The 288,358-nt window shown below is 37.7% G+C and overlaps 2 protein-coding genes across 2 annotated transcripts; one reads left to right on the top strand and one right to left on the bottom strand.

Annotated features, from left to right (window-relative positions):
• Positions 1-1,837: 1,837 nt before the first annotated feature.
• DIPK2A (divergent protein kinase domain 2A) lies at positions 1,838-23,299 on the bottom strand. Its single transcript, XM_052804196.1, has 3 exons — positions 22,528-23,299; positions 7,394-7,697; positions 1,838-4,747 (listed from the first exon to the last, which is right to left on the bottom strand). Exons 1-3 carry the CDS (start codon positions 23,179-23,181, stop codon positions 4,416-4,418), a joined length of 1,290 nt encoding a protein of 429 aa, XP_052660156.1. The 5' UTR covers positions 23,182-23,299; the 3' UTR covers positions 1,838-4,415.
• A 32,816-nt stretch (positions 23,300-56,115) lies between these two features.
• SLC9A9 (solute carrier family 9 member A9) lies at positions 56,116-275,667 on the top strand. Its single transcript, XM_052804257.1, has 16 exons — positions 56,116-56,663; positions 66,072-66,274; positions 70,367-70,444; positions 71,060-71,136; positions 107,879-107,994; positions 117,144-117,249; positions 144,362-144,500; positions 145,353-145,458; positions 155,405-155,493; positions 174,781-174,894; positions 176,746-176,857; positions 182,429-182,582; positions 211,820-211,868; positions 217,409-217,488; positions 270,636-270,741; positions 271,269-275,667. Exons 1-16 carry the CDS (start codon positions 56,489-56,491, stop codon positions 271,497-271,499), a joined length of 1,935 nt encoding a protein of 644 aa, XP_052660217.1. The 5' UTR covers positions 56,116-56,488; the 3' UTR covers positions 271,500-275,667.
• The last annotated feature ends 12,691 nt before the right edge of the window (positions 275,668-288,358 follow it).

The raw sequence follows: 288,358 nt of genomic DNA, 5'->3' as shown, positions 1-288,358 counted from the left end.
CTGCCAAAACAACAGACTCCTCATTGTCCTAACATCACATGCACACTCTACAAAGACATCTAACAGCCACAGGGCCTTTCTGCATCTAGCAAAAGCTCATTAGTTTAGTGTACAGTACAAGTCAGACTACCAAAGACTTTTGCCTGGAAGAATAGTGAAAAGTGTTCATAAAACTCTGTATGAAATATAGAAAGAATTTGATGCTTAGAAGTACCCCAGGCAAACTGACACTTGTCAGATCTGGAGAGTCACATTTAAAAAAATGACAAATCAGCATGGGAAAAATTTCTTTAAAACACCCTAACATGAAACTAGAAGGAGATAAAGGTTGATTTAAACTAGTTGTACATCTTTCAACATGATCTGGAAGTAAGGAAACAGAAAACAAAAAACTGGCAGACATTTAAAGTAGAAATAACAGTGATGCTAATAATTCGTGAACTAGTCAGATGAAGGCTATCAAATAAATTAGCAGGTCTGTAACTTCAACAAAAAAAAAGTGGGTGAAATCAACACTAATGAAGTTTCCATTTGATGGACTGGATTTTTTAAAGCCTTGGGAAGACTGTGAGATAGAAAGAAACCATGAGGAACTTCAAAAGCAGTTTAAGCATGCTGCACACCAAATCTTCAAATTGAGAAATATACTTCCCTTACAGAACTCACTAGACATGTGCATTTTACAGAGGTTTTGCAGTCCAATCTGTCCTAATTTCCAAATCACAGGTTTCAAAGAACGTAGAAAACTAACAGAAGAGCTTAGAAGTTAGTACTGAATTCAGACATGTCATATGGAAAAACAGGTAGCTGTGAAAGCACCATTGCTGGTTTCTACAAAAACACTAGACTGACTGTAGAGAACCAAAACATTTAGTGCCTTTTAAACGTAGCCAAGGTCTCCACTCTAATAAATGTAAAGAAAATTGCATTTAACCTAGTCTTTGTGGTAAATCAGAGTAGCATACAAAGTTTAACGTATTTGAAGTGTCTCATAAGAGAATATCTTCACAATTAAAAAGTACCTGGAAAGAAAGTACCAGATACACCATGTCTTGAAGTTCAAGGCAACCAGGATCAGGCTATGCTATACTCTGGAAGCTGTTGAAAGAAAAAGATGCAGCAGTTATTCATGCTAGTTTCTTCTTAAGATCATAATGATCTTGACATCTGAGGCACACTGGAAAGTTTAGAAGTTTCAATCTGCATGTTTGCTGTTCCTGGAGACGTAAGTTGAGACAGCAGGAGTTCAACTAAAAAAAAATTTTAAAATCCAAGTGTTTTTGAGACAAGTTATTCCTATTATTTACACAGGCTCAGAAAGTCAGAAGGGAATAAATGCTGTAGTATAACTGCAGGACTTAGTTTCAAATGCAAATGCTTACTGAAAAACCCAGAGTAAAGGAGAAACATCAAAAGTCATTATGTATTTATATTACATTAACTGCTAGAATGTTTTACCGAAGACAGTGGTACTAGCAATATAAATGAGACTAATACAAGGAAAAAGTAAGTTTCTCAACAAAGAGAGAAGATATCAACTTGTTTAATTTGAAAATATTTTCTTTCAGTTAACAGAACAGAAAGATAAGGCTTGATCAAGTTATTTTTAAGAAATTGAGTCCTACATATGATAATCTCCAAAGCAGAAAAATTCCTGACAGATCATTCACACTTTGGATCAGTCTACCAGGAAGGAGGAGGGGGAAAAAAAGTTCCTATCTGTCACTTTCGACAATGGTGCATTCTGCAACACTACAAAAACAAGTTCTATGTATATTTTAATGCATCCTAGACTAAGTCAATCTTAAAAGACCAATCTGAAAATGAACATCTGAGATGAGGTTCTTAAAGTATTCTTTATTAATATCATTAGAAGTTGCAGAAACAACTTTCTTATAATATAAAGGCACAGGGAGACAGTTTTGATAAAATATTCCAATCAAACAGTAACTTACAGTACAAAAGGACAATTGTAATGCACATACAAACCCCAAACATCTCATTCAAAAATATTTCACCGTGTTCATCAATAATAATGGGCAATGACTAAAAATATAAACTGTTATTGTACAATAAATATCTGATAGGTGCAAACGGAACAAGATTTATTGCTCTCCACAATGTTTTCCCTGTAGTGTTGCTGTTTTGTTTTTTTTTTTTAAAGTTCCAAATTCCTTTCATAATTGGCTTTAGTAACTTATTTCTGAGGGAACTAAACCCCAAACCAAATCTGATAGGACATTCTGACAGTTACAGAACTGCCTCGTATAGTAACCAGAACTGGCAGTGTTTGTTTCTTTTACAACTTTAACAATCATACTCCACTCGCTCATTGGGAAATGTGGTAGATGTTTAAAAATCAACTTTAGTGATAAGTCAAGGCTTTTATGGTAGGATAGTATTACCTAGTCTGAGTATTAATCTATTTTCTTCAAATAAGGGGATTTCATGATGAAAAATAACATGAACCTTCTCTGACAGCTTGTGCCAGAGCAAACATGTAAAACCATTTTCAAATGAGGGGAGGGGAGAAATGAAAATTAAAAGCTGCATTGGGCATTCTAACTTCAGAAAATGAGACAAGGGATTAGGAGCAAATTAGGACTACATAGGCAAAGATGACTTAAAGTGAGAATTTTGAATTCTAAAATATCCTTAATATAGTCATCTAAGAAACCAAAAAGCACTCTACATCTTAATATGGCTCCACTTTTTGAGTTTTGAGAAAGAAGGGCCAGTCAGTGAGTTTGCCATTTTCCTCACCTTGCACTTGCAGCAATTTCATAAAGCAACAGCTTCCATCAGTCTTTTGATGCAGTATGAGAGGCATACTAACTTTGCTCTTGAAAGTAGTACATACTACCTTGCTCAGAATTCTTTTTAGCTTGTACAAAATATTGTTTTATACACACATTTAAGAAATATTAGTTTCCTTCATTACTGTTACAAGCAGTAATATGCATATGCATACATTTCCTAAGAGTATCTTTTTATGAATAAGACTTCAGGAAAATGAAGCATTATAGTAGTTGTAAAAAAAAAAAAAAAAAAAAAAAAAAAAGACAAGCAAGCTTTGAAGTGAGTTCTTGTAGCAGTAACTGAGGTTTTTATAAAAACTGTAATTTATGAGAACAAACTCCAGAGTTACACAAACCTCAACAAGTCAATTTTAACTGCACTGGGAATAGTCAAACCTACTTCAAGAAAAGGTGTCTAGAGTGAATACAGCTTAATCAATTTAGCTGGTAAACCAAAAGATGAATATTCAGTAAACTCCATTACACTTGAATTGGGAATGATGTGTAACAAACTGCTAATTTTGAGACATTATTATTCAAATTAGGGTTTTCTTCTAGCATAAGCACATAGTTTTAGAAGTACTTCAAAGAGTAACCAAGGACCACTGAAATTTGAATTTTGAGAATTATTAGCTTCACTACAGTATAGCATTTTTTCTGTACTATTTGTTTAGAAACTAATAAACAAAACCATTTTCTTTGGTTTATGCTTAACTACACTAGACTAGTGAATTTTTCTTTTTAGTCAAGCTTCTATCCCCCATTTAAATTAATACAGATCTTTTTATTCTAGTCTCTCTCCAATTCTCAAATTATCTCTGTTAAAAATAAGCATTTGATCATACCATGATTTCCTGCTAAACAGTCATGTGTATATACTGGCATGAAGGGTAAAAGTTTTGTACAATAATTACATTAAGTGATATTTCCAATGGCAGAACTACAAAAGACATCAAATGAACGTTAGTTCAAATGACATTTGAGTTTATGATGATCTTAAAAAAACCCCATAATGTTTAAGCATAGTAAAATACAGTGTAAAACCCCTAAAATTAGACAGTAAACATGGGAATCCTGCACTCACAGTAGGAGTGTACTGCACAGCATTAACATGAAAGCCCGTTAAATTTGAAACAATGCAGACACCTAGATTTACCTGGATGTAAATGCCACTTCAAGGTGTTTAAACAAACACAAAAATGAGACAAAGATGTCAGGAGAAAGGCCTTTAAAACAGGCCATCAGTCTAACTTGACTTTCCAAGTAAGAACATCAGCTTCACAAAACTGTGACACTAATGCTGTTTTATGTAAAGTACCCTTTGACACACAAACTGTCAATTAAGCTATCACAGTCTTTTTTGACCTGCTCCCTTTTAAATAGTTAGGGAGGAGAGTCAATAGTAGCTCAAGTTTTACTTCAGTAAGTACCTTGTCTGTTTGCAAAGGAACAATGTAACACCATAAAATTATATTTTTATGGTATTTAGAAAACTGATAATCTAGGTTTGGTTTTTTTTTTTATTTTCTCTTTTTAATACATAAGTTCAAAACTTCATTTTCTATGTGTCTTTGCAATAGTGTTTTAGCCAGTGTTGCAAAAAAATTTCACTGTGGACTACCTCACATTGTTACTCAATTGTGCAAGGTATTCACGCAGTTCTTTTGCAGCTTGGAATCTACCATATCGCTTCTTTGGGTTGGCACACTCATCCAGCAAGGCCTCAAGTCGGCCATCTTTGGCAATTTCAGCTGGGGGGTCATGAAGTAGTCCTCCAGAAGTGCCACGCCACGTGGCATGTCTTGATAAAAGGTTCTGACAAATAGCATAGTAATTGTGGTCCACAGTGACACGAGCACAAAGAATCTCTTTTGAGAAGGACAGACAAGCTTCTTTATCACAGTCATCAAATTTGCTTTCATACCATACATCCCAGTTTTCAGGTTTATCTGTGAAATATAAGGAGACAGGAAAAATAAAAATTGAGAGAGAGGAGGAAAGAGCATATACGTGTCTGACTACAAACAGAAGCTCAATACACAGCAAACTGGTAATATTTAAACTATAAACTACTTTGTTTAGATGAACTCTTAAATGTTCTAGTCTAAGATTGCATCTGACAGTTTGACATACCCTTCTGCTGAAACGGTCGTGGCAATAGAAAAATTAAGGGAAAGAAAGAAAGCGGGTAAAATAGATAGCAAAGAGAGGGAAGCAGAAAAAACAGCACACTGAATACATGAAATCTACATTCACACACATACCCAGAGGAAAAAAAAATGTAGCACAAACAAGTACAAGAGAATGATCTGCAGCTGAAATTGAGAGAAAAACAAGCAAGCAACATGATTTATTTTAGCAACATAGATTTGGTTTCTTCAGTTGCCCTGGGAACTAACACTGGCAAGTGGTCTACCAAAGAACAAAATAAACATTGCAAAGTAATTGCCATAAACTTCTGAAACATTATCTTCCAACATCTTATTTTAGACAGGGTAGTAACTAAGAAGCACGTATAAAAAAGCAGATGCATTACATATAACCTCTGAAGAAAGAAAAAATTCAACAAAACAAATGGCATTTATGTACATGTATAAACCCTTCTTTATATGTATCTTAAAAGTTATCAGAATTTGAAGGTGTAACTCATGGCCTTGTCACAAAGCTTTCTTTAACTTAAAACCTGGTTTACAGAAAATACCTTATACAATAATAATAATAATATGTAAAAGGTTACTAAGTGTGAGATCTGAGTTCTTACTACTTTTTCTTAGAAAACTTTCATCTTAAGTTTCTAAATTACTGCCAGCTTTGAGAAGAGGTTCTTATCATGGAGTCTCGTTGTTTTGCAGATCTTTTTTAGCACTGTGATATACGAAGAAGAATTTATCTGTGTTTGGTAGTCTCTGAGCTGACTGTTGGTCTACTTATTTATGGTGCACCGCAAGCCAGTCTAGAAAAATGTGTACTAATGGATGACTGCTAAAACTATAAAAATATGGTGTAAGATTTGTACAAGGAACAGCAAACTCAAAATGGAAAAAAAGCCAGCAACAAAGGAGAATGGAAAAAAAGGACTTCAGCAAACTCAAATACGATATACCACACAGAGTACAATTAGATATTACTGTACAGTGCAATTGGACAGAATGCAAGTATCTAAACTGGCATATTAATCACTCTAGACACTGTTTAATGAAACTTCCCAGAAGATTAATGAAATCAGTAATAAATGTCAAGTTTATACAAAGACTGAGAACTTTCTGGTGTCCTCATTTGTTTTCTGTGTTCTTGATTAATTGTTGGATTACAAATCATGTAGCAAAATCCTAGTTAGATCCAAATTAGTCTGAGAACTATAGACAACAGATGTAAGCATGGCACTTTCAGCATTCAGCTTCTGCAAGAAGCTACTTGCTCCTATTCTGTGTACACATCAATTTTTTCAGAGTTCATTTGGTCATCTTTGTGATTGAGCTCCAAAAGTCAGAATCTTAAAATAATATTACTTAAGAGGGTGGAAAAAGAAAAAAAAAAAAAGGGAAAAGTTTATTTGTGTGGCCCGTAAGTACTACAGTAAATGTGCTAGGTATCCAATACATTAAAAGGTTTTCTTGGTAGGCTCAGGTAATTTTAATCTAAGCTCCTTGAGAACGTATAATAAATCTAATTAAAAAAAAAAAAATCAAAACCCCACACCACCAAAAAAAAAACCCCAAAACATACTTCCTTGTAGAAAAGTGTGTGGATACAAAATATAGTCTTAAAGTTAATTCAGCAGCACAGCATACTAAGTCTAGTTGCAAAAGCTTAAAAAATCCATTCACCTAAAGCAAACTGAAATCACTTGGCCTATTGCCATGAACTTCTGCAGAATCTAGGGTTTCATGTTGAATGTCTCTAGCTCTTAGGTCTGTAAAGTTTTCCTTATAAGCTCAAAAGGAATATAAAGCCATGTAATGCCACTTTGTCAAACATCTCTCCTGCTGCCTCTGCTTTGAGCTTTTACAGTTGACAGGAAGATGAACGAATTTTCACTATTCCCATTTGGAAACAGCACTAAAATTACCCATTCCTTCTGTTCCATTATTACAGAGCACCAACCTGAACAACTAAAACAGAGGCAGGCTATGTAACTAAGGCAAAGCGGGCAGTAAGACTGCCTTGTCATTCACAGAAAATAGAATGCCAAGACTTCCGTCCTTACAGACGTCTGGAAAAGACGAAAGGAACTTTTCTCTTTTAGCTAAGGTAGACAAGGCAGTCAGCCAGCCCATCTATCTGTCCATCCATCTGTACAAACCCATCCAAACCCTCTCCTCCCACCCCCACCTCTCCATTTAAGCAGGATTGCAGAGATTAAAAGTATATGTAAATCAAGCTCAGGTAAACTCAACGCTTTGTAAAATTGACAAATTGGTCAAGTTAATTAGTAGTCTAATTGCAGAAGAAAGCTAATTAGTTTGTTAATTAGTAGTCTCATTATAAAGGCAACCAAATGGGTATTTAGCACTATACATACTTAAATATTGTACTTGCAGAGAAAGAAGCAAGAGACATGGGGTTAGGGGAGGGGAGAGAAAGAAGACACTTACTCTGTCTGATTAACCTTTTGTCTGCTACCAGAACGTTTTCTGCATCTACAATGATAACTTTCCCATCTCTTGGTCCAACTGCGAAGTTGTCAAAGCTGACATCAAGGAGGTAGAGTGCAAATTCAAAGTCATTATTTGTCAGCTGCTCAGCTATTTCCATTAATTGCCAGGCCAGATCCACTCGTTTCTCCCATGGTGCATTAAAGTAACTCCACAGCTCTTCTCCAACGTAATTGACAGCCACCATTCTTCCACATGCTCCTAAGTACTTTGCAAACGGCCAACCCTCATCAGATGGAAAACTCTGTATATAAAAAGATTTTTAAAAATTTTCATTAATACAAAACAGCTTAGATTTTAAAAGGCTGTTCATAAAATTTAGAAGAGACACCTGTAAATACCCATCAACACTACATTTCCGTATACTTCTGAGTTTTGAAGGGAAAGAAAAAACAACACAAAATGTATTTATGTGAGCAAGAGGCCCTGCTGGACTACTAAAGGGAAAGAGTTGGAGGACCTGAAATAATATACAACCCATATCTAGCTTTCCATATGCTATATATATATATGTTCACATACACATGCACAACTCCATCAACTATGTGTTTTATACACATTTCTTGTACTAAGGCAAGTATACTTCCTACCAAGATAATTTTGCATCTGATACTTCCAATTAAGACCAACTCTTTTAATAACCTAAAGGAAAAAGCTTTAAAAAGTGACACCTCCTTCTCTCTAACACGCCCCCCTTCCCATTTTTCCCAGTTGATTGGATTTCTTTGAGGATCCTTTCACTTGAAGATCTCTCACAGAAAGAACTACAGACCAGATTAAGGTATAAAAGAAAGCTTAGCTTTTCTTCTGCCTCTAGTACTCCTTAACAATCTATCTCCTGGATTAATTAATTGCTACATACATACTCTATTACACACAGCCACATAACATTTTTATCAAAAGTAAAATCTGTCTCCAATATTAGCTTTCTTGGAAGTTAACATAAGAGCCTGAATAGCAATAACATACCACAAGCAATTAAAAACAAACAAAAAAAAAACCCCAACACACCAGCATATTTTTCCTACTTCAGTTGTGCTGAATGTGTCCTAAGACTTGAATATGAAGACAAGGATTTAAAAGGTATCCTCCATACTATGCACCAGGAAGAAACCATAAAAATATTAAATTAAAAGGCCCCAAATGCACAGAAGTTCACGCTCTTTAAGAATACAATGTACACTAATTTTAACCACTACATGCACATGCTTCTTCTTCACCCACTACCTTGCTACTGTGTCACCAGAAGCAACTCGTAATCAATTCTGCCACAATGATGTAGCAAAGGTTTTACCACACTTGGGTTGAACTGCATGGTCAGTTTTAGTCTGAATGGAAGCTTTGTACCTCCTGGAATCCATGATGGCGGAAAACATTTATGGTACATTGAGAAAAGAGATACTGGAAGGAAAACACATCATGTAGATCTGAACTACAAGACCAGTCAGGGAAGAGGTGCCCAGCACTCACCCATTTGTATATGTATCCCATTTAAAAAAAAAAAATTAGAAGAGTTAGAGCACTTACATACCTAATCACCATAGCCTTAGAACCCATACCTCCCCTACAACAATCCTTAACTTTACCTATGTCTGCGTTTCCTTTGATAACAAAGTTTTGATCATTTTATCTTAAGCACTAGGCATCAGCTGACACTAAGCCAAGGTTAGAATACTGATGTTGGCCAGAAACACTAGAAGCTCTGTAATACACAAGGAACTGCAAGCCACATCTACTCCCAAGAATTAATACTTATCCTTGAAATGCAAACAGCAAAGTTAAAGCTATATTCAACTCACACACTAAGACTTCAAATTTAGTATTAAAAAAGCCCTGAAAAAACAAAATAATTTGCTTAGATCACGATAGTCAATAATATAAATCACCAATACGCACTCCAACCTTTACTCACAAAACTTGCTTGCATATTTCACTAGTCATTTTCTGTGTAAGTGTGCTCCCATGGCAGGAACCAAGTTTCATTAAAAAGACTACTAACAGACCTCTGACCCAACAGGTCATTGGATCAATGAATCCTCTAGCAATATCCAAGAGGGAAATTCTTCTAGTTGCCTTCTCTACCTTTTAAAAGATGCTGCTGGTAAACACACAGGAAGAAAAAGTGAAACAGGAACACTTGCCCAGCAGTGCAACAAGAGTTTTTCTTGGTTATATCGAATTTTCAGGATTTCACAATAGCCGCAGGCTTCAGGAGGTAAAAAACAAAATCCTGTGGAGAGATTTTTTCCACCTACTAAGTTATTTCACTACAAAACTGGAATCTTAGTTACAGAATTTTTAAGTACAAATGGTACTAATGAAAAGGTTTGCTAAATCACATCAAAGCCTCTGGGAAACACAAGTGCTTCCACAGTGCAACTTCTCCCATCAATTCATAGGAATTGTAGCTGCCTTTCTTACCCATTCTGAATTGTTATATGAAGAAGTACAAAACTATACAGAGGTGACTAGGAAAAAGAAACAGTTATTATTGAAAGTCCAGATGATATTTCCTCCACCCCCCCCAAAAAAGGTAAAGAAAAGGTTTGGGCATTCCTTTCATTTCTATGCCACTGATACTGGAGAATATCATTCTAACACTCCATATGGCTCTCACTGGAGAGTCTCCAGCCCAGCAAACCAGTTCACCTACCTACAGCACACTCATTTCCACCCTTCTTGTAAAGGCCTTTCACACAGAGAGAGGATTCAGGATCAAAGTTTCTGCTCTGGAAGCATGCTCCTTGCCAACTTCTATGCTAAGTGACTCCGAGCCCTTCCTTGTTTTGATAATGTCAAGTAAGGATTGTTTATATATCTTATTCCAAAAATATACCTATCAAATAAGAAGGAATCAAGGTACTTCTGATCACATGGCAGGGGAGAACCCGAAATACTTAATCCTCCAGCATAAGGGCAGCCTTTACTAAATTTTTATTTTGATAAAGTTAAGCACAGAAAAGCTTAAGGCAAGTATTATTACCAAAACCATAAAATACTTAACAGAAGGTAGCATCAGAGCATGCAAGATAACCATTTTAAGATTTCCATTCTGAATACAAGCCTTATGATGTTAGGACACGCTGTTTAATGTTACCTAGCTACTCTCATCAAGAAGATGAGCTTTCTAGTTTGCACAAATGAAAAATGCCCACTTTCACATGTAGTGGCTTTTGTTAAAAGGGCATGACTGAACAGTCATTAAAACACTTTTTGTTTGATAGAATTAAAGCATTTAATGAAATGTTATGAAGGCCCTAACTGAGCCCGTATCTAAAATGAAGCCTGAGTACCAGGTTAACTTGTACCTAGCTTCCAGCAGTCCTTGCTTGGAACACTTAAGAACATCACAATTTGTTCATCTACAGTTTTAAAATTATTTAATATTTTAAACATAATTTTGAGACAGTAAAAATACCAATTTGTTTATGTGGTAACACTATTTGATAATGGGATCCTACTGGAAGCTGAGCATCCATCCAGACTACTCTGGCTCAAGATGTCCTCTATGGAATTTTCAAGGACTCTTCAAAGTTTCTACATAGCAAATCTTGTCTCTATAGTACGTGTGAAGAAATTAAAATAATAATTAATACATATATTGTTGACATATTTGACATCTTTTTTTAGATGCAAAAGCCTCTAATATGGCAAGCGTAGAAGACAATTTTAGGGGAAATAACTGTGTTTACCATTGCAAAGAAGAACCTTTCTTTGTTGGTCAAAAGGACATCAGACCCATATTAATAACAGAATAGGTTCAAAGTTTTCGGGGTGCCTAAGTGTCTGGACTTCACTCTATTTTGATCACCTGATCCACCCACACAGGCAAATCTGGTCATGAAAAATCCTGAGAATGATACAGAACTAATTTGATGGTTTTGAGACCACTATGGTATTTTCAAGCTGTGATACCATATAATTGAGCAGAACTAAATCTCTCTCACTAACTAAATCTACTATGCAATAAGGATGACATTATCCAGTCTTCAGGGTTTTTTTATCTGTAGGCTTCAGGGCAGTTTATGAAGGTGGTAAGTATGGGCAAATATCCACTAGTTCAGGGCAAGTCAATTGATACATTCCACAGTTAAGAAGATGGCTGGGGTTTTTTTGCTTGTTTTGTGGTTAGCAAAGTAACCTTCCAACAAGTTAAGTGTGTGCTAATTCAGTGTTCCTTACTTATTCTACAAACAGACCAATATAATGAAAACTCATGCCTGTGGCATCAATAAACGCCACCAAAATGAGATTTCATGCACATTTATCATTACTGTATTCAATCTTGGATCAAAACAAACCAATAAGCAAACAGCTGTTGTCCATCAAATGAAATTAGTTATTTACAAAGTAACACATAATTTCACTCAAAAAGAAGCAAGCAGGAGGTGGTGCTAAGGCATAACCTCCAGAGAACTCTGGGCAAGCAAAAATTTTTCATTCCAGTGAGAGGGATCAAGGGGCATATGGAAAAATTCAAAATATTGCCTACCAGTATCTACCAGGAAAAAGCCATGCAGCTTATTATTAGGGAAGTCTGAATGTGTGTACCTATCAGTCCTGTACCCATGCAAGTCTACTTTATCCATATCTTATAAACCCAAATTTATACTGGAGAAAATTTACCTGATCACATTTTCTGGTAAACACAGGTTTAACTAATTTCACCAACTGTGCATAACATTTTCGTATTGCTGCATTTTATCAGCACTCAATGCAACATATTCAATTGCTACAGCAATAATGCCTAAATATTTTTATTTAAGTATGACTTTGGACCACCCCACACCTTTTCTTTTCCACCCCTCTTCTTTCCTATATTCCAGTCCTGCTCCACTTATGCCTTTGTCTCCCTTTCCAAATACAAATTCAACTACAAACAGTTGAACCTGGCAAAGGCCATACTACCATTGGAAGCGAAGGTGTCCGTCCCTCCCAATCCATCAAGCAAACTCATTTCACTCCCCTCCTTCATGTCATTAGGAAAGCAATGCAGCTGGTACTTGCTGGGCTGGTGTTCAGTTGGATCAGTAGCCTGATACAGCTTATCACATCACCACATCATGCTAGTACTGACAAAAGGAAGGGAGAAGGCCTGAATAGCCAGGTGCAGAAGAGAGGAAAGGACCTAAGAGGAACTTTGCTTTCCAGCAGCAGCAGGGATTTATGTAATGGATTAAACTGATTTTGGAAGTACAGCGTTAGTCACAATAGTACCCTGATCTTCAAAACACATCTATTATGCTTCCTGCACTGTGTACACTGAATTTCATTTCACACAAGAAATACTAGGAGCAGTTTGGTTTATTAAGAAGTGAACAGCCCAAACATTACTAGTAAAATATCTGCATGCCATACGGTAACACAGATATATTTATAACTCTGTGGCAATAAAAAGATCTTTTGACAACAGGAGTGCAGGGAATCCTGCCAACATCTGCACATGTACAAACAACATCTCTGTTTTGGCTCCCTTCCAACTGGCATGTAACAGCCGCATCTACACTTCATTACCCAAGTCAGTAGCCGAAGAAGGGGATAAAAATATGTACAAGTGCCTCATTCAGCAGTTTTATATTCACTAGGTGAATTTGACAAGAATATTAATTGAAGCGCAGATCTGTTGTCTTTGCAAGCTGAGATTTGTAACTTTTTGTACTATTCTATTTTGAAAGCATCTTTCTAGATGAAATTGCAGCTAACTTAACATGAGGATTTTTTTTTTTTCATGTATTAAAATTTTGAAAGCCAGTAAGACATGTACACAAATTTGTACGGTCATTAAACATGTTTTCCATGAACAAGTTGCATTTAGAAACAAAAAGCTTAGTCAATCGCTGCCAAAAATCTCAGATTTCTGTGGAGTAATGCATAACATTATTTTAGCTTCTATTTTAATTCTCAAATTATTAGTAGTATAAATATTTAATTAGATAATTTTGTACTTGAATATACTATTTGAAGACTTAAAAATGTGCATTTGACAGTTAAGATAAAAAGTAAGCTCTCGTTCAAAACCAGAAACAGCTATCTGACAAAAGAATATGCAATTCTGATGCACCCACTCACATTTTATCTGGGAATATACACACAAATGCCATGGAAACCACAGACAATTAAGCTCTTTAAAGTATTTTAAAATACAGTAATGCATATAAAAAACTACAAACAGGTAGCTTAGTAAGTTTTCCCTCATTAAAGTTAACTTTCTCTATTCACAGAGAAATATGTATAAACTTCTAAACAGAAAGATGGAAAACAGCAAATATGACAAAAACTTCTGCTACCTCCATTCCCCATGACTCATACATAAAAAAAAATTTTAGTTGCCCTAATTAGCGTGGCTACAAGATATCTCTCTAAGCAAGGCTTAAAAACCTAAACAAAACCCTCTCAAAGGGACAAAGGACATTTTGTTCCTGAAAGAATAACACTGCATTTATGTCTTTAAAAAAAAAAATACACTGTAGTCTCAGAATAAATAATGAGAATTAATAGGGTGAATTTATCATTTCACTGAAGCATAAAACACACTATCAGTGCATTTGTCTTTTTCACTTCCATCTGTCTAAACACAAGAAGATATACAAATCTGCCACTGGTTTTGAATGTTCAGAGCTGTGAATTAGATCATGCAGTGAAGACTCACCAGCTTGAAGCTGATAAGGCTTATTGTAGTCTGCAATAACACAAATCCCCTTTGAATTAAACACTTAAAACAATATTAGTTTATCATAATCAAGCATATAATTCACCCCAATAATCAAGTCCAAAAAAGCCAAAACAGTTTAAGTAACAACTGACATCTTCGAGCTACTGTTCCACTGCACTGTTAAAAAAATATGCTTTTCATTTTCAAAACTACTCTAGAAGATGCTACATGTCACTACCAATTTTTGTATAAAGCAAGTTCCATCTAAAAAACAAACTAAGACCTACATCTTAAATATGATGAAATTAAAAAAAACATATGCAAAACAGAGTGGGGACTTCTCTCCCTAGTCCTTATGACCCTGAAGACCTTCATGGCAAACTTACACCCTTTGTGATGCCTTCACTAAAATCATCCTACTAAACTGTGTTTGCCCAGGCTCAAACTGGCATGGCAAGTAGAATTTAAATAATAATACACTCTTCCTCAAAAGGAAAAAAATTAGTTCTCTCACACACAGTACTGTTGATTCTGCAGTGTAAACAGAAGTAGCACCTTGTGTTAGTCACCAAGGCAAATAAGTAAAGCTCTGGAACCGCGAAGAGCTAGAGATCAGATTTTACAATGAAACTTTTCAGATCAAAGAAGGTTAAAAAGCATGGTCTAAACACAGATGCCTTCTTTTGTCAGGAATTGATCTGCATTCTAGAAGACGTATTTAAATGTATTTGTGAATGCTAGTGAGTATAATGAAAACAATTTCATTCTCAACTATATGGCAAATCATTTGACATTCAACTAAAACTCCCACTGAAGTTAAGCATATACATATATATATATAGCCTACACACACACAGAGTGAAGACTGGATTTCACTGAATATTCCAAATATTAGTGTTCCCATTGAAACTACATTTATTTGACTTTTGTTCAGTTTTATTACATTTCAACCAGTTACTACATACAATTCATGCCAACAAGAGGTATATATCAGGCTTAATTGACACACTATAGGACAAAAATACACAGACAACTCTAAACACTCAGAAGTTGCTCAATTATTAAGTTGAACACTTGAACTGCAAAAGTTAAATTTCACAATCTTAGCAGAGGTATGTCATTTCTCCAAACAAATTAATGAATAATGATTAAACACAAGAACCATAGTAAAGAAAATTTAATGTTGTATTGGTTGTTACCTGTTCAAATTAGTTTGTAGTTCATAAAAGTTTGTTCAGATTAAATTTGCAACAGATGAAAATGATGACTATCTACTTCTTATCAGTTATGAGTCTGGAATATATCACTATAAATAAGTCCTAGCAGAGATGGCCTACTCCTGTTTCTGAAAGTTAAATTGCAAAATTAAAGAGACTAAAACAAAGACTCAATTACTTAATTCGAGTAAGTAAAACACAGCTCCCCCTCTACATCAGACATACCAGAAGAAAATGGACAACTTTGGTATTTCAAGGTTTGCAATGTGGGGTAACACTTTTTTGTGTGTGTGTTACTGAAAACTGCTAAGCGTTACAATTTTTCAGGAGGATTTCTATTTAAGTCTGTATAGTGATTTCTCAGCAGCCTCTAGGTTAGGACAGTAATTCATCATAATACATACCCCACAATAACTTCAAGAATTTCTAGACTATTCTAAAACATTCCTTATACTTTACTTGCATATCTTCACTTCAGGAAAGTTTCATCAGAAAGAAGGATGAAAATAGTTTTGATCATTTAATTAAACATAACTAAATATGGTAACATGACAAGTACGAGCCAATTTTGGCCTAGTATGTATACTCATATGTCACTGCAAAAAACAACTCTTCCAATTTTCAATACAATCAAATCAGTGGAATATTCTGGTAACATGAGGCTATTCAATTTTAATTCAACAAAACAATCATTTTTCATTTCTTTTTAAAAATGTGCACAATGGAAATTCAGGGACAGACAATAAACTCATCTCCTTTCTCCACAATACTTAGAAGTATGTAAAACAGGAATCAAGAAAGACTAAAGCTTCACTTTTTAACACCTAAAATTTAAATCCTTTGCTTTCTGAATTATCTTTTCTGCAGGTGTCAGTCGACTGATTTGTGTGAAAAAGAATTTTAAGAAAAGTTAAGACCTGAAAAGAAAAAAAAAAAAAAATTGATTTACCCATAAAGTAGCACTTATAGAGACATTCCTTAAGCCTAGTTTATGTTTAGTGCAAAAAGAAAAAATAGCTTTCAAACAAAAAAACAGTCCAACTGCATAGGAGTAATTGGGGGGAGGGGGGGCAGGAAGTCATGATTTATAATCATCTGCAGCAGACTACAGTGAACCTTTAAAATGAAATAATATATGAAATTGCAGATAATCAAAAAGCCTCAAAGCAACTGGATATAACATGACTAGTAACAACTGGTCTCAAACTAGGTTTTAACTTTTTCATAAAGATCAGAGGGAAATATTCAACATTTTAAAATACTACACACTAAATACTATTCAGTATGTCAAAACGCCAGTATCTGTGTGAGCCAGGACTTAAATAATACAAGTCCACTAGAGGACATATCAGGTAGTGCAGGTAACTGCCTTAAACCCACTACTTGGTATTTAGCATAGGAATTATGTATCAGAAACACCAAATTGAGTAATGAATAAAGTTTAAAAGGCACCCAGTATTAAAACTGGATGGCATTCTACCAATGTATTTAGAATTGAACTACAGAAAATAACCTCTGACTAGAATAGTGTGTATGATACAAATGGAAAAGAGAAATCCCAGGCAAGAAAATTTGCCCATTTACTTTTTACTGAGTTATGTATGGATCAGCAAAATAATTCTGTAAAACATTTGGCTAAATTGCTACTTTGAGTGAATTCAGTGCAAGAAATTGTTTCAAAGAGATCACAGTTAATGTTTTAATATATGTTTACCAGATGTCGATTATTGTTCTTTCCGTACCAAAACCAAACAGAAACCCCAATGATGACATGAAGAGAACTAGAAGAATTTTAGGTTATGTGGCAACAGACTGTTCATGCAGAGTAATTATACTAGGAATAGAGACACAGCTGTTGGTTTGGGGGGGGGGAGGGGGGTGTCCCCACAAGGTATAACAATGATCAGAAGTTGTGAGAAGAATAGAGCCATTAAGATTAAGTATTTAGAAGGCTAAATACAGATCTGAGGGAAGTGCAATGATTTACACAATCTATTAAAAAATGCAGAAATACTGCTATTTTCCACATAGGTATTGGAATTTTTCTCAGAGTCAGAAAAATAAAAGTCTTTGAGACTTGTAATTTACATAAAAGATACAAACATTCACCATCATTCTTTGAAGAATCTCCATTTTAAACAGGTTGTTAAAAGCTACAGCTCGAGATGAAGCTGCGTTAATGCACGCTGGATATAATTCATAGACATTTTCTATAGTTTGAAAAAAACCCCTACATTACTTGCATGCATTTTATTTAGTTTTATTTTAATAGCAAAGCTTGTATGCACACTTCAAGTTTGCTTTGAAAACAAAGCAAATGCACTGTCATTTTAATAGTGCATCTGGCAGTACTGTACGCCAATACAATAGCCAGCACAAAGGCAAGACTGAGTATTGCAAAACAAGCTCTAGATGCATTTTTGCCACAACAATTTGTAGAACTTGTGTTTCAGTTTTGCCGGGACAGATGTAAACTGTCTTTTCAGCTAACCGTATGATCTTAGGAGAAATACAACCACTTTACTGAAAAACACAATTTTCTTATCTAGAAACATTTTCTTACTTCTGCAGTAGTGAGTTACAATGTAGTTTCCCCAGAACAAGGAATTCTCTGCTTTGCCCTGTTTTTTAGGTGTTGTTGGTTTGGGGTTTTTTTTTGATGTTTAAGTACAAAACTTAAAACTTTGCCACAGGCCTTCATGTGTTGGACAATTCATGGTTGCATACCATGGCTCACAGCATGGCAGCGATGGGTGGCCCAACGACAGTAGCTCAAAAACTGTTAAGAGTCAGCCACAGTGGCTCTAAACAGGAAATCTGGAGGCTGATGGAGATCAGTGCAGGAGCTCTATGGAAAATAAGACATATGTCTAGAGAAAGCTTAACTATTCCCCCAAATCTTTCTGTTGAACTGATGTGGTTTTGAAAAAAACCTTGTTAGGAATTGGGGGCAGGGGGAGAAGAAGAATTTGCATATTTGCATAAGTGTCAAAGACTGAACAACAATCTTAGCCTCTATGGAAATTAACAGTAGGCAGCAAACATTTTTGGTTCTGTAACAGTAAGTTTATGTTTCTATTTGCCAGTGAAGATAAAAATTAATCATGCTACCTCATAAAGTTCAATAACATCCATTATCTGAGTGCATGTCATGGTTAAAAAAAATGAAGAAAGTTTCTCCACTGCAGTTATTTTTAAAAGACAAACTAGAAGGTGGGTGGTTTATAAACAGTCATAGGATGAGGCTAAATCTACTTTACTTACATCCATGCTGGTTCTATGAATTCTGCAAGAAGTGAATATTCACACTGCACTCAGTTGGTAATCCAATTAATTTTTAAAATTTTGCTGATTTCTTCACAAGGCAACTTTGGCCAACCTATCTTTGCAACTGTTTGATGCACATAGTCACCATATTCAATTACAAATCAGATGCCATACACAGATCCTATCCTCTAGGTGATTCCTATTTAAAATATTCTGTTTTCCATTCAATGAGTTGAAGGGAACAGCAGCAAGTTTTGTTGTTGCTTTTGTCTGAATAAGCTGTTAATGTTTATATAAAATATTGGTTTAGATGTAGGAAATTTTGATTACAGATCAGAACCTATTTTACTAAAAAGTATTTGCCTTTATTGCAGAAAAGGACTATTAGAAAGAAGAAGGAAAAAAACCAAACCTATCAGAAGTTAAACATTTATACTTCAAGTTAAATAATTCTTTCCTCAACCCTCGCATGTAGGTTGTTTCATTCAACTGTGAATTCAGATAAAAAGTGTGAGAGGATTTAATTACTGACTAGTTTAGTGAGATTCTACAAAAGTAAAAATAATGTTTTAATACCCAGAAAATATGTAAACTGTACCGAATAATAATGCAGCTATCCCTCCATTTGCTTCATGAAATAAAATGGCAAAAGGGGCTAAACTATTCACTGAGTACACCTATGCAATTGTTTAACAAATGCAGATAAAGAAGGTTAACAAGAAGGCTATAAAAAATACAACTATTGAGTTAGGATTACAGTAAGTAATTATACAAAACTGTGCTGTCTTCTTACTACTGTTCAGAAACTTGTAACAAAACTGTATCATGCTATGGGTTAAAGCCCCACCTGAAAACTTCCTACAGCAAAAGCTGTGAGTCACTTGTGAGGATACGCAGCTTGTGAACCACGCCACTTTAGCAATAATCCATACTCCAAATAGGCTTCACGCTTAAATCCCAGTCGCTGGTAAGAAGTCTTATAATCCACAAATTACTAGCTCTAGTAGACTATTACAGTGAATTTGCTATTGTAAATCAAAGATCAACCTTAAATGCAGTGCCTATTTACATTTGGCTGCTCGTATAACTTTATTAAACAACACAGAACTTTAATGCACTGAACACCGAGAATTTCGAAGTTATCTCTGCTTCTAAATCAAAACTGTTATTCATGACAGTGTTTTAAACAGTCACAGTAGTGTTTCATGAAAAACTCAAGGCAAAAAACTAGCAATACTTTTCCTTGTGCCTTCCCGTGACAAACAGACAGCATCAGTTAAATGTATCATTTATTTATTTATTTTAAATTAAAATCTCATTCTTCACATGACGTCATCGAGGTTTCCTTTCTTGGAAGCAGCTGATTTTTAGAACAAGCCTACAAGTCTCATTCCCATCCCAGTATCTGCCTTCATCAACACTGCAGAAACTCTACCATAGGATGTTTTACATATCTTATATATAAATACAAGCAAACTTCTCAGTAGTCAGTTATCACTTCTGGAAAGAAACTTCACTTTTCATAAAGAGTGCCTTGCATGTTGCTTTTGCAATAGCTGCATAACACAGAATTATTCATTCCTTACGTGTTTCTCAGGTAGAGGCTGAGAATGGAGCGGTATGTGACATGTTATGCAAATGGGAAGAGTTTATTCAGATTTATATATTTAAGATATTTCATTTCCAATTGAGGGAAGGTATTCAAACCTCCAGTACCCATTACCAAAGTTGTTGAATACTCTTCTGGAGAATACATTAAGAGTGTTTCAACACACAAAGCTGGCCTGAAGTTACTCAGAAATATTTTCCAGGATATGCCTATTCATTAAAATTTACAAGACTCTGCAAAACACTTCTGATCTGATACAAGGTGACAGACAACTTTACCACACTCTGGACTGGTAAAGGCTGCCTCACTTCCCACCAGTTTGACCTGCTCTGCTCTCAGCAGCACCTTCGCTAAGATAAATGGCAAGCAAAGTGCTTGTTAAGTTCACGTCCCAAGATTTTCACCTTTTCAACATATTTGCTTGACAGCCTCAGGGCTCATCCACAGCTTATCAAGAAGCTGACAGGAGTCAAGGCTCTTAAATCAACCAGCGCTGCCCACTGCCTTTGATCCACCCCACAACAGTAAATGCTGCAACTGTGCCATATGCTTTGTCTGTAAAGAATACATTGGCCCCACAAATTATGAAGTAACATACAGAGCTGTTTTCTGGCCATCTAGGTCTATGCTCAGTGTTCAAAGCCAAAACTCTTAAGCTGTATGAAATGCAGCCAAAACAAATTGATTCTCAAAGAATTTCCAAATATACTCAGCAAAGCAAAGCAGTTTTTGATTTTCTTACTTAAGTGGAATTCCCTTTTTCACTGTGCTCAGGAGCAACTTTACGGCAAAATGGAAGAGACATACTGTACCCTAAGTCCGCTGCAAAGCAAACTGGAAATTTACTTCGAAAACAAAACCCAAGAGCTGTACATGGCGAGACTGAAGGGCAGAAGGCATCCTACCCAAAAACGTATTTTTAATTAAGTAGAGTTCATAAATGCATTCCCTAGAAATTAATGGGTAGGTGAGTTTGCTGGAGGGTAAAGCCTGCAGCACTGCTTTTTGAGCATTAGACATTTCTTGGCCTCTCGCTAGAGAAACAGCAGATGTTTATAACAGTAATCATGCAGTGATGCTTTCAAACGTATTTGCAAATATTCTTTTTATCATGCATCAGATAAAGGCAAGGACAGTTCAGTAGTTAGACAAAACGATTCCAAGTCCAAACTTACACAAAGGCACACTTGGAGTTCCCTCGATAGCATTAAGAGTCAAAATACAAAGCTCCCAATCTAAACCGGTATGCAATAGAAGCAACTGAGTGGTGCCACAGAATAAAACAGCTTCCTACAAATTTTTCACCTAAAAATTTACATAACATGTTGAAGCACAAATTTCTGGTCTGCGCACACAACAAGTCCACCTAATTAAAGGAAATAAAATATGCAGCCGCTGAAAAGCGAATACAGTTCTTTTATTTGTCATTTTTTGGCTACGAAATGCCCATTTCTAATTTTTACCAGCAGAAAAAACAGAATTATATGTAGTTCACATAAGAGCAGGACATAGCACATGAGTCAGTTTTTGACAAGGAAAGCACAATAGCATTATGGTAAAGTCTCTACTCACTGTCTATTAAACTAGACCCTGAGAAACTAATCACCACTTCCTATAGCTGCCTAGGAATATTATGTACTATGGGAGACGCCATAGGATTGAAGCCTAACACTTAACCGTAAGAAAGGCATCTAGCCACCAGAAAGCATGTGCCTTACAGCATGCCACCCTGCCTTGCTTCCTGCGGAATAGATCCTTCCTCGCACCGCTTGCTACGGAACAGACAGGCGAGCTCCCTGCCTAGATGAGAAAGGCAGGAAGGACGGAGAACGAGTTAAAGCCTTGAGGCACGGTAGCACCGAGGAGGAAGACAAATCAGGAAAACGCACCAAGTCTCTGAGGAAGAAAGACAAACTGTGAGAGCGAGTGAGATAAAGAAACGCCTCCTGCCCAGCGTGGGACCCGGAGGCCCTCTCCTCAGCCCAGCCAGCTGGTATCTTTACACAAGAGTCCCTGGGAGGGCAAAGACCCAGGGGAAGACCCCAGCGTTTCGCCCCTGTTTCTGCGGCCAGCTTCCCAGGAGTCCGGCTCTCCCCCGCCCAGAGACGCAGCCGCGCGCGCCCTGCGCGGCGGAGACGCCGGCCACGGCGGGGGAGGAAGGGCCCCGGAGGGTGCTCGGCCGGGACGGGGCTTCCAGCAAGGGCCCCGCCGGCCCCTGCTCGGCCGGGGCAAGCGCGGGCGGCCGTGCAGCACCACGGAGAGCAGGCGGGGGCGGGCGCCCACCCGGGCGCTCCCGGCCGGCCGGCCGGGCGCCGTCGGGCGCGCTTACCTGCAGCACCAGCGGCTCGGGGTTGAAGGCGAGGGTGATGAGGAGTTGCATGCGCTCCGAGTCCTTCAGGTTGCGCAGCAGGAAGCTGCCCGAGTCCTTGGTCTCGGCGTAGCGGCGGACCAGGCGGTCGAGCAGGCGCTGCGAGGGGCAGTGCACCAGGTCCGACCAGCCCTCCACGGCGTCGGGGGTGAGGAGCCGCACGTCGCCGTTGAGGCTGGCGAACTCGGTGGCGTGCAGGGCCTGGAGGAGGTCGCAGCGGCCCCTGCCGGTGGCGCGGCGGCAGATCTTGGTGTCGATGTCGGCCAGCTCCTGCGCGGAGCCGAGGCGCTTGAGGACGACGCGGCGGCTGCCCTCGCGGGGCTCCCCGTAGCGCGCGAAGTAGACGTTCTTGACGTTGAAGAAGTCGAAGAGGCGCAGGCGGCCCCAGCTCTCCAGCCGCAGCTGCCCGTTGAGGAACTTGCGGCACCAGCTGGTGCCCCAGCAGGCCGGGCACTTATTGAGCTGCAGGAAGCGCCGCTCCGACAGCTCGTTGCGCTGCAGCGAGGCCAGCAGCGAGTGCGTGTTCAGCACCAGCGCCGCCGCCAGGCTGCCCAGCACCGCCAGCTTCACGTAGCGGTACAGCCGCCCCAACTTCAGCGACACCAGCCGCAGCATCGTCCCGGGCAGGACCGGACCGGGCCGGGCCCCCCCGCCCTCCGCCGCGCTCGCTCCCCGCCCCGGCCGCGCCGCAGCTCCGGCACCAATAAACTCTCCGCCGCTCGCCGCTCGCCCGATAAAAGGCAGACAAGTTACTGAGGGGACGGCGGGGAGGGGGAAGGGAGGGGAGGGGGGAGGTGGGAGGTGCCAGCAGCCCGCCGGCCTGGGCGGCCCCGCCCCGGGGGAGGGGCGCCGCCGCCGCCGGTCCCGCCGCCGCGGAGGTGGGTGCGAGCCGCCCCCCCCCCCCCGTCGTCCTCCTCCTCCGGAGGGGTCTCCTCCTCCCGCCGCTACCCCGCCCACCCCGGGAGGGGCCTCGCGCGAGGACCGGCGGCCGCGACGGTTGGCTGCACGTGACGCGGCGCGGTCGCGTGCGGCCCCCGCCTCCGGAGCCGGAGGGAGGGGCCGCCACGCGCGCGGTGTGAAAGCGGGGAGGGCGGGGCTCGGGGAGGTCCGTGCGCGCGCGCGGAGGCAGGGGCGGGGCGGGAGGCGGGCAGGGGGAGGGGGCGGGGCGGGTCGCCCTTCCCGCCTCCTCCACCCCCGGCCCCCGCCGGACTGTTGCGCCGGCCGGGGAGGGGGCGGACGGGTCAGCAGCCGCGGCCGCCATGTTGTCTGCCGCCCGCTGCGCGGGCCGGGGCGAAGGCGCTCGCTAGCTGCCAGCGGTGAAGCGGCCTGCCTAAGGCCGGCCCGGGCCAGCGGTGCTAGGCGACCGGCGGGACCCGGCCTTGCTGCTGCCAGTGCGGTCTCCGTCACCCCGCGCGGCCCTGCCCGCCCCTCACGGCCCGCCGCAGCCCGCGCCTCACAGGGCTGCGGGCGCGCGGCGCCTGCCCTCAAGGGTCGCCGCTGCGGTCCCGCCGTTATCGGCTGGCGCGGCGGTACCGGCGCCAGCACGGCTCAGACCTGCCGCTAAGCGGCCGCTCGCTGACACGCATCGCGGTGCGGCGGCTCCCGCGCACCCGGCGAGTGCCCAGGACGCCCAGGCGCGGCGGGAGCCGGCCTCCCGCTCCCGGGGAAGGCACGGCCCGTGCGGTGCCGGGACGCCTGGCTGGCTGGTGGCCGGCAGCCTGCTGGGGCTGGAGCCCTGCCCTTCGTGCCCGGTTTACGGTGCTCTTCATCGGGAGAGAAGCGCAGAACTGAGGTTCGTGCAAAGCACCTCGTACAACTCTGTAGTTTAGGAGCAAGTGATACGGTAAACCCAGCTGCACAAACCAGTTTAGTTTGCGGGGGCCACAGGACGGGGTTTCTAGTTTGAAATTCCAGTGCTGGCCAGGGGCAGTTCAGGTGTTTTATAATGTCTTGGTTTTATCGTGGGACCACTACACCTGATATGAAATTTCATACATTTCACACGCTTTGAAATGTGTGTATGCCATCCCGAATCGGTGGAAAAGCCTACATGTTGTAGCCATCTAGTTCGCTGAATGAAGAATGTAGCGTGCTGTGCAGATAGCCTTCACAATATTTCTGTGTTGATGTCAGTGGCCACAGTTTAAGAAACATTCTGTAAAACTAACACGAAACAGAAAAAGAAAGAAGAAGAAAAAAAGGTGAAAGTCTTAATTCTTTCATTACTGCTTTTCTTAAAGTGAGCCTGTACTCTGCCAAGTTAAAGACAACCTTCATATTGCCTGTTCAGTCTCAAAAGTGCAGTAGGGATATGATCATTGGGGGAACAATTGTAGCAGACTGGATAATTTCCAGTTAGTTCATTTCCATGATACATAAATTTAAGTGCCTAGTATCTACAATATTGGAAATACATTTGTCTTTTTACATTAGCATATACTTACCTCCCTATGTACCGTGTTTTGACATTTATATGTATAAAAACAGCTTAAAGAATCGATCATACTGAGATTTTGTCACTCTGTTGAATGTGTACAGTGAACTTGCAGTTCTTTTTATGTATATCGGGCATGACCATATCTCATTGAACATGCCTTGTTAAATGCTGTTTGTGGGGTCAGATCATCCAATCAGCAAGTTCTAGTCTACAAACCACTGGTTTTAATAGAAAATAAATATATTTACATAACAAACATATGTAGTCTTCCTTAGCTCAGGTCTTCATTTGTGGACACACTGCTTGATTCCACATTTCAAATAATAATAATAATAATACTAGATCCTGAAAGATGAACTGATTTTTTTGCTGGATGTAAACTCCAAACTCACTAGCCAAACATGTTTGGTCTTATTTACACGCTGGTAGTGTTTTTTCGTCTAACAGTATTTAGTCTGTAATTTATTAAGTCACTAACAAATCAAGATATAAGCAAATAAATTGAATTCATGTTTTTTTTCTATATTGCTTATTTCTCAAGCTTTCTCCTTTGCTCAGTTATAGGGAAACAGCTTAATCCTTCTGAATACAAACAGAATATTTTAATCTTTACTAGACAAAAATATCATTTTAAAGTACAAAGAATCTTTTAAATAGTTTAACTAATATGCTTTTCCAACAACAATGTAGTGTTCTTAAAGCATTTGACATTGCAAATCCATAAACAAATAAATAAATCTGCTGGTTTTAAACAGGTCAGAAAACTTGCTCTGAGTTACATAAAAATTGCTATTCTGGTTTCATTGGTATTCATAGGAGACTTTGGGGATTGTTTCTGAGGGATAAAGGAAGGTGGAGGCTGCCTTTTTATACAACGTGGCTGTAATTTGGTTTCACAGATTTACAAATTTTGCTTAAAGAAATGAAGGAGACTGAAAGGAAGATGCAACTGATTCCATTTGGAAGACTGAAAAGTGAAAAAAAAAAGTTGAGGCAAGTAAAAGCAAGGGAGGGAGAACAACTGAGTAAAAAATGGTTAATTCTGCGAGAATGACAGATGTATCTTCTGTATCTGTAACTCTTAAAAAGCATGATTTTTGAATGATCCATTTCAAGGTGCAGGGGAATGCAAACTAAATAAAATAATGCACTATAATATATGCATTTTTTTATACTTGCCTTCTTCTGACATAGCTTCAAAATAAACTACAGTAGTTTTCCTGTGAAGACTTCATTATATATGACAATGTAATTCAACAAAGATTCCAGTGACTGGAATGAAAATACAGACCATCAGTGGAATGCAAGTGCATGAGGTTCTCTGATGTGTATAGCAGGTTAGTTTAGATACAGAGGGCTTCTTTGCAGTAGCTCAGCAATAGGGTCTCAGTTTGCTGTATGTTATGAAGTGTCATTCTGACAGTTACCTATTATTGCTGGCTCCATACATAGATTTTTTACATCTCCCATAACAATGTTGTGTTGGAGTCATGCATAGACCTTTAATATAAGTGGACACAATACATTCCCGTGGTTTTCAGACATCAGGAGGCTTCATAAAAATCACAGACTGTATGGCTACAGAGAAGTCTTACACAACATTAAATTATCTAGTATATTGATTTGAAAGAAGACTTGAATAGATCCAGGCCTTTTCTCTCCATAATGAGAAAGCAAACAACCACACAGAATTTAAACAGTTTAGAATGAAAAGATAATCCCGCAACTCTACGTAAAGGTCTGATAACAGACTCTACTCTGGCTTACTAGGGCACTTCACTCTGAGCTCTTCTATTTCAAAGTACAGAATGAGCAGCTGACTAAAGTGACAGCTATCTCAGAATCCTTGCAGATACTGCAAAATAGTCTGGAGTATCCTTTTTGTTGGTTTGGTTTGGTTTGTTTCTTAAGTTGTCTAGAGACTAATTCCCACATTCAATCACAGAATCACCTTGCCACTTTCAGAATAGGGATCATAGTCACTTTAACCAGGCAAATCTGAATGATGTGCCAGGAAAAGCAATTCTAAGTTCTGCACCTTTATAATCAAGGGTTCACATATTTCTGTTCACATGCATCAGACTGCATACACATAGTTCAGAAGCCTGTGTCGTAGGAATGGCTGCAGTGGACATGCCTGAGGTTTCTGAAGATTTTGCCTTTTTATGTTGGGGGATATCCACAGATTGGGACAAATGTTCAATATCCTCAGACATCTTCAAATTTGATCTTTTGGCAGAAAAGAGAATATATTTGCAGAAATCTGGACATATGGCTGTGCTGTGTAAACCATCTATCCAGCCAACCATCTGTCCCAGTCATCTTAGAAACCAAGAGGGAAGAACAGTTTTTGCAGTTGTCTGAGGACATGTAGCATAACCTCTGTGTTCTACCTTCTGCAGATTAAAAATCTATTTTACTAAGTTGTACCACTTACTGTACAGCAAAATGAAATTAGTATTGTGGTTCTGGAAAAATAACACCTAAAAGGTGGTTTAGGTTAATCTGTCATATGAGAAGTGGGATGGAGTCTCCTTTAACCAATAAACAATTGCAGTAAATCGGTGTTTTAATTGTCTATGTACAATACTAATTCCTGCTTAAAGTGCAAGCAAAAATGAAAAAAGCAACAAGGTTCCATTTTTTATAAATAATCATAACATTTTTCATTGGATTGAATTTCATGCACATAACATACTGTACATGCTGCAGCGTAAGACAGAAATACTGGCTCTAGAATTTTTGCCTTGAGTAATTTGGTGGTTTTCCTCAATTTCTTCTTCCTTTTAATTGCTGTTTAAGTATTACATGCTTTGAACAGCTGAATAATGTTACAAGTTATTTTGCTGAATTGACATCCTAGCAAATGTGCTTTATCATCATGATACACACATTTGCTGATTATAGCACTCAACTTGAATATCAAAAGCTGCAAAAGTATTTTTAAGTTCTTTCTCTTTCCTCGCATCTTCAAGTATAGATTAAGGATGGTCATTATTTAGTCCTTTAGAGTCAACATCTATTTTTATTCCTATTTCATACAGTATGTTCTTTGTATTGGGATAACAACAAGGTGACAGTGCTTATGTTATTGTGAAGTCTAATTTGTTTCTCGTGGAAATTTTGAAATCTCTCAATGAAAACAATGACTTGTTTTCATCTTCAAACTTTACACAATAGTTTTACTGTAAACACATAATATCTTTCAGTGCAGAATTTTGCTACTTTTATGTCTAGCTTGATTATGTTCAATTAGTTCTATGTGTAAGTATTATATAGCATTTGATACGTCCGTTTATTTAAATGTATCATTGCTTAATGTGGATTTTCAGGTTTGTCTGCTGGGAGGGTTTAGGGTTTTGTTTGGTTTTTTTCTCTCTTCCTATATACCACTCAATGATCAGTCTGCAAGTTTTATTTTATAGTAATGAGAATTTTTGTGGCATGGAAATTGTGGGCCCCTGAAAGTTGTTCTTCTTTTTGTATTATTTTATGTAAGTATGAACTTGATAAGACTGCACCAAACTTAATAGAAGATCATTGATTGGACATTGGCTTGGACTTTTAGTGAGTTGTCCTGGGTCTGTTGTTACTGATTTCAAAGGATTATTTACAAGTAATTATTCAGATTGGAAGAAGGGAACTGAAAACCAACTCTCTAATTGACTTCATCATGTTCCTTCAGTGGTGACTGTCCATCTGTTAATAAAGTTATCTTATTGTAAACAGTGAAAATCTGTAATACAGAAAACCACATGAATGCTACTGGCAACTTTTGCATTCTTCTTTACTAAAGCTGCTATTATTATAAATGAATCTCTAAGTGACTATGGGAATGCATTGCTATGGTAACTATGAACCTCAACAGCAGCTGCTTGCTTTTCATTGCTGTTGCATATATACATTAAAGATGACAGTGCCTCTTCTTTCAATTTTAACGTGTTTAACCTGAAAAAAAGACATCAGCATTTCAAAAGCTACACATCTAATATGTGCTTCATAATATGAAGCCAATCTATGAGTTAGGTTTATTTAGTCTTTCAGTTTCAGTCTTAGAGTTGTTGACGATTAGCTAAAACCTTAGCTTTAATGTGATTTTGTGCCACGAGGAATTACTGCACAAAGGGTAATACAATGAAGTTCCTTCCGTACTGTTTTGTCAAATTCAAAAGATAGGAAGATTTTCCACTAATTTAGTTTCAGAAAATGTCTTTATTATCAATACTTATCAATTTTTGAAGTAATTATAGTCAATAGTTATGAAGAAGTTTTCCTCCCTTGCTAACCTTTCCAGCAGGAATATATAATTTGGCTTCTGTTCCAGTAGGCCTTTTTTTTTTTTTCTTTTTTTTTTTTTTAGTGTCCCATACTCTAAGAACTAAAATCCAGGCAGTTGTCCTCTGGTTCTACACTATTTTACATGGAATTTCAGAGATGTCTTTAGATCTAAGTTAGACCATTCTGCTATGCCATTTAGATACTTCCTGAACAGTGTGTCTCTTGGTCCAGCAGGCAGAGAAAGTACTAAGTGCGTTCCTTATGTCAGTAAGAGTAAAATAATCACATTAATCTTCTTAACAATCTTGTGAGAGAAGTATTTTGTTATCCCTGCTTTAAAGATGAGGAAAATATAACACAGAAAGATTACACATCAGATTGAAATCTCTAGTGTTACTTACAGAAGTAGGATATTACTTAGCATAGAAAAAGGTCAAAAGAATTAAAATCCCATGTTATGGTTCACTATGCTGGTCCTGTTATCTGCTATATCAAAAAATGTAAACTAGTACTGGAAAAGGTTCAGAGAAGAGCTGAGGGGTGATAAAAAATACAGCTTCCTTACTAGGAGCAATTAAGTAAACTAGGACTGTTCCATTTGAGAAAAAGGTATCATGGAGAGATATGATGAAAGTACAAGATGGTGAGTGTAATGGAAAGGCTGGATATGTCTCAGATGTTCATCATCTTTTCTACTGCAGGAACTACAAGAACCAATTAAAAAAACCCCACAAATTAAGCTAGTGGGATCCTGTTTCAGAGCAATAAAATGAGCACTGCAGTGGGTAATAGAGCTGTGGAACTCCTTGCCAAAGGGCATTGCAGATGCTGAGAGTTTATATTGGTTCTAAGGAAGACTGGGCAGGTTCACAGAAGGAGATTGAGGCTGAGTACACAGAAACCGTATCTGACTTTAGAAGTCCCTAAACTGAAAAGGATTGCTTAGGTGCAAAGGTTCTGCAAAAGTATTAGGCAAAAGTATATGTCCACCCTATTCCTACTGCTTCCTAGGCATCCACTTCATGGATAGAGTTTATGACAGGATATTGGTCTACATGGATATTTGCTTTGGCCCACTAGGCTTGTCCTTAAATGTCCATACCCTGTAAACAGCATGGCCTTTCAAAATATAAAACAACAATAAGGTATTTAGTCTTACTGTATTTCATTTTCAGACATGAAACAAATGCAAATATTTGAAAGTTTTTGGCAGATCAGCTGTTTGACAGTAGGTCCATTATTATTCTGTTTATAAAACATTGCATTTTTAAATGCTTGATCTTCAGCATAAGCTGAAGGGCTTAAACACTTTCTTTCATGTCCATGTATTGACATATTTTTTAAAACCTAATTGAAAGTTTCCTGCCACTGGGATGAATCTTCTAAAGGATGTAGAAGTTCTCTTAACTGCATTTTGCTAACTTTCAAGAGTCGGGAACATAATATGAAATCACCGAGCTTATTAATATTAAGTCATACTGGAAGAAACAAAGAAACAGTTGTTGACTCTGAAAGTACTTACCACAGTAATGAAATGTAGAACTTGACTTAGAAATTGTTGCCACAAAGGGCACTACTTCTTTAATAGTTGAGGTTTTTCCTATTCCTTTATGAATATAGCTTAAGGTGTGTTCATACCACCGCTGCAGCCCCCCGCTACCAGAACTTTGCCACATAAACCCAACACAGAAATCTTGGAGGAAACTAAGTATTTCAAATATGCTATACTTGCCAAACAATCTTAAACCCCCACCTGGCAGATTAATAACTATTCAAAAGGAAAAGAGAAATTAAATACATTTTACTGTCATACAAAGTATGTGCTAGAACAGTTTATGACGGCTGATAAGAATGGTAATAACAAGAAATACAAAACTAAATTCTAAACTATGATAACAGGAATTAAGTTTTAGTAAGAGTAAAATATGAAGAATAAAGACAGAACATACTGTACGGCAATATGTTTAAAAATCAACATTAGATGTAGAAAAGATAGAACACAGGTAGGAATTGGTAGATAAGTTCAAGCCTTAGTGTCTCAAAATCTTGAAATGTTCCAATGCCATCTAACCCATGGAGACACATTTTGCTAGCAAAAATACTTGGGTGCTTGAAGTTTTGCTGTGTTCAGAAGGGCTGAGTGTCTCTTACAAGCTTTAGTCCCTCCAGAATTGAAAACAACAGTAACCACTCCTTTGCCAGTGTCACCTGAATGCTTAATTCAATAGGATGAAGGACACACCTACCAGATGTATCACATCTATCAGTCAAAGCTACTTACCTGTCATTCTGTCTTTGTATTGTATAACACCTAACAAAGAATTTTGTATTCCACTTTGAGGGTCAAGAGCTGAAAAGCAGTATGAAGCATTCCTTGTGGTGGTGCCCTTTTTGAATACAGCCACAACAACCCAAAGACCTTCTTCCTTTGGAGTCTGCCAAATTGAAGGGTCTGGGAACTTGGCCCAGCAGGTGTTTTTGTTTTTTCTTCATTTCCTAAATGAAGATTTAACCTAAAGGAATCTCTTAAATCTCAAGTTTATCAGACTAATAAAAAAAGCAAGTCTTGAACAACGTAAAAAAAGGTACCACTTACCCTTTTGTCTTCAAATGGTTTTAATAGGGCTGCCAATATAACTGTGTCTTTAAGTAGACCTTCTGTAATACACCACAAACTGTTATAAATAATTATAATGAAGGGACCTAATGAATAATTGTAATCAAGGGACTGCACCATTTTAAGAATTTTTGCTAAGGAAGTGAAGATCTGAAATCGGCTTCTAATTAGAAAAATGTTGCAGTCAAGATTAGGCTTGCTAAGTAAAGGATTAAACACTGAAAGTGTTACCATGATCCACTGATTGCCTACACGGCCCTCCGTAACTAAGGATACTTTTTTTCCTGTGGGGACTCTTCCCACTTTGTTTTCTCCTGCTTAGGTCACAACTGAAGTCACAGACCTCTCAGTTGTTGTCAGAACTACCACAGTGTTCCAGATACACCAATATGAATTCCTCACAGGTTCAAGTGTAAATGATAAATGAACCACTCATTTTAAACACAATTACATCTGATAAGCGAGAGCATCAAGGAAGTATATGTTAAAGCACCAAACAGTAAAGGGTTTTTTAAAAGACATGGAAGGCTTATTGACTCAGTGAGAACAGGACTACTAAAGACAGTTGAGAGATTTTCTTCTGCTTTAACACTAAGCGTTATATAAAGCTTTGATTTTTACAGAATGGCGAAAATCCCCAAAAGGTGAAATGAGGCTTTTACATCTTATAATAGTGGATAAAACCAAACTAGTTTCATTACTCTTATATGAAAGAGAACACTTACAGACACAACCTGGAGAATAACAAACCACACTAGGAGATAGGGATTTTTAAAAAATTGTAAGGGCCATGCTTTCAAAGAAAAGTCTTACCACATAAGAATTTAGCCTACTTCTTCCCCCAAAAATACAATTCAAAAAAGAATGTAAGTTTTTTTCTTAACTGTTAAAAATGTAATTTAGTCCAGAATGAGCACTATGACCATGTAGAAGCTATGAAAAGTTCCAGGTTGTCCAGTGGGAGGGATTAGTTTAGTTTAGGAACAAATCTCTCCTAAAGTATTTGTCTAATGAAAGAGAAACTTATTCTTATCTCCAACAAGGAAGTAATTATCTAGAACAATTTTACATTGGCTATGCAGGCAGTTTTTTCTTTTCTTTTTTCTTAGTCAAGCAACCTCTGAGGATTCCTAAAAATTCAATAAAACAACCAAAATGTCTTGGAAGCAGAATTCTCTTTCAATGTTGCAGGCTGTTTTACAAGTTTGGAAAAAAATCTTGCTGAGAGGTGGAATACACTGTCACAGTCAGCACCTCCTAACTGTAGCCAATGACTGTTCGTTCAGAGCTGACATCAGCTCTGACCATGAAGGCATAGTTTGTTCCCATCTACCTATAAAATACCGCAGAGCCGTACCACTGCTGTCCCAAGGTCTTATAAGAGGTTGATAACAAGCCTAGAAAGGCAGAACTGGGGCCTTGTGAAATTAGCTGAAGGCAGCCCAAGCTGGACATACTTTCATCAGGGAAATGGACTAGATGATCTTCAGACATCCTTTGCAACCTAAATTAATCTGTGATTCTGTGATTTTTTCCAATTCAGAATTATAGAATAAGCTGTTGGTTGATTAAGCAATGGATTTAGCTTAATAAAGGAGTAACTGTCTGAAATTTAATTGTATGCAATATTTAAGACATCAGACTGGATGATTTAGTAGTCCTTTCTGGTCTAGGAAACTATGAAGCATATGAAAATGCAACCCATCTTTTAATGTTACAATATTAGATACACCACAAGTAGAAAAATGGATTTGATGTATATGGTCACCTGTTTAATGCTCTACCGAAGCTTTGTTGAGAAATAAACAACAAATTACTGTCTAGTTGGCATAACTTAAGAGCCACTTCTAGCTAGTTTTTGCTTCAGCCAACAGTTTCGCATATGGAAAAATATACAGTGCTTACCCTGCTTTGCAGATGAACACTGTAACAAGGCGTACATGTCTGCAGACCTCATAGTAAAGATGACTAGAATAAGGAGTATCATGGTGTCGTGGTTTAACCCCAGCCAGCAGCTAAGCACCACGCAGCCGCTCAGTCACTTCCCCCACCCAGTGGGATGGGGAACAGAATCGGAAGGAAAAAGGTAAAAATCGTGGGCTGAGATAAGAACAGTTTAATAGAACAGAAAGGAAGAAACTAATCATGATAATAACAACAATAATAAAATTACAATAATAATAAAAGGATTGGAATATACAAAACAAGTGATGCACAATGCAATTGGTCACCACTTGCTGACCAATGCCCAGTTAGTTCCCGAGGAGTGATCCCCCCACAGGCCAACTCCCCCCCAGTTTATACACTGGACATGATGTTACATGGCATGGAATATCCCTTTGGCCAGTTTGGGTCAGCTGTCCTGCCTGTGTCCCCTCCCAGCTTCTTGTGCCCCTCCAGCCTTCTTGCTGGCTGGGCATGAGAAGCTGAAAAAAGACTTGACTTAATCTAAACACTACTTGGCAACACCTGAAAACATCAGTGTGTTATCAACATTCTTCTCATACTGAATCCAAAACATAACACCATACCAGCTACTGGAAAGAAAATTAACTTTATCCCAGCCAAAACCAGGACACATGGTTAATCATGCCCCCGACTTTCAGGAAAGTTTGTTATGTCCACAAAACTGTGCTTTATATGGATCACAGCCACAGCAAATTCAGCTTAAATAATCCAGAATGATATGTTTCTTTTATTATAAGAAGCACAACTAAGTAAAAAACTATTGCTTCAGCGCTTAGTAAGGTGGCTACAGACCTAAGTAATATAAAAAGGAATGAATAGGGAGCAGACAATTAAAAGGGAAAAAAAAAAACACCAGTAAAAAAAACTGAGAAAAAACTCATTAAAAAAATCAGAAAATTCATTAAGAGAAAAATGGGTTTAACCACTTGGTAATTAAAGTCCACTGATTCATCTGTTAACGGACAGCTCGTTAAAACTATCTAGTCACAGAAAGTTAACAGGCAAAGATACCAAAAAGGGAGAAAGTATTGAATTTGTATCTTTAAAAACTAGGGAGCAAAACCACAACCATTGTTAGAGCTGGAATGCTTAGGAAAAACTTGGGAGATTAACATCCTGAAAGCACGTGTAGAATCCCAGTGCAAGATTTCAGCCAAGCTTGAAATTCAGTGATACTAGAAATGATCTCTTCCTTCTGTAAGTGGTGGTGTGGTGGCCCACAGTACATTTTTTACTTTCAACATGCATTTGTCTACAGAAGCAATACGCAGTTTTGGTTTGCATAACTAAGAATATTTTTAAATGGACCTCAAAAGTGCTACATGGGCATAGTTTATTCTTGGATAACATGGATACAGTAGCATATCCAAAATAAGCAAGAGTGTTAAGATGTACTCTTATAGAAATAGAAACAGTAGTCTAATAGTGGAAAAACTGGCATATGGATCAAATTATAGACCTATCACAGTGGGAAGAACAAGAGAAATGAGTAAGCTTAGATTCACTAATCACAACACAGATCTAAAGAAAAAAAATAGCCACAGATAGAATGAAAAAGAAAAAACTAATTTCATTTTAATTCACTTATAGTAAATGGGAACTAAAGGATTAGGAATATAACAGACAGAAAAGTTAATGACTTTTTAAATATGAGTTGGGGAACATAAATTAGACAATAGTGAAAAAAGGCAAAGCAAAATGTTACACAAAATTTTGGCATCATATCTATTAATCACCTTAGTACTATGACAGTGAGCAAAATGTAATCACCTGTGTTCAAATACAGGTTTGGCATGCAAGTGCACCATGATCAGAACTCCCATTAAAATAATTTTACTTACTACAGTTTAAATATTACAACTAGAATGTATAAACTTAACCCAAAGCTAGTTGAAATTAATATCCTTCCATCTGGCTTTGCCTGCAGGATAACAGTGTGCAGAGGTGGAGCTTGGTTTCTTTTTTTCTACTCATTAATTCACTGCATGATCTAGACTTTCATTAACTGGAAAAGGTCTAGAGACCTAAGACAAACAAATATATTTTAAAAAGCCATTATTCACTTATTGTTTAACTGCTTACTAATAAAAATGAAAGGAAAATTGCTTGACAAGGTGAAACTTTTGGACAACAATGAAGACAGCATTGCCAGTAATATATATTTTGAAGTTTCTATCCTAATAAATACCTTTTCTTGTTTGTACTGTAAAGCACTCAAAAAGATGTAAGTTTAAGGCTGGATTTTTTCTATTTACCTGCCTTCTGTTCAGCAGACAGCTATACCTCCAGTTTTATTTCATAAGTTGCATTAGCCTTGAACATTTGCCAGGCTCAAAGACAGCTTAAAAATGTTTGCAGTGTTATTCTAGTTATAAACAGTGAGATAAAAAAATAAAAAGGTGCCACATATTTCCTGGAAAGCAACGCTCTGGCTGACTTTTTAAAAATTAAAGCACTGGAAGAAATGAGGGGTTACAATTAAGGTAGTACTTTATTTCATTTTCATTTATTTCAAATTTGATTTTCACTAGTTTTGGTTGAAAAATGAGTAGTTCACAGGAACAAACATTAGTGACTGGTTTGACAGATGACCCTACATTTTTTTAACTGGGTTCCATAAAAGACCATAATATATTGCTGGTTACATAGTTAGAAAATGTTGGTTCATTAATTCTGAAGTATTTCATTGTAAATATCTTCGGTTCAAAAAACTTTTACTGAATCCAAGGTAGGGCTCTCTGAGAACTCTGGTAGAGTGCAGCCGTGATAGTAATGGACAGTCTGAGCATCCTTCCCTGTTATGAGATCAAGCGGTAAAAAGCATGCACCCAAGAAAGCTGTGCTGGTGGAGAAAGAGCAAGCTACTTTTTTTCCTCCCTACATACCCAGTTGTGAGGGTTCTCAAACAATTCCCTTCTGAGTGCACTACCTGATGTTTTGTAATTGACTGAAAGTTAATGACAGAACCTGAAGGTAACTGAAAGGTTGGTGCTTACTGGCCACACTGTGTTAGGAGACAGTGTGCTTTGGGTCTTCAGACTGAAGTGGTTTATCCAGGAAAGTCTGCAGATCAATTACAGAGCAGCCTGATTTTGTGTCTGAAGTTCGACTTCAAGATCACAATCTGAAAATAGACAGTTTCTAGCATGTAACCATGAAAATGAATAGAGCTGTATTTTGTAATTTGCAATCCAAAGAAACTTATTTCTAAGTATCTGAGGTCATAGGATTGAGAAGCAGTATTATAGAGTGCTATTTTATTAAAATGGCATGTCTTTCAAGTTCACAAATCATTCGCATTTCAGAACAAGTTTTGCAGCAGTCCTTATCAATCACCAATATATGAGAGAGAGAAGAAAAAAGGAAATGGCCTCACCAAGTCAAAACATCAATAGTTTCATCCTCTGATTCTGAATCAATTCCTACAGAGACAAGGTCAGTTAAATTACATACTTTCTGTACTTTACTCCAGCTGACAATCTGCTGGTTATAATGCAAGAACACAAGGGCTCAAATAGATTTTTCTGACATGGTGTGCCATCTGGCACAAAGCAGTCTTACAAATGCTGCTTCCCTGCTCTGCTTTTGCAGATCTAGTGATGGCATAATTGTAAGGCCTGTCAGTTTTCAGTAGCAAAGTTAGCTTAATGCAATCTATCTGTAGGTATCGCTGTTGCCAGATGCAAATGTTTCATGGTCCCAACTTAAAGATGTAATTATATTTCCATGCAGAAAAATTCTGCAACTTTAGAAGTACATTTGAAAGTGTAGCAGGATTAAAACAAGAAGTAGGGAATTATATCTGTGACTGGTTGGTATATTGGTGCTTAATGGAATAACACATTAGGTAGCAAATGAGTTATTTCACTGTTATGGGGCCAAATTGTGATCTCATTTCCTCAGATGCAAGAGATGAGAATCTGCTTTTAATAAGTGAAGCAGTAACAGAATGAACTATCATGCAGTAGTGCTGCTTAAGTGTTCCCAAGCAGCACTATCAGTACATCTCACTACTGAGGCAAGGATGCGTGTCTTTGTAACTTTGATTTCATAGCATTCTGAATGATGATAGAATGTGTGGTAACGTTGTGATGCTGCACAGATGGTGACTGGTATAAACTCTTTCATTTGTGACCCAACTCAGAATTCAGCCTTAGGTCTCCAGCAGGGACAGGACAGTAAACCAACTCACTGTGACAGGTTTTTTTTTCTTTCAGTGAAATTTTTAAAGGTCTGGCTAAATGCTGCTGTTACTGATGAAAATCTTGTTTCCTAGACATTAATGCTACAAGGAAAAAAAGACTGCAGAGTTTATAGTAAAAGCATCATTGTATTCAGATATGCTGAACAGTCAGGTCTGCAGTTCTGAAAAACACCTTTTAACACAAAGATTCCATCATATTTTTTCCACACTTATTTACGTGTGGCACTAAATGGTGTTGATTTCATCTTCCTCAGTATACTCTTCAGTGTTCAAGTTAACAGAAGGCTCTCCTTCAACCTATTTATGATATAATATTGTTCAGTGGAGTTAATATACATTTCACACTGTAGAGGTACACAAAAAAATTGTGTACACTTGCATTTAACAGCCATAATTTTGTACTCCTACAGTTCAACTGTAGGTACAAAACACTTCTGAAAAATTAGAGAAAGCTATTTCATGTGTTTCTGATTTACCTACTCTGTCTTAAACTGAAGCAAAGACAATTGTCACTGCAGATTTACAGGACAAATGAAAACATGACCCAAAGCATTGATTATAACATGGGATTTTCTAATTTCCCAGAAGATTCCATAGCTTTGCAGAAGTGACAAGGCCCATATCTGAACAGATATTTTTTGGTATGTCACTGTAGTCCTTTACTGTTTAGACTGGCAAGATTCCAGCTTTCTGTGATTCTGCAGTTTTAGAAATGCCATTCTCTCATGGAAACCTCTCTGCACTGTGGAAGTAACTTTGAAATAGAGGCCCATGAGTTCCACTCCATAGTTTAGTGCATAGGGAACAAAGACACATTGGTTTTCTGTAAATGGGATTGAAATGGAGGGCAGCGTTGAAAAAAAAAGATGTCTTCTGTATAGCTATTGGCAGCTTTTCTTCAATAGCATATCAAAATAAAGGATTGTGCATGGTGGTATCAAAATATTAAGCCCCTATATAGCTGGATATGTTCCTTTAGGAAAATGCCTGAATTACTTGGCAATTCATAATAACACTAATGAACATTTGTATAATAACTATTCAGGGATCCCAAAATCATTCAGTAACATGAGTAAATTAAATCTCACAAGAAGACATAAATGATAACATCCCTACAGGAAGTGCATGGCAAAGTAAGGCAAGGAATTCAGATGTCCCATCTCAGATCTGGGCTTTAGAAGAAGTAGACTTCATCAGTTCTACATTTTTTGTTAGCAATTTTCACTCTGAGTTTGTCATACCAAAAAGATCTATTTCGGGGGGGGGGGGGGGGGGGAGCATTATAGCCCCTGAGATAGTCATGCTAGGTTTAAAGAGGAAATAAAAACCCCAGAGGAGGTTTTGAGAAGTGGCTTCCTAAGACCTTTGCACTTTGGGACAGCATATTAGCTGAATTTGCCTGTCCTTCCTGTCTGAGTTTTCTTAAAAGACAAAATGACTGCCCCGGAGGAAATGGTTTCTGCCTCTTCATGAAAGAGGGATGGGGCCAATTCCCAGTTTCTTTGTAGATATACTACCATGAGCTGTAACAGTTGTCCAATGTCTCAAGAAGAGCAAGATGGAAAAATACACAGTGACCTGTTCAAAAGTAGTTAAATTTCAGAAGCCCTTTTACATTTTCCTTCACTATTTCTTAATCACTGACTTTTTTGTTGTTTTTTGGTTGGTTGGTTGGTTGGGGTTTTTTGGGTTTGTTTGTTTTTTTTTTAAGGAAAGCCTCCTTTTTTGCTCGCCTTGAGCAGATCTTGTGAAATGGAGTGGGAGGAAAAAAAAAATTGCTATTTACAAAACCCAACATTTTAAAATATTATTTAAGAAATAAATCTCTTTTTCCGCATTAAATAACACTGTATTGACTTCTGTTTGCTTTGCAACAGAAGCACAAAGAATGGTATTGCTAGCAACTTTTGCTTGCTAATTTGAATGCTGGAAACAAAATCCATTATTTACAGTACTTTTGAAAATGTTATCTCACTTACATTAAGATGTTTGGACAATTTAAAGTAATTTCAATGCTTCCTTAGGACAAAGCATATACTCTACTTAATCATTTTAGGTAGTATTTTCAGAAATAGAGGCCTGAAGTGTCTAAATTTATATGTAAAAATATGAAATGGGATTTATTTTTATAATGATTCCAGGTAGAATGGCAGAACTGAAGTAACAAGTAGTGAATTGCTTGTTTTTATAGCAGTATCACCTTTATGAACTGCAAAACAAATGTGTCTGCATCAGATTTAGATTGCATAGAAACAAAAAGCCAAGCGGAAGCAGAATAACAATAATTTATGGCTGAGCAGATGACTAATCAGGCTAACTCTAGATTTGATTCCAGAGAAAAAGTTCTGTTTAAAATACATTGTTTATTTGGCTAGCTATTCTTATGGTCCCTCCCATCCATTTCAAATGAGTGATAAATTTGAGGATTGTCTCAAAGGGGTTCTTTCAATATCAGAAATTGTACTATTTTCCTTTATAAAATTACCATTTTAATAGAAATTCTAAAAATGTTAAGGAAGGACATATAAATTTGCCAATTCCCATTTGGTATGCAAATATTCCTCTATTTGCCTACTATGACTGCAATTCAGTTTAAGATGTGCTCTTATATCTTTTAAAATGCCATAAATCTTTTGAAATATCACATGAAAAGTTACGTGACCCACTTTTTTTTTTTTTTTTTTTAAAAAGCAGTTCAGTAAAAGGTTTTTCTCAGTGTACAATATTCCATTTGGGGGAGATGCTGAATAACATATATTAGTAACTTTAAATAATATATTAAAACATTTTTACTTACTTTTTTTCTAAAAAGTCTAGCTCTTATGTGAGATGTGAATTATTAAATTCCATGGAACTGATTTCTAGGGGGGATTTAGGAGGGGACTTTGAAATCTGAATTTTCATTGAGAAAATACAACCTATTGTATTATCAGAATACTAACATACTCTCACATTTCTTCTACCATCTTAAAACATGAAAAATACCTATCATTATAAAACATTACAATATCCACATTCCAAAAATTTAATGTTATTTTTTTGAAATGCATAATTCCTAGATAAAGGAACAACTCACAAAGCCAGATAATGGTATTTTCAGTTTCACTTCTTTTAAAACCCCTAAAAATTAATTAGTATGCAAGATGTAAATGTAACCCATGAAATTACTTTCTTTCAGAGCCAGTAACTGACCTTTTGCTCACCTATATTGTGTCTTTCCACAAAAGGCTATATTCAAAACCAGACTTAACAAATACTCAAACAAAATAGCCTGTGGTTCACTGGCAGAGTCTTCCAGAGTCACAACAAGAACCTTTAAGCTTGCACATTAACTTAACCTGTCAGACATGTTTCATGATGTAATATATCCCATTTAACACCCCCAAAAGACCCTGTTTTTTCCCATGTGGAGTGCTATGGAATATATGAAGAACTACATCCAAAGGCTATTTCTCTATAGATTTTTAGAAGGTGGGAAGAAGGTGGAAGCAACAAGAAGAGGAGTGCTGAATCTTTATGACTGTTGTGTCTCCAAACCCAGTAAAATCCAGCTGGTCGGGAAGCTGCAACTTTTCCTCTTTTCCAAGACCAGTTCAGTTCACTCTACTTTGGAGTGACAGAATGTGTGGACGCACAAAAGTTCTGGGGTTTGCTGCTACTAAAACAAACAAACAAAAGGATTGCTGTGAGACATTGATCTAATAATCCCTTATTTATGGCTCTTCTCATTTTAGAGAATCATGGTTCTGGTAGGTGAGGACCTATCCTGCTATCTTCTGTACACCTTGTTACGGAGGCACGCACAATCAAATCCCACAGGTGTTAAAAGTCAGATTTATTCTTCAGTAAAACATTAGTTAGAACTCCCGTAGCATTAGTGAACTACAGGCTCAATAATGTAAGGGGAATTAGTACTATACAGCAAACTTAAGAATCCTTAAGATTTAAAGTGATGGCTCAAAATGCACATATCACTCACCTAAAAGATGAGGGCTCTCTCCCTCGAGCAGTTACCTCGGGTGGTGCCCCGACCCGAGGGGGAGTCCCCGACTGCAGACCTGCTGCTCCAAGGAGGACTGATTCCCACATGTCCTCTGGCAGGACCCCGTTTATACCCCTGTCGAATCTGATCTGTGGTCATTTTAATCCCTATTGGCCAAGAAGTTCACCTCAGTGTACCTGGCACATCTCGATTGGTCTGTTCAACTTTCAACCTGTGGCCTCTAGGGTTTGGGGTTTTTTTTCTCTTCTCCCTGCCTGTAGAAGTTTCGTTTCCTGCGGGGGGGGGGGGGGGGGGGGGGGGGGAAGCATACTGCCACACACCTGGAGGGCTGTACTCAGCAGGTAGACTGTTGCCAGGTTTAGCCTGTCACACATGGTGGAGAGAACATTCTTCATGGAAGAATTCAAGCTGTGCTCGAGAGGAGAGAAGTCAAGCAACAACAATATGTAAATATATGTTCAACACCCTTTTTCTTTCTTTTTGCTAAAGCTGCCTTATAAGGAACAACTGTTTCTCCTGGCCTACATCCAATGGAGATGGAAGAAGACTAGCGAGAGAGGGGACAACAAAGTGGATAAAGAACACTGCTAGCAGCAGGTCTGAGAACAAAGCAGCAATACCACAAGTGCTGGCTCAGCTTGAATAACCTCCTACCACTTTCTGTCTGGGATACTTAGCTGATTTCTCCTAAAATTATTTCCTTTTACGTTTAAGGATGTTGAGAAGCTATGCTGTTTTTCCTAAGAAGCACCTAAGCTGTGAGAGACATGAACATCCACAAAAGTCTCAAGTGTCCTGGAAGCACACTGGTTAATCAGTTAAGCACTTAAGGAACACTTGCCAGAACAACATGTGTGATTTCAAGACACACAAATCTAGCTTTGTTCCAAGCCTTTGGTAAACTGGGATGGTGAGCCCCTGTAGTTATTCTCCCTACCAGTGCCAGAGAACTGCTGTAAGTTTTAATATGGGGCATGGATGGAAAGAACATCCTCAAGCAGGGAATTAGTATCTGTTCTCCCTCAGATACCAACAGACATAGCTTTAAGCTTGTTTGTTGCTCATTTCAGATAGTGTATTCTTACTAGAAGGATATGGAAAATAATATATCTCTTCAGATACCAGAACATAGTTTGTCCATAAATCATACAAGAATGCACTAGGCATCCAAGCAGAGTATGTGAATAATCCAAAATACATTGTGTATGCTTGTTAGAAGACAGGACAGAATTCCTCATGTGCCTCAGAAATGGAACAGATTAGTCAGTACGTAATTCATAAAGCCTTTTCCTGCAAAGCAGAAAATCTCATCAAAATTAGTGGTCCCCAAGAATTTTCAGTATTTCAGTCTCCTGTGTCTCCCATAACAGACTGGTGGAAAATGTCCATGTAATGCCTAAGAAAGTGAAACTTCAGCAACAAAAACAATAGTTCTAATCTTATTCTGTGACCAGACTGAAAAACGAATGAAAATGCAGGACTCGGCATATGATGCTTTGAGTACGATAGAATTTATGGATAACTTTTGAATTTCAGCTCTACATTGTAAATGGGTTTTTTTATATATATATAACTTCTTCAAAATGGTTCACTTCACTTAATTTGAACACTGTACTTGTTTGCTTCCTCTCTTCTCTACCTGCAACTTAAAGACCCAGAAAAAAAACCAGCAAGGCATTGAGCAATTTGGAGCCTGATCTAAGCTGGCTCAGACTTTGGACCAGATGAGCCCCCGAAGTCCCTTCAAATCTGAATTATTATTTCATTCTGATTTTATGATGCTAAATCAATCAGAAATTCCAAAAGATAATTGCACAGGATTCATAATAGGCAGTTGTTAACAATTCATGAGCCTCTATCCACAGAAAACCTAGCATGTGTAAATAGCAAGAACAACCAGTTTGCCCAACATGCTAGTATCAAAACAAAGAAATGCCTAATACAGACTTTGATCATCAGATGAGACTGATCACCAGAGGAGTGCAGAATTCATAAGAGAGGATTTTTTTCATTATTTATTTCAGGAATCTTCCACAGCTTATCTTTGGAGAGCAGAAGAGAGAGAAAGAAATGACTGCTGTAGCAAGAAGAAATGCCAAATTTTGAGGAAATTATATGAAGGGAGAGGAAAGATAAGTGAGCCTGAATTCCCTCAGAGTCTTGGCCTGGGTCCAGAAAAATTGCTATAGAGCAGTAAGCACACCAAAAGCATGGGAGTGCACACAGAGTTCCGGTGTTCTGCATGTATCTGACAGTACCTAGGGAGTGACTCTAGTAGAAATCTATACAGAATATATGCTGATACAAGGTGTGATTTGTGGAAGACTTCAGTTTTTCTGTTGTAATGGCAATGTTTCTCCATCCCATACTTTTCCCTTAGCAAATGAAAAACTCCACTGTGATCATTTTGGCCTAGATCTTTAGAAAGGGATCAATGGTAGTTATTTCAGGTACTTTCATGATTTTTTTTTATCTATTCCTAACTGCTTAAAATGAGCAGATTTTCATACAAAATATGCATGGTAGAAGTCTGTAAGAGGACTTCCGAGTTTTTTAATTTTGCGGCAGCTGTTGAAGTGGGCATGTCAGAGTTTTTATTCTGAGCATGCTGAAAATTAGACATTTTATAATCTTGCCTGTAACTTAGACCTTATTGAGGGGATCAAGGGGAAGAACTTCTGTTCTTCTGACACACATTCACAGCAGATTTCCACATAGCTTCACAAAAAACGGGATAAACAGGAGAACAGTAATGAGTTCCCGAAAAGGCCTCCAGATGACGGAACAAGTGACTACAACAGTCATAATATATGATAAGTTGGGTATAACCTAACAAAACAAACATAAGTGGAAGGGCATATCAAACATAGCGCTTTCCAATCTCAACTTGTACTAGAACTGGATTCTCACAACTTTAAAACTATCTCCAGGATACCTTAAATAGAACAGAAATAGCTCAAAGGCAAAGTTGGCTTTAAGACATTCTTCAGAGGTCATTCCTATAGTGTCAAAAAAAAATTCAGGGACACTGCCAAGAAATAATGGCCTTTGGAAGAACAGCATTATATCTACGTTTTCAGTAGAGATACCCCTTCTGTGATGTGAAGATATTTCCTTGAAAATGTTTACTCTTTTGTCACTGTTTCCACAAAGCAACAACGGGGAAACATTTCTCCTTGAAGAAAAACGAATGATCTAAGAATTTTAAAGATGACATTTTTGTTTCGCAGTTCCTCTCTTTAAAAGAATGCACACACATCCCCAAGGACCATGATATTTTTGATCTGAGAATTGACTATTTCTATAATATTCCAAAAGAGATTATCATTTAAGTCAGTCTTTCCTAAAATACAGTCACAGACATCCAAGTTTTGTTACCGGGTTCAGATGTTACTAACTGAATGAAACCATACTCTGTTTGCTGCTGTGCTGAAAGTAGATTCCTTTTGTTATTTATGCACATGGGAGTTTAGGACCAAACTGTGGTCTCACTGAAGTTAATGGCAAAACTCCCACTGACTTCAATTAGAACAGGATTTGGCTCACAGTCTCATTACTGAGCATAACAATTAAAAGAAGCTTTTACAAGCTGTATTGCTGCGTAAAAGGGCACGAACCGTGTAGCAGATTTCATTGAACCCATAGCCAACAGTCATTGCTATAGCAACTGAGGTTCTAACAAAGGTAGTCACTGTCTCTGTAATCATCAGGTGTCTCTATAGCAACTAGAGTTTCCAGAGAACAAGAGAAAAATATTCGAAAACCGTTAGTTGGAAGAAAAGAGGTCTGTGAATAAGAAGGTTGGAACCAAAAGCAACATAAGGGTAAAACATGGCTCAGAGTGAAGAGAAATGATTGTCCAGAACCTACGCAGACAATGGCAAAGGAGGAAAGAGCACAGGCCAAGGGCTAGACTGGAGATGGGAAAGGGAGCAGTTGAGGCTTTCCCTTGGGTAAGGGAAGCAATGTGGCACTCCAGACAGATATTCCCACATCTAAAATAGTTATGTTTTGGACATAATTCTCTTAAATATAAGATTGGTTACTACAGGAGAGAAGCAGGGTTGTACCTTGTCTGCAATAGGAGTTTAAGTCCACTGGGATTTTCAAAAGCACCTGCCTGCACTTCTTGTGCCTACATTTCTTTACAAACATAGCCCTATTTCTTTTCAGTCTGGAAGAATGCAACTTGTGTTCTTGAAACGCTGCTGCTGATACCACTGTGCAATTATGTAGAAATGATGGTTAACTGATGTTAATGTTTCTTATTTACAAGTTTTTAAACAGTGTTCAAGTGAAAAAAGGAACAGCTGCTGTTTGGGTACTGATAGAGATGAAAACAGCATTGCTCATCATAGGTCTATTTTAGTAAAATATGTTTTTAGGCTCTCAGGTAGGAAGATAGTAGGGTTATCTTCACATAAGAAAGGTCAGCATATGTAAACATAAGCCCCTGCCAAAAAAATATTTTAATGATATTGGTCAACCCATAAAATAACAATTTTGGCCTAATCCGATTCCTACTGACCTCAGGGAGGTCTGAATTTGGGTGAGATGTTTAATTTAATTAGGAGTTCGCCAAAATGTTTGTGTTCACAGACTAAAAATAATTCAGTTGGACCAGCATGCTTCCTTTGAAAATGAAGTCACAAAACTAATTATATATTCCAAACAGGGTCTTATCCTGTATACTGATGCACGTTTCTTACGTAAACCAAACCCCCTGTCTTTAACCTAAAGAACTGATAGAAGTCAGTACTGCTGGTCAGATTTTTGTTTCATGTGTAAAGAGAGCCCTCTAGTGGAATATACTTTCAGATTCGACTCATGAAAAAGAATAGTCCATGTCATTTAAGTGAGTTAAATCAGGTTTTTCCCACTTTCCTTAGTACCATTTTGTTACAACACAGTACAATGTAATATAATTTGTAGCTGAAACAGAAGTCACCAAATGACATACTGTTGAACAACGTACCTGAGAAAAACAAAAAACACTGTAGCAATATATGTTGTCAGGCAGCTTTTTTTTTTTTTTTTTTTTTTTTTAAGATTTAAATGTCAGCTACAGTCAGGATGTTTGCTGCTGTGGCATGCCAGTCATGGATTCGGTTGCATTTCTGCAGTTGCTGTATACCCAACACAATTGAACCCATGACGTGATATCACTGTTCCTATGAAGGGTGGGATTTTATTAATGTCAGCAGCCTAGGAAAGCTGACTGATCTTCAAAGATAGCTGCCTCAAAGCACAAGAACCTCCCAACATGCAGAAAGTCAAGCAAGCATGGCAGAAGGCCAGTGTGGATGAAGAAGGAACACCTGGCTGAGCTCAAATGGGGAAAGGAAGCACAACCAAGGTGGAGGCAGGAACAGGCAACCCAGGAGGAATATAGAGACATTGCCTGAGCATACAGAGAAATGCTTAAACAGTTGGAGTTGAAACTTGCTAAGGATTTATGGAAAAGGGCTTCTATGAGTACATTGGCAGCAAAAGTGGCTGTTGAAACTGTAGACCCATGGCTCAGTGGGGCAGAGAAACTAATGACAAAGGACATGGAAAAGACGAAGGTATTCAATGATCTTTTTGCCTCAGTTTTTACGGGTAAGGTTTGCCTTCACACCTCCCAGCCTGCAGCAGTCTGTGGGACTGATGTATTACCTGCGTTATAGGAAACTAAACTTAAACCAGTGAATATGCACAAGTCCGTGGTTCCCTAAATTGAACATGAGTCAGCAGTGTGCTACAGTCCTTCCAAAAATGGACTGCCTAAGAAGCAAATCAACCTTTATGTGTGCTGAGATTTCAGTGGATGAACATTACATTTCATAGTGAACGCCTCTCCCCTTTTTAGCTCCCCATAGTAGTCTCCCACCAGGAAACTATAATTTAAAAATTATCTTTACAATTGACATCTTTAAGTTAAATCTTGCTATCTAGGCTGTTTTTCAGTTTATTAAAATATGAAAAAAACCCCAAAACAGTAGGGCAGCAGTTCAAGCTGAAAATGAACATTAAACCCACAGAAGTAATCTTGGAAATATCTCCTTCATGATCCTGACATTTAATGATGAGGATTAATTTAAACTGTATAAATAGGTAATGTCAGTTTCTTAGAATTTCATAAGAATTCATCTTAGTTCTGAACCTATTGGCTAAAACTGTCTAAAACAGAGCAGACCAACTGTACTTTGATAACTCATAGAAGCAAACTGTTCTCTCTTTCAGAGCTTTAATTTCTCCAGAAGTGCTGGCATTTCTGTCTTCTCAGGCAGAAAAATGCACATGAGCATTTCCACTCTCTCCTAATTGAAATTGATTTGTAAAGTTTGGTTCCAGCATGATGAGTACAGTGTGTTGAGCTGGTCATTACATCACAGGGTGCATTGAATTCTTTGGTGCTCAAAAGGGAGAAAAGATTTTCCTGTGTTGATACAATACCTGGAGACAGTGACGTATGAGCAGAAATATCACAACTCTCTTGTGAGATTAAAAGTCCAGTTCCACTCAACTCAATGTATATTCATCGTAATTAGTATTGTATTTTGATTAGGCAGTAAAACAGGCTCTGAACCAAGGAGGAAAAAAACCCAAACCAAACCAGACTGCCTTCTGGATAGAAAGATGTATTCCAGTAAGCAGAAATTATTTTTAAAGCTAATTTTTGGCTAAGAGTAAGAGCTGTAACATACTAGATATATAGATTATGTGGACTTATTTCTGTCACTAGAGACTCTGTGACCCATGTAGGTAGAATATCAGCAATACCGAATAAGCAATAGTAAAACCAGAGTCTGACCTCAGGAAAAAAGACAGGACAAGATCAAGAGCAACCAGCAAATAAACTGATTTCATAGGAAGGCTCTTCTACGCAGTAGAAGAACAGATTTCATAATATGTTGAGGCCTGGCAGTTATAAACTGACACTTAGCCCACCACTGCAGGCTTAGTGGCCTTAGCCACCTTAAGTGGCCTTAGCCCACAGTATTTCATAGGCAGTTGTGTATCAGAACAGGAACTAGCAAGGCAGATCTTCTTGACTGGAATGGATTAGAGAAGGATAACCAGTTGTGATCCCACTAATCCTGTTCCAGTCTGTCTGGGTATTTTAGGCAAGCGAGCTGTGACAGAACATTTGTTATCTGTGCACTGGCAATGTGGCTGATGTCTCAGTTTCAGAGTTGGTTTTGGTTGGTTTTTGATTTACATATATAGATGTGCTCAGTTTCAATGCTTGTTTTTACTTTTGGCTGTACTTTTCCTATGCTTGCATAATTGCCAGCCTTGATAAAGCATTGTCTCTTTGCTTGGAATGCCCACTAACTATAATTACTATAATTAATTACAATTTTTACATTGTGCTCCTTTTCTGACATTATATTTTCCAAGAGGAGAATCTCTGCTGATTTACAAGACTCCTCTTGCTCTCTATTTGATCTTGATAGTTTCTGTAAGAGCAGACTTCTACATCTGCCAAACTAAGGGAGGAAAGGATTATTGTTCTGTGAAATTCATGAAGTAGAGCTGATAAGGTGAACATAGAAAATAAGCAAGACTGCTACTTCTTGTTCATAAAAATGACATGCCAAGGGAGATGAAGCAAATATTATTTGTAGTAAAAGCGTGGTATTATGAAAATTACTTGACATACTACCTTCCAAGAGAAACTTTAACTTATTTTAGCTCTGTCTTTGGCCTGTTAAATAATATTCAAAATATTTTCCCTGTGAAAACTTTCTTCGTTCACCTGGTAGCCTGTTCTGAAAACCAAAATGTAACTTTTTATTTTATCCAGATCCCTTCCTTCTTGATTTATCATCTGTTATCAATATTGCAAATATGATGCAGCTGCTGCAAAACATTGTTGATCTATCTGATCTGCAATCCAACCAAAACTTGGAGAGAAGTTATTCCTCTTAGGAGGGGAAATTGATGAGGGGCCTGGATACCACTGAAAACGTGGTTACATATAAGAACATGGAAAGACCTGAGCACAGAAAGAATCAAACAGATTATCTGGTCGCATTGCCAACAGTTTTTCAAATGAGATCCTACTTCAAGCACTGATAAGGTTTTCTGAGGCCATACTGTGTTTCTGTGTATTTTTCATAGATGGCTCTACTTTTTCAGTAGAGCTGCTTCTCTCCTACCCTCGTCCTTTTTTTTCCAGAACTGTACTTAGCAAAACATTCCTGAAGAAACACCAGAGAGGCGATTTGGTTTAATTTAGCTCAAGAGGTATCTGATTCTGTGTACCTATATTTCTAATAAAATAATATGGCATACAGAGAATAACAATACAGTCATACCATTCATCACAAAATATAACAAAACTAACTGGATTGAAACTTTTAATACAGGCTTTTTTATTACTTACATGTTTCACATTAGCTATTCTCCGTGTATGACCCTGAACATCTGGGGCATCCTTCTGAGTAACCTATACATGCCAAAATGTCATCAGATTATTAAAAGCAAAAAAACCATTCTTAAGGTCCTGTACCAGTTAGTTCCAGTATATTTCCCCCAGTAACATATGTATAAAATACCCACTTGCAAACATGTTGCATCAGATAGTTAGCTTGCCTTAATCATATCTTCATATTTTTTGCATATTTCAGATAGTGTATAGCAATAATATAGTAGTGAACTCTTATGTGGATTGCTGCAGCTGAACATCTGGCCCACTTAGAAAATATTAGTAACTTAAAAATCAGATATGAAAATTTTGTTTCTCTATGTCCTCAACCATTACGATATTTTTCAAATGCCATATCTGATACAGAAGGAATAGGAAATAAGCACCAGTTCCTATTTGTAAAGGAAACTTAAAATAACTAAGTGAATGCCAAAAGCTGATACTAAGATTACCTTTTATTCAAATAGCACTTTTTACTCAATGATCTCAGACCATTTACAAATATTAATGAATTCCTAAAAAGCCTTGTGAATGATGTAAACATTGCTATTCCTAATCCTAAAATTAGAAAACATTTTACTAACTGTAAGGAATCAAGCTAAGTCAATGGTATTCTACAGATATAAATTGTGGCAGTTAGCTAAAAACAAGTAGCCTGTGTTTTGTAGAAAAAAAAAAAAAAACAGGCTACCTCTTGTTTTTTAGCATTTCTTCATAGTGAATGAATGATGACCTTGAATTAGAAAGGCTAGAAAGAAAAATGGTTACTTTTGGTAAACGTGTTGTCAAATAGGAAACAACCATGTTGTGAGACACCTGACATTTTTCAGTTGTATACACAGAGAGATTTTTCTCTGTATTCAAAAAAAAAAATAAAGTATTCTCCTTGAGCCCAGGCCCTTAGCACAGATCACCTGATTAAAAGTATTTGCAGGTTTCTAGTCTGTATTACTCAGTCACTAAAAAAGTCTGCAACATCAGCTTTCTACTTGCTAGCACAGCACAAGAATTTCTTCCAAGATCTACCTGTGGATAAGCTTATACTGCTTCAACATGGCCATTTTAAATACCTGATTCTTTAGAAGCTTCATGAACATTAGTACTGGCAATAAGTTCACTTATGAGCCTATTTTACCTCCTTCCCCCAAAATGTAAGATTAATTTAATATGTGGAAAAGAGGTCCACTGATGCAAACCTGTATTAATTTCTTTAGAACAGTACAGTACAAATACATACTAAGAATGCTAAACTGTTCTGGTTGGAGGGGAACAGAACTTTGTTAAAATCATTAGGACAAAGACCCTGGAAAATGACTATCTATGATAAATCTTTCATCAAGATAGAATCCACATAAATTATGAATTTCATTTAGAAAGGAAAAAAAACCCCAAAACTTAATACATAATTTGGAGAAATACCTTTGACCAGGAATCAGAAATCTTATATGTTGGTTGGAATTCACAGAGAATGCTCTATGCACCAAATGAAATGGAAGATCGAAAATGTTGACCAAAAAGCCATTTGAAGAAATTTAGAATGTAAAAAGGAGAAAAAAACCCATGGAGTTAAAAAAAAAAGTAGATTTTATCATTTTTTGTGGAAGATAAATGCTTAGTTTCAAATAATCAAAATTTATCTTTAAACAAAAAGAAAAGAAAACGTTTGTTTGACATAATGGACACACAAGCTAAAAATTCTATTAGTGCCAGTTCCAGACAGGGATACAATTATAGAATTAGACAAGTATACATGGCTCTGTGAAGGATTAATACAATGTTTGAGAACGTGAAGAAAAACAACAGTTTTGGATGTCATTTCTGGATTCCTGATAAGCAGCAACTATGATGGGTGGCTATGTCTGGAAAGCTGATTTAAAATTGTCTTGTATCTCTGAGAGGAAAGCAATACCTAAAAGCCCAATCCTGTAACATGATGAATGCTATTTAGAACCAGATCTCCCCAAAATTATATAAGGAGCTGAGCTGAGTCTTTAGCAGAATTTAAGCCCCAAGTCTAACACCTGCAAGCCTAAAACTTTCATTCACCTAATGGAAAAGTGATTACAATGGTTCCCCAGTGTCTAGTGTTGTACTTCTGTGCATGAAGGAAAGCATTCAAAAAAATCACTCGCTGAACTCAGAGTATATGGAGGAATAGAATTGTTTAGCCTAGTGTTTAAAGCCATTATCCGCAAGAGGTAAAAAACCTAATTCACATCATTTCTCCCAGCCTTTTTGTGGCTATCACAGATATTCCAACAGTTTAAAGACGAGAGAGGTTTGGTCTCAGCATCCAAAACTATGGTTATATACCCTCAAAGTCTGCCTTGAAATATTTAGCTATTTTCTGTAGAGGTGTGGGGTTTTTTCTACCAAAGTAATTCAATTCTATGCAACCCAGAATGTGGAAGCAGTTAAAGTGATAGAATATGTAATTTATCCCTCATCCATTACAGCAATAAGCTCTTGAACTATAAGCATCTTTTTATTATGCCAACATTAAGGAAATATACCCCTTTAACTATCAGTAAAGAAAAAGGTTGTTATGTGTCTAGATTAATTTGTTAAGTCCAAAACCTATTCAGTAAGTGAGGCTTGAATCAGTGATTTAACTGACTTAAGTCAAGCACATGCTGAAAAGTTTGTAGAGCTGAGACATGCGGTCTCACTTTTCAGATAGAGTCTTTTTTAAAGCCCTTATGTTGTTAAGATTCAAACTTCAGAATCTTATAACCTACCAAAAAAGTAAATCTTGGAACAAGCCTGTGATTTTTAGTTCAGTAGAAACAAAAGAACAAACAAAACCAGTTAAACAAACAAACATAAACACCCCAACATTTTCCCAACAAAGACAAGGTTTTGTGATGTCTGAAGCAAGATTACTAGTGTCTGCATTTTTATTCCTGAGGACAATGGTGTTTTCTGAGCAAAACTTTTCCTGACACAGGTCTCTCTTCTTATATAAAAGAAGTCTGAAAATGCCTTCAGAGCTTCTCTAAAAGGAAAAAAAAAACACTAACCACCATTCTCTCTGATGACCTTATAATTCTTTCTAAAACAGTTTCACACACAGAAACATGACTGATTAACCACTACACAGTTTAATTATTTTCACAGTGTGTCCATTTTTTAGAAAGTTCCTCCTGAACAAAGTCAGGTCTTGGGTTATCTAACAACTATGTAAGTTGGATTTTTGTTTTTTCCCCTTGAATTATGATTTTCCATATAAACAAGAAAAAAAAAAACCAACACCATACTTAAAAGCTCTATGTCAAATTCTTTACTGGGGAATCAAAGCCAGGGAAACTGTACTACTTTTTGCCCACTAATATATTGCCTAGCAATTTGTACTGTATATGTGATAGCATATTAATATTTTTCTCAGGATGTTCAATACACCTTAAAATACTTCATATTAAAAGAGAGTGCAAAAGCCTGGAAAATGAAGAATTCAAGTTGTTTATGCAATATAAATTCTTTCCCCTTTGCTCCTAAGCAATATAACTTTTATTAATATGATCGCATACTGTTTTTTTTAATGTAACTGATGTGACTAGTATGCAAATGGATAGGACACAGAGAAAAAATAACTCAAAAATTTCCATCATTTCCACCTCCTGTTATGGGTCAATAAATTAAAATACGTTTATTATCCAAATCTGATACTAAATCTAAAATTACTTGTTTCCATTGAAGTTCTGGCATAGCGCAAATTGCTATAGCATGTGATTGTTTCACAAACATGCATCAGATTATCTTGTGAGATCGGGCAGAATTACAACCCTATTTTGCAAAAGGGGACATGCAGCTTTGGGAAATTTAACACGCATTTCAAATATTTCATACTGCAACTGCTCTAGCAGTAAGACTGAGGAACTCCTTGTTGTCTGGTGAGACATATGGGTTTAGGTAAATTCAAATAGAAAAGGGAATTGAACCTGGTCTCCCAAATCTGAGGTGAGTAGTCTAATCACTGAGATTCTCAGTATAAAATGACCTCTTTCACTGTTTTGTGCTTCTTTCCCATTGATATAAGCACCTACAAATTACCTATTTGACAAGGGTAGCAAGGAACTCTGGTTTTCATAATAAATAAATCTTTGTTTTTCATTGTGATAGATACTGAATGTGGTTATTTTCAAATTATTTTTGTTTTGCTTTTGATACTTGCACATTGGAGATGGATGATCAGTCTCACAATGTTAAGGTCACTGTCATTTCTAAACTGTGAATATGATATCCAAATCAAGTCTTCATTTTTATTTTTCTCCTTTATAAAAGTTATAATCCTTGGCTATGTAACTAACATTTTAAAAAGAGTTGCATCAGTTGTATAATGAAATTGCTACATCTAATTCCCTTACACATTATTTTGTCATTCAGAATACAGTAGTGAATAATTCTCAGAAAATACAGGTTAACATCAAAGTCTTATCCTTACTTGAAATTGAGTTGCATGGTTCATTAATTTGGGAAGTATCAGCTGCTTTTTGCCAATTTTTCATCTCACAGAGACGCCATTGATAATCAGTTCAGAAATACAGTTTTGACTTAAATAATCCTGACTATGTTTGCAAATTATCAGGTAAAATTACAAAACGAGAGAGAAAATGAGGGAAACACAAAGGAGAGAAGATAGTGAAACAGTGGAGAGGACAGACTAAAGCCAGTGATGGAGATTGAAAAAAAAATCTGGTTTAAAAAAAAAAAAAAAAGGCATTAATTTAAAAAAAACTAGAAGGAAATTGCTTTCCATACAAAGTGAAAGAAAAAATTAAAACTTCCAAAATGTGATGAAATTAGTTTACACAGAAGAAAGAATTGATTGTTTACCAAGCAAAAATTATTTTAAAACATTGTAGATTGAAGCAATAGTGCTTTCTTAGGAACATTCATATTGTTATGAGCTACAGCCCTGAAATTAGTGAACGTATGGATATCTAGGTATTTCTATTTTATTCACCTTTGACAAATACCTGACTTTGAATGGGTTCTATACAGATTAGTTTGGCCCAAAATGTTTTGAAAAAATACATTTTATGAGATTGTGACAAAAAATAATGAGAAGATTGTCCCTTTTTAATGAGAAGCAGAATCAGGTTTTTTTTCTGATTAAGATGAGAGTTTATTTGGAATTCTCCAGTATAATACATGTATTGCAGCCTTGGGCTCAGACAGAAAAGCTTCCATGAGTATTAGCTATAAATAGTAAGAATTTCTACTGTTTTCCTGGCTTAATTGAGTAACGTAAATGTAAACATGCGAACAGCAGAAATGATGGAAGGTAAGTTCCACTGCATTTTATTCAGTTTGATGGGGGTTTTTAAGTGCTTTTAATTCTAGGTAATTGGACCCTTGCTTTTACAGAGATCTTTCAGTCTTCACGCAGGATCAATATAAGTTCAAGGCCTACATCTTGAAATCCTTATTCATTGTTTTGTTTTCTTCTTCTGTCTTTGGACCATAGTAAAGTGCCACCTTTACTTTATGTTACTCACATTTAAAAGTGGGAAAGAGGAAAGATTTTTAAACTTCCAAAATGTGGTGAAGGTTGCTATGCCATTCTTTTAATGTCATTTTTTTTTCACCTTAAACTATCAAGACAAAATATGATTTTTAGGATTCAGATTATGCTGTAAACTACAGGAACAAACATTATGAACATAGACTAAGTTTTACAACAGAATTTTAGAAATTGACAGAGCCTGAGCCTTGGAGGCGCTTTGTGCATCTACAGCTGGAGCAAGTGCAGTCCAGCGATGCAACCTTAACATTAAAAATGAGACAGGGCAGCTTTAAGAGAGAAACAGGAAGCTGTAACTAGAATCCAGCTGAATTCTGAGCTGGGGCACTTTACCATGAGGCTGCAAATGAAACAGATGTGCTCGCTGTGAATTTCTGTAGTATCTGGACTTTTTGTACCAAAGGTGGTAACACTTTCCTTCCTGCGATTTTTTTTTTTTTTTTATTTTGCACATAATTTCCATAAAGGGAATGAAATGGAGAAGTTGAAGAAATATGTATCAGTGAAAGATGAAGATCAGTTTTATCATCAGGGAGCTGTGGAGTTGCTAGTCTTTAACTTTCTGCTCATTCTTACAATATTAACAATTTGGTTGTTTAAAAACCATCGATTCCGCTTTTTGCATGAAACTGGAGGAGCTATGCTTTATGGTGAGTATAAATTCAAGTGCCAGCTTAACATGGGACTAGTCGCATATTTATGATCAGGCACTTGAGAGCAAGTGCTGACAAAGCTCAGAAAATGTGCTGAATGAAATATCATCAGCTCCATAACTGTACAGTAAAAGAATAATAATGTAATAGCATCTCTCATGAAGTAGAGAGAGGCTGAGTTCTTGAGGGAGCAACTATCATGAGCTGGCTATCCTCACGATGTGCACGTTATGTTCCTCTATGGGCAGACAGCCATTGCATGACACTTGGAGAGTTCGGGAGTTTACTGTTTTCAAAAGAATGAAATGCCCTCAGTGAGAGACTGTTTAATTTGCTTATTTTCCATGCTTTCTTTTTTATAGCATTTGAGGGTGTTAGACTAAGGAGCCTTGTGGATACAGCCATGTTGTCTAATAAAGTTTAAACGATCTTGAGAGTTTTCTTTTGTTTTTTTCTCTGTGCCTTTGAAAAACATGCTATGAGGAATGCCTCTCTCAAGTCTTCTCTGAATGCTGTCATTGTACTGTAATTTCAGTTTGCCTGTCTAGTTCTAATCTTCTTTTATGAAGTTTTGCAATATTGTGTATCACTTAAATGTAGAACTTTCTGCATTGTCCACTGATAAGTACTCACTAGTTTAATGGTATACACTTCATGTATAATGATTTCTCTTGTCATTCTCTCTTACTGTTGTTTCACTTTGAGAGAAGCGTGTGACTGCCATTTCTGTTACAATAATACACCTATAGGAGGATAACACTGTCAAAATGGAAGATAAAAATCAACAGCTCAATCATTAAGTATCTAAATGCCAGCCTGTTTTGACTCAGACTCATTCTATGCACATCACATATCCTAGCAGTGTAATACCCAAAACTGGTTTTGTTAAAATTGCATATTCTGAAGAATATTTGTTTATCGTGGCACACCGTGTGCAAAGAACTCTGTAGAGGTTCAGCTGCAAGCCTGCAACAAAAAGGCAACTGACCCCTACGTTTTGAGATAAAAGTTTCATTTGCTTTTTCTATATCAAGAATTTTAAGGTCATCTCAGTTCCATAGGAGGACTGCAGCTGAAGATCACAGTCTTCCTTGTATCCCTTTCAAACTATTTCCTTAGATAAATTAACTGCATGAAATTTCAAGAACACAGGCTATTTCATCTTCTTGGCTTACTTACTATCTTCACAGGTGACTTGATACTTTGAAGGAAAGCAAGTAAACAAAAAAGCCTTGTATAAAGCCAGTCACTGAGCCTCTAACACCTGGGTCTGTGGGATCTCTTAATTCTCATCTGCCTTGAGTTTATTTTAAAGTTGTGAAAAAGTATTTATTTGATAATATGCCCTTTTTCTAATCCTGAAATCTGTTGCACATAGAAAACACAGTTCAACTGAATCAGTTGAGACTGAAATACACATCACAAAATACTTCATTAAATGCAATGGTTTTCATTGTCAGGCATCGCCTAGATTGTTGTTTAACAGTTTTACGGCGTACAAGCTACATAGCATCACTGAGAATACATTTGCTTATTGCATTTTTACTAGCATCTCTCAAAAGGAAAACCATGAAACACTGTGCAGTATGTTCATTATGATCAACTAGTAAATTACGGTGTTTTTCTCATTGCATGGGTGACTCTTCTATAGTAGCTTCCTTTACACTATTGTGCTGTTTCCCATGTGCGGCTGACAACATTTGTTGAAGATTTAGACAAAAGCCTATCAAAATAGAAATGAAATATGGGGGAATACAACATTACACAAATAAATCAGTATTTAGAGTTTTATCTGTGTTTTGGTTCTATTTTGCTGCCTGCCCAGCACATAATCTGCACATCATGAGGATAACCAGCTCATGATATTCTTTTGATCAGTTAAAAGATTAGTCCTCCAGCAGTACAGAGCTTTTGAATTATTAAAATGTTCATGAACAAAGGAAATATTCCTCATGATTGTAAATAAACTATCTATTTAGTCTTGCATTATTTATAGCAGCCTTCAAACAGGGAAAAAAGCTTGTTCATAGGATCCAAAAAGCTGATTATGTCCTTTTTATCCTTAGAAATTTTGGATATGGGTTTTGGTATCTTTAGCATTGTGGAATAGCAATAATGAAAAGAAAATGGAATTTCAGAGGTCATGATAGAGGTGTCAGATCAACAGGCAGCAGCTTCAGGAGAAAATCTTCATGGCACCAAGCACTGACAGTGAGCTAAATCCTGCTCTCACTTATTTTTTGTCTTCATTATCAGAACAGTTCTGGTTTATACCTGTTTGTACAAACCAAAAGTCTCTGCCCTATGGTTTGCTTTATTCCAGCCCCTTGAACTATTTGCTAGATATATGAATAGTAGCACAAGAAACCAGTAATTTTGCTGCAAGTGGTAGAAGAATATGGCCACTTATTTGCAGACTGTGTCCCACAGTGTGGTAGATGGGTCTGTATTACTTATTAAGACAGTGTGTCACTAGGGGTATAGCAGCAGAAAGGATAGAGAAAGTGAAATATAAGGAAGACCGGGGCAGGGGGGGAACAACCACAGAAATACAAAAACAGGAAGAAGTTTTACAGTTACTGCAAAGTGCTGAACAGCCACAAATTGAAGACTATTTAAAGTATAGAACAAATAAAGGCGTTGTTTGGGGCTTTTTTTTGCATAAACTTTGTAGGAAAATGCAGTTTTAGGCTGAATAGTTCCAGCTAAAAAAAAAAGCCCACACTGAAAAACTGTCCATTTAGAAACTGAGATGTATTAATTTTTTTTTATCAAAACAATGGTTCAACACTAAATATAGCTATATTTAAATTAAAAATCTTTCTGCAGTTGCAATGAAAAAACCCAAAGCATTTAGCATAACCCAAAATCAATTCATCAGAATTAATTCAACAGGAATTCAACATTATTTCGCACACACAAAAAAAGTGTACATATATATGTCTATATACATTTCAAGGCATTTAGCTTTAAAGTATTTAAACACACATTTTGTTCATTTGTTTTGACACCAGACTGAAAAATCACTCACAAACAGTGAAGAAGAATACAGACTTACCTGTTTGTTTATTCATTCCTTTGTTTTCCAGTATCTCAGAGAACAAGAACACTGGAGCTTGGTTTGACAAACAGACCCCAAATAGTAAAGTCAACTTACTTCTTGATTTCTGTATATCAAGGAGGCAGGTGGATATGAAAAAGTAACTTGTGCCACCCAGAAAGGGAAAACCATCCTTTATATAACTTATCAGCACAGTTTTCTATATGACAGCATAGTTGGAATTAGTGTGGTAGATTATCTACACAAACAGTAATGAAAACTGAATGCCACTTCTCTCAGATAAGAGTAGCTAGCCTCTCTTAGCAGCAGACCCCAGAAGATGGCCTCTTAGTACTAGACAATAGACAACTAGACAACAAAAGACTTAAGTACCTATTAGCCAGCTCCTGCAGGGCCTGGCTTATTTAGATACCTCAGTCATAAAACCTTAGGTGCCAAATTCCCGATGTAATACATAAGTCATGGCCCTCCACATTAGCGGAGAAATAGCCCAAAGCTAGCACAAGAAAAAACTGAGTGCAAGTATCCAAATTTCTCATCCTCCCCAGAATTTAGGTATCAGGGCTACATACAGGTGCCACTAGTTGCCTCTGATTAAGATGCTAAAGCACTCCTGCAGGTAGGGAGCCTGAAGTAAACTTTAACAAAAAAACTAACAGACAAACAAAAAAAAACCCCACCATCAACCCACTAATACAATCTGTGCCTTTTATCTACTAGGTTAATTAGCAACTTTGGTTGAAATAGTTCTCCGCCTGAATAGTTGTCACCCTTAGGGAATGTGTGATACCCATTAGGGTGGAGGTGAGGCTGAATGAAGATGTACCTGCCTTCAAAGTTGTGCTCTGTGGGACTAGTTGATCAGACTGGGAGACAAACATGAAAAGGATGAATGGCAGGACACAGTCATTGAAGCACTCACCAGAAATGGCTTTGTGTTGTAGTGGTTAGAGATGCTTCCTGAAGTTTTGAGGGGTTTGGAGGGGTGGGATTGGAGGTCTACCACTCTTTTTTTTTTTTTTTTTTTTTTCTTCCCTCCAATTGTTCAGCTCTTGACAGGTGTGCAATGGGAAAGCTGACTCACAGTAGCCCTTCCTCAGCCTTTTCTGAGGATCCCATGCAGAGTGTTTTGGAAGTGAGGCACAATCAGAATTCTGGATTCAGCTTTGGTGGAGGTGTCTAATGATGAGGCAATATGATTCTTAAACCTCCTAAATCCATTATGCCTCTTCTGTGAAATAATTGTAGTTTCCTTCTGATTGTGTGTTCTGAGTTCCCCTAATTCTGAGACAGCAATGCATGTAACAAGTCCCAGAAAGAGGAATCTCTAGCCCTCAGTAAAATAGAGTACTTCATTGTCTTCCTGACTACAACACTTATAATGAACAAACATCGTCAGGATTCTAAGGAAAGCATGGGAAAATCATGATCAAGGCAGAAACTGACATTTTGTAGTGGGTAGAGAGTGAAGAGAGGAATAGCATTCTTGAGGCAAACAAATTTGGAAGAAATTCTAAAATATTTGGGAACATCAAGTAATGGCTAAAACTGCATCCCCGAGTGTCATTATTAAGGAAGGCATTTAACAGCTGACTAGATAAAATCCTGGGGAAAGAACAGTCCTGTTTAGCTCAGAAGTTTTGCATGAATGACTTAAGAAATCCCTTCCAATGCTCTCATCTATGATTAAGGATTTTATCCTGCTTCCACTGAAGAAGCTGGAAAACCTGCATTGCCTTCAGTTGAAATATGACTGAGCTCTAGTTAGTGAGATTTTGCTGCAAGATCTTACTTCAAAGGACAATTGAGACTTTTTAAAAGAAATCTGTAACGTTACACCCTTTTCTCTTTCAATCCTGCATTTAAATAATGTGCTTAAAACATGAATTAAATGAAGCCTTGGTACTAGTTTTGAAGGAAAATGTCTTAAATAAGGGGAAGCTGAGCTGAAAACATTTATAATTGGATTTGGACTCCCAGGATACAAGATAGGTTCTCTACTTTGTGCTAGTACACTCAAGTTTTGCCTTGCACAAGAGTTTGCATTTGTAATTACCTACAACCTTAACTGATGTAATACTATTTGAAACTTTTTTATTCATGCTAACCAGTATCTTAGTATAATACCTACTTGTGATGTCAGGTAACAGATGCAGCATCATTCCCAACTCATATTCAGGGAGTTTTAACTGACGAATTCCTAGACTTACATGGTAAAGCCAGGCTTTCTGTGCATGCCACTATGAAACCAGAACTATTTGTACAGAAGGTATGTTTTTACATACCAAAGTCCGTAGAACTTTGTGAGAAAATTTTAATGTTTAATTTTTCTGCCACAAAACACTGATTGCAAGGAAATTAGAAGTCAGTCTTTTTTCATAGTGGATACATCCAAATGGTATTTCCCAAATGTTAGGGTTTTTTTCTTTAAATGAACTGTAAAGAATGTTTCATTACAAAAGCATGATTTCAGCTTGGAGGATGGAGTAGTGGAGAGTACATTATACACCTGTTTAAAAATGAATTATTTCTTTTAGAATATGATCTTGGCTCCTGAATTCTATCATGAAAGAAATGTTGTATAATGATTTAAAGCATCAAGCGCATTCCATAAATGATACACCTACTAAAATATTAAATAGTCTCTTCCCAGATTTTTAATTCATTGGGGGTTTTATATAGGGTCTTTGGCACATTTATTAATTCTGAAGGAAGAATACAATCCCATCACTTATATTGATTCTTGCAGTATAGTGTAGTGATAGCAATTGTCTTTGTCTGAACCTTCCATAGAGCATTCGAGAATATTCTGAATTAGCCTATCATTATGGATCCCGTCCACATTTTGTTCAAATTCAATACATTATAGAATTTCCTTGAGAGTTACAGGGACCTCAAAGCAGTTTGAGACTACAGCTGAAGATAACATATCTTCTCAAAATACAGAATAAGAACAGCCTTCTACTCCTAGTCTAAACTTGACACTACAGGTTGAAATAATTTGCCCTTTAACAATTCAATGCAACTGCATTACTATAGTTGAGAACATTTGTTTTCATTTTTAAAACAATCAAAAATAATTTGGTTCAAAGTATATGCTGTATTAGCCAATATAACAGACATACTAGGAGTCTCAGAAGGTTGTAGGACATAGTAGTCCACCTGGCTGTATGACAGAGACGGTAAAGGCAAAGTCAGCTGACCTCCACTGATCTCCCTGGAGCAGTTCAATGTTGCCATACTGAAAGTTACTATGTGTACAAGCCATGTAAACAGTTAAACTTCAAAGGACTGTCCTGGTTTCAGCTGGGGTAGAGTTAATTTTCTTCCTAGTAGCTGGTAGGGTGCTATGTTTTGAGTTCAGTATGCGAAGAATGTTGATAACACTGATGTTTTCAGTTGTTGCTAAGTAGTGTTTAGATTAATGTCAAGGATTTTTCAGCTTCTCATGCCCAGCCAGCAAGAAAGCTGGAGGGGCACAAGAAGTTGGCACAGGACACAGCCAGGGCAGCTGACCCAAACTGGCCAACGGTGTATTCCATACCATGGGACGTCCCATCTAGTATAGGAACTGGGAAGCGGGGGCGGGGAATCGCCGCTTGGGGACTGGCTGGGTGTCGATTGGCGGGGTGGTGAGCAATTGCGCTGCGCATCATTTGTACATTCCAATCCTTTTATTATTACTGTTGTCATTTTATTAAAGTTATCGTTATCATTATTAGTTTCTCCCTTTCTGTTCTATTAAATCGTCCTTATCTCAACCCACGAGTTTTACTTCTTTTCCCGATTTTCTCCCCCTGGGAGAGGGGGGGGAGTGGGTAGGGGTGGTAGTGAGTGAGCGGCTGCATGGTGCTTAGTTGCTGGCTGGGGTTAAACCATGACAAAAGGCTAAAAAACAGATCAGACAAAGAACTCTGAATAGTAGGATTTAAACTCTTATTTTTAAAATCACTTTCATGTTTTTATCTCTTCATTCATGATTTTTGAGCTCTCAGTTAAAAATAGCACTGTTTCCTTAAAGTCTTGACTTCTGTATGCAGCAAGAAGACCGTTACTTGTACAAATAAGTATGATGCTCACTGTTGCCAGTGTAACAGAAACAAGGCTAGTAGAAAAAAGATTACTGTCCTACATAATTCTGGAAGACATAGTGTGAGGGTCTAGGTAAAACTATCCAGAAAAAGGCAGGTGAATATGACAGGTGCTGTAAACGAACAGGTAAATGTTAGAGACCGGTAAATGCAGCAAGACAAGAAGTTGGGGAAGCACAGATGAATCATGTCTGGGAAAGATAATGAGGGACATAACACGGAAATTTGGTAAGCAGACAGAGAGAGTGCAGAAGGAAAGAAAAGAAAGATAAAGAGGAGATGATGGGATGGGTGAACAGGTTGTAATGGCACATTCATCTAACCAAACACTTCTTTCTCCTCATTATTCAAAACCTATTCCATCCTGTGATCTGATACTGATTCTAGCAAACTGTGTTGCCAAATAGTCATGTTCTTGAATAATCTTTTCCTGCCAGTGTCCTTGCACAGGCATTGCTGGACATCTGCAAAATATTTCCGTTATCTGAGCTGATTAAGTCTATGTAATACCTGGTAACTGAAGTGCAACAGAGGCTATGGTTTAAAACATTGAGTGATAGGAACAAAAATGGTAAAGAGAAAACTAGAAGTTTTCTATTCCAGAGAATGAGAAGGAAACATCAAGTCTTGTCCAAGCATCAAATGAAGTTGAATTTTTAATGTACTTGAAATTGAATTTGAAAATTAAAGATGTGGTTTTCTAGAGGAAATCTAATAAAAATAAGATGAAAACCCTGACTGTTTTAATTAATTAATGGTTTCCTGGGTTCTGACTCATGATTTTGGACATCTGGGGCTGACCACTGTAGAAGTCATATTTCCTATTAGCACATGCAGTGCTTGCTTACTTTGTCCCCATACGTGCTTTCCTCTCAAATTTCACAGAATTCTGTCTTTACTGCAGCTACATTTATTACCTGATTTATTCACAAATGCTGTATAACTTAAGAAAGTGGCCTTGGGATTTTCTACTGCTTATCTAAATCCTCTACCATTTAAAGAAACCAACCATACTAAACAATAGATAAAAAACAAGCATACATGCATATGCATACTAGACAAGCACTACAGCTGTTACTCTGTTGTAGCTTCAGTTCAGGAATGTACAAACTTGCCTTACATGTAGGCTAGAAATCTGCAGTTCAGAGAGTCTCTGTTATGGGAAACTGTGACAGTAACAAAGACATGCTATTGCTCTAGGCATTTACGATCACTTTTATCACCATGGCATCTGATTACTGGATAAAACTTTAACATATTTTTTCAGACACTTATCAGCTATTTCCTGTAATTTAATTTTGTTCTTATCTTTCGTTAGTAAGTGTATCTGTGTAGATGTTTAGATGTCTTCCATCAATATTTAATATGAGTATTCTTAGCATTTTATGAATGTGTTCATAATTAGTAACTGTAAAGCTGTTCATCATATACATGGGACTTAAAGCACATAGGACATAAAAGAAGCATGGAAATTAAATTTGAAACCAAACCCAAGTCTCTGAGGGTGGAAATAATCTCAGTAATGTTATCTAGCTAAATATTAGTCACCTCTCCTGAACTAATCATGCAGGCTCCCACTAGAGCCAACAGAAAGAAGTGTACCTTCCAGAGGACAATTGCAGAAGTACATTTTCCTCTCTGTTAACTGTAAAGGGAGCCAAAATGTCTGTCTTAGATCAGAGTCCTAAATTGTAGATAATCAAATCAGTTAATCCCAGTCTTAATCTTCCTTTTGTTCTTCCTGCTTTTATTTTCCCATGTTTATACAGTCTCAAAACCACACATAGTTTTCTGCAGAAAGCAGAATGTGCCTAAGAACACTGTGTCAGAGTTTTGCCCCCGTGAATGAAGTCTGTAAAGTCACCAAAAGCACAGCTGATTTTTACATGCTTAGTAGAGCACATTAGTTATACAGACATCCCCCTTCTCTAAATATCTATTGAAAATGCGGTGGATGAGCAACTCAGTTAATAAATATATCAGAATGATTCCAGCAACTGGATCACAAAAATAAGAGTACAACTGAGCATATGTCAAACCAACATCTGTATTCTAATGAAATGACCATTTTGGAAGAATATGGTCATCCATTAAGTGTTGAGTGAGGTGTACCTCTGTGAAGGTGGGAACACTGAGAAGGTGTGTCCTAGCTTTAATAAAGTTCATTTTTCTCCAAATCAGTAATTGTGTGGCATCAGATAGTTAAAAGTACTGAATCTCTTTGGCTTGTTTTAATTTTTTTTTCCTCTCCAGGCCTTGTAATGGGATTAATTATACGATACGCAACAAAAGCACCAGATGTTGAAAGTGGAACTGTTTATGAATGTGAAAAGCTGAAATCTGGGCCGCCTACTCTACTTATTAATATAACTAATCAGGTCTATGAATATCAATACAAAAGAGAGATCAGCCACCACAATGTCAATGGTCACCAGGGCAATGCAATGCTTCAAAAGGTAAAACCTGTCTTATTTTTGTTCTAAACTGTGTAAGATATTTCTTTTATTTACACCCTTGAGAGAGGAAAACAAGTTTCAAGCTAAAATGTGACACAGGGAGAGAGAAGCTATTCTGAATTTAGGGTGAGAAGGGTAAGTGAGGAAGAACAGGAAGGGAAATAAGGTGCAGTAGAAACCTAACCATCATTTAGCATACAACTGGCTGTAAGCTTGCAGAATAGTTGCCAGAACTCTTTTTGATGACAGTCCCACCTTCTGCAGACACCAAGTTCACTTGCAGATGCAGCTGTTACCTTGGATTCATCAGCACCAAAACTTTATAAACCCCACTGATACCTTTATTTGTCCTCTGTCTTAAAATTGACTTGTTCTGGCAGCATAATGCAAGAGAGCTTTACCTCCTGTATACAGCAGAGGTAACTACAAACTCTAAACATTTTACAAAATATAACTTGTAAATATGTAAACTTTCACAGATAAGTGGGGGGGGTTTATAACACTTAAGTGCATTACAATGTTCTCATACATTCATTCACTACTACAGTGGTCCTCAGCGGGGATTTCACTGGCTATCCCCAAGCTTGGGGAGACAGCATTGTGGCAATTCAGGCTGGATGCAAAATGGGAAGTGTGGGAGGAAGTTTACAGAGTCTTTTACAATGTCATGGCCTTTTCTGTTTTCCAGTATATATTAAAATATTTTACTTTGTTAGTATATTCTTTCCCCACCCTTGCAATATTTACTTCATGTAACGTTCACTTTATTAAAGAATGACAGCAATTTAAAGAACTCATGAGTGCAGAGGGACTTTCTGAAACCTGGATTTTATGCTCGAAGACATCACATATTTACATGAAGCTTCTAAGCCCTTACCATTGTTTTTTTACAACATTGCAATATCTTATTTTGCTTTTTTCCAAGTATTATTGTTTATCGAGCACTGTAATACATGTTCCTGTTTATTATAGTGGTTATCATTATAAAAACTTTTAAGTTATGCTTAGAATGTACACTGGCGAACTCAGCAGATATTAGGACTTAACCATCTGCTCAAATTCCTTGCTGATGCAGCACCATTGTGTGCCTGTCTGTCATTACTGCCAGACTCTTGCCATTCTCAGAAAGAACTAGACTGTTAAGGACTATTAGAGCTGTGGTGGGTGGAGACAGGAGAATACTGTGGCGGTCAGACTAGTCAGATTTTTCTGAATCTTCATCCTTTTTCCTGCTAGTTGGTTGCAAGAGTTTTGTCTTAGTCAAAGTGTGTGTTTAATTTCCAAGGCATATGTACTAATGCATTAAATTTGAATATCGCCGTCAGACCTGATATACTGAAGCTGACTTGTATTATGAGAAAGGAGGAGCACTAACTCGTACAGAAGTTTCTGTTGCCCTTACAGGGGATTGCCCAATCTTCTTTCCATAGTCTCACTTTGCTGGAAGATTCTTAGAAGTCTCAACTGTGAATTATGTGTTTCTCCATATTACTGGAGAAGGCTCAGCCTGCCTGGATTTTCACTCCTTTTTCCTTTAAAATCATCTGGCAAATGCCCCCCTTACAAAGAAAATAAATAAAAAAGGAAAGGGAGAGGAATTCAGCAGTATTTAGGAAACAATAACAATGCCTGGCAGCCTTCCTGACTGGCAAAAGCACTAACGTAAAAAACAGAAAACATGATCACACCAAGCTCTGGTTTCTGTACAACTGTAATTCCCTTTTGACCTCAGTGTAAGATTTTACTAAGGGTGTTTATCAGAAAGAATAGACTGTGCCATGACTTACAAACATGTATTCTTTAGAACATGGTTTTGAGTAATAAAACATGCAGTCAGGATTTGTGATGCCTATGGAAAAAATATTTTGATGTATTTGCTTAATTAATTCCAAAATTAACATTTGAGGCTTTTAGTTCATAAGTGAAGAAAATCCTTTTTCTATCATGTTTTCCTTGAAGTTACCAGCGTAGCTAAAGTTGCGGGCACGTTATCTGCCAGCTAGTTTTTTTCAACTTTATAATTCAAAGTAAGCAGATTGGAAAAAAAGGCTGAGCTGTCACTTCTTGTTTATCAAATCAAGCTATCTGTTAGTAAGAAGACAGAAGTAATTTTGTAGTCAGGTCTTACTCTTTTGAAGCTAAATACTTCATCTAGAATACTGTAGCCTTAAAATATCACTTTATCTGGACAAAGGAGCTGCGAGCCTTTGCATTAATTACATCCTGCTGCTTTTAAAATTATTGGTATAATATAGCCCACTGACAGAACAGCAAACAGTACATGGGCTTATTAAAATATTTTTTTCTCCAGCAATGCTGTGGTTTTAAACAGGATACTATTTTATTGAAAGCTACTTGTAATGAATTGCAGTGACTGAACATTGTTCTTGGTCTCTCTCTGTGCCTGAAGCTGAAGGCAAATATGAACAGTGTACCGACAACAGCTGGAGTTGGAACTTTTTGCCTTACCTAACATCATCCTCACTCTAGCATTACTTTAAAAATTTTAATGGGTATTTTATAAACTGTTTCTGGCTGTTGTAGAAACAAAAACGTGTGTTTCACATGAACGGGGCTGACATTACACAGGCATTTGAGTATAACACACTGCATAACAGAGGACCAAGTGGTGTCTCCTGCTGTGCCAGCCAGTGGCTTGGAACAGGAACCATGAAGAGACTAACCCACTAGCATACCTTCAGTTCTGAAAGCAAATAGCACCTTAGCTACGTCTTTGCAGAAAATCCAGTTAGTCTTTGCAGAATGACTCAATCTAGTCCTTAGCTTATTGAGGATATAGGGAAACCCCTTTGCCTATAAAACAGATACAAGATATGTAGACAATAGGACAGCGTCAGTGCCTCTTAGATTTCGTAACAGTGATATGTTGCATCTTCAGTAACACAGAGACAGATAACTGTCACCAGAAGCAAATTACAGTTTCATTGTCGTGACAATATGACTTACAATGTCAATGTGTATAGAAATAGAAAAAAACAGCAAGGAACTGGGGATGTTACTGGTAAATTAGTTGAGCTGCTAAAAATTGAGGTGATCACAAAACCCTCAAATCGAAATCTGGAAGAAAAGGCTTATGCCATTGGTAAATTTCATGTCTGTATAGGCAGTCCTTTTGCCAAAAAGGACAATTTGTGCTTTGCTAAATTACATTATGGTAGGAAGGAGAAACAGCTAGTTACTGTGGAGATTCTAGAGCTTGTTTTGTTGCAGTCAGGCCAAAACTGATTGACTGGATTGGACTGATTATATTTTGCTAGATGTGTTACAATGGAAATGATGCTAGAGAAGCAGTCAACAGATTTACTGAGAAACTTTAGGACAACAGAAACTTGTGCTGGCAGGTTAGCAGAAGTGATTATACAATTATAGTTTAATGAGTTCTGTTGCATCTGAGCTACATCACCTAGCCACATGAATCTTCCTTACCTGCTAAAAATGTGAGGTAAAATCTATTTTTGATCACATTTAGGTTAACTCAACTGAAGTAATGAAGACGGTCAAAGCGTGCACAGTTTTCATGTGCAGTAGTTCAAGAAAGCACATACTAGCTGACAGCCAGTGGTTCATTAAGCAACATTAGCAAGCTCTGTCTGTGCCTAAATAGATATGCTTCAAAGGAAATATTACATTGGTTTTGGTAGTGTAGGCCTTTTCTTTTATCACCATTCTGTACATGGGGAATTGAGGCTCAACACTGATGATGTGTCTTTCCTGAAACTGAACAGGAAGTTGATGCCTGAACCAGGAATTAAGCCATGGGACTGACAAATTGGGTGTCTGGTAGCGCAGATACTGTGACAGGTAACACTGCTTGTATGTGTTCCCTGTAAGATAGTGCATGACTGATTTCCTTCTTTAAGGAATACTTCTCAAGTAGTATTCTACATATATAAGCAGTAAGGAACTACACATTAATACTTGTAAGAAAACAACTCAGAACAACGTCCTGGCCTGCAGACATTGAAGCTGATCCTGAGATTAATCCTGATAAGAAGTTACAATTAAAGCCTATCCTATCAAATTAAATGCTACTTTATTTGTCCTTACCCTCTCTTTTGTCCTTTCTGGCAGATGACATTCGATCCTTCCATCTTCTTCAATATTTTGCTGCCACCCATTATATTTCATGCTGGCTATAGTTTAAAGAAGGTATGTGTCTCTTTCTTGTATTACAAAAGTGACTGAATGTGATTGCTACTTGGTAGATCCAACAGGCCAGTGCCAGAGAAGAGTCAGTTAATGATTATATTGCATGGGAAGAACTTGACAGGAAAGGAAGAAGATTAAAGGTGCATAGACCTCATTCTGCTCCCTTTCCATATCTGTGCAAAGATTTGATTGTGCGGTTTATAACACTTGGGCATTCCTGTTTTCAGAAGAGATGACTTTGAATCTGGTGATACTGCATGTAGGCAGCAGCCTATCTGTGTTTTAGATATTGCATGATTAGGACTTTGTTCGTTCAAGGGATGGGGTTCTGATACTGTTTGCATCAGATACTTTCAATGTGAACTTCTGTTACAATCCTGAAGCGTTTGGCCGGATACATAAAAGAGGGAATTTTGGTGGCATTCCACCAGTCAAAAAATTAATCATCTTAAATTGTATTTTCCAGAATAACTGATGTAGCCTGTATTGTTTCATCTTATATTTGAGGTATGGGTTGTAACAAATGGCACTTCTAGATGCAGTGTTTCAGCTTTGTCTGAAAGTTCTTTTATTGACTGTATTACAAAGAACTTTTTTTCAAACTTTCCTCCCCAGAGACATTTTTTTCGTAACTTAGGATCAATTTTAACCTACGCCTTTTTGGGAACTGCCATCTCCTGCATTGTCATAGGGTAAGTGAATGCCTTCTGCTATTACTGCTGAAGTCATTATTAGTGCTTGGTATTTTTTTCAATTAAAAACTAAACTGTAAAAAGAATTGCAGTCACTATATTGTCAATATACTTAATACCTTGCGTAACAGATAAAGTAATTCCTTATCAGGAAAAGCTGAGATGGTGTCCTGGTTTCGGCTGGGATAGAGTTAATTTTCTTCCTGGTAGCTGATACAGTGCTGTGTTTTGGATTTAGTGTGAGAATGATGTTGATAACACATTGATGTTCTAGTTCTTGCTAAGTAGCACTTATCCTAAGTTAAGGACTTTTCAGTTTCCCATGATCTGCCAGCAAGCAAGTGTACCAGAAGCTGGGAGGGAGCATAGCCAGGGCAGCTGACCTGAACTAGCCAAAGGGCTATTCCATACCATGGAATGCCATGCTCAATATATAAACTGCGGGGACCTGGCCAGGAGGGGCAGGTTGCTGCTTGGGCATCGGTGAGCAGGTGGTGAGCAATTGCATTGTGCATCACTTATCTTTTCTTGGCTTTTATTTCTCCCTCTTTTTGTTATGTTCCTTTTCATTACAATTATTATTATTATATTTTATTATTATTGTTTTATTTTATTTTATTTTAGTTGTTAAACCATTCTTATCTCAACCCATAATTTTTACTTTTTATCCCCGATTCTCCTCCCCATCCCACTTGGAGAAGTGTGGAGCGAGCAAGTGGCTGCATGTTACTTAGTTGCTGGCTGGGGTTGAACTGTGGTCAATGGGAAAGGCAAAACTCTTGGATATCAAGAAATGTCCAGGGCATTCAGGAAATCGTGTCCTTCATTTCTGGTCTGTGACTGATGTAAGCATGAACTGCTTTTTACAACCCTGTAGCTTTAACCATGTGTCCTGACAAATAGAACCATTCTCTCAATTGAAATTCCATGCTTCTAACCAGAATTCCTTCTAGAAGAGAGCAGATCTGTAACAGAAAATGAAGGACTTTAAATCTGTAAAGGGGAAGGAACAGATACCTAGTGGTGTATATGTAAAATAACTGGAGTAATTTCAAAGGCTAAGTGAAACTTTTTAGTTGAAGATCATGCAAAACGCAGTTGAAGATCATGCAGTGTGGTGCAGAAACAGCTGAGCTAGCTGAGTCTGTATGGTCTGTGGAGGTGATGGAGCAGTGTTGCATATAAGTAAGTCTTGCTGAGAGGCCTTGGTCTTGCTGGGATTGTGCAGAGTCAAAATGGGAGAAAGTCATGGAACTTCCTGGTATTCACGTTTTAGACTAGGAAGCACCCTGCATCTTGTAGGCCTTACTTGATGTCCTGGGCTGTAGAACTCTGAAACGTACCATTTACATCTCTGCATGATATGGAAGGATTTATGGAAGCAGTTCAGGTTTTGTGAGAGTGCTTGAATTTAAGACTGGTCCAAATTCTGTACCTATGAACAGCACTTTCAAATTATAGAAGCAACTAACTTTTTATTTCTGTCTTTTCCCTTTCTTTATAATAGACCTTTAAGTAAAGATGTATGTGCTGCATCAAGGTATAAGCTCCTTGCTGGCATTATTATGAGATGGAACCTTTAATGTCATTTTGATAATATTAAAACACATGCATGACCTATAACTTATAGTTCAATGATTTTAAAACTGTTCTTTTATGGGTATGTCATCGTATCTATCTTGACATCCTAGTTTCCTAACAATCAGGTAGCTTAGTAATCATAACGTACCTGAGGCACTGTGGCTATTAAATGTTCTGCAAGCTATGGTCAGTCCAAATGTCAGGAAATTTTAGACTCCACAATGAAAAGCAACATTGAAAGTATGATCACCTTCTGTGCTGAAATACAAAGAAGTGTAAGCTCTGTATGTGGCTGTTTCCCCTTCATGTAAGAAAAACTGCTGAACATCTATGGGCTAAGGAGAAAGGATACCTTCAATTTCAGACACAAATCTGTAACTCCAGGATACAGTGTGCTATGTGTCTCACTTATTGGAGAGGAAAAGCTTAATCTTGCTTTTCTTTCCGAAATTTTGCTTTCCTTGAGACATGGCACCTCATCCTCCCACCTCTCCTATTGCTTGTTCTCCTCTGGAAAAGGATGTGAGGCAGAAAGCTCTGGATCTTGGGGATCCTTCTTTTCTAATGGGAATAGGCATGGAGTTTTAAAGACCCAGAATATACAGGGTTCCACAAAATGCCATAATTAAACAATCAGAATAATTTCCTGCCTGGTTGCTTGATGTCCCTACATTTAAACCTCTCTATTCATTTCTTTGTGAGGCTCTACACCTTGTGACAGAGCTCCAAAAGCACTTATCTATGTGAAAGAGAAACATCAGTATCACAGCATTGTCACTTGAGGGGTGAATACCTGCTCATAGATCCATGAAGATCACAGCTTGGACAGCTACATCACTCATATTTTTCCCCCATCTTTATTTGCAGTAATATACACCTCCATATGACCCTAGCTCTTGGGAGGAGCTCTTCTTTTCATACCCATTTATATGGCTAGTAGGACCCCTAAGGTTGGAATTATAAAGTCAGTAAAAAATCTACATCCTGATAACAGTTTGAGCTGATTGCTAGCACATTACTGAGGTGACAGTAGTTCTGGATCTCATTAGGACTCTTCCTGTGCTTCCTCTCACTTGTCTTAGCCATTGAACCTTTCTGTCCTGTAAATTAATTGCTAATAGCTCTGTAAGACTTCAGAAAAGCAGTAGGGCTGTCCAGCCCAGTGATGCTCTTAAACATGCCTTTGGTTTATGAGCTCTGACATGTGCCATTGCCCTTTGTAAATGGAAAATGCCAGAGCAGCTTTGATAAGCTTGTTAAAAGAAACATAATATATGGAGTTTACCCTAAATTCCAAATACTGCCATTCCTGTATCCATGTTATTTTATCTAAAACAGAATAATTGCAGATAGCAACTACTACAGAAAGTTCCTACTAGAAACAATTCCTACTCGCAATTCAAAGTTCAAGCCCATAGTCAGGGATAAAGATCCAAAAGAAACCCTAAGGTAGAGGAGTAAGCACTGAGCAGCACTGGGCCTTGTACTGTGTCCCATACAAACCCACAACCCCCACTGAAATCATTGCAGAGGAGGCAGTAATATATTCAGAACAGGGCTTATGTGAATGTGAAGCATGTTTGCATAATGTACATGTCAGGATAAGAATGGGATAATGAGTGCGTGAAGAATAAAGATGATATAAAAACTTTACTGAAGGGAACTATTGTTACAAAAGAAAGGACAGAACCCTGAGGTACTTCTAGGTTGCATTGCTGTAGACAAATATTTTGTGCATAGGTATGATTAAGCATGTACTTACTTTTTATTATATATACACAACACATATACATGTACTGTACATCAATATACATAGACTTAAACTCTGTGTATCTGCAGCCTCTCATTGGGACTGTGCTCTTCCTGCCTGAGTGAATTACAAAGCACCCCATTGTGAACTCCTCCTGTGGGGCTTGCTGTAGTGACAGGGTACAGCCTATAACAAAGGACCAGACCTCTCTTTGTAAACCAGAAACAGCTGGGAAATATCATTAATAAAGAACAGAAACATCATTTGGATTGTTGTAAACTCTTAAGATTGCTAAAAAGTTGCCATGGAACACACTGACACAATGGTGCCTGTCTCCTCTTTGTAAATCTTTGCTTTTGTGTGAAATGCTTTCTTCTGGCATCAGGAAAGAGGAACTGTGTGGAATTTGGGTGAAAAGGCTATAATCAGATATTCCCACTGAGGGCAGGGGATGGAGAGGTAAGAGGGATTGCTTTTTTTTTAGTGAAGGCAGTGCAGCAACGCAATTGTTTTCAACTAAATACTGCTCTGAGGAGTGCCTGCCCATGTTAGCTGTAATACTGTCCTCAGCCACTTAACACACATGCAAGATATAGTAATTTCCAAGCTCTCCCAGCTAGGCCAAATTATGCCCTTTGCACCGAGTCTGACTAGCAAGGATCCATGCAGAGACATCCCATGAGGGAAAGGAGAAATTCCCCCACTCCAAGACATATTGACTTTGCAGAATTGCTGAAGTTGTCCCCTTCATGGTGAACAGAGTCTGCTGACTCTAGGTCTGCATGATATAAGATCATACAAGATCCAGTCTCTCAACAGATCTTTTCTCTGCCAGTGGTCCCAGCTTCCCATCTCCTGAAGAATAGTGTGGGATGATCAGGGAGACAGCTCTTGACTCCTAAGAAAAATCATACAGGTTAAGTCTCTCTTGAGGCTTTCTCTGGTATAGGGTGGGCAGTCTCTTGCTGTAGCAGACTACTTGAGTTTCACAGACTCAGAGAATAATTTAGGTTGGAAGCAATGTCTAGATGTCTGCAGTCCAGCCTCCTAATAAATGCATGACTGGCTTCAAATTTAAATCCAGTTGCTCAGGGCCCTGTCCAGCTGAGTTCTGAGTATCTCCAAGAACGCAAATTCCGCTGGCTCTCTGGGAAACCTGTTCCAGGCTTAACCGCCCTCACTACAAAGATTGTTTTTCTGTATATCCAGTTGGAACTTCCCTTGCTTCACCTTGTAACCATTGCCTCCCATCGTTTCACTATGCACCCCTTAGAAGGTGGCTTCATCTTCTCTATAACCACCTATTAGTTGAAGACAGCAGTTAGCTCCCCTCCTAGTTACAAGAGAAAGCTAAGCTGCTTTTCTCCAGGCTGAAATAACTCAGCCCTTTGTCTCTTCTCACACATCATGCCTATATCAGCCCCCTAATTACCTTGGTGGTTCTCTGCTGGACTGTCTCCTGTCAGTCTTTCTTGTACTGGGGGTCCAAAACTGAACACATTATTCCAGATGCCACCTTACAAGTGCCAAGAAGAGACTAATGGCTTCTCTTGACTTGCTCACTACGCTTCCATGAATGCTACTTGGTTTGCAGTTAGCCTTCATAGCTGCAATTATGAAGTCCACTTCTGACTCATGCTCAATTGGTATCCTCCAGGAGTTTTCTGCACGTAACTATGTAGCCAGTCATGCTCCTGTGTGACTGTTGCATGGGGTTATTCCATCTTTGCAATATGTGTCTGGATATTAGCTGTGTATTGATGACTGACTGTAAGTTGAAGCAGCACTGAGCTGATGCTACTCAGAGAGCCCATGAAAACTGAGCTGCTGAAAAATTAAATGAACATCCACCCCCTCTTGCTTTTTTTTTTTTTAACCCTTTAGGAAGAAGCAGGGAGAAGGACCTAACTTCAGCTTCTGCAAGGAATAGTGTTCTCTTCCCTTAGATTTTGTTTTTAATAAACTGTGTTATCTGATGGGATGCATCTTCCAGAACTGATGCCTGTGATAGATATTTTCAATTTTGATAATGGGAGAGTGCTCAAGTATTTGGAAAAAATCTTGACACTATGGTAACAACCTATCAGAGCAACGTACGAGGTACTGAGTGGCAGGGAGAGTAGAAAGATTTGCAATTTTTTCCCTGCACTTGAAATCATCTTGGCTTCTTAGATCAGCATTCTCAGTGCCAGCAAGGGCCAAGATACCTATGCACAGGCACACTGACATCATAAAGTTGCCCTTATCTGTGATTTTTGATTCAGTTTCACTTGGGTTCTCTCAAATTGCAATGCCAAACCCACATTTTAGATATTCAGAATGCAGCATGTTTGCAGTCAGTTACTCATATTTTTCCAGCCTGCCTAGTATGTTTGGCAAGCCTTGATTTTTCTGGAATTTAAAGTGCTCTGAGCATGCAACTCAAATAGCAAACGTATTTGCAGACAACTTAGGCCAAGTTTGATCTATCCTTGTGGCTGCAGTGAGCTTGAATAAAGCTGAGAGAAAAAAATAAGGTTTGGATCAGAAAAAAAATAGAGTAATTGTAGTTTCAAGACAGTGAAGTTATAAAATACAAACAGCTGATAATACTGGTGTTAGGAAGAGTCATTCTGAGATCATCACTGTTTTAAGGGGAAAGATGTAGGTGTTTGTGATAGCTACTCAGTTTGCATAGACTTCTTTGGCTGGAGAGAGAGGACTTCTCTTTTTTCCAACTAGAGCCAAAGTTGGTTAGTTTAGCCTGATTAATTCCAGTGCAAGTCTGTGAGCATATGGATGCTTGCTTAGAATAAACATATCAGATTGTTTCATGGTAATCAGTGCTTAAAAGTGAACTTCTAATTAAAAAATCCACATAGAATCAAAATATTTCTTTTGTACCTCTGTGTTTAACTGCAGTGATGAACAGTTTGGACAGAGAAGTTTCTTCTGACATTTAAATTAAAGTGTAAGGAATAAGTCATCATACTTGATTTTCACAGGCAGTCAAGAATCCTTGCCCTTGCCATTCCTCACCATTCTACAAATGAATATTCAAATGTTTGTTGCATATGATCACTAAAAGCTGAGATTATAATATAATATAATATAATATTTTCTAAATTCTTTCTTTCAAAAACTGAATCTTAAATGTTTTTGTTTGAAAACCAGAATAATTTTTTGTTTCTATACACAAGACATACACATATATCAATATAAATTTATAAGAGAGAAGGAAATATCAACAAATATCAAATACTACTCCAGATATTTTTGAAGAAAAAAAAAAGGCATGAGATTGGGTTTTCCATCATAACCTTTCTATGAAAGTAGACATTTTCCATTCAAATGTCTGTGGTATCGTGTTTCCATCATCACATGAAAATGTTTTTTCTTCACTCTTAACTGCACACTTTTAACAGCCCCTCTTTGTGCCTCCTAAAGGAGGAAGGTATGGGCTGAATTAATAACAGTGTTGCTAATAAGCAGCAGTAGCAAGAATGTTCAACTTTTCTTTACACAATTTACATGGATATGATGCATCTTGATATAACTATACAGTCAAAGGTTTAGTTCTCATCAGTATACCTATCGAAATCTACTTCTAAAGGTTAGGAGACAAATTCCTTCCACTGGCATACCATTTAAACAGACTATTTACCATTAATCATTTTTAGTAGAAAACAGTCTTTCAAAACAAAAAGAAGGTGTGACTTTTTGTGTGTGTGGTGTATTCGTTTTCTCCTGAAAAGTTAGCTTGTTTTACAACCTTCTCAACAACAAGTAGCTTGCTCTGGCCTCATAGGAACATGAGACAGGACTATTGATATACTGATATATTGACAAATTCTCAGTAGACACAGGTTCCATCTCTCATTAAGCATGCGGCAGCGCATGCGTGAGAGGTTCAGCGTGTGATGGTTATGTTTATTAAGCATTGCGTGACTCTGGGGATTTTTTTTTTTTTTTTAATCTTCACAGATATTTTGGTAGTTTGGCAAATGCTGGAGGGATGTTTAGTTAGGTTATGGGTGCATTCTGTATTACTTTCTCACTGAAGCTTAACAGAATATACAAATGGGGTCTGCTGATGTGAAACAGTATTGAGTTTACAATCTGACTATTCTTTCTCATCTGAGGGCTATGGATAGACTTTACAACTTGGAAACTTGTCCTGGATTGAGCTGGGATAGAGTTAATTTTCTTTCTAGTAGCTAGTATAGTGTTACGTTTTGGATTTAGTATGAGAAGACTGTTGATAACACACTGATGTTTTCAGTTGTTGCCCAGTAGTGTTTAGACTAAGTCAAGGATTTTTGCAGCTTCTCATGCTCAGCCAGCAAGAAGGCTGGAGGGGCAAAAAAAGTTGGGAGGGGACACAGCCAGGACAGCTGACCCAAACTGGCCAAAGGGCTATTCCATACCATGTGACATCATGTCCAGTATATAAACTGGGGGGGAATTGGCCTGTGGGGGGATCACTGCTTGGGAACTAACTGGGCATCGGTCAGCGAGTGGTGAGCAATTGCACTGTGCATCACTTGTTTTGTATATTCCTATTATTTTATTATTACTATTATTGTAATTTTATTCTTGTTATTATTATTATTATTAGTTTCTTCCTTTCTGTTCTATTAAACCATTCTTATCTCAACCCACGAGTTTTACTTTTTCTTCCCCTGATTCTCTCCCCCATCCCACTGGGTGGGGAGAAGTGAGTGAGTGGCTGCGTGGTACTTAGTTGCTGACTGGGGTTAAACCATGACAAAACTAAACACTTGTAGCTATGTGCTTCAGCAGAGCAAAACCAAATGTTGTTTGGCTTGAATCTACTCTACAGTACTATGGGATTCTTCTGGATTTTGGAAACTGTTTCTGCAAGGAAAAATGGGGCCAGGTTAAGGGTAACAGAAAAAAAATCTTCTCTTACAGAGCTCTCCATAAACTAAGCAAATACCTATACAAGGATTATCTGCTGCTACACCAACTAAGCTCTTGCCTTCCCAGATGATAATTTTTGTATTAATTAAGAATTAGCTCATGTACAAGGAAAGTAGTATTTTTTTCCTAATTAAAATACTGTTTTCTACTGCATGTTCCCACCAAATGACGCAAAAAAAACCCAGGTCCATCTTTCCTCCACACACCACCTGTAAATAGCAAATGCTTAACCTCCCCACAGGCAAGAATAAAAGCTTGATTTTTGGTACAAACAGAAACTGGTGAGGGGGAGTGTTAAAGTGTCTTGGTGCTGTAGAGATTAACTGAGGGAGAAAGAGGGAAAAATTATATATAGATTATTTGCCCTCCTCAGTGATAAAACCCCCTGAACATCAGATGTCAGGCTTTATTAATTTCTATTAATCTTACGAAGCCAGATATTCAGCCTATGACTGGAAATAAAGGCAAAACTAGTACACAGACATTCATTTGAATGTAGTGTAACTTTTCTAAGAGTATAGTACCAGTGTTGGTACCCTTTTTTGGTTTTTTGGCTGCTTTCATGTCCTATCTTGGACTGAATGCCAGGTGTTTTCTCTCTAGTCATGAGGCTGTATTGCACCATTTTTTGCATTGACTTCAAGAAACTCAACAGGCATGATTTAGCTGAAAAATCAAGCAAAGTCTCTTCAGTGTTCTCCAAAGAAGGCAACCTAACACTGAGCCCCAGCAGTAAAAGAATTGGTGTGTTTAGTTGTTAATGTGCAGCTCAGTGCCCCAATGCAGTAGCTTTGATTCTTTGGTCAGTCCAAATCTAAAGTAATTCTGTTGCAGCCTGTGGAGTTGCAAACTGCAACTCACAGCTGCAGTTGCAAGGGGTAGTTCCTCCTTATCACTTTTGTTTAAAGGTGTTCAGTGAATCCAAAATGGGTTAATAAAGTGTGAGTTTAGAGAACCTTGAAAATATATGCCTGCTATGATACCTGGGTGTAGGAATTTTGCAAAGGGAGTAAAAACAGGAAGAGGCTTTCTCGTAGACATAAGTCTCAGAGAGTTCTAGCAGTTCTAAAAGCTATAAAGTAGTAAAAAAAGCCTCTAATTTGCATGACTTATGGATAAGAAGCTGTGTTAAATCAAGACAATGTTATAAAATAGTGTTTCCTAGACCACTAACACCCACGCAGAGCTGAAAGTTCTTCCAAGAGTACTTCGATGCATTCAACTATGTGTGTTGCTGCAAGTTCAGTCAGAATTTGTAGCTATTTCGCAATAAACATCTGACATTGTTTACTGCAGCAGAGTTGATCATGCAGAAAACACAGCTTTTCTTCTCAGAAACAGATGTGGTGAACAGCAGGGTGTAATTATTTGTATTCTTCCAGAGGAACCCCTCAGCATACTAAGGATATTGAAAGAATTGTATTATAGGGAACGTCAAAGGTGTGGGACTGCAGAGATAAACAGAACGTGGAATACCAGGAGACTCATCTAAAATCAAAAGGACGTTTAATTTGGTATTTGATACCCAGTAGGTTCTCCAGGAATCCAGCAAAAAATTTAAATCATGCACTCTTTGAAAAACATGCAAATGGCATTTGTTGCAAAACAGGAAAAACACTCGAGTCCAGGTATTTCCCAAGAAACCCCACACTGGAGGGAGGAGTTTGTTTGGGGTTTGGTTGGTTGGTTGGTTGGTTGGGTTGGATTTTTTTTACAAAGTTTCTTCCCACTTGCCTTGGAAGTTGAAGTTTTTTACTGCAGGAATGAGTACTTTTGGATAGATCTCCTAATGTCTGCTTCCCTGATCTTCATGGATCCTTTAAGAATTGACACCCAATGTGGTCTCCAAAGACTGCCATCTGCTATTTCTCTGGCTGTAGACCACCCATACACCTGTGCAACCCACCTGCCTTGGCATCATTTGGAAGTCTCAAGTTTGCAAGACTCCTCTCTCCGTCTCTATATTAACTTTCAGGGAAAACATCTTTACAGAGCTGGTAAAATGGAAAATATGCATCCCTTCAGGCCCCATATCCTGACAGTCCACTGCCATTCTCTAAAGTACATACCCTCTTCCCAGAACAATTCCAGGCTACAGAAGAGAATAAAAGTAGGAGAAGGAGGTATACTGACTCTGGTGTATTTGTTCTTTTTCCATCCACATTCTTCCACACTGCATGACAAACCAGCACATAAAGCATATGATTGAGGAAGATATCTCTACTTCAGCCCATGCTATGCATTGCTTCAGGCCATACATAACTGTATGGCTTTGATAGGTAGTGAGCCATGCCATGCTTCCTTCTGAGTCGAGATGGGCAATGACATGACCTCTGTCATACACACAGGAATTTGTAAATTGGTTGCAAAGTGTTTTGAGCTGCTTCAGGGTGAAAGGTGTAATAGAAATTTAAAACAGAGGAGGAAAATCCTATTCTACTTCAGTATCATGGAGCTGCCTGCAACCTTTAGTCTCATCAAACTGACCAGTTTACTGTTAGATAAAACGCTGACCAACATTTGGAAGCGTACAGGCAGTAGTAGCTCACTGGTGTGCTTGACTTGGAGCAAAAAGGGAGAAGATGACACAGATACCTGTTACCATGAAAATTTCCTAATATGCCAACTCAAAGAATGCTTTGTTCACCCACCCACCACAATTTTGTATATCCCTCTTCTGAGCCGGTTGATCAAATAGTACACTTGCATCTGATTAATCTTTTGTGGAGCACAACTGCTATTAGGCTGAAATGTTTTGTAAACACACCAGCTTTCATGATGGCTCTGGGATAGGTGCAACGCTCAGTGGAGACAGAGCCTACAAAAGCTGGTCTGATGAGATAGTCAGGTTACCCACAGTGAAAGATAGATGACATTTAAATAGCATACAGACCTTTTCTTCAGCTCCTGGTTGTTCCTGCGTATTAAGATGGCAATGAACGATCTAAGGTGTTTCCCTAGTCTTGGCTCTCCTCTGAATACTTTCTGTCTGAGAAGAATGCCATTACATTTGACTCCATACTCTGTACATTTGACTATGTTGATAAACAGCAGCAAATTCAGTGGATGGCCACCAAGATGGACAGGGACTGGGACATTTGCCCTATAATAAGAAGCTGAAGACACTGAGCTTGTTTAGTCTAGATAAGAGAGGCTTTGAGAGGAGGTTATCAAGAAGACAAAGCCAAACTTTTCACAGCAGTGCATGGTGGTAGGACAAATTGACAGACATAAATTGTAATTTAAAAAAGGTCTGACTTGATATAAGCAAAAACATTTTCACCATGAGGACAGTCAAGCATTGGAACAGGTTGTCCAGAGATGCTGTGCGACCTCTATCCTTGGAGGTTTTCAAGACCTAAGTGGCTAAAGCCCAGAGCACTCTGGTTTGATCTCATAGCTGACCCTGCTTTGAGTAGGAATTTGGTCTACAATTAGCTTCCTAGGCAGTTTCTCTTTCTCCTCACTTTTTTTTGAAATATGGAGTCTGCAATAAAAAAGTCTTAACTGAAGAAAAATTGCTAGGATTATTTCACTTCCTGCTGCAGCAAGGACTTTATGCATGAAGATGGCTGTTAAAATGCTAATTAGCCTGTGTTCATAGCCAGCTCCATACCTTAAAAAGGAAAAATCACTTTCATTTCTGTAATATACTCATTGGGCACTTGCTTGCTCTTTGCACCATCACCTCTCCCCAGCTAACCACCCTCTCTCTGAAGCTTAGCAGCAACCAAAATTGAAATGTCAAAAGACCACAATCGCCACTCCTTTTTGACCTCTCCCTTATTGGGAGCATGGGTGCTTTTATCTGTTATGTGGTATTTATGTGCACGCTGCAAATTTTGAGCAGGATGATGTCACCGCTAAAAAACACTTGATCTGTAAATAAACAATGACTAATAGTGAAACTCTGCAACAAGAATGTAAGGTCATATATAGGCACACTGACTGACCTACATACTGCACCATCGATGACTTTTTGTAGCCCGCTTATGTTGTATGAGAGGATTGCTATTACTCAGAATGAAAATGAAAAACAAAGTATTTTTTTAAATTGTTCACCTTCCTTCCACCCATCATTACAACCCACTCAGTGGTGAAAATAAGGAAAGACTCATTTTGCTGAGGAATAGGGATTATTTTCAGAGTTCTTTTTGCCTATTTGATTTAATCCAAGTGAGACTGCACATGAAAACATTAGGTATGAGAATGATCTTCATTTATTTGATTTTGGGAGGGGAAAGAGTGTGTGTTTATACAATCTCTATGGAACATAAGTATCATAAAATGAAATTAGGAAAGCAGTGGAATCTATGTGATGTTGTTCAGTCCTCTTGCAAATCACGTCATGCGGTTTATGCACTTGTCCTCCATTGTTCATTGGGATATGAATACAGCTGATTTGTGTGTCTCTCCCTTCAAACAACATTCTGAGTGATTTTGTCACAGTCATCAAATAATTTAGGGTGGAATTGACCTCAGGTCCAATCCCCTGCTGAAAGCAAGGCTAACTTCAAAAGTTAGAGCAGGTTACTCCAAGCCTTGTCTGGTCAAGCTTTGAACGGATCTCAGTATCCATCTCTGAGGAATAGCATTAGTAACCAAGTGCCAGCTGGATTTCAAACCAATGTTCATTACTTTTTGAGCCCAGCAGGAGAGTGGGTCTTCCACCCACAAGTCCTTCCATGGTGAGTGACTTGATTTAACCAGCTTTCAGTAATCTTCCTATTAATGCTATCTTATTTGGCCCATACAGAAATCCACAATTTGTGCTATAGCCTAACATTATTACCTGTCTAACCTCTCTGCTACGTAGACCACCTCATTCAAAGATGTTAAAATACCTTTTAAGTTTGGCTTGATTTCTAGGAAGCAGAATATTGCTTTCACTTTAGATGTGGAAAAATTCACTTGCTGACATGTTAAGGGATGTCACCGTTCACAGTGTCAGTGACAGAGCTGGGAGATAACTGCAAAGCCCCATGCCCTGCTCTAGTCACTGGGCTGTGATACGCCATTTGCTGTACCGCTGCGAGGATCTGAAAAGCACTTTTGTGCCATCATCATTCAGGTAGCTCAAAAATTAATGTACAGTGGAAGAGAGAACAGCCTCGGTGAGGCCAGCATCACAGAGCACTGCCAGAGCGTTACAGATGCAGCTGGGTGACTCAGGATCTGGTTTCCTGTCCAAATCACAATCCCATTTTGGCGCCTTTCCAAACCAGCCCTCTGCTGTGGCCAAAAGGAACGTTTGTGTTTGATCCTGAGTCAGACATTCAGTGCGAGAGCCTTACTCAAGGTTTTATTAAGGCCCTGAACGGTCCCATTTCGCTGTTGAACTTTGTCGTATGTTTAACATGCAGCACGTGTGGTTGTACTGTTTGTAAGCTCTTTTCTCTGTTAAAGATACAGGCCATCGGCGTTTCTTTCCACACACGTCAGAGAGAAGGGGAAAAAAAAGCACCTTAACTATTTTTAAAATAAAAATAAAGTGAGAGAAACAGCAAACGGAAGTATTCGACGATAGCATCCAGTAGTGCAGCAAGAAAAAAATTACAAATAATGCACACTTTCTTGCATGGGACGGTTGCCTGGGGAGCCGTGCTCACAAGAACTGGGGGCCTGGCTCCTGTCTCACACAGGCACCACCCGGACCTCACTTCGGCGCCGGCCGCAGCCCCCGGCGCCAGGGCCCGGCGGCAGGCAGCCCCCGCGGCGGCCAGGGCCCGGCGGCAGGGCCCGGCGGCAGCCAGCAGGTGGCGGCCGCGCTCTGCCTGCGCCGGGCCGGGCCGGCCCCGCCCCGCCCCGCCCCGCTCCGCACCGCTTCGCGCCCACCGACAGCCGGGCAAGAAAAGCGTCCGCCGAGGCGGTGCCGCAGCGGGGAGTGCCTTTTTCATATGCTGTTCATCTAGAGACGGCTTAAATGCCGCGCTGTGGCAGCCTTCCCTCCGCTCCTCCCTTCCCCATCGCTGTTCGTCGTGGTTGTGGGGCGGGGGCGGTGGGGGGCGGCGGCGAAGTGTTGACTCGGAAAGGTGGGAAGCGCCCCAGCCGGCAGTCCGGCACGGCGTCCCGCCCGCGTCGTCAGGCTGGCGGGAGAAAAGCAAGATTTAGCTAAAACTTCAGAGCCCGGGTTTCCTCGGCACTCCCTGTGAACTCACGTACATGGCTGAGCGCGGGGAGCGGGTAGGAGAAATGTCAAGCTGATCCAAAGGCAGATTTTGTGTTAGCTTTTAGGTGATTAAAGAAAAATATTAAAGAGGGAAAGAAACATTTCATTTCTCAGCCAAAACTTTTTTTTCAAGTGCCTGGTTTCTATTTAGAGCTCTTCTCTAGGCTAGTGGTGGGGCACCTATCCACATGGTGGGCCTAGTTTGGGGCATCCAGATTCAGGATAACTGGAGTGAGGCAATGCTCCAGTTCCAAATCAGGAAGAGACAGTGCCAGCTCTCTTGTTTATTGGGTGACAGGAATAACTTCCAAAGTCTGCAGGAGCCAGGACACTCACTTCTCTTCTCTCCAATTTTGAGCACTGATTGTAAGGGTATACTACAAGTTACCAAACAAGCATCATCCTTCAAATGTCACTCTTCAAACCCTGATCTACCCAAGGATTCTGAATAACACAGTAAATTAAACAATTCTGGTGAACTATTATTAGGAAATCAGGGATGTCATGGATGCGAGGGAGTCTTTTAGCTAAAATTGTTGTCCAGTATGCCTAAATGTCAGAATGTTAATAATCAGCCTGATTTTGAAATATTTTCACTTAGTTTTCTATGTATGGACTTAGTTACTGGAATCATGACACAATGATTTAAGGACATCACTAACAAAATTACATTAGTTATGGGAACACTTGCAGGACTGGAAGTGACTCAGAAGCCAGAATTTGTTACAATGCCCTTCTAGTAAAAGGAATACACTGCAAAACCCATTACAGTTGCAACCTCTCACTGGCAAATTGCAGCCTCATTAGTAATCTTGGCAAGATGATGGGGGTTTTACATTACTGATCCTCTTGTTAGCCCCTCAAGTGTGTGACTGAAGCGCTCTTTCGGGAGCAGTTTCGGGAAGTGAATGTTGTAAATATATTTCCTTTATAGGCAAACAGATGCTCTCTGTCTTTGGGGCTATCAAACTGGCGCATTCACAATCACACAACTCACTTAAAAATAAATGGGAAGAGAAGGTAGTAGTTAAACCTGTCAAAAATTAAGATCTAATGATAATTGTAAGCACATAAATTTTGTCATATTTTCCTAGTGAGCCAAGACACATAAAGTAACATCAAGTAACTTCCTCTCCCCGCAAAACTGTCTCTTCAGTGGTGTGGATGATGTTGTGTAATTTTTTTTTTAATGAAAGAATAGATTAATCTATTAATAACATATTGACCTGCAATGTGTTAACATTACTATAGGGCAGTATCAATTGTTATCAGACAGGCAGTAGGTGGTCCTGTTCATGTACTCCACTAATACAAGAAATTTAGGTAACTAGGAATAGGTCTGCCACAAGTGTCCACAAGCACTCCCTCATGTGTCCCTCACACCATAGTCTGGCTGAAAGCATGTGTCATGCATGTAGTAAAGAAGCATTATTACCTCTTAACTGTGTCTGGGAGCTAAGAAGGTAGCAAGGCTTTTCCACTGCTGGTGGAGTGATTGAGTGGGGAAAAAAAGAGTAACAAGAGTAACAAAGCCAGGATAACAAACCAATGTGCTATTACAGTAGCAAGGAGAGCGTCATCAACTGGTGATCAAAGCTCATTGTGAGGGAAGGGTACCTTTGGTTTCAGTGTTTGAGAAGACGTGCCTGTTGGTAAAATCTGTAAGGCTCAAATACATGTCCATGTGTGTTAGGGTCTGGCCAGGAGAAAACACAGCCTAATAGGACAGCTGGCAATGGTCACCCAAGCTTCCTAAGCCATTCAGACTTCGTTCCTTCAGAGTATTCGCTCTCATTCTCTGGCTGAATTGTCAGTTCATAAACTTACAGTGCAGGGTAGAGACAAACAGCCACTGGGTTCTAAAGGTAAAAATGTTCAATATAATGTAAGGACAAATTCCAATTTTTCTCATAGATTCTTTAAACCAGGCTGTTCTTCCCTTAGGTTGACCTGGGAAAGCTGTGGAGCATCCAGCCAGGCTGCTTTCACATCAGTAGAGCGCACTGGTAGCAGTTTAACACATTTCCCACAAATGCTTTATGAAGGACACAGTTCCACAAAGCTTCTCAGATAATATTCCCCCTGATTAAAGAGCCTCAGGAAGGGCTGAGGAGAAAAAAATGCCACACCATGAGGTTAGCTTGTCATGGGCTGTAAACAAGGCGTCTGTAGCCACACCATTCAAAGCTATTTCTCCTCTGTGTTCTTCTTCTGTTCATTAGGTACTGGCCTCTGGGTGGCTTCTGCTTTGAAAAAATTAATTATTCAAACTCTGTGTACATATGTCTTTTCAACAACAACTAACCCCATTGTGTTACAAGGACAAAACCCTTTGGTAACAGCCAGGACAGGTGGCCGAAGCCAGGCAACACATTTCAGAGGTGTGCCACACCTCTGGGTTATCAAACCTGGTTTTATTGGCAAACCTCTTTATCTTTGATATTTTAATTAAAGTGCCACACTTGAGGATATTCTTGTTGTTCAAAAACCTCATATTCAGTTATTTTTTAATGCCTCATTATGAAGAAAAACTGGAAAACATGATCCAATTGCAAACTAAAAGCTGAATAATCCAAAGAATACAAGCTATGTCATTTAATAAAAATCTTGTTTGAGGACTTATTATTTATCTTTTGCTTTTTTTTAACATGTTGGGGATGGAAACACTGCTGTGATATTCAGCCAATATCCCTGCTGGAATGCTCTCTTCTTTCCATAGTGATACTATGTAAGCCCCTGTCTCAAGGGAATGTGTAACAGTACAGTGCCAAGATGCTGTGCTGAGATATTTGTGCCTTCATACCTCCTTTTCTGCAGGACTTTCTGCCTCTAAAAAGACATCTGAGTTACTTTCCCCTCTTTCTCTCACTTCTTTGATCTGCTTGATCATTATAGTCTAACCTATTCTTAATTTCCTCTTGCTAGCCCATTTTGAAAGCCTCATGTATGATTTCCAGTTAATAAAATTGCCATTGGGATGCCCTTTCTCTTCCTTTAGCATTGATCGTCATCGCTCATGAACAGATGCTGGGGAGGCAGATGATCTTTCAAATGTAGCAAGGAAGACTAGGAGGAGAGTGCCTGGAGGCAGATTCAACCAACCACTTACAAGCATGTAGTCACACACCGTGGTGCTAGCTTGCTTCGGGTAGGGAGGGGAGCGAGAGCTGAACTTCAAAGTGCAATGGAAATGTAAAATCCTTAGTGCTGTGATTCCTCCTTTCATCTGAGCTTTTTCTCCTGGCAAGGTGTTGCAGGCAGTTCTGCTTTCTATGCCACTGAATAGATTCAAGCTTCAGTGAATGTAAATGGATCTGGGTTTTATCCTTTAGAAGTTCTAACACTCACTAAAATTAATTTGAGATTGAAATATTTTCAATCAGCAAAAGCAGGTACAGTCTTTCTAGGACAAACAAGGCTCGGGTATTCTTAAGGCTCAAGCTGCAACAGGATGGGGAAGAGCAGGAAAATAGGGAACAATCCATCCTAGAGGACTCTTTAGGCCGGGTCAAAGTCATAGGCTGCATGGTAGCGATAGATTGGCTTCTGGGCCAGAAGCTTTGGTGCAGAATTCTGCCTGTCCTTTTGACACTGTGTCTCGTCCCACCTGCAGTCAGCTGAAGTATTTGAAAAAGATGTGGCAAACCAAATGTACCAAATTTATACTTAGCGCTCCCTTTCTGGGTTTGTACTGGGAGCTGGGAACACCCCAGGACCAAGCTCATGTAACATTTTGTGAAGTAAAAGGCTACTGGAAGATGATACCCACTTTTTTAGTTCTAGGCCCCAGAAAACACAATTTGCTTCAAATAAGGTTTTAGCTCTGCGAAATGACGACCTGCTGCTTGTGTAGGATTTGGACAGCAGAGGGTGGCAAAGCGCAGTTCACAAAGGGACTCGGGGTGCTGGCGGGCGCTGGTGATCGCCCCCCGTGCAGCCCGTGCGGCTTCGTGCGACTGAACGGGTATTTAACATTCATTTCCAGTCTTGAGTCTTCCTCATCTATCATGTGGGATCAAGATTTATTCCCTGATCTCTTGTTGCTAGTGCTGTTGCTTAACTGCAGACAGCTCTGCTGTGCTCTTCTGTCTTGTCTTTCATATTCTGTTTGGTTTTTATCGTACATGCAGTTACTAGAAAAAACATTGTCATCATTATTTCCTCGTAAGCCCAAATGTCTGTTGACGTCAGTAGGAGTTTGACAAGTGTGAGTATTTCTGTAATGTCTCTAACCCTTTCAATGCTCCAAAACGTAGCCCAGTGGTTATTGTACAGGAGAAAGCGCTATGGAAAAAGAAGGCTGTATGTGTGCACATGTATAAAAAATTGAAATGTAACATGAAAAGTATAATATATAAGTTAACATAGCAAGAACTCCAAACTGAAGGAAGTAGAGATCTTAAGGCTAATTTTTAAAGTTTTGTCAAGAAATTCAAGAAATATTAAGTTAATTACCTGGAGCTATACCAACAGGCAGCCTAAAACAATTAATATTTACTTATTTCTGAAGCACTTTTAACTTTTGTGAGCAGTCTAAAAAATTTTTCCCATCTGTGGAGGCCTGTCCTGATTTAAGAAAGACTTCTCTAATGTGATATGAGCAGTATCTCCTGAACTGTGGTTCAACCTATGGTACAAACTGCTACTGGCAAGCATTTTGAGTAACCGATTGTCCATATGAGATTTAAAAAAAAAAAAAAAAAAGATTTCTGCAACTTACAGCTTACAGTGAAGTCTGAATAGATACTCTGTAAAACTGTATTTGTATGTTTGCATGTTTGTGGTGGGTTGACCCTGGTTGGATGCCAGGTGCCCACCAAAGCCACTCTATCACTCCCCTCCTCAGCTGGACAGGGGAGAGAAAATATAAATAAAAGGCTCATGGGTCGAGATAAGGACAGGCAGATCACTCACCAATTACCATCACAGGCAAAACAGACTCAACTTGGGGAAAATTAACTTAATTTATTGCCAATCAACCAGAGTAGGGTAATGAGGAATAAAAGCAAATCTTAAAACACCTTCCCCCACCCTTCCCTTCTTCCTGGGCTTAACTTTACTCCTGATTTTCTCTACCTCCTCCCCGCCAGCTGCACAGGGGGACGGGGAATGGGGGTTGCAATCAGTTCATCAAACATTGTTTCTGCCGCTCCTTCCTCCTCAGAGGCAGGACTCCTCACACTCTTCCCCTGCTCTAGCGTGGGGTCCCTCCCATGGGAGACAGTCCTCTACGAACTTCTCCAACGTGAGTCCTTCCCACGGACTGCAGTTCTTCATGAACTGCTCCAGCGTGGGTCCCCCGCGGGGTCACAAGTCCTGCCAGAAAACCTGCTCCAGCATGGGCTCCTCTCTCCACGGGTCTGCAGGCCCTGCCAGGAGCCTGCTCCAGCGTGGGCTTCCCACGGGGTCACAGCCTCCTTTGGGCATCCCCCTGCTCCGGCGTGGGGTCCTCCATGGGCTGCAGGTGGATATCTGCTCCACCGTGGACCTGCCTGGGCTGCAGGGGGACAGCCTGCCTCACCATGGTCTTCCCCACGGGCTGCAGGGGAATCTCTGCTCCGGCGCCTGGAGCACCTCCTCCCCCTCCTTCTTCACTGACCTTGGTGTCTGCAGGGCTGTTTCTCTGACATGTTCTCACTCCTCTCTCCGGCTGCAGTTTCTGTGCCACAGCAACTTTTTTTTCCCTTCTTAAATCTGTTATCCCAGAGGCACTACCACCATCGCTGATGGGCTCAGCCTTGGCCAGCAGCAGGTCCGTTTTGGAGCTGGCTGGCATCAGCTTTATCAGACATGGAGGAAGCTTCTAGCAGCTTCTTACAGAAGCCACCCCTGTAACCCCTCAGCTACCAAAACCTTGCCATGCAAACCCAATACAGTGTTAAACAAATTTGGCTACAGCTGCTGTATAATATCAAAACCAACAGTTAACATGGTTCACAGTAGGCAATGCTCAGTGATGTAATATCAATTAATTTATATCAGTGCCCTCCCAGGAAGGGAATGTTCTTCAGTCTTGCTCGTTTAGGATTATAATCTTTCTCTGATCTTTGAAGTGATGAAATGAAGGAGTAGATCATGGAGGCACAGAAATTAGAGCAAGAAAAGAGCTGTTAGACCATATAGCTCATTATTCCATCCCTAAAAGGCTACTCTGCAGTGCATTCTTGGGTACTTTATCCAGTATACATAAAAACCTGGGAGCATGGAAATAATGAAGGAGCAATTCTAGTGTGCAGAAATGTCAGTCCTTTTCTCTCTGCTTTGATCCAGCTATAGGCTGAAGCAAAGCAGTAATTGCTGCCATTATAGAGAACAAATCTATTTGCATTTCTACAGTGCTTCAGCTCTAGCTGTGAATGTCTAATCAGTCCTATTGCTGGAAAAATATTTTCCAGCCTCTTGTCAAATCTGTGTCTGATTGCAGTGCATTACCACATAGTCAGTTAACTCCACCCATGTCCTGGCCCACATCAGTAGAGGGCTGTGGTGAGAATTTTTGAAGCCAATGCTGGCGTGTATGAAACATAATACAGTATTGTCAGTGGTTCAGTAAGTATTTCTTTCACCTCTAATAGAATACTGCCCAGCATAACATGCAAGGGTAACTGTGCTTCTAGAAGAACTGAAAAACTCTGAGTAATGCATATATAAAGATCCCATTGCACACTTTTGCAGGAATAGTGACATTTGCCCCAATGTCCTTACTAGCCATAATAATTACATTGCGTTTTTCTCACACAGACTTCCCCTGCAGTTTTGATTGTAGGCTGTATTTCTTGTTCCCTGTTCTACATGCTTTATTGGAGTGATAAGCACTATTGAGCAACTGCTACATTCTGATGCAAAAGTAACCGTACAATGTGACAAACATTTATAAATTTACCCTGAATCTGAGTAAGCTGGACCTGCTTTTCTACCAATCAGTAGTGTTGTTCTGTCTTCACAAACCTGGAAATTTAAGGTCTGTTTAAGCTTAGTATGCAGTTCTCAGGTCTGATATAGCCTCTTTGTTTCCATCACCCAGCATGGAAGTGTTGTAACCTGGCCAGGTTAAAGATCCCTATAGGAAAAGGAGGTGGCTGGAACAGCACAGAACTGGCACCCTGTCGAACTGCTCATGTGAGCAATGGACATACTAGAGGTGAGGACAGATCATTCATTACTCCTAAGTTCCAGCTCTGCTCACTCCTTGATAGCCTTTGGTTCAGCTGAAGGAAAATGTTGTTCAATCAGTTATCATAGACTTGGTGAAAAAAAGCAAAAAGCGTAACTTGCAATGAAATAATCAGCTTGTTCTTACAGGGGAAGTTGAGTTTACTTTCCTCCTTTTTATTACCAGTTAATTTATGTTAGTAAACACTGTGTCTCATAAAGCATTGTATCACATGAATTTGGTTTACTGATAGGCAAATGTTTATATGATTCATCTGACAGAATTGTTCATGCCTAGAAAAGAAAAGGGGACTTTTTCTCCAAGCTCTTTAAATACTCAAAGATCAATAAAATATGTTTAGGGCATTGTCAGGGACTGACAGTCATGCCCAGTGAGTAGCAATAAAAGTCCACAGTTATTCATGCAGTTATTCTGCATTTAAACCCTATTGACAGGAATCAGTATCTAGGAGCGATACTCAATCTGAGCAAGTGAAGAAAAGGAGAAGCAACAGCTTTTAGTGTTATTTTCAGCTAGCCAAATCCCATATGCTTGCCTTATTCATGTTTGTGTTTAATTTGATATGTAATTCACGAGTTAGACAAAAATTAGTCATCCCCTGGTTTGATGTTTTTACATACACAATTAAGAATTATATCCCCTGTAATCTATTGTCACTGTGTTAGAGCTGCTCCAAAGTCAAAATCTTTTATACAAATATCTCAATCTTTTCTCATCAAAAACATTTATTCTTCATATATTTACAAAGTAAATTTCCCATGTCAAAGCAGCCAATACCTCACAACTGCATTTCCATTTAATCAATTTAATTATCGTTCATTTGCCTCACCCAGGAAACATTTAAGGCAATTTTCCACTTAATCATTTCAACTAAAAGCTACAGTAGTAGCTTTAGATTTTAAAGATTGTCAAACCTCATCCTGTAGAATGGGAAATTCTATTTTTTGAACAAGACACACAACCATTATGGAGACCCTGTAATGGGAATGGTGTGTCCTGTAACTGGGCATGTGCAAGCCTTGGAGTTTAGAAAAGTGCCCTTCATGAGATGCATCAAGTCAATCTGTCTTAAAGATGTTACTTCCAGAAACTGTTCAGAAATGCTGTGGTAAAACTCTCTTTTATACATCTGACTTGTGTCTGTGTAAGTCTTCTTAATCAGATCCTAGTGCTAGTAAAATAAAATACAATTCTTTAGAAGGTTGTTCTGCCTTCAGGGGAAGGGAAATGAAAAACTGGAGAGGGAGTGAAGTAGATCTTGACTCATCTGTAGATTATGCTGGAGGTTCAATCATATATCCTACAGGATCCTCTAGGTTTATATCCTACAAACCAGAAGGAATAAGCAACAACTTCCACCTACTGCCTTCTACTAGCAGTAACTAACCAAATTTTCTGGCAATTCCTAAGCTTAAATGGGACCTTGGTTGTTGTCAGTGAGGAGCATGGGCATAGGATAGAGCCACAGAATGTACTGCTGTGTGGTTGGGGTTCATGCAGTATGAACCCCATTAAAAGAAGAAAACAAAAATTCTACATGGGGCTTTTTACAGGGTTAAGGCCTGTGAGGCAGAAGTTTATGGATCACTCTAGTATGGTCCAGATCTGACAAAAAGCAGCGTGTACTCTGAATATGTAGTATATTTTTGGTAGCATGGATAGGAAATTTTCATTTGCATTGTCATTCACTACCTTGAACTTGTCAGTTGCTTTTAAACATACTTAAAAGCAGAGGATTAGGGAGTGACTTCTCTAATCCCATCCCTCACACTCCACAAAGAGCAGTTGCCTAACATGCGATATGTTTGGTTATTATTTGTCTTTGCCCCAAGGGAGTTTCTGTGAAAAGGCTGGAGCAAGTTAGTTTAAAGTCCACTTGAAGCTGAAGGTAAATATTTTTGGCAACCAGACTGGCAGAAGTTTTTGGGACCTTCTTTCAGGCCAGTCACTGGCATAAACCATTCCCTTAGGCTGCCAGAGGAGTAGGGACTGGAATAGACAGGGAATGTAGAAACACAAGTTGTCTTATTTCCATCTAGTTGCCCAGTATTCACTCTTCCCCCATTCCCAGTGCTCCTCACGTATGGTAACTAACTGAGCCATCTTTGCCATAGACATTTTGCAACATCAGAGAGAAGTCATCAAATCTTCAGCACAACATTGTCATTATCATAATTAGCCATAATTAAAAGAACAGAATCATATGTGATGCATTTTGATATAAAAAAAAACTGTAATGAAGAAAGAGCTATGTTCTATGGAGCAGAACCAACAACACTGTGTGAAAGATCTGATTAAAATATTTGTGTACCTACTGAACAATGTAATCTCTATGATACAGTAATATAATCAGGTTGGGGAAGGTACAACACATAACACTGCAGACTCATAACTGCAGACTCAGCTTATTCACAGGAAACTGATAGTTGTCAAATTTTTTACTACTACAACTTCAGAAGCCACAAACCTGTTAAATAAGAGCGTTTTAAAATAGCACAATAGTAGGCTTCTTTGGGACTCTGCTGCTATATATAATGTATTAAAAAACCATTTTTATCCAGCACACCAATTAAGGATAGCAGTATAAGCAGAAGATAACCTGTTTGCCACAAGTTAAATAAGTGTTTTGAAGCTCGTGTCTTGCTGACTTATTCTGAATCATATCAGGACAAATATTTTCACCCTGAGAAGTTATTTACTGGCCTAGAAGGTTCCTATTTCTGAAAGTTTATCACCCTAGTTTCGTGTCACATTAGACCTATGTGTATGCCTGTCATTCACTTAATTTTTAAATTTTTTTCCAAGAAAAAATATCATGGTTTTCACTTGACCATAAACATCATTGCGCATTAATACTCTTATATCCCTAGAAACAGGAGCTAGCCTGGACACAAGAAATCTTGTCATTCTCCTCCATCCTTGTTTGCTATAGCAAGGATGCTATTTAAAAATAAACCAAAACTTAATATGTTTGTTAAAGGTTGGATGGGTTTCTTTTCCTGTCTACATACTTACAGTGATTCTCAGATTTTCAGAGGTCTAATTTTTGGATTTCAATTACAAAGGAAGAAAATCTGGCACAAGACTGAACCATACCCCAAGAGGTAACCACACCCTAATTTAGAAACATGAAACTCAGGGTTGATATTCTTAAGTGTTCCTTATTTCTATGGGAGATTGAACCAAGTCCAGGTAGATACATGAAAACTCTCAAGCCTTAGCAAGGTCCCTGTCTGTCCTAAAAACATTCAACGGTTTCATCAAAATGTATTTTACATTTCAAAACTGCACTATAAATTAAATGTCCATCTAGGGTGCCTGACAATCTCCACTTATGGTATGGGTATGAATTCCTCTTTTTTTTGTTCTTGAGCACTTGTATCACTATTTGACTGAGCTAATCCAATAAAAATGCTAAAATGGTTTCAAACATGTTTCTCTATAGTTCATTTCATGCCCTATTTTACAGCAGGTTATTCTCTAATCTAATTTACATTATTCTGAAATCACAGACTGATTGTAATTATCTTTAAATGGTAATACAAGCTCATTTAAAGGGAACAACAGGTGCCCCAGTGAAAACCTGCTGTAACAGGTCCTTGCAAATAAGATCATGGGTTTTATGTATTTTGATGGGAAATATTAAATGAAAATATTTTCATATTTTGTATGTAAAATTCAATGTTTACACCATATTTTTAAATGTGGGGCAAAAATATTGCTGTTTCAGAATCTTGGGGGGGGGGGGTCATTCTGAAGTTTAGAGAATAGCTGAATTATTCATGAATTATTTCAGCTTGAATAATAAACCAGAAGCATGAGTCTGTCTTCTGCATAAATTGATAGCAGGTTAGTATTTAGCAATATTTCTATACTTGGAGAGAGAGTTCAAAACATTATTGGTTCTCACTTTCTTGACTCAAAACACTTTTCTTTTGAATTCCTGCTGAATGAGACTTTTTCTTCCTTCTAATCATTCAGGTCTGTGAGGTTTGAAGACTTTCCCTAGACGGGTCTTTTATACTAACATTCTCAACTGTCCTGAAACCTATTTCTGAAAGTAGGATTTTGCTGTTACATGGAGTTCTGAAGAAAACTCATACAAAAGTTTTTTTGACACAGGGAATGTTCTTGAGGTTGAAAAGTGATCCTCATATATTCCTCTGTCAATATAATAATGAGGTGATACTCAATGATTTTAAAGGTTAGCACATTTGAAGCTTCAAGGGTGAAGAAAACAGATACAAATTTCTGTTCTTGGTCTGTAGGTAATCTGTGATACTTAATGCTATGAGATGTTGTTAAAGCCATGGATTTAGCAAAGTCTTTAATAAAGTCAGACATTTCTATTGATAATGAGATGGGATTAGGGGTCTTCACATTTCAGAATACAAAGCACCCACTCAGCAGAGAACTACAAAGAAACTTCTCTTACAGAAGGCAATTTTATAATTGACTGCAACAGGTTTCCTTGAACTTAGGAAACTCTTGAATGTTTTGACCAGGCTAAATTCTTCAGGATATTGACATGTTGTAGGTAAAGAAAGAACCTTGCCTGTTATGATTGCTATAATAATGATAGTAATTGAAATAACTCATTGGTGAACTGAATTCATTGCTGACTGAATGAATTAGCCAATTAATTAGTGAATCTGATTTACCTGACACCCTGACTGACTTTATATTTTAGTTCAGTATGTGAGAACAGTTGTGTAATCTAAGAACTCAGAATTGACATTTAATTACAATGTTTTTAACTCCTGTAGGTAATACCATCATTATCTTATTTTCCTTCTGTAAACTAGGTATTTTCAGCCCTTCTCTTTTCATATGGAAGTCTCTTAGTGTCACTAATATTATTCTTAGAATTCCACCACCTTCTGTACAACGGTGATTTCGGCATTTCTAAAATAATCTACCATTATTGTATCTGGAAAATCTTATACTTATCTCTGATTTTTTTAGATTTTATTTGTACTGTCATGAGGATATCTGTCTCAAAATAGGTGTGTAAGATTGTCAATTATTCAGTATCTATTGGAGGTTCTCTCAATTAATAATACTGAGTAAAGTAAAACTTGATGTAATGTTTAAATCTTTGTAGTGCAATAAATTATTCAGTGGCACTATGATTTGGACACAGTACAGTTGACAGTGTTTCATGGCTCATTTGCCCAAGTAATTGTGAGATTTTAGTCATCACTCAAAGATCAAGTGCAGCTTTCTCATTGCAAAGAGGTTAGGTTTTTATGTATGTAACACATAATGGCTCTGATTTAAATGGAGCTCAGGAACACAGGGATCCTGAAGCTGTGTTATGCTCATTAGAGGAATATTAAAAATGCATTAAATAATACTGTGCAGTTGTGAGCTGTGGTTAATTGGTTTGTATGTCTTCAATGCAAAGTGTTGTAAAACTGTAGTACAGTAAGGGCTATTTGAAAGTCAGTCTGAAAAAAGAGGTTTATTTTTTTAAAAAAAGAACATGAAATACCATTTATTGACAGTTTCCAGTTATGTCTGGTGACCTCAACTAACTTTTCAGCTCATGTAGGTCCACATCTTACTCCCTTTTTTTCACTCCTCTTTCAGCTCATGTAGGTCCACATCTTACTCCCTTTTTTTCACTCCTCATTTACTTTTGCTACATTGTTAGCATTACTTAGCAAAATCTACCATTGCATCTTGAAATTTTGAACTTGGGCAAAATGTTTTTTTCCATTTTAAAGCAAAGCATCTCTGTATCTCAATAGGTATTTTCCCTGGTCAAATGTACTACAGAAAACTAACCAAAATAAAATTCATACTGACATGTAGCAATTCTTTACTTTCTTGAGCACGACTCCATAGAAGGTTGTTTTTAAGTAAGCAAAGGCTCAGACATTCAGGCTTTCTGACCACCTGGGCATTCTGCATAGTCTCATTCAAGCCAGTCCTAAAGAATCAAACACAAATATGGTTGGTCTTTCCTAAAGTCAAAGGACTTAGCTTACTCGGGCATGACAGCCTTGCAATCGGGCGCAAAAGTAGCAAACACGGTAACCTCTGAGCTTGCTTTCAGCGATACAGTGATGACAGATTAGCACAGGCCTCTGCTACCAACTAGCATGCACACACCTTGCTGAAGCCCATGACTGGATATGTTTGCATGTGTTTCAATTGATCTCTCCCAGTTTCAGTATAAGGACAGTTTCTTGCTTTGGTCCTGTATCAATAAAGGTGGGTTGTAGAACCCAAGATAAATATTTTAAAGCATGTTTCAGATCTCTTCACTTTTTCTGTTACCAGTGGCCACCAAATTGACTGATATAGAAACCTGGGCTGGATTTTTTTATCCACATTCGGTATGTGTTTCCTTGATTGTTCAAATAACTCTGAACAGCCATCACTTTCCCAAAAGTCCAACACCACACGAATATCTAATGAGCTAAGCTACTGTTGTGGTTTAACCCCAGCCAGCAACTACGCACAACGCAGCTGCTCACTCACCTCCCTCACAGTGGGATGGGGGAGAAAATCAGAAGGGTAAAACTGAGAAAACTCCTGGGTTGAGATAAAGACAGTTTAATAGGTAAAGCAAAAGCCGCGCACACAAGCAAAGCGAAACAAGGAATCCATTCACCACTTCTCATGGGCAGGCAGGTGTTCAGCCATCTCCAGGAAAGCAGGGCTCCATCACCTCTAACGGTTACTTGGGAAGACAAACGCCATCACTCCAAACGTCCCCCCCTTCCTTCTTCTTCCCCCAGCTTTATATGATGAGCATGACGTCATATGGTCTGGACTATCCCTTGGGTCAGTTGGGGTCAGCTGTCCTGGCTGTGTCCCCTCCCAGCTCCTTGTGCCCCCCCAGCCTGCTCGCTGGTGGGGTGGGGTGAGAAGCAGAAAGGACTTTGGCTCTGTGTGAGCACTGCTCAGCAATAACTAAAACATCCCTGTGTTGTCAACAGTGTTTTCAGCACAAATCCAAAACATAGCCCCATACTAGCTACTATGAAGAAAATTAACTCAATCCCAGCTAAAACCAGCACCAGCTACCTATAGTACCATGGTTACTGAAATGCAGCCTTTCTTACTAATACCCACATACGTCATACCTCTGAGGTGTAAAGTGTGTTTCTCTTCATTAGGCCTTCCCATCAAAATTTCTGATTTAAGAAGCAAACAGAAGATAATCTGCGAGTACTAAAAAAATTTTGGTGGTAGATCTTTTCCATTGCTCATTGGGAAATGCTAAGCAAAAGCACTTCTTACATCACCTAATCTCCTGCCAGGAGCACAGCTGTGCTCAGTTGAACTGTTTGTCAGATCTATAGATGCTAAAGCTATGCATATATTTCTAATACTCAGCTGTTGAATAGTCATTGTGCCTCAGGTAACTACGTATGCAGTGGATTTGTAAAGCCAGTTTCTTTTCTGTTCTTCCAGTTATTTCTACAGCAAAAGGGGTTTTCTTCTTGTGTGATTTATATAGAATAGCTAAAGGTAAATTTATTATCGGTTTATGGTTACCTGAGACACTTCACTGAGGTTTTCTCTTGCTTTGATTCATTAGCAAATGATTTATTGAAGGAAAAAAAATGATAATACCCTTTCTAGTGACAAAATTGATTTAAAAGATGACAAAAAGAAGAATATAATAGTACATAGCGCAGTTTGAAATGATGAATCACTGTAGCCAAAACATTTGATGTGCAGCATTCCACTGTATAGAAAAAGTTATAGGAATATATTGGCACGGTAGAAGTAGAAAGATCAGAATAAAGGAATGAGTATTTCATTTTCATCTCTACTATTTTTGTTTTTCAGCACACATTTAAAATTCTGACTAGTGACTTTTTATTACTGTTGTGATATTGATCAGTCGATCACTATGTTACTTCATACACAAGCAAGAATAAAATAATCTACTTTTCCTATTGTTGGCTTATTAATATTGCTATTCCTTGTGAAAAGAAAGAAATGCAGCTCAGGTTTTTTTCATCTTTTGCTTGCACGATTACAATCTGTAGCTATGTTAAACTGGCTTCAGGCTACAAGATAATCATGTCTAGATAGAGTAAGATTCTTTAGGGAGTTAGAACATGAGATGAAAAATTCTCTGCAGATTAGAAAACATATTTGGCAAGAAAGATTTACATTACAAGTCTCATTAATGCTACATAGCATAACTGCACAAACAGTTTAAATCTGGAATTATGTTTTTTAAACCTTTAACACAATAAAGACCCTTAGCAGTAAGATTCAGCAGTGATGTTGCAATGGATAACAAAACTGAAGAAAATACAACTGCTGATAAAATCATCAGGCAGATGGGGCTGGCTGTATTGAGGATACGGTATGTGTATTGTACATCTTGACTTAGCAGTTTCTGTTACATTCTAATTATGTCCGCTACAGCTTTAAATTAAGAGTAGATTCTTTTAGAACTGATAGGTTTTCCCACTGCCTTGCATGTGATGTGAAGATGCAGTTACTTATCAAAGAAGGAGCATCCTATGAAGCAACCTGCCAATATATATTTATTGTCATAGTTTTTTCAGTTTGCTCTAATGCAGAGGCGTAGGTGCTGTGGTGCCAGTTTCTGCAAGCTGAAGATTTGGCCAGGATTTTTTAGGAAGCAAAGCTCAGCACAAGTTTTTTCACCTGACTGCACCATTCAGGCATATTTTTACCATGAGGGATTTGTAGGATTTATTTGAACTTGTATTGTCTCGCCTCACATGTACCTAAGCTACCTTATGCAAAGGTAGCCTGCTTGTCATTGTCATCTTGTCCCCCTTTGTTCACTGTTCATGCATATATAGCCCCTCTCAACAGTTCTTTTGGACACCATGTTGTCTTGCATTCCCAGAAATGCTGGTGACTTGGGTTGGTTTTTAACGAGCTGCATTTAGGTATAGTACAGCCTTTTGTTATATGTTTAGATGTCAGGTATGCTGCTTACTGACGTGTTTCTTATATGGCCTTTCCCATCCACCTATATAGCTAAAACTCTTGCCAGGCTTTCACCTTTCCTGTCTTGATGACTCCAGTATCATCTTCCTTCACGGAAGTGGTCTGATCCCACCTGTGGCTATTCACAATGCTTCTGTTAAAATTGCTCTCCCAGTTCCTTGACAGCTTCTTTCTTTGCATCTTTCCTCCAGCCTCCCCATTCTCTTCTGCATCAGACATACCCAGCTTGCCTCTACTTTAAAACTACAAATTATCTCTCTTCTACTAGCAGTATGCTGGATAGAAATTTTACTATTTAGAACTTTCTGACAAGAGCTTCCCCCAAACCCCCAAAGCAATTTCACTCTCTCATTTTAGATCCCTTCTTAAAACCAGCTGTTGCTAAAGGAAACTCTTGCAAAAAATAGGCTTCTGCTGAGCTGCATCTAAAGCTTTTCCTGAGCATTTAGATAGTGTCTTGTGTAGTAATTACTCTGTAAAGTCCTTAGGAGAGGGCTCTTTTTTTCCCTTCTACATTTAAACAGCAGCTAGTTCAAGAATGTCCCAATCCCAAAGCAGCCTTCCTAGAGAGCAGCTTTATAAATAAATTCACTGGAAACTTCCAGCAGTAGCCACACAGCCAATGTGCTTTCCAAACTCCTTTCCTCAATGCATGGCAATAAAAGATTAGTAGCAGCAGAACTGTGGTAGTAAAAAACCTGGTCCTTTTACATAAGGAGATTCTTCCCCCTTTTTTCACACAGGCAAGCTTTAATTCAGTCCAGCTTCAAAAATGTAAGGACAGCCCAATGCTCAGGATCATTAAAGCCTTGCAGAGATTTTGTTTCTGTTCTTCAGTGTCTGTTATTTTCTTTAATTTTTTTGTCAGTCTAAAGTTTATTTTGCATTGTTGTACTGAGATTTTATGTGGTCTACTTGCCAATTCATACTGGAAATTATGTAGTTAAAGCTCAGTTTCACGGATGATTCTTACTTCAGCAAGTCAACTATTTATGTGGTATCTCCTCTACTGTGTAATGACAGCATTGTATGTAGCATTTTTTAGAGATGAGGCACTTAGTAAGTGCCAGATTTGCATAATCTGGAAAATTCTGAATTCTCCTGTGTTTCATTACATTACCAGTTTTTTCTTTTCCTGTTGAAGTAGCAAAATACCTGCTCTAGCTTGATGGGCTCGTCCCCACACTTTCAAAAAAAATATGTTTGGGTGTAGAAAATGTCAGCTCTCCTGTGCAAAGCTAATCTGAGTTTCATTCTCCTGTTGTACTATTGTATTAATGTTCCAAATCCATGACCAAATCAGTTATTCACAAATATTATTTGCAGTGCTGAACCATTGCTAAGTCCAACTTAGAAGTCTTCAGCAACTCTTTATTACTGATCAATTTACTTGCCGTTTCTTTCTAAATGTTCATATATTGTTTCTAATGTTTCTAATCACCTAGTTTCTGATTGCACAAAAAAATTGCTGAATTTGCATATTTATTCATGACAATAGGAAGTTGATAAGGAGGCAGGGCAACCCCAAATCAACTCCGTGCTCTGTACTGATTGTATGTAGCTCCTTGAACAGTCATATATTCCTAGACACCAAAAAAGACATGGTTTAGGATGCTTTGTCACCTAGCAGGATCCACAGCTTCAAGTTACCTATACAAAGCTAGAGGGACAGAGGGGAAAAGAATTAGACTTCAAAGTGTAGGCTCAAGCTCAGACTTCCATCACCCAGGATGAGGACCCAAATCACCTGATACCACATCACACTTTCACATTCATGCACTTTCCAGCTCTTTAGTTTAATGAATAATGGCAAATGATAAGCAAGGTGGAGCAGCTTCTAGGCACTGGGAACCTAGAGTCTCTCTTTGGCATGTTCGTAGTATCTAGGAAAAATGAAGGTGAACGAGGTGAAGGAGGGGTTTGAATCTGAGGCTCACATGTCTTGCTCTAATAGAGTTGAATGAAAAGGGACTGCGAAGTGGAACCACCTCTTTTTCATTCAGCTTTGCGTTTTGTGAGGGCCAGGTCTCAGCATCTCTCTAACAGACCTCACTGGCAAGACAGGTCATTCACTAGTTTGTGAATCCCAAAGGATCTTTAGACAAGCAGTACGTGCATTATATAGTGCTGGACAAGCCCTCCAAAAAAGACCTGTTGGGAGTTAAGAGGCTTTATGGATGAAAATTAAGTGTAGTAAGACTCTAAAGCAGCAGCTCTGAGGATTCAGATTTCCAACATAAGTAGAAGTCTCCTATCTAAACCCTTTCATAGATCTGTGCCTCATTCTTTTTGCTCCATAGAATACTACTTGCTGATTCATTTTGGGAAGATAAAGGAACACTATCTCAAGTGGCTAATGCAATATTCTAAATGGTGCACACTTTGCAGTATAAATGCAAAATCCAGACATATACAGAAAATAGCAGTTACTTTATAACATCTGTTATCAGAGAAGTATCACATAGAACTCGGAGATAAAGGTCCCATAAGGGGCAACCACTTTCCAAAAAAACTTAAAATATAGATCAAAACCAAGATTTTAAAAAGTATAGGAAATAAAATTACTTTGCAGATGTATTTTAAAGTTGATTTTCAAAGCCACATTGGAAATTAGGGTTACATTGATTTGCAACTCAGCTTCTATTTTCTTTATGCAGCCTTGAAGATCTCAGTTCTGATATTCTAAAAGAATAAAAAATAAAATTTAGCATTCTAGATTAGTAGAAAAGTAAAAAAGATGATTTCACAGACAGGGATCAGAAAGATCGAACTATTATCCTACTAAACATACTCAGAGCTCCTAATATTGTTAACTTGATTTGAGTCAATAGCCTACTCTATGTCAACAGTGAGCACTGGGTTGCATTCTAGTGGGACAGGAACATTCTGGAGGAAATTCAGTCTCACTGACACTTTGACTTATTTACAACTTTTTAAAAGATATTTTAATAATTTTTTTTTAACATATATTAAGTGGATTGTTGAAGATGAATAAAGCAATCAGATTTGCTGAAACTTGGTGGATGTAAACTTGCTAAAAATAACCTAGATGTATCAAATGAAATGACAGCAGCCCTAAAAATCAATAAGACTATTTTTTTCAATTCTAGTTTGTAATAGCAATAGAGGCATCAGTGCAGGGTATTTCCTTGGGATTAATCTCCTGCTGTCATTGGGGTATGCTTTCCTCATTGGATTTCCATTAAGAACAGTTATGTTGTGTAGTACTGGATGATGTTTAATATCGAGAGCTCAGGTATCCAGCTGAGATCTATCTTTTCAATATGTAGTGGAAAAGTCACACTACATCATCAACTAGTACTCTAAAAAGAGTTATTAACATTTCTTATAGATAAATAGCTTTATTTTTTAAATTTGACTATATATTAGAGTGTGTGACCTGAATAATCTCTGTCACTGAAGACAATGATAAAGTCAGAGTGAAATTTTTGAATAATAAAAAATTACAAGCTGGAATACACAGGGTTGGAGTCTGATCTCAGTTTTACCAGTCTAAAATGCAGATTAACTCCTGTGATTTAGAATTGGAATTTCTCTTAGTTCTAATCTGTAAAACTGAGAACAGGATCTGATGTCATGTACAGGATAACAAAAGCAATTTTATTTAAAATGTAAATTTAAAAAATACTAAACACATTACATAGCTTGTGATATATCTAGAGAAATACAGTAAAGGTAAATTCCAATTATTTAGTGGATGTGTAAGTATATCCTGTATTACAATGAATATATTAAATTATTTTCCTGAGAGCAAACTCTTGGCTGGTATAAACTGCTGTAGTTCTGTTAATTTTACAAACATCAGAGAACTTACTCCTGTTCAGAACTGCCCTTTGATTTCTAGTTTTCAAAATAGCCTCTAGATGGACTTTTTGTGTAGTTTGGAGAAGATAACAAGAAATCAAATTCTGAGATGACTAGAAAATTATAATTGAAAATGAAATAAATTATTTCTGGTTTAAAGTTATTTAAAGATACTTTAAAGTTATTGTAAAGTTATTTAAAGTGAAGGGAGGTTTGCATTTTGTATGGCTGTGTCTAGTAAGAAATCACTGATAAACGATGATTAATGATCATTTCAATGTATTACCTTCATTAAAAATATACAGCTTTTAAAGAAAAGATAAACCAGTGCATTTTAAAAGTTAATTTGCAATAGGAAATTATTTCTCTGCATGTTTTCATATGTGTTAGATGGAGGAGGTACAAGTACAGATTTTTGTGGTTTATTTAAGCCAGCAGTTTTGCACATAATCCAAATGTATGTCTGCACTTAGTTGGGTTTACGTTTGAAAAATTGGACCTTTGCCATTTTAGCATTACCAAAATGTATTAAGCAGTTCATGAATTTAAAAAAAAAAAAGAAAGTATAACATTCTGAGTTTGCGGTTCTCTTTTCTCTGGTGGATGAGGGTTAAGATCTCAGTGGTTAAATCAGCACCATTGTTTAGTCTGATCTTCAGTTTTATTTCCCTTTTCAGTGCAGCCAAAAATTGAATGATATGTGAATTAAGACCAAGTTCTGTCAGTCTTCAACTGTACTAAAATTTATGGCAAATTTAGACCTCCTGTGTCAATGAAAGACTCCTGAATCAAATTTTGTCCAGTTCATCTGCAACTTTGTACAGACAGTAAGCAGAGACGTATTGAAAATATTTAGTAATGTATAAGAAACAAGGCTAAAGACCAGGATGATGTCTACACTGGGTATTTAAAGAATTATCATGACTAAATTTGCCAGATAGTCAAAACTTAATTTTATTTATTATTTTAAAATAGTTTTTAACTGAGTCAGAAGAGTATCTCTGGTCAAAACGGCAAGCAGGTTGGGCAATTATTTCTAAAAGGCATGCATATGTTCACTTCCATTACTGTTGACTTTTGAGACAATTGCAAATCAGGATAGCAGCACCACAGTCAGTTTTTGAAGAACTCATTCCTTAAAGCAGACATATTTGTGCTCAGGATAAAAAGACTAACTTCACTGCAGGGTCTTGAATCATTATTTTTTGGGAATGGAGAGAAAGTGAGCTCATCCATCAAGGAGACCCACAGCTGCATAAATTGTTTTAGAACAACTGGTGGCTAACTGTTTGCTAGGCAGCTTATGTAAAGACAGACACAAATACTTAGGACCATTGGGGAATTCTGTGGTGACCTAACTGCTTCTCTCTTAATATAATGAGGTTACTATACTTCAGAAAATCTACAGCTTGGTAAAGTATCTGAAAACAATTTGTAATTAACTCTCAGGCTGTTTGTTTAGTAGCCCTTTATCTGTCACTCAGTTCTTCTATGCTTATGTGACTTCAGAAACATCTTAGGAGTATAGCTGAGGGCAAAACGTGGCTAGGTATGTGAATGCGTGTAGCCCTGTTTAAATGATTTTTTTAAAGTCTGTAGTTAGAAGAGCACAGTTATCAATTTACGTGTTGTGATTATGGAAAAAGTATTGAATGCAATGGAGTTTTTTATTACATAGATTGGAAATGTACAAAAATTTAAAAATTGACTAGAAGTTCTAACAGGTGAATTCCTTTTTTCAAGGTATTTCAAGATTCTTGTTAGAATACACATCTCAGATGGCATTACCTAGTTATATAAACTGGTAACATTTCCTGTTGAAACTAGCGAGGATTTAGCAGTGCATCTTAAAGTGTGACTTTATTGCCTCACTGTCATTCTGAGTTGTTAAATATCTGTCTCGCTTGGAGACCTTATCTGGAACTTTGAATACAGCTAACATTTAGAAGCTGATAGAATAAAACAATTAATTTAGAAATATTAGAGCAAGCCACAGACCTGATAGTAGAACTGCCTTTATTTAAATGTTCTACAACATTAGACAAGTTAGTCTTAATAATGTCTTCTTAAGCTTGCATTATCTTTCCTTTTGAAAAATAAACAGCTAAAAGCATAGTCCTCTGCTACCAGCAGATGACAATTATTCAGAAAAGTCTTTGCTTTGGAATTGTCTGTGACATTTCAATACAATACTTGAACAGTTGAATAGGAAATAGAATTTTTATATGATAGCAGTTTATGTTCAGTATTCACATGTTTGTTTAAAAGAAGCCGAAGAGAATAAGAACCTGCTTAATACTGTAAATTAAGCATGAGTGTTACATACTCTGTCTGAATGCCTGTCTTATCTTTCCCCTGACAGGTTGATAATGTATGGTTTTGTGAAGGCCATGGTACACATTGGCCAGTTGAAAGGATGGGAATTCCACTTCACTGACTGTTTATTTTTTGGATCGCTGATGTCTGCCACAGATCCAGGTAACCGTTTAAAATAAATTACTTTCTCAAAAGTCAGAAGAGTAAATAAGAACATAACAACTGCATGTGCCACAGAAATGTTCAAAGTCTCTGTTCTTGATTTTTTATTCCCATAGCTGTTAAATGTCTGGTCTGATATTCATAAGTCAAATTGGCTCCAGAGATCCCTTGTGTTTGTTTTAGTAACTGGTTTACCTATGTTTAGGTCACAAATTTTATAAATTATATGGGGAACGTAGCTTTCAGATTTGGCCATATAAATACTGGATTTAAGGTATCAGTTTACAATTTGAATGCAGTGTTTCATGATAAATACAACACTAAAAAGATAGATACCAACAGGTTGACTTGAATTCACAGATGTGAGATTTAAAGCCTGAAGTTACAGTAAATTGCCAAGTGTGGGAAACAGACTCAGTGAATTTTGGAATCACAGAACTACAGAATCATTTTGATTTGAAGGGACATCTGGAGGTCTTCTAGTCCAACCTCCTAATCGAAACAGGGCTAACCTCAGAGTTAGCCTAGGTTTCATAGATTTGCCCGGGTTTTGTTACATTGAAAATGTGAGTAAGAGTACTCTGATATTAAAAGGAAAGTATTGCTTTTTGCATCTGTGGGACAATAGTGAAGGAGGAGGTGAAAAAAGGATGTTTTTATATGTTATCTACAAAGAGACAAAGTACAAAGTCTGCAAGGGTACCTTGGATTTTTGCAAAATTTTCAGTTGAGCTGTTACAGGAAGTAGAACAGAAAGCATTTTGTGATGCACATGACATGCTGCATTAGTGTTAACTAGCCTTGAGAAGCTTCTCTGAGAAACTTATGAATAAATCTTTCAAATTCCTGGCTATTAAAAGAAATGACAAAAAGCAACAGTGTTCTACAAATTTGTTCCATTTTTTAAACGAACCCTCAATATTTAACAAACGACTTGGAGCTTGTGATTTGTCATTCTGATGGTTTAAAAATATGGTGTAAAACCATTTATTTCTACAAAACTGGTTGTTGCAAGATTGCTGTAAAAGCTGCATCAAATTGTTGTTCTCAAATTAATCCAAGCATCCAATATGCTACCACTTATAAAATCACCCAACTACTTTAATAAGATTCAGGACATGATTGGAGCCTATCCTCAGAGCAAGAGAGAAAAACAGAAACTGAAAGCACAAAGGAAACCTATGAAAATAAATTGCTTATGGAATAAAAGGTTGCTTACAGCTTCCAAGTATATTTCTTGATTGTGCCATGAATAAGAGTATTGCAGTTGGCTTAGTTTCTTTTCCCATTTTCCAGTCCAACACTGTTTAGTTTCACAAATGAACGTGTTCACTTATGAGGGGAAATATGTAAGACAAATGCACTGATTTTGATTATAATAGTATTAAATCACCACTGATTAATCTGGAACAATCATGAGGAAAAAAAACAGAAGCTCCTCCTGCCCTGGAAGGAATAAGAAGTGACAAGGATTACTTTTCCCAGATTTTTAAATAGGCTTAAAAAGCTAACACTGCAGTTAAGAAAACTACTTTCAGTGTCACAAACTGTCGTGGTTTAACCCCAGCCAGCAACTAAACACCACGCAGCCGCTCACTCACTTCCCCCCCACCCAGTGGGATGGGGGAGAAAATCAGGAAAAGAAGCAAAACCCGTGGGTTGAGATAAGAACGGTTTAATAGAACAGAAAAGAAGAGACTAATAATGATAATGATAACACTAATAAAAAGACAACAGTAATAATGAAAGGATTGGAATGTACAAATGATGCGCAGTGCAATTGCTCACCACCCACCGACCGACACCCAGCCAGTCCCCCGAGCGGCGATTCCCTGCCCCCGCTTCCCCGTTCCTATCCTAGATGGGACGTCCCATGGTATGGAATACACCGTTGGCCAGTTTGGGTCAGGTGCCCTGGCTGTGTCCTGTGCCAACTTCTTGTGCCCCTCCAGCTTTCTCACTGGCTGGGCATGAGAAGCTGAAAAATCCTTGACATTAGTCTAAACACTACTGAGCAACAACTGAAGACATCAGTGTTATCAACATTCTTCGCATACTGAACTCAAAACATAGCACTGTACCAGCTGCTAGGAAGACAGTTAACTCTATCCCAGCTGAAACCAGGACACAAACTATCATTGATTAATACTGTTTGTAGTTACTCTTCTGCTTATATAGAGTGTCTGTGCATGTCCAAGAGATTTTTTAATGTTGTCTTGTTCCCTCTGCTATCTATTCACAGTATTCTAAGCTGTTTCATGTTTTTACTAATCTTATCTGTAAAATTCAGTCCCTCAAAGACTTAGATAATTTTGAATGAAATTTTTGCTTAATTAAATGGTAGACATTGATGAAAATATTTCATTGTGTTGTAGGATTTGCTAGTGAATTATAATCTCAAGCCATGTAAAGAGCTCATTAGAATTCCAAAATCAGTTAAAACATGTTCCCCTGGAGGACTGATACATACTGTAGCATAAAATAATCAGTCTAATGATTTTATATGTAATATCTAGCTTTTAAAAAAAAGAAATCTCTGGTAAAATGTTGTTAGTGTTATAGAAATAGGATAGAATAATAAATTCCTGTCAGATTTGCTACCTGATTTTTCATTTAATTCTTCACTTTGTAGGATTATAAGCTCATTTAAAAAATAGATTTAATTTCCCTTGGCTGTGGAAAGCAATTAAGTCTCAAAAGATGTTAAAAACCGATCTGTTGACTTGACAGAAGTTGTTTTGATTGAGTTCCTTATTTGTAACATAAAGATGACTGGTAGATGTTTACATGTTAAATGAAGACTTTTACCAGGGCAGTAAACAAATGTATGCCAGCTAAAAGTTGCTGATATTGTTAGGAAGAAGGAAATAATGTCATAGCACTCTGTAGGTTTTAGTTTTGAAGGGTATTTGAAGATCTTTAACATAGAGATTTTCGCATAAAATTAGTTCAGAAAAATTGCTCTTATATGCTATAGGTTCACTTATATAGAAAACTAGCACTTGAACTAAGATTAAGAAATGAATTTATGACTGGATATGCTTGGGACTGTTGCATTATAGACTGTGATCCCTAAGCATCTGTGATACTTAGGGATGCCTCAAAAAACTCTCAGGTCTCTAGAAAGAAAAGGTAGAAACTTCAGGGACAAAGCGAGGTTACTTTCAAGTGAATCATTCATTTTACAGGAAATATCTCCTACCAATAATTTATCATTTCAGCAGAAAAGGCTTCTCATTTCAAGACTTCAGGTGAGAGGTTTAATTTCTAAGCTATAGAATTTTAAAATTCCCAAATTCTCCCTTCATTAGTCTTTGATTTAAAATGACAGACCAGTATTTATATTTTTCTCTTCTTGTTATTTCATCTCTGTAAATGTTGAAAGGGTTTCCCTTGTGTTAGTATTGTTTTTTGATTTCTAATATTACCTGACTCTGGAATTTTTTTGGTGTGATCCTTTCAAACGGGATGGAGCAGTTCCTCCCTATGTTCTGGTACATGCATCACTCATCAAGAGCAGCAAAGAGACTGTGGAAAAGGTGCTGGTGTGGCGAGTGGAGCCCCCAGCTCTTGGTCTCTGAGCATCAGAGACCTTCAAAATGAAACTGCCTCACATGTGAGCATGGATAAGGATATTCTGACAACAACTGGCCTCTGTGGTTGAAAGGCAGACGCAGCAATAAGCCCCAGCAATAGGCTGCTTCAGGGTAACAGTGGTTGTAATGGAATAAGGTGAATGACAGAACAAAACTGGCACATGAATGAAAAGATTTGACCTCTGCCTTCGCCATCAAAAAATAACTGAAAAGTACAACTTTGGCAGTTTATCTTAGCTGTTGTTATTAACACATTCTGTGCAATGACCTTCCAATCCAAAGACATTTCATGTATCTTTAGCACTTCTTTTTTTTTTTAACTTTTGACATTTCAAGCATAGAAAACAGATTTACCTTCACAAGGTTTGCTGAAGCACAGCTATTCCTGAGCTATATGAACTCCCTTACCCTGGTCATGGTAATAATTACAAGGCTCTTGTCTATTTGAAGTTACTATGGTTACAGCGGAACTGGAGATGTGAGTTGCACTGCTTTTGTTATTGATAAAATTGGATATTTATGAGAAAGAGCAGTTTCTGTTTCTCATAAAATCAAAGGATTTTGCATTAAGAAGCATAATTTATAAATTCAGCAAGCTAATACATTTTATACAGTGGTTACATAAGAGTGTTTATAAATTTTTTTTAATTAAAATATTTTTATGCTTTCTTCTTATTCACCACTGAACTAATCTGTGAGTGGCGTGACTGATTAGTAGGGAAAGGAGACCGTAATTAAAATTGGAATTGTTATTTTTAGAGAAAAATTTATAGGAAATGTAAGTGAGATTTCTCTCATCTCATTTTCTTCCCATTTGATACTGCCCTCCTAAAAGAATTAGGGCCCATGAGCTGTGAAAGATATTGATAGTTCTAGTCAGAAGACTGAGGTACAATAATACCAGTACTTTATATGGTGGTCTCATTTATTTTCTGACCTTCCTTATTCTTTCCAAACATAACAGCAAAGAAGTATTGGATACAGTTAGCTTAAGAATCGTTGTAGTTTGCTATATTTCAGTTATACATGCTTTTTATGGGAATTAATAACAAGCCAATTTGTTCCTATGTATGTCAAAAGATACCCTTCACAAACCAGCTCCACAGACACTTGTTCTGACTTGGGCACAACCAAAATCATGCTAAGTTTAGCAGCTAAAAGATGTTACCTCAGTCCATGAAGTCAACGAAGAAGTGAATCAGATTTCTGTTGGCACAACTACTGCAAAAATCTTAGATGTTTCACTATTTCATGCTTCCCATCACTGTATTTTTTAACGAAGGTCACAACCCTTTCTGAGTCAGGAGCTCTGATACATGTTATTTCTATTTGTGTCAGTTTCCTACTGCCACAAAAGATGTTTGTTTGCTGTCCCCCAATTACCTGTCCTTCTAGTTCTGGTTCTTTACCTATCTCTGTGTCCTCGTATGCTTAGCTTGAAATAAGAGATGAAGAGATGCTGTGTACTTTAATGAAAAGTAGTTTGGTATTTTCATAACACATACTGTATCTAATGAATTATACAAGCCTTTGAGTAGTTACCACACAAAAACCAAGCCCTACTTACTGTTCCTCAAAAGTGCCTTCAGAAAGCCAGAGAGGCCATACTTACTGCAATGTAGTATCTATAATCTTTACTTAGATATGAAAGTTCTCACAGGTTAGACATGTTACTATGGTATATGATAGCAAATACTGAATTTTTAAATTAATTTCCTTAAGTTTTAAAGTCATCCATCAGACAAAACATGATGTGACTACTTTGGACAATGATGACTATTCCTAGAGTATTATTCTATCCAGAGAGTAATTTAAATTAACTTTCTTCCATAGAAGAGTATCACATCCCTTTTAATAGGCCCCTTCTGAACTATATCCATAGATTCTCATAATTAATGAAGGCAAATATGATCTTGAGGAAGTTACTAGATGGTGTGTTGTGGTTTAACCCCAGCCAGTAACTACGCACAACGCAGCCACTCACTCACCTCCCTCACAGTGGGATGGGGGAGAAAATCAGAAGGGTAAAAGTGAGAAAACTCCTGGGCTGAGATAAAGACAGTTTAATAGGTAAAGCAAAAGCTGCGCACACAAGCAAAGCAAACCAAGGAATTCATTCACCACTTCCCATGGGCAGGCAGGTGTTCAGCCATCTCCAGGAAAGCAGGGCTCCATCACCCATAATGGCTACTTGGGAAGACAAACGCCATCACTCCAAAAGTCCCTCCCTTCCTTCTTCTTCCCCCAGCTTTATATGCTGAACATGATGCCATACGGTCTGCAATATCCCTTGCGTCAGTTGGGGTCATCTGTCCCAGCTGTGTCCCCTCCCAACTCCTTGTGCCCCCCCAGCCTGCTCGCTGGTGGGGTGGGGTGAGAAGCAGAAAAGCCTGGGCTCTGTGTGAGCACTGCTCAGCAGTAACTAAAACATCCCTGTGTTATCAACGGTGTTTTCAGCACAAATCCAAAACATAGCCCCACACTAGCTACTATAAAGAAAATTAACTCTACCCCAGCCAAAACCAGCACATGGTGGTTGGCAAAATGAGGTGAAAATGTTTTATTGAACTCTTAAATGGACTGGATGTGCTAAAGATTATGCAGGTCTCTGTTCTTATGCAGATACTATTTAACGTTTTCATTAATGAGTTGGCTAATACAATAGAGGATGCTTGTTTAATGTATAATACTATGCTGCGAGGAGATTGAAAACACTTTGAAGGACACAATTAGAACTCGGTATGATTCTTGCAATGATTTAAAATCTGTAAGGATAAATGCTACACTTTGAAATAATCGACTTCATAGATAGAAGATAAGTGAGCATTCACTGCTGAAAAGGATTTCAAGTTTACAACATGAAAATGAGTCATCAGTACTAATACATAGCAAAAAAAAGGAAAACAGGATTTATTAACATGTTCTACAGCATCTTTTCACTCTATTTCTTGACAGCAAGTGTGAACTACAGCACTTGGATCTGATTTTAGGCACTGTATTTCAAAAAAGATATGGACTGATTAGAAGTGATTAGAGGGCTAGAAAACATTACTGAAAGGAGGAGATTGAAAGAAGTGAGTCAGTTTAGGGACGAGATGTCTGAAATGAGTCTCTGAATAGGCAAAATGTTGCTGGAATGAAAAAAGGAATAAATGTGACAAATTATTCATGTCTCGTTAGGCTAGGAGTGGAAATTACAGACTTGAAGAGCAGGAGGGAAGATTTAGGCTAGACATTCAGGAATAACTGCATTTATAAATTATATGAATAGGGAAGAGCAGGTTAGTCTCCCTTGGGATTTGTGGAACCAGCATCGCTTGAGTTCTTTAAAAACAAATCAGGTAAATATCTGTTAGCAGTGGTATGGCTGAAGCTTGCTGTGACAACATATGGCCAGACAAACATATGGACAGAGCAGAGACCTGAATTCTTCAGTCAGGGACAGGCAATGCTGTGAAGAAGACCCAATAACCTCCATTGGGAATGGGAGAAACATTTGAAAGGGAAGATACTTTCTGCGAACTGGGTGAACTGGGGAGTCTCTCCCAGAAGAACCAATTGATGCATTACTGTGCTTGCTTTATTATTTTGCTTTCATTTGAAAAGATTTTAAGTCAGATTTTTGGGGTAGAGTCAGGAGAGAAAGCAAGAAGAGAAAGCTGTTTTCTTAGGAGGCAAGAGGAAGGAGAGGAATGTGTAGGCATCCGTCTAATTGGCTTGGCCTGCTACACTTACATACCAACGTTGGACTTTGATTACTATTTTCTTTTCCTTCTATCATTATTGGAGGGACTATTAATGTGAGCCCAAACTAATTAGCTAATAAGCAAAAGCTGGAAGTAGCAAATAGTTTTAGAAAACAAGTCTGCTGTTATGCCAATAACATCAAAGAATGGGAGACTAAATTGGGTCCATATTTACAGTGTTAAGGCAGCATTGCTAATTGAGCAAAAACTTGAATATAGATGTTGGTGAACCAAGAAAATATCTTTTGCCAATAAAACTTCTTCCACCTTTGAGCTGTTCTGGGGAAAGAACTCTTTTCCTAGTTTAAATTATAACTGCTCTGGGAGTAGATGGGTGAGGTTACCAGGATGGTTAAATATAAGTAGCTAATTTAAATATAGCTATATCAGCAAATGTTCAGCTACACACATCTCCTAAATTGCCTTCTGTAGAATAACACTTCCAAAATTCTTCAAAGATAACACATCAACAGAGATTACTTTGACATAAAATCTCACAGGAGAACTGAGAATCTATTTTGGATTTATAAACTGATTTTAAGATTACACAGATATTTAAGTGCCATTTAGAAAATCTTATCAGTAATGATTTCAAAGTTCCAAGAAGTGTTATTAAGACAAAGCATAATCACCTGTTCATGTTCTTCTGTGAATTATCAGCAGTCATCTCAATGTAAAAGTATATAATTTTCATTTCTGAAATGTCAGATGTTAACATGGCATCCCAGAGGCACTACTAATCTTTGGGATTCCTGGGCTATGAGGATTGAGTCAGTTGCACAATTATGTACTAGAATGAGCACAAGTGAAGCAGTGAGTTACTGTGTAATTTTTAACTATACAAATAATTGTAGGCCTTTACATTAAATTCTGTTTGAAAAGAGAAAGCTCTGCTTCGTCCATATAAAGAGAGAATAATAATATCAACACAGAACATAGGTAGCCTTCTTAATTTGGAGATGGTGAAGTGCTAGGTAGATCTTGGGAAGGATTGTGATCCCCTGCTTACTGGTAAGGAAACTGAGGCATAAAACAACTAACGCGTCCTTTAATGTCTATAGGACTTAACCTCCCGAATGTGAGCCAAGTGTCTAAATGTCCTTGAGGATGTGTGTCTAAAGGATTTGCCAACTTCAGTTTAAATTCAACATACTCTATTTTTTTCTATTACACTGGCAAGCTAAAAATCCAATATAGCATATAACGCAGGGAGAAGGAAGAGACTTAAGTTAATGATATGCTGAAGGAACCTTAAAATAGGTTACAAGTATCAGATATCCTGATCTGGATGAGAGACCTTCATGAATACAGATATGCTACACTTGACATGACAGCGGGGTGACTTGATCGGACAGGGTATAAGGTTATTATGCATGTTCCTCAGTGAACATGCATAACAGATGGATAAGCATTATTATATCCTTCTTGAAATAGGTAAACTGCTACTCTCATCACACACAAAGTCCATAGCAAAACCCAAGTCTTTTCAGCACCCTTATTTCTCCTTGGTCACAAGATCAGAGTCCTTTATGCACAGTAAAATATGCTGTGACATTTTTCATTTATGCATGATTCTCTGTATGAGAGGAAAAGTTTCTTCCTAACTCAGCTGAAGCACCAAAACTCAGAGAGTTGCTAGATTTAAGGATCTTATATACTTCAGTTGATCCCTTTTAACTTTTTGCTATCCACTTAGGTAATATATAGGACTAGACCTCTCAAAACCCATATTCTAACACTGCTTTACTTATTGAACTGCCAGAGGAATATGAAAATAACAAACTCACATTGCTTTGTCTCCATACAGTGACAGTCCTTGCTATTTTCCATGAGCTGCATGTGGATACAGATTTGTACACACTCTTGTTTGGAGAGAGTGTCCTAAATGATGCTGTGGCTATTGTGCTGACATAGTAAGTACACCCACCTCCATTCTTTACTTGGTGAGATAATTACGAGCTTTAATTGCTGATATAATTCTCACTGATATAGTTTGTGCAAGTATAGGTATAACATTTGAAGATTTCATTACAGAGATGTAGTTCTGGAGTTGTTCTTCGTTTGTTAAATACCAGAATTCCAGTATTGTTAGTGGTAACTGTGTATCCAGAATGCAATTTTAGTTCATTTTCTTCAACCTAGAAAGCAGTATATTCTGTAAAATGTGTAAATTTAATTTAATATTATTTCTTTTCTCATCTAAACAAGATATCTTGAAAAAATAATGCTGAATGAGCACCTAGGACAGGGCAACCAGAAAATTGGAGACAGGCTCTTTTTATTTTTTGCAATCTATTATTTTCCAAGATTAAAACCACGAAGTGGTACACAGCAGCTCAGTTTATCTAATTCTGCCTATTGAATCTGACAGAGCTTCAGCTGAAAATATTATCTTAAATTTATATATAGCTTTTTTATTCTCAGGAATCCTCAAACATATCACAAATGATAGGCCAAAAATCAGACAAGTATGTGCTGTCCTAAAAACACAGCTGCTAAGTACACGATTAACAGGATCTCAAGTTAACTCCACTCTACATGTATTATACGCTTCCTAGAGCTTTACTAGAAATACAAATAATCCTCTCAGATAATCTTAAAAGTAACAGAACTCTGCAAAATCAAATTCAGTTTTCCAGGATGCTTGAAGATGTTTCACAGTAAGCCTCAATTCAGTGCCACCTTTCTCCTTAAAGTACAGTTCCTTGAACTAGGATTTATCTTATCCTTCAGAAAAACAGACTTTTACAGAGTTTACAGTCATTAAAAAATGAGCTTTATATTTTGTCTGAAACCCCATGGAGAAACTTATAATAGTCAAATTGCAAAAAAAAACCCAAACAAAATTGTTTCATAATACAAAAAAATAGTATTCCTATTTAACTTATCATTCTCTAATTATCAGTCTAGTTACATTCACCTACCCTAAACTCCTCACGTTGTTTTTAGAGCAAGAGTAATATTTTCAAACACTGTCAAGTGTCTAAGCACAGCATTTCATGATTAGATGCAGCACAGCTGTCACATTCAGTGACTGTGGTTGGAATGCGTCTCTTAGGAGAGCATCTAGTACATCAGATAATAAAATGCGCAAAAGGAAAACTAAACAAAGAATAGAAATCTCAGTAGAGAGAACAGGTAGAAAAGCATTAAAGCAGCTATTAGAATTGGAAAGAAGCATGTAGGTGACAAAAAGTCAGATTTTTTTCTTTCTCACTTGGCTTTGTTTAATAAAGGCCTAGACATTATTAGCTCATTTAGACTCTTCATCTGTTAGTGCAAGGTTCCTATAAGCTATGGAACAGTTAGTCTACAAGCAACTCAAGGAGATGCAGAATATTTTAATTGTCTCTAGTTTTCAGTCGCTGTGATGTCAAAGCACATGGATCTCTTCAAAGGTGCAACTCAACTGCAAAGCAAATCTAGAAAGAAAAGTACTATCAGATAGTCCATGATCGATGAGTTTCTAACCTCTACTCTTCCCAGTACTCAAGTCTAGGTTATGACCCTCAGCCTGCACATGGATACAGAAATCTATAGGAAGGATGCCTGATGCAAATGCTGGCTATCTCCTGCTCATGTTTTCTTTGCTGTACATGGGAGATTACAACTCTTTTTTACCATAGGATCTGTTGTGACTGGAAAACTAGTGTATTTTTCTGTATATTCAGTGTGACTGATACTTTGATTTCTCTAAAATATTTAGTCATTTGTAGAGGCTGAAGAGAATATATAGCATCATTAGTTTCACATTTCATTAATTTCTGGCTTAAATAATCAGCTTCTGCACAAATACAATGTTTCTGCAACCTGACATGATCTTCCTTCCTGTAGCCTTTTAAGTAAAGATATACCGTTAATAATGTCAGCTTAAGTGCATTAACACCCCACTAAACCAAACCAAGTTTAAATGAAGAATTTTATTTTTCTGTCACTACAAAAGAACAGCTAGTTTTTTTCTCTGTAACACATACCACTTTTCAGGATGGTGCAAGCACAACATGTTCATAATTACAGTAATAAGGGACTACTTTAAAAGGTGTGAGAATAATGTTTACAAATCTGGAAAAGCAATAATAAGTCATTTTATACACTATGTAATGGTAAAGAGAAAATAGAGTAAGAGAATATACAGTGTCTTTCATCAACTAACAGAATAACCAAGTTAACATCTGCAGGAGCGACTCACTGCAGGAATGGGAGGAAGAGAAAAGAGGGAAGGCCCTTATGGCTGGCTGTGGCAATTTGGCAAGGTGCAGGTAGTACGACTGTCTGCCAACAAGGCTTTATATTGATGCCTCTCTTTTCCTTCAGCTTCTCCCTTCAACCTCTATTTTTCCTGTGCTGTTTATCACTTAGTTTAAGAAGGAGAGCAGCAGGACCAGCTACCCCTACATTTTTCATATAGATTTAGTAAGTCACATGAGCTGTGTGTTGCTGCAACAGTATGTACAGACACTGTGGCCAGTTGCCCTCAGAAAATACCAATGAGGTACACTTCTCCAGGCCAAATTAGCAACTCTCCTATAGGCCATCTTACAATACCAAACACCTGGGTGTTTGTGATTATTGCAAGATTTCATTTATACTGTGCTATTTTAAGATAACCCATGCAGGAGGGATACTGTGAATCAAATTGGCAGTAGTGGCTGCAGAAAGGCTGACAAGCTGTTGTGCATCTGGGAGAGCTCATATACACAGAGGCCTCTATAAGCAAGGGTATTATAGATGTAACAAGGATTTTCTCCTATATAAGTAACGTGCAGAGTTGCTTATAACTTTTCATTATTAGGACAAAAGTCTCCTTTTAATAAAAAGTCTGTAAGAATTCTCACAGAAAATAAACATTTTGTAAGAAAACAAGGGTTTAAATATTCAAAATTAGTAATTTTTGAGCCTGTTTGTATCAAGGATTCAAGACATTTAAGAAAAATGATAATGAAGCCCTACAAAACAATACTTATTAGATGACTAAACACGTCTGCTTTTACCCAGAAAAACCTATATGACTAATAATGCCACAAATATTTCCTACATACTTTGTTTTCCAGGAGATTGACTTGGCACCTGTGTCCGCTTTCTGTGTCTATTTACAGCATAAGCTTTATCTGTAGAAGTATTTTATACATGCTAATGTTAAAACAAACAAATAAAACATATGTAGGAAAAATAAGATATCTGACCTTCTTCTGAGTGTGTTTAAATATGCTTATAGTCTTTATGATTAGAGATTGTTTCACTATTTGGAATTTAATTTTAGACAACAGATTATGGCAACCTTTTATGAAAAGATCTTTCCAATCATAATTTTATTACAATTTTTAAGAAAGAAATCATTCTCAGTTCTTCAGGTACATTGTACTTCATCACCAAGAAGTTTACCTGAATTTATTCTGTAGCTTCCAGAATGAAAGACTATAATTTAAGATTTTGTTTCTTGTACCACTGTATCATAATATATACTGCGTGGAATGACTTTGTTTGCTTTCTTGGGGATTGGTTTCATAAAAGGTTCCAGATGATAGCTTTTTTACCACTGTTTGTATTCTCCAACCCCTGGGTTTTCAACTTCTTCAGCTTTTTTGCAAAAATATTGACAACAAAATCTAGCGTACAAATGCTCCAGCATACATAAGGCTGTTCTCTTAGCTATAAATTTAACTTTCTGCCATCCATTTCTGTGAACATCATAAAGCAGCAGTTTGTTCAGCTTCAGATATGCATAGGCATTCATGCTATAGGACGCAATATTGAAGGTGATCTATTTAATTCATAGATTTCAGACCCAGGAATGTTTATCATTGCTTAGGTTCGTAGATAGTACTTTACAAATACAGTGAACTGTGTGTACTTAGCACTTACTAGCTGTGGTCCACATTCTAAAGATCAAAACTGAGAAACTTCCCAGTAACTTCAGTTGGAGTTGTGTGTGATGAAGACTGTAGAATCTGGGTGAAAAATAATAATTTATGGATATTTTTGAGCAAATAAGATCAACCTCTTATTTCATTTTCATTCCTTTTTCGTTCTGTCTTCATACCATGTATCACTTGCTGAAGAAAACATCCGCATATATTTTGAGTGCACATGCTGTAGGTTTGGACTTAGCATGGTTTTGGCACATTTGCAGAGAAATTTGATGAAGAAAGCATGGAAAAAGTTGTAGAAAAAGCATTGAATAGCTTGAGATGTGATTGAAAAGTAGCTGAACAGGTCATTAGCATTGAGACAGTATATTTAGCAGAGCTATTTAATCTTTCTCATGCTGAGTGCTCAGTGAGTGCAGGATATGGAAAGCAGTAATGAATACTGATATGTGTTCCCAGCTAACAAATTATCTAAGAGAACATTACATGAGAGATGTTTCTATTGCAGCCAATGTCAGAAATGTTTGTATCATCAATATGTGAAACACATGACCTCATTTCTCTGCTGGCTCTGTACCATTGCTCAGTGGGCCTGAATTTCATCCCCTTCCTAGAAGAGGTGATAATATGGAAGTCACATGGACAGCAGGGACATCAACATTCGGCAGTGTTTTTCATGAGTAATCAAAATAAGCGAGTGGCAGCCAGAGGACACAGGACATGTGACACTGTGACATGTGGCAAGGAATTGATTTACTAGCTCTGTTATATGCAATCAAGAACAGTTCGATACATGAAGGAAGTGGAAATCCTGGAGATAAAAAGCATAGCTGAGGATCACACGGCAGTGAAGCCAGAGAACACAGAAACTAGCTGACATATGAAATGAAGACCTCCCATGTCAAAATGCTAATTGCCCTAGAAGGCTTACAAGTATAGATATTTCTAGGCAGAGAGGAAAGCAATACTGCAAGCATAGTTTTCTTGTGAAGTTTGGCTTTCCGTTTTTAAGTAAAGTACCTTAAATGGTATGTAAAGGAAGAGGCGATAACCTTGGAGGTTCAGGAAAAGGTGAAGAGGAAGGTAAACAAAAAATACTGGATTCTTTTGAAATGGATATCTGCCTCTTTTGTAAAGTATCTATTGGTTGTACAGATTCCACAAAGTTCATTCATGCCGATTAGCAAAAATTAGGCAATGGAATGCCCAGATTTTGACACAGTCAGGCTGTAAGGCTCCCTTTACAAAATTCTAGGACCAGCACCAAAAGGCTGAATTCTTAGAACTAGGTAAGAACTGAAGGCGTAACAGATCCTGTTCTTGTATGACCCTGTCGTGGTTTAACCCCAGCAACTACGCGCAATGCAGCCACTCACTCACCTCCCTCACAGTGGGATGGGGGAGAAAATCAGAAGGGTAAAAGTGAGAAAACTCCTGGGCTGAGATAAAGACAGTTTAATAGGTAAAGCAAAAGCTGCGCACACAAGCAAAGCAAACAAAGGAATTCATTCACCACTTCCCATGGGCAGGCAAGTGTTCAGCCATCTCCAGGAAAGCAGGGCTCCATCACCCATAATGGTTACTTGGGAAGACAAACGCCATCACTCCAAACGTCTCCCCCTTCCTTCTTCTTCCCCCAGCTTTATATGCTGAACATGACGCCATATGGTCTGCAATATCCCTTGGGCCAGTTGGGTCAGCTGTCCCGGCTGTGTCCCCTCCCAGCTCCTTGTGCCCCCCCAGCCTGCTCGCTGGTGGGGTGGGGTCAGAACCAGAAAAACCTGGGCTCTGTGTGAGCACTGCTCAGCAGTAACTAAAACATCCCTGCGTTATCAACGGTGTTTTCAGCACAAATCCAAAACATAGCCCCACACTAGCTACTGTGAAGAAAATTAACTCTATCCCAGCCAAAACCAGCACAGACCCCTTGCTGATAAGAACAGTATTTGTTGGTGAGATGCATATTTCCACTGATGCTCACAGATGCAATATTGTTTCAGGAATTCAGTGAGCCTCTATTGGCCAGGTAAGATGGTCTGAAATAAATAGGTTACATTCCTTCTCCCCTGCCCCCTTTTTTTTTTTTGCCCCCCAGCATTCTGTGCTGGTAGAAGGGCACTGCAACCCCTTTCTACATAATAAGCTTCTATGGATTGGTTCAAAGATTTATCAAGCAGTTTACCATGATGAAGAAATTTCATTTTCCAAAGTTCTTGGAATATATTTTTTCTCTAACAGTAGATATATTTCAAGTCCATTTTTCATGACCTAGCTACAGCATATGACAACATATCTGTGCTTGATAAATTAACTGTCCATAGAATCCAGACCCCTTTTTAATAATTTAAAAGGCTTGAGATTTATGACAAATAGTTAGAGATTGCCTATTTTCTTGCTTTTGTCTTTCCTTCTTTAGCATAAATAGAGCTTATCCACTACAGTAGGATAAAGTACAAAGGAGGAACTAATTATTCAATGTATTTGTGATACTAAGGCATAGTATTGAGGGGAAAAGGGTCAGGGCAAATTGATAAAGGTGATGGTCAGCTTTACTGTGCCCAGTGAGGAAATCCCTTGTAAAAGTAGTTTCGTGGCTCCTCTTAAATATTTCCAGGATGGTCATGTACCAGCACATGTCATAGCATAACTCTTCTCTGCTCAGAAAATACTTTCATTCTAGTCTAGTAGTACCTTATACAAGTTCATATCACGCTCAAACCACTCTTTCTTGGCAGAAGTTCTCATGGAGGTTTGTATGGGGCTTTCTATAATAACACAGCAAAGATAACTGAGACAAATTTGTTGAAAAACAGTATCCATTTCCAGAGGAAATAACTCAGAAGCCAGAGTTCAGCTCAGTGTGTGCTGAACCCTCTAAGGTTGACATTTCTCAGACAGTGATCCCTATAATTGCCTTAGGAAGTCAAGAGAATTCCTTCTGTCACACTGGTGATTCTTACTGGTAAGTACAGTCATGATATTACTAATTTTAGTTCAGTTCAGATCTCTTCAAAATATAAGAAGCTCTTTTGATCAAAGAGACCTCAAACAGCAAATGAATAAGAACCTTTAAAGCTTTCTGGTTTTAGTTATTTGTTTACCTGTATTTTTATTACTTCTGTGGTTTTAATTCTGTTGTTATGTCATTGAACGTGAAGGTAGTTTACACAGGAGGAAAATATAATCAGAGACTGAAGAAACAGACATTTGACAAATACCAAATATAGGTACAAATATTCAGTTTATATTTCACTGGGTGATTGGCCTGGTGAGGTAACTATCCATTATCTGCAAGTGTTACTTTCCTACTTTTCACAATTTCTCATTGTGATTCCTTATGTATTATATATTAAAATCAGCAGTTCTATAAAGGACATGAAAAGATATTGTAACTGTGCTGCTGAATAATGGAGTTGGGAGCTGGGATTTGCAGGAAATAATATCGGCTTTGAAAGCTATGATGGGTGTCTTCTTGATGCATATCTCAGTAGATGTGAGGCTCCCTTTATGATTATTTTAAGCTTTCTTCTTTTGTCAAGGACTGCCTCTAATTTGGATCCTTTGACCTTCCATTTTTTGAGCATTATTCTGTATAGACTTTGCCACGCTTTGATCCCTGAACCCATTGAATAACAAATTTTGGAGAGGAAAGACAGCTGAATGTTCTCATATCATATTTTTCGCTTAAACTGCAGTTATAGTCAGAATGTGGCCTTTAAAAGTGGCATTGTGGGCTTCCATATGTACTGTCTCAGAACCTTTTGTATCATGTGTAACAATTAAGAAACAAAGACTTTTCTATCAGCCAATACTTTGTTTCAGTTTCCTCCTCATCTGTCAGTAACTGGGAGTTCATTCAGTCTAAGAACATGGTGAAGTCTGTCAGCCTGTATCCTATACCTCCTGCTGAGATTTATTAGGCACTGTTAGCAAATAGCAAAAATATAATTGCTTCAGTATTCATCACATATTAAAAAAGAATGTTTGTTTCTCTATTGCCCTTGTATTTTTAGCCATTTTTTTAACCATGTATTCATGCAATTTCTTGGTGTCTTTTACCATACTATTTCAGCAACCGGAGTGACAAAGAAACTCATTTAAGTTCTGTTTATTTCCAACATGTATCTGAGTGCAGACAAGATGTTATTCATGCATCCTAGGCATGTCAGTATGTAATAGTGTAAAAAAACACTTCTATTCATAAGTGGGCCCTTATGCGCATACAGTTAATAGCTTTAGTGTACCCACACATGAAACTGTTCAGCCTAGATACTTCTTTTTCAAAAATGTGTAAGCCTCATTCCTTGCCAACTACTGTACAAAGTGTGCACAGAGACATGCTTCTAGCCAAGGAAGAGGGAAATAGAAGCACCTGTGCCATCAGACAGATGACAAAAAGATAAAAAGGATTAATACATGCAACATTTTCCTGCTTAAAGAAAATAGGTGGCATGTAGATTTCTACAGGTGGGAAGAGATGGTGAAACAGAGATGAAAGAGAAAGCAAGAAATTGAACTGGTGAAAGCAACAAATGGAGATTGTGAAGGCATGGCTAGAAAAAAGAGTGAGAAGAGACAAGACATGGTGAGAAACAAAGATAAGGCATACTGTGTAAATACAGATCATGACAGTGATACATAAACCTGTAGCTAGGACCCTTTAGAGGGAAGAAAAGCTTGTTTACTCATAGGGATGCAGAGGAAAACCTGATTATTTTTCTCCGGTACAATTTCACAGTTTTATGTTCTTTTGCTAGGAATGTCTGTGTTTGAAATCTTTAACCAGTACTTCAAAATGTGCTCCTGAACTGTAAAGAAACTGTGAAAAGTATAGGAATTAGGACAGCCAGTTCTGAAGAGTGGTGTGCTGCAATCAGGTAATGAATCTGAATTCAAAAAAGGGATGAGATTCTGCCAGAAACTCAGAGAGCTGCCCCCAGACCCTTTCTTTGTAGCCATTCTTACATAAGTTAATTTGGTAGAACTAGAGAAACTGAGTCTTCTATAAGCTCAGTTTGAACAGTGGCAGGCTTATATGGGTGGTTGCCTTTGCAAAACCTGATCTAGAACTCACAGACCAAAGTAAGACCAGCACAGGACCGTAACAGGCATAGGAAGAGTTGCTCCATGGTACTGACTTGCATGACCTTGAATCCTTGACAAAGACTTAGGGATTTCAATGCCTGTAAGCTACAGATCTGGACAAATGACCAACTGGTTCTCTGGAGTCAGCCATTGCCTCACTCCAGATAAATACTATTTGTGATTTTATACCCACAAAGATTCCTGAGGAAGGATGACTGTAACACTGTGGAGGGGAATGAAATAGAATTACCTGAAAACCTGAAGGAAAGCAAAATGCTAGATGGAAGCTTAGCCCAAACATTTCACTTACTGGTTCTCCTTAGACAAGATGAATTTGGCTACTATTCCCAATATTCTTAGAAAGGCTTATGTACCAAGCAGCCATTCAACCAATCAAATAACAGAGTAACTTATAAATGAATAGAGCAAGGAGTTAATTGTGCAATAAGCTAGTGAGTGATTTTAAAAGGTGAATGAGGAATCCTTTCCATCTATTATTTCTATAATAATGAAATTATGGTTGTCCATCTGCTCTTTTTACCTTTGAGGAAGGGTTTAGTCCCAGCTTATTTTGTTGATGATAATTAGTGTTTCACGTCACTGACCATCTGGAACAGGAGATGTGAGCACTGGGAAACTAACCAAACTTGCTATTAGCAGGAACTGTAAAAGAGCTTCTTTCCCAGAATAGAGGAAATCCCACATAAAGTGATGGTGTCCTTGCTTAATAAAACTTCCTTTCTTTTTTCTCCATAAGCTTTACCGTACAGACCACTGCTATGCTTAAATCAGGGGGAAAAATGCTATGGAGTTTCGGTAACGCTTGTTATAGCTGGAATTTCAGTATGAAAATGGAGACTTGGAACATAATGTTTTCAGGAGGTAATTCTCATCACTGTTTTTTTCACTTTTTAATATTTCATATCCCTTTTTTCAATATCAGCTCCACATTAAAATTCTGCTTCGCTTCTAGTTAACACATGCTAAAGGTCTTTCTAGCTATAAGTTATCTAATTGGCTCTGTTTTGTTTATGCAATTTATTTGAATAGGCAGCCTTCAGTTGCAGTCTGCTAAGCTAGAATAGATTTCAGTGAGTACTGTTACGGAGATTGCCCTCAGGGATGTATGAAAATGTAGCTTAGCTCAAATCAGCTGGGAATGTCTGTACTTGTCATATCCAATCAAATCAGACTAGCTGCAGGTATTTCTGTCCACTTATACACAAACAAACTGATAACATTTAAAAATATGAAATGCAAGCTCAGAATTAAGAACACTGCTTGCAGTGCTTGCAAATCACATCTAAGAGGCAATTATTTAGCTACATTTTCCATACAAATGACCGAATTGGCATCAAAGCTTCTTCATTTCAAAGATTTCTATTGGGAACTCTTCAGAACTGAAGTACACCCTGGTACGAGTCAGCTTATTTTTTGAGCTTTTCCAGATGTTTTTTCTTATCCAAATAACCTTCCTCTAGTGAATAAGACAGATTTTCTGAGAGCAAGATAATTACATACAGAGTCTAATTCTACTTACAGAGACAACTCCCCTTTAGTTTAAAATGAATGTATTGATACTATTTCCCTTGAAGTGTTCCAAAAGAAAGCTCATTTCATCCTCTCTGGATGAGATACTGTACATAAGAGTCTGTCAGGTACTTACAGTAGATCAACACATTTTTCAAGTCTTCTTGGCAGGGAAGACAGAGGAGGAGTATGTATCAGAAAGGTGAGGGAGAGCTTGCCATTTCATTCACTGGGTACCCACCAATACCTATTCACTGTTCAAATCCTTTCCAGAAATACAGTATTGAAGAGTACAGCTATCTCAGAGACAGAGGTTTTGTTACAACAGGATAAATTCCCATCAAAATTCTTTTATTCTTTGGAGATGAAGTTGTGATTACATGAAAGAAGAACCCATTCACACTGTGGGAGAATGGACTGCATATTTCCAGTGGCTACCCAGGAGCACTAGGAAACACTGAAGTCTCTAGTGATCCCTCTGTGAACCTCTCCAGAAGCTACATGCTCTTTGTACAGTTTAATTTGAATTTCATTATTCCAACCTGCTCTAAATGCTTTTTTTTTTTTTTTTACTGACAGCAACGTCAGGTAAACTGGTTCCCACTGCAAGCCTTGATCTTTTAAGACTCAAATCCTTACTTAAGCTACCAAATCTGTTAGAGTTAACTGACATAACTCTCCATTAAATTCTTTTGCGTATGCATATGTGTACATATATACTTCTGTGTGCATGCAGAATCATCCTTAAAGCACATCAAAATAATGCAAATGTTATCAAGTACTCAAAAGTTACATAATGCCCCAAGATTTTCATGTCTTACAGAAGAGGAGTTGAGAGGCACCTTCTGTAAACATTTTAATCAAACGTCATTTTTAGGTTTATTTTTTCATACACAGAAACCTCCATCTCTCCATATCCAAGACATTATTTCAGTGTGCATGTTTCACCTTCTGGATTAGGAACTTCAGTGTTTTCAGAATTTACTTTTGTCACTTGACCAAAGAGAATAATTGATATAAGTAGCATGCAGCTGCCTTCCTTGAGTGCCAGGCACACCAGGAGGAGAGACTGCATACCTCTAGCTACTGCATTTTGTAGCTACTTAAATGGTGAGACTCAGCAAATTTCTATTCTTAGAATTTATTCCAATGGTTATAGAGCGCCACTCTCTCATTGTTTCCACCTGCTTTTGTTTTGGTCTCGAACTTATTCCTTCTCTCTCCTTTATCTTTTCAACAGACAAGGATCACCATCTCTATCTTGCTTTACCCATTACCCTGAATTGCATGACCTACTGCACTACTTCTGCTGCAGTCACCAGTCCTTTTGTCTCTCATCTGAGATGGAAAGAAATAATTTCTAAAGATAAGCTAGGACTCTAAACTCTTAATCCAATCTCCTTCATTCCCTAATGCCAAGAGATACCCTGTCTTTATTTCTGATACACGCTCCTCTTTGTTATCCTCCGTATTACATTGTGACAAACAAAGGAGATAATGAGGACAAGAGAGTGATGCTGCTGGTTCAGTTCTGAAGGCTGGCGAAACAGTAGATGGCAGAGTCTGGGGAGCACCAATTGCAGGAAAAAAAATCATATTTAAGTGTTAAATAGCACATGCCTAACACAAATGAGATCTTAGAAGATTTTTAGCTGATGAAGTTTATCAGATCTCTACTGAGATTTGTCAACTAAACATTTCAGAAACCTTAAAAAATTGCTTGATTTTGGCACATTTGCACAAAGGCGAAAGATGCATGAGTAACAGATGGGTAATTCCTCTTTCCTCCCCTTACAAGTGGCAAGTCTGAATTTCAAAGTGGTACAGTGAGAAAGCTTTGTTATTATGTGGTTGTAAGGTTTCTGTCCAAGATAAGCACAAATGTATTCTCTCTATACTGGTTCTGCAAAATGGCTGAATTTTTAAAAAAAGAAAAAGTCTTCCAAAAAAGTGCAAATGTAACATGGAAATGTAGTCTAAATGGTGTCATTTTGGTAAAGTCACACACCATGAAAAAACAACACCCAAATAAAATTAGGGCATTGCCTAGCATGCTGCAGGTATGAGCTAGGCTGAAAGACAGGAAACACCCAGGACAGCAGTTGTGCTGAGTGACCCTGAGAGAGGACAGTGTGACAAAGCATGTTCATTTCTACTGCGTTTAGGGAAATAGGACTTATGAGTGTCTCCTGTAAAGACCATTGCACCAAAGAAAAAAATCAGTTTCCTCTTAATGTGTTTGGTACTTCGATGTTCCCTAACTAATTGCTAATTGTAATAATCTACATGTTCTGAATGTAATATGCATATGTGTATGTTATTTGGATTCATAATGAAATTTCAGTACATTTCTGGGGAGACTTAGTGACATTAGAATTTGGATTTTGAAAAGGAAGGTTTAAATGCAGTTAAAACTTTGAACAAAATAGCATCCCAACAATACATTGAATAAACTGATACTTGCAATTTTCCCTTAGTAATTTCTCCATTACAAAATCTCACAAAAGTGAAACCATTTTTAAACGTACAGCATTTTAATTTTGTATTCCCATTCATTGCATAATTATGCTCACTTAAAAGAAAACTAACAGTTCTTCCTTTCTACGTTTGTCTACTGATCTGTAGCAAGCACAGGCAGAAACAACAGTGAGAGAGATGAGAATAATAGAGTGCCTAGCAGGCTGCTGTTCTCTGCCTCAGACACACTGGGAAAGAGTTATAGCTAGATTAAAATATTCCTGAAGAAAATATTTCAGCTTCCTGGGCCATTTAACAGTGTACATATTCTTTATTACAGTATTTCTATTCCTACAGAGTAATGTTAAAGGTATTTCTAAACCATCATTTTAGTATGTTCACAGTTTTACATTCTGTTTCTAGAGTTAGCAGGACTTAGCCCATAGCTAGGAGAGCGTTTTCGTTGCGCATTGTTAGAGTAAGGTGAATGCAAAAGTTTGTGAGGCAAAACTCCTTCATTCTAGTAATTATGAGGGTAATGAAGCTACTCAGAATTATTTTCATTTTATTGATAGCTGTGTTTAAGCTTCATGGAACTGCCTGTCTAGGAAAAGTATCTATTTTAAAACTAAGAGGTGGAAATTAGTGCGTTATACTAAATGTTTATCCATAAATCAATGGAGTCTTCACAAATCCAGAAGGAAAAATTGTCTGTTTGGCTGCCTACAATTTGTGTGAGATTTTCTGCAGTGCATTGGATCTAGGCCACAGGTAATAGCAGATACATTAATTTTAAACAAAGGGAGATCTTACTTAGCTCTTTTCATCTTACCGTTGAAGAATAGTTCGTGACCATCTGCCAGTTATATGTCCAAAAGCCTTATCATATGCATTTATGAATAATGCATTCTTATCAAAGCAAGAATTCCCATCCAATATATTTGGTATAAGGTCTCTTTGATTAAGTGATTTGCAGTATATTTAGGAAAATGGGGGGCGGGGGGTTTGTAGGATTTTATTATCCAGATTATTTTCAAGATTCCAATTAGCTTTTAGATTGTTCTTCAAGAGTGGCATGTGTTTACATAGCACTGCTTAAAGTTGGCTTATCATTTGAAACTCCGGTACCAGGAAAAGGGAAATAAAGACTGTACCAAGAGTTTTGAGAAAAATGTCCCTGAAGACAGAAGTCAGAAATAGGGAATGTGTGTGTTCTAGTATTTCTCTTCTTACTATAATCTTTAAGGATAAAAAGAATTTTTACCATTGTGATTGCCTTAGAGTTTGGGACTGAAATTCTATCCACATCAACTTCACTGCCTAACTGCCGATTTCTCCTCTTTGTTTTATTTTACCATGAGTGAAGTTGAGTAATGCTCCAGAGTAAAGGGTGTTTGCAGGTGTCATAATCACCACTGACTTAATGCTTGAGCAAAACAATTTTCACAAGGTTCAGCAGCCACATCTCTGTTGTTCTCAGCAGCCCCAAGCTGCTGAAATGAACCATTGAGGCTGTGGGTAGCCAGCTACAGTTTAGAATAGCTTCAGCCAAAGTAGTCTTTTGCAGCTCCTAGGCAAGAAGAAAAGGTACAAGATGGATGCAAAGCCACCTTTCAACCCACCTGCCATCCTGCCCAAGTCCTATACTCTGTCAGACTACACAGTCTGTCTCTAAACACCTTTCTTGTTCATGCTTTGGGCAATTGCTTTTCAGCCAGCATTTGCTAGAGATATAACTCCAAAGTCTTTTTTTCACTTTGAAATAAGTCCAGAGCTATTCCTCTATCACCTTCTCAGAAATTCTTTCTTTAAATAGGTTTTTCTCTAAAGTGACTTAAATGGACTATACCTTCCCAACAGTGCATTTTTCCAGCAGATAACTATTAGTACATGTGTTGGGATTTGTTGAATTACACCATCTTTGTAGAGTGCTGCCCAGTAATTTTGTTTTAATGTTCTGTGTCTAACATTAAAGGTATAGCAGTGATTTTAAAGAACTTCAGGCTACAGAGTGATAAGGCAACAAGCAATAGGTAAGACTGCAATTTTAAAATTTCTACCATGGCTTGGATTTTTCTTTTTATAAGCTGTAAAAACCAAAATGTTAGCATACTATCAGAAGGTAAATGAGGAGAGCTTCAGGCCTACCTTGCTCCTATTGGAATATTACTGCTGTTCTCTATGCAAGGCTGACTAGCTTTTCTAGCAAGTGAAGTGCCTTTCCCTAAGGTGAAATATCATTCTGTTCATTTGCTATATTTGGATCAGGAACAGAGACCTACAATTCAGAATATCCCTAAATCCCCATCCTCAGATCCAGTATATCAAGAAGACAAAACACGTGACGTGTTTTGTTTCTGACATTATTACTGCCAACACTAGAGCATACAATTCACATCTGGATTTATTTTAGACTTTCTCATGATAACAGCTGCATTTCTTGTCTTCACTTGGATACATTTTTAAAAATGAAAATTGCCATGGCAACAGCTGCAACCATTTATTATAAAGCAATAGAAGTGGAACTAATATTTGTGAGAGGAGCTCTGTTATCAGGAATAGTATTTCATTCAGAAAAAGCCTGTCATTTTTCCCTAGCCTTTCCTTTTTTTATAAGAAAAATATAGAAAATATTTTCAATAATGAAATGTAGGTGGCATTGAACAGCTCAGGAGATTAAAAAGATTTTCTTCTTTAGATTACTGACTCATCTCAAATCCAGATTAGCAAGAAGCCAAAATTATCTGTTTGGTGGGCACATGAAAAAAAATTGATAGGGGTACCAAGATTTGAAAATCTCATTCCCTATGTTCTCAACTGAAGCACAGAGACAGCAAACTGAGTACACAGGGTGTGTCTTCATTGGGGGGGGGGGGGGGGGGGGGAAGATGTGACCTGTGCTTGAAAAGTGTTCATGTCTAATGCAAAGGAAAAATTCATAGGCAGTTTGCAATGTTAACGCAAAATAGTTCAAAATGAACTGTCCTTCCCTTAAGATTTTGCTTCATATCACTTGCAACATAGTATGTTACATGAGATAATAGTGTATGATTTTCCCTATTAAAATGTGGCTAAAGAGGGAAGTTCTTCACTGACCTCAAGGTCATGTTGTTCTAAGTCAGGATTGAGGTAGGGTCATCCAATGTATGGTCCGGGTACATTAGAAATCATGTGGCCCATTTTGTTTGCATCTGTTTCCAATATTTCTCAGAGCATTAAACTTTTTTTTTTTCAATCTCCACAAGAATCTGGGTAGAAGATCAACAAATTGTACTCCCAATGTTGAAAATGTACATGAAATGTAAAACTATTTTCCTATTCAAAACCCTTCCGACTATGATAAAATGCGTTTTGCAAGGACAGACTGTACAGAGACCACATACCGTGTTGTGGACACATACCAAGGATCACATTTCTTCCTACTTATTACACATTAGAGAGTCTTAGGTAGGAGTGAGGAAGAACACTGAAACAGAAAAAACTTTAGATAGACTTTCAGACTCCTTTCACTCTAATTTTTGTGGGATTTAATGTAGTTTATCTTCATCAATTGCATTCAGCATCAGGCCCCTCAGCATACTGCTCTGTTCACAAGTTCCTAAAGATGCTGAAGTTGTGTGAAGGGAGACTGGGGGCTCCTTTCTTAATCTCTTACAGAAAACATTCTGGAAGTGAAAAAGCCCAAGGCTGTTGATAGGCCAGAAATTTAGCACAACACTTTAGCATTGGCAATAGACTATCCATCCACTCCAGTGACTACCTGCATCGTCTAGCAGCAGACTTAGCTCTGTCTAGGATATAATATTTTAAACACAAACAGTAGCTTACAGATGTCTTAAAAAAGAGTACCCATACTTCATTGACTCCTTACTAAACTCTAGGTTGTTCTGAACAAAGATTATCATTCTTAAATTACTTCTGTGTCATGGACAGTTTATTTCAGGGAGGTAACATAGAGGAAAAACAGTAGAAAAACTGAACTATTTCTGTTGTGCCTGAGAAAAATTTATGAAAGCATGTGGTTCATATATTGTATTTTGAAGAGACTGAGATCTGGTAGAAATCTGAACTGAAGAACTGAAGTTTTCTTTCAGTTTCTCCTGCTCCCTCGCTTAATGCTTTGAATTCTTTGTAGCATATCATCAGTAGCATGTTCCCAACTCTGCCCTTCCTCTTCGACATTCATAGGTAAGATTTACATCCTCTGTTACACTTAAAACAGGGCAGTTACATGGAACAGTTGAGGCTTGACAGAACAATGGTAAGAATGGGGTTTGTTCCTGTTTTACTGACAAAGAGGAGAGAAGCAGTGAAAGAACAAGCTACTTGTCTTCATCAAGATAAGGAGAACTGGGCAATTAGAGCTTCCTCATGCTGTCTCTGGGAGTATTGAGCTGTCTACAGACAAGCCTCCTGTGAATTTGGAATGCCGTCTGTAAACAGAAATTGGATGCACCACCCTTGAACACATCAGTCTGGCGATCTTCATAAGCAGAGGGCACAGAAGAGAAAACCTCTTTGAATATTAAATAAGAACCTGCTGTATATGTTCTTTCATTGATCAGCTAAGCAATCTAATATCGCCCCTCCACCTCTTTGTCCAGGTTCATTTCAGGGGATTTCAGAGAAGATTATAGTGTACTGTAGTACTGTTCAACTGTCTAACTGTCGGGGAGAAGTTGATTTAAACCCCAGAGGAGCAGGATGTGAGTAGGACTATGCATTTGTGAAGCATAAGGACTACTTATTATTACAAATGGAAGGCTGCTATTCATCCCTCAGTATTTCACACAGCAGACAGGTTTAGTGAGTTCTGCTACAATGTTATGATGATGAGTCAAACCCTAAATGAAGGGAGTACTGTCTGACATAAAATATACGTTATTTTCTGTTATTTCAGTCTTAAGCTTTTCCTGAGCAAAATCATGGACTGTGAGATTCTAAGAAAATTACGGTTCAATAAAGGTTTAGTGCAAACTGTTTCCGCTGAATCTCTAGTAGTTGCCCATAAGGGCAAAGGATTTTTCATAGCTAACCAAGCTCCTTGAAATGTTCCTTAAAGTGCTTGGGTCATATTCTACTTTTTTTGTAACACTAGAGTAAATCTGGAACAACTGCGTTGAATCAGTGGAGTTACTTCAAATACTCATCATTGTAATGGTAGTTTGAGGCAGTTTCTCATCTAGAGCGCTCAGGCAGAATGACAGTAAATCATAGTCATTTAGCGGTAATCTGCTGCAGTGTTCTAACATGTATCGCTCAGTGCAGGCAACCATGAGGCTACATCGTTTTATCAACAGAGAGGTAGAATTCAATTGACATAGATAAATGTCACAGTTATTTGCAAGAGTGCAGTCACTGTAAAAGACCAGGGTAGTTGAAAGGCTTCATTATCTCATTCTGGAGTTATCCCAACAATTTTAGTACGAAAGGGGGGTTTAATTAAGACCACTCATCCTTCCAGTAATCACCTTCCCTACATCTTATGGACACATCAGTCAGCATCTTGTTAGTGTACTCTGATGTTTTATTCTTTGCCCTCCATGTGCATAGAGTAAATTAAGTCCCATAGTATCACATTTGCCACTTTTGTACAAATAAACCTGAGCTGTGGATGGAATTAGGCCTCCAAGAGCGCATTAAACTCCCCTACATTCATAGAACACTTGCAATTACACATTAATTCAATTTTTGTCTTTCAAAGGAGATGTATCATTTTCACTGAAAATCCTTATTTCAAGGTCTCATCACCCTGGACTAATGGTAGGAACTGTCACATAAATGGAAGGTTGTGTAAATGTTTCTGATAAATATTTATCAGCTCTGCTCTGAGTAAGTTTGGAGGCTAGTGGCTCAAAGGCAAGAAATTGAAGGATAATACAAAGGTCAGGAATGCTATAATGAAGAAAAATAACGCAAAGATGATAGGAGATAAAGATGTAGCTATATATGAAGAAAGTAAGCGCTGCACACTATTATTAGAGAAATACAAATCATTAGATCATTTTACAAGTTCAGATGGTTGGGTCTAGAAGTGTGAGAGCTGGGAGTGGATGATAGCTCTCAACTCAGGTATCAGGAGTAGGGAGACAAAAAGATAGTTCAGGCTCATAGATAAATGTTAGTAATAGTGTTAACACATACAAAACATATGATTCCCTTAATGGCACAATATATATCTTTAAATTTTAGGTTCTCTTTTTGGTTTCTACCATTTTCTTTTTGTTCAGGAAATAGTTTTAGCTGAAATGTATCTTGGGGATTATTGCACTTCTTGGGTGCCCGAAGATGCCTTCACAAAGTATGAGGTACATATTCACTGGATATGCTCTGCCTGGGTTGTTTAATTAGCATGATGCAGCAGATTTGGTTCAAACAACATACAGGAATTTACTTCTTTTTTCCTCCAGATACTGACTGGAGAATTTTTCCTCGTTCATTGTTTCTTGTTAATTCAGAGGGTTAGTGATTTGATACATCACTGGTTTGTAACTTTTACAATCATGTTTTCTACGCAGAAAAACTGCATATTTTTTACAGTACTGTTCTAATTCATAAGTTCTGTTTTGTATAGGCATAAGTGATTACAGAGAGATGCAAGGCAGAGGAGAAATCCAGCTCTTCATGTTAATACAATAATAATTTAGGTAGATAGATAGACAGACAGACAGACATCTGTTCCTTGGTGGTTGATTCTTTGTTTCTACTTTCTTTGCACTGTATCCATCTTCACAGTTGATGAAACCACTAAGAGCTCCCTAACTGAGAGGACAGACTTCAAGCTGTTCTAGATACACAGACCATTTCTCTTTATGCAACGTTTGAAAAGAATGGAAATTAAACACTGAGTTGGATTACACTTCTGATATCCAAATGAGAAAGGATCATAGTTGCAGGCACAGAAATCTGTAAATTATGTGCCTTTTGATATGATCAGCTCGTAAGTAAGGACAGTCAGACACTGGTAATAGCATAACAGAATGCAGCAAATGCTGTCACAGATGGCCCACTATCAGCCATTTGTTTTCTGCTGATGTGCTTCATTCCTCTCAAAGATATAAGACAGTCTTTTTGGAAAAGGGTTGTCACTAGAAAATGACTGTGATACCTTCAAATAGATTTAGGAAAATTAGACATTCAGAAGCAATAGCAGTCATTTAAGAATGAAACATTCCTATACCAAGCCTCAGATAAATGCAAACATTTACAAAGAATTTTAAGTCCAGGTTGCTGTTCATCGGGATTTCTTTCTGACAAAGATAAAAATAGGGTAGTATTTGCCTAGAACGAGGTAATGAAAAGTTAAGATACTTGTCCAGAGATACATTAGGGTAGCACATACCATTTCTCAGATGCATAGGGGTAGAGAAGCTCCACACCAGATCAGATGTGACTTTAGACTTGAATTTGTTCAACCTGCAGGCCCATTAGGTCATTACTCATCATCAAAACTATCATCTTGCATCTCCTTTCTACATGTCTGTAGTGACTACAGGTCTGTAGTGACCGAGTTCTAATCAGGACCAGAAGGAGGGGGTGTTCCCAGCACCTCCTAGCACCCCTGTCAGGAGGAGCCGGCAGAGGTTTTTACTGGGCACCGGGATATTGGGTTCAACCCCATTGAGGTGGGTGAGCTACCAGGTCGGCAAGGCAAAGGCGGTGGAATTTTCAGGGTAAGAATAGGATCACCATGATAAAGAGATGGTTTCCAAGGCTCCCTAAGGAGCTAGAGCAGACTTCCTAAGGGTAATGGCTAGGGAGCCAGAGAAGGAGGGAGAATGACAAATTTTCTGCAGTCCTCGATGTCTGAGGGTAGGTGGGAACTAAGATCTGCATTAGAGAAAGTCTACCTGGAACACCACAAACTACTCATTTTCTCTGACTGCACTGCAAGCTGCTGCCATGTGTCAGCTCAGGCCTGAACACAGAAGAAAACAGAAATAGTTACCAGTGTAGAAAATATTTATCAGTAACTGCCAAAAATGATTCCTGATGAGCTAAACTGATTTCTGACTGCCCGAGTTAAGGGACAGAGTCACTCAAATTCTGCAGCTGCTTTGTAATACTGCTGACAAAAACAGTAAGCTATCCAGTTACATCACGTTACTGAGAATGCTTTGTGTCACCTAAAAAGGAGCCTGAGTCTATCAGTAGAACTAGCCTATGATATTTTATGTTAAGTGAAAATCTCGCAGAGAGCCTGATTTCCTTTTTTTATTTTTGTGCAGATGTTGCTGTTCCTCATAAATGGGAAAACTTACATTTTCCATAAAGTCTGCGACAGCTTTACCTTTCTGGCATGGCTGGTGCTTTGACATCTGCCATTAGCTAGCCCCTTTGGAACTGATAATAAATCCATTTTGAGAAAGTTTTCCATAAACAGTAAAAGCCTTATATACGACAACAGTAAGTGTTAGTCTGGTTTAAAGTAATCAAAATAAAATGTCCAATAATAGTTTATAAAGTCTGGAAAAGCCTAGAAAGGAACAAAAGGACAGACAGAAAAGAGAGAAAGCAAATATGCCATGATACAGAGAAAAAGGAACAGAGTGTAATCCCAGCTAGAAGATAGTTTCTAAAATAACTGCTAGACCTTTTTTCTAGAATTAGAACCAATAGCACTGCTCACAGTGTGCTGAAACCAGGTTGCGAGTGGAATAAAAACGATGACGTGATGTATTGTCAAGGAGAATAAAGTTTTGGCTATCCAGAAAAATGAAGGTTCAAATGCTAGCCACTTGAGCAGTAACTCAGCCACCAGTAACTTTTTTTTGCAGTTCTTGTACACATATAAATAGAAAGCTTAATATGTGTATTTCTGTGAAAGGCATGTTTCTGGAGCCTTAATTCTCTAAATATTTGCAAATATCAGGAATAAATTATAGGGAGACAGATTTCTTTACACAGCAGGATGTACAGAAGACTCATCTATGTTCTTTTTATGCACCTTCTGTGCATTTGTGTTGCTTACTGATCACTGTTTCAAACACATCTGAAAAATACAATAAGTTTGTTTGTTGTTGGAAATTTTCATCTAGAGGATCTCTATATATTTGCCTCAAACTAGTGTTACAATTGGCTGCTTTTGCTAGTCCTAAAGCCTTCCTGCACTGGTATGTCTCTTTTTCAGTCTCCCTTAATTGTCTGCAAACCTTCTCTAATTCATATGTGCTTTTATTGGCTTAGCATACTCACATCCCAATCTTATCTCATTTATTTTCATTTTTATAGTTCATCTACTTACTATTGCTGTGTAAGGAGCTATTTTATGAGGAAGACTGGAAGGCTTTACCAACCTAAAACTTGCCAAGAGAAGGTGTATGTGTCTGATGCTACGCATGCGCTTTCACATCTAGCTTCTAGTTCAAACGCTTATATTTTGGGAAAATTACAGTTCTGTCTTTTTGGCTTTCTTCCAACACTTTCAGGAAAACTATATAGTTAAAAAGTTGTGTGGGAACAGAAATTACTCAGTTCGATACACTTCTCTGAAAGCTCCAAGTTTTCTAACATAGTATAGTGACCTACCTTTTTCTGTATAAGCATAATGTCAGGAAAAAATAACCTTCTTTCCCTCTTAAAAATAACCTTGAACTCTAGAATATTTTTTTTCCTGCCCTGTTTTATTTTTCTTAATTAGCAGCTGATGAAATCCCCATGTAGTTCTATAATTATTTAGCACCTGAGGGAGATCCCACTTCATTCAATGAAGGTATGTTAAGGAATATCTGACCTTCCTGTATTTTCAGGTATGATTTTTTTTCTTTAGATTGTTCCTGATTCTCCTCTGTGCAGTATTATTTGGTGCATGATAGTGTGGCAAATAGGAATGGGGCCACTGGGCAAGAGAAAACCCTTTGACTTATCAAGTGGAAAGAAATCTTCCTCTCCAAAGATAATAAGCTGTTTGTTTTCATGTCAGTGAAATAGACAGAAGAAGGAAGAAAGGAATAAAACAGCTTGTTTACTGGTTATTTGTAATCACTGATCCCACATCATTCTATTAGAAATTTTCTGCTGTTTGCACACATTTTACTTCTGATGCTTGAGTGTATTTTCTTCAGCATATTGCCTTTTTCTAACATTCATCTGATACATGTGTTGCATCACTTTGGCTTATATCAAAAACAAGAATCTTTGTGTTGTTCCACTAATTACAACTGATTAACATCTCTCTATTTGATGCTGCCACACTAGCCCTAGGCATGTCAGGCCTTGATAGGAACAAAAGGTAGGATACAAGATTTAACTTCACCTACAGATTTTTCCTCAAAAAACTTCCATGACTTACTGAAAAATCTTTGCTCTAATCATAAATGCTTTCAGTTTTTTTTAAAAGGAAAATACATTGTGCTGTATTCACAGGCTGGGAAAACTTACAGGAAGAAAAGGATCTTATGAATAAATGAGATTTTCCTTGAGAATAACTCAAGATATAAAAAGTAATCAATTAAGATGTAACTGGAAACATGACAGGACACTTTCTATTGCAATAGCACTTATGCTTGTCATGGAGACCTTTAGTATTATATCCCTATGTAAGTCCATAGAAAGAAACATTCTTCATCATGCTGAGCTTTCATCCTGAAATGATCTTAACAGATGAGAGGAGGGAAGCAGCAGAATGATCAGCGTGGTACAACTGGCACAAACTGTTAATCCTTCTTTCGGTTTCAAGCAAAAGCTACCATCCTACCTTGCAATTTATTGTATAAGTAAATATTGCCTGTATTTCCTTTTTGAAAGCTGTGAAAGCACTTTACTCTGTCCATTGTTATTTGGTCAAGGAAGCACAGAATTAGAAAGAAAAAAGGATCTGTTAAATAGTTTTCTGATATAGAAAGTGCTGGCTAATCCTTATAAGAACCAGCAAGGAAGCTATTATTCTTAACTCCAACCTGAAGGAGAGGCAGAAGTTACGAGACTTACATATGGATAGATAGTAGGCACAGGGGCAGGTGTTTGTGAGATATGTCTGTCAAGCATTCAGTGAGGACCCAACAAAAATCTCTTATTTCCTATCCCTCCACCCTATCTCATTATGGGTGGCAGATAAATCATATCTTTGCCATTAGTTCTGTTCATTTATCAATCTCTGAAAACAATTTTCTACTGCATTTATTTTCAGGATTTGCTTAATCCCCCTCTGATAAAAATTTACAGAAATAAACCCTTTTTTTTTTCCTTATACTAGTTCAACAATTAGAAAGCCTCTAATATTTAAAAACTAAAACAGTTTCAAATTTAGCATCAAACTCCCACACACCGCTTGCTAATGAACTGTGATCAACCCCTTTTGTATCAGGCACAGAGAGCAGATAGCAGATAGCAGAAATGGCAAGTCATGCCAAAATGTTTCTTGAATTGCTCTCTGAGGAAAAGGAAGAGTAGAGGCACTGTAAGTTTAATTCTGGTTCTCTCCAGAGTTAAACTTTGCAATTTTGTTTTTAGGTCAAATAATTGGCTTGGCAGGAAGTACTGGAATAAACAGGATAAAATCCTGTTCTGTTGAAATAGAGCTTATATAGAAAAATTACCGGGTAAATTAGTATGTATTTTAGATCCTTGAAAGAGTTAAAAGTTAGCGTTAAAGAAGAAATGTATTCAGAAAAAGAAATAATAGCTCTAGTACAGAATAACGCAAAATGAAAAATAGAACTAAATACTCTTTGAGCTGCAGGGAAACCTGAGTTCTGGAAAGATTTAGACCAGGAACCACAGTTAGCATAATGAGCATATGTTGTCTTATGGTGCTTTTAAAAAATCATGGGGTTTGGGGGGCATATTGAGTAGAAAAATTTCCCAGTGAGAATGAGTCACTCCATATTTGTTCCTGAAATAACTACATTAAGAATAAGATGCTTTCTTCTAGTTTTCTCCATACCCAAAAGTTGTTGGTAAATTGGAGGGCAAACTGAAATCCTAACTGGTCTTAACAAAGTCAACTTTTCTTGCCTTAAGGTTAACATACTTAATAAAAAGTCAGCTAATGGCTATAGCTTACATTTAACTACTAAACTTTCACTCCACCTCAAGATTTTTTTGTTTTACTTTTTATTACTGAGCATCCCTCCTGTGGGCAGAGCCTATTAATATAATAGAAGAGTATTCCTTGATTTTAGGGTGTAGTCAGGCTGACCACTCTGAATTCACCACTCAATGCTTGCGGCAGCACCAGTGGCACAAAAGATCATTTCCTGATTTATAATTCAATGAGCAACACAGAACAGCAGCTGCAGTCTCTGTATACTTATTTGGGGCAAATATCAGAGAACCAAATGGCTGCTTTGCTGTCAAGACACACCTAAAAGTTTTAGATCTAACAGTTCCAGTTACACTACCAAATAGCTTCAACTTTAAATAACTAAACCGAAGCCCTCCCTAAGTATACAAAATACACTTAGTAAATTAGACTGTAAACATACGGTATCATAGCTGGTAGGATTTCCTTTGATAGAACTATTCCGTCAGTTTAGAGAATGTATCTATGGCTTAACATAGTTCTCTGTTTCATATGGAGTCTAAAACAATACATTTTGAGTAGGCCAGAGATGACAAATGTTTCAAGAATCATCTGAAGGCAAGAAAAGCAAAGAATTATAACTGACCCCTGTGTCTAACAAGAGTCACAGTTGAAAGAAGACTGAAAATTTAGATAGCAACATGTTGTCAATTAGCATTTCCTCTGGGAACAATATTTTGTGTACTTATGTTAATAGCACTTTCCACTACAAATAATCGCGCTAGTTTTGTAGTGGTGCTAATCAGCCTAACTGGAGATAACAGATTTTGGTGCTTAGTAATTTCTGTTGTAGTGGGTAAGTATTCACCACTCATATTTAGTGGTGCCCCACCATATGCCTTTAGAATCCTTGTGCTTTTTTTACAGACTGAAAGCATGAAATCTGTTTTTACACATCTTGATGTTATTTGGAGATTCCTAAATGAACGCAACTGTTTAGAAAATCCTCCATACAGAGCTTCACCTCTAAGCCTCATCTCCAGATGGAAGACATCAGACTGCAGGGATCACGTTCTTGATATGCAAGAGCTTAAAATATTCAAAACATTTTAAAAATTCTAAATTTTTAATGCTTAAAATACCAATCATTTTCCAGCAATCCAAGCTGCTTTCTGGAATCCAGTGCCAAGCTCAGTACATTTTCTATGACAATGAACGTAAAAGACCTACAGTACTGCAAGCAACAGAACCACAAAGATCTAAAATGTTGCTTAATTAGTTTGGGAGGCTTAGAGCTATTTTGTATCTGTTAAATTTAATATTTCAACAAGAAAAAAGGCATACATACTTGGTGTTATGAGTGTCCTGGGCAATAACTGACTAGTAGCAAATAACAACCCTGAAACTCTCAAAAATGCTTTAGTGCACGGCCTTGCCTTTGGTGGTGGCATTTCCCATTCAAAAATACTCTCAATGGCTGTACTCAGGGGTTGGATACAGGAAATGACCTTTGACAACTGCAGCAGTTTCTTTCTGTGGGACAATGTTCATTCTGTCTACAAGGTTTCCTATTGAGCTCTTGATATGGTTTCAGCTCTATTTATGAAGGGTTACACCAAGAAGGGAACTACTAGGTGGTTTATGACAAGATTGCTGCTGCAGATTTGGTACCGACTGTGATTTGTGTCACCCATTTGAGCCTCAGCCATAAAGCTGCACTTTTTATCAAGAATATTTGTGAATATATAACTGCTCTGAAGACATATGGCCAATAAATAATTCAAAGTTATCTATCTTCCCTGCAGTTTTCTTATACATCTACCACCTTTTAATGTTTAGTTGGCCTGGAAACGATATTCTTTATGGCACTTCTAGTATAAAAATGTTTACTGACTGGCAGTAGACTATTGATTTCCAGTGTGATACCTTGAAAATAAACCGTTCCTCCCCAGTCTCCATCTGCTTTGCTCTCCCATCTGCTATCAGCCCAGAGAAGCCTTGTTTTGCATTTTGGGTCCCTAAAAATGTCCATTTTCAATTATTGATTCAAAAATCGTAACAATGTGATTGAATTCATTATTCCTTTTTCTCTCCCTCTCCCCCATCCTTTTGTTTTCTTTTCAGCTCTATATCCATTTACAGTCCTAAGGAGAATCCTAATGCGTTTGATGCTGCTGCTTTCTTCCAGTCAGTGGGAAATTTCCTGGGGATCTTTGCTGGATCATTTGCCATGGGATCCTCTTATGCTGTTGTCACAGCTTTAATATCCTTTATGGTTTGTTTTCAGAGAAAAAAATCTATATATGTTGGAAAAATGTGTGATATCTGAGACTGACCATCTTTAGTTTGAATCTGAACATTTTCACTGTTGATTCAAGACTTTGCAAACAAACAGTCAAGTCATAAACTGACAGGAAATGTCACTTGTCAGAATCCACAAAGAACTTCATATGCAAATTTCTTTTTAACATTAGGCAAGACTCTGATCTTTATTTTACTATTTGTAAATAATTACATTTTTAGGAAAGTGTTTTGAAGTATTTTGAGGTTAAAACACGAATTTATGAACTACAGCAACTTATTTATGAACTACAGACTAGCAGCAATTATACAAAAATACAAGGCAAACGCGACTACAAATCAAGTCAGTCAGTTTACCTAAACTAGAAATAAAAGGTGTATCTGTTGCCCTCCATTTTTTCTTGTGTTTTACAGTTCTTCATGTAAAATACTATTATAGAAAGAGCAGCAATTTTCATCTTTCTTGTATTGATGCAAATGTAAACAAATGCCAGTTTGTTTACAAAACTGGACAAAATTACTTTCTTTTCCCTTTTTCTGGGCAAAGAATATCAAATGCAACCAATTAGGCATTAGTTCAAAAACCACAAAAGTACCTGAAATAGCCGACCTGTAGAATTCACCTGTTTAAAACCTGTGCTGGATTTTCCTCCTTGTTTGAGATAATTTAGAAGCTGTGCAGTTTTTCCTGAATTCAACTTGTATAGATGAGTATGGTGGGGGAGCTTGCTTTCTTTCATCCTTTATCAGGTTGGGGGCAATTTTAGCTTACAAAACAGGTGAGTTTTATTTTTCCTTAGTAATCTTCTAGCACTTGACAAAATTTACAAAGCTGTGTGAGTTTCCAATGTTGGAGACAGGTCTGTTTTTTCTCCTGTCCTGGAGTGCCTTCTTATCAGCAGAAGCTGCTGGTCTTACAGGTACGTGTCACATTTTACTGAATAAAAGCAGTTTTATAACATGCCCCTACTATGGGAAAATGGCGTGTTTATTTTGGGCACAACATCATATATAAAGCTTCTAAAAGTCAGTTGCTATATTGGAGACGGTTTCATCTTTAAGAACAAATCTGTAGAGACACCAAATGGTTCTTCCAGACAAAGACTTATTATTAGGCTAAAGTCCTCAGTCTTCCTCACGTTCCCTACATTGTCCCATCCCTATTAGTCACACTATTAATCCCACTATTTTCTGCCCAGCTATAGGACCAAAGATGATGGTAAGTTGAAGAAAGCAAAAATACAGTACCATATGACTGTCAGAGACTGTGCTCCTCTGCATGCACTGCATGTCCTGGTCCCTCCTCCTTTTTCCCAACTATCAATGACTAAACAGAGGACAGGGTCATCCTCAGCGTTGCCAGTGGGTTGCAGACACCTCTGGATTTAAAAAAAAAATTGCATCTTGTTCAGTGCACCTACATAAACACCTTTTGCAACAGGAGAGGTACAGTCATGTCCCAGTGACAGATGGAAAGACGTGTGATCTGATTGGTTTTTAGTTAACACTGAGAAAGAAATTGTACAATCACAATCAAGTACATACCCCGGGACTGCTTCAAAGAGTCCACAGAAGTTTAGGCAAAAACTGTAAATGGATAGTTTACCTAGACAGCAATCTATTTTAGAGTATATAATTGTAAAAAGCCTTTTGAAGTCAACAGTTATATTTTTACTGACTTCTGTGGAGCCAGCATGTTACTTTTTTAATAATAGCCACACAATGAAACTATTTCCAAATGGGTATTAACATTTGCATCTTCTGGCATCTTTGCTTATTAAATATACAATTTTGCATCCTGCTTACTAACAAAATCTTCAGGCCAATGAATAAAATGAGGGGTGCATGAATGGAACAAAAGGGTGGTATTCCATCACATGGAGAAAATCAGATACCAGCTAGAATAAAAGTCCATTTTGTGTCTTAACAGCTCTTAAATCTGTGACATGGTTACTACATAAAAATGGAAGCAAAGGAGGATGATAGTTAATCACTTACCTCCTACTGGAGGTACTGATTTCATATATATATATATATATATATATATATATATATAAAAAATATCTGAAATAAAAGACTATTATTGAACACCACAGATGGTTTTTACAGTAGCCATAGTAAGGAATTTTAAATGGACAGAGAGAGTGCCAGAGAAAGAGAGTGGAAACAAAGTAAAGTTCCAATTTAAGGGGAAAAGTTAGAAAAATGTTGGGAAATTTAGCTATTTCTTATAAATAAAGTAATTGATACGGGCATGTAAGAGAGAATTGCTCTGCCAACACACAAATTCCAAGGAAAACATATCAAACCCTTTTAGGTCTGTCACTAGCCTTTATTCATGGGTGTGTTCTGAGTTTCAGGTAGAAAATTTTTAATTACACTGTTGTGAGGAGGCAAAGTTTAATCCTGAAAGTTTTATCAGTTGAATCTTTGTCATTTAGTTTCTGTGAAAGGCTTTTGTCAGAAGCTGTTAGAGTGGAAAAACCTCATGGAGCCTTTCTTGTAGCTTCAGAAGTTCAAAGCTGTGTTTTGTAAATGCATTGACTTTATTAGTACTGTGCTAACATCATACTTTAGAGTGGATATTTTTAATTGTCTGGTTTAACCATTTATGATGTTGCTTTCATCTTCTCTCAGTCTCATCTGAAATAGCTCCAACTCCCCTCCTTTCAAAATATGACTTTAAACGTCCAGTTCTGCAGGAGAGTTACTGGGTTGGTTAAGAAATTTTCAGCCAACTCAGGTTCTGTTGGAGGTATAGATTTCAGAGGTGGCTCTGATTTCTCATACCTGTGCTAAGGAAATCTGTGTAAAATGCAGTTACTGCGTGCAGTCCCCCGCACGGGCGTGTTATGTACAAAGCACCTGTTGCAGAAGGCACGGGGAGCCCAGGGAAAAGCCCGTCATCCTTCAGAACACATTCAGCTCTTAATCCATACTCTGTCCCAGTCTTTTCCAGCTTACTTGCTTTGCCCTTTGACTATCTCAATGCACACACCACTGGTTTTACAGTCAAGTGTGTCTATTCTCAGAAGCAATCATTAGAATCAAGAGAGCATCATAACCATGCAATGACACTGCTGGACCACTCCAATCAATGAACTAAATTCCTAGTTTGAAGTCTTTGACTTCAGTAGACTTGCTTCAAAAATTAACTTGATCCATTGTACATTTACACTTCTATTCATCTTGGTTTTCCTTGGTTATTGTGTTTCCTCTGTTCATTCCTTCTAAATGAACTTCAAAGGATTAACACTAGACACCAGTATTTCCCTGTAGCTATCAAGTAATGTAATTGCAGAAGATTTTATTCTTATAATGCTTTCCACACTAGTTCTTCAATCACTATGAGCCTTTTGTAGTCTAAAATTGAAGTATGTCATAATTTATAAATAACGGGTTATAATGTTTTTGTGTAGGTATAGTAGGTGGTAGAGCTCACTTGTTCAGCTTGCAGATTTTTTAAATGAAATGTAAATGGAGAGTGGTACGGGCCAACATTTTGTAAAATATTTTATTCCTCTACCTCAAGATATCCCATGATACATAACACACAATATATGGCCCTAACCCTGGTTGAAGAATGGATTTGATCAAACTAGCAAATCAAAATAAAAATCTGGGATGACTACACAATTATTGTTATACTGATAACTGTAAATTATAAATTAATGTTATGGTTATTAATTTTATAGCTATATCATCAAGCTGTGACATATGCATGATAAATTGATTCATATACAGTAGAATCTAATTTGTGCACTTTCTGATTTGCCCTGAAGTATATCATTCCTGACTGCTGAGCAAAGTTGTAATAACAGAGTACTATAGTAAGGTCAGTGTTGATATAGTCGCTTTCATTTTCAAACTTCATTACAGAGTATTTACTAGTAGGCTATGAAAAAAAATCATAAATAATTTAAACACTTGTCAAAATAAATGAGGAAAGTACATCTTACATTTATTAATTGCTTGTTCTCTTGCTTTATAATTAACAAAATTTGCTAATTTTTAAATGATCACTCAGGCATTAGTCTGTGAAAGATTCCATGATGTATATGGTCATTTAGTGTTCACCTCAGTTAGACCCTCTCTGTCTACAGCTATTTGAACTAAGTAGATATTCAGATAAAAAGAGATTAATATACCTGCAAAAATGCACTCAAATATATGTATGTGAATTTATTTGCACGTATGTATTCAATTAACGCATACTTCAAAGTCACATAGAATTTATCAGTGGAAAAGCATCAAAATTATGGCCAACCACCTCTGATTTTTACATGCCAAAGACACATGCTATGAAGCTAAGAAAGACAATAGATCTTGAAGGAAAAAATGTTGGAGGGGATCATCTTTGTTCCTTTCCTGCTTTTCAGAGCCCAGCCCAAAATTATTGTTTTCTGATCATTATAAAGGAAATAGCTTGTGATAATAAATTACTGCTGCTTCCTTACCCTCAGCAATTCTTGTCTGAACATTTTGTGATATGTCTGACACCTGCCTTCTTATTCAGGAGCTCACAGGAGAGCTAGTGAGAAAGCTTTTCCTCAAAAAATAAATAAGCAGCTTATTATGACTGATGTACTCAGGACAAGTCCAAAGATCTGGTCTGTCACTCGGGCAGTTTTTTGCTACCTTTGTATTTAGGCCATAGCAAGAACAAACATCACCAACTTCCATTTGCTTTAGTACTGCTGACAAAGTGCATTTATTCTCATAGCTGCTCACTGTTCCTATCTGTTTGCTGTAATTTGTCTTGGATCCATCATCCACCTCATTGCTTTTTTAAAATATTGTGACCAGTTCTTCTTGTATCACTCTCAGAAGGGATCTACCAAAACATTTCTGTCTGCAGTTCTGAGCACTGTGAGCACAATGCGGGTTGGTACCTGATTGGCTTCAGTTCACTGAGCTGACATTATTCTATGAAAGGAGGTTATTCCGGGCTTTAAATTCTAAACTTTGTGATTTTCTTTCCTTTATTCATAAGTAATGGGCCATGTTGTGTCATACAGAGAAGTAAGCAGTCTCCTCCCAGTAAGGAGGGAGAACGGATAGCTTAGCTTCTAGGTCAAAAGGAAGACGACCTCAACTCTCTTAAGCTGTAGTTCTGCCACTCCTAGGAGGAAAGGATGAAATTTGGGTCTAATTAGGAAAGCAGACCCATAGTGGATAAGAAGATGGCATTTCCACTGCTGTGCAGAGACAGATGACAATTGGGATAGTTTGCTTACTAATCCATTACTTGCCTGTAGGACTTCAGAGATGGCTCTGGATGATTTATGTGGTATTCTAAGATGGGGAATGTCAAGTGGATCCTGTACTTTAGAGGAAGCTCTAGACATGCTTTGGTGACATATAAGCTAGATCCAACACTCTCTGCAGTTTCCGTTATCCCATTTGCCCTTTCAACAGCATCACTTGACCAGACTATGCACACACTTGAGTCAGTGCTTGGGTCTGGCTAATTTAGGTGCTGTTGTAGGTACAGCCTTTTAAGACAGTAAGGGAAAAAGAGAAAGGTGATTGTTTTTAGAGAAAAGTACATATTCTATCGTGGCATTAGGCTGAGATCAATGATCAGTTGCATAAAATGAGGGTAGTGGAGTCTTATTGCTAGTGAATAGGCTCAGGATAAACAGGGTAAGCGCTCTTAGCATGTCTAGAATAAAACCTGTTATGTCTCACCACAGGAGTTCCAATCTAAATTGAATTCAGCGATTCATCTGGGATTACAAAAGTAAAACACTGAAGCTCAGGTCTCACTTGAAGCAGCCAGGTGCAATACCAATGATTGGTCCTCAGATGAGGGCCTAAAAAATTCCCTCAGCTCTGTCTTTTGTTGCTCTCTGTCACTTCAACATAAAATCAACCTCAGACAACTCCAGAGATGAAAGCTCACGAACAAAGCACCAGCTTTGGTTCTGCAATGGTGCAGGTCTGGTGAAAGAAGCCTTAAATCTTGGCTTTAATATCAAGAAAATGATTAGTCACACTTCATACCCTCAGTGAAAATGGACTGAATAGGGATATGGTTGCTACTGGGTTTATAGCCTTATTACTGCAACAATTTGATGCAGAAAACAGTGCCTCATTTCTTGCCACTCATGCACTCAGTCTGCACTGGGTTGTACCCAGTAGGTGCTGTGGAGATATTCAGACATAAATATGACTCCGAAGTAAACATTACATGATTTAAATAATTTCTCTATTACCCAGTCCTCATTGTTCTTTTTTTTACACATTTCACCACCTTTGATGAAAGACCAGTTCCCGTTGCTTGATTTACTGTGGGATTTGCAGTATGTTGTGCATCATTAGAGAGGCATCCCTGAAGCTCTGGAATGCTTTGAAGTTGGGATGAAAACCTGTCAGTTTACCTACAGATCTTTCCAAATGAAGTTATACATTTTATCCACTCCCTTGTTTCCCCAGAAGGTAGAGGTTTGGGGTCTTTTTTCTAAATTCCTTTTTTCACCACTAAAAGACCTGACAGCTGGAGACATAATGTTAGTTTTATTCTCTCAGATTAGCAAATTCTGAAGGTTAAATTGTGGCTAGTCACTTCCAGGTTTGCACTAAAAGCACACTGCACATATCGCCCTTCTCTGACAGAAGAGAGACTTTTTTCCAGTTTTTCTCTTAGAATCAGATATTGAAAAGCAAGGTTACGTTTCCTTTTGCCTATTTGTGAAATGATCCAAAAAAAAAATTTCTCCTTCAGTGACAATATAGGAATTATTTTTAGATCAACACTTACAAATTAATGCTCACACTGTCATGTTAATGTTCACACTGTCAGCAAAATACTTTTAAAGATATAAGTTACTCCTTTATCCTATGGTATCTTTTGATATTACTAGCTTTTGTCCTAACAACAATTTCAACTACAAGTGTTCAGCAAAACTAATGTAAGAATAAGTTCTCTAATTGTATTAACAGCTAACAAGCTATCACTATTTCTCTGTTATATAAGGAGAAAGAAAATCAAATAAAATGGTAGGACTTCTATAAAACCTCTTCAAAGAGGTTGAGCTGCAGCTGAAAGTTTACTAGTGACTATAAACATCTTACTGTGAGGTTTCTCATTTTTTATATTAAGGGGAAAAAAATCAGTAACTATTAATAAACACAGGGAGCTGTATTGCACTTAACAACTGATCACCCATTTCAACTCAAAACGTTCTCTGTTTACTTTAGGTTAACATTTTGTTTAGCAATTGTAGTACTAAGTATCTCAGTAATTGCTAAATTTGCCACTTAAAAATGAAACAATGTAACAGCACTGAAAAAGGGAGCTGAGTCCCTGTGGCAGTACCTCCGTAACAGTCCCCAACACCCTGAAATTAAAGCACTGAGCACTAAGGACTGGTAAAAGGACCATCTCACTTTATCTGCCTCCCTGTATCCAATAAATACTTTCTGTTTACAATTCCAGTATTATCATAGTTGGTCTTACCTGTTTCTCCGTGAAAGAAACCCTACAAAAATTTAACAACCTAATTTACGTGCCATACAGAGTTCCTACAGTATTTTGCTACCCAGGTAACTTCAAAATCTAGCTTTAATAGTCCTACAAAGAAATCCAGATTGCTATTTCCTTCTAACTAAAGAGTTCTGTGTTTGCCTCTTTAGGTACTTCTCTTTCCTTTGTAGTTGCATTAACATGTAATTGGTCATTACTCTTAAGTAATCATTTTTATGGAAATGCATTGCAAACAATTTTCTCCAAGCATTTTAATGAACCATTCATTGCAAGAGCTGGTAAATATTAAGTCTTCAATTGTAGCAATTGAAATATTCCACTGCATTCCCTCAGTCTTCCCTGGAAACAGGGTGTCTGGTTTCTACACTTGCATGATTGCATGGTTCAGATCATTTATTCCTATTGTAAAATCAGAGTTAGGCCATTTTATTCCTCACGTCACTCTCTCAGTTCTCTCACTTCCCATAATTAACAGTTTCTTAGCAGTCAAAAAAACTTTTATAGTTGAATTTAATAGTCAATTTTTAAAATGCAACACTTGGCATGATGATGATTCATGTAGAAGAAAGTGACTCAGAAACTCTTATCTCCATTTCTGTTACTGAGCCTGGAGCTAGTGATACTTAGTAATGTTACTGCTTGGCTATATATTTTAACTGAAATTTAATTGTTTGAGCATCCCATTGCATATTATTAATGCCTTGAGAATTTTTAAACTCCCCAGATCAGTTCTGCGCAAATACAGTTACTAAGAAAAACGACTTAGACGCGTTTAAGAGAACAGTTAGACCTCACAAAAACATGAACTTCCTGGAATGTATTTAGGCAGTGACAATCTCACTACTTCCCACATTATTTACTGTAAAGAAAAGTTTTAGCGTAGTTAGAAAAAATAAATATCAAAACAGACATAAGAAAATAAATATTAAAAAACAAAGACACAGCAGTTAAAGCTCAGTGGAATTTCTCTTGGCTACAGAGACTGTGTTTTGTAGAAGTAGTACAGGTAAGTTTACAATATAAAGAGAACCCAGAAGCAAAGAAAATGTCCACAGTGTTTTGTGGGGGGGGGGGAAAGATTTGCTTTCTCATTTTCCTTCTGATGGCAGTTATCCTGTGTGCCCAATTCATCTCAAAATTTTTTACTCCATACTTTTTTCTTCTATCAAAGGCATATTGATGCCAGGCCTCTATTCTTCCCAGAAACAAGAGGTGCTTGCAAGTAAAGAAAGTTGGTTTTTGTTGGACAATATTTTCATGGTTAGCAATCCAGAGAGAGTCAGAAACTTGAGAAAGACATGGTAAGGTAATAATTATTTTAACTGTTATGTGGCAATGTACTGTTCCCCGCTACACACACACACACTCCCCCAACTGAAATAGTTTCAGCATTGTCTAAATTTTTACTTTGCCATGATTCCTTATCTATACCGTGCTTCAAGGGAGGAGGATATTTCACCTACCTCCAGGGACCTCTTGCTGCTAAAATTCAAACATTTAGAGGTTTGGATAAGCCTGTTAAAGAACCTGTCGAGGCACTGGCACTTTCACCTGACACTAGTTCAGTACATTACCATCCATTTTTTCCTGTGACTGTGTGAAGCCTAGCTGCTTCTATTAATCCTTTTGAAGTAGCAGATTGTTTTATATTGGGTTTGCTGTGCTAAAGCCTGCAGCACTGTAGATTCTGCCCCCTTACTGAGCCTCTTCTTGCTGGCCTTTGTAAATTCAGGAGAGACACCATCCTGGAGAACATGGAGGAAGCCTTACCCTGTTTCAAGTCCAGGAGTGAAGGCACAGACTGGGATTATTTTCACAATTCTACTTCATGCTCTTTGCTTCCAGTAGAACTGGTTTATATGTTTCAGTTCATGCTAGTTTAACCCAATAAATGCCTAGAAATCTGCTGCACAGTCACATTGCAAGGATGGATATTGCCTAAACCTGGACAGGTATCTTTTTGCTTCCTTTGTTGCCTCAATATGTTTCCTTGGATTCATCAGTGTTATTTCAGTACATGTGAGCAGCCTAAGAGCTAAAAATTACCTAGCAATTTACAGAGCAGCCCATGAGGAAGCAGAACTAAAATGCTAATTAGGGCATGTTGTAGCTCTTGGACAAGAGGCAGTGAGTAGAAGCGCTGAAAGGCACAAGAACTAAAGCACTGTGGGGTGGATGGTGGAAGACTGCCTATACGTGAGTCCCAGAGATCACAGGCATGCAGTGATCACGCTGCAGGCTGGCTTTGTGCAAAACCAGTTGTTGCTCATGTGCTGTGCATATAGAAACCGAGGAGAACTTGCATGTTCCACATGCTTCAGGAAATTTGTGGGGGGTTTTTCAAGGGAATGATGATCAGAATGGACACGAACAAGCCCTGAGCTGTTGCGTAAATAATTATCTATGAAGATACGTCCCAAGTTTAAGAAAAGCACAGAGCTTTCTTACTCCATGAGCATTTACATATGGTTACTAGTGGACACTTATTTTGGGGTTTCCATTTTCTCCCTGTGTGGGTTTCTTCTGCTTTATCTGTTTCCAGAGCTGACAGGAAAGCACAGTTACAATCTTATCAACTACTTTAATTATAATACTGCATTACAGTGACATTACTCAATGATTCTAGTGAGTTAGGACCAGGGCCAGGGAGGAAGTATTCAAAAAAAAGAAATATCACTATAATACAAATTTATTATTATTGTTCCTGACAAACCTGCTGCTCTGCTCCTTAAGACCTTCCACAGGCTGGGAAGTATAGTTAGTGCCACATGGCTACAGTCATTGACATAGTCATTTTGGGCAATGCAGCTTGCACCTACCAGAGCATCAACTTTTTTTGTTTTGTTGTCCACCTTGCACGTTGTTACACACTGCTTATGATAAAGCTAACAATCAGGCACAGACTGAAATGACTTTCCCCTGTTGCAGTCATTCAGTACCAAGTGCTCTCAAGCCATTTAAATATAATAAAATAATTTTTTTCCTTTCGTATTCAGTCTCTGCCAAAATTTTCAAATAATCTGAAGTCCTTCATATTACAATTATGCTAGTCTTGCCTGTCAGTCAGACTATGTTCAGATGTTACCATGTATTAATTCAAACAAAATTTCTACAGTTTTTGGCCAAATACACAACAGTGGAAATGCTACGAATGCGTGATGGACCAGGTAGAAGATTCAAGACCTTCATGATTTTTAGCAAAGAAAAAAAATTCTCATTTGTTTGAAAGATGCTCTTATAAAATATATCTTAAAGTTTGTTTGTTTACAAAGCATTGTAAAATGCTGTTAACCATCTAATTACCTTTTTTCTGCAGCCTTTTCACAAACCTAAGTAAGAAAATAGAAGCAGCTAACTGTTTTTTCTTTGAATTTCAGGTATTGTTGCAGTCCTTTTCTGTGGAGTCACACAGGCCCATTATACCTACAACAATCTGTCACCAGATTCCAAAATGAGAACTAAACAGGTAGGGCATGGAAATAACTTTCTTTTTGTCTTCAGCTGGTGTAAGGAATAGACAGAGGTACTGGAATATAGCTGGACAGGATTTCATTAATGCAAAGGAAGAGGCTTACGTCTTCGTTAGGGGAAAGACTGGAGATTTCACTAGGAAAAGAGTAACAATTCCCTGGATAAGCAAAAAACATAAGAATCTATTCTTCCCAAGAGACCTGAAATGGCAGTCGAGGAGATGAAGGGTAAGGAGATAACAGTTTACGCTTGCTTCCGTACAAAAGTGCTACAAAGCTAAGGAAATCAAAGAGCTCTGGTAAATAAGAGAGAAGTGGTCTGAGAGATTGGATCCACGTGGATTTTTGCAAAGGGACTGTATGAACTGCAGTCTGGCCCGCAGACTTGAGCAATGACATCAATTCATTTCTGCCTCATTAAAAATCTGACATAATTAGAAAGATAGTGAATTTTTTCCATGGTGTTATTTAGAATTTAGAGATGAGAATTTTGGTCATCTGTTTTTTGTTTGAACAGGTGACTGGTACAATTGTAATTATTTTTTAAAACTTGGGGCTGTTCTCAGTACTAGATATATGGCACTGCAATGTTCAAAATACTTTTCAGCACAAGGAGTAATTTTAGACTAGCTTGCCAGTACCTAGATCCTGTGAGAAGTCATTTAAATGCAGTTTTCTTCACTTTTAATGTTGACTCATATGTCCCAAGAACCCCAGGTTGTAGAAAACCTATCTCCTAGAACAAAATGGAAATATATGGTCTGAGACTATAATCTTCATGATGCAAGCTGGTACCTTTTTTCAGCAATTCCTCTGTTATAGGTATTGGAAATTTTACATAGAAAATGTCATCGCTTCTTGCACATCTCAATTTAATCAAAAATCCGATTTTCTATCAAAAACAGTTTGATAGAAAAAATACTGGCCACAGTATCAGTTCAACTGTCAGACTTTCTCAGATTTTAAATCACAAAAAAGTTTCTGGTCAGTATTTCCAGAATAAAGTGTTAGCTATTGAACGGGATAAGTCTTCTCAATTGCATTTCTTCATACCAGCAGAGGCTGATGCTTTTGAAAAGTATTCCACCAGAGAAGAGAACCTTTCTCTGATAACTGTTTCATAAGGGAATAACATTTATATCTACTATAGAATTGTTTCTATTTTGCAGAAATACTGAATTGCATATGCCATTACTACCCTTGCATATAACTGTTACAATTTGAATACAAGGCTTTTACAGGGATTCATCTGCATGATTTGGTGATGCATAGCCTCAGAGAGAGAAAGAGAAAAAGAAGGGCCATGGTATTTTTAATTACATATGAACCTTTTCAACTACAGAATTAACTAACATTTGGTTCAAATGCGTACTGGTTTTCTTCATGTTACTCTCTTATTCCCTCCCATTCAACAGTGCAAAACAAAATAGTGAAAATAAACTGAATCTACCCTTGAACACACAGAAAAGGGATTATGTGTTTCTCTATAGAGCTATGAGTTTTATGTACCCCTTCTGTTTTTCTCTTCCCCCCTAAGCACTTAATCCTCAGCCTCCCTTACAATATGGTTCAAAAATTGTTGTTAAATTCATTTGAATTCTTCTAATTTATTTTCTAATCCAAAGATTACCCTTTCATATGCAGCTGTTTCAGCAAGACCTGCACTGCCGCCTCCTTTCTCTCCCCCCAAGAATTCTCTTCAAGCCAATTTAGTAAGCCACACACTTGGCAATCTCATAATCATATATCACTTCGGTGCATTTTAAATGAAAATTGTTGCTCAGACAGACAGCTTCGCTCCCAATCTAAGTCATTTTTATTACTCATTACTGGCCAAAATCAAGGGCTTTTCAGTTCATTTATAGAATTATTCCAAAGCAGTCTCTCCCTTTTGTTACAATATGACAGATCTTTCAATAAGGACTGGTGAACTGTAATGCACACTGACAAAACAGTGAGTTAAGGCTGAAGCTAAAGCTAACAAAAAACATGGAAATTAGATTTAAAACTGTAAATCAGATTGTGAAATTGTGTTAGCTGTTTTTAAACAAATGCTTTTTCTCTGCTGCTTTGCATAATTTTCTTTACATTTTTTGGTGGCTGTTAAAATTTCATAGCTTGATGGTAAAATTCAGTACACAGTGATGGAGGTGGTATTTCTGGATATGGTGCTGAGTTCTGCATTTCTCATAATACTTCATCATTTGCTTTAAAAAAATAGATAAGGAAGAAAAAGACCAGTATGATTTTCTTCAGATACTGATATAAAATGAAAACTTATCTACGGTTCTTAAATGAGAATTTAAGAACCTCTATTAAGAATGCCTGTTAAAAGATGCCATGTAATTATTAGTCCTCATGTATCCTTTATTATCCAGTCAATCGCTGTTTAACATTCCATGAAAGAGAAATATTAGATTTCAAGCATCTGAAACTTACAGAATCTGAAAGTATGAAGTAACACAAATCTTGTCACAAACAACAGATTATTTTAACGCTGTCATAAGAAAAGTAAGATAACAAAGATTTAGTGAAAATGCAGGCTTTAGAGAGGTTTCATTCAATCCAATTATCGCAGTTCTCACTAAGCATTTATAAACATTCTCTCTGTGTGTTTTTATTGTTTGTTTTTAACATGAGTGATGTTTTATAGCAGTATTTTTAAGTCATCATCATTGACCTGACTATGGTCATAGTGATTTTAACATTAAAATTGACACTGCCATCTGTGGCAACAAGGTTAGGTCAAACAGAGTGCTCCTGAGTTTCATACATTTAAAGGTTAATTTATCCAATATATCTTCAGCAAAGGGGAAGACGAAACTGCTAGGACCTGATCAAAAGCTTTTTGATTCTGTGCAGCTTTCTCTAGAATTATTTACTGCTGCCAGTAAAACTTCACTTTATGCTGCAGGCAAACAACAGTTGCCAGTAAGTCAGTGGCTGGGCAGTGTGTTGGTAGATAAATAGAAATTACTGGTTTGTTCAAAGTGGGCAGACTGTAAATCCCTACAGGTCAGCTCTAGAAAGGGATGCATGGACAATACTGTGTTTTCTGCAGGAAGAGAAAACATTCATCACTATTTTTTTCTCTCTGCCCTCTATCAGTGTCACTCAAATGCCAAGCTAAGACCAGCACAGTTTCCTAGTGGTAGAGTGTTAAAAGAGGCTTCTCACTTTTTCTAACAGCTGTAAATGTTATCCGTCATACTTATGAGTTATATCATTTTCTGGTTATGTTCCTTTAACTCCAGGGAAAGCCACAACAAAGAAACCAGGGAACAGGGCAATACCTCTCTTTGGTTAAGTGTGCAAGGGTATGGAGAATTCTGCTTTCAGACAAAATACTGCCAGCAAGTTATAAATTCTGGAAGGGGAATTCTGAAACGCATCTCCTATGGAAGTAGAGCCAGGGAATTACTAGAAGGCACATGAAAGCATGTCCAGCAGCGGGGTATGCCGCACACTGCCCTGCCTGTCTCCATTCCACCTGTCTGACCCTTGTTTACATAGTCATCTCTGAAATAGTTGTGTCTAACGAGCTTGTAAAGGTTGCTTTCTCAAATGAGGTGTAATAGCCTTTCTAACCACATTACTAGTTAAACAGTTACTCAGTTTTTTGCTGATCCCAACAACAAATCCATTAGGGAATACCTGCCTTATAGACAAAAGCTTTTGGCCTGATTGTTCAGCTGCACTGGGCATGCAGTATGCACAAGATGCGGCATTAAGATTTCAGCAGCCCTTTACATCCAAGGTTTTACGTTAGCTTGAGGAGAAGGCGAAGGTTAAACAAGAGAACTCAGTACTGCATAACTTCTGAGTAACTTTACCAAAGCATGTAGTCTTACTAGGACTACTTGAGCTAATTAACCTACACTGAAGGACTGAAAGTTCAGACTGGTCTTTGCTCACTGATGGACATAGTACTGATTGTGTCAAATATTAATCTCCACACTATAAAGCAGACATGATTATCTCTGATTATTAAAAGTCATCATTTTGCAGAGGAGCAGCTAATATTTCCTGGAAATCCCTTGAAAATACATTAAGTTTTCAAAACTTTCTTAGCTCATTTATGATATAGCTATACATTTTCCAACAAAGAAACAGGCTAGGAATCAATCAGCTGATTGCTGGATCATAAATGGAGCTGTATTCCAAAGACAGTTTGGTGTAAAAGGGTCATGTTTATAAGCATATTAATTTAATGCTAATTAATCATATTAATTGAAACAGGCTGACAAAACAGTCATGAAACATTTATTTAATTCCTTAAAAACCGTAAATCAAATCATTATAGTCTCTTGACCCTGATATGTCATCAAATAGCCTCAGTATGGACTTCAGACTTGATGCTGTTCCATCCATAATTATAGACTCACTTCTGAAGCAAATAGGAACAGGAGAGTATAACTTTAAAAGTATGGCAATGGAGATGTCCAAATCTACTGAAAGCAGGGGAAAGGAAAAAAAAAAAAAAAAAAAATCAGTGAATCAAAGGAGTGGTTCCTGAACAGCATCAGACAATGTTTAGTAAAAAGAGCATTGCAGGACTAAAGGCAAAGAGGTGGCTGAAGTCAGTTTTTGTCTCACTATACCCAAATGAAGCACCATCGCTGTGATCTAGTCATTCTGCTGCTTTTCTGCTGGCCTAAACATCTCATGAACAAGTTACGAGCAGACCTACACTCAGAATTGAAGCAACAAATCTCCTTTCTCTAGATACGTGATACAATGGCTACCTTATAGGATTCTGCCGTCAGCTATCTTTTCGTAAGAAAATAACGCACTGCAAATTCTGCTTCAGTAGCAGAATGATTTCTCCTGAGTTTGTTGTTAAAAGCACATGCCAGGAACTGCAGCTACTGTTTTTATCTTTCTGTGAGAGAAGGGGAGTGGCTGAGTAGAGATGGCTATGTACTACTACTGCCAAAACTGCGTCAATCTGCTGTTTGCGAGGGGTCCCACTCCAGATACCTAGCACCCATATTGTATTTGGGAGAAGCAGCCCTCTAAAATCATAGGGAGCAACAGCACAAAATGAAACAGGTTTAGTGCCCTTATCTTAAACCCTCCACAGTCACACAGGACGTGTGTGCGCCCTGTGGCTTTGATCCTGCTATTTGTATGAGTGTTTAAGAGACCAAACAATTAGAGCTGTACTTACTTCTAAAGCACACAGCCTATATTAATTTATCTCTGGCCTACTATTTTCTGTTATCAGACATTGGATTGTTTATAGGTAATTAGTTTACACTTTTAGGAAGAAAAGGCCACACAAATGTCAGGATATAATGGCTCTTACAATTCAGTCTCTTGACTTTTAAAAAATTGGAGAGTATTTCTAGACTGAGGAAAACCCTACTTACAGCAAAATAGCCTTGATAATTAGCAAAGCAGCAACCACCACAAAAGGTAACTCATCCTTTTTAAATGAGCAGCCTAATTGGCAGCTGTTGTTGTCCTTTGTTCAGGACCTCAACTTAGGAAAAAATGACCTTTAAGGCACTGCAAGAGGTCAGATGTTTCCACATAAATGACTGGCAGAGAGAAAGACTGAGAGAAAAGGCAGTTATCCTTCCAACAAGATTACCACCAGTACCAGATTCTAATCAGTCTTTGCATATGTGCTGTGCGGGAGGAATCTGTTCTTCCAGCACACTACAATCACAGTGCCTGCAGGAAAATTTCATACTAGAATGTTTTTTCATTATCTTCTGAGGTATATAGCACCATTGGCTGTCTGATATAAGATAATGTATTTGATGGCTAATGCTCTGTCTGAGGATAAACTGGAAATTCTTTTTAACTAATACATGGCACTCGGGTCTGGCATTCTTCAAAAAGTGTACAGGAGGTCCTTGCCTGAAGGATCCAATAAAGTCCAAATTCCTAGTTAGCATTAAACAGGTTGCACGCATGAAGTATTTTCCTCCATTTAAGTGGAGACTGAGCATAAAAGTTAGCTCTGATTGGCACTGTCTCCTTCTGTCTCATGGCTCCCTTTCTGCAGCTGAACCAAAAAAACCCTAATTTCCAACCTCCTTGAACTCCTGCAAGTTCAGACTCAAAAGCAATAAATACTGGGGCTTCAGGCAGCGCTGCTCAGTGCTGCTCAGGAAAGAGTCCAAGCGACCAAATTACAGTGGTCAGTAGAAAAGTCTGAAGAAGCAGCTATTTCTGATAACAAGAATAAGAAAACATAGCATTTGGGAAGATTTATTTGTACTGGAATAGTATTAGTATACTTTTGTCCTTGTTTTAGCCAGTTTTGCTTAAACACTCTGAAAGTTAGCTACATTGGAAAAACCTTGCTCTTGTTTTTTTGTATTTTACCCAGGTTTGGTTTTTGCTTGGGTTTTTTTTTTTTGAGAGACAAGGCCTATAGCAAAACCTTCATGTGGTAGCTGTTCAAAATGATCAGGGAGGACACAGAAATGTCCCTGTTCTTTTACTTTCTGAGAGAAGAAAATGATACAGACATAAAAAGGTTATAAGCACAAGTTAAAAAAAGAAGAATGGCTTATGCTGCATTTAGCATATGGCTTTTAGGAATAGATACCTGAAATTGTAAGTAGAAATTTCTGCTAACTTTGAGACACCTAACTTATATGGAAAACAACAGAAGGCACAGTCTTAGACCCTTCTAAAAGTCCAAAAGCTCACGTGTCTCCAGATATTAGCTATTATTACAGCTCTAGCGTAAGTACCCTGAAGAGATGCAACCCCTCATGCTTGCCCTGTGCTTTCCCTCATAACTTCCAGTTCTCTAGCTGCGTCGTAGGCATGCTGGCTAAGCCATGTATTCCTGAGCTGGACTGTCATAGCTTGCTAACTCAATGCATCTCTACAGAGCCACTGGGTCTGTTACAAACAGGCTGCCCTCGTTTATAAATTGCCTTCTAATCTCTAATTGAATATGTACCATGTGCATAGTGCTTGTAATAATTATTACCTTTAAAATGGATTGCAATTGACAGGAAGTGTACAACGAATTCCAGTTCTCTACACAGCTATTTTCTGTGTTTAGCAGAAAAAGCTGAAGATTGGAAACGTGCCAGATGCATTGTTTGACCAGATGTACCATAAGATCTTATAGAACCCTGTAGAATAGTATAATGTTATAAAGAAAGCTAAAGCTGCTTACTCCATGGGTTTAACAAGAAGAATCATAACAACACAAGAAAATCTTGATTTCTGCAAAAGGAATTATGCTACCATGTCTTTCAATCTGAATTTCTTAACAAAATCCCTCGTTATCTGACTGATGTTCCTGATCGCTTAGCCACGCTAAAAGAATGTTAATCTGCAGTCCCTTTACGTGTGGGTCCCCTTAAATTTATGTGGAAATGCTGTAATTGTTTCTTCTCTTTTAGCTGTGAGCTACATGATGGATTGTAAACAGCTAGGAAACATTGCTACAAGGAAACTGATAACAGTAGACTTTATAACTATGGTATATCAGTAATTAGCTGCATAATTTATGATTTATATCATAAATTAGCTGCTATCATATCTATAATACAGAAAATATTGGGTGTCCACATACAGAAATCATGTTAGAATATTCAGTTATATACTCCATTCTTTAATCTCCATTTTTCCTCTCTTTTTGCATACCTGCTTTAGTGATTCCTTAACTGAGAATGTGCAGATTTACTCTGGCCTCGTTAGTTCTCATCAAGCACGTGTCCCTTTGTCATCAGCATTTTGTAAGGAATACCATATTCTAGTATCTTACACTCACAGCCCCTACGAATAAAAATAGTAGTTTGGACCTATGCAAAGGAGAACTTCTCTTAAAAAACAAAGGAAAACAACTTTCCTTCATTTTGCTTAAGCACAGGAACTGGAAAATACACATGCTTAAATATAATTCATACCCTGAAGAAACCCGGAACTGTAGTGAAAGCAGTATTTCTACAGAGAAGCTCATCTTGTTGAAAAATGCTGTCATTTTTGATGCTGGTAGGCTAAGGAGCATAATGCCACATGCAAACTAGTTTCCAAATGCTTCGTTAAAGTTTTTACAATCTGTTTAAACATTAAACATTTTCTTTAAATATTAATAAAGTTCTTTGATTGTTAAGGTTATAGTTTACTCTTTACAGCAGAGTAGCAGATGCCAGCAGTTAGCTAACATATACCAATTGGAATTAAAACCTATAGGCCAAAATCTCATTGACATATGGAGAAATATGTAATGAAATTCCAAACTAAGATACATGCTGTAGTTTCTTTGAAAGGTGCCCTGAATCACAAATGAGACTCTCATATGTCTTCATCTGTGCAGTGGAGTCAAACTGTATGGGGCTATGTAAGCTACTGCAGAATCAAAAAGCTGGTTTATATAACTATGCAGATCATGTTATTGTGTCTCTCCCAATCTTCTCACAAGAGGTTTGAAGAGTGACCTCTGAATCGTTTCTGCTTACTGTGGGTAACTAGCACTTATCCCTAGTTTTTAAGTCTACGTCCATGCAAATATCCAGCCTTGTACCCCAGCTCTGTAAAGCACATCTAGTTTTAGGAAGAGAATTCCATCTAAGTATGTAGGCTGTCAGATCAAGTGCCCCCCTAATCATTGCCACCTTCTTCATCATTGCAACTGTGGAATGCATAGGGATAAAAAGCAAACTAAAATCAATCTAATCCTGGGCTATGAACATATTCTTGCATCATCAGCATGTAGTGCTGAAACAGCAGAGTACAGTTTAACATCACATACTTAGAGTATATATGATTACCTTTAGTTTAAATTATATCTTATTTAACTTCCCATTTTGTAAAAGTTGACAATTACAACATTCCCTTAAACCTCTAGTCAGTCACAACTCTCTCACCTGAGAATTTGTGACAGAGATAAAAAATAAAAGTAGGATTCTTCATTTAAGCCTTTCTTCATTTTTCATACAGGTAATCTAATTTAATAGAGTTTCATATCATGAACCAAAGCCCCTTGACTTTAATGAGATTTGGCTTATGCTATAAATGAAGAGTTTCCTAATATAATGATAATATAAGTAAAAACACTCAGATTCTTAGAATATACTTATGTCCTAAGCGTAATATTTTTATCTAACTTTTTCTTTGTCTGAAACACTGACACTTCACATTATTGTCTTAGGTGATTTTAGTACAGGATTTATTAATAAATTCTCCAATTATGGAATGAAGCTCTGGAAAACATCATCTGTTTTGTATTTCTATGTATAGTACATTATACTGCTAAATTGGAATGCAGTAAAATTTTTAAGCACATAGGTTTACATAGTTTTTAATGTTGAAGGTATTATTAATATGTTCCTTTGTTATAACCCTGTGTTGCCTTACACTTGCCTCTGTGTCAATGTGTTCATTATTGCTCTTACTATGAGGACACATTGTGTTTGGTGAAGAAATCTAGCTATTTCTTGCATGGTTAGATAGGTTAAATTGTGATCTTTATAGAGCATCAAGTATTTTGTCACAAAGCAGTCTGTGTGGTTTGGGAGCTAGCAGTTTTACTGATGTTTTGAGGCCTCTGCTTCCCCTGCAAACGGCAATGCTTTTACCCTGCCCAGGGAATCTTGGGGCAATGGGAGGCCATAAGGAATCTGAGCTGCTGTGTGATATCTGACATTACCAAACTGCTATTGACAATGATCCATTCTTGCAATCTGAAATATGTTTTATATATCCCTCCTTTTTAACTTATATGATTCTTGCATGACTGCTGATCCCTTGCAATTCTCTTTCTAGGGATATAATCTGCAAAATTCCAGATCAGCTAAAAAACTGCACAAAAGCCTTGGTCAAAACTTTTTAGAAGTATGTAGCTAAAACTAAAATTCTCGCACAATAAGCTGCAAGAACAAAGTAAATACGTGTAAATAAGGCACTGTAATAGTCTAAAGCACTTGCCAGCATTCCATCTTTTTAGTGACTGCACAGCTGTGTTTCCATTACATGATTAATGGATTTTCTACTTTCAAAAGAGACATTTGTACAAAATGGTAGCACAGTGCAAGAAATACTAAACAGCTGACTATAGCCATGTCTCTCTCATGGTGCTGTCTGTGGAAATAATTAAGGCCTAAAAAGCCCTTTGTCAAAATCTTTCAAATCTAAATCATTACTATGATTCAAATAAGCACCCTGTCTTTCCACATGTTTTGGTACCTATCTACTTTCATTCACCTACAATAATGAAAATAGCATGCAAGTTTGAGCATCTGTTTCAAACTTCTGACTTTTTAATTCTGCTTCAGCCACACTAATTTAGGGGGGTGTTGACCACCCTTTGCCTCCAGTGAACTTGAGAAGAGTTCCCAGTGTTTGAGAGTTCCAAACAGGCATTCAGCATCCTCAGAAGCACACAGTCATGTAGTGACTAATACTTTACTTGAAAAAACATCTCTCTGTATGGGGTGCCAGATGATACTTCCCTAGTCCACCCACCTTCTGCTTTCCTACAGATTCTTATCAGGAGTTATTTTTAAGGTACATTAAAGAAAGACTAGTTGTATCTTTTCACTACAAATACTTAATTTTATGTAAAATAAAAAGCGTCCTGAGCTCTCAGATTTAAGTACAGTTGAAGGTGTATCTTAGTTTAGGATTTTTAATTTCTGCTTGTTTTACCGTGCATCTCTTTTTTTTTTTCTTTCTTTCTTTTTTTTTTTGACTGATATCAATTGTGGGATTAGTAAAACATCGCCACGGACACCACTACCAATTTAGTAGACCTGAAAACACTGGAAATCTTTACAATACTTTCTCCAACAGCTTCTATTCTATTGCTTTTGGCCAGACTCACATTATAGCCAGATTCAAACCTGCCCCATTGAAATTAATTACGAAACTATCATTTAAATTCAAATAGCCATGGGCTCACTTCAGGTTTGTGTACACTTATTTTGAGGGTGAGATTTCACTTTTCAATCTTTGCACCCTAACAACATCCAACTGCTGTAGCTTTTGTAGTTTTGACATTATTAATCTTTGCCCTGTTTGTGCTTAATACTACATATTCGTCTCCATTGGCCTTTACACGTGTTATTAGTGTATGCAGACACATAGATATATGTGCACACATACACTCTGTGCTATATAAAAGGCACATATAAACAGCACTGATAATTTCCTTTAAGTTCATTTTCTCCAGTTATCCTTTATCTGCAATTTTTGGATGTATTTCACAGATACAAGTGCAGAGTGTTAGGTAGCCCTTCACCACAGGCAATTATTTACTCACAGTGGAAGTACCAAGGTTGCAGCCACTTCAAAGCTAACTTGTATTTGATGACAGCTTTCTTGTGCTTTATCCACAAGATGGTCCTTTGTACTGTTTTCAAAAAGTATGCCACCAGCAAGTATCTGACATTTTCTGTATTTAAGAAACTGGACGTTTCACACTTAATGTTCAAGCAAATCCCCCTCACATTCTATGTCTTGTTTATCTCATCTCCATACAGTCTGCACTAGAGATTATATCTTTAACTGTAGAGGACTGTTAGATGAGAAAAGTCATGTACTGTAATACTTAAGAAAAAAACGTGACACACAAAAACATAGTTGCTATTCACATTTCTCGATCTTTTTGTCCAAATGAATCATCAATTCTTGAATAGTAGCCTACATCAAGAGGCAGGGAAGCTATTTTAAGATGATTGTAGAAACGAAACAGAAGAATTCCCCAGATTCCCACCCTAAACATATAAGAGCAGATCAGTGGACCTACTAATCCAGTATCCTGCTTCAGAAACTAGTACTAGAATCTGCAGAGTAATTGCAAATAATACTGCCAAATATAACTATAGGGTAGCATTCTGCCAAGGTAATGTAGTTACAAGTTGGCTCATCGGTAATAGGTCTTTAAGAATAATAAATGGAGCTTAATGTCATCAGGATCTCATACTATTCAACACCACTTAGAACAAGAACAGTTCTCAGAGAGAGGATGCTCTCCCTAAGTTAGAAAGAGTTAAGGTTTTTTGTCCATTCCCCTCCAGCCTCTATAAACAGACTTATAACAAAACACTATATACGGGGAAAACCCTGAACAAATAACTGTGGCACAGAAGGTTATTTAGTAAACACTCTTTTATCTTAGATTAGGCACTGAATAAAAACAAACTAGCATGTCATCAGAAAAACGCATGCAAATCCTGCTACTGTTTTCTGGATTAAGGTAAAATAGTGTCTTTCCTGATTTAGAGTTCTACAGCATTTTTCCACAGAAGTAGTTTTACAGACTGTAAAGGGAAGCATCCATATGGGTAAATAGAAGCTGCAATATAATTTCTATAGAACAGGTGCAAAGAGAGCAAGCATTTGTCTTGTAGTATGTTGGATTTGCAGTGAAATGGAAGTCTTGTATTCATGAGCATCAGATAATTTTTTGCAGTCTTGATTCTTCCTGGAAAGCACAAAGAAAAGACACCACAGACTTCATAAGAATCCTTTTTTTTTTTTTCTTCCTGATAGGTTAAAGGCCCTCATATTGGTTACTAGTTCCTAATATGTCAAAGTCTAACTGAATTTTTTTCCAACACCCAAAACCTGGCAAGGAAGGAAATTGTTTTTATGAACTCACTTCAAGAATTAATATTAGAGAATATTTCCTCTCAGCAAATTGAAACAGAATAAATTGCCTTTGTCCTCCTCAGAAATTGAATTGATCACTTGAAGTTAGGACTGTGATGGCAAGTCACAGAAAAAAAACACTTGAGAGGGGTGAAAAGAAGAAGATGAGATTGGTTTTGTGTTTTACTTTTGAAAAATCAGCAGCAGTTCCTCTAACATAAATGCAGAAACACAAAAGATGTATTCGTTCATTGCAATTTTAAAGACAACCAGCTTACATTGATAACATTACTATTTTTCTTTGACCAGAAGGAGAACATTCATGTTTTAAAGCATCTAAGTTCCTTTGTTAGCTGAAATTGGCTTTGGCAAAGCCACAAATTGTTTCTTTCTTTTGCTTATTTTTTTAACCATTGTTCCGTATAGCTCTTAACTGTCAGTGCATAATGTCCCTGCTTCCACCTGACTGGCAATTTACTGCCCCAGAAAGATGCCTTCCAAGGAAGTCTCTTTCAAGTTGTTCAGAATAGGTCATAAACTTAGACTTCAGTTTTATTGATGTTATTATTATTTTTCAGCTTTTTTTATTCTTTTTCTTCTGCACATAGTTTATTCTCTGATTTCAGCTTTATAAGAATACTGGCTTAATCCTAGACAGCACAGGCTGTTCATAGCCTCTTCATTCTCCATTACCATAATCATCCCTCTATCAGCAAATGGAACAGCCATTAATATTCCCCAAAATTTCCAAATTCATCCCTAAACACCATTAATTGCTGACAAGTCAAAAGTTCCTTACGTCCTTTCAAACAATTTTCCAGCTACATTCTGTTATGCCCCATCTTGAACAGAATCCTTCCTTAATACAGAATAATACAGTACTGCTAAAGTAAATATAAAGAGTTTTAACTGCAGTAATCCCTGAGCACATTATCTTGATACAACAGAGTACTGATGATTCCTCCTTCCTTTGTGCCTGCAACATCTCAGTTCAGGAATTTAAGATAAATAAGCACTTTGAAAATGGTTGTTTCTAGTTTGTGAACCAAATAATAGCTTAGATGACAAGCTGTAGGAGCAACAGCATCGTCCTCTCCATTTTGGCGACACCTTCCATTAAGGTGTGATTCTTGGGTTATTTTTAGGTACAACTTAATGCCTGATGTATAACAGAAGTTGGTTGTGCTGCAGCAAAAGGAGATAGTGATCTAAAAAGGTTTCCTCTCTTACAAACTGATCCACATTTGAAAAAAAAAAAAACCAACAACAAAGTTTGCAGGAACCCCCTTTCGTAGGCAACTTAGCAAGACTAATGATAGAATAATTAATTTTTCTACAGCTAGATCCAAAGTCTGTTGAAGGCAACATATAAATTCTCATGAGGCTCTGAATCCGGCTATACTACCACAAGTTTCTACTGCTCTCCATGCCTTACACATATAAGAAATCAGTATATTGAGTCTTAGATTTCAAACAGAGTCACTTAATTGTCATTTAATTGATAAAATTGAATAACAAAGTTCTTTCTAAGGATTAACTTGAATCCTGTAATCAATGATATTGATAGATTCACTGTTAACACGAACCAAACTAAGCTTCCATTCACACCTGAGGTCAAACCTTTTTAGAATTTCTGACTGTTTTACTTTTTAAGTCATTCTCCCTCTGATTTTCATTGCTCCAAGTAGTTTAGAACAGAAAAGAGTTTTAATTTAGCTGCCTAATTTTCAACATTTTTGGTTTAAACTTCTTTTGTCCAGCAAAGCCGTTCAAGACATTTTTAATAATAGAAAGGATTTGCCTTGGTGATGGAACCAACATTTTTTCTTTACTCTTGGTAGTCAGAAGTGTATTCTGTGCCAGTAGTTTATCCAGCTTCTCCCAAAGCTGAACTTTGGCGGTGGTGTGTAGATTATGCCAGAAATAATAATCCATACTGTATAAATGCAAAATGTTGCTGGCCTTTCCTCTCCATTGGTGCTGCTGTTTTCCTTATTTCTTTTTCCTTTTACTTTCCCAGTTCTTCCTCAGGCCTTATGAATCTTTTAAACCTCCCAGCTCTACAGGGAAATAGAAAGTTATTGTGTGCCTTCCATAAATCTGCTGGGGTGAAATTCACTGAATTCAGTAACAAAGCCTACTGATAAAAAAGGCCAGAATTTTGCCCCAGGACATAAAAGATCTTGTAAGAATCTCTCTCTCTGCTGGCGTGTTTGTAAATTTACAGTCAAATATGCTTGGATATCAAAATTAGTGCCATAAACAAGTTTATATTCCGTCATGAATTTGAGTTACTTTTGCTGATTCTTTCATCTACGCATGTTATTCTAGAAATGAGCATTATATCGCTATGCTGTGAAGATTCATTATACCTGTATAAAGGATTTCAGGCAGGAGCTTCAAATTCAAACCTCCTTTTTCTGATTTTGAAACCTCTAATGAAAAAAGAAAGATTAAATAAAGTAATTAGGCTATAATAAAGGCTTCTACAATCTCAGAAAAATTATGGTAGTCTGAATTCTCACTTTTTAATTCAAAATAGTTAGGGAAAAGCAATTTTCATCAACTATTGATTTATCAATATCCTTGACTTCATGGAACATTTTTGATAGCTGTGTTCCAATTAGATAGCATTATTCAAATATAACAAATTTGATAACCATCATTTAACATTGACTGCTTGGGATTTTAATAGCTCTCTGTCACCTTCAAATCTCTCTTAAAAAGCATAATCAATTTTACATCCTAGTTTCCTAGCTGCTGTTGGACTATCGAAACTCTCCCTATTTTGATGCCATGCAAGAATATATCTCTGTAAGATGTAACGCCTAGACAGATGGCATTCCTCCATGTTGCTAGCAAAATCAATGCAACTGGAGAAGGCTTGCAGGTACCTGCAAGAGGTGGATGACATTCCTTCAGCAGGTATTAAGTGAAAGATTGTAATATTGCCATCAGTGAGTAAAATTCACTGAGTTTGGGTGGAAATAAGTTGTGGACGTAATTCAGCTTTTACCCAATACCTCCATACTAACATTATTCCCTCAAGATGAAAGAATGCTGTTTGTAATTCTGCTCTTACCCAGTACTCTCATACTAACCTTATTCCCTTGAGATCAAAAATGCTGGTTAAAATATTAGGATTTGAGAAATCTTACATTTTCCATCTCCCCAACCAAAGGGAACTGTGCAAAGAATATGTTCATTATCTCCTTTTGATGCTTCTTTAAAGAATTCTATTTTTATTGCAGCTGAGATTGGAACTTAGTGTGTCCCATCTTCCAGGTGCACTAACTACTTACCTAGATAATCTCTCTAACACTCAGTGAAAATTTAAGTAGTTCTATAAAATGGATCAAGTTGCAAAACCCATTTTGGCATAGCTTGTTTCTCTAACTAGCTTGAACTTAACTGTGGGGGTGGAGGGAAGGAAGGAGAAGAAAAAAGAAAGCGCTTTCATTATCTCGCTTAAAAGATAAAACTAATACAGTTTTTATATCATATAAAATTTTTCACTTGAGTTAAAATAAAACATCGGTATAAGATAAACTTAGTGTTTACAGCAAGGCTCAAGTTGTAGATAACCTGGATTGATTCCTTCCTCTGCCAGTGAGAGCTGAACTGCAAGTGGTACTTTCCAGAAAAACGTCCTAGCTTAAAACTGATTTTTTGCACAGCCCTCTTAGTACTTACAATGGCTGAAAGCAATAGATCCACCAAGCATATTTGGTGAATGATGTGTTTTTAAATACCTAAGTATTATGTCAACTTTAACAGACTTTTTAATATAAACCTTTTGTAATATCCACTTTTTACAGAGAAAATAACCAAAGCAAAGCAAATACCAGTTTCAGTAACTCACTGAGCTAAACACCTAAACCAAGTGCCCAGATTGGTTCTGAACCGGTGTTTTTGTAATTAATACTCTACTCTGCAATGTGTTGACACTGGTGATTTATTACAACTCTTACTCTAAAGCTATAAGCAGATTTATAGACTTTGTGGAGAAGTAGAAATGGCACATTACAAATGAGGGGTTTTAGTTTTATACAGAAAAAATCTCTTATTACTATGTGTATATTAAAATGGTTTCTAGCATAATTTTCTGGTAGCCTTGGGGGAACTAATGGCAGCATATGAGCAATTTAATGCCAATTTCATTTAGAGTAGAAAGAGGTCAGTTGTCTGTCTGGGAGGCAAGGGTAGGGAATTTATGGTTATAGACAAAATACTTCCAAGGACTCAGTATGTAGGATTCTAATCCTAACTTTTTTTCTCTCCCCCCCCCCCCCCCCCCCCAAGTAATCCCAGTTGCAAGTACATATATTCAAAATAACGGATATTTTTGAGTGGCATTTAAGCAGACCATGGACCATAGCATGGACCTGGCTTATGGCCACTCAAAGAAGGATGTTTTTCAGAGGCTAATGTGTATGGTGCAACTCCTCTTGGAACTGCTTGGGTGTCCCAGGAAATTATAAATTCCAGATTAAAACCTCCTATTCTTCTGCTTCTCATCAAAAGGTCTTCATGTCTCATCTTTAAAATGGTGACAGAAACATCTGAGTGAAAATCATGACAATTTGGGAAAATGCTTCTATGTAAGCTGTTTCTCAACATGGTTTTCAGAAGGTCTCTTTAGAATAAATTTTTTTGTTCTGATGCGATTTATGCTGCCCAGTGCTGACAGTTAAGTCCTTAATGGAGTATCTCCATGGGCTCTGTATTACTGTTGAACAAAACACAGAAGCTGAATAAACATTGAATAACACACTATGCTGAATACAGGAATAAAAATGAAGTCTGGAGGAGGGTGGATAAGTTTCATGTTATATTTACAAGTGTCGTGTTCCAGGCAAAGGCATTCAGATATTACTTCTTTTATGACAATAATTAGTTCTGAAGTTGATATTTTTTAATTTTTTTTTATTTACTGTTGAAGATTATTGAGAAAGAATATACAGCAAAAGCAATGATATAGCAAAATCTGTTTTCCTTCAAAAAATGTATGTCAACAAAAAGTTTGGAAAATACAAGAAAGAAACTTTAGTTTCAGAAACTATGTTTCTAAAATGCATCAATAGTAGCTTTACATTTCTTTAAGTCTTGAATGAGATTTTGTAAATGGAGAGTGAAATAATCATTCAGCTTTAAAACCTCTGGAGCACCTTTATCTCATCCGAACAACTAAAGTGTGAAGTTGTGGCTCCTCATAGCAGTACCCTTCCCTCAAAAGATTTTTATATATACACAAATATATATTTTATATATATATGTAGAACCTGTCATGACACTTGTGATACATTGTTTAAAGCATTAGAAAAATGTGTCAGATGACATTCCCACAAAGAAGTGGGATCATGTTTGCTCCCAAAATGGAAATGCAAAGATTTATCATAATAATTTCAATGGGTCACAAGATCCCATATTTCAGGTTTTTTGACAACTGTTTTTTCTCATTTAAATTTAATTGAAGTAATTTAAGCCTCATAACTTGCAAATATTTCTTGTGTTTGTTTTCATGCTGTTCAGCAATGCATCACAAAATGAGGGCTATGGAATGTGTGCTTGGGATAATTGATGGTGCTGCCATGGGGTCTGAAGTATCTTGCCATATACTACTGCGTTTTATGCCATTTTGCTTCTGAAATTTGTTTTAAATAATGATTCTGACAGCTCTCATTTTTCCTTTGTTAGATATTAGTGACTGTTATTGGATATTTATTTTTAGAAGCACAACCATTTTACAAAAAATACATAAGCCCATTGAGGATGAATAAAATACCTCCATAGTAACATTCAGGATAGTGATGTATGTCTGGCTGTAGACAGACTGACAAACTTTGGCCCTAATTCTGCATCAGGATTTGTTAGCATAGTCTCCTGAGCCCAAAAGTGACTTCAGAAGTGAAAAGACCTCTTTTGCTCTCCTCTGTACTTATTTGGCAGCAATCATTGATTTTTTTCCAGGTATGGATAAATATGAAAAATTATTTTATTAGTTTTTATATAATCAGCTGCAAACACAATCAAGAACATCCCCTCAAGGCAAATGAATTTTGGCTTTGCTTGTTTTTTCACAGAAGAAATCCTACCATAATCATGTATTTTAGGCTTATTTTACAATACTTTAAAATGTTATCTTAAGTAGTTTGGTTTGAAATGAGTAACTGATATTGATGTCCATACAGTGCAATAAAAGTTTTCATCTGCAGGATAATATTCATGGTAATAAAAAAGATTGTGTTGTATTTTAAAGGCACAGGTTCTTAAAAGTCCGTTTAGGGACTTTTTTTTTTTTCCTCTCTTGGCAGTAGTGTACCCATACCCAGTAGTGTACTATGCATAGCCACTTGTGTAATCAGGAGCCATTTCCCAGGCTCACCTGTGTAAACATGAGTGAAGTTAAATTCCCCCAGCTTCCTTGCAGTTTACATTGAAGCTTGTATAACTTACTTGCTGTTTATGTATTTTATCAGTTGTCTATGTCAAGCTTTCATACGCAAATCAGAGAAAAACATGCAAGCAACTATGATTTTTAAAGCTAAAAGACACCACGTGTACTGTATAGCAAATTAGATGGTTTTAAAATCCACCCTTGAAATAGGTGCAATTTCTGTTCCTTTCATCTAAATAGTTCTGTATTCCAAGGGAACCTGGTGATAAACAGTAGTTACAGACATGAGTCATAATTATGTTCTTTCTCTCTTAAGTTGTTCGAGTTCATGAATTTTTTGGCTGAGAACGTCATCTTCTGTTACATGGGACTCGCGCTATTCACATTTCAAAATCATCTCTTCAATCCTCTTTTTATATTTGGTGCATTTGTATCCTTTGCTTTAAAGAAGTATATATCTATGTACACGTATGTAAATATTTATATATATATATAAAAATATAAAGAATGTGTGCTCCATGTGGGGAAAAAAAGTCAACAAGCAAACCATCAGTTCCTTAAATACTAAAAATCAATTTTTTGTCAAGTCCAGAGTCAGTCATATGTATTACATATATCTTAATAGCTGGCTCAACACACGTAAGCTCATGGTCTTTAGACAGTCACTGTTTTGCAGATCTGCTGCGAGGCAAATAGCTTTAAACCAGCTGGGGAACTTTTGCCACTGGTTTACAAGTGGGGAGGGAAATTGGGATGTGCATTGGGACATATCTGTGGGGACAGGTGCAGGCACACAAAATCTTTTTGCCTGTCCAGAACCAGTGCAGATCGACAAACCGTAGAGCTGCCTCCAGACAGATACGTGCCATAAGCAGAACTTGCCCAAAGCTACTGAAATTATATTAAGTCCTTAAAAAGAAAACAGTTCTGCATTGCTCAAATCTTTCCTTCTTTGTATTTGATATCTCTAGTGTACATGGATTTATTTAACCATCACGTGCCTAAGAGACTGTGTCTTTAATTCTGCCACGGTTTCTCAACAAATCTGTTGCTTGCTTGTACAGCCGTATTGATTCTTTTCACACTGACGATTTACAGAATTATTTTTTTGGCTCAGAGCAGCAGCCCTTTGCTTATAACTTTTTGATGAACTGTAATAGCTTTGAAAGTTGGGATCATACTGTTTACTTGCAGTAATTTTTATATGTAATTTCCAAATGAATAAATAAGAACTGCATCACAGCTCCCTTGGCAACAGGTTGGGTTAAATGGCAGAGAGGACCCCCAGAGCCTATTGCACCCCACCACCACCACCAGGCAAGTGCAATACTGTGTCCTGCACTCCTAGCATGGGAAGACAATTGAACACGAGAGCAGCACTCAGCACCCCAGATGGGGACTGTGCGGCAGAGCACTGCAGGGACCTGGCTCTATCATTTCCTCTCACTAAGAGCCAACAGACTGCAACAGGGTTGCACTGGACAGCTGAGGACAGGGCATGTGAAGCAACACCTGCTAATGCATGTTCTCCCAAGTCCATAGGAGGTTTAAGCAGCTCTTGGCCCAACAGATGAGATACATACACACCTTGCCACTCACGTACTTCATCTATTCTACAGTCCACAGCATGTTTCAGACTAAGAGTGCCATAATTGAGCCCTAAGAGGCACAAGACGGGAGGATGGAACCTGCTAAAAGCACGTATAAGGAGCTCTGATGGTCTTTGTTTTAAATCTGAAATAGCCTCATGTTTCTAATTAAGGCAACTTTTGTGATTGTTCCACAGAGGAGTAATAAAGAATTCCTTTTGAAAAATCTCCAAAGAAACAGGAAAAATAAAAAAAGCAAGTGTGCTGGATATAGACAATATGAATTGTCAGGAAATAAGAAAGTAATCGTGTCCAAAAGCACATTTATTCTTTGCAAATTGCTTCTCAAGGAGATAATGCCATCTCTGCAATTGATAACAGGCATTTTACCGAAGGACTGAAGATGAAGTCACATGTGATACAAATGTGATGAGTAAAAGTAGAGTGACTGAAGTGGGATATATAATGATGAATATAAAACCAGGATGTCTGGGGAAGACAATCTCTGCCATTGCACAGTTTTATAATGAAATTGGAACCAGAAGGATCTGACATGTAAAATATGAAGGAAGATAATCTCATATTCATTTTAATTACACTTTTAAAATAACTTTGGAGAAATACTGGGTTTAAGTTAACTCTGGTTTTGTCGGTAGTTCCTCCACCGTTTTCCTCAACATCTTACATTTTAGGTGGCAGTTTTTGTAGCAAGAGCTTGCAACATATACCCACTTTCTTTCCTTTTGAATTTGGGTCGAAAACAAAAGATTCCCAGGAACTTTCAGCACATGATGATGTTTTCAGGTAAGTGCTATTTTGGTATTTTTCCTGTCCACATTTAACAACTGACAAAGACAGCCAACTATCACTAGAAAAAGCCACATCTATCACAAAGAAGTCATTATCTTAAAACTCAAGATAGTCCCTTCAAAGCTACTGAAGCAAATGGATGTATTCTCTTCAGCTTCACTGTGCTCTGGACCTATTTAAATTAACTTTTTGGAAACCTACCACCCAGGAAGCCAGTCTTTCAACCCATTGTCCCTCATCTGTCTACACTTCCATGACAGTTTGGCAATACCATAGGTTTATGTTGTGTTGTTTTAAAGGCACCTGTAGTATACCTGACAGTATGCTTATATACCGGCAAATAAATGTCCAACTTTGCAGGTGTTAGTACTGATACTCAAATCAGATACAGTCTTTGGCAATTCCTTGAACTTCAGGAACCGTTTTACCAGTTGAGACTAGGAGACTTTAATTCTACAGAACTTTTTGTATGTATTCCAGACTGATATTTGAGTACTTTATTTTCTAAATTCAGATTTTGTTGTTTTTAAACTCTGGTTAACATTGTAGAATTAAAAAAAAAAAAAAAATTCCAGAAGAGGGAGCCATGTTCTACTCTGATTTGTGCATCATCCCCTGGACTGTTAAAAATCTCAGCTGGATTCTCTATTTTTGGACTTGCACAAGCTAGAAATACCTCCACTTGACTTTTCTGATGCTAGTTAGGAAAAACTCGCTTATAAGCTAAGAATATTTGTTCAGTAAAAGAGAGAAATACAGGTCCCCCGATGCCATTTATGAAATAATTTTCTAAAATTGGAAAGTCAGCACTTTTTTTTTCTTCATTTTCCTGCTTTTTGTACAAAAAAACTATTCCAAATTTTAATGGATAAAAGTTCTTGATTGACAGCTTTAATGTACACTGATCTATTTAGCCAAATAACAAGTAAAATACAATGTACCACATTTCAAGCTTCCTCATCAGGAGTACTCCACATCAGGGTGCCTCATTTATGCCTATATAATTCCATGTCTCTAGAGAGCAACACAGTAGTTCATTTCTATATCCATTCAATCCTTCTGCTAAAAGCTGCCACTGAAAATGTCAGCTAATACCAGCTAGATTGTAGTAAGAGATGATGACATACATCCATTAGGAACTGGCTTTCAGACTGCCTGCTCACCTACAGTTGTTAGCCATGTAAGATATATATGCAGATCACTCTAGTAAAGCTAGCAGGTGGCCAACGAGACAACAGCATGAAAAATAGCTTCATATCATTAGTTATCTAGTTTCCGGGCTCTGTTTTTGCTTTTATTTTTCATCGGATAAAGTACAGAATTAAAAATCTTCTAAAATAGATCTTATTCTCCAACTTTTCTGTCCCCATTTTCTCCAGTCAAATTTCATTCTCCACAGAACTAGGAGCAAAAAGTAGCCTGCAGCCAACAAGTGAATGTGAGAACTCACACATTAGCTTTCCAGTACAATCTGGCAGCTGAGAACTGAAAATAGTAGTATTGAAAACTTCTAAAATGTAAATGTTAAAATACTCAGAAAAGTAATTTTTAACTGTTTTCAAAGAAACACTGTATTTTGTAGAGAAAAACGTCTTCACAACATTATAGAAAAGTAAATGGCATCATCTGCAAGTAGAGCAATAAGGACTGACTGCCTCTCACACTGCCAGCAGCTTCACACTTCACAGAACACTTACAATATGTGGCTTTTCTGTGTAATTGTACTTTTTAATATGCAGTAAGATTTGTGCTTAGTTACCAATAACATTCTCATTTACTATAAACTGATCATACTGTATATAGTGATAAACAGAGAAGACAATGACTGCCAGAAGAGAGAGACATTTCTGATATGAGTAAACAGGGCATTGAAATTGAGTTTGGAGGAAGATGCTTATTGCCTACACAAGATCAGCAGCAATATTCTGGTATAGCATCAGGTTCTAGTCAATCATGGGGAAAACTGGGCTTCACTCACCACAGCATCACACACTCAGATGTAGAAAACAATGAATTTGGGGCAAGTTTTGTTTTCCATCTTATCATTACCAAACGCACCAAACATTTACTGCTTGCTTTACTGAGTTTTACTGCCATAATCACCATGAATATCAAAGTCTGAAAAAATCAATTAAGGTCAGGCAAGTACATTGTTGATTAGCATTTCAGTATACCTTACTCTGCAAAGAATTCTACTGAAGTCATTAAGTTCTACTTTTTGGTGAGTATTAATACATTTGAGAAACGGTGGAAGAGTTAGGCTTGGAAGTGGATTATGTAGCATTTTGATTTATTACATTCTTCATCTGCTTCTGCCACTCCTCTAACACCACATTATGGAGAGTGGATTCACTTTTACAACTATGTTTAATCATGACTCCCGATAATATTCCATTGTAAAACAAAACTAGATTAGTCCTTGTATAATTAAGCCTGAGCTTCTCAAATTAAGTTCAACATCAGTTAAATGAGCAGGCCAGCAGCCTCTGCTCATGTGAAAAAGAAATATTTTGAAGTCTTAAATTGTAAGGGAGGTATTACTATACACTAGTGGTCTATGCTGCATGAAAAATGCCTCATTTCAGTTCAGACCCTGCTGTGATGCCTTTAATTGGTAATAAAATTAAAAGAGAAGGAAACTAAATGGATCCAGATGGACTTATTAATGGGAATAACATTCGATATTTGGGCATCGCTGCCACATGACCAGGAGGGGACTATTTCACAGGTACAGTACTGCACCTTCCACTCTTTTTCCAATATCTCTATTTACTTTTTACTGCGCTTTCCTCTTCTCTACAGCATATAAATCAGCAAGAGAGAGGCTTGTAGGACACAGTGCTACAGGGGTGGTTGCTGTTAATATAAGACATTACAGCAGCAGTGAAGTCTGAAAGGGTGGAACACAAATGCAGAAGAAAAATGAAAAAGAATGCCTGTGTACAGGTAGCTGTTGTGCAGGCATTTACACCTGCACACTTATAAATACATGGTGGTGGGAAGTGTCAAAGTGAATTTCTCCAAGATAGATATGAAAATAAATCAGCTAAAGAGAAAAGAAAGCAAGGAAGAAAAGAGCAGAGAACTACAGTTGAAACCAAAACACCAGATCTACATGCAGAAAGTCTCCTTTCCTAGCAGATTCTCTCTACACTACCCACAAACACTACTGCCCTCAAAGGCTCTTCAGAGGGATGGGTTCAGTGATGCGTGTTTGGGGAGTGTGAGCAAAGGATGGATAACAGCCCAATAGGACACACCTTTCCTATCCTGTGGGACTCTGAAGCTTAATCCTGGAGGTGGTTTTCTTTGGAGGCCCTGACACATTAAATAATATCTCATAAATATGAATCCCTAATGGCTGGCATTGCTAGCAGAAAAATCGGGTAGGAAATCTGTGATAGAGCTCAGAGGATCAATGGATCACAGCACAGATTGTGGAGCTGCTGGCAGTGCAGCATCTCTGAAAGCTGAGGGAAGAGAATCTCTGCCAGTGGTTCATCAGAGCGTTTTCTTTCTACTGCGCCACTCTCTCCAGGTGTAGCTGAGGTACCAATGTCCATTGGAGCCAATCATTCCATTGTGCTTTGTTAGTACTTTTCCCTGAGGTGTTAGAGAAAACCTAACCTTCTTTATCTTCAGTCTATTTCAGTATCCTACCATCTTCTGAGGTTGTTAAAATTCCGTTCCTTCATTTGCGTTGTTACCTGGAATGTATTTTGATATATATAAAATAGTGTTCCTTGCTTTTCACTGAGTCTTTACCTTTTAGGTTATAGTCATCTGCTTCCCACTGCTTTAAGTTGGAAGCAAATGCTTTGGTTGATTATTTATTTTACTTTAGACATGTTTTTAGTTGAAAATTAATTAGCTCTTATAGACCATGTTGAGCCTTTTCATAAGTGAAAAATGCAGTGAAGGCACTCGCTATTTCTCTAAACTGATGAAATATCCAGTCCAGCACTCAAGAAGTAGAGAGTCTTAATGACATATTAATTAACAAATTTTTTTTTAATATTCCCTCTTACCAAAAGAGATGTTCTAGATTTAATATTGCACATACCATTGTGATGCAGTTGTGGAAGGCAGCATTGTTTTCCACCAGAATGTAGCCACCAATAATTTAAGCATTTAATCTGGGCTGGTCATCTAGATTACCACTATAACGACTGGAAAAAGACCATTTCAATAGTGGTTCATTCCCTCCTCAAATACATGTTTAACATGAGCTGATATTTTTTTCCCATAAGAAAATAGTAGAGCGTGTGCATCCTTAGAGATGTCTTTTACATAAAAGCAAAGTCAAGGACAAGCCCACTTGTTGACTGCAGTGTTATTTTCATAAAAGCAGAGATTTTAAACCTGCTGCCACTGACCATTTTCAGCTAGTGTAACTACAGTCTGGTACATCCTTGCAGAAATGGCTTTGTGGTGTTCTCTGGATAAACTGTCCACCTTCTATACCAAATAATTCACATTCTAGCTATGTAATCTTAAAGAACTTTAGAGTTCTATTACAAAAATAGCTGCATTTAGCAGTTGATTAAATGATTCTGCCTATACCATCAGTGCCTTACAAGAGGTTTGATTATTAGGTTTAATCTCAATACTTGCAAAGTACTTTTTGGATTCAGTGTGTACTGTGTACATGCAATAGCCTTGCTCTCCACACTAATTTTCTGGAATTTTTTTCTGAAAACAATAAAGTAAATTTAAACAGATAAATAAAAAGCATTGGAAAATATAGATTATTATTCATATTATGCATCCTGAGGGCTGGAAGCATTAGTGGGCTTTTTTTCCCCCTTTTTTTTTTAAATGTGTCACTCTGTAAGGACCTATTTAGTTAGCTTATTACTACCTATGGTGCTTTTTTTTAAACTCACTGTTAGCTGTTTTCTCCACGTTTGTAAGTTTTTGTTTATTTAGTCTCTGTAGGTGTATAATTTTACAACTATTATAATATTTCAAGTACAGTAAGAGCTAAAAATCTACATTTATTCTGCATCTCCTTTTTAGATACTTAAAATCATCTTTTAAAAACTATTCATTGTTTTTAATTCATAATTTTTCTGACTGTTCTTAGCACATTGAAAGATTTGAAAGAAATTTTCTATTTTTGCAAGCAATAAATGGGTAGCCTATTTGGGTACAGATTTTAATGCCAACCCTCTTTCTCACTTGCACCTGATTTCATGAGTAGTCCCAGTGAAGTCAGTAAAACAACAGAGGGAATAGATTTCTTTTTTAACATGCATAAAGTCCAGATTACTGTTTAATTTGCAATTATTCAAGAGAAAGAATTCAGTGAATGTAAAACAAATGTGTGATTATTATGTGAATATAAGAGTAGCTTCATTGTCCACTTTTGCAAAGTTGCTTACATTGCATGAAACACCATCCTTTCAGTTAGCACAATTCAGCATTTTATAATAGCATGGTCGTGGTCTGAAAATTCCCTCTGCCCTTGGAATTGGGTTTTGGCTGAAAAGAGTAAGGTTCTGTTTCTCCATCACATTAAGTTCATAATTCTTGTCTTTTTTTTTTTTTTTTTTTTTTTTTTAGGTTTACGTGGTGCAGTAGCATTTGCATTGGCTATTCGAGACACAGAATCCCAACCCAAACAAATGATGTTTACAACAGCACTGCTTATTGTGTTTTTCACAGTCTGGGTATTTGGTGGGGGCACAACACCAATGCTTACGTGGCTTCAGATCAGGTTAGTACTCTCTTTACAACATTAACCATCAAAATAGAATGCAATCACTATGGATCACTATATTCCTATAGCTTTCTAAGGTTTACTTATATGCTTTTTAGTAGAGTTTTACAAGCACAAAAGAAGTATTTGGGTACCTGATAGACGCTCCAGAGCACAAGGAACAGTTTCTTCCCAAGTTCGTTATGGGTTTGGACCTAGGTCAGACCCATCCTTATTGCCTAAGAGTTTGTTTCACTACTGTTCCTTTTAAACACTGTGAATAAACGTTAGCCGTGTCCTCCTTACTGTTGAAAAAAGAGCTATAAAGGCATATTTTGCCCTCATCTAAAAACGTGTATTTATTACACAAACATGTCATAAGTAATATATTTCTAATTATAATGTGAATACACGAGAAAATCTACCTGCATTGGTGCATCATTCAGCCATTAATTTATTACTCATTGTTTTATATATGTTCCTTCACTATATTATTTTTTAAATTACTTCATAGTTACTTGTATTCACAGACAGCAATGAATGACAAGGGAGGTTAAATGAGAAAAGAGAGGGAAATAGGAAGCTGGAATAAAGAGTATCTAATTTAAATGTAGTGTCTGCCAAGTGTGCTTTCCAAAACCCCACTTTCAACAATAAGAGTGTAATATTATTGCCGAGTTCTGGTTACTTCATAATCCATTTAGAACTCACTGCCATGGTTTGTAAGGTCACCAAAGAAAACCTCAGTATCGAGATAGGCTTGTAATTCACAATTCCTTATCACTTATTCTATATGTAGCATATGCTTTCCTTGTTTACAAAATTATGTCTGATTAACAAGCTTTCGTGTCAGACTGTTGCTATAAAATACCAGCAGAAGATAACTAAATTGGAGCTTTAACAAAGAGCATAGATAAAAGCTTACAGACAAAATAAGGACTAGTGGTCAAATGTACTGTATAAACATAAAATGCAGGCATCCATATGCAATGTGGGGGCTTTCTATTTCTGTAACAGTTTGACTCTTTTTCATAACAACTCTCTTATGACCCATAATGTCAATCAAATTGTGGATACACTTTGCCACTATCAGCCAACTTTCTGAGATTTGCCACTTTTTCACTGTCAGTCAGCAATAGAGTTGCTCTATATGGCAACAGAAATGTGGGTGAGAAGGAATATTCTTATTAGATCTTGTGCACCAAATCAGTTTGGATTACTATAATAGGAGATTAAGGAATAATTTTGAGAATACAGTAAGGGAAAAAGGAGGTGGGTAGTAGTCATATGTCTAGGCTAAGGACTTAGGTCACTAGACGGCTGTCCCAGTCTAGCCCTCTAGGTAGTTTTTAAATGAACATTGTCAAGTGCTTTCACTAACACAAGCAATTTAATTGGATGCAATGGCATTTCTTCTGCCCCTTAGTAGTACCCAGAGGTGGGAAGGCCCACAAGACCATAAGTGAGGAGGCTGACTCTCATACTAACTTTTTATACTGTTCAATGCAAGCATGTGCTTCTTTCTTTACCCACTTGTACAACAAACAGATTTTACCAAAGACATTGAAAGCAGACAGTGATTTTTGGTCTGAAATGCTCATCTCTTTGGGGATCTCCTCTGAATCCCAGCAGATCTGCCAGGCAGATTTACCAATCAAATAATTTGTTTTTATAACTGGGATATAGATTTTCTTACTACAAAGCTATTAGGTTCACAATTCCCACTTAATTTCTTGACATCAGAACATACAGCTTCATAAATTATGAGTGTGTGGCCAAACTGAGATAAAACTTTAAATAGACATCTTTAATTACAAATGTATCTTGAGGCTCTGATTTCTCTTTCTAGTGAATATATTTAACTGTCTTTATAATTTATTACACCTCAGTATGGAATTTTGTCCTTAGCTATCAGCATTTGTCATTTTAGTATTAAGTAATTTTGCTAAGTAATTATTTAAAGGTGGTGGTAATTCATGCCAGTTGATACTTGTATGGATTCTAGCAGACCTGGGTTTGCTGAGAGAGTTATGGGGCTGCTCCAAATTACACCACTTTGCCTGGTGTACTGCCCCCAGTATGCTTGCAGCTGTGCCTGAATGGCAGTTGTGAGCTGCATCTACCCCCACATTTTTTTTTTATAAAATTGGAAGAGATTGTATTTTTCATGCTAGTTCGGAGGGTTCAGCTCACAAAGCCAAGGGAAACTGTATTATGAGTACAAAAATTATACGACTGTCTGTGAAGAGACTCATTGGAATGGGTTGGTATATCATCAATTACAGAAAAAAAAGGGATGAAGCCAGTGAAATGCTGCAACTATTTCTGTAAGTACAGAAGAGGAAGACTGGTCTTACACTAGCCCTTAATTGTTCAATTGATGTGAACTTAATACCAGGCACCATGGCAGGGCAGTTTGACCACTTCTGGGTGATTCCCCAGTGCTTTAGGGAACCAGATTTACCAATATCGCTCAAATCCAAAGCACAGCGCTAGATCAGTTAATCTAAACAACTAGAAATAAAGTTATTCCCATTATCAAAATTAAGTACTTACAGTCAATGAAAAACATGTGAATGCCTGCTTTAAGGTCACTGTGACTACACTGGATTTCCCTACGTAACCTATGAGTTGCTGTATAGGTAACCTTCTCAGGAGACAGTAACAGTCAAAAATACAGTGAATCAGCAAATAATAGCCTAAAGCTGAGTGTGCTTTTTTGCCAATTAACCATTTCATCATAAAATGATTATCTAGCAGGTAGCGTATTTAATTGAACAGGAGGCATTTAGAATATAATAAAGAGAAACATGTGATTTCTGAGACTATTTGGATGAATTGAATCTTATTCACATACACGTTAATTTGTGCTCACTCTAGTTATGTGGAATAGGCTACAGTTCCTATCAGTAGTTCAGGAGATGCAGCTCTTAACTCCTCAAGGTTGATCAAGTCAATCTTATCCTAGAGATAAGTGCGTAATTTTGTACATTACAGATGAACTTATCCACATTTTGGTTTTAAAACATAAATAAGTCTATCATCCATTAAGTTGAAGATATGTAAAAATAACATAAATTACAAATAACTAACACTAATATATTTACCATTTGCTCTACCATAATGCATTACAGTGTTAGTCAAGGTAAAAGACAGTATCTGTACAGCCTTCTTATTTTATATTATTGTCTTCATATTATACCATATTTCAATGATTTATTGCACTCTCCGTAATTTACATTGTGAAATTCTCATAACAGTGACCAAGACTCCTTGTATATCAACAGACTGTAAGGGAACATAACAATGACAATTTTTAAATAATGGTAGTAATGGTCTTCTGAAAAATCAATCTTTGTTTCCCTAATAACTGCAATTTCCATAATCTTCCACCTTTCCTCACAGCAATAGCATCAGATCTGCTTTTCTTTTTTTTCAGTTAAAATTCAACTTAATGTAAATATAATCTGTCACACTATTTTTAGAGAAAAGATGAAGATGTGTCCTCAGAGATAACTACCAGCTGATTTATTCCAGGAATACGTATGGCTTATACAACACTTGCAAATTGTTGCCTAAACATGTTGTAAGATACATTATCAAAACTAACCATGTGCTACTGAAAAAGGCGCCATTTCCATCTCCCATTTAATGCAGCAATATCACTCAACTATCTTACAAGGTTGCAGAGGCCAGCTGTGCTGAGAGCTTTTGTAAAAAGAAGCTTAAATGGATCCCAGGAGTTCACCCAGTTTTATTAAGGTTCACAGTTGTAGGTCCCTTCATTTAACAAAAGAGTTATATTGAAACATATGCTCCTACTTAAACTATAGCTTGAATCTAGGAAAGGTTCTTAAAGCCTTGGAAATCTGACCTGCTAATGGCAGAATTTATATCTACATGTGTCTGTATGTCAAAATACAGTTTTAAAAGAAATACATACTGATCATTCTCATTATTTTACTAGTATATTTACCCATACAGAGTAGTCTTCAAAATGAGTCTTAAAATTCTTGGCAAAGTCTGAACATTTTTTAAATTTGTTTTAAAAGAATGAGGCATACATTTCCAAAAATGTCTTATTTATTTTATCTGCCTCCTTTTTTAGATACCTGAAACTCTGAGTTTCAGGAAGTGTTGAGTGTTCGCTTTCTGAAAATCAGGTCCTATTTAAATGTTCCCAGTTGTCTGGCACAGTAACATAACATTTCTGAGCACAGAGACATATGCACAGTCTGTTACAGCGTTATCAGCTGAATTCTGAGAGCAGAATTGGTTGCACTACGTTCCTAAATAATACATTGTCTTTTGGTTTATCTGAGAGTTATAACTAGAAAAAAATTGCCTTTACTCCCCATGTGAAAGGACTACAATATACTGCTCTTGGCAGACAATGAATAAACCTGCATCAGTGTGTGAGAATAATATCATGATACATCAACAACAAAACAAAGATAGCCATTTAAGTATGAGTTCACAGTCAAATTGAAGTGTTCAATAAATGTGCCTTCAGAGATGTTGAGTATTACCTGCTAATGCTTTTGGATATATGTCTCCATTCCCCATACTCTGATTAAAAAGAGAGCTACATTTTACAGTAGATCTACAATGAGAAGTTTGGGGATAAAGGATTCTCCTGACAGGCAGAGCAAAAATACAAAGCTGTTAATAAAACAAGTCCTATAAAAGTATTGTGCTAGGTATTAGGTCCTGTTTGTTTATCATCACCTCCAGTATAAATGTTTGTCAAGGGATTTCCAGAGTTTGTGCATCTCTTTGCAGCAGTTCTTCAGTGAATAAGGAGATTTTTATTCCATATTCTAAATAAATACTAAGCAGCTTTGAATAGTAACCGCCAATACTGTGCCTATCTGGCCATTGCCTTTGATACGTATTTTAGAAACTGGCTATGTCTATGTGCCTGGCTGCCCTTAAAAACATGCCATCTCTAGTTCACATAAAACTTCAGTTCCAAACCTCCAACTTCCTGTAAATACTAATGCCAGAGGCCTGGCATACTGTATTTTTGGGGGACGACCAAGGCTGTCCAAACTCACATTCTCAGCGGGAGCAACTCCTCATTGCACTCTTCTATGAGAAAGCACCAACCCAGTAAATGAAATAAATCAAAACAAACTATTCTTCTAATATTCAACTATATTGCCTTCCCTAACTTCTAATTGACCCAAACTTTTGGATCCACTTCCAGAGGTTTCCAGAGCTCTGCTTATTCTTTTTACTGTTCAGATTCCAGCTTCGTAACTGCAGGTAGCTATTTCTCTTTGCCCATCTAGGCAAAACTAAACCTAAAAAATGTCAAGGTTATACACTTCCAAAACTTTATTTGCATTTATGAAGCCAGAAGGTCTCTGATGGTGAACAGCAGCTGGTCATTCATTCACACTACACTGGCATAAATACAGCATACCTTAATATAGTCAGTGATCTCTGAGAACACAAAACATAGAAATGAGTCAAGAGTAAAAAATATAACTCAAAAAACAATCTAATACACGTAAAAAGAATAAGAAGAGAGGATTCACATACTATAAATTAAGAGTCCTCAGATCTGTTTGAAATGACTACATAAGCAAATGGGATATCATTGCTGTGGAGACTCAACTGTTTTGTATGGGAAACAATGCTGACTGGCTAGGAGTAGAGTGCAGGTAAACTGGGAGCAATATTGTTATCCGCATGAAGAAAAATCTGCCGTTTACAAGGGTAAAGCATGCAGTAACCCCCATCCACATCTACAGCAATGAAGGAAAGGAAAAGTCATATACAGATTACGCATAGACGTATCTCTATTGCTGATATGAAGCCACCAAAGTCAAAAGAGCTGTCTCAAGCGTTCTATTTATTCTTCATATACTGAATCGTTCAACCAACCCAAATACAGACTCCTTATAGGGGTTTACCTGTATCTATTTTGATGGTAAATCTGCATTGACTAACACTAACAGAACATAAAAACTCAGACTAAAAGTTGCAGAAAGACCTATTGGAGGACTTCTTACCAACTCATATAATCTATAGCTATTTTGGCAAAGTAAATTTTTTAAAGACAGTTTTTAAAGTTTTATGCTGAGTTTTTCTTGTTCCACTTTTAGAAGTTCCACCATAAAACATAAACCAGACGGGATTCTTTTGTGGGGGTTTCCTTGTGGTATGGCTACAGCACTGTTTTCTGAATGAAAAAGGGAAAAACGTGATAGGGCTATATCCAAACCATTTTGAGAATCTGGCTTAGCTGTTAATGCTTTTGAAAGAAGGCCAACTATTTGACTGCATCACATCTGAAGCGTAAAATTATAACTTTATTCAGTGTTACAGCATAAAAATGGAAGATCAAAACACTGCTAACTCCTAAACTCCCACCTATTTCCATATTGCAAATCCACTGAATACAATAGGAAATGAGCATTCACAGACATCAGCACCCAAAAGTCACAAGCCAGCAGAGTTCAATACCATTGGGAATGCTAGTATATCCCTTAACAATAAAAATGTTTCACAGATAAGCTATTCTTTCAGGAATTCAAGATTTTGGTTCCTTCAGTATCCAACACTTTAATCCATATCTCCAATATCAAAGGCTAAGGTAGGGTGTATGTTTACCAGAATATTGCATTAGGGATGCAGGTAGCAGCGGGGCTAAATGCTGTAGCTTGACTGCTTGTGACCATGGCTGTCTACCAAAAAAAAATTGGTTGGTAGAGTAAGATTCTGTGCTTCCCCCAGCTCTTTATCAACAGGTTATAGACTGCTAAAAGACAGAACTTTATGATAGAGCAACTACAGTAACAACATAGCCTTGGCCAGCATTATAGTGCTACTCTTTCAGTAACACAAATATTCTTTTCATTATTCCTAAACTCTATAGTAGTATTCCCTGTGTTCAAAGAGATGCTGCAGAAAGACAGTTTACAATGCCACAGTAGTAGCACTTGTTGCTGCCACATAGGAAGCTCAGATCAGATTTGGTCTGTACTTTAAGCTTCCAAAGTTGCTCTTTCTGCTTCCCAGAAGAGGCACTTCAGATTTAAAAAAAAACAATATCACAGGCTTTAGAAAGAGTGAGTTCTGCCTTATCTAGAAAGGCAACAGTTGTGGTAAGAAATCTCAAGGACTGAAATGGTGGTAAAAATATGACTGAGCCTCAGGGCTCCACAACAGGAAGTGCTGAGCAGGAACCTTCCTTTTCTACAGCCTAAGAACAAAGAAGGATGCACTTCAGATCAAAGGATTAACAGATTGTTTTAGACAAGGTGGATGGTGCTTCCTACATTACTATATTTTTCCAGTTATAGAGAAAGATTGATACTTTCTTCCAGTTTTATAATGACATACAAGTCCTTCTTATTAAAAATCTACCTATTTCTGAGTTCTGCCAGAGTTAAGTTCTGATTTGCCATCATATGGTTGTAGCATCTGGATAGCTTTATTTACTCTCCTTTGTCAAATCAGTTATAAGAGAAAATTATCTTCTTCAAGACCACATTTGTAGAAATCTGTATGAATGGGATCTATGGGAGAGGTGGTGATATAACTGGACTCTTATGTTACCATGCTTAATCCCACTGTGTTTGCTAAACAGAAGTCTTTGGACAATTACGAACTGGCTTAAAAGTGATCTAAACAAGACATAAGCAATGTTAAAACTCATGATTTTCATAACAGCCTCTATTTACAGCATCTGCTGTGCTGCGGGCACAAGGCCAGAATTGTGTGTTACTCAACGCTGTACTCAGTGATCAAGCCATCACCAGAAACTGCTCACCTTTCATGTAAGACTTCTTCCATCACTATCCAGGTTGGGGTTTTGCACCTTTACCTGATAATGAGGAAGAAACCTTTCAGATACTGAGGATGGATACAACCTGCAGTATTCTGCTGCATGGGTAAAGGACGGGCAGCACCTGTCTCTGGTATTTGGAGCTTTAAGAAGGTGGTCAAACACAACAAACTCAGGCAGAGGTCACATAGGTCTCAGCCTTCAACTGACCTGAAAGCATTTGCATATGCTTGACAACCTCCTGCCCCAGAGCTTTATGAGCAAACCGTACTGGGCCCTTTTTGTTGCTTCCCAGCAGGTGATGGAGCCCCCTCAGCTCCTGAGACACTATCTCTTACTGTAAATACAAGTATTGAGAATCTTGAGACTCTTCTAACCGTATAAAACTTCCAGAGTGATAAAGTAACTATTTTCTGTAAATTCCCAAACAGTAAAACTAATAATAGTAAGCCTTAAACACATGTTCTATACCATATTGCAAAGTCCTGTGGCTTAGAAACTTCACGTACATTGACATTCAATGGAGGTGAAGCTCCTAAGTCACTTTCAAAAGTTTGATTTAGACAGTTTTGTGTAATGCTAAGTGGAGCAATGCCTTCTCTAATCTTACTGGGGTGAGATGTGGCTATGGAGCTGGAAAGAATGGTGTCCTGACAGCTGATCTAGGCAGAAGCTGCAGTCAGCTAAGGCAAGGAGGAGTGACCCTGTTGCCTGGTTAAGAGCCTCATCCGGATATTGTACTCCATTGCTGAATTCTGCTCTGCTCATAGAAAAGAACATGAGATAGTACATCTCCTTACAGTCATTTGTTATGAACTAGATTCATGTAGGAGTTTGATCTCTACTGCTCCTCGTTTATTCCTAAATGAAGTGGAAGGTTTACTCCAAGTAAATGCATGTTAGTTTTCCTTTTTCGCCCTCGCATAGGTGCACAAGGATTATCCCTCCGGAAACATTAGTCCTTGAGATACTCTGAATGCAACAGCCAGGAGCATGTGTTCATATCTTCAGATGATCCATAATTCAATAGTTATAAATTATTACGAACCTTAATTGTTTTGCTTGTATTCCTTTGAACACCTTTTCCTTTCACCATTTGTCAAGAGGAAGGGAAGTCAGTTTAGAAAAGGAGGTTTAATTAAATGTTTTCTCCTGGCCTTGGCACATTCTCTCCTCTATAACCGTATTCCTTTGGGTCATATTTTCTCTAGAGTCCTGGAAAACAATTTAGTCAAAGTGAAGGATCTGTTGATTTACTATTGAAAACAGAATGTCAGCCTAAGTATCTTCAACTGTAATTTGCAAGTGACCACAACATAGAGATGAACAGTTCAATTAAAGGCAGTATGTTTTCAAGTACTGTTATATTTCTGTGCACTTTGTACTGTTTATTATTTTGTTTTGGTTTTAGAATACTCATAATCAGTCTAATTGGTATTCCCTCTCAGTAACAGAAATAGTTCCAATAAACAAAGCTCAGTCTTTGTTTCCAGGGTCATATTCCTCTTTAACCATAGTACAGTAAGTATTTTAAATCATGCTACAATAAACACTTCTGTTGAGAGCGCAATTTCAGCCAAGCCTCTTCAGCCCACTGGGTTCCTTTTAACCCAGACACATTTTCAACAGAGATCGCACTGTCCTTGCCTAGAAAGTCTTTTAAATCCTAACAAAACCCTCCAAAATCCAGAAACACCTGTAATGTAATGTAACAAGTCTAACCATTAATACTGCTGTTATTTTAAAATTACTACTGTCCTCAGCTGTCCAACTATCTGCACCTGTGAACACCTAAAGCACAGCATTTTGCCTAGCATCTTTTATATTGATGACAGTTTGAACGTTCTTGTGCTAACAAACACTAATTGTATATACATGAGAAACCATGTTACTGACTCCCTAGGCTCTCCTCAGCATTAGGATATTACTGATTTACGTGCAGACTCTTAGGTCACAAAATCTACATTGCTATTTAAAAGGTAAGTTTCACAATTGCAAAGAACACCTTGAAAATCATTCAAATAAAACTAAACTAACAAGGAAGAGTTTATGTGAGTTTGTGGATGGTCCAAAACAATGGCTCAGAGAAGACACTGTCCCACAATTATCAAAGGAGTGTTATCTTCAAGACACGTAGTTGTCCTGGTTTCAGCTGGGATAGAGTTAACTGTCTTCCTAGTAGCTGGTACAGTGCTATGTTTTGAGTTCAGAGCGAAGAATGTTGATAACACTGATGTTTTCAGTTGTTGCTCAGTAGTGTTTAGACTAATGTCAAGGATTTTTCAGCTTCTCATGCCCAGCCAGTGAGAAAGCTGGAGGGGCACAAGAAGTTGGCACAGGACACAGCCAGGGCACCTGACCCAAACTGGCCAACGGTGTATTCCATACCATGGGACGTCCCATCCAGTACAGAAACGGGGAGGTGGGGGGCAGGGATTCGCCGCTCGGGGGACTGGCTGGGTGTCGGTCGGCGGGTGGTGAGCAATTGCACTGCGTATCATTTGTACATTCCAATCCTTTCATTATTGCTGTTGTCATTTTATTAGTGTTATCATTATCATTATTAGTTTCTTCTTTTCTGTTCTATTAAACCGTTCTTATCTCAACCCACGGGTTTTGCTTCTTTTCCCGATTTTCTCCCCCATCCCACTGGGTGGGGGGGAGTGAGTGAGCGGCTGCGTGGTGTTTAGTTGCTGGCTGGGGTTAAACCACGACAGTAGTTTTGCTGATGAGCCCTATCCTTGCTCCCACACAGTACTCCAGATATGACAGAAAAATAGTAGTTTAGGGTTGACTTTGGAAACTGCATGGCTGTCAGTTGCTCTCTGCCCGCTAGTAGATGGGTAACAAGTAATCCAGAAAGAGGAAGAGGCAGAATTTTAGCTTCAGCTATAAGACATTTTAGCTGCTATAAATATCAGCAATTTCAAGTTTGGTCAAGCACATTAAAGATTAAGCATTTGAGTAATTTGCATGGTAATCTCTTGATTAATTGTGACACGGGTCACAGAGAGCATAAGATCAGATTCTGGTTTATCACTTTGTTCCCTTTGATCTCCTGTAGTAGCACAAACTAAAATATTGGTCTAGATCCTAGTTAAAGATCTTTTTTATACAAAAATATTGCTAGATGTGATACTTTCCCTTTGCCTGGTGGTCTTTGCCACCAGTTCGGGATTTGTGGGTATGTATACCCATAGTATGTATGTAGTATCTACAAGAAATAGGAAACGGTCTGGTGTTCCTGAATAAAGACATATTAGGGAAATGCATTCTGCTTCAAACCCTGAGATGTTCAGCATCACATATGAGATTATCTGTAAGCAAAGAAAACACTTTTGGGGGCACACCCATGCTGAAAGGGTTAATATAATAGCTGCTATTATAATAGTAGCTAGAGCATGATTAGCCTGGTAAATGCTATAAATCAAGCAGCAGTATGAAATTAAACATTAAATGTATTAGACGTTATTATAAAAAGAGAGATTGGATAATTTCCTTTCATTTCTAACTGAAAATGAGAAATTGTCCAGGTAATGAATCTCAGTGATCTCCTGAAATGCCTATCATTTATTTGCAAGGTACTTTTCTGCTAAAATAAGTTGTGCATTTGATCTCTCAGAGTTATTCACCGTAGCATTTTGCCCAAATGATACTAAACAAGGTTTATAAACATTTGTGCTTGATAACAAAATAAAACACCAAAATACAGAGGACTTGGGCTTTCTGACTCCAGCTGTGAAAGGCAGTCCTGGGCAGCTGTTGAATGGGAGATTTTGTGTTGCAATTGTGACTTGCACACAACGTGTACCTGACTCCTGCTGTCAACTCTGTTGGTCTTTTTTGGCCAGAGGGGTCTAATTTTGGGCACAGTCTCCTAACATGGCAGACAATTAAATCCCACCTCACATACCTTGTATTTCTAGCTCCACATTGCTACTGGAAACAGAAAAGGAAGAAAGAAATGAAAGATACACTTTTATTGCTAGAATATTTGGTACAGGAGAGAGGGAATATTACACAGCAGTAAGAAAGATTCATGCCTTTCCGTTTACTAGGAATAAACGATAGGATGAATTTTCCACGTGCCAAAAACCCAGAATAGTTTATAGGTGTTTCTAGAAAATTATAAATAAACCTATAGCTTGGAATAGAATCCATCCAGCAGGATTTGTGTCAATTAAAATATTTCTTCTATTATCTTTTAAAATACTGTTGCTTTGATATATCTGAATATGCAAAAAAAAAAAATTTTCTTGCATTTCATGCAATCATTTTTTTCTTCCATTAAAATGCATTTCCCTGTCATACAAAAGCTAGCTGCTATGCAGCAGTCAACATGATGAAGTTGTTCAAACTACAAATAAGGAATCAAAAAAAGCTATCTGGAAATACTGCCAGGGAACATCTTAATCAATTATCTGGGACTTTAGAACAAAACTGATGATTTATTACTTTCTACCAAAATATGCCAAATTAATTTGAACCTCTATCTCTAACTAGTCCACCAAAATTAAATTGGTGCAAGCATAAACACAGTTGACTTCAAGCATATGCCAAAACTGTGTTGTTTGAGGGTAAATAGAAGGTAGAGAAAGATAATTTGAGCCTTTAAAAGTTTGAGATAAATATGTGGTATGAAATCCTGGCTCTAGAAAAAATAACAATCACATTTACTGAGATGAATCTTATATCCCTGCTTTATAGGTATTGATCAAGATACCTCTTAACTCTATTATTGATCAGATACTGTTGCTTTTTACAAAATAATTGCTCTGGAAACTCACTGAACTGTGATATTTTAAGAACTGTGTAGTACTGTCAGCTGGCCCCAAAAATAGAAGGGTATTAAATTAATATGTTTTTCACATTTGTTAGTTTGCTTAATTTCCAAAGTGCATATGTTCATTCTTCTCCCATTTTGCTTGACAAAGAATACTGGAATTTCTTCAGCAAGAAAATACGAGATGTATGTTTCATTTTGAAGGGATGAAGTTTTCGTTTCATTTTGACTTAAAATATCATTTCAGTCTGAAAAAAACCTAAATTTCTCAGTCTTTCTTGGGTTTTTTTTAATCCTTCCTGTGGTTTTCCTTTCTGCTAGCAAGTATTTCACACAGTGCAAGAACATTCCCTTTTTAAACTATACATGAAGTGTAGAAAAAAAACCCCAAACCACATATCTTTTGTCTTCCAACAAGAAAAAAGTTGCTAACTGGGAAGAGAATTAGGCCTTAATGGTCTTATACACTGTATGGGCTGTGATAGAAATATTCTTGTAAATCCAAACAAATAAAAGCATACATTGGTATAACTCAGCGTTATCTAGGTTTGCAGAGGAACTTAGTGACAGAAGAGAACTGCATGACTTCAACTTTCATGAAACATTCCTCCAGAAATTCTGAACTTTCTGGTCTCTTTTAAAACAGACTGTAAGGAAAGCTCTGGCACACTTGATAACAAATCTATCAAATTGTTCCAGAATTAGTTGAATGGGAAAGGTTAATTAAAGCAGATATTAAATAACCTAGGCTCTGTATAGCAGAATGGGCTTTTAGCATTTAGTAAACAGCTAATTACACTATAATACAGGCTTTTTATAGTGAATTATCAGTGCAGAAACAACCCAACAGTGATTTGCCAGTCAGTACATCTATGAGGTTTAAGTGAGAAAATTACTTATCTCAGCAAGTAATTGATTTCAGTGCACTTAAAAATATATTATCAGTTTCTGCATTTTTTACTTCTTCAGAGAGATACACCATTTGTTACATAATGACATATAACATATAAAGGAATCTTGAAATTGTACCTAAAATTCTGGGTTAAGAAATCCAAGATATTTTCTTTGTAAATAGATGGAACAGCTGTTTATATAAAAGTTTCTATACAAAGTGCTGTTTATGTAAAATACCCTAAACAGCAATTCTAAAAACCCATGCTTTGCTGAACTAATCTTACAAGTAGGCAAGGTACTGTACACTGTGACCTTGAACTTCCCAGTTTCCTTTGCTATTCACTTATCCATGAGCATTAAGCCTGGTCAGGAATCACAGTGTAGGTTCAGGTAGTCTGCCTGAATCTCCTGACCCTTGATCAGTCCCTGAGCTTTTCTAATCTCCAGCCAAAGGGATTCCTACAAACACTGTGGCAGCCTCTGTTTTCATTTTAGACACAGCAGAAGAGGCCTTGCTCTCCCTCTTGCCTGCTGCATCAACTAGCAGCATGGACTTGATGGTTTGCTTCATCTGCCTCATTCGATTCACATGTATTTCTTCCACCTTTCTGGATGAATTCTAGCCCAAACCTCACCAGTTCTGCACATGTACGCATAGGTATCCATGACATGAGGAAAGCAGAGAAGTTAGAAAATAGTTTTAATAAACTGAACCAGAAAATGAGATAAAATTATTCTGTAGACTAGTGTGTAATGTGTTCACTAGGGAGGTTTCAGCTCCTGTCCAAATAAGTGTTTCTGTTTCACGTAAAATGAGTCGTCAACTAAAATACAGTAATCTTCTGTGTAGTAAAGATCAGAATCCAGGACTTCCAGTACCCTATTCAGTAGTCTACAGGAGAATGACTGCTCATATGCTTTCTCACCTACTGACCCTTACATATACATATATTTGAATTTACTTAAGATCAAGCTTTTAAAAAAGACCAAAGATCATTATTTTTTTTCTCCTGCAGTCAGTGGGGCTACATTACCTCCCATTGATCTGACTGTCCTTTATTGATCTGAAGATCTCAGGCTTTGTGTGACTAGCTCCCATTTTAAATGGGGACTATTTGGTGCACCCAACAGTGCCTATGTTCCTTTTGAAACTGACGCCTGGGCATGGTTTTACATTTCACTGATTCTGAAAGTATTAAGAAAACTTCCCAGCCCATAAAATGAGTTATCAAATCTGGTTCAGTTGCTATGTCTTAGTTTAGTGACTAAAAAAGTGGCATTATTTCCTTTTTTCACATCTTCAGAAATACTATTTTAAAGCTTTCACAATGATAAGTAATAAAATCATCTATTTGCCCAACTTAATTCTAAAACACAGTCTATAGCCTACATCCTTTCTTATTGAGGCTCAGTGCAATACTAGAAAAAGAAACATTGTATTGGATTCTCTGTCAGAGCACTTCTTTGTATTGCCTATCACTTTGAAATCTAAGTCATAATGGCTGTGTGCCATTTTGCTATCACTTACGTTAAAAATCTGAATTATAAACAAGTGACAAGTTCTCCAATTTAGATTAAGCAAATGTCACAGCTTTCAATCCAATTTATTACGTATACTTCAACATGCACTACACTTAAGCAAGAGAAAGAAGACGCATGTCCCAGAAAGGAGCAGTGATACATTTAGAATGTAAAATTAATTAATCTTTTCTGAGTTTCACAGTGTCTCTTGCCTTCCCCGTTCTGCCTTTTAGGTAGCAAGCTCCCTGGGGTATTTTCTACTACACTGTGTTGTACCGAACTAAACAGACTGTCAGCAATCATCCTAACAAAAACTACACGAAATCCTTTTTAAAAAGCCTAATTTATTGATGATTTTGTCAATAATTGTTCTCTCTTGACAAGAGGAAAAGTTATATTTTATAGGGCTTTTAAAAAATTAAAACAGCTTTTGTGGTTTATGACTCAACTCTTGTATCTATACTCTCTCTGGATCCCAATGTTATACCTCGAACACAAGGCAAATCCTTTAGATTTAAGAAGTACTGTCACAGTATTTACTGATTCATTAGGGTGCAGGGCATGTAGAATTTTAAGCATTAGACTTGCCTTTCAGCTATCAAGTTTTCTTGCTCTGTTCAGTAAGGTAGGAACCTGAAGCCAATGTCAAAGTATCACATATTTATGAATACACCGGCAGAACTATCACATATGCCTGAAGTCACTAGCCACAGAGAATTACTTAGAGCCCCAGGGAAGCTGGGTGGCAATGGAAAAATGGGGACAGATCCTCAGCTGGTGCAGGCTGTCATAATAACTTTCATTTCTTTTCTTGGCCTGTAGGCAGAAGTATAATATGCTTTGGGAATCCCTGATTGAGGCAATTTCTCACTCTTTCTCACTTTGCCTCTTCGTTATCTCATGCAAGCTATTGCTTTCATTGTCATCACTGCTTGAATTCATATGTTGGCTCATAGTTGCTACATACAGTAGTTTACTCTTATTTTTACAAGAAGGCAAAAACACAATGGGAATGGAATCCCTTTCTGAACCATAATGCAGCAAACACCTTCCAACACACTGCAAAGCAACACAAGAAGCATAAATAAAACTATGAATCTTTATAGTACGCTCCCTATCTCATCCTCCCAGTACTCCTTTTCCACTGCACTCATTTTCAATGGCAGCCAATTTCAACTGGGTGCTTCGGGCTTTATGCTCAAGCTGAATATGGTTAGAAGAAGAAGAAAAATTATTGAAAAAAAAAACAAACCAAAACAAAAAAAACCACCAAAACCTAGAAGCTTTGAAGAGTGTCTCCAAGTGCTCTTGTAGAAAGATGAAGGCTTTAATTAAAAAGAAAGTGTTTTATCAACCTTAACTACAGTGTCACAGTTAATATGTACTATTCAACAAGGGGGTGACTAACCCTCCTCCAGGGTGCTCATAAAAGACTTGCAAGGACTGGTGCAGGCAGCATAAAAATCTCGAAACAGCACATGCTTAGGAGAGAGCCCCCAGCAAACCAGACAAGAATGCCAATTCAGTTCATTACCAAAATAAAAGAAAATTAGGGAATTTTTGACTTGAGATGGACGGAATTAGCAGAATCAAGAGGTTTGTAGCCACATTTGAGTTGTTGACACAAAAGGAAAAAGCTAGCATTGACATTTGAAACCTTTGCTTTCCTAGAATAAGTATTTGCAAATGCAAAATCAGTGCCTGATTATTTCCTAAATTCTTCTGAATACAACATGACATAATGCAAATGTATGTATGTAAGTTGAATTTCACCTATGTTCGGGCACCAGACCTGGGCTTCTGGATCATTTACATTCCACTTAAGCTCTTATTCTCTCCAAATGAATGAATTTATTACCAAGTCATGCATATTTAAAAATGTGAGACTACTAAGTTCAAGAGTAAAAAAACAAGCCTAACATTTGTATTTAGTGTACTTCCTGAAGTCTAGAAAGGAATTTTACATACTGTGAAATAAAGACGGTTCCTATAGTTCTGGATAAATATAGCAACTAAGGTAAAAGTATCTATCTTTGTTGCTGCTCTTGTACAAGTAAAACTCTCCTACAAACCAAAAAGGAAAAAACCAAACCCGAATAACACTGTATCAAAGTTATATACTGCTCCATGATCACTGTGTGACTAGCAGAACTTACACTGTCAGGGATGACATCTGGTCCAAATTTGTCAACAGCACTAGAAAATATTTTTTCCCCTCTGGAACCCCTGTAGTACAGAGTTGGAGAGTCTGTGAGCATGCACACATGCACATTTATATCAATAATAGTTCTTGCATTGTCTAGCATTGTAAACAGTGTGACTACAGATCAGTATCTATTTTGGAGACAATAAGTTTTTATATGAATGGTCTAAATATTTTTTGAAACAGCCACGTGAGATCTAAATATATTGCCTGAAACTGGTAAAGATGGCCAAGTTTCTGAAGGAAGGATTATATTGCAAAAGCAAATTTAAAATCAACTGAAATCTACACTGTCTAAACTAAACAGTGCAATTATCAGACCAAGATTATAGTGGAATAAAACAATTCATGAATAAAAACCAATGTGGAATGAGATAAACACTAGATGATGAAGGGGAGCATACTTTTCCAGCACCTCGATATATCAAAAAGATTATTACACTTTAATTGATATTTACTATATCAGGAACATACAATCTATGTAGGGTTTTTTTAATCATAGAGTAGCAAAATTAAATAAAATGGCTGTCTTTTTGAGTATTTTTTTTATTCTTTGTTTGTTAAGCAGAGAGTTTTAAAAGAAATGAAAAGTTAAATTTTCCATTAAGCAGTGTTTTAGAACTTTGTCTTCACAAATGACACTACTGTTTATCCTGCTGTATTTAAAGTGGCTTTAAAGAGTGTTTCAACACATATGTGCAGAGGTGTTTCTCCGCCATTAAAACTGAAAGGGTAATAATTGTTGACAGTGCACATATCAGACAATGCAAATTTAGGCAAAACTCTTCTATTTTAGTATGTAACATTTTACTCAGTCTGAGACTTTTCCTTAGATTCTTCCTTTATCAAGCTTGATTTGTCATTTCAAATGTAGAAAGAACATGAATGCACAGAGTTGGCAAAATTTAATGATTATGCATCTGATCTGAAAATAGATAACTAAAAAATAAAATAAATGCATTTTTTTAATTTTCATAGCAGATTTTTTTTTTCTATATTTATATGGCTAAGTTACAGCTGAGCACTCTGTCCTACAATATTTACTTCTAGATGAGGAAACATTAAAAAAATCCTATCAATGCTTACTCAGATTACCAGCTGCAATGTATCTGCTTATGAATGTAGTGACCTCAGCTCTAAAGGCCATTGTGCTGCATGGTTAAGACCATTTCAAGAATTCAGAAATGCCATTTTGATTTACCCTTTGGTAAAACAACTGTACAGCATATCTTTGAAGGTATAGTCTCCAATATACCATATATCTGTTTTATAGAGCCTTGGGTCAATCAATCCATACAAGTCCTTACTATCATTTCCTGCTGTTCTGAGCATTTCAGACAGAACTTAGGTGAACATATTTCAAACTGGGAATTAAATATGAACTTAAGCAACACAGCTGATTTACAAACTGCTTGTGAAAAGAGCAGCCTAAATGGAAAGATCAGTGATGGCTTTCATGCCAGGTACCTTGTCACCACTTCTCAGCAGCAAAGCCAGTAGCAAGCATTTACTCAGCGTGTTTTGTTTGTAGCATGCATTTAGTTTGACCAGCATTACTCCTCACTTAAAATGGCTATGCACAGAATTGCTCCCAGTATCAGCTTTGTGTGATAAATTTCAAATGTCAATGCAAAAGATGAAGTGCATGATATGTTTTTCCCCATGCTGTGAGCCCAGGGAACTTAGAGTTGGTCCTCTCATTATTTAGACTAACGCTTCAGGAGCATTAAATGTTTTACTTTGGGTTAATCACATTAGCAATAATGTAATGCATCTACAATAGCCTGGGCTTCTTTCCAAAGCTGTGCTGTTTATGTTAAAGGAAAATAAAGGAACAGACACCTAAAGTGATTCACAGAACAAACATTTTACTGCTCTAAAAATCATTGACATAATTCACTGGAGGGAACTGTTATTTCTAAGCCAAGAATTAACTAGCCTCATCTGTAAGAAATTGTCAAAATACATCTCAGTGTGGTTTCTTTTCCTCATACAGATCTTTTGTAAAATCAGTTCTCATTTTTCCTGGCTGGCAAAGCTCATTAGTAGTCTAAGAAAGATGCCAACAAAATGGCCTAATTCCTGACTTTTTTTTTTTTCTTTTTTTTTGAAAGCTGTATTCATCTCCATAGAGTTCATAAAAGTAGCAATTAGGACATTTGTTATGCACAAAAATGATACTTCTTTTAATACAGTGGTGTTTCTATCTTTTTGCATTAATGGAAAATGCATTTTTAATAATGTTCCAGGGTTTTTTTTATTAATACAGTTTCAGAATTGTGTACAGAGCATCTGATCTATAGACTTCCTCACAGCATAGGGAGAGGTATGGTAATAATACTGAATTTCTTAAAGCATGTGGAGGCTTATGAATATTGTGGTTTGTGTGCTGCCTCTTATTGAAAGGATGATGCAGAGGTGCATTTGTGTGTCTATACCTCTCCATTTTGCAACATCTTAAGTAGAAGCAAAAAAGCACCTGCCATCACCAGTAGCTCCTTCTCTCTGCATGATCACTTGTCCTTAACACATGTAGGCTGGTATCAGTCCCAATAAGTGCTCTTCAAAATACAAGACCATTTGGCTTAAAGTAAGGGAAATCACAACATACCCTTTTTTTTTTTTTTTTTTTCCCCTCTCCCCCAAAACAGTAACAGGGTAAAGAGTTTGGATGGGAGGCATCACAGTCACCTTGGGACAGCCTTGCCACTCTGTGCTGTGATCCAACAATATGCCAAAAGCTTGACTCTGTTGGGATTTACTGGTTTAGCACTCAAAAGAACAAACCCCATTACTACCGAAGAGGTACCAAATCCCATCCTTTCTCCTAAGTCAATGCTGCACCAATGCTATAATACGTTATCAAGGGATCCTCTTATTCTGGGAGTCCCACTCCTCATCTGAGACATAAAACTCAGGTGAAAACTAAATAGCAAAATGCAGCCTTACTGAGAAAGTGATAATTGCACTGTATATCCCAGCTACTATCACATACATTCCTCATGTCTAAACTTCTCTTGCAATTTTAGAAAATTTTTCAAGTCAGATTATTTTTCATGTGTTGTTATTTTTCAGTTTCTCTATTCCTAAGTGATGTGACCTTGTAACCACATTTTTCTCCAGGGGCATCTGCATCTCAATTGAGTCTGAACAGATTTTTTCCAATTTAGAACAAACCCAATTTTTAATAATTTTGTAACATTTTATTAAGGATTCTAGTGTTAGCATAAGGGTTTCATTTTAGAAGGCTTCTTGTAGCAATGGAGTTATCCAAATTTTAGATTTGCTGAGTGTTTTGGTTTTTTCTGTAGCTGAGATTGAAAATAAAAATTTAGGAGGATTACAGTCCTTTCAAGCTTTCCCATCTTTTGCCTGTAATTCTATGTCTGATTGCCTACCAGTAATCACATACCTGTTGAATAAGTGAAGAGTGTAACTGAGAAGGGCGGTGACTATTAACTGTCTATGGCCATGTAACCTTATGACACTGTTCTGGACTTACTGCTCTTCAAAACAAGAGGGAGCTTATAGACAGAATTTAAATGCTTGAAAAGCAGGCAGTAAAGTGCTTCCCTTGTTCTATAGATCTTGGGTTTTACATAAATAAGCTGCATGAAACTATCTATTTCTTTCACTGAGAAAATAGCAAATAACGGCAATACCAGGAAGTGCCATTGAACCGGTCAATCTGTTAATGAAACCTATGTTGGATGAGCGATTGCAGTACAATGATCAGTGGAAAATTAACATGACCACCACATCCCTGTATAGGTCAGGAATCCTGAGAGATGGCAAAAACATTAAGGAAAGGCTCTTTAGAAACACTCGGTGCTGGTCCAACTTTGCTCCTTTTGAAGCCAGTGACACCGGTGACATTGGCTTGAATAGTAGCAGTTAGGCCCATGCTGAGCACCTTCTGGAAACCTCCCCTCACTCTGCAATTCAGAGTCTATGCAAAAACCATGGGGGGCATTTTAGAAAAAGGAAGGATGAAGAAAAACTGCTCTTTTGGGGCAGGGTGAGGGGAATGGCTGACACACAAGCACAGGACATACAGTCCAGTCCTTACTAAGGAATGGGGAATAGAACAAAGCTTTGCTGAACTGCCAGAGGGATCTGAACATTCCCAGGTTCCTAGAAAAACAACTGCATTTGAGATACATGTTTTCCAGATAAGGATATAAAAAAGGGGGAAGAGTGGTAGAGTTTTCCACATACTTTAAAACAGAAAGTTTATTAATCTAAATTCGGACTACTAAAAATACCTTTTTATGAAAAGATTTTCTTCTCCCTAAAGCAGGAGTAGGAAAATAAAACATGCAAGTGAAATGTTACTCAGCAAAGCAAAGCTATAAACAGCTAAGTAGAAAGTGATAGCTGGATCGCATAGCACAGTGCAGTGAAAGGTACATTTACAACATATTACTATAAGCATATATATAAATAGGAAAACCAAAAGTGAAGGGGAAAAAAAAGTAAAGTGAGGGAGAGTTTCACAGAAGAGACATGAGTGCAGAAAAGAAGCAAATTAGTGCTGATCAGCTGATGTCCCAAGTGGATGATTAATGTTGCTGCCAAGGGTCCAAGGGTTTCACTAGCTGTTTACGGGCCACACGTCAAAGATATTTAATTGGGCAACTCTTGTGAAGTCCAAGAAAACAGTTCTAGAGAAAGTACAGAAATCAAATTTCTCACGCACTCACTTAGTTACAGAGGCAGGAAGCAATTATGAGTTTGGATCCCTAAAGACTGCACACATGTACATATATACACATGAATGTAAAATGGCCTTGCCCTACATTTTTCAGAATCAAGCTTTAAAGTAGGAATCACATGCAGTCCACTGCCTGAATACAAAAAATTCCTGAACTGACTTGCAGCAATGTGCTGCGAGTTAGATCTGCTTAGTTAGCTATAAGTAGTATGCCATTAGGGCAAAGTAATTGTGCAGAGTGGGTTTGGCAGAGCCAGCAGCTACTATTTTTCCAACCTGCCATGGAATTCAATGTAGTTCATGCAATTACTGCGTCTGTGGACATAAACACACAACTTGCATTTCCCATCCGGCTAGATTTGCTAATTTTCGGTGTAACAAGCCTGTGTGTCGTAATGTAATGAACAATTTAACAAACACCTCTTACTCTAGACTGAGAGTCTACTACAATGATCTTTCCTTAGACCTGAAAACAAGTCCCACTTCTCACATTGTCACCACACGGAAGTTCACATTATTTTGCTTGCTGCCAACCTTCACACTGATTTTAGTCCAATTCTATTCACATGCACTGCTGCTACTACAAATGGTGATTTCTAAAAATTCCACAGAAGTTAAATGATGCTCATTTTAGTCAAATTTGGTTCATGTTTTTAAGCAAGAGGCCTGATTCCTCACTACAGGTATATTTACATAGCACAATGACATTCATAACCTACTGCATGTGCCAGAAGCATTACAGGGACATAAATCACTGCTGCTCAGAACTCCTGAGCTGGAGTGCCACGCTGTCATGATTGTAAGACATCTCACATTGCATTCTACCATACAGATGTACCTTGTTTTTTCAAAGTGACCAAACTATTTTAGCCCCCCCAATATCAAGATAAAATAGGATTAACAGAACAGAGAATCAAATACCAGGTACCTAAAGATCCAGTTCATCATTCTAGTTACTATCTGCATAAGTGCATGATGTAAATGTAAGCCATCATCTATTTTTAAATTTTAGCATTTTACTTCACACAGCTGCACAGCTATAGGGAAGCGATTGGTAAAATTTTATGCAGTGACATTATCCACAATTTCACAATCTTTTTGGTACTTAAGATCATATCTAGAGACTATAACTTGTGAATCTCTTATAGAGCACTACAGTTCCTTCTTCAGACATTGTCTATTTGCATTTACACATTATCTTCATGTATCACAGCCCTTCTTTACTTGGAAGGCATTTATAGAGTTATCATATTAGTTTAATTGCCCACTCTGCAACCAAGTAATTGTCCATATGACCACCAAAAATGGTCCATAGACCTTGACCATAGGACTAATGTTTTGCAGTGGCATTTCCCAAAAAACTATCTCACCAGTTTTATGAAATTACAAGTTCAAAAGTCAAACTATGGCACACTTATCTCTTTCTCATGTGATTCTACAGGTTTAAAATCATTCTCTTTGCCCTATTACAGTACATTGTGGATATAAGATAGAAAGCACTAGCCACATGGCAAAATACTGTCATAACTATTTAGGAAGCATTGTTTACCTGATAATTTATTTTAATCCTTCTCAGCATGAAATTAAACTGATTTGCTCTTTCTGCTGTGAGATCCAAGTGATTATTCTTGCCTTAAACTTAAAGTGTTTTCATTTATTAAAAAAATTAGCTTGAGCTGAACTTTGAGGATCTATACTCATGCCATAATTCTCCATGGGATTTATGTCAATCAAAATATTGTACTGTAAAAAAGCAGGTGGTTTTGACAGCATCAGTCCACAGCAATAGCAATATATAGCAGCAACATAGCAATCTAGAAGCAAAGGCAGATTTTAGGTGTCAGCTTGTTAGGAATACACATCACACTTACTGCCACATGGACAAGAATAATCGCCTGAGTAATCATTATTTATCCTGAAGGTTTTTTAATTTCAATTGTAATGATTTATTAGAGGTGGTGAAACAATCTTTTTTGGATTTTGCTCATGTTTCTAGTCTTTACAGTTAATAATTCTGTACTGAATGCAATATGCTGATGATGGATAGCTACAAGCTTCAGATTTATTCATGCAAAAATATTCAAGACTCCTGTTGCAAATGCTGTTTAATGGCCATCTATGAAAATTGGGTTATAAATCACTTACTCAGAAAACCCTTCTTGGTATGTGCAGTTTTTGAGATAAAAACTGAGGCTTAAAGACTGTTTTAGTTACAGTGAGACAGCCAGTGGAAGGCTGATGCAATTGCACTGAGAAGGGTGAGTTCTTCCTGTAAAACCTTTGACAAGCAAGAAACCAATATTGCTATTAATTATTTTACAGCAGCACTCCTAGCGCTCTAAACAAAACCATAGCTCTAAGCTGGATTTTGTACAAAGATAATGAAGGATGTGCACTTACAAGTTAAATACACAAAACATGAGCAGTGGGGTGGAAAAAGTATTATTAACCCCATTTTATAGTATGGTACCAGAAACAGAAAGAGATGCCAGACTTTTCACCTCTTGAATTGCCTTTGTTTCCCCACTGATCTAGAAAAGGAAGTAGAGGAGGCATGGCTAATTCTGACCCTTATCTGTAATATCATATTCCATCAAGTACACATTCACCATCATACACTTAGATCAGGGAACATTGTTACTCACATTAGGAGATATTTCCCTTGTAAATTTTCGCAAGCCTGATGTTTTGTTTATTAAATCATTAGCTACGTTAAATAATACACATATAAACAACTGTTTCTTGGGGCTTCATCGGTGCTTGAAGTTGAAAGATGTTTGGTACAAGAAGGCAGCATCAACAAGACAGGTGCCATCAGGATGGTGCCACCACCCGTATCATTCTCAGGCCAGTATTTATGGCACTTCTGAGAGGTGTGGTGTGGAATCACCTCAGTTTGAGGCGACTGATGAAACCAGGCTCCCCGGTTCTTTGCAAGACACTTGAATTGATCAGTCATTAAATAAAAAGAGGATGGAATCAACTATGTGCTCTCAGGACATGTTTTCAAATACAGTCCCGGCTGCTTCACCCGGAGCACAGCTAACCAGTGTAAGTATATGGTAGGTGCAAACTAGACTAGGTGGGACTGCAAGCGAGATTAAACTTGCATGAACCAGGCTCTGTTCTGCAAATACAGAAAGCCTATACAGGCCCAGAAGTAGAATTTCAGTAATCAGAATTCAGATTTCATAGAAATATCTCTATTTACAGATTTCTTGGCACTTAAATTGCAGAAGGGCTGAGAATCGCGCTTTTAAGTATGTACACCAAAAGTTCTGCTCTGCATGCCTAGATCCTTATGAAGACATGAGTTTATATGTTTTTCTGTGGCTTCACTGTAGAAAGCAAAGATTTTATCCTACAGTGTTGACTTTGTGGTGATTTGAAGTGAGGGAATTAAAAGTTTTCAATACCTGAATAGTGATTTACTACTTGGTATTCCTATGGATTGGTTTTGTATTTCTGGTTCCCCTGACAATTTGGGAGTTATCTTTCCATCCATTTTCATTTCAAACCACATCAGAAAAGATGTTATCGACTGCTTTGTATTCAGTGACAAATTCCTCCTCTTATTACCAAATGCATTCTGACTGTTGCTAAAAAAATGATGCAGTTGATAGCACATGGGGATTTAAATACCATCAACTGTAAAGGGTACTTCTGCAGACTAATGCACAGTCCCTAGAAATGCCTGGGCCTAATTGTTAGAGGTGAGCTGAAGTCACAAGCTTCACTTCCAGATTTTGAATATAGCAACTTTGAACAATCTCTGAATCCAGGTTTTGATATAGCCATTATTTAAAAACAAACACACACAGGGCTCCAAAAAAAGACCCGAATTAAAAAGAACAACACAGAGCAGCTTTCAGGATTTTTAACTCCTTCATATCTAGCATATTTGAATCTAAAACATTTCTAAAGCCTATCTAAATACATAGAGTAAACAAACTCCACCGCAATATAGATCTGATTAAAAAGTCATTGCATTTGTTTTTATGGAAGAGAAGTCATCTTAAGTGTTTTATGTATAGAATAAAAAAATGCAAAAATAGAAAGGCAGAAATAAAAGCATACAGTATTTAGAAGAGCCAAGTAGAAATGAACAAGTAATAGAGAGCAACCAGGAAAGTGGGACAGAGAAAGACAGAAAAGGGAAACTGCAAGAAGTAAAACAACATAATAGGAGAAAAGAGACAAAGTTGACAGCAAGATGGGAGAAAAAATACTAAGAAAATATTTTTCTGACCATGCATTAAGTCTTGTCACAGAAATGGAAAACTGAGAAGGTTAAAAGGGGAAAGATGTTTATACAAATATTAACAGAGTGTTTCTTAGAGGCCTTCATAGTAATCTATGCAAATTTTAAGTTTGCAGATTCTAGAAGCAATAGCATTAGATCTAGCAGGTCTTTTGAGGAAGTCAAGGATGTAAACTTGAAGTGCATATCTCTGCTTAATTTCAGTTGTCTTGACTGTCTCATATAATTTGTTATGCTTTGTTTTTTCAACATTTGCAACTTAAAAATAGCATTCTAGTTCATGTCAAGTGTATCAGAGTTAATAGCAGACCATGATTTTCAATGCTAGGTGCCTGATGTTAGGCTCCCAAGCCTATGTTTGGATATGAAATAATTAGCTTCAATTTCAGAAATGACTGAACAGAGTCTGCTTAGTGCATACTTAACAAAATTGCTAATGTTCAAATTATTACAAAAATGTATCGCTATTTTAGTGCATTAAAAAACTCTCCCATAGAACACAAAGAATGATCTGGTCCTTTTCCCAAGGGACTTTAAATCAATAGGTAAGATTGTGCTATCCGCACTAATTTCCAGTAGCAAGATACTATTCCATGAGAAAAACAGCAATGGCATCTGACCCAGTGTTTTAAACAAGAACAGAGACTAGACCAAAGGAAAGAATCATCTGTGGATCTGTGGCATTCATGTGGCATAGAAACCTTCTTTTCTTTTTCAAAGTATGATTTCATTAGATATTTATTGCTGGTTTTTTCTGGCTTTAAATATAATACTCCTGTTAAGATTTCATGTGAGTATCTTCATATGTGCCATGTAATAATCTATTGTCTGCAGAATAAACAAGGCAAACCAACTAGCTATCTCTGTGACCATAAGGATTAGAAATTATACATGCAGAGAAGCTTAAGCACACCACAAATTCTGCAAAACTCTAAATCCAGATTTTTTTCTATGCCAATGGATTCCCGTTGTCAGTGTGATTAGTTAGTAGTTATATCACTGTTGCTGAAATGATATCACAGCCAGAAACTCCAACTCCTATTGGCCCCATTGCCTACCCTTTTTCACATTTGCTATTACAGTCCTTTTACTCCCGGGTGAAGTATTTTCTGTTGTCTTAGCTCATTCTATAATAAACACATCACAACTCCAACACACGCAATCAGTCAGAACTGGCAGTTTCTCAACTCCAGTAAGTTCAGAACTGCATGAAGGCTAAATTACTTCTGTCCCAGGAGACTGATTCTTTGAGGTCAAGTCAAGCTCATTAAGGAGAACCGAGTGTGGGGAAGTTTGTGCTGTAGCCTCGCCTTTCAGCTGCACCTATCATGCGTAAATGCTTTGAATTTTTTTATTTCCAGAACTGTGCAGACCCTTAACTATTGTACTGCTGATGCTTTTCTGTGTTGGCCAAGTAGTGGTGTTGGTGAACTCGTCTAGCGAATAAGCGTAGTCTAATAAACAGGGCATGTAATTGCATTTAGGAGACTGGGATTGTCTTTCTGATTCTGACCTGTTTTATGAGTTTGGGACCATCACACCTGCATTTGTGCCCTTGTTTCAGCCTTCACATCCTGTATACTCTGCAGGGCTGTCTCACACTGTGTAGTTTTACAATGCTGAGCACAGGTAAGGCCCTAGACACAACTGTTCTGTATATGACAATAACAAATCCAATATCAGAAAGATGGTTAAACCTCTGTGGAATGTTTCTTTTTCTTTTCCCATGTAAATGTTTCCATTTTAATGAAATGGAAAATACCTAACTTGCTTTACTCCAAAGTAATGAATAGGTTAGTACCATCAGAATCTTTTTCTAGCAATTTAAAGAACAACAGGAAAAAAAAAAAAGAAAAAGAAACAGCTATTCATTCTGTCTCCTTGTCGAGTCAGCACCAGGATTGTTATTTTTAATAAAAAGATACAAATATTTATGCCTGAAGGACTCATATTTGTTGAAGCTCAAGAGCTATGATAGGAAAAAAAAAGTCTTTTTTTCTCTTCCATTCAGTATTTACATATAAAAAGCATCTACTCTGCATATAGTTCCTGTCATTGTCTCTGACTGAATAAAAGTATATGCATAATACTTACAGGAAAGAATGCTTAATTATTATTAAGCATTAAATATTATTTTTAAAACTATTCTGATGTGTTATTACCAAAAGCAAAAATATACTCAAGAAGGAAGACTGTCAGAAAAACAGTAAAGTGGCCTTAAATGAATATCTAGTGAAAGAGTACATTTTCTTTGCATCAATAAATTCTGTATTAGCTCGGTGGACCTGATGCTATATGGGAGCTTGTAAGGCATTCAGAGGCTGTTGGTCACCCTAGCTGTGGGCTTCAGATTCTGGTGATAAGAAGGTTCATTTTTCATCATCCCTCACTACTCCTCTTCCTTTCTTGGTGTGAACATCAGCACAAACCTCTGTCATTCAACTCATAACATTTCTGTTGCATTTCTCCTCAGAACTGAGCATCAGCTCTATTCAGAATGTCAATTCTTCCACCACACCACTTTTAACAGCCAATCTTATTTTTTTCCTGTCCATATTAGTAAAACACCACCCAGGTTCTCATCATCTCGCACATCACCCACTGCAGTTTCCTCTCCCCTCCAGTTTGCTTCCCCGTACCTTGTACACCAAGTAAAGCCCTTTCCAAATGCCACAAGCTACCCATAATGCAGCACAGTCAAGAAATGCCAGAGCCCTGCAGTCCTATCCTCCACATACCTCTCTAACTCCAGTTCCTCCTTAACACCTCTCTTCTGCCAGTAATTAAGAATTTCATAGCAAAGGTTAATGACTTGATTGTCTCTCCCCAGATATGGATCAGAGCCAGGGTAAAGATCTAATCTCAGGTGTTATGAGTGGCAGTTCAAAAAAAATCTCAAGTTTCCTAAAAACTTAAGAACTTCCTTGATTAAAAAAATGATCTTAATGTTTTGTCAGCTCATCTCTGCATTTCTCACCTAGTAGGAAATGAGTGGCACAAGAGAAACATTTCTACCCTCAAAGCCCTCTAATATACATCAGATCATTACCATATGTCTTTGATTTTGTTTTTTTTTAACAGAGTTGGCATAGATCCAGATGAAGATCTGAAAACAGAAGCTGCAAGCCAGGTATGTCAGGATTGTAGACATACGTGCTGAATTAAAAATTGTGCAATTGTTGGCAGATCATGTTTGTCAAAAATAGTGCTATAGCTGAAAATGTTTAAAACAGGTGGGTTGAAAATAAAAAGGAGCTGCAAAGTACCTTTACTGTACAAGGTACAAAGAGAGGAGATTTTTTTTTCAATGTGCATGCACTCATGAAAATTTTGTAACTAAAAATGTTAGAGTTTTGAAGTAAATTATAAATAAATGCAAAGATATCTTGAGAGGTCTAATAAACAAAATAATAGAAGTATTGCCTTGATATATCCAAATATTTATCACCTTCCAAACACTGCATTTATGGAAATGAGACATCTCAGAACAATGTTTAATCCCCTGGAATGAAAAGGGGGAATGTGTAGTGTTCGGTTCTAGTAGGTCAGGTTTCTGAAAATACTTTTCACTTATTTTTCACATGGAAACTTACGTACATTATTAACTTGAAAACTTTAAACTAAAGCAGGCTATTTAACAAGCTGCAGCTGTTCATCTGTCACCTTCCCTATTTTGTCATACATGTATGGCATTGTTTCAAATGCCGCACTGCCTGGAACAACAGTAGAAATCTATAGAGAGTCAATACGCAGACGTAACCTGTTTCAGCATGGTAAGTGGAACAGCAGTACAACTAGGGAGAAGCAATGCTACAAGTTGATAAGTTGCCAAAGCAAAAAAGTGCCTAACACTGTGCTCCTGTTTCTAGGTAATACCATCCCATGCAGTCTTTCGGACTGCACAACTGGAACTGAAATTAAAATAACCCAACAGTGATATAAAATGTAGAAAATAAGTTAGGGCAAGACATAAATAAGATACTGTATTCACTTGAAAATACGTTAAAGTTACATCAAAATTCTGCCTAAATGATATCTTACATACTGAGTATTCTTAACATTTACACATTTGCATGTATTTGAAGGCATTTAGGGTCTCAACTTTCATTGAATTTGAATTGAATTCAGGTGCCTAAGTATCCTAATGTTTCTTTGGAAAAAAGGAAGAAGAATATTATTCATATCTGACCATATCCTTAATTTTACAACTCAGTCGCTATTAAAAGGTCTAGCATAACACTCCATTGCACCACGCCAAGATACTGATTTATTCTGAAGGGACTAATTGCTAATATCACTCTCTTAAGCATCTTGGTAGGAATTCCTGCAATGCCTCTACCCAAAGTCTGACCAAGGCCAGGACGCAGAACCTTAATCGATTCTTTTTTGGATTTTAAAGATATATCATTTCAGAAATCTTCTACTTTGCAGAATTCATTAATTATCAAAGATCAGCGAATGCTGAATGCTGTATAAAATTGACTGAATGCACATTTTGTGAGAACCTGATTTCTTCAAAAGTCTATAGGCATCTAATTTTCTCCTTTTATTAAAAATGAAAATAATCATGTTTATGAATAACAATAACACATCCAATGGGCCAGCTGTGCCCTGTGAATTAACACCTCTGTTGACAAAACTCAGCAGTACAACACAGCAGGTGTAAATAAATATAACACCTTTCATGCCCTATCATGTCCAAGTAAAAATTTACTACTATAAGGAATGCTATCTTGGAAGATAGTTTTGCTGCTCTGATTATTCTTTTTCCCCCCTATGGTATTCTATTTTCATTTGTCTGACTTTTTTGTATTTGACATCTCAATCTTCTACTAATTCAGACCTTTGCTGCATTCTCTATAGCCATCTTTGTTTTAACTCAGGACCCATCACAGTTATTCAATTTACATCAGGTTATTTCTTTTCATTTTCTCTTTCATCTCATCCCTCTCTCATTCCTCTTTGTTGTCTTTTTTCTTTCCCTTTATTTCTAATATGATGTTTTTACTTAGTTTACCTACTTCTCGTTTTCTTCCTATGTTAGTGTGTCTTCACAGTGAAAGCAGTTGTTTTTCTTACATATATCCCTGGACAAATAACATAAAGTGCCAATATCTCCTGCTGCCAGTTAAAGCTCTCACCCAGATGAACTTTAAACCACATGCCAGCCTTCATTGCTGTTAACTGGAACTTCAAGGGGATTGTACCAGAAATAAGAACTGAATAACATCTCAAAAATAAGATGTTTAAATGGCAGCAAAATTAGTGGAAAATAAGCCTCTAGGCTCCTCCCTTCTCAGCCAGAGTACTCAGCCAGAATGGGGAAGCCACAAGGTCTGCTGCAGAGATTTGAATCTATCTCCTCTGTGACCACTCTAACTACCAGGACACAGCGTATCTGTATGTGGGAACCTCTGAATCCATATCTGTAAACAGACCTGGATTTTTGAGAGGCAGAAAAAGCCTTAAACACCTGCCACCTCATGAGTACTATCAGAGGCAATAGCAGCTATATGGCTGCATAACCCTTTCCCTTTCCTACCTCTTCATGTCGATCTCCCTTCTTCCCTTCCACAAATTTTATTTTCTCTTCTCTGAAAGAATTAGATTTATTTAGTCAAGACTTCCATGTACACCATTGTTTCTGGACTCCTGATTATGCTATCTTCCGGACTGCCTCAACCGGTAATTTTGGCTGTCAGCTAGCAGCAAATTCCAAGTCAAGTTGTAAGACCTGGAACCCAGGGCTTCTTCCCCAGCAAAGGTGTAGAGCCTTTTAAGGTATAATTAGCATCTGGACTTCACCATACTGTGACCTCATCCATCAAAAGCATCTCTCAGTTTCTTTGTGTCAGTTCTGCCTTGCCTTAAATATATTTATCATTACATCATTATCACAACATAAGCATAAACAGAAGAAATAACAGCCTCATATTCATATCCGTTTATTTATTGATGAACTGTTATAACTCAGTTCTGAAAGAATTGAATTACATAATACACACTATAGATAATATATATTATTGTATAGAAAATAATATATAAAAATAAACAAAAGCAGTTTACTGCATATCACATATTTTCAGAGTATAAACACCAAAAGCTAACTCTGGTAAGTAGAATGCAGGATACTTAAACACTAAGCAGAGTTACAAAGTTGATCTAGTAAAAAAAGGCAAAAGCTTTTATGGCAGTGGGCTTTTTAGCTAATTTTCCATAAACAAAGATATCTAATAGCATATTTTATTCAGATGGTTTACGTATCTCAGACATTCTGCTATGTTAATCTCTATTGAGACAGTGTAAGAATATATTTTCTACAAGCATTTTGGAAAAATGTTGTAGATATAGTATTGCTCTCCAGAGAAAACTAAATAGCCTGCAAAACACCTATCAATATAATCTCTGTCAAAGTAATGTTCATAGTTTATTTAACCATCCCTTTATCTTTATGAGTATAATAAGGAAATTATTTATACTTTCCCCATCAGTTTCATCTACCAGCTGGTTGGTGAATTTATTGCAAGTGACTAATGAGAATAATCTCCATATGGGTAATTCCCAAGTAAGAGATGAGAAACACTGGCATTCTCACTTCCCCGAGAGAAAATTGTTGTCCAGAAGAGGTGGTAGACTGTCTCCCCTACTTCTACCTCTCTGAACTGTAGGGAAAGTGAAAAGTTACTTTTTAAGATCATAGGATCCAAGGATGTGCAATAGCCCAAAAGCATTCACACCGACATGTCCTGCCATCCTCTGACTACTATTTATGCAGGAGCTGCACTACAGATAACTACACAGGTTCCTGTTAACGCAAAAGCTGGTAACACAACACAGATTCTATATACAAAAGGAAGAAGGTGCAACACATGTCAAACTCGCAGAGCTCAAACAAGCCAGAGGTTACAGGCCACCACAGCAGGGACAAAGCAAAGCAGCAATAAACATTAGTGCAAGAAATAAAAGCAGGCCCAGGTCAGGACCGGCAAATTCTTGGAGAATTATACTCTGGTGTAGGCTTTTTTGACCACTGCTTTCATACGGGAACAATTCATCTTCCCATATGAGGAATCTTGTTCCTGCAAGAGGAAGCTAGATATACAATGAGTTTGGAAAGAGGAGTTAATCAACAACACTATGGCTTCTGGAAACACTGGTAGTCAAACCAAGGACACATAGGCCATTTACAGAGCTTTCTATGCTTTTAACTAGCCTTCCTCTGCATTGCACTCATTGACTGCTTGCTGCAGCCCACTCCATATGTCTATTTCCATGCCTGTCCTCCTCTTTCTCACCTCTATTCCTGTCTCCTTTAGTCCTTCACCCTCTTTCTTTCAGTGTTCTTGTTGTTCTGAGCTAACATAGACCTTACCTACCATCACGCTTCCTGCTTATATGTTTCAACCCTTTTCCCAATCTGTATCTATCTTGACAAAATGCACTATTAGATATTAAAGGCTTAGAAGAATGCTCTGCTGATCGGTTAGGGATTAGCACTGTCTTCTTCCCTCCTCCAGCCTCCCCAGTTGCTAGGGGGACTTACTAAAATACTCAAGTCAGTAACAAGGAAACAGATTACAAGAACAATATTTGGCCTGTTTGGTGCATTTGTAAATTCACTGTGACTACCTTTGACATTAGCAAAATTGTAAACAGCTACAATATGATTTCTGTCTCCATATAACCTTATTCAAAACTCAGTGAAATCAATGTAAAAGTTCCCATGTACAGGCTGGCTTGGAACTAGACCTTGCAGTTTTGAGGATGAGACCATTGACATTATTATCATCAGCCCATTTTCATGTATGTTTATGTATAATAGGAAATTACATTCTTAATTATTATTGGATTAAAATATAAAAATTATTAGATAAATTGGTTTAAAATTGCATAGAGAAAAATATTCCCACTAAAAAATAATCTAACTTGCAGCAAAACACAAACAAGACAATAATGAAGTATCCTTAGAGAACTGGCAATCCCATTCCTAATTTTATCCTACTACTAATTCTTCAGCTAGTACTGGTGTGATGCCTGGAGTACAACTAGCTGTCTTTGTACAGATGACTGTTTCTAGCATATTATTCCAAATTATGACCCTGAGTAAAAGGACAGTCCGTCTATCTACCTGTGCAGCATGCCCCAGAATTAGCTTGCAGAATGGAACGCAGCATTCTGAGTCTTGTTGACTCAAGTTGTGTTCCTCTCCCCTTGGAAAGAAGCACAGAAAGGAAAGTAGTGTCATAATTATTAGAAAATCACGATCCCTTAGGGAATGACATTTTGTTAGACATACACAAATAGCATCTGATCTTGCAGGAGTAAACTGAAGTAATCCCACAATGGCAATTAAATCGAAATATCATTTTATTGATTGCAGAATATAGTGCTTCTCAGCTTCTTAGTAAAATTGGAATCATTAATAAAAGTAAATGCTGCACTCTTCCTATGAATATATAGCAATGAGAAGCGTGCTATATGAGCGAATTTGCTCCTGAACCAATTCACAGAGATGACACGTGTGCCAAAGAAGCTTTTTAAGTTAAAAAACAAACAAAAAAACCCCGCACAGTTAATTGTAATTTGGTTTGACATGTATTTTTAATATTGGAACTCCATGTTTTATTTATGTTATAAAAATGTTTTCCACTTTATTCGTTTATTTTGCAGAGTGCATCTAACTTGGATAAAAATACAACCAAAGCTGAGAGTGCATGGCTCTTCAGAATATGGTATGGCTTTGACCATAAGTATCCTTTTCTGTTATAAGCTATAGATGATAGTTGCATTACAACTGGCACCTTCAAAATATTTAAGAATCCAAAAATGATTATGCTTTTAAAAACAAAACATGTTAAAAAAAACCTACGCTTTTGTCTTTAGTAAGGAGAAAAAAAATTTGTAAGTTCAAAGAAACAGAAAGTCTAGAGAAGCTGGGCAGTGCAGTGGTAGTACATTCCTGATTGAGGCTATGGGGAGTGAGAACCACCTAAGAAGCTCTGCCCTACAGTAGTATAGAGACAATAGGTTTAAATAAATTAACCTTTTTAAATTCCAGGATAAAATTAATCCAATTATTAATCAGGGTGTAAAATCCATGTTTGGGAAACCTGGAGGTTGGAAGACTGAAGCAGCCCAATGACTGCTGCCTGCCCACATATTCCAAAAGCAGTAGCTACCCAACAGAAAGTAAAAACAAGACAACACTGGTTTACCCACACCTTTTACAAACAGAGAAACATGCACCCATTGCGAAAATGTAGCTCCCAGGAATTCTCTGGAGCTCATACTTCCTATTCCCTGGATTCCTGAGCCTTTGTGCTTCTATTCACATTCCTACTGAGGCGTGTATGGTAGAGATCTTGAATATGGGTGCCTGATGCTTTATTCTAGAAAGTCTGATTTCCATGTCTTTTGCATTTCAAGAAAATATTTTAAGTGATTTTTTTAAAGTATTCTTAAAAAGAACATCCTCCCAAAGCCAAGGTAGAACATACACTCTCTAACACTCACGCTGTCACTAATGCCTGTGCAAAGATGGTAAAAGCTACCGTTCTAATTTATTGTCATTTTAAACTGACTTTGCAAAGGCTTTGCGTAGCTATCAATGAGATCCCACAGTAACAATCATGCCCTAAGCCTTTAACAGAGATATACGATGAATATAAGAGAAGCCCATCTGCTAATTTCCATGCATGCTGGCTCAGGAGCTGAACGGGCAAAGCTCTGCCAGTAGTCTCCATTGTTCAATAGCACATCTATTGCTCCATTACCCTGCAGTGCTGAGTAGAGATTAACATTAAGGCTACATGTATGTTTTTCTGATACCAGCTGCAGCAAACTAGGATGCAATATTTCAGCTGATAAAATGTAACTCTTTGGGTATACAGCTTCCTTAGAGAGTTCAAGTGAAGTTATCCTTCAAAGAGACTTTTGATGGAAAAAACTTCTTTTTGGTTAAAAATGAATGTATTGCCCTAATTCATCTACCAGAGCAGTTTTAAGGGCCAAAAAGCACTTAACATCAAAATGTTTCCCTAGGATAATTCTTCAAGAAAACTTAGAAATAGTAGGTGAATGCTGTACGAAGGGGAAAAATAATGTTTAAATGTTAATGCTAAGTACCAGCATAACTAGCTTTAACTACCATCCAGTCCCACTTCTTTTTCAGAAGGAATAGCCTATGGTTGTGATATATCTTAGAAACTGTAAGTCAGAAGGAACAGATGCGGGGGGGGGGGGGGGGGGGGGGGAATTTGCTCTGAAGAAGAAGAAAAAAAAAAGAGAGAAAGCAAAAAAATGTGGAAGGCAAGAACAGGACAGAGGCATGAGTTAAAAGAAGACATGAAAGAGACAACAAGGGTAGAGCTAGAAAACAGGGACGGAAGCTGGTATGAGAGAGTCAGACAACAGTACATGCAAAATGAAAGGACCGTAGAAGGCACCAGAAGCACCACTTCTCAGACATTATCTGTATGGTGGAGATCTTGAATATGGGTGCCTGATGCTTTATTCTAGAAAGTCTGGTTTCCATTTCTTTTGCATTTCAAGAAAACATTTTAAGTGAGTTTTAAAAATATTCTCAAAAAGAACAAATTTATTCATAAGTCAATCTCTCTTCCAGTCAAGTCATGATTTTTCTTTAGAATTCATATTTTCAGATATTATAGCCCTATATCCTAAAATATATTTTTATTTACAAATAATACTTCTACATTTTACTAATCCTGAAAATGTATACCCCTATACCTGGACAGAATGATGGTTCGACCCACTAATGCTGTGACTCGCAGCTCCAAGCATTTCTTTGGTATGACTATTTCTGAAAGACATTGTTTTCAGGGAGAGAGAAATTATCCACCCAAACTTTCTTTTGCTTTTCCCTGCCTAACATTACAAAACTTTGCCGCTAAATTTAGAAGAAATTGTCACATAGCACAGTATTTGTGCCCAATACAAGATTGCATAGAGGATTATGATAAAGTTTTCAAAGAAAGGATACAGCAAAATAATAATCTATCAGGTTATATACTTCGAAAGCATATAAGACTTTGACATTTCTAGTTTGACATTTGCTCTTAGGCATTAACACAAATCTACCCGCTCTTCTGGCAATAACATCTCTTATGCCTACTTATTTCACAAGGGAGAAGCAAGAGTGAGGAAGTATCACTGAGGAAATCAAAAAGTTGTGCTGTTCCTTGCTGTCCTTATGAATGATTTTCACTTAGTTCAGTGGTCTTAGGCAATGGTAACGTGCCACGCTAGGGTAGAACTATACAAAGAAAACCCCAAACCCTGAAATTCTGTTTGAGAATCGAATTTTATTTTATTCTGAAAGAAACAGTAGGAGCCTGATGGATTCAATAAGGGTTGTTTTCTTTAAGCAATTATCTTTGAATCAGGTCTTGACACCTAAGAAAAACATACCGTTCTCTAAATTCTAGGCTAAGAAATGTTAATATTGGAATAATAAAAATTATAGATCAGATCATATAAGTACTTAGAGGTATCCTCTTGGATTTGCATCTCAATAATTTAAACAAGCAAAATGCAAAATAAAATACTTGGTATCCAACAGTGGGTAAATTCCAGTGAATTTATTTCAATTTCTTTGTTTTTACAGCTTACAATGCATTACTGTTTGAAGCTGTAATATCCTACTTAAGGCTAGTGGAAAAGTGAGGGAATAAACAAAGGTATTTCAAGAATTTATCAGGGGAAAAAAACAAGATCTATAATCCAGCACTAATATACATGGCTTCATAATTGTAATAATATATGGCTTTATATTGTTGTTTGTGTTTTTTTCAAGGCAGATGTAGCCAAGTTTAGCTAACAAATTAATAAGTAGGTGGAAATTTCATCCTGCAAGGGCAAGAACCTGTGCATATAAGGGCAGAGCTCAAACAAATGGTGAGCAAAGTTGTCCCTTTCCACCACATCCCACAACAAAATTATAGCTTTGCTCCCAGCTGGTAGCAATTTGCTTTTAACTCTTCGCAGTTCCCAAAGGCTTCACTTGCTTAATCCAGCAAATATCTCTGGGTTTTGCCTGCCTAGTCCCAAGACATTGTGTTCCTGACTAGAGCTAGAATTCCTCCTCTATATAGGTCTGTATTCCAAGTTACAATCTACCACTAAAAACAAAGGTAAAATTAATACAATAGAAGTATCTTGCAAACAATCTTCACCTGTTTAACACGTTCCTGGTTTAACATGATCTTACACAAGGCTTTTTGTCCACTAAGGCTTCTTTCTCTCTCTTCACATAATTCTCACTTCCTCATGTGGGGGCATTTTTGCTCTCACTGGCTGTTCTGTAGCATTAGTCAGGAAGATGACTACACTGTTATCCTGGCTTCTCATACTGTATACTGAGAGGAGAAGGAAGGATTTAGGATTGCTGCACTAAAACACAAAAGTGCAAAAATACCTGAAACCAAAGATGAAAAAAAGAGAGCATAATGCATGGGCTAAAATGTTTCCATCCATAAATACTCACCATCTTCAAAAGGAGAAGCCTACATTATGTTGCAGGATATGTACTTTAATGGTACACGCTGAAAATAGCATTAAGAAAAAAAATAGTTACTGCGTAACAGGAAAACGTATGCAATATTACAATAGAAGAAAGCAAGAAGGGAAGGAAGAGGGACAAAGTCTTCAAATGCAAGGTAAGTTTCTTTGAATACTTAAGTGTTAAATTGCAAGACACAGGCCTTGGGCCCGCCTGCAGCCAAGTCTAATTTTCCAGCAATGGAGTAAGGATAAGACTGCACATGATGTGGTCCTCCAAGACTAAACAACATGACCAGAGCACCAATGCTGCCTATTTCTGGCACACAAAAGGGTGAGAGGGAGCAAGAGAGATATGATGATTGTTGTTAGCTGGCTAGTATGGGTATTATAAGTATTGCAATGACAGGTCTGCTGCATCCTTGATACTGCTCCAAGCTACCAAATAGCAATGTAGCTGTCTTAACTTGCACAGAGCTTTTCTTTTCGAGCAGCTCACATGCACACTGCCACAAATAGAGTCGTAGGAGGAGAGTTTTTTACTTCTTTACAGATTTCTTATCATTCTGATGAACTAACATTCAGTTACACTGAATAGAAGCAGGAGTCTTGGACAGAGTGAACCACTTCTCCATAAAGCAACTTATAAAAGTGTTTCTACTTGAACTGCAGTTATCCATCATTCAGATGCATTCCTTTCAGTTTAGAAAAATAAAAAGGCTGTGTCCTTTGCACTTACCTGAAATCAATCAGCCAAAAGGAATTGCATTATTTGTAGACTTCAAAAGTTTATCCTCCTTAAGTTATCAGGGCACCTATCATTTTCTTTCTCCTGTGCTTTGTACACGGATAAAACAGACATAATGGCTGCCTATGAAGTAAGATAAGTACTATTCTGTGCCTGTGAGAAAATAGAAAAGCTACTAAAAGCAAAAGCACATTCCAGGATGAACTGACGATCAAAGAAAGATTCAGCATTTTGTGGTCTTCAGCTGAATTTTCCTTATGGCATGACTTGCCACTCTCGTATCAGAGACAGACATCTTTGGAAGGAAAAGACAAGAGGCTGTAAGCATGCACGTGCACACTGTTTTCTTCTACCTGCTAGAGAATTAAAAGTTTCTTAATTACTAATATTCTGATTTGGTATTCTTTATCAGTTCAGTGACAACAGCAAAATAGCACAGTGTCCTAGTTTGGGACCAGAACTTCATTTTGCTAGACAGTTTTCAAACGGAAAAAAGTCAATCTTACCTCAGAGAGACTTCAGTCTAATTATGAATCAAAGAAGCATTGGATAATGCAATGTATGCAAATTCAGGTACCACACAAACAGTAATGGAGAACTGGCTAGCAGGAAAGGTAGACATCATAGCACAGATATGCCAATAGAGCACAAAAATCAGTTTTGCAGCTGTTACAAGCAGATCGTAATAAAAACTGAAAGCAGAAATCTTAGTAAATGAATTATAGTGGATACCATAACACGAACAAGACACAAGAGCAGCTGACTATATCATAAGACGTTCTCAAACACTACAAACTTGAGCAGTACAGGGTCCACAGAAGGCATTTTATAATTAGCAACAATTGCCTGAACTTGATTCAAAAGTCATTCCAACAACACATTTTCAAGGACACGATCTAGAAAAACTCATTGTTCTTTTTACATCACAGATAATCAGTATATCTGATTTGGTGCTATTTCCTGACCCTTTCCAAGGACGCAAGAGTGTTGAAACTCTGCAAATTAACCTAATAAATAAACATAGCTAACGATTAACCAGAATAATAAGTGACCTCAGTTCGTCCTCCACTCACAGAAAGAATCCTGGATAAATAATTCTTAAACAATTCCACGCTGAATATGCAAGTAAAATCATTCTCATTTGTAAAGTTTCTCTCATGTCAATTCTTTTAAAATCTTATTCATGTCTGGGTATTTTTACAAGAAAAGATAACTAAACATGATTTAAATCACAGGTATGAATACAAAGTTAAATGCAAGCGTTAAATGAAAAATCTCTAGTTCTTTTCCAATATTTCACATATGATCCTTTTCACCCTTCCTTTACATAGAGACATATGTAAAGATTATTTATGATAGTGTCTTGATATTTTTATTGCAAACTATAAGTCTTTGAACCCATCGTTTCCCCACCATGATCCTGAAGGAAGAAGGGAAATGCAGCAATTTTGCTTCCACAAAATATAATAATCAAAAAGAGATGAAGTCTGAAATCTTTACTATTTAAATTTTTCATCCAGACACTAATATTCAGTACATTGCAGAAAGGTCTATTTATGTGTTTAAAACAAAACAAAAAAAAGGCAAAAAAAAATAAAAAAGAAGTTAGGAAGGAAAGGAACTGACAAAGGAAAACACTAAAAATCGGATTCTTTTTCATAATCTAATTTTATCTCTTCTGGCTACGTAAAATAATACAGAAACTAAGTCATTGTGGAAGAGGACTTTTTTTTGCCAAAGGTTTTACTTCAGTGGTAGCAAAGCCATTATATCAAATTTCTTGATTTCTTTAAAGCCTTCATAGTAGTATGCAGTGCTTTTGCCTTTAAAGGAAGATATAAAGAGACACATGGGGGAAACCATGGGATTTTAAAAAAAAAAAAAAAAGCAGTGTTCAAAATAATGGTTAAACAGTGCAGGCATGGGACAAGTGGAGAAGGAGAGCATGTCATTATTGTTGCAATCTGAGAAAAGGGGAAGTGCTTTAATATGAAAAGAGATTCACAGTAAAGTCAAAAAAAAAAACCAAACAAACCACAGTGTTTTGGAAGCTGTTATTGAATCCTTGTTGTCATCCATCGGAGACATGCTGGGCCAGGTTCTATTTTCTGTTCTTTGCACTGAACGGTCATTGATTTTTGTAAGAGTTTTGCATGGCATCTAAGGCAGAACCTGGCCTACAGTTTATTCTAGGCAACTCAGCATAGAATCTCACCAGCTTTTCTATTTAACATCCTAGCTCATTTTATGTAGCATACCTTTTGTTTGTGCTGTTCAAGGGGTTCTCTCAATTTCTGTTAACAAGAACTACAACTGAGTATAAAGACTGTTTCACAGACCTCAGTGGCCCCAATATAAGTACGTGGGTCTTCATGCAGCTATGTCACTTTCATGTAAAAATATATTAAAATGCATTGAAATCTGCAATAGCTAGAAACTACAATTCTCATCCCACAAGGAGTTCTAAAATTGAAAAATAAAATTGTTCATAGAAGAAATATAACATTTTAATCTTTCCAATACAAAACAACTCCAAAGCTCATTTTAAAACTCAAAACATTTTTTTTTTTTTTTAAATAGTATTTCTGAAATGTTTCTGAGGCTTATCAACTGCATAAGAGTCTGGCAGCCTACCAAGTAGGTCAGAAAGTTGACAAAAATTAGAGAAGTGGAACTGGATCCTCTGGAGCCCTAAGAAAACTGGCTTTTGCAGGTCTTTCAGCAGAGGCTGTTAATGTGCCTTCCACATGGTTTGTCAGAGCCAGGGGAGTAAAGGGGAAGGGGGCAGGAAACAGGTAAAGCTTCTGTCTACAACGCTGCTGAAAGTGACTTTTTTTTTATTTCAGCAAGCCTACACTTTAGACACAAAAATAACACATCTGAAAATTTTTGACTGGGTACGACTAATTTCCTTCAGTATATTTTAGCGGCTGGCATTCATTAAAGCAGCCCCTTTCTCTGCAAAGCACCACTACGTGCTTCATCACTGCCTGTGGGTGAGTGGTCAGTCCCACTGACCCGAGGAAGCTCTGCAATACACCCAAGAGCTGAAATATCCGTGCCATTCCTCCCAGATTTACCAAGGGCCATTTCTGAAGCTATTCAGCAGACCAGTGGAATCCTACAAGTACCACCAAGAGCACATAGCACTCCATACAACCAAGGCCTCAGTCAGGCAATCCAGCTTACAGAACTGTTTTCATTTTTTCTCTTAATGATTTCAGCTGTATGAAGCCACCATATACAGCTATAGCATGTTAAAACTAGACAGTGTCAAGATTTACACTTTAGCACAAGAGAAATTCATCACCTATGCTACCAAGACAGAACTAAGTACAGAGGATTCCTCTTATAAGCTTATTTTATACAGAGGTGCTATATTAATAGCTGTTGACCAAGAGCCAAATGTTCCAGCATGAACAAAAGACACAACTAGAAAAATTGCTACATTTAAAGAAACACCTTCCAGTTCTGCAGCTTACTTCTACCTGCATAACTGTCTGTTACAGTACCTGTCAAATCAAAACACAGAACTTGAAGTTGATCTAAAGCCTAGTGAAGTAAATGGACTCAGTTTACTGATCTCAACAAATTATAGCTCAAGCCATCTTAGCATCTAATTCTGCTGATAAGTATTAATCATTATTCTGTGTGGCAATTTTTTTAGTTTGCTTTATTTTTTTCTCCCCTTCTTATTTTATTGTTACAGCATATTGTAATCTTAATGTACAAAGAAGCAGAAGTCTACTCTTGTATTAGTCCACTCAAGCAAGAAATTATAGTTTGTTGGCTGACAATACTTAACAGCACCCAGGAGACCCAAGTATGATATAAGAGTACCGGAAGCCTGTAACACAGATTTAATCAAGCATAACTTATAACCTTCTTTCAAGTCTCTTATTATTTCATTTACAGCCCTGTGTGTGCAAAAAGTTACTTTGCGTTACATCTGAAATGTTTTTAAATGTTCTTCTGCACGTACATCTTTCACTGTTGCCTCTCCAGTCACTTAGCACATATCAGAATGCTTGGACGGGCATGCAGCATATGCTGCATATGTAATACCACCTATAAATGGCACTTCTTTTACAGCAGCAATTGTCACAGCAAGGTACAGCTAATTATAACATCACCTAAGCAAGAAACTGGTAATGCTTCCTAGTAAGGGTCTGTTATTAATGTTAAATTACAGTAGTATTCCTGTAAAAGCTGTGAGACTAAAGGAATTCAGTGTGATTAAGGTTATTACCAGGAATGCCAAAGGGCACATTAATGATTTTCCATTAGAAAGTATTCTTTAATTGAACTCTTTTACAGAAAGCTAATATCTGGATGCAAAACCCTTAAAGTCACTGACATATTCCTGTGCCTTCAGTGAGTGTGGATGAGGCCCTCGATACAGATCTTATTTGGAAGCTTAGTCTGTAGATTGGCATTCTTCCCATTTTAGGTGGTTGCTCTGGAAGAAGCACTGTTGGTATCCTTAGTTTGTGTTGGCTATGATAGCTTTGAGTTGAGTTAAACTGCTTTAGCACACCCTAACATAGAACCACCAATAAGGCTGAGGCAAATGTGCAAACGCATGAGGGGAAAAAAAAAAATTGTTTGCCTCTAATTTTAAGAACTCTCTGGCAATCAGTGATTCAAAATAATGCAATTCTTGGCAGCAGAGAAACTCAAGAGCCATTTTCTATTTTCTGATATTGAAATAGGTGCCTGATTCACTAGAACATGTGCATCATCACACATTCAAATATATTGTGAATCATCCAATCTTAGTACCAGTTCTTAATTCAGCACTTCTTCTCAAGGGGATGCTAAAGGAAGGTGGAGAGGATAAATCAGAAGAATGAAAGTACTGATTCAGGGCTGACTACAAGTTTGCATGAAGTATTGCAGCAGATCATCACATCTTATGAGCTCAGTTTAACTATTGTTAGAAGATGCAAAAGTACTGAACAGGGGAAACAAAGGCTGCCTTTCATCTTACGCTATACTACAAGCTTCAGGTACAATGGAAGTCAGATTATAGTGCCCATAGGAACATAGTCTCTTAATTTAGATGCCTAAGAAATCAGCAAAGCACCTCTGAAAATCAAGGCTGTAGCCTTTTATTTTTCATAAATATAGACCTAGAACTCAGGAACCTCTTGATTTCTGTAGGTTCAAGTCATCCTAGCAGTTTTTTTCTGTAAGGCTAGCACCATTCCTTCCAGGTGAACATGTTTGTGGGCTTCTCAGTAAAGGCTATTTGACAGAACTTCTGACCTTCTCTGCACAGTGTGATCTACTTACTCATAGTAAAAACAGCATTCAAACATAGATAATCTTCTCCTACAGGCCCAGAAGGTGAAGAAATTTTGACTATTTTTAGAACTTTATCGGTATGCATCTAGTTGTCACAGAGTCCAGTCTGATGTACAGATAAAGAAAATAAGCTGCAGTTCCAATCACAGCACCGGTTCTACTATTCTGATACCAGCATCATTACCATAAAACCTGTTACTCTCCATTCTTAGTGACAGAGGGGCATAGGAAGATGTTATGACCTAGAGGGTTTGGTCTCTGACACCATGGGCAGCACAATTATTTTATGAACTTTGTTACTTGTACTTTCAGAAAAAGGAGCCATTCCTTAAGGTGAACAGTAGAGGAATAGGTGGCAGCACAGAAGATTTGTAGATGCTTCCTTTGTGGCTTGGTTGCACTTGGTCATATAGGTGCGCAGTGGAAAAGGAATGATGATAGATTGTAAAATAACAACTTTGACAAAGTATATATAGTTTACCTAAAAGATCATGAAAATACCACCAAAATTTTGTGAGTTCGATGTCCTAGAGTTGCTATTTCAAAAAGCAAGAAATACTGTCATGGAAAGTTAGGAAATGCATACTTAATTACATGAAGGAATGGAATAAGTACTTTGGTCTGATTATTTTGGTAATTTTTTTTTTAACTCATGCTATTATACCTGATGAAAACAGTATTAATTGTTAAAGATTTATTTTTAAATTATTGCAAAAGGAGATATCATTTATGCAGACAATTTTTACACGATTTTTTTTTTTTTTTTTGGTCTTCCATGTAATTATGTACTGAGAACATAGTTGTGCTATGAATGGTAAAATCTCACCCAAATTCTATGAAGTTCTTAGCCAGTGCTGATGGACTGTGAGCATTTTGCTGTCTCTTCATTAGCAATTTATAGGGGGTGTTTTATTCAATCTGCTAAAAGCAGCCTGGTGATTTTCTGAACTGATTCTTCACCACATTATGGTACTTTAAATATTTAGTTTTGGCTGCAAAAGTGGGGAAAACAGTTAAAAAATGAAGCATTTCTCAATACTTTTTGAAATATGGGATTTCTTAAAATAACTCCCTGACATTGACTATAATCTTGAAATTTTAAACAGTAAATTGTCATTTATTATACTCTTATTAGCGAAACTTCTGCTCAGTACTACCTATTCTAAAGAATAGAAAGCCCCAGCTTTAAGTAGTTCAAGAAGAGGTTCCTTTCTTGTTTCACTTTGTGTTTGGTACACCGCTAAGGACCTGTGGTCTAAACTCAGAGATGACTTGAACTGCAATTGTTACACCAGTGTAAAATCATTAACCTAAGCATAGTCCATTAGTCTTAAGTTTACACCAGCACAAGAGAAGCTGTCAATGCATACAACCTTCAAGCCTTTCATTAGACATGTCTTTGGCTTCAGTATCTTGTCAGTTACACTAGGGAAAACAAAGCATCCCTATTCACATCCACTGTTTCCCCAAACTAGTGGGAAAGAAATTCCCTCCATTTTACATTGATTTAAGTTAGATTCCTTGAGAAGAAAGCAGAGGGAAAGTGGATTTTTCCTCAGCTATTGCACTATCCTGCATAGCCTTGGTCATGAAACTGCTTATGCTTTCTCATTCTCCAGTGATCAGGTGGGAAGGGGGAGCACAGCCTTGGAGTACAGAAACCTGGTTTACACTTTAACTGTTAACAGAACATGTAAAACCAGTTTGAGGAATTTTGAACAGTAATGATAAGCCCTAATACTTTCAGTGTGATTAAGATAAGTAGTGATAGACCCTTCTTTAATGGGGAAGCACAGAAATGGTTTTTACTCATAAAAAGCCCAGTATGATTTATTCAAAAGTTGAGTCCTCATTAAAGATACAGAATACTGCATGTCACAAATGGTTAAGGCTTTGAAATTCTTTGTGGATTATTCACTGAAATTTGCATTGCTACACAGCACAAACTATTTTTGGATTCTGCATAAATAGAATATCTAATATAGAATTACATTATAATGAAATATGCAATAATGCAAGAACCCATAAAGTGCTTTTCATGTACTGCAGGCATCCAAAAGTTTCGAATGCATAAAATATGATTACACTTGCTGCACAAATGACTGCATATCAGGTTCATTCACATTTAATTAAAACACAGATGTAAAAAAAATACATATATGGTCTGCTAAGACATAGCTAAACTATTGATACTTTGTATCATGGCCAGTATCAGTGGGAACTGGAGTGAATAAAGATGCAATTGGTCTTTAGGGCTTGGTCCTTCTAGCTGAACTAGAGACTTATACTTTACGCTATGCAGAAAAGTGCTATTTGTTTGGTCCATGAAAACACAGATAAAGCAACTTTGGATCTGATTGTTCCACAGGTTGCTACACAGATTTAAAGCAGCAATATAAAGATACAGGTTTTATGCTTAATTATCTGTGATACTCAATTCAGTAATACCTTAAATCTTAAAAAAAAAGGAAAAAATAAAAATAATATGAAAAAATATGTATACATACATATGTAATCCATGTTGAATATAATAATATTTTTCAACTGTCATTTCCCCCACTTTCATTCTCACACAATGGTGCGGCCTCAGCAGCAGGATTCAATAGAGAAAGCATGGCCTCAACAGAGGCTGGTCTGTACCTTGCCTGCTAGGATATTCTTAGGAAATAGAAACAGCTGATTCAAACCCTCTTGGGCTAAGAGGAACCAAAATCCTGATCTTTCACTTCCCAGATCAGTGCTTTAACACCTAGGCTATTATGTAAAAAATGGCCAGTAACTCACCTGGCAGATGAGATTTTTTGGTTGAGTTCACTGCTGTCTCAATGAGTTAGGGATGGTACAAGGACACCTAACTTATCATGTCACTCTAGAAAATAAGGCAGAAATTAAATATATCCACAACCCTCTCTAAATTACAGTGATACTAAGATGCCTGCCTCTTCAGTGCCTCTCTCTTCCCAGACCAGGTTGCTGCTTAGCATGCATAGGGATATGATTAGGAGGAAAACCTAAGGAGATTTGTGGCTAATAATGCAGGTGACTCGTGGTTCATTCTTAACAGTATAAAATACCAGCTCTGCTCATTTTATTGGACTATGCATCATCACCAATATTTCCAAGAACCTAAAGGATAACTGAAAATTACATTTTTATTTTAGCTTTTTATATAGTAATAAATACATCTACATCTCTATATGTTTTTGCTTTAGGCTCTGTTACTACAGATTCAACAAGACAGCCATATATTTATGGTGGTGTTTTTGCTTTTTTACATAGAAGAGCTAGATCCTGGGTTTTTTAAGCATAAATACATGGATGCTTACGGGTACAACTACAAAATAAGCATTATGTCTTGGACTGCTTTCTCAGTCTTCCTCTATCTACGTATTCACCCTTCGTACAGTACAGAACAATAATCTGTTACCTATTCTAATAATGACACACTTACAATGATTTCCCAACATTAGATATGTCTGATCAAAATAATCACCTCCTGGACCAAACCTTACCACACTCAGTCCAGACACATAGCAGTGTCTAAGAGAGTGCACAACACCCCTTCATCACACAGTGGGGTTTACAGTAATATCCCTACTGAATTGGTCAGATCAAACCTTACACAAAGCATAAAGTAAGTATAGGGTATGATTTCATGCACAGAGTGGCAGGTTCAATCAATGCAAATGAACAAAAATGGCTACACATTCACTAGCAAGCAGACATATGCTTGCTTTGCCTCCACATGCAAGGTAATTGCAATCTGAAAGCTACACTGCGCCTGAGAGCAGTGCCAAGCCGGAGCTTCTATCTCCTGAGTGCACATGACAGGACAAGACCAAGTAGGTATGCTGTGAAATACAGCTAGGAAACTGTGGCAAATAGCCATGGATCAGATCATGTTGGAAGCTCAGACCAAATGCATCACAAATGCTTTCTCAGGAGCTCCTCATAAGGTACATCTGGAACCTGCTCCCATAACTCTTCCCTGAAAGATATGCAGTTGCCTAGGGTGGGGAGGGGAGTTCCTACAGCAGAAGCCTCAGGAAGACCTTGCCCCCAAAACCTCCCTCTCCACAGCTGGGGAGATGCACTATGAGCTTGTCACTACAGATAGATATTTTCTACTCAAACTTTCAGAGGTAAATAAAAAGAAAATTCAGATTCTATAGAGCAGTTCATCAGCTGCAAAGCAAATAGCTATGACTCAGTTTATCACAAACAATAACAGAACAGGAATTAACGTTAACAAGCTAACGCTTCATCTGATTGTGAGGGGTTTTTTAATCTTGTTTCTAATTAATTTTGACAGATTGAATTAAAATGCTTATTTGCTTTGCATTTGACATGCATGGGGCCCTTCCTGACTCCCTCTTACGATACCATATGCTGTCAGTACTAGCCTTTGTGAGCTTTTTTTTTTCTTTTGGACACTGGAGAAGAGGTCTAAGTCCTTATTTCTATTTGTTAAATATTTTTGATCTGTTAAGAGGCTTCTGTTTTTCAGCAAAGTTTTCCTGCTTTTTATTTTGTTTTGCTTTTAATTTTTCAGAAGTTTTTCAGAAGTAGAAGTTTCACTTTAACTTGAATTTTAATGCATAAGCTCCCATTTTGGCTGCGGAGCCCCCTCACTATATTCCTTTTTAAAAGCCTTCCTATGTTAGTTCCAGCTGAAGTACCAGAGGAATAGGCCTCTTATCTTTCTCTGTACTTTCTGTCAAAACACTTGCAAGAAACCTTTTTGAGACATTTCAGCTGGAATTAACAAGAGAAGACTGATTTCCTAAGGTATGCATTCCTTCTTCTGACAAGAGTCAAGGAGACAGGCTGCTTCAGGAGAGAAATTACTTCTCTTGCCTTCTTTTTTTCCTTGTGATGTATGAACAATTCTCATTATCATTAATTTGGATTCTAGTTGCTTACAGAGGTGGGTGTAAACTCCTCAGCTATGAACATTTTTTAGAGCTACTGTGTGCAAGACTGAACTATCAAACAATGCTCAAGATTAATTCTGAAGAGCTACGATCTATCACACACAGTCAGGAGATTATTGGATTCTTATACTTCTGTACCCTATGTCTTAATACCTACAGTTTTGATGACTGCTGCTAGAATGCACACATTTGAGGAAAATGGAAGCAAAAGAGGAAAGAGAAAAAGCTTCTAGCAACAAATTTCACAGTAAATGACAGAGAGCTTGGAAGGTCGGGGCATATAATGATTCTGCACAGAACTTCAGCTAGTCCCCTTAGACTGTGCATTAATTACATTTGTAAAAGTTGTGCTATCTGAGCATAGAGGTGACTTTGTTCTGTGTTTATGCTGCCTATTTTATTTTTTTATTCTAAAACTACAGTTACACAAATTGTCGTGAAAATGGCATACAGGAAAAGTATATAGATGAATTACATGCAAAAATAGCACACACATTCACTGCCACCTTGTATTAGTATCAATAAAACAACAACCCAATGAAAAAGTGAATCCAAAATAAGCCCCTTGGAATGAATGGAATTGATATGACTCCCGACATAACTTAACTCTTGCTCCAAGTGCTAAATCCAGCACAGATGGAGTCAGTTATTCTGCATTAGCACAGCTGTAACTGAGGGCAGAATTTTCCTTGATGACTCCTTCCTGTTGTTTCACTGAGTTGTGAAGACCGATGTAATGGTAGTACCATGCAAGTATAGCTAGTCTCGAAGGGTGCTTGGTCCAGCATACATTTCAGTGTTTATCAATAACTGTCACTAACTGGGAATAATAGCCAAGGTTACAGGTACCCTTCGTGCTGACAAGTGAAAGGGTAGACACCTGAGCAGTCTGGTATGCAAGATCTTGCTCCGCCTTTACATGCAGGTGCTGAAAAAAACTACTCCTGATCCCTTTTGCCCCAGAACACAATAGAAATCATAGAAACTAAGCTTAAATGAGCTCTTCTGGCACTGAAATGACTAAGAATGGCATTTGCAGTCCATTCCTACTGAAGGCTGAGATGCTTTTCAACTGTCTGCTGCAAAAGCCAGAGTAAACCCAAGCTTAACACAAGGAACCTGAAAGCATCAGGGTACCCAGCATACACTACCATCCTTCCCTACAGAGTTACACAGAGTAGGGGCACAACCTTCACATGTGTCTTTTCACAGCAGAAGGACCATCTTCAAGATCTGTAACCCAAGTAGAGCACTACATGATGTAAAATAGTCTCGTAAGCATATGCTATTTATAAGTTGTAGGGACAAGCAGAATAGAGAGCAGGCAATACAAGGGGATCAGGCAGATATTAAGGAGAGTGACTTTTCATCAGTGTACATGTAAAACATATGTAGTCAATGAGAATACAAGTAAAAACTTCACTCAGCCTCAGTATTCCCTTAAGATTCCTACATTATTAAGTAATATATCACAACAAAATCTAAGGCAAATTATTACTGATATATTGGGGGGGAGGGAGCAGCTTACATTTAAAGCTGTATTTGTTCATTTATATTTGCTCTATTTACAGATATGATGGCATTTTAAAATAATACATGACCCAGCTCTCTCTTTCTGAAATGCCAGACCATGCTAATCTACAGCAATTGGGAAGCTGAGGACACTTATAGCTTCAAACTTAACCTGCAATTTACAAGCCAAGACCAACCAATGCAATAATACAAAGACAAGGTGATACATTAATTGTGTGAAATGAGAACAGCCACTTTTCAGCAGAAAGTTTATTCTAGAGCCTTCCTGTTGCAATTTCCAAAGGAAGAGGACATTGGTCAGTTGGAAATAAACAGCTAATCATGATTTGTAGATCTGCATAAAAGCCATGAATGATAGATCAAGCTTTGAAAAATCGTTAACCATCATTTCACTTTTTTATCCTTCCTATGCTGGCATTTACAGAATTAAAGTTAACCTCTTCCTCCAGTTCTCTCAGGTGCTGAGGGGACTGGTTTCCTCCCCTGCTAAGGAATATATTTAACATTTCTCTTTGGCATGCTTATTTCCTCACACTGATTGATTTAAGATTAATCATCTAATAAGTTTCAGTATGTAGCCAAAATGCCCACACCTTAACATGTTCAAAATTTCCTTCAATTCTAAGAGACTGGTTAGTGATATTTCTGCATTCATCACAGCACTAGTCTTTTCACTGGATGGCCAAATTCTTTCCAAGACGTTTGCTTGAAAATGTATCTACTTTCTTCCCTGGTGATCTAATAAATCTTCAACTCTAATCACCATATGTTACTACCAGCATTACAGTTTCATTGAAATTCTTCAGTGTTGCTCTGCAGAGGAGTTTTGAGTTAGTACTTGTTAAGGAGTTAGTATTTAGGTTTTCCTTTCAAGCTCTTTCATCCTCAGTGAAGCACTGCACCACTTCAGTTCTCCAGTTCTTGCTCCACTTATGTCAGTAACCAGTCATGATTGTACAGTTTCCCTACCTATTTTTTTCTTTCATCTTCACCTGATTCTGAAAGACCCTTAAATCTGTAGCTCAAATCAAGTTGAAATTTCCAATAGACCCTGATGTCTTCATGTTAGAACTATTAATTCTCCTCATTACTTCTTGATAGTTTGGGTTTTTTTTTTTCTAAATCTTATTTTTAGGTGTTGCATGTGTTGTTTTGTTTGGGGGTTTGATTTGGGGTGGGGGTTGTGTGTTTAGGGTTTTGTTTTTTTCAAAACAAAGACTATGGTTACTGGTAAGGCATTCTGCTGTAATATGCTATTGCATTTGGGACAGATGACCTGTTTATCTAAATACAGAAAAAAAATAGCAGCAAAAGATCAGATGAAAACTTAATCATTTGTTTTGCTATCTCATAAGATCTAGGTTTCTTTGTGCACATTTTAGTGAGGATGTGCACACCCTCAGTCTTACAGAATGCCAATGACATTGAGATAACTGGCAGTATCAAAAGAAGTACAGAAAATGCAAAATCAGAATATATCTTACTATTTGGTAAGATGTATCTGTGGTATACGTGACAGAACAAGGGGAAACTATAGTAAATCTATGAAGGGAGATTACATGCTCTCCATATAATGAAACTCTGGTCAATCATGGTAGCTATAAAGGAATCTGGAAATTGAGATGAGGCTTTACTGGGAAGAGAAAAGAAAAGAAGAAAAAAATCATAGCACGCACCAAAGATCAGAAAAGTCAGCAAGGCACAAAGTACTGGGCGTTTTGGATCCCCCTATATCTGTAGACAATAAAAACAACCCCATGAGCTTTGTTGTAAGTAGATGGTTTTGAGCTGCCATTCTGCCATCTATAAGCACTTGTCTAATATTCTGTAGTTGTAGTAGGCTTCCAATAAATACTAATCCTCTAGGAGCATACTTGTAAGACCCAGCATCTTTTCAGAATCCTTTGGGGCCTAGAATATCTGACCATAGGTTACTTAATAAATTGCTGCTAAAACTGACTGAGATTGCAACACAACTACTTGATACCATACCTGATGTTTTCAGCCTCCATGAGACTCAACTATTGTCTATGGGCAATAATTTTTCTCTGAAGAGACTGAAGGGAGTCTAATAAAACCTAGAGTTGAAACTTTGATAAACATTGTAAGTCAGGCTTCCTTAGTAATCTAGTTAAAAAAAAAAATCTGCAAGATCCTTTCTTTTTGATCATCCTACAGGGTTTTTTTGATTGACCTAAATTGTTGCATGTCAACCATTATTTAATACCACCACCTACACAGAAGAAACAGTATTTTGATGACCTCCAATCTTTAAGTTAAAAGATCTGCATGAATCAATGGGTATTATTTCCATAGATTCATTAGTTTTATTGGAATCATCCATTTTCTCAGTCAAACCATTAGCATGGCATTTTCAACAGACTTAAAACCAGTCATGAGGTATCTTTAAAGAGCTACCTGCAGTTTTTATCATGTGTACATACATAGTACAAGCTGTATGTTCAAACTACTTTGTGTGCTAAATGACATGAATTAGATACATGCAAAAACCAAGCACAACCCTCTCCATAAATATTAGTTAAGCCATATACAATATAATAAAACTCTAAACTGAGATATTTAAAACCTCTCCATTTACTGTGGTAAGGCTATTTCCATAATTACACACAGAGTCTACCACCACTGTAATTATCCCTGTTCTTCCCAACAAGGACTGATTGCTGTGTTTTGAACTGATCCATAAGGGAAGAAATACAGAATCACATATTTAAATGTAGCTCTCCACCTTGAGCCTGAAAATTGCAAGCCAGAAAACTTGTGATTCAGAAAAGCCTGCTGTGGTATTTTCTCCAGTACCTGGAGAAATCTCCATAGCAGAGAATAAAATGCCTTTCCCTGCAATGGTTGTTTTGATCCAGCAAGAAGAGGAAAAGTACAGCCCACTGCTCCATTAACAAAATTGCCTCTTGGTAATCTATGAAACTCCCAGAGTAGCTGAAATCTTTGCCTTTTTTTATTTTCTTCTGACAAAAGCACTAACTTGTCCTCCATTTGCAAATCAGCACTTCATTGCTGCAATACATTTAATAGATTGTATTTTGTTTAGAGACTTTTAAAAGATGTTGCTCCTCACATTCAAGTGCAAGTCTCTTGAGGTTTCTCATTCTTCACTTAGATATACCACTGCACAGCCACTGCTTAGGAAATTGTAAGCTATAATACCAACATGCTGTGACTAACAGTCACCGGAGAAGGCAAAGTGATAACCTTGTGTGAATAGAAACCTATTTTCTGTTGTTCGTAAACATTTGATAACGCCCTATTAACAAAACTTAACTTGCTCTTTATTCCCAACAGATGACAGCATGTTCTGTATTTTACTAAATCTAACGACTATGACAGCTCTTGCCTGTTTGCTTCTAGCAGTGCAACGCCTGTCCTGAAATTCCCTAACAATTGGCCCATGCTAAGCCATGCTGCTCCTGCTGTTGCATTGGCACCAGAGCCCAAGCTAGCTAACATAACAGCTAGCAGGAGAAGCCTGCAGAAGCTGCAGTTGCACCTCTGACAGCAGTACTAAGTGTATCATTGAATCTAGAGGATAAGTGACAAATCAGAAGAATGAACTCTGGCATTTCATAAACAAAACAATGTCCTGCCTCACACTGCTGACAGCTTTTCAAATACTGAGGTAAGGTATGTCTCCAGTCTTGGGAGGCAAGAACAGGCAAAAGACTACATAACTTTTGTAAGATACATAGTAAGATCTTTCACTGCTGAGGGCACAGAGAATCATCCAGGCAAGTATCTAGGAAGAAAGGGGCAGAACAGAGGCTCACCCATTCCCTTTTTTACCCTCTCTCAGCACAGCACATGCAGCTAGTGAAACCCCAGCAGCTGTGCCCTGTGGCTATGTGCCCCCAGAGGCAGCACCACCCTACTCCCCAGTGCAAGGCTTTAGTAAAACCCACCTACTCTAGCTGTCAGGAAACAACTGAGCACTTATAGTGCTCGGACCAGATCACTCCCATGATAACTGTTGCTGCTCATTCTCCAGCACCACTACGTGAGTGTGGAGTGGGTCAGAGGCACTGTTTTTCCTTTTGACCAAAATTTAAAATATGGATACTTTTTTTTTTGATTTTTTTTCCTCCAGCAATTTCTTATTTTTCTTTACTCCAGTGTTCCCCTAAAAGCAACTTTGCCTTTTCTGTGCTTACAACAGGCTAAAAGTGCAATTCATTCTGTGGGAGACCTATTCTGAAGACTGAAATCTCTCCCAAATACTTTAAATGTTGGTCATGACTGGTTCCCACACCACTGATTCTATGCCATGTGGCATCAGTAGATATCATCCACTCCTGAGAATGAATCCCTTCCTGTAATGATTGGCATTTTCATCAATTAGTAATCCTTCCATGAGATGCACATGTCAAAACAGTATGCAAGTTTGTTTTCATGCTGCTGCTATGTGTCTTTATTTTGTTATTATTGCTTGGAGATAAAAACTAAGGGGATGTTGCACAAATTTTATGATTATTTTTTCCTTACAAATGGCTCTAATTTTAGGAGATAAATGTCACAAAATATGCAAAATATGAAATTAGAAATCCCCTGACATTTTAAGAAGAATCTTAAGGAAGCCCCTGCTTTACCACCTATTTAAGCATATGACAGAAGTTTGTAAGTTAGAGGATCTTAGGCTTTTATTCCCAGGTTCACAACAGTTTCACTGTGTGACTTCACAGAAGTTGCATGGGCCATGATCAGCAGCACTGAAGTCAAGGGGAGCTTTTCCATCCATTTTAATACATGCAGATTTGGGCATTTTGGGGGCCCAGTTTTCAAACCAAAGGTATATAATGCATGTATCAGTGGAGTCTGTCAGCACAGGTCTCAAAGCACCTTACAATATTTACTCTTTCAAAATCACCTATGACAAATATCACTGTTCCCTTTTTGCAGCTGAATGAACTACAATACACAGTAGTTAAGTTACCAATTGTTGACATTTCTACAGATGCAATAACAATAAATTGCACCTGTAACTTCCAATCAAAGATGATTGACACTTTTATGATTCACACTTTTTATGAGGATTTTTTTCTTTTTTACAAGTTGTGGATATACTTGCCAAGAGATGGGAAAAATGCTTGTGTTATGGTAGACAGTCTGAAGAGAAAAAACTAGAATGTTTAAAAATGGTGGAAAGAAAGAAAACAGTAACTTGATAGATCCCTGTTTTGCTACTGTTCCAGCTCTTATCAAAACTATCTCATCGTATTTGCTGTCATGAGAGAAGCAAGCCACAAAACTGGCTAGCGAGCATTTCTTACACTATCAGCATGCTGTCTGCAGGCAGGGTCACTGTTCTTGCTACAAAAAAGTAGGTTGATATTTAGAAGAAATAACAGAACAAGAAGTATGTTTGAGAATTCTGTTTTTGTGCAGATGTTATACAACTGAAGAGAAGCAAAAAAAAAAATACCATTTCTTTCATAAAGATGAGAGTGATGAAAACATGAAAATACCACAGTTATACAAATGTAACTGTCATTGCATAAATGCAGAACTGAATGCTTCTAAGTATACAAACACATATGCTGCTCTGCCAAAAAAATCCTTTTTTTGTAATCCAAAGAAAAACAGAGGGGGGGGGGAATTAATGAAAGCAATTGATATAATAAGGTAGGTGGAAGAAAGTCTTAGTGCTATCAGAATAGGTGGGAACATTTCCACTGACATCAGTGAAGTCAGGATTCCACTGTACCTCTGTACTGGATTGAAAGCTCTTCTCTTTGAATACTGACTACTGACTAACATTGACAGTGAATTATATTCTAAGTGACAACAAAAGGCAATTTTCTAGCAGAAAGGATTCTAAATAAAGGTCAAGCAAAACTGTACATAAGCTTGAGGTCAGGTTTAATATGGCCTTTTGGACATGAAAATGATGAATAGTTTCTTATTTGCAGCTAAAAAGTACAAATTTTGGAAGAAGTCTTCCTTGACCTACTTATATGTGGAAGCCTGATGGTTTCAGAGGACTTCCTACTGGGAAGAGATCTAATAGCATCTGTCCCTTCCAAAATGCACACACCTGCCAATATTAAAAGATCTATATTTTTATTTTGCTAACCACCACCAATAAAAAAAATACATTTTAATATTATGCAAAGAAACACCTTGCTGTAACTAAAAATATATAGATTCCCTAAAATTGACATAACCATTTGATTTACTGTTTGAAAGTTCATGTCAGACTTTCTCTTCCATGGATGATTATTATGTTTTTCTTCTCACCCTTCTTTCCCTGTAAGGGAAAAAAACTGATGTATATGTTTTCTGAGAGGAATGATTCACTGGTTCTGCAGCTGGAGTGCCAACCTTGGCCATTACTGGAAAACCCAGATGAGCACATATGGTTACTTGAGAGGTGCCATGCATTTCTTTCACTTCAGCTCTTATCAGGTGGTATTATTTACCTTTGCAGTAACCTAATTTGAGGAAAATAGTTATATTTTTATACCACCAGTTACAGGTGGTAAAAATGGGACTAAAATACACCTTCTTGCATTGTTCAAATGACTAAAAATATTAACTATGTAACACTGCTCTGAGAATCTGATTTATGTACACATCAAGCTGCCACATAGAGGCTTCACAGATTAACTGAATAGATCCAAGACATGGTTCTTAGCTGGCATCCCTAGCCTTAAAAGAAATTCTGAAGTGTGGAACAGCCCTATATTTTGCTCCTTTTAATCTGCATTTTATGAAGTTTTCTCTATTTTGCTATCTTTGAATCTTGTCTCAGAAAATTCTATGTTTACCAGTAGGGCAATATATCTATAATGTGTGACCTTCATGTATCTTTATCATAGGCTAAATTTAGTTCTCTTATCTTGAAGTTTCTGGTGTGGCTCTGAATTTCATCAAAGATCACAATGAGAATCTCAGAATGATGTCTTCATCTCCTCTTGTATTTGTCATATTTCAGACAATAGTGTCTGCCAATCTAAAACAAAATACCATCAGCAATGTTGATCTAGTAACATTTACCAACCAGATTAAGACTTTCTTGGAGACAAGCTTTTTTTCTTTAAAGTTTCTTAAGGACACTGTGTCCTTACACCATACCATGATGACATGTCTGTAGCTGCAGTAGTATCTGCCATATACAGAGGAATGAGCTTCTGTTACTTTGATAGGTGTGAAAGACATGCATCTCATGAACTTTAGAACAGAGGATGGATAAATAGTATCATTCCACATGAAGTATCAAGCAATCATTTTCCATTTTAAAAACTCAATTTTCTTATGAAATTGTAGATAAACTACTGTACTAATGTCTCTACTAAGTAGAAGTATTTAAATGTTCCTCATAGAACCATCGAATTACATGATAAATACATAACACTAGATAAAAATTTTATACTAGCTAATGCACAAACTATTCAGTCCCTAATATTAAATCTAATGTCTAATAATAAATGCAAGCTAGAATGAAAAATAAAATAGATCTTCATGCTTTACTCATACTGTCGTAACTGTCAAACAACAATAAGGAATTTTTTCTCAATGGAGAGCATACTTTCAGCAGAGCAGTAGATTAGTAAACATGTTTCAGGTCACAACTAAAGACTATGTTTAAAGAGTGGAAACTTGAACATTTCCTGCTGTTCTTTGGGCAGATATCAAGCAGTGCCATTAGTTCTTGCTTTTCGAAAAGCTAGAGTAAATTATAACTAATCCACAATAACAACTTGTATTCAGTACTATACAAGAAATTTGCTATGAAATCCACAAACCTGTTGCAATCATAATGTTCAGCTGACATAGAAAAGCATAGAGCAAAAATGCCAAAAATCAAATTTCAAGCTTAGTAAATCACAGAGTCAAACATGATGGGTATTTTTAAAGTATTTACAGGTTTAGATGCAAAGAAAAGTGAAAAAACAGTAAGACGGCTGTTACTGATGCCGAGTTACAACGTAGTATATTAAATGCAGAGATTTTGAATGTAGTTCTGAATGTGGGGGGAAAAAAAAAAAAAGATGAGTTATTACCTGCATATTAGTAAGTGATTCATGGGGGAAGAGAAAAATACCTGGAACAGAAGCTATAAAAAGGCAAAAGACTAGTGGAGAGGAGGTTCACTTGAGATTACAGGACGTTTGTTTTATCTGTAACTAAAATGGTGACCTGACAATACACATAAGTTTCCTTACCTCAAATCAGCAATGAAATGAAGAATATTAGGTGAATCTAAGTCTAACAGAGACACCAGGGAAGAAAATTAGCTGGTTGTATAGCCCTCCCCACTTGTCTGTGTGTTCCCACTGAAAGTCTCCCATGCCACCAGCTGTCTCCTTTACTGCTTTTCTCAGTGGCTTAATCCACTGGTGGATTAAGGTGATTGTCCTTCCATAGCTCTAGCTACTGGGGAGGAGGATCCCAACCAGAGGAGGCAGATAACATTTAGTTGGTGAAGGAATGGTCCAAGATGACTTATAGAGAAAGAACATTTTGAGAGGACAGGTACATCTGATTTTTTTAATAGGCAGAGCACTATTCCACCTCTTTAATGAGATACCAACTAAGGCATGATTACTTTGCCTAATGTTTTAAAGTGACATTAAGACTACACAAAAATAGTCCTACAGCAGAACTGCCTAATGTGGGCAAACCCTAGTTGTTAGGCTAATTTTTTTCCAAAATACTCAGTTAGCTATATTTCTTTTCTGTATGTGTTTGCTAAGAACACCTTTCTTACTGAGTCCATCAGCCTCTTTTTTCAGTGTCCAGCCTCAAACACACGAAGGATGTATCTATCTGGATACTAAAATAAAAGCAGTTATAAACTTGGAAAAGGGCCCACTTTGTTAAAAAGTACTATGCCTCACACACTTGGCTTTTTCAGTACAGGAAATCCTTAGTATGACTAGACAATAGTCTTCTGGATAAGGATCTAAGCCTGCAGAAAGCAGTGCATCTCTCAGCACTGGACTGTGCTGCATTTGGAAGCATATAGGACCAACCCAAAGTTAAAGAATAGCTGGCATTTTTCATGATAAATACTATTCTTGGCTAACTAGTATAAATGAAATTCCATAACTTATTCTTCCACTTTGCAGGCAGATGTCCTGAACAGACATTCTAATTCTAACAATAATTTTTAGATTTAGTAGAATATTTCTCACTTTTCTATTTCCTCTTTAGTCTGTCACCCAAGGATATTAATTACTTGTTGCTTTTTAGTATATGCTGACTTGATTTACATAGGTGTCTCATATGAACTACTTCTATTATTGTGTTTCCCTGTGTAAATAGTTTTCTCAAATGGTTGCAGTGCTGAGGTAAAATAAAATACATGTTATGCTCCTGGTATATTTAGGCTCTAATCTTGTTTCATATAGCTATAACGTAATATATAGGATAAACCCAAATGAACAAAAACTTTGAATTAAAGGACATACTTTCAGTATACTCAACTAAAGGTACAAGGGCATGAGAAGCAGCATACCAGAAAGTCCTGTAATTCACCAAAAAGTATCCAAGACAAGTTAGAAGCTTCCAAGCTCTTACACATGCTGATGCTTATCAACCTAAATGGTAGACATGATACTCTTCATTTGTGACCAATCCACAGAAGCACCTACATTTTGTGGTGGCTAAATTTCTGCCCCAGGTGTCTGTATTTCCACCAGTGGGCAAAGCAAGCAAGCTAACTATAACTGCTGCTGTCATCCTAGAGCATGACTCACAAAACTGGCATCCCCTGCCTATGTCTGCTCCTATTCTTTAGGCATGCTCAGAAAATGACAAGACCATTTGCGTACAGCTTTTCCCCATCCCAGCAGAACTCACTGGCTATGTAAGGTACAAAAAAGCCGTATGTTTGCATCAGAGACTGAATCTCAGTGTTTAAAAAATTCTGGAAATCCCTTCAAGTGCAGATCTCTCAGTTTCTCCCATTACAGCTACTTTACCTTGCCTAAATAATTAAATATTCCATGAGGCAGAGAGAAGGATGGACTCTAAACCCCATCTGTGCCTTATTTGAGGAAAACTGAGGCTCAAGGCCATGTCCAAATAGATGAATATTAATAGATGAGACACACTGAGAGACCCACCACAGAATGCCACGTAGTCCTGGCTGCATTTCAACTTGCAGTTCTGGATCAGGCAGAGTAAGTCTGAACCAAGTCTTTTAAATGTGCTCCAGCCCCCAGGCCATTAAGTGTCTGGAGTTATGGGGAAGAGGCATTATTTTCACAGAGGCTGTTCAAGATCCCAAGAAGGGAGAGAGATCCACTGATGGGAGTGCCTGCCAGAGCACAGAGCTGAACAGGGAGAGGTACTTGTGCTTCCCACCCTCCCTCAGCATCTCATTCCTCTGCAGCTTCAGTAGCTTCTTGCTCATCTGGACTCCAAAGTCTCTCAATGCCTAAGTCTTATTATTATTATAGAGTCCAAAGCTCATGATTCCAGCAGGCACTTTGGGATCCTGGAGTTAGGTGGCACAGTGCTGAGTGCTACAACACCCAAGTACCCCAAAGAATCAGTTTCAGAAACAGTTTTGATAAGCACCTCAGCAGATGCAGTTCTGTAAGTCCTGCACACGCTACGTGGCACCTATACAAATGAGTAGTGGTCAGGGGGGTTGGTGAGAAAATAGATTATCAGCAAGGGCTATGGAACTGAACGCCTTGACCTATTAAACAAAACTGTATCTTAACTACATGTAAATCTTCACTAACATTGTTTTTTAAACTATTATGTAACTACCACCACGCTTGGTTTACAGCTGATTACAAAAATGAGTTACTTTTTCTGTTCTCAAAAGAGATATTTCCAGCCCAGGCAGTGGCACAGGGTATTCCTGGTTCAGAACAGAAATTCCTGCCCAAACACACCAGATAGACAGGATATAAGAAAAAGAGAAGCAATCCATCTTTGGAGGACTGTGTTGCATAAGCTTGCTAACTGTTTTCAGCTGACAGTTTGTTTAATGTGATTGCTGGTCTGCTAGTGTTACTTAAGAAAAATCGCTCTTCCCCTGTTCTCAGCATTACCCAATTAAGCAGGCTGGAGAACTTAACACCCAATCTTTATTCAAAGTCATGCTGGCTCAATGGTGATATTTTAAAACTGACTTATTTAAAGTGGTGCAAAACCTTGAGTGGACACCTTTAGTGCACTAGATACTCAACATACCTAATTTATGATTGAATTACCTAATTTAGGTTTCAGTAGTACAGCTCTGAATATAAACATGACCTGAGCTAACAAATTAAGTAGCAAAACATGGCAAAAAGTCTGAGCATTCTAGTAGTTCTTTGGAGAAATGCCAAACTTAGTAACATGAACAGAATAAGCTTTACAAACAAATCAATTTTTCAAAGGTAACATCTGTTTTGCACTGGCTCCTGGTGTGACGAGATTCATCTGCATGCACATGTGAATAGCCTGATGGGGATTCTGTGTATTCAAATACCCATCAGCACACTATGCCTTCATCAAAAACACCGATGTGAACAGGACTCCAAAAGTTTTTCTGAAAAACTGGACAACTTCTTACACCTGTTTTGCAAAGAGTTTTATATGAATAGTTATATTAAGTCCTTAGAATCAAAAGCCGAGAATATTCCTGTGTTTTCAGTAATATTTTTGCAATCTTTCCATGCCTGTAAGCAAAGCTACTTCATTAATCCTTTAATCATATAAATGAAGTTTAATTACCCAGATTGAGAATGTTTTTAAAGGCTTCTGAGACTAGGTGACATTTTGTCATGTTGGTTGCAAATAAGGAAGGGGTTTACTCCATTTTAAAAAAATTATTTAAAAAACCATAAATACCAGTGCTCCAAAGGATGGAATAGAGTGAACTCTGCCTGTAACACTAAGGTATTCTCCCTTCGCAGAGACTGTTAGACAGGTGTTTATCAATAATTATCTTGTGTCTTTGGACCATGACAGATAGTTGCCAAGACCTTTTATTTGCTAGGCACCTCTCAGGGGTGTCCAGCACCAGCCTACAGTCTCACGAGAAAGTACTGTGCTCAGCTGTGCTAATGTGTTACCACACTTTCATTAATACATAGAGGTTCTTTGCTTACTTATTTTCCCAAGACGTTTCATTCACTCAGAAATGCAAACAGGGAAGGGAGTCTGAAAACCTGTCCAAGGCAGAATATTTCCCCCAGTTACATTTTTTGCAATCCTGCCTTTTTGCTAACTCCCTGAGAGTTCCTAAACACCAAGACTGTGCTGAACTAGAAGTCATATGACTACTTTAGCTTACACTAAGTTTCATCAATTTGAACCAAATTTTTCACAAAGTATATGACACAACCTACTTAAACATACAAGAGAAAGGGCATGAAACAACTTGCAAAAATGATGTTTTATCTTTGTTTTATGAGTTCTCTGAAGAAGCAGAGATCAATACTTTAGTTGGACAGAAATTAGATTTAATATTATGCACAAACATACAGAGATTAAACAGAAAATTAATACTGCCTTTACACAGCTCTATCATATAGACAAGGAAAATAGTGAGTTTAGTGTGTTGAGTTCTTTCTCCATACTTCACAACTGCATTTTGTTTCAGTTTCTTTTCTACAAATTAATTTCCTACCATTGCTTTATAAAACCTTTATGCTTCCTTTTGTTCTTCCCAGTAGGGTTTTCATTAAATTTTGCTCATGATTTAAAGTTATAGTGCCCTTGTAACCACAACCTTTGCTAACAAAATTATTAATTAATAGCAGTTGGTAGTTTGGGGACAGATATCTGAACATTACATTATTCTAATATCTCCCAGGAGTTGGGCAGGTAGAGGGGAAGCAAGCAGTGTCCTGCAACACCTAGGAAAAGAGGCTACATGCATTGAGTCAGAATCGTCCTTAATTTCTTCCTTCATGAATTGTAGGGCAGCAATAGCTTCACTTTTCAGCAGCTACTGCATCAACAGTGTTGCTGCAGTGCTTAAGAATAGCTGATGAACTCAGCTAGTTCCCAACCTCAGCTAACGCCTCCTTCCTACCATTACATCCCCCACATTTCACAAGGTAAAATGTGTAGAGATTCACCCCAACACTTTGCATGAGATTATAACTGCTGCAGCTGGTCATGGATGTGATGCATGCAGAGGGGTAAGGAGGAAGGGAACACGATTTGGCCCTTGTGAGAAAATACCTAAGCTCCAACATCAGGCTATTAAGGAATTTTCAATTTCAGTCCCAGTAAAACTCAGATAAGCAGCTGTGATTGACAGAAACATTCTATAATTCATTGTAGCCAGTTTCAGTATCTGATAATATTCAGTAGTAGAAAGAAAAATCACTACATTAATGCCCAAAAGCCAAAGGGAAACTTATTTTGAAGAAATCACTCCTACATTGGGTAAAAGGGTACTGAATAAGAACAAGCTGAAAGACAAAAATGAAAAGCAATAAAAACATATTGTTTCTTTATTATTTCTTAGGCTTTGATTTTTTTTTTTTTTTACTTTTTCTAGTTTTAATTTTGATTGTTAACTGAACAATGTAAAACCATACAAATGGGCATCATCTTAGTTTTAAATCTTATTTTATACCTAAAATTTGGGGGTGGGGTGTGAAGGAGAGTGTGTGCATAAACATTGTGATAGAAAACTCCTGCACAATATAAATGCAAAATCATATGTTCATGTTTTTATTGTTATTTCTATACTATTTTTCTATACTATTTGTTCTGAGAACCTTCAGTAACAAACTGGAGGCTCCACTGTGATCCACACTGCACAGAAACCGAACAGAAAGCTCCCCCACACCCACAGGACAACAATCTGCAAGATATAATGCCATACAGAAATACAGATAGAGAAAGATAAAGAAGGAAATTATCAGACAGTATACGACAGCAGAATAAATTGGGGTATTCAAACATTGATAATTAACAATCATTGCATCTTACTTGGGCATTTAGGGGTAGGATTTGTTTGATTTTGGAGAGAGTGTGGTAGAGATGGGCATCTGTGACATAACAGCAGCAGAGTTTTAAGAAAATATTTTCAGGAACTTTAACTATTTAAAGTTTGTGTTAAGTATTTTTCTAAGAACACTCAATGGAAGCATGAGGGGCAACACAAAATAACATGCTTTCTGGAAAATTTAATAGGTAGATAATATGAGCTAGGATGCTGACAAACAGAAGAACAACAACTCTTAATACTGAGAGATGAATGATGGGGTGTGGCAAATCCATGAAAATTACGTCAATCAGAAAATCTGGGGAAACAGAAAAGAAAGAGTCCAAAAGGAACTGGAAAAAAAGGGAGGACAGACTATGTACACTAACACCCCTGGGATTTAGCATGACTAATCATCACCAAGTCTGAAATCTAGTGGATGAGTCAGCAACCCTGTAACAGGATCTCACTCTTACTAACAGCAGCACACCAAAACACTTTGCTCTTCTTTTAAAGCTGCAGTGTTACAGCTTCAAAAGTTAGAAAATCTCTCTACTATTGTCATTCAGCCTTTCGTGTATGCAACATGCATTATGATACAAATTAATGTTTTTCCACAAAACCCATTTTTTTCCTCAAACCTCTCTTGTTCATGTTTCAGTGATCAGTGCACATGCTAGTCCTTTTTCCATCCACCTTCCCATTGCAGGACTTTGCTCACCTCCCGATTCTGAGCCTCCTCCCCCAACCTCTCCATCTAGCTTACCTGACAGACACCCAAATGCAAAATTCATCCAATTACACTATTCTTCATCCCTTTTTACTACCTCCCAATCCCTCCAAGCTCCCATTAATTTTTATGGTGTAAGCCCAAATGGATATGTACAAGAGTTTATCCTGGCATCTGAGACACAAAGATCATCAGGACAGGTCCAGAAATGGAGGAGAGGAAAGTGAATCACAAATCTTTCCTAAAACAATCATCCATTGGTTATTGAAAGAAATGATCAAAATAGAAATGTCTATGTGAGTTCAAATAATTGAGCTACTTTCCTATTGTCACAGGAGTACCATGTAGTAAAACTTACCAGCACTTGTTAAAAGTACTACAGAGCTCATTTTTTACCATTGTGTAGATATTTAATTTCCTTGAAATAATATTTTGTTTGATTATGAAGTGTCTTATAACACATACTATTTAGATTACAACACACTGTCTAGTCTGAGTGGAGTGCTTTTAGGTAGCACTATACAGCCAATAAGAAAATCAAAGTAATCTTAGTACTGGTATTGTGTATTTGAATTTTCCACCCTTTGTTAAGCCATCCCATAAATGCTATCCCACATACACACCCAAAGGGACCTACTGCTAGACCTTAACTGAAATTCAAACACTGCAGGTAAAGACCATGCAATATAGAGTAAAACAGAATTACTTCATATAGGCAGAGCCACAAACACTACCTGGAAGTTGGTACCTCCCAGCCTCAATTCCTCAAGGAAACTGAAGGGTATTTTCTGCACATTGTTAGTGCTAGGGAGAGAACTTGATGTAGCTCAGCAGATTATGGCTAAAGACTGAATGAGTTGTCTCAGTTTCCTCAGTGATGGAACTGAGATGCACGCAAATAAAACTACCTGACACACAGCATCTCAGAACAATACTAGGTCTGTTCAGAGTTCTGTCTCATCCTTAAACAAACACAGGAGCCTGATTCACCCATTCAGACAATGTTACTGCAGCCATAAAAGATAATCTGCTATCATCTTTTCTTTCAGAAAAAAAGCCTTCTGCTTGCCTCTCAAGATAAGATGGTGTTGTAAGAGTTTCTTTGTCAAAACTGTGAGGTCAAGACAGTGCTTTGCTATTAAACCTTTCTGTGTCTTAAATTCCTTCCACTTCATATGTCACAGGCTCCTTTCAGTTTGTTCACCTGACAAGGTTCACAGGAGAATACATCAGTGTTCCAGAGTGACAGGAGTGGAAACATGCACTTCTCAGGCACCTTTCTCACATTGTCAGAGTGCTTTACTGTAAGTGACAATCAGCCTGATACTATGAGAGAAATAACTAGAAATAAAAAAAATCAGGGAGGGAATTACACAGCAAGTGCAACTTATTATTTTTATCATAACTAATATTCACAAACACAGTAAAGGACAGCCATACATTGTTACAGTACACCACCACCCCCGTATGCTCAGCTCTGACTTGGAACAAGTATGTTTGTCAGCAAGAGTGGCTCAATTCCCCCTGCCCCAGTTCAGCCCTCGAACTCCTCCACAAGTACCTTTCAAAAAGGATACCTATGAATCATATGTGACAAATTTTTCACCCATAGATTTCAAAGTGCTTGATGAGATGACTCTTCACCACTAATATCAGAGACAAAAAAAAAAAGCAAGATAGGTAAAGTTAAGTGGCATGTCAAATATCAGAAAAAAGTCAGTAGAAGACTGGAAGAACATAGACCTTTTAGTTTCTCGTGTCATATGCTTTCCAACACACTTCACTGCCTTGTGAACCATATAAAAGTCAGTTTGAGTTTTCTTTTTAATGTGGCAGACCTGTCATCTTGGAAATCATGGGAGTTCACCAAACTTTACCACAGGACACCAAAATATCATCGTGTCTCATAGTATTAGCACAGGGTCATATCACTCCAATAACTGCCTCCAACAGTTTAACACAACAGTTTATTTCCGTAGTTTCTAGTATTATTGCAGTACTGGTTTCATTACCTTACTAGCAAAAATAGTGAAAACCACCAACTTACAATTATTGAGCATAGTCTACAGATTTTTAGGAAGTCAATTTCTCCTCCTGCTAGAGAGCATAACTAGACAGTAACTTGGCTGGAGGAAGTTTGAATTTTAAGGGTCAGCCCTTTCATTTTAAGTTCTTTTTAAAAACACTTTTCTAGAATTTGTCATTTACAATTGCTAATCAATGATTAATTTTCCCTTTTTCATTTTTGTCCTGGTAGGCAAAGAGAAATCATTTGCAACATGAAAAAAATATAACACATAACTGGTAAATCTTTGTCTAGGCATCCCATAAAACTATTTGCAAAGTAGATAAAGATAAAATAAGGCAGGCAGTATAGCACCTTGGCAGTCTTAAGACAGCATTTGAAAGGAAAATACGTTTAGATGACAGATTCATATGCTGCATGTAATGATTTGTGTCTACACATCTGCAATAATACCATTAACCTAAACAAACGTGCATGAATTAATTCATGAGTCAGTGAGTAAAGAGGATGAAGAATCAAATCAAGTATTTTACAGTAACTCAGGACTTTGTTCCTTAGGACACAAGCAAATTAAAAGTTGAGAAGTCTCATAGAATTTCTAGTAGGTCCAAAAAAGTATCTTGTACACAACCTTCCAAAGAGTATCGTTAGGAAGGTTCAGACATTTGGAAGAAAATTGCTGCATAAAACCTAGGTGGTATATACATAAACCCACATTAACTAAGATTAATGAATCTTTTCCATGATCCATAAAAAAATGTGGAAGCCTATAAACTCCACATACTGTAGATCCATTTTTACAGAGAAGAGCAAAACCAAAAAAAAAAAAAACCAGCAAAACAGTTTAGAAGGTTAACTTCTAAAGTATCCTTAATGCAATGTTATATGTTGGACATCTGGCTGGCTGCTCTTATTTTTATTGCTGTAAAGCACATGAAAGATGCTTCTTTTTGTCCACTGCCTAAGCACATGAACACAATACTAGGAAACAAAATACAATACAGACAATTGCAAACAGGCCAAAAAGATTCAAAGCTAAAGATGTCTAGCTTTTACTGAAGGCTCAGATTAATTTTTTCCTAATTCTAAACCAGATTATGTATCAAATACCATTCCTCAGTGTGTACACGCAACCTGTTGCCAACACTGGATGAAACATTAAAATAGTAGTGTAGGTATTTAAGTACCACTCATATTATTTAAGAACAAGCAGGCTCAATGACCACAATGGATGAACTCTTACAATAAGGAAGCTGAAGTAAATAATTGTGACAAACTGGAGTTGAAATTGCAGTATGATTCCTTTCCCATCCTTTCCCTTTAGGTACTCATCTACTACTGCTAATTTCAAACCTCTGGTATTGTTCCATTTCTTTTATACCATCACACAAATACACAAGACCACACAGTTCAAAAGGAAGGGGGATTTTCTTTTTTAAATGACAATGTAATCTTATGACACAGCTTAATTTGCTGTCAGAGGTGACTTCATGAAAAGGATCTAATCAGATAACACTTGTGCCAGTAACATTTTTTAGAGGTTTTAATAGAAAGCGCCTCTTACCGTCTTCTCAATACATTGGTTTAGGATTAAGCTGTTTGAGACCCATGATGGCAAAAGTCAGATGAGTAAAGTGAATTTAAAGAGTTGAGTAAAATGAGATGAGTAAGAGTAAATTTCAAGTTTATTTAGCTTGATGGCATTACCGCAGATAAAGACACAAATCATAGTCTGCAAATGAATGTCATCTAAACAAATTTTCCTTTCAAATGCTGTCTCAGATTAAGACTGTCAAAATGTTACACTACCTGCATTATTTTACCTGTCTGCTTTGTAAATCTGATGCATAACTGATGCATCAGCATAACTGATGATGATATTAAAAACTTGGCATTCAAATGGGAACTAAGTCACTCCAATACTAGAGAACCTTTTGTTTTTATAAAAAGTCACCCTATTTTAAATTCCTTTTGATCTTCATTTCTTCCTGTTTCAAATCTCTTTCAGTCTCAAAAATAACTAACAGCAAGATTTTAAGACATAGCCCCTTAAAAAAAAAATCTCATTTGTTGGACAGTCACAGTGTGACTTAGAAATAGTTAACATTACAGGCCACAGTACTTAGTAAGAACTGTCTACTTATCTAGAATTTGAACTACGGATAACAAAAGCCTCTGCTTTTCAAATGGTAACTTTTTGAAGATATTTTAAAGATACTTTAAATCAGAACCAGAGAGCGCTGCATTAATAAATTCTCAGAAACAGAGCAGATTACAACATACCTGTCAAGTAGGTCAAATATCACATTAGTAATCCTGTTTTACAGAATGATAGACTGAAAAATGCATTTACAAGGCAAATCATTGGCTGAGCTAGGATTTCCATCTCCTGAACTCAGAAGACGATACATTTTTTTAAAGTTCAGGTAATATTTGTGAAGTACTGAAATATGGTGCCTGACAGAAGCGTAAAGTATGACTATACCTTACGAGTATAGTTTCTAGTGAAAAGTATGCAAACAACAGCTAGTAATTAAACACTTGACAAATTTGTCAGAATAAAATAAGATTAAAGCCAAACATTTAAGCAAGAACCAAACTTGAAACATAGGAAAACAGCATTATCAAATGCTTTTAAACAAACTGACACGGTTTTTTTACATGCTTTTGCTTTTAAAAATGTGTCACGAGCCTGATGGATCAAATTAATTCCATTTCTCCACTCTAATGCTTGATGATCCCCTCTGAAGAGAATTTGTGAATGTATTTGCACGCACATCCACAGGGTTGCAAACACACCTAAGTCCATGTTATTCAAGTGGTGTCTTCACATAACCAAATCTATAAATTACAAGAAACATCCTGAAAAGGTGTTCTTGAGGTATGACAAATCTCCTTGTGCCTAAGTAATTTATCTAAGCAATTCTTGAGAAAATTGCATCTGTTTACTGACACTCAAAGCCATGCTGCTTTTGCACTGCAACTGCTAAGCAGCTCTCCTTGCCATATAAGGTAATGTTATTGGTTATAAAAAATAAGGACTTGCCAGCTAAGGAGGAAAATATATTAAATGAGTGTTTTGCAGTGTGTTCTCATTTTATTAGTCACTAGGTGCTTGACTATATTTTATACTATTAAATTTTTTCCCTTTCTATTATTGCTGTCCTCAGGATTATCTCTTTGCTCAAGTAATCTAATCCTCCTCAGTATTGGTGATATCATCCTGGTTTTGTTTTGCACCTGTTTATGAAATCTGTTTAAGAACACTACTTCATGCATCAACCTCACTTATGTGTAACAGAACTGTTCCCAAGACTAGGGCCTGAGGCATACCCCACATAGCCTCTCTCCATTCTTAAATGCCCTTTTGTAAGATGACCCAAGCTGGCTAAACAGGAAATTAATTTCTTATCTTCTAATGCATACTATTCCCTTTTGTCTCTCTCTTGAATAATATTTTCCCATGAGGCAGTGTACCTAATATGCTTTACTTAAATCTACCTATATATTTGATCTGTTACTTCAACCTTGTCTAGCAAATCAGTTATCAAAGATAAATACTGGTCTAGTCTGACACAATCAGCTTTTGTTAAAACACATTGCATTTTATCCAATTTTCCATGTACCTTCATGTCCTTGGATTACTCTTTTCCTTCAAAAGGTGTTCAAAGACTTTGCTTAGTACTGAGGTCAGACTTACATAGCCATCCTCAACCCAAAATAATTGTAATCCTCTGTCCTTGTCTACTATCCCAGGTCAGACAAAGCTGTATTTGTATATATAGTTGGGCCTTAACTGTGCTGTTCAAATATTTTCCCTCAAAACTGTTTTCCACAGAAAAAAGCACCTTTCAACTGAATGAAAGTGCCCTTGGAAAATTCTGACTTTTCATTGAAGTGTCAGCCATCAACCCAGAAACATTTTCATCTGAGAAATCAAAGATATTTCTATTACAAATGTTAATATAGCATCTCACAGAAATTGTAGTTTGAGTTCCTCCCTCTGATCAAAAACAGCTTTCCTGGGTGTGCAATAGTCAAGAACTACTGTGACAGAATCCAGAATAACACCCACCATCACACTCAGATATAGAAAATCATAATTCAGGAAGGAGCAGACACAGAGCTCTTGTCTGCAGTTTAGAGGCGTGTATGCCAAAAATAGCAGAGGAAGCTGCTCCAATGGTGCTATGGAAGAAAATTATTAGCTAGAGAGGCAAAAAAATATATATTTTTTAGTAAAAGTGTCATAATCTCTCATCTAAATTATGGCAATACCAGTGATCCAAATGGATGAAAGGAAGTTGTCCCCTCAGGGTGTTCCTTTGGGCTGCTGAAGTGAAACTAAGGAGAGGCAACCTCATTCAAGCCATTCACAATGCTGATACCCACAAATCATCACACACTAGCTACCAGCTACTGCCACACTATTAAGCCTTCTGAATAAGGAGCTAATCAGGTTTCTGGAGACCATACCTAGTATCTCTCTCTTGCATCTCACTGGCTCCCCAGAAGATGAGCATCTGTCCCTCAGAGAGAAATGGTCATGGGCAGGGGCACTGGGAACACCCTGCCCCAACACAGCTTCCTTTGCTGCTGTTTTCCTAGGGCCAGAGATGCCCTGCTGATTGCACACACACAGGTTTGTTCTGGCTCCTTGGGGAGCAGAGGAAATAGCACCACTGGCCAGGCAAAAAGGAGGGAAAACCAGCCCTTCTCCAGGAGAAGCAGAGGCTATGCAAAACACTAGGATGGGAACTGGATAGCACAGGTTTGAAGACAGACACAGCTTGGAGAGAGGATGGTCCCAGCTATCCAGGGTGATATAGGGCCATACACAAAACTGGTATTGTAGATAGTGCCACAACCTGGTAATTTTACTGCTCTTCACCAGTCACAGACATTTGTCATCATGATGTTCATGAAGATTGAGTCTAGTTAACACAGCTTTAAGTCAGCTTCTGTGACAGTACTGAAGGTATCTATTGCCTGGGACACCTATTGTGTGTGACACCTGCAGCAAAATAAACATTTGACCCTCTGAAAGCTGTCCATCACTAATCATATCCTGGCTGGGATAGTGCTTTTCCTATGCACCATCAAATGGCTTGCCAGAACATACTAACAGTTCTGCAGAGGTAGACAAATCTTTGAACTGGTGTCAATTTCCATGAGATCTTTGATGTGATTTGGAGATATTTTTCCAGAATAGGAGAGAATAGTCAATTACTGCAATTGTATTCAGATATGTTGGGGGACAAGAGTTTAAAAAAAAAAAATCAAAATTACTTTAAATCTAAATACCTTGCACAGCAATTTTCTCAAGATGCTAAATGAGTTAATGCTCTGCAGTCTGTTGTTGACAAACTTGAAGCTAGTGATTATAATTGAGTACAAAGCCAATACAGTATTGTAAAACTCATTCAAGAACTACAGGTTCACACACAAAGATAATGAAATATTTATTCCACTGGTAGAGAACAAAGAGGAGCTTAGATGATGTGCTTCCATAGGATGTTAGCAAGCTAAATGAAGCAGAGCTAAGTAACTAGAAAGATAGCATTTAACAAGTGTAGTCATACAGACATGTGCCTAGTTGTCCCAGGTTATAAGAAACTAAGAAAATACACCCCCCCCAATTTAAAGATTAAATATTTTTCAGATACTAAGCCAATTCTCTTTCCAGAGGGAATTAACTTGAGTGAGCACTTCTATGACTTCCCTAGTGTCAAAGGGCTTCTAAGGTGTTAACTAACTGAATTCATAAAGCTTAAATTTTAGGCTGCACAGGACCTTTTACTTTATCAGGTCTGAACTCCTGGACATTAGACTCTTAAATTTCATCCTGTATTGATTTCAGAAACTTGTGCAAGCTAAAGGATACCAGGTATCAGGAAGGTATCCATTTCAGACCAGAAAATATCATCAATGGAGAGTTCATTACTTAAGAATATTTTTCACTAGTTAGTCACTGTTAAAACATCTGTTTTGTGTCTTTTAGCACAGATTTAGCTTATTTCCCACATTAATTTATTTTTAAAAAATAAACATTCCAGTATCATGTATTTTTTCATGAAAAGGTAGTTAGAGGGTTCAATTAAATCATTATTTTACCTTTTCCTTTATTTTTAGTATTTTGAGGGAAGAATGAGGGTGCTCTTTCTTTCTTACATCCTTCCCAACTTTTTGAAAACCACATTAAAACATGGACCACCACATTGTGCATGGTATTCCAGCACTGGTCTCACTAGTGTCTAATACAGAAGCATTGACACACTAGTTTTATTCTCTACTCACTGTTTGCATGCATCACGTTCCTCAGAGCTCATGAAAAGTCTTGGCACTACAACTCACAAGCACTGCAGGGAAGTTTGGCCCTCCTTGCTTATTTGTTTTCAGGAATGCAATTAGAGGAAATATATTTGAGCAATACCAGCTTACCAGACAATCAAGGTATGTCTACATGACTGTTTTGTCCTTATGACTTAGTCTGCACCATCCACATATTTTATCATCAGCAACTTCATAGTGGTGAAATTACTGAATATCAGATTTTTTTATTGACCCCTCTAAAACCTGCATTGAAACATTCACCAATTCATGGCAGTTCTCCACTGGCAATTACTATTTCAGGTCTATCAACCAGCCAATTCTTAATCAATTTAATGCATATCTTATTGATACTGTAGCAAGCTAATTTTTTATCGTAATGCCATTCCAAATGCCTTAACAAAGCATATTAAGTGCAGGTCATTTTTATCAAACTTGTAATTTCATCCAAGGATAAAATTAGATATGTCTGACAAGATCTATTTTCCATAAAAACATTCTCAACAGCCTTATATATATGTCAAAGAGATGTTATTGTCACTGTGTTAGTTCTCTTCCTTGAAAGCCACAGGAAAAAAGTTCCAAATACAGCCTAAAATGGTCTATCTCCAAGAGCTATATTACAGAGTTTGGAGAAGATTTCTAGTACCAAACACCAGAACAAAAGTTTCTTTTTAAAATTTATATTATGTGATTTTAAACTAATTATGATTCACTAATGCTGGGCTGGTCTTTTTTTTTTTTATAATTTTTGACAATTTGCAATATTAAGCCCATTTGATACTTAGTCCCCAGATTCCACAGTAAACAGGGTGAAAATAAATGTAGTCTAGTTTAGTTAAATTTTCAAGAAGTTATTTTAATGTCTAGTGCAAGATAGTAACAATTTCCAATTTTGGCAAAACCAAAACATTTATTTGACCCTTTTCTCTTCCCTATTTCTTTTTCATTTTTTTTCTAGAAGAATTTGACTTCAACCTTTCAGGCAGCTCATTTCCTGGTACAGCACTGCAAGCTCTGTATCTTCTAAGAGAGTACCTTGATGACAGCCATTTCTATACTGCAGTATTACGTAAAATTCATTAAGTACTCAAAAATATGACTGCTACTGCTAAGATACCCAGTGAGTTTAGCAGTATGTTTTACATTTCCACACTTTCTACAGTTTTTTGGGGAGTGTTTTGGGTCTGGCTGCGGTAGGGGGTTTTTTGTTTTGGTGAGTTTGGGTTTTGGTTTTTTTAAGGTACCATCATGGATTTTGATTCAAAAAACTATTAGAGGTTGTCATCCTCCTAATAAATATTAGGTGACCTTCAATTTGTATTATTAATCAACAAGACAGAAATCTAGATGTAGTGGTCCATACCAGCGTACTGGAAAGCCTTGCTAATTCAGGTGCCTGCGGCAGTATTGCATGCCTCTGACAGGAGCTTGGAGGACTACATGACTTCAGTCACTGGCTGACATGGCAAGGAATGCCTTGCCTTGGGATTCTTAATGGTGAAGCTCTAGACAAGAGCTTATAGTTCAACATGAACAATTCAGCCCTTAGACCACACGTAACTGACACCACCTCAGTTAGAAGGGCAAATCAAACTAACCTATATGGAGGTGAAAATCTGAATACAAAACACCTTACAGGACTCTTGCAGTTCACACACAGTGAGTCTGGTCCATTGCCTTAGCTCAATATGGAAAGCAGGAGGCATGTCATACCTACTGCTGCTCAAAGCTCTTTCACACTTTGAGAAACACACATGTCCAGACAAGATTTCAGTTCTTTGCTTGATCTTCTGTCCTCTACACTAGAGTGCTCTGGTTGTTACTGAATTAGCTCTAGCCATGCCATTGCAGAAGATTGGTTATTTATAGGGCCAGGCTTTGCACGCTCCTCTCTCAGGCTTAGAAGTCATTTTGGTATCTGCCAAGTCTTAGTCATAGGCATTCCTGGAAACAAAAGCAAGCAAGGCTGCTAACATAAATCTGGAAAGCTGAAGGACCATGCTTTGCCTCCTTGCCACAGCAGACTGCAGAGCTATGTAAACATGCTGGGGGGAGTTAACTGCACTGCTGAAAACAGGTCCCCTCTACATGCAACAAAATTTTGGAAGAACTTGGAGAAGTCAAGTGCCTTCCAAAGTGACTGAATTACCTCTTATGCTCCCTCACAGGAGTAAAACAGATCAATGGGCTTAGCTATCCAAATGCTGTCATCCAACCAAACTGTCATCAACAGCCAAGCAATAATTTTAAAGCTCACTGAATCAGAACAGGCCATACCACTACTACAAAAAAAGTGACTACATCAGTTTTATGCAGGGAAAAAAATAGCTGTGAAAAAAAGGAAATAAAGTGAGCATAAACTTGTACAGAATTAGGCTTTTGAATACAAATCTAGGTATAAATCAATTAAAATGTGAAGGTATTTGGAAATGAGCCATTAGAGTGAAATCTGAGTGGCAGTTTTGAAATCACATCTGGATTGGGAGTTGAATGCAGTTGTCAGAGACGGGGAAGAAAGAGAAAAGCAGTGATCTCAATGAGTGTGTTTCTTAACCAAATCACATTCACAGAACAGCTACACTTGCTCATGCACAGTATAGCTAGTTTTTGTATTATGAGCAACTCATGACTGAAACCCCAATAACTGACCTCTCCATCTGTCATGAAACACTGAGAATGAGAAAACCTCATGCTCATTCATGCTGCACTGTACTTTTCCCCACCTCTATTATCACCTGTATTTGGGTCGGTGCCACCATTGGTACATGTGCGCAGTGTATTACACCAGTAAGTAGAAGGGAATGATACTGAATTAAAACAAAAATATTTTTCATAATCTGTTTCCAGAATCTTTCACTAGAAACATAATGAACTGTCAGACATGAGGTAGACAAGCTTTAAGAGACTGGCTTAACCTCTCTGAAACCGATGCCTGACGAATACCTGCAACATCTAAATATCAAAATAATCCATTAAAAAGAATTACAAAAGCATTTTATACTTTAGCCAAACACAGCAATGACCACATTACAAAGGCACAGATTTCCTTGTACTGTGGCAGATCCATTATTTACCATCATGCTGATGTTCCAGCCGCAGATGGAAAAAACAAAACCCTCCACGTACACCTTGGGAGTTGTACAGAAAAGAGTGGGGGAATTCCCTTACCCTTCCCAGAGGCCTAAGGTCTGGCACCCCATTGCCTTTGTTTGCACAACTGTAATTGTTTTACAGAATCAGATTACACTTCCCTCTATCACAGGCTCCATGATTTCTTCAGGCAATGATTGCTGTGCCTTGAATACCTACTGTAAAATTATACATCTTTCCATTTGCCTAAAAGTGAGCAGCCTTTAATTTATTAAGTTCCCACATGCCTTTAAAAATATAGTAAAACAGAAGAAAGGCTTAGAATTTCTTGTTGTAGCTTCTCATCTGGAATACCATAGCTTTGCAAAACTCTATCCCCTTCAAATCTTCACTTTAGCAAAAATAATCTAATTTTTCCACCTTTGCCCAACTGTATTTCTAACAAAACCATAAAAGTCACTTGTCACACTTGCAAAAGTCTGTCTTGTTCCCACCTCACCCACCCCCCACCCCATGTGTCTCAAACTTTCTCCATCACAGCACGCTGTCCTCACTCAACATACTTTTTTCTAGCATTCACAGACTCACAGGAAAGCCTTTTGTGCAAAGACAGATATTAAGAGTTTGGTTACCCCACTCCACATATGTATGGTGATAGAAGCAGTGAGATCATAGAATAGAATCATAAAATCATTTAGGTTGGAAAACACCTTCAAGATCATCAAGTCCAACCATCAACCATGCCCACTAAATCATGTTCTGAAGTACCCCATCTACGTACTTTTTGAATACCTCCAGGGATAGTGACTCAACCACTTCCCTGGGCAGCCTGTTCCAATGCCTGACAACCCCTTCAGTAAAGAAATTTTTCCTAACATCTAACCTAAATCTCCCTTGCCTCAACTTGAGGCCATTTCCTTTTGTCCTATCTCCAGACACCTGACAGAAGAGACCAGCACCCCCCTCACTACAACCCCCCTTCAGGTAGCTGTAGAGAGCGATAAGGTCTCCCCTCAGCCTCCTCTTTTCTAGACTGAACAACCCCAGATCCCTCAGCCGCTCCTCAGAAGACTTGTGCTCAAGGCCCCTCACCAACTTGGTTGCCCTTCTCTGGACACGCTCCAGCACCTCCATGTCTTTCCTGTAGTGGGGGGGGCCAAAACTGAACACAGTACTCGAGGTGCTGCCTCACCAGCGCGAGTACAGGGGAACAACCACCTCTCTGCTCCTGCTGGCCACACTATTTCTGATACAGGGCAGGATGCTGTTGGCCTTCTTGGCCACCTGGGCACACTGCTGGCTCATATTCAGCCAGCTGTCAACCAGCACCCCCAGGTCTTTCTCTGCCAGGCAGCTTTCCAGCCACTCTTCCCCAAGCCTGTAGCGCTGCATGGGGTTGCCGTGACCCAAGTGCAGGACCCGGCACTTGGCCTTCTTGAACTTCATACAATTGGCCTCAGCCCATCGATCCAGCCTGTCCAGATCTCTCTGTAGAACCTTCCTACCCTCAAGCAGATCAACCCTGCCTCCCAACTTGGTGTCGTCTGCAAACTTGCTGAGGTTGGGATAGATGAACTATCCCAACTGGAAATCCAGTGCTATTTTTTTTTCTTGTATCTGTTTTATATTTGATAAGCTTCTCTGCTGATCAAAAGACAGTTTGATCTCTTAATACATATCCTATGTACTGTTATTTTAATCTGCCACTGTTCCTAAACAAAATATCCTGGTTTACCTATTCAGAATCCTAAAATGTAATATTAGGATAAATACCTCACAATTCTTTCACTCCAAGCACTATAAAAGCTGCTATTATCCTTGTTCAGTAATTTCTTTTTTTTTGCTAGGATATCTGCCATAATTCCTTACCCTCAATTGTTCTTTGCACTGAAATTTGCATACCTCTTGGGAAACATTATATCAGAAGGGTTTTCTAAGTGGTCTTTCTGTTTTAAAATATCTTTACAAAAGCAAAGACCTGGCTTGCTAGAAGGCTGCTTTTTCTGGATTACAGCAGAACCTATTCCTGTGCAATAAGTCTTCCCTTCCTCAACACTGAGCCCTCCACTTCTTAATGTGCTTTCTTCACAAACCTATTAGAGACTTCCAACTTCATCCAGCTAGCTAATTGTGCATATAACATGGGTTACACATTGGAATAAGCAGCTGGAGAATCTGAAGATGTAATCTTTGGACCAATCTGCTCACATAGGACATTGTTCCTCCAAGCTTTCCTCCACATTCATAGCTTATCCTTCAATAAAATTGCACAAGAAAAGTAGTTCTTTACAGGATTTTCTCATAGGGGATCACATTTCCCTTTCAAGTTGTACCTTTGTAACCATGATAGCATCCTCTGAATCTTGGCAATGCAGAAGCTGGAGATTTGTCAAAAACAGCCTCCACAGATCTGTGAACTATTTTAACTGTTATTGTGCAGCTATAGCTATATAATGATGAAATATCTGACTTCCTGAAAAAAATCGCAAATAATTATTTTCCTATTTTGGTGCACTGACTTTAGCTCTCACTCCATGTCACCAGAGGGCCATAGCAAGAATATTATTCCAGTTGTTGCTTACAAAGTTCTGTAAGCAGACATTTTATTGCCTTGCTTTCACTGTACTATTTTAATTTGAGCAGAATGATGCCCTTCTTGTTTGGAAAGTCTTGTTCACATTACTCTCTTGCTGCCCACTCTTTCCACCACCCTTCTGGTCCCCAAGTTCTCCTCTCCCAGGGTAGAGACACACTACAACCATTGCTATTCTTGGTACCTTAGTGGGTACAAGTTCATTGTACCTGATATAATTTATTGATGAGAGGTTTTTAAAAGCTTTATAGCTTTCACTTTATTTGGATCAGACCTTTTCTCTTTTATTCTATGATGTGATTGAAGTAATTCATTCGATCAAAACCAATTTGTACTTGTACTTCACTGCATTTAATCTTTAAGGTTTACTCTCCCTGCATCTTGGAAATTACTAGATTTGTGGTGCTACTGGTATTAGATTGTCATTAGCAAGGCACATAACCACTACCAGTCCTTATTCTTCACACATCTGTTTTCTGGAATACCTCTCAGGCAGATGGTGATGCCAAGGACATTCTCACGAAACACTCTTCCAGACAGAGTGCAGAAATCCCTGCTAACTTGCTTGCTCTTCTGCATTCATTCCCTTTGCCAGTACCAGGGCTGAAGCATTTTATACAATGAATGTGCTTCATGTGAAGAGCTTGAAAGTGATCTCATCTGAGGCAGCTGGCATCAGTGTCTTTTTAAGGCCTTAAGTGTCTATGCACAGCCAGGTCACACCAGCATTCATCCTTTCTAATGCAATAATTTAGCTTACTGATGCCAATGGTATCTCCAGTTTTGTAATCATGCTGACAATGTACCACATGCAGAAGTTCCCTTTCTGCAGGAAAAGAAACCCTATTGCCAAGTCACATGTAGACCAGTTTTGCAATGTCCTAAGAAATTTTCTATGCCTTCAAATGCACCGGGAAATCTTCAAGTTTTCTCTGAGGTGAAATTTCTTTTTCTGAATTCCACAGTCATTCAGGTTTTCACAAGCTGAATTATTTTAGGTTTTCATTCTGCTGCTGGCTTTGATGCCATATTTATTACACAGAAATTTATATTATTTTTATCTTTTTTTCTTCTAAATGCATTTGTTATAGTATTTCCTAATTGTGAAAACAGATGCCTTTCATACACTCCTAGTTTCCTTGGTATGGAGAATATTGTGTTTGGTTTCTTATATTTTGCCTCAGGGGTTCTATTTTCTTATGTCCTGAAGTGAAATTTGTTTCACCAAACTTTAGATACTTAATTATTAGCCACTTAAGTCTAATCTAGTTGTTCAGACTCTTTTATAGTCAATAAAAGGGAAAGTAAGTCATCCTAGTTTCAATTCATTCCAATTAACTCCAGCACTGCAGAATGAGACTAACTGCCTTGGGATTTGGCCATTCCTCTTTATTCATGAAAAAGAACAACAAGTAGATTAGATTTCTTTCAGATAACCTACTATAAGGTGTCTGAAGATAGGGAAGATAAATCCGACCAATGACATCAACTGAATCACCCACATTTTTCTGAAAAGTCACATGCTTGTCATCAATGCTGATGTCACTAGTGCAACACAGTCTTATCTCTTCATTGTGTGTGTAGTTGACTCCTATGTGACTCTGTTGGTGCTTTTTTTTTTTTTTAGTTGGTTGTATTTTGGTTGGTTGGTGGGGTTTTTGTTACATGAGAATCATTTCCTTGTTATTATACAACTTATGTCAGGGAGGTTTCTTCTTCTCTTTAGCTACCTCACATAGTCTGCACATTCCAAAGCTCCTTCTAATGTTAATTTGTCTGACATTAGTGCCTGTTCATATATTCCTTTTGAATCTTACATGAGTATTCTTCTATCCTGTTGCATGCCCTATCCTATTTTCAAGAGTACCTGCATTACCCACTTATCAATTACATAAGCAAGCCTCCATTTACATCTCAGATTTTTTCTTTGCATGGAGATGTTATATTTGGGATATAATAGACTTCAAATAACTTGACTGTCTCAATTTTCCTCTCTGCTTCAGTGAGCTCACAACTAGAAGCCCATGGTCTGCAAATATCCCGTTTTACACATTTCTGTTTACAGAACAAGCCACTTCTCAGTCTGCAGCTACTTCTGTATAAAAAGACCTGACTCAGATCAATTCTATTAACTCCCTCCTTTTTGCCCACATCTCTGCAATGCTTCCAGTTTCAGAGTTGAAAGCAGCAAGGGGGGGGGTGTTGTTTTTTGTTTGGTTTTTTTTGGTTTTTTTTGTTTTGTTTTGTTTTTTACACACACACATTTCTGCATAAAAGCCAGACTTAATTCTTTGGGTCTGACACTACATCTGGCTCTAGAATCTGACAGTCAGACAGACTTTCTTGTAAGGATGCACTGAACTAGTTTTTATTACCACTGATTTTCATCCACCCTCCCTGTTCGACATGAGAAAGATGAAGACAGAAAGAATGACTCTTAAAATAAATAAAATACAGACCTGATTATTTGACTTTGCAGGACTACAGTATGATTCCATTTATCCTCAGTTGTTATAATAGTAGTGGGATTTTTTTTTTAAACCACCTATAAAAAGAAGAAAGAGTCACAAAGAACTAGAGCAGAATTCACTAGTAACAGCTCTAAGTTAAAATATCATTTGTGCTAGATTTAGTGATTCCTTCTCAACTTTCTCCACCGTGCAGATTTGGTTATCTTTACATGTTAAGTCACTGCAGATCTCATGGTCTTTTCAAAAAGATACTTGTTATTCTGACAATTAAATCAAATGTAATCATGCCCTGCACTTTTCAGCCAGTCTGCACTGATAACTCCTCATCCAGTGAAGAAAACTCTGCAGGACATGAAAAAACATCATCCTCTCTTGCAAGAGTCAGGAGGAGACCCCCCTAAAAAACAAATCTCTCCTTTAGGTGATTTTAATCTGCTGTGCATGTACTTAAGAGCTGGAGATGTCTCTGTGCCTCACCAGCTCAATCATGCATACAAGCTGTTGTATAAAGTAACCAAATAATCTCAGTCAGCTGTTAGCAGGAGTCAGCCACGTGCAGAACTTAACCAGATAATCAAAGTTTCATGGTTTGCCTGCTCCCATTCAAACACTACTGAAATGGAAATGTTTGCTCTTTAGGCTATCACATAGCTAATATCAAAATCATTCTCTCTTTAAAAAAAAAAAAAAAACCTCTGCCAAGGAACAAAACATCATTTGTCCTTATTACAGAAAATAGATTGAATGAACAGAAGTGACATCTTTTTTTTAATATACATTTCTTATGTATGTTTCTTCATAAATAGAACAAAGAGTAATATTAAACTTGTGACATCACTAATTTACAACTCAGACTTAAATAAAAATATTCACAAAAGGGACACTTTAAAAGGCTGCAAGCCTCAAGAAATTTAAAAATCTTGCACAAGGGATGGATTCTGGGAGTGGTGACATTTACCTCTATCAACTTATGCTTACAGCAGAAATACAGCACCTAGCAATAGAATATTAAATAACATACTTCTAACAAATGTGTATTTATAACGCAGTTTGATATAGGAATATAGTCTCTAGAAAAATCACTATATGTAATTTTGACTAGCATCACCATAATTCCTGTACTTCGGGGCTTTTTAATAGTAAATATTAGTGTGAGCATATTTGCCTTTGGGGAGGGTGAGATTACCTTGAGTAACAGAACCCCTGTTATGCAATGAGGCAGAAAGCAAAACACCTTCTAAGCCAAATGCAGGGCTTTACAGAGCTGAAGCAGAGCTGCCATATGTATTTCCGTGGCCCCATCTTCTGCTTGGCAGGGCGGGGGGGGCTATTTCTGGGTTTTTTGGTTTCGTGGTTTGTTTGTGGTTGGTTTTTGTCATACCTCATTCTGCACCTGCCCCCCAAAACTACAAGTTATTTCTCTTACTATTATGCTTTTCAGTAGAGCCACAGACTAGGACTTCGTTCCTCCAACAAAAGCAAAGTGAGCCTCCTTTAAGTCTGAGTCAAAACAGCCACAACATTTCTGCCAGAATATTTTTTTCTTATTTGAACATGCTAATGCCATTTTATCAAAAAGATAAATAGTGGTTTTTACCAACATTCTCAAAATTTGGTCAGAACATGTCCATTTAACAGTGTGCTCATGTGATGCTTATTTGCTGAAAGAACAGAAATTTTTATATGCTGATTTTTCATCCTGATATGCCACAAAAACTATTTTGCTATCTCAGAATTTTCTGCATAATGGAAATCCTAAATGTTCTGCAACACGGCTAGTGGCAGTAGTGTTTCATCAAGATTACCTGAGACTTCTCACTTGAAAAGTCTGGTTTAAGTTACCTGTATGTTTGTGAAGCAGTAACTATATAGGAGGAAAATTTCCATAATAGATGTTTGTTTCAGGCATAGTGTTTTGGGGGGGGGGGGGGGGAAGCCAACAACATAGAAATCATGCAATTCCATGGTTTTGTTCCTGATAAATCCTCATGAGATTATTTTTAAATGCACCGTACTTAAAGGAAAGACTTCATATTCCAGTCTGGAGATGCCTTTTGCCATTTCTTTGAAATTCCAGTCTAAACTAGATCACATTGTGAAACTTTGAAAAATTGGCTATTCATAGACTTTAAAAAAAAAAAACAAAAACAAACCACCCACTCTTCAATTTCAAAAGCTAAATTCTGAAGGTCCTGTTGCTATTGAGCATGCTGTACCCTCCCTGTAGGCCCTATTTGAATTGCTTAGCCTCATCAGTCCCAACAGACAACCTGCCTGTGGTTCAACTTTAGGCTACATTGTTCAGACACTTGCTGTCTTGTCTGCAGTGGCATTGCCTTCTTTGCTTATTGCTGGGCAGTACAGAAGAGGACATCATATGAGTCAAACTCCGCAGAGACAGAAGCTAAATCAGGAAGGGGTAAACAGATTTAGATGTTGAGTCTGGTGTCAGTGGGACAGGAAGGGAGAGGAACCGTGCCTGGCTACTGGCAAGGGAAGACTGGAACTGCCTGGGCAAAGAGATGTTCAAATAGCAATGAGGGAACCCAGGCTAAACATTTCTGGGCATGTAAACTGAGAGTGGAAACCTGGAGGTACAGGGAATCAATGGAAAAATTGGTATTTGTTTATGAAAGTAAGGCATGCTAATGTGCCAGCACTGTATATGGATTAAAATTCTACGCATGTGCATATACAGGTATGCTGAATTCAGTTTCCCAACTTATTAATATGGTCAAGGTGATAATTTCTAATGTTTTTTAACACAGTGTATTGTACAGTGTAGAATTTGAGACATGCAGGTGGGCTGTTTTGCCCATGCAGGGCTGAAGTGCAAATCTAGAAGTGGGTTGATGCATACAATGTTTTCCTGCTATCTTTTCCCTATCCCTGAATTAGACAGGCATGAATTAGTTCGGCAGTAATTTCTGAGTTACGCTAAGAGGTTTACGCTTAGTTTCTTCCAATTTTTAAAGCAGCCTTAGTGGAAAATCTACCTTTTTCTATTACACTATTTAAATTATTTCTCCCTGGAGATGCTGGGAAATGCATCTGGAGTGTGATAAGACTTCCTTCCAGTCCTAAAATGCTATAGGCCCATGTCTGATATACTTTTGAAATGCCAGCACTGCACATGGATTAGAATTCCTCTTTCATGCTGCAGTGAATGACGTGATTATGTCTGTAATACTATAAAGCAATTCTGTCAATGAAGAGGAAACATTTATGGCATAGGTCATTAAAACAATGAAAAATAGGCCAGTGCAATTTAAGTTCCTTTAGTGTGCTGAATAATAACTAGTTAAATAAGGAACAAAGAGATAAATAATTTATTACAGACTCAGAAGCATCACAACAAGCACAAGAAAATTGTCTTCACTTTAAAGCCTCTTGAGATGCAGTTTAAAGCAGAAGCATGGACAATATGCAATGAATGTGTTGGAGCAAATGCAAAAGGAAGGGGACTTAGAGAACCTGTTGCAGCCCCAAACGAAGCCACTACTCAACTTCAAAACATCAGCATATGCACATAGCAACCAGTTAAACACACCAGACACAAAAGTTTATGCTAAAAGCTATGGTGGCTCAAAAGACTGAAGACTACTGTGGCAGCCAAGTAGATAACCTGTTTCAGCATGCACCCTCTATTCCTGTCTGATGTGGTGCTGGGCTTCATGCAAACATCGGAGGAAAACAGGACTCAAGCTTTTACTGAGAGGTATAAAAGCTCATTATAAAGTTATGAGGCTGCTTAGAAGTAAGGCCTAGCTCAGACATCATCAGATTAAGGAGGAAATGTAGAGTAATATTCAGCTTCGGTTACTTATTCTGGAAGAGAATAAAAGAACAGAGCAGACAGAACTCAGTATAATCAAAAGTGACTTCCATTACAAGCCTGTATTTTTCATGCTAGGTCTGACTCCTCCATTGAAATAATTTAAATTGTTTGTACTAACAAAGCCAACATTTCCAAAGATTAAAAACCTAGAATTATGCTCCTACTTCCGTTTTTGGCCTTTTAATTAGGTTTTTCTGAAGTGCTGAAAACAAAACAACTCTAATTGATGGCTTTCATACATTGCCTTTTAATAATAGCTCTTAACTGCTTGGCACTTTAGAGGTTCCAAATAAGGTTGGGAGTGGATCAGAAAAGGATTGTTTTGTTTGATTTTACTCTTACAGGAGCAAGAGGATCTAAACTTTCCCTGCACAATTTGATCTGGCAAGATTCCCACCTTGATCATGGTTCTGATAAGAATTTATATTAAAATCTTACAATCTTTTTTGAAGTAGACTCAATTTTTCACACTAACTCAGTATATGACCTTGGATGAAGGAATCACACCAGCTTCTGGACAGATGCAATTTAATTTTTAAAAAATACAAACACACAAGAAACCCAGATGCTACAGAACAACTTCCATGGCTGTAGTATAGAGAACAGCAGAGCAAGTTATTTAGCCTTTCAATCTGTAACTGAGATCATAAGGATGTTTTACATAACAGTTTCTTCAGGATACAGAATTTGTACTTTGTGTATAAAGCAGTGATATCCTAAACAACCAATAATGAAAGAAAAGGAGGCACTGGAATGGTTACCTTTAAGACACACTGTTACTTGCTCAATATTTCTACAATATTGCTGTAGAGCTTGAATCACTACTCAGTTTTACATTTGTTCCTTTCTTCTTTAAGGAGGCAGAGAGAAAGAGTGAGGGAGAGAGAACAAGCAAGAAAAAGGAGCAGGGGTGAGAAAGTGGGATGACAATCAATAAAGTGAATTTTCCTTAGCAGCAAAAATAGCTGACAGACCTGCTTCCCAAAGAACACTGAAAATTACTTTGCGAGTAAAAGTAGCAGAGAAGATAAGTCAACTTGAGGGACTCATGGGAGAGCTGTTATTGACAGATACGAGGATGATAATGATTGTTCAAGATGAGCAGGTTTTTCTTTTATCTCAATAAAGCACTTTTGGATGAAGAGTTTGGAAAGACAGGTGTGAAACAATAGCATAAAGCCTGTTCCCAACTTATTTACATAATTTTATACAAAAGAACATTGATGTATGAAGTGTAAAACAAATGCATTGAATGCTGAAAATAAAGTATTACAGAGAACAACTTATGTACACTCCCAGCAACAAAGAAACTTAATATTTGATGAAATATACTTTGCCTATTGAAGAAATGCACTGATTTCACAAAAGGCTGAGTATGTGTATTTAAGAAAGTGTTCACTACTGTTCTCACATAAAGTAGCTGATACAGTTGCATCTTAAATTGTTTCCTGTTGAAATCGCATAAGAGGTCATCTGTCTGCTGTAAGTGTGACAATAGTAAACAGGATAATCTAGTACACAGTTCCTTTCTTCCAACTCCTACTGCATTTATGCACCCCACAACACAATCCCTTCACACTTTCTGGCACCCTTCAAAAGACAGATTTTGAGCATCAAGTGTTCTGGGTTTTGTTTTGGGGGGCGGGTCTTGGGGTCTTTTGTTGTTACTGAAAAATATTAGACAAGACTGATGACAGATGAATGTATGCAGTAATGGGTGAGTAAAAGAGATGGTATTTTCTATGTTTCCATTCAGTTAGATGATTCCCTCATGCTTTAAAATGAAATTTCTTTGTGTAAGAGAAGCATCTTAGTATCAATATCTGTATGGGAAATATTCTTTAACAAACTTCACAGATACCTAAAACCTATCTTAACCCACACTGGTCCACCTCTCACAACAACATTACCTGCATGGTGTAATCCTGTTGCCAAGCTTCTGACCAGCCCCAGTGCATATGGCGTAAGTACCTAGCTCAGATAATTGTATTTAAGGTGTAATCCAAAACCTGCCATACTCAATGAAACACTTTGATAAAGGCCCTTTTCCAAAGCTTATTACTTTTAAGGCTAAGAATTATACAGTTTCTTCAGGGTTGCAGAGAAGAGGTCTTGGAAGCTACAGTGCTACATTTTCCTACATTTTCAAGAATGTCCACTAATACTGTGAGCTTCAAATATGAGTCATGTTCTAAATAATTCAGCCAGACACTGAAAGTATTGGCTACCCATCAGTGATATTTAAAGCACTGAAGTTATCTTAAAGATCTGAAGGGTAGGTTACATTTCCCAACACTGCTCAAGAGCAGAACATGGTAAGCAACTATTTGCTTTAATCAACATCAAGATGGTAAATTAACACCTAAAAAATAAGCAAATAATGAAATAAAATGAGTGGAATTGCATCAGACTTGTTCTTCACTTAAGCTTTAACAAAAATCCTCCTCAAGAGTCCCCCTTCCACTGACCTTTTTCTTTGTTTGAATACAGGATCAACCGAAGGATGATGACACAGATTATATCATAGATAATGATGAATTGACTGAAAACTATGAATCATCTGCTCACATACCAGTGCCAGCACAGGACAGAACAGGCTCCACCCAGGCTACAGGCAAGGAAGATATTCATGAAGGAGACCTAGGATTAGGAGGGTACAAACTCCAGCTTGAACACACTGCAGGTCAACCACAGATGAATTCATTGGCACAAACAGTGTAATGTTAATCACAAGAAATAAGACTAAAACAAAGAAATAAGATACCATTATGTGAACAAGAGGCTAGAAAATGTACTAAGCACAAAAATCAAAGAAAACTTAGATTTTACCAACTAAATGCCTGCTTCCCCCCAGGAAAGAGTTTACCACCATCCATATACCTACAACAATATGCAGGTTTTCTGACTGCAGCAGTTTTTACTAAGAAAAAAAATGTAGGGCACTGCCAGCCCACTGTAAATCCATTAGTCATGTGTTCCCTCAGCATTTGACTGGACCACATCACTCACATGTACACAGGCCTTTCAATGTTGCTTATAGTCTTTAGTCAGCTGGAATAGAGAGAGAAATAGCTTCCTAACATATTCATGCTCACATAATGACAGCACTTTTTATACAGCTGGTTCTGAACAGATCCACAGATAGCTACTATCCAGTAGCTATTATATTTATAAGGAAGCAGCAGAAGATTCTTTGTCCAATAAGTACGTGATGTAAAAATACTTAAAACATGCATTGCAGCCTGTCAGTCTTGAAAGATCAAGCTCCTTCATGCTCACAGTATAGACTTTCCCTGACAAAGAGCCCACTATTTGCTTTCTAAATGCACCTTATAGCCTAGTCCATACAGGGTTGCACCAGGTTGCCAAACAGAACATTGATAGTAGGAGACATTGAAGTCTATGAAATCAGCAACAGACCCCCTTTTATTGCTGCAATGAATGGGTACGACCGCTATTTAAACAGCAGTTATTCCACAAGACATTTGTCATTACAGCTTCACAGCACACAAAGCTTACATGCTGGGAAAAGTTTTGTAGTTTTGCAAGATCATTCTAAATGTATGCTTTGATTTAGGTAGTCAACTGTTTTATTTTTTTATGGTTCAAGGGAAATGAGTTGTTTCTAATCAACTATTTCTGCAAAACAGCTATATCTTAAGACTGGCTACTCCAAGGATAAATTTCTACGTCTCTCTATTTATGCTGGGCACTCAATATCACACTAGTGATGAGGACAGTGGTGGTTAGATATAAAAAAAACAAGAGCAGAGTTTAGGTATGAAAGCATTAATTGCATCTGCATAAACGCAGTAACTGGATAAACAACTGGTCAACCATACATACAGCTAGCTGCCATATACTATTATCAAGCATTAGCACAGACCAGCTTTTGCACATATCAGCTAAGCAGTGCAAATACAGGGATAAAGCCAGGCTTTTGTTGTTAGAGCACATGCCTTTTCTCACCACAGAAGTTTCAATTGTGCATGATAATGTTCCTACTAAGAAAGTTGAACCATAAGAAGTTTTTAAATAAGGTCATTCTTAATATGCAAAGACAACAAGAATGCAAGAGATTTGTAATCTGCAAGAATAAAAATCAAGCCATCTCCATGAACGATCATAAAGCTGAATAGGTCTTGATTTCACCACAGATGGAAGCTGAAATACAAACTTGATTATATTTAAGTTTTAGTCATTCTTTTCCATGCTAATTAATTTCTGGTTGAATGTGACTCCAGAAGAGCTGTTTTAAGCATAAATTTGAACACTGGAGTTCTATATGCTCTTATGAAAGATCAGAAGCTTAAACTGGCATTTTATTTTCCCCTAAACACTAATCAAGAAACTGCAAAGGATCTTAATCCCCATGTGGTTTAAAACAAATTTGCCTTGTTTAGCTGCATGAGGTGGGAAAAGATGTGCAGCAGGTTGCAAAAAGGGATTGAGAATAGATGAGGAGATAAGGTTTTATGGACTAGTACTGTGCACCCTACAGCATGCAGTAGCAGACAGCAAAGATAACAGGAGGCAGGATAAGCAGGTAGAGACACACTGCAGTGAGGTGAATATGTGGCAACACAGTGAGAAAGTATTATCATGGATGGGTGCTAATCATCCTGATTTCAGTAGCCAGAGTTTCCAATTTCAGTCTTCAAAAGTATTGAGTGCACGTCACCAGGCTTCCTAAGCAACTTGGGAAGCACAGATCCCAGTCCTTAGATTGGGGGGGGGGGTGGAATCAACGAACTGCTAAAGTATTATGAAGATGCAAAGCTGTTTTTCACAACTGCTACATGAACTGGAAATGACAAGCTCTTCAACAGTTCTGCTCTTAGATTCTACTCTGAAATGCATCCTGCAGCATACTCTATGGGGTTTTTACTGATTTATTTATTGTGCCTATGTCCAAATTTCTCACACTTGTGCAATGTGATAAATGGAAAGCTCTGGGGTCTGAAATTCTCTGTTTATCAAAAAAAAGTCTGTAGTGAATACTCTCCACACTGTTCTGCCTGGATGCCTTGAAGGACTACTGTACTCAGTAAAGAAAGTCATCCCTTGCAACAGAGGAGTGCATACTTCACATCTTCACAGGTCAGATTTTTATGCTAAGACTATGAAGAGGCTGAATCAGTGGTCCCAGAAGGATGGGTATTTATCCTCTGGGACCATGCTCAGTAACCAAAGGATCATTGGTTTTTAGGAAAATTAGTAATTTGAGCTGCAAGCAAGCCTGAAACTTCTACTAAACAGCAATAAAAGTCTCAATTATCCATTACACTATTCAGCCTTGCCATTTCCTAATTTTAAGATATTCTCGATCTGTGTGTCATGAAAAGAGAGTTAAAACAACATTAGAACAGATGATATATTTGTATTCAAGGAGAAATTACTGGCAACTAGTGATTCTTCGCAACTGTTTAAACAGAGTAATGGATGTTAAGAGAGGCCTTTAATGTTAATTTACAGTTCATACACTGGAGATTTAAACTACTCAATATCACAGTGTTTGACTGAACATGCAAGTCACTCATGATAAATGTGAAGCTATTCTTCCCATCTGAGTTAATCTAATAAAACACTGCTTGGAAAATGAAATGTAAAATACACTGTCAAAAAGTAGTGACTGCATAGTCAGTATGAAGGCCAAAATGTTAGGAAAGATGGAAATCTGCAATATTGCTAAACCTTTCAGGTTTCAAAAGTAATAACTGAAATTTCATACTGAACTGCAGAGTGTTTGGCGAAGGTTGGAAGCAGCAGAATGAATCCTGGCTATACAACAGAGCCAGTCCAAAAAGACACTGTACTAAAAATATCAGGTCACTATGATAACTTTCACAGATAAGTGCAACATTTAGTAACCTCACTGAAAGCAGGGGGCATTGGAAGCAAACATTTACATTGCTGTGTTAAAAGCTCAAACTTTTCCATAGTAACCACATTAGGGCTATCTTCAGCAAACTGATTAACTCCATGCATAACTTAAGCTGCTAAACTAACTGCATTGAAGTCACAAGAACAGTTCACACCCTTTCCACCTAGCAACTTATGTGCCTTGCTGGGCTGAGGACAGTCTGTACAATAGGTCTTTATTTCCTTTTGAAAGCTGGTCTGTATTTTGCTATCAGCCATCAAGTAATGCTGAGCCTGTAACATCCCAATTGCTGCGTACATTTGAGTACAACATAAATGCAGCAATATACATAAGTATTTCAGATGCACATGAGCATTACATATGTGCCTTCAAAATTCTTTGTTTTCACAGAGATTAATATTTGTAGACAAAGAATTCTCAATTATGGACTTCAGAGAACAAAGAAAATATCCTGTATACCCACTTTAGCAATTGCAAACTACTTCTAAGGACAAAGTTGTTTTTCCCCTACTTCCTTCTAGCAAAATGAAAAATAGCCCTTTTCAACATTTTAAAGCAAACCAGTTCTGAGCATTTTAAATAACTTAACACACACATGCACATCTCTGGCAATATAATCCCAACAGACATGAGTTCTGCTCAATGAACTGTAAAAGCCTTGTCAACATTTTTATTTTATAAACAGTCTTTCAGAACTTGAAAATTCTCCAGCTGATCTAAATTTCCTAAGCAAATGTTAGTTTAACCCACAGCCTTGGTCCCAATACCAGTCAATTTTCAGATCATGAAATCCCCTCCTTCCTTTAGCTCAATGGTTAGTTTTTATGGTAGGCATTACTGTTCAGGAGAGTTAGACAAAACACCTGAACATGTTTTTCCTTGAATACTGGTTTGTTTATTGCTGTTTTGAGGTTTTGTTTGGCTTTAAAACATGCATTTTTTACATCATAATCACATACTGGAGTGCAAGTTTCTGAACAGTATGAAAGAAAACTTTTCTGCCAATGCAGTACTTGGCTGTCCTATTCCTTTAATCACTTGAAAGGGACAAATAAAGGCTAGTGCAATGATGGACACCAGCCAAGCAAATATCCCCTTCATCAGCCTAGTGGTGTTAGTCACTTCCAGATTTAAAACAACCTACTGGACATCCTGGTGTGTGTTAAGAAGCACAAATACTTCAAAAAGCAAAATATAATGTCTGTCAGCTCCGTGGTGCCAATCAATGGCCCACATTTATCTTTCCTATATGAAAAGCACAGGGACTTTCCTACAGTTAACCCAAGGTGTCAAGTCTCCATCTCCAACTTTGGGTCTGTGCCTAATAGCCCCTTAGCACCATCAGCATCGGCCCATTGCAGCTGCACTTCTAGAAAAGCCACCAGCCAAGACTGTCCCATACTTCCATGGAATTCTGCAGGAAAAACCCACAGCCTTCATGTTTCCATTTACACCCTTCCAGCTTTCCCACTGTTAACAACCACATTGGCTTCCTCCCACAGCCACCCACCCTGGCTCTGGGCAGTCTTCCCTCTCCACACCAGGAGGCAGCAAGAGCTGCACAAGCTCTGCTGCACAATACATGTAACAGAAACGATTCTGCTCACAAATAAACCTTGTTTTGCCAGTGTCAGGGCAGAGGCAACATTTTCCCCGCCAAATTCAGCATCACTGGTCACCATTATTCCCTTATAAAAATCAGATCTGAGGTACAGAACAACAAATACCATTTCAGGCCTCAGAGGATGCCAAATCTGAGCAAGTCAAGTTAACATCATCCTTCTGAGGACCCAGCAGAGCTTGAAATTCTGGTGCAAAAAGCAGTAGAGAATACCCAGGAGTGTTTTCCAGCTACTGTTCTACATCATTTTTACCACATAGCTGTCTGTCTCTGGTGTGCCACAGCAAAGGCAGATGGACATAAAGAAAATACTGGTACATCATTCAGTAAGGATTTGAAACTAGAGAGAGCACTACACCTAACAATTTAAACACTAAAAGAAATAACCTTATGCCATGGTATTAGGCATTATGCAGGCCTAGAACAAGTTACAAGTGAGTTGAAATAGGATAATATCCTGTAAGCATAATAAGATTTCTTATTCCAGAGTACAGTACCTTCTAAATATAACCCAGTACTTTAGAATACATGCCTGACTGGAAGTGAAAATATGAGAGAAAAGGAAACGAATGACGAAGGAAGGAAAGGGGGAGCAAGGGGGGGAAGAATCAGTGCCAAGAGATATTCAAGTTGAAGATCAGAAAAATATTCATAGCAACTACAGACTAAAACCCAAATTAAGTATTTGCCAGTAGCGTGAGAAACCAAGAATTAGCTTGAAGAACACTCCTAAAAACTTTGCTAGAGCTGTATCCCTGACACTGCTACTGCACTGTAAAAACTTAGGCATTCCACAGGCCTAAAGGAAACCACTGCTGCCAGCTGAAGGTTGACCAAATTTAAAGAAAATGAAGAAAAAAGACCCAAGGTGAAAGGCTAATCCTTCAACAGCACTGTTAGCGAAGCAATAAAAGCAACACAAGCCTGATATTTGCAGAAGTGTGGAAAAACAACTGAAGATAGAAGTTCTTCAGTCTTCCTTATTTTATCTCTCCCTCCTATACCAGCTATTCATTTTTTTTCTCCACCAAGTTGTCTCTTTCACCTTCTCTGGTTTACCCTTTAAGATGAAAACATTACTTCCCCCATCCCTTGGGCTAGCAAAATTCTATCAAGTCCTTTTCCCCTTTCACAAAATATGCACACCCAACACAATTTGAATAGTTCTTCAAGAAGAAACCAGTATGATGCAAGAGTGTGTGAACTATAGAACTTCTACCCCAAGTAGAGATCACACCCAAAGAGAGGTGGGTCAAATACATTGCAATATCCTTCAGGCACTTCACTATAGCTAGTTAAGTTAAGAGCAAGTGCTCATATATTTTTAACTACAGGAACCAACAGGAGCAAAAACGCTTAAGAAAGGCTACAGAAACCTTTCTCAGAGAGGCAGACATGACATGGTTTCAGAGCCAGTCAGCAACATCATACGAGCAATCTGTCTGCATGTTCTTTTCTTATAGTAAGGACAAAGCAGCTTAACCTTCAAAAACTAGGGCACACTAGCTTACACCTACTGCTGGGGGTTGCCAGTATTGTCCCAAAACAGGGTTCTTCACCGGGTGTGCGAAGAGCCAATAACACACAGAGTCGAGATATTTGGTGCAGGCATGTTTGTCTCCTGGTACTGAGCGCCCTGCTGCCACTGTTGATTTGAGAAGTGACTAGAGCACCTTTTCGATGGAAGCTAATGTGAAGTGGGTGCTTGAGACAAGTACTCTAGTTTCTGCTGAAAGAACCATCAGGCCTATGCAAAAAAATAAATTATCTCTGTTCTGTTTCTTGACTGTTTTGTTTGCTGCAGGGATCTGTCTGCAAACATTGAAACCCTGATATTTACAGGCCTGAACACCAGTAATGGAAAATCTGCCATGGACCCTCAAACTCCCTAAATCTGGCTCAGAACAAACATCCTTCCCCTCTGCACAAGCCCCCCCATATGCCAGCATCTGGCAGGGTTTCACACTGACCTGGTTCATTGGAGAATGCAATGGTCTATCCCTTAACTGAAATTTTAAAGCACTGGGAAAGGATTTCAGTATACAGGCAGGAACATGAATGAAGATTCCTTGACTCCTAGTGTAGTTCAGGTGCTCTGGGAGGGTAACTGTAAGCCACCTCTGCCAACAATTAACTTTCACTTCAAAAAAAACAAAACAGATAAGGAGCACTATTTGCATATGTTTGTACCCAAAGGCAGGTATTCCAACTAAACTTCCCAAGGAATAACACTATTATGGCCATTTTACAGAAGTTTTCACCTTCTGTGTATACAACTATAAAGTAATTTGGAATATTCCTTTATGCTCATGCAACATCCACAGTGAACAAATGGTGACACACTTAATGTTTACTATTAATATACAGTCCAAAACAAACTCTGAATGCATTTGCATGAACAAAGTAATAATAATATACTTTTAAGTTGGTTTTATGTCCCACCTTAGACAGAAGTCTGAGGAAATCTGGTTTATTCCACAAACACTTGGCTCCATTTTCTGAAACAATTTAAAGCCTGATTAACAAGGTTTATTAAAGAAAAGCAGAAACAGATTCATTGGTGTGCTTAAAAATAGCCACAGCTATTTAATGTGGCTCTTGGAAAGATTTAGAAATGGTTGTATCATGAGTATTATCTGAATTACCTCAAAGACTTTCATTAGGTGCTTTTCTTTAAAAAAATTTCAATGCAGTAAGTAATGGGTAAGAAATCAATTCTGTCCTTAGGGCTTTCCAGATGATTTCTAGACCTGTCAGTGACTTCTCATTACTTTGAAAATTATTTCGGTATCCCTCGATCTGCTGCACTAACCACCATGCTAAGTGGGTGACCTGAGCCAGCAAACAGTCTGTGCAATCACACTGCTCCAGCCTTGATGATTGGGGCAGGGGTAATCCAGATGCTGTCAGCAGTGCACAGCCTCCCCTTCACCACTTTCCCCTTCACTTCCGACAGGAACCTGAGCAAGGATAGTTTGGAGCAGCATATAATAATCCCCAGTTCATCTTCACTACTAAATTCTTTTTTTTTTTTTTTTTTTTTTTTTTGAGTCCAAGGTTGTCCAAAGATTTGCTTCATATTAAACTGAGCCATGATTTTTAAAGTGAGTCTAAACTTAAGCTCCTAAAATTCATGGGCTCCTAATTTAAAAAAAAAAAATCTCATTTTTGGAAGTGATGAATACCCAGCAGCTCACACTGAAACCTATTGCAACCTTACAGTTGCACTGGAATTAGCCCATAGAAAGTGCCAAAACACTCATTGCTCCCAGCAGGGCTTGTAAGACAAAACTGCAGCATAAAATGCACCTTACTCCAATCAGCACAATAAGCTCCCTACTCCAAGAATGAAACTGATTTCCATCGCAGCATGACTCGGCTACTGCATAAGGAATACTTTGGAGACCTAAACAGGACTGACCCACTTCAGGCCATTGCTGCTGGATTTGGTTTTGGGGGGGTTGGGTTGGTTTTTTGGTTTTTTTTTTTCCTCCTTTTTCAAAGTTGAGGCCACCCAGGGAGGACCAGGCTAAGACCTGGGCAAGCGTGAGGAGCGGTGACCTCATCTTTTGTTCAGCCTCTCAGCCTCCCAGCCAAGGCAATGTGGAACAGTCTGCATGACTTCTCAGGAGAGCCAGTATTTGTGCAAAAGCCCAGTGTGTGTTGCAGTTCATTTTTCCATGGCCACTCCAGCATATGCCTTCTGTACCATTTGGTCTCTTGCTCATAACAGCCTTAGTTGATGGGGATTTTCTCAGAAACTTCCTGTACAGAAAGGCACCACTTCAGGACACAGTAGCACAAGGCTAGAGATGTAGTTGTTAGAGCTAAGCAATGACTGAAACTCTTAGATTCTTTGTGGTTTTAACATCCAGGATTTACTCATGTTGAGAGCCTCACTGGGACTCAGTTTTAGACTAAGCTTTTACCATCTGTTCTTCCAAATTCTAAAAACATGAAAAGAATATGCTCCACAAGCAGCTACAAACACAGATGAGCTCTGCAATTTATGCTGGAATATACTGCATACAGGGAAAACAGTTCATAAGATCTATGAGGTTTCTCCTTCATGTGTAAACTGAGGATTGAAGCTCTAATGCTTTTATTTTGCACCACAATGAAACAATTCTCTGGTTTACATGAATTTGCCATCATGCAGCTCTGCAATATTAAGTGGAAGCCCAAACTCTGAAACTAAGGCTTATAAGATTTTCTAATTAAAGATAAACTGGCCAACTTCACCAATACATTACCTACCTTCACACAGTCCTTAAAGATGTTTTTTATTATCTAGAAATGTCTCCAAGTAATTAGCAAGTTAAGCTACGGCTACAATTTAAACAGTTTCAAGCCATAGTCACATGAAGAAAATGCATTAAATCTACCCCCCTGAAAGTACAGCTCCCACCCCTTATTCCTGACTTTTTGGCCCATTTCCACCTGCTTGACAAATCATGCCTCAAACTCTGCCCCAGTATCCCAGACATTATAGGTACTAGTTGCCTGTAACTGTGCTGGGGATAAGGCATTGGAGCTTCCCTAGAGCAGGCTTCTGTGAAGGCCTCTCCAAAGGATGACCTGCTCCACCAGCTCCCAACAGTGCAGGAGCCCAGCCAGACCCTGCCCACACCTGCATGGACAACAGCCATCCCAGGCAGACATGAAATACATCCTTCCCACTCTCCTCCTGCAGGGACTCATATTTCTGCATTTTCATCTAAGGTAAACTCATTTGACAAGAAGCCACTGCCACTGAAGATTGGAGAAACAAATCACTTATTCCCAGCACTTATCCCTAGTGCCTGTCACAGTTTTATGCTTCCCTGTAGATGGCAAACTGTCCTGCACTGGCCCACTGTCCTTCCTGGTGTCTTCAGAAGGGGCAGATCTGCCTCAAAACATTTGAAAAATGCTGTATGCGTGTGAAGGTGAAGGTCAGCAAGCATCACCCCTTTGAAGGTGGCCATAAACCCTCTTGCCCTCAGAAATCAGTCATGACCTTTTTTCCATCTATATATAAAATATTCTTTCTTGTCTCAACAATGCAGAGAGCTGGCAAAGCCAGCGCAAGAGTTCACAGGACAAAGAGTCCTCTGGTCTAACATTCATTGATGGTCCATTTTCTGCACCTTATTATTTCATTTCCCCTTGGGACAGTCTTTACCTTTACTGTTCCACTGCAGTGTTGTCCATAAGCTACAGAATTCAGACTGACTCAGGCATAGTTAAATTAGCTCTCAATGTTGCAGGGCACTTGCTGTAGAACTGATCAAAAATACTGCTCAGATGTTTTGCAATTAAAAAAAAAAGGCATCTTTACATCAAAATCAAACATTGCACAATACTGTGCTGATTTCACTAAGAGCTCCATGGAACAGAAGTTATTATTAATCATTTTGATTGTTGCTTTGTTTTGGTTAAAGTTTTGCACATTTATATCCTTACTGCATTAAATATTATTATAGAGGGATATTATTTGACATTGTATACTATACCCAAACTCAAAACTAAATTTAAAAAGATGAAAATTATGAAACAATACTGGTTCAGGTCCTCATAAGAAATTTCGGGTTTTCATTCTAGTTCAGAAAGGGGAAAATATTTCAGATACAAGGATTTTCTGTCTCTCCCAGGATTAGCCATTATAAAAACACTATGTCTCCTTGAACCTTGGCTAAAGTCTTTTTAAGCCACTTCCAGGCCAGATCCCAACCACTATGGCCAACAGCCCCCACTGGGGAGGCAGGACATGCACAGGGCTTCCAGATAAGAATGGAGAAGTATCTCTCTGCTCCAGCAGTGACAGGGTAGTAAAGAATGTCATTTATCACATGAACTCCAGTACTCTCAAACCAGCTTACTTCCTCTCTTTGCTGGCTCCCTGTTGGCTTCACCCAAATAAGCTCCATCCTACAACAATAATCTTTTTCCATGACAAGGCCTCAAAACCCCCAGAGGTTTAAATGGGAACATGACGACAAAGCCAGGAAACTCATGCTCATTAAAGGACGGACAACTGTCTATTAATATGTTCATGGGGAAAAGCATCTGTTAAACTGGAGTTAAGCCTGAAATTAAGATTGTTAAAAAAAGAAAATATGAACACGAAGAGAAATTTCTTGCATAAATTATTCAGTATGAATTGCAAGTATTCAGTATGCTTGCAAAGTTGGTTTTGGGGGTTTTTTTGGTTTGGTGTTTTGTTTACGAAAAATTCAGGAAAAAAAGAACGCACATAATAAGAAAGTTTATACGGAAAGGAAAACAAACTTTAAGAGACAAAGTATATGAATCCTTTCCCTGGTAAAATCACTTCTGCTAATATAAAGTCTGGACTTCTACGTTTAGAAGAAAATGCTTTAATTTTTTTTTCAAAGTTTTTCCCTTGGACTTTTCTCAATTTGATAACATAATTCCAAACTAAAAAATTTAGTTTCAAACCAATGGAATAATTGCTTTTTTCCATAAAATCTAATTCTGTTATTGCTTGAGAGGAAGCTGAGAGGGTAAAAGTAACTGAGAAGCATCAATTTTCCATTTTCTGCAATTTTTTTCTACTTTAAATGAATTAGAGCAATTGGGAAGTTTTAAAACTTGAAATGGCAGTCCATTTCAGGGAGGCAAAAGGAGCCAACACAGTCATTTCTAACACTCAGAGGAGAGGACGCCCAGGTCACAGAGGGGCTCCCACCAGCACTGGGTCCTGGGTGCCAGAGGAAGGGAAAGAGCAGCGGCACTTGCAGACTGCAGCTCTGCCACCTGCCCAGCATGTCAGCAGTGGGAAACCCACCCATCTGCCACCAGAGCTGGTGCACCCAGGACCTAGGCAGCTATCTCCCATGTGCCTCCCACCTTTGCTTCCAGCACTGATAAGACAGATGTTGCTGGCAATGTTCACAATAGCCCTGTGATACATAAGTTTTAATCACCCTGTTTCTCAGATGCAAGCAAAGTGGGTATGGTTCACCTTGGGAGACGGGAAGGTTATGGGGACCCAGTGTGATCTTAAATTAAGATCTACCTGCTGAAATCTTGATCTGTGCATGAGTACAGCTACAGGTTTATCATTATGTGCAAAAAAGCTTAATCCTAACTGAGAAGTTAGTCCCAGCAGACAGTGTTCTTGTGCTAAGAAAGGGGCTTGCCACACGGTGGCAATTGCCCTGTAAACACTTCCCTTTTTGTGGTGCTGCTTTTCCCTGTCTTGCATCAGTGGCTTGAATTCAAATACCTAAAGTTGGTTTTACAGCAATCTGAAGAGCTGAACAGAGCATACATCTGGACAGTGCAGCCAATTTCTCTTATGCATGGCCAGAACTATTTGTTTTTCCAAGAGAATAAATCCTTCTGACTAGGAACTGGTTTGCATTTTATTTTAATTTTTCTTTTTTTAAGGAGGGGTACCAGTTTGAATTCAAGAATTTAAAAACCTCAAAAGCCAAATATCAAATAATTTTGCTGATCTTTGAACTTAAAGGGGATACCATCAAAAATATCCTGTCTGCCTTTCACCTTAAAGCACCACCTCCCTTTGCATCTGGGGAGCAGATGAATAAACGGAGCCTCCTCTTCACCTTATTTCGGGGAATGTAGCTTAGAAAGTTTACCAGGACAGGCATCCCAACCTAAGGCCACTGTGCATGCATCTGGCCTCCTTGCCAGTGCTGCCAAGCAACCCAGCCATGGGGAAGGCTGCACCTGCCCTTAGCTGAACCCAGTCATGCTGTGGTACAGGGAGACAAAGCTGGGACAGCACCTCTGGAGTCATCTTTCCTGCTGAACTGGAAGATGAACCAAAAGTCAATAGTACCCCAAGGAGTAGGAGGACAAGGGACTTGAAGGCACTGTTGTTACACAGCTGAAAAGTTAGTAAGAGCAGTTAAGGGAGAACATTTCTGAGGCAGGATTTATTCACCGGTATTTTCTTGCCCACTGAACCATTACCACCGAGAACACGCAGTTTAGTGTATTCCTGCTTTGTTTCCTGGCCTTCAACAAGGGGCAGGGTGGGGGGGAAACATAGAATGAGGAGCAGGTCACTAGTGGTCTTGAATTGCTTCTTGAATAGGATAATATCCACTGTTGGGTGCTTGGGCGGGGGGGAGGGTGTCGTTTTGTGTGGTTTTTTAATTCCCTCCTATCCCCCACCACCACTCAAAAAATTAATGAGGGAAATCCACAACTTGAATTGATCTAGTCTTATTTCAACAAAGCAAATCGTGTTTGCCAGAAGCAATCACATACAAATCAGCAACAATTAGATTACCAAGGGGTCCCATTTACTCCAACAAAAATGTGTTGCTTTACCCCATTGCATGACAAGCTGCAGATGGGGTGGGGAGTCTATGTTCAGACAGATAGGCATTATCATGGGTTTACATTAGGACTAGCAGAGAGCCAAGACTGAACACTGCAAATAAAAGCTGACCCATCTGGTGGGAGCAGATTGCACCAGGGGCTACTGCTTACTCTCATCACAAGAACTCTGCACACAGCATTACAGTCGCACTTTGGGCAGAACAGGCCCTGCACTACCAATCCTGGGAGGGGCCAGTCCCTACCCCAGGAACCAAGACCCAAATACTCTCTAAGCCAAGTTTGAAAAGGTTGGGAATCACAGTTTGAGTCTCCTATTGCAACTCTGGTTTTGACTGTTTCCCTCATCTCTGTAGCCTTGTTTCTGCCACAAGGCAATGCACCTAATCACCAACCTAAGACTCCAGATCTCCTCTAGGTATTTCAGCTTTCCAGTGCCAAAGGGAAATATACTAACATTAAAAATCAAAATAAATTATTTCACAACTAGTCAATAGCTTTTCAGGCTGTTTCTTAAACCTGAAGTCATAGATGCCTACATATGCCCATAGCTTGGAAAGCACTGCATCACTCATGCAGGGGAGCATGGAAATGACCCAAGTCTCTGCCACACATGCCAGCACTGAGCACGAGGCACATAAATAAAATTACAACCTCAGTCTCACTGAACATGCAGGTCTCAGACGTTCATGCCATTACCAGCTAACTCCCAGCTACTGCCAGGACCAGTGGCTACACAGCTCAGCATTTCAGCTTTTTCCACTTTTAAAAGAGCCAGTTGCTGGCACGCTCTGCCTATCTCAGAATGTGCCAATGGCAGATAGGCTCCATTGAAAGACAGTGTTTCATGATATGAAGCCTAAATTTTTCTTCCCTTAATTTCAATCTGTTGCTCCCAGCATGTTGCTCATCATTATGAAAATGAAGCCTCTCTCTCCTTGGCATTTACACCTTTCAGAAACTTGAAGACTTTAATGTTCTTACAAAAAATGAGTTTACTTTTTCTGCTTTTTTAAATGGCCTGAGCCAAGTTCACTTAAGCTGGGAAAGAAATTGGAGCATAAACCAAAGAATGCCTTTCTCTTCACTTCCACTTTTAAAAGTGAAAATTTAGGCAGAGAATTGATGCTTTCAGCCCTTACACATTCACAGGCTTGGATAAAGCAAGGGACAAATCTCATTTAGAACAACCTACATTTTCGTTGCTGGAGAAGCTGACCCTCTGCATGAATACATTTCTTACATTTTTTCAGAAAGAGGGACAGGTATCTTTTCTGTCACAAGTAACCAAGAAACTCATGATTACTGCTGATATAAATGGCAGACAGCACAGTGTCCCCTGGCCTCATGGTGCTACAGGATTGAGTCAAGGAGAACAGTGCCACTTACTGAATCAAAAGAATCACTTCACACAGTCATTTTGTGGAAGATCGTTTGTCTGGGGAAGTCTAGTACTGCTTAGCTTTAGCTGTTGCCAAAGAACCCAGAGTTGAAAGCACTATGAACTGTAAATAAAACAGAGAATAGCACGACCACATGAGCTTCTCACTGTCTTTCCAACTGCTTCCCTTTCCTGCCCCAGCAAAGAGATGCACATAACCTGACTGAACAATTTCATTTGTTCAGCAAGGCTGCTGGCTGTTTCCACCCCCTCAGACAAAGGCCTGATTATTTCCTCTCATGTTAATGACTACTCCTATAGGCAGGTAGGCTGCGATCTATCTCTCTCATCACTGCCTTTCCCTTTCACAAAAAGAAAGATCCCTCCCTGTGGCACTGTGGGGAACACAGAGCCCTTTGCACCATCTGCAGTACCTGCCTGGCAAAAAGGGCCAGGGCTTTTACTGCTCTGAATATCCCCTCCTGAGACCCACTATATTGTCAATTCATTTCATCAGCCTCAATAACGTCCCCTTTGTGAAGGTCTGAAAGACAAATCCATCCTTCGTGTAACACTACTGCCCTTGGTAGAGTTGTAGCAGAGTTGAATTTGGACCAAACTCTTCACTTTGATTCACTTTAAAAGCTGCTTTGCCCATGTGTATAATTATTAGGGGCAGATTCCTTCTCGCCCAATATCAAACCACTTCTCTGTACCTGCTATTTCATCTTAACACAGCCATGTGACTTATAGACATGCCTATGTGAAGCAGATCAATAGATGCTCTCCCACCCCTGCCAGTATTAATTCAGCATCAGACAATTCTTTGCCACTTGCCTTTTTAATGTTTTTGCGTAGGAGGTAGGGGGGTTGGCAAGTATTTTCGTTAGTTTGGTGTCTTTGTTTATGATAGATGGAAAGCTTGCCAACAACACACCAAACGCTCTCAAATTAAAGTCAGTTCAGTGGCTCTGATTAGATGAATTGTGACCAACTTCTAAACCCTTCACTTCTCAACCATAAATCCCTCCTGCTCCCCAATCACCTGAAGTAATGACTAATGCCAGGTTCCCCTAGTTACACTGGAAAAGTGAAAAGTACTTGGGGATTAGACAAGAAAGTCTGCTGCCTCCAGCTTATTTGCAGGCTTTCATCCTCATCAGAAAAATTAAATATGATGAGAGAAGCCATATTAACTATATCGCTCTTCTCCTTTTCATCCCTTGCTGTGTAAGTGCTGTACACAGCTCATTTTCCTTTCAGTTAATATCAACTGCCATTTCCTGACTATTTCCCAGACATATTCTTCTCCATTCATTTCCCTATTCGTCATTATCATTCACACATGCAGACTTCCACTGCAATAGCCAGTATCCCCATTAAAAAATAAACATAAGGGTCCAGTCTCTCCTCTTTCACCATAACCATGCCAACATATCTGTGGATTTTTACTCCTGATTTACTTCAGCTAAAGACAACCAAAAGGTTTCATCCTGTCCAGTACTGTGCATCCCCAGCTCTCACTGAGGCATGAAAGTAAATACACCTCAAACGCTGAGTCTTATTAGTGGTACAATAAGGTAGGCTTGACAAGAAACAGATTAAGCCTTCCCCACATCTTGAAGTATAGTTAGCAAGATGAAGTAATACCTCTATTGACCATGGGTTACTGCAATACTAATAAGCTTGTCTTTTCTCAAATATGAAGACCAGTTCCCATATAAACTGAAGAAGTAATCATGCATCTTCATTTTTTACTAGCTGTAGGGGAATCACCACCTCCTCCTCCCACATTTCCTCTGAAAATGGCTCCATGGCACAGGTAGCCCTCATTATACACAATTACTTTTCCTGAAGCCAGGCAGCTTTAAAGAACAAGGCTACAAAAATTAAGAAACTTCCATGAGAAGTTGCACAGCATGTGTTTTATAGCACAATTTTCTCAGGGAATTCCCATACCTATCAGGCACCCGTCTGTTTCACTACCAGCACCTACAAAGGTAAAGCAATTGCAATCTTTCAGCAAGCCAGAGATAATAGCAAATGGTTTGCCTATGAAATATGTCAACAGTTCTCAACCTCAGCCAGAGGAATTCTCAGAAACTAAGAACTCATTAAGCACAGGATTAATTAACCCTTTGCACACTTGTAGATAGGGCTTGTTAACAGAAAACGTTCCCTAAGAAAGAGCAAGGAGCAATCTCTTATCTAGTGAGGTTGCACAGAAAGGTTTGGGCTACTGCTTGCAGCAGAGTGCCTTAAGTGCCTGAGCATCACTAATCACAGAAGGCTTCATTAGATTTCTCTCTATTTTCATTATGAAAATAAGGTTAATGACAGTTTGTTCCTTACAGTGTTTCCTTAAAATAAAATGATCT

The sequence above is a fragment of the Harpia harpyja genome, chromosome 12, assembly GCF_026419915.1.
Source record: "Harpia harpyja isolate bHarHar1 chromosome 12, bHarHar1 primary haplotype, whole genome shotgun sequence".
Classification (NCBI taxonomy): domain Eukaryota; kingdom Metazoa; phylum Chordata; class Aves; order Accipitriformes; family Accipitridae; genus Harpia; species Harpia harpyja.
Note: the sequence above shows the minus strand (reverse complement) of the source record. Positions and strands in the feature narration are given on the sequence as shown.

Coding starts and splice junctions, on each gene's coding strand:
- DIPK2A (XM_052804196.1), bottom strand. CDS start 23,181: ATGCTGCGGCTGGTGTCGCTGAAGTTGGGGCGGCTGTACCGCTACGTG. Junction 7,698..22,527: donor CCGAGCCGCTGGTGCTGCAG/GTAAGCGCGCCC, acceptor TTTTATATACAG/AGTTTTCCATCTGATGAGGG. Junction 4,748..7,393: donor CAAAAGGTTAATCAGACAGA/GTAAGTGTCTTC, acceptor TATATTTCACAG/ATAAACCTGAAAACTGGGAT.
- SLC9A9 (XM_052804257.1), top strand. CDS start 56,489: ATGGAGAAGTTGAAGAAATATGTATCAGTGAAAGATGAAGATCAGTTT. Junction 176,858..182,428: donor GCACATGATGATGTTTTCAG/GTAAGTGCTATT, acceptor TTTTTTTTTTAG/GTTTACGTGGTGCAGTAGCA. Junction 270,742..271,268: donor CCAGCCCCAGTGCATATGGC/GTAAGTACCTAG, acceptor GTTTGAATACAG/GATCAACCGAAGGATGATGA.